Source organism: Mytilus edulis, chromosome 2 (assembly GCF_963676685.1).
Source record: "Mytilus edulis chromosome 2, xbMytEdul2.2, whole genome shotgun sequence".
NCBI lineage: Eukaryota > Metazoa > Mollusca > Bivalvia > Mytilida > Mytilidae > Mytilus > Mytilus edulis.
This window is the reverse complement of record NC_092345.1, coordinates 40,360,954-40,649,311: the sequence shown is the minus strand read 5'-3', so window position 1 is coordinate 40,649,311 and position 288,358 is coordinate 40,360,954. Positions and strand designations below refer to the sequence as shown.

The window sequence follows — 288,358 nt, the reverse complement described above, 5'->3', positions numbered from 1 at the left end:
CATTTCCTAACACTTAAAAATTTCAGATACAGAAATATATGAATGATACAATAGGTAAATTAAGGATGTGTTTGATTGGCCAAATTAACCATGCTATTTTACATTATATATATATCTATACTCTATTTACCATTTATAAATATTCACACAAGATTGCATTGACAGCATCATCTTATCCAGAGATATAGATGTAAAATATATTGAAATTTTGTTTTGTATTATTTTTAAAAACATCTGCCTTCAATTTTGCAGTAATATCAAATGTTTTTTTTTTAATTCTATTTATAAATTGTATTTTATGTACAGTCAATACCAGGCCTACCTTTTGAAAAAAATAGCTGATATATATACAAGATAGATTTCTATTAATATTCAAATTATTTAAAGAATGATAAATAAAAGTTACCTTTCACATTTTTTGGATAACATACATTTGTATAGCATATATGCAAGATTTCACTATCATATTTAATTGCTGTCGGAACATCTTTCAATTCTTTAAAAAAAAAAAATACACTATAGTATACTTAATATCTAATATATTTTGTAAATTTTTGTTTCTTAATTGTTGTTTTTCATTGTTTTGCAAAATTTTTGACAATTTCATTGTATACATTCCAGATATTGTACAACATGGCACGAAATAAAGCAAGACGACTAAAAGACAAAAAACGGAAGCAGCAATTTAGAGAAAAGGTATGTATGTTTAGATATAGGACTAACATGACTGGTAACATAAGTTTAACCAATATTTAAATCTTATCTTTTGACAAATAAAGCAATTAAAAATGAGTAAAAACAAACTATTTAAAAAAATTTGAAATATGTATAAATGTAATAAAAACACTACCACTGGGTTGGTTGTAGTTGTTTTGATTTTAAAATGTAAAGCCATATTATTGAAAATGGTTTTCTTTTACAAAATTTTGGCAGTGATTTTGTTTTACGAAATTTACAAACATACTTGCCTCACAACAATTTCTTGTGCTGAAGCTACCCAATAACTAGTCAGAAAAACTTGAAGGTATTTGAAAAATTATTTTGACTAAAATCAATCTCAAACTTTTTCGTGAAACACATACCTGAACAATATTATACTGAGAACCAGAAATTTGTTTAAACACAAAAACTATATCATTAATTCACAATAATGTAATAAGTCAAAAACTATGTATCAGTAGGGGTTATGTATAGTTGAACAAATACCCATTAATCACTTTATCTTTACAGGTTTCTTCATCTTATGTCTACTTTCCGGTTAATACAGTTGGGAAGGAACGTATGCAGCTATTATTAAACCTTGAATCTACCAAAACTCAGAATACTAATCAAGCAACAGATGTTTTATCATCTTTACAACTAGCTGCACCAGCTACATTTCAAACCATTACTGGTGATGGGAACTGCTTCTTTGCAGCATTGTCGTATACCACTTGTGGTCATCAAAGATTTCATGACATAATAAGACAGAGAATTTGTAACCATTTTATACAAAATCAAAATGACTTGAAAGGTTATTTACCTCCACAGTACAAAGGAAACGCCAATTCCTATTTAGTTCACACAAGAATGAGAGAAAATAAAACCTGGGCAACAGAGGTGGAAATTTTCACAGCCAGCCATTTACTTCAAACTGATATTTACACATATACCAAGTCTGGAGTACATTGGGTTTGGCTTAAGCACAGTACAATAACTTTATCTGACAATAGAGGAATATATCTGTATCACAAAAACCAAAATCATTATGATGTTGTTCTTACCACAAGTACGCAACCTGTTTTGCAGAATTTTTCATCGGGTTTACAAACATATTTATGTGATCAGCTGAAGAAAGAAACTCAAAAGATGAAAAATGCTGAAGTAAAGGATAAAGCTAGACAAAATAAAATCGCAAAAGAACAGTATATAGAAAATAAAAAAATCAAAGAGAGAAAGGACAAAGAAAAGAAAAACAGGAATGAAAGATTAAGATATAGCACAGACAAAGTGTACAAGGAAAATAAAAAGAAAAGTGGTAAATTAAAGTATAGCACAGACAAAGTGTACAAAGAAAACAAACAGAAAAGTTGTAGATTAAGATATAGCACCGACAAAGTGTACAAGGAAAAGGCAAAGAAAAGTGGTAAATTAAAGTATAACACGGACAAAGTGTACAAAGAAAACAAACAGAAAAGTTGTAGATTAAGATATAGCACCGACAAAGTGTACAAGGAAAAGGCAAAGAAAAGTGGAAAATTAAAGTATAACACGGACAAAGTGTACAAGGAAAACAAACAGAAAAGTTGTAGATTAAGATATAGCACCGACAAAGTGTACAAGGAAAAGGCAAAGAAAAGTGGTAAATTAAAGTATAACACGGACAAAGTGTACAAAGAAAACAAACAGAAAAGTTGTAGATTAAGATATGGCACCGACAAAGTGTACAAGGAAAAGGCAAAGAAAAGTGGTAAATTAAAGTATAACACGGACAAAGTGTACAAGGAAAACAAACAGAAAAGTTGTAGATTAAGATATAGCACCGACAAAGTGTACAAGGAAAAGGCAAAGAAAAGTGGTAAATTAAAGTATAAAACGGACAAAGTGTACAAGGAAAACAAACAGAAAAGTTGTAGATTAAGATATAGCACCGACAAAGTGTACAAGGAAAAGGCAAAGAAAAGTGGTAAATTAAAGTATAAAACGGACAAAGTGTACAAGGAAAACAAACAGAAAAGTTGTAGATTAAGATATAGCACCGACAAAGTGTACAAGGAAAAGGCAAAGAAAAGTGGTAAATTAAAGTCTAACACGGACAAAGTGCACAAGGAAAACAAAAAGAAAAGTGGTAGATTAAGATATAGCACAGACAAAGTGTACAAGGAAAATAAAAAGAAAAGTGATAGAATAAGATACCAGACAATTTTGAAATACAAACAATCTAAGCAGGTGTCTTCCATAATGAAATATGCAAACAACTCCATTTTTAGAAATAAGTTGAAAGAAATGTCTAGGTCAAAGTACAGAACAAATACTGATTTTCAAATGAGACTTAAAACTCAAAATTGTAAGAAGTACAAGAACAATACAGAATTCAGAGAGAAAGTCAAATCTGTTTCAAAGAACAAGTACCAACGATATGAATCTTTACGAAATAAGCTGAAGGCTTCATCAATAAAGAGATATTCATCGAACCCACTATTTAGATGTAAACTGAAAACTATGTTAAAAACCAAATATCATAATGACATAAATGTCAGAGAGAAAAAAATAGCCAATAGAAATTCTATTCAGAAAGCAATAACAAAATTTCAGAAAAGCATACAAGACCATCCATTATATGTCTGCACAGTCTGCATAAGATCTTTGTACAAAAGTCAAGTAAAAAAATGTAACAGAGCGAAGTATTCTAACGAAAAAGCAAGCGAATGTTTAACTGGAAATTTTGTTCATACATGTGATAAACATTGTGAAGTAAAATGTGAAAAGGCAAAGGAATGGATATGCTTTACATGTCATAGACATTTATCTTTAAACAATATGCCACCACAGGCACAAGCAAATGGCCTTAATCTTGAACCTATTCCCCCTGAAATTGAAAAATTAAATGATCTGGAAAGACAACTTGTTGCATTACGTATTCCATTCATGAAGATTCTTTGTTTACCAAAAGGAGGTCAATGTGGAGTAAAGGGACCTTGTATCAATGTACCATGTGACTTAAACAGTGTAACTGCAACATTGCCTAGACCAATTAATGATGCACAGTTAATTAAAGTTAAACTAAAGCGTAAAGTTGAATATAAAGGCTATCACAAATTTGGATGGATTAATCCAGCTAATGTGCAGGAAGCAGTTCAGTTCTTTCTAAAAAACAATAAATGGTACAAAGATGTACAACTAAGGAATTTATGGTATACTGAAGATGATTCAGATCTCATTGTTTGTGACAACTCATTAGAGATGGACATTCCTAATGGTGAAAGCAGCAAAGATATTAAAGAAGAAAGCAAGAATAATGATTCTGGTACCATCAGTGAGGATGAAGGTGAAAATGAGCAATCCAAAGACATTGAAGATAATGATATTGCTGCTTATCCTGTAGACACCTGCTTACAGCCTATAGACCTTGGTCAAGAAATCCTTGATACTGACGGGAAGGTGTTTTGCCTAGCTCCTGGAGAAAATCAAATATCAAAAAGCATATTCAAGGAGAAAGGTATAGATGCAATGGCATTTCCACATTTGCATCCTGGCGGAGAGTTTGGATATTCCATGGAAAGACAAGTCAGATTAACACCTTCAAAATACTTTAATGCACGACTTTTGTCAGCAGACACTAGATTTGCCACAGACAGTCAGTATATATTTTTTGCTCAGTATGTGACTGAAATTATGAATGTTACATCAAACATATCAATTGCTCTTCGTAAAGGTAAACAGAAAAGTGAAGATGGACAGAAAGTAAATGCCTCCATGTTAACAAAACCTGATAATTTGAAGAAGATATTGAAATCAGATGTTGGCTTCCGATTCCTCCAGCCTGTTCGTGGAACACCCCCATACTGGGAAAGAACAATGAAAGACCTATATGCAATGATTAGGCAAATTGGAATTCCAACCTTTTTTCTAACATTTTCTGCTGGTGAAACAAGATGGGATGATGTTTTGAATACTTTACTTCAAGTAAGTCATGACAGGAGAAATATTTGTGATCTACAGTGGACAGATAAATGCAAACTTATTAAAGATAACCCAGTTATCTGTGCCAGATTATTTGATCACAGAGTGAAAGCTTTATTCACTGATATTTTGATGTCACCAGCACAGCCAATAGGAAAGATTGTTGATTTCTTCTTTAGAACAGAGTTTCAACAACGAGGATCTCCCCATATCCATTGTTTGGTATGGATTGATGGTGCACCTAAACTAAATCAAGATAGTGATAAAGATATTTGCAGATTTGTTGATCAACACATAACCTGTCAGTTACCTGATAAAGACAAAAATCCCAAACTTTATGAAATTGTTACATCAGTACAAATGCATGGTAAGAGTCACACAAAATCTTGCAAGAAACATTCAACAACATGCAGGTTTAACTTGCCTAGACCTCCAATATGTAATACATTTATTGCAAGAATTGAAACAGATGAACTTGAAAAGGAAGACAGCACAACACAGAAAACACCTTCAACAGCAGAAGAGCTAGATGAAATCTGTAAGCCAAAAAGATCTGCCAAGCAGGTACTAAAAGATGTATGGGCTGTGATCACTTCATATGATTCTTTATCTGAACTCAAATTAAAGGATATTTTCAAAATGGCAAATACAACTTATTCCAAATATAAACAATGTCTACAAACCGTGACAACTAAAAATGTGATACACCATAAGAGGAACCTTTCAGACCTATGGGTGAACAATTACAATCAGTATCTTTTATCAGCTTGGAATGCCAATATTGATATCCAGTTTGTTACTGATGTATACTCATGTGTTGCCTACATCTTGTCTTACATCAGTAAATCAGAAGGGGAGATGAGTGAACTACTTCTTAATGCTAAGAAAGAGGCTGTTAAAGGTAACCAGGATTCAGCAAGCACAATGAAGCAAATTGGACAAGTTTATATGAACAATAGAGAGGTTTCAGCTCAAGAAGCAGTCTATAGAGTATGCAGTTTCAAATTGAAGGATTGCTCCAAAAATGTCATATTTATACCTACAGGTAGTAACCCTTTGAAAATGAGTCTACCTATCAACATAATTAGATCGAGAAAGGATGATGATGAAAATATTTGGATGATAACAATCTTTGAAAAATACTATGAACGTCCATGTTCATCACAATTTGATGACCTTTGCTTAGCAGACTTTTGTTCATTGTATAATATTTACCCAATTTCTCAAAAACCAAAATCATCCAAAACAAATCTTGTCTATGAAATGCAAAATAACTTAGGATTTGTAAAACAAAAATGTAAGGGAAAGGAAAATATCAACAGATATCCAAGATTTAACAGGAAAAAAGCACCAGAAGAATTCTTTCTTTCTTTACTTCAGCTATATTTACCCCATAGAAGTGCAAACATTAAACCACAACTGTATCTAAGCTATGAGGACTTTGTGAAAATAGGGATTTTAGCGGATGGATCTAAGGTGCTAGATATAGTAAATTATAACAGAGAAAGGTATGAAACAGATCCTGAAGAATTAGAAAAAGCATGGGAAGATTTGCAACAAGGAAACATTCAACAAGATGCTTGGGCACAAATAGCACCAGAAGCAGAAGCAGAAAGGTTAGAGATAGAAATGGAAAAACCTGTTAAAATCCCTGAAGAAAATGAAGATCTACCAGAGTTTGACATATTTGTAAGTGAAAAATCACATTCTAGTAATCCAAGCCAATTAGTTGAGCTCAAAAGACCTAAAACAACTGTAAACGAAATAAGAAGTTCTGTCAGACAACTAAATGAAAAACAACAAGAAATTTATTATGAAATCAGGAAATGGTGTATTGATGTTACCCTTAACAAAGAACCTGAACCATTCCATCTTTTTCTCACCGGGGGAGCAGGCACTGGAAAGACGCACTTGGTTCGTTGTATATACCACGAAGCTAACAGAATCCTTTCAAAAACAGCTAGTACTCCTGATGCAACATCTGTCCTACTTACTGCACCCACAGGAACGGCTGCATTTAACATTGAAGGATCTACAATACACTCTACATTTGCAATAAACAAAGCTATCAAACTTCCTTACAAACCTTTAGGAGAGAGTCTCGTGAATAGTCTTCGAGCAAAATATGAAAGTGTTCGCATACTTGTAATTGATGAAATTTCAATGGTCGACCATAAACTCCTGTCATACATTCATGGCAGATTATCCCAAATCAAACAGACAAAAACCTATTTTGGAAACATAGCTATACTTGCTGTTGGAGACTTTTATCAACTACCCCCTGTCCGAGCTTCACCATTGTATAGAGACATCAGTTCTGTTTTCCTTGATCTTTGGAATCCTGTCTTCAAAATTGTTATCCTGACAGAGATCATGCGACAAAATGATGACCAACAACTTGCTCTATTACTAAACAGAATTAGAACACACATTAAGGGCCAGCCATTCTCTGAAGATGATTTGACAGTTTTGTCATCTGTATCTGTGTCAAAACTTCCAGAGAGTTCAGCAAATGTTTTACATATCTTCCCAACAAACAAAGAAGTAAATTCACATAATGAACACATGATCAAAGATGTCTGTAAGCAGACTGTAAAATCAAAAGCAAAGGATTTCTTCAAAAACTCTTTAACAGGACAATTATCACAAAAAGATGAACCTTATTCTACATATACATCAGAAGACTTACAAGATGTCATTGAACTAGGACTTTGTGCTAGAATCATGTTGATTCGTAACATAGACACTACTGATGGTTTAGTAAATGGTGCATTTGGAAGCATAACAGGCATAGAGAAAAGTCAAAGTGATGAAATAAGAGCAGTTTATGTTAAATTTGACCACCCTGAAAGTGGTAAAAAACATATTTCAAATTTGGCACGAACAAAATCTTTACCAAAAGATTCTGTTCGAATATCTCCAGTTGAAGAAGTTTTACATGGGAAGAATGTAACAAGAAAACAACTACCACTCAGACTTGGATGGGCAGCAACTATCCATAAGGTTCAGGGAATGACAGTAAAAGAAATTGTTGTGTCTCTTAAAAGAACATTTGCACCAGGAATGGCATATGTAGCACTTAGCAGAGTTTCATCACTAAAAGGTATGCACATTATAGACTTTGATCCTAAAGTAATTTATGCCTCAGAAGATATAACAATAGCTCTTGATTCAATGGAATCCTTCCATCTAGCAAAAGCTGCAACTGAACCTTCAGTTGAACACTCATTGACTGTTACCTTTCACAATACAGAGGGACTTCTACCACACAAAGAAGATATAACACAGGCAACAGTTATGAAAAATGCAGATATTATTTGCTTTAATGAAACATGGTTAAAGAAGGAAACTTATTTACCACCATCATTATTACCAGACTTTATACTATGTTCTACATCAAGATCAGAAGCATACACATCATCAACATCACCATACAGCACACTAGCTGCAGCTGAACGAGGAGGAGTTGCCACACTAGTTCACAAGGATGTACATTTTTCTAAAAAAAATTACTCAGCTGTAAATATAGAATATGTTGCTATCCAGATTGAAAAACCATCCAAACTTGTTCTCATCAATATTTATAGACCTCCAGTTTATCCTCTACAACTGTTCTGTCATAACTTAGTTCATCTACTAGATGAAGTAGAGAATAAAGAAAATTTGGCAGTTGCCATAATGGGAGATTTCAATGACAATGTGTTTCAGTTAAATTCAAAAATTCTTCAACTCTTCACAAAGTATGGCTACAAACAGATAGTGCAACAGATGACTACAGAATCTGGCAGCTGTCTCGACTTAACCTTTGTGAAGAACTTTGGCAAATGTCCAACATGTACAGTTATTCCTATATATTATAGTTTTCATGATGTTGTACAGATTTATTTTGATTAAAGTGAAATTTTTACATAAAACGGTAAGATTTATAAACTTTAGTGCAAATGAGACAGTTCCCAAAAAGTAAAAAAAAACAATCATACCAAGGTTTTCAACAATGACCTTTATCTAGATTAGCAAAGTAAGAGTAAAAAAACACAATCATTTCAAATTTTCATTGTCATTAAATCCTTTATTAAGTGAGATCTGACAGCTAAAATGGGAAAAATTATAGGGGTAGCAACAAAACAACAAATCAAATGAAATAAAAGGCCAGACCCCTGGGGATCAACCCACCTTTTGTAAAAGGTCAAGACTCATATTGCTAACACATATATATTCATGTTCATAATTTCAAGAAGATTTTTTAAATGACACACAGGGTCAATCCCCTAGGCATCACATATGCATATCACTTTACTAGACCAAACCAATGTGTAATGGACTTTGACCAATGTCAGGCAACTATGGGAATGGAAAATTCTAGGAGCTTTGTTTGGGAGACTTCGTAACAGCATCCTGTTACAATTATTTCTTGTTTTATATTGGATTGGTAGTAATTAAAATAACAAATACACTTAATTTTTAGTATATGTATGTTCATAGTATACAGAAAAATAGAAAACAAAAAATAACGGACTTTGGAAAAAAGGCTAAAAAATTGTCCTGTCAAGGTATTATAAATGCCTTATATAACCGACGAATTCCATGGGGGTGTAGCAGTGGGGACTTCTGATTGCCGTATCAGTGATTCTAAACAATCAACCTAATTGTTTCAACAAAATAGAGGTCCATGCTCCCCCTTATGAAAGAAATCCGCTTCTGATTTTGTCTCTGTAAGTGATTTTTTTTCGGGTATGCCCTTCATCTTTAGAATAAAACTGAATTGAAAATTCAAATGACGCACCTCCCCCCCCCCCCAAAAAAAAAACCCACACACATATAGAAAATGTGGTTTTGCATGCTGTCTCTTCATTCCTTGATTCGGTTTAAACTAACGGTTACAATTGACACCTTGCGGTGTATTTTAACAATTTAAAAAAACGTGCACGTACAGAGTAAACAAAAGAAAATAGTACCATGTGTGTAAAAATTGAGTACTTTTCGGTATTTAACAACGAGATTGGGAAATAGTATATATACCTACCCACTGTTATCTCTTGATTTGTTGATCGTTAATATTTACTTATTATTTAGCAATAAATAAACGAATAATTAGTATTTAATTACTGATATACATATTGATCAATCAAATTGTAGGTAACATATTAATGTTCTACCAAAAACGCAAACTTTCGACTGATTTTTAACTATTTTTGAAAGGTAGCTCTATATGTACCTTAGACTTAAGTGTTATCTTAGGCGTTTCCTTAGTATAAGGAGTTTTATGCATACCACTTAAGTTTTGTGGGCGTGACTTAAAACAACTAAGATTTTACTTATGAAATATTTGATCTTACTCTTAAATTCAACGCGTGTAGCATTGTAAAATATCTCAACCTTATTCATACTTTCTAGGTTAACACAATGTTCATTGCGACACCATGGATTAAGTTTTTATTCTGAACCAATACTTAGAACAATTATCAATGATATACCGCAAGATCGCCATGCAATCGATAAAAAAATAAAGACAACACGATAAAAACACCAGGCATTTGTGGATTTTCATTTTAAATCATGATTCACCAAAAGCCGAATATTTGAAAGCCAAATGTTTATAAAAACTGCAATAGCTGATTAAAAATGTACGTTCAATAATTTCATCTGCCGACATGATTGCAGGAAATAAAAAGTCGCTTTAAAAAAAGCTTTATAAAAGTTCGTCTAAATACTTGAGTTACGGTCATCTTTCAAAGTTACGACCATCTTGTGTCGGTTACGACCATCATCCAAAATACTATAGTTGACATTATGACCATCACAAGTTAAAGTTACGACCATCATGCTGGAATTTTTGAATGACTATTTTACGAAAATTGGAATGATTTTATGTGTCAAATTTTGTTTCAATAAGAATGCACTCACGATATATGTATATGAGACAAGCGGTTTGACTCAAATGAACCTTTTACTGCACGAAAATCGGAAAAGAAAAACTTGTCCCTAGAGTTGTCTCCCATATTCAGATGGTCGTAACTTAGTTACGACCATCCGCTTACCACCAGTGAATTATCTATAGTAAAGGATCCTACAAATTAATGTAACAAAAAATAATTATATTTATAAGTACGTCTGAGTCAGTGACAACTCTACAACAGATATATATATATGTTACAGTGAATTTGTATAATCAGGGATTATGATGTAGAATCCCTCATTTTTCAGGGAATATGTAGAATCACTAAATCATTAGTAATTATATATAATCCCTGAAAATGACCAGTGATTTTACATAATCACTGAACATTTGAATAATTATTCTACAAATTCCCTAATATAATTTCAGGGATTATGAATTAAGGATTCTTTGTTTGATACAAAAAAATATATACAGAACAAATTTATTCGTTCATAGTGTGTAAATTTACCTTTTTTTTTATTGAGTTAAGCCTTCCAATTGATATTTTATCGTGTGTTTTTCTATGTTGTGATGTTATACTATTGTTTCAGAAAAAGGGAAAAGGTTTGGTACCATTAAAACGTTTAATCCCGCTGCAAATGTTTGCACCTGTCCTAAGTCAGGAATCTGATGTACAGTAGTTGTCATTTGTTTATGTAACTTATACATGTTTCTCGTTTTTTTATATAGATTAGACCGTTGGTTTTCCCGTTTGAATGGTTTTACACGTCTAGTAATTTTGGAGCCCTTTATAGCTTGTTGTTCGGTGTGAGCCAACTTTTGAAGGCTCCGTGTTGAAGGCCGTACATTGACCTATAATGGTTTACTTTTATAAATTGTTATTTGGATTGAGAGTTGTCTCATTGGCACTAATACCACATCTTCCTATATCTATCAAATTATCATTTTTTTTACTTTCATATTCCTTGCCAGATGAAATAATTTTGCTTTTAAACACAGAGGATGGTCTTAAAGATATAACCATACAGGGTTTCGAGATAAAGTTGAAGACTTCAAATAATATCAAAATTCCCTTTATAGCAATAACTTTACATATATTGTTTGCTTTTAAAAGCCAGCATCAACTGGATATTCATGTTCTATTTGTAAATCTACAGATAAAATTGAGAAAGGAAATGGGGAATGTGTCAAAGCGACAACAACCCGACCATAGAGCAGACAACAGCCGAAGGCCACCAATGGGTCTTCAATGTAGCGAGAATTCCCGCACCCGTAGGTGTCCTTCAGCTGGCCCCTAAAAATATGTATACTAGTACAGTGATAAAGGACGTGATCAATTACCTCCCTTGGACTGAAAGAGCATGGTGAAAATGCTCCGATAAAAAGTTCATTTTCCTGCAAGAAGAGACCATTGAATTGTAAGCAAAAGATGATATTATGATGCAAAAGTGAATTGATTTCTATAAAATTGAATTATTTGACACTAGGGAGAGAAAAATACACTTTAATTTGATAAAACATAGAAATGGGGAAAACCGGAAGTCCCGCAAGTAAAAAGGTACAACTGAAAACCGACCCAGACAGATAACGTTTAATGCAAATAAATCATCAATCGCTATATGGCGAAGAATGTTTCTACTAAGATACTTTATAAAGCTTGGAGAAAGTGAACTTATCACGGTTTCGTGGAGTGATTTTGATATAAAATGTAAAAGAATAACCCTTGACGATGAACAGAAGCCATTTAGCTCATCACTACCATCAACCCTATATAAATCTGTTACCCAGATATTTGTGAAGGGAAAAAAACTTATCACAATAACTATATTTTAAACAACACTGAACTGCTTAGTACAGGGCAGTGTCACACAGAAATGGGTAGAGACAGAGTTTAACTTGCTAAGTGAAACAGTAGCAGATATTTTTGTGCAAAACAAGGAAAATAATCCTGATGAAATAATAAACAAAATGACATTAGTTTTACCCTTGCAAAATGAAGCTGAACAAAATGAAAACATTCAAAACTCAGATAAGAATTCAAGAGAATCAGATGAAAATGATCATACCCCAACACCAGAAACTGATAAGGAAGGGGAAATAATCAATGAAAAACAAGGAACCCTGTGTGATGATGACATATTACAGGCCATACACAGTATTGAAACTGATCATATTGATCAATCCATAACACTACAGAGTGATGTAAAATCTATCCAAATAGTTGCAAATGAGATGCTTAAAACACTACAATGTTTATGTACAAAAGTGGAAGCTCTGGTAAAAAAGGTTTATCAAGATTACAATAATGTTGTTGATCAAAGATTGAAAAAAATAGAAGAGCAAATTAGTACCGAAAATCAAAATCAAACGAAGTCGAATGATGATAATACACATTTTATTGATACATTGGTTGAACTGACATCACAAGTATCTGGTTTGGAAAATAAAATTGATGAGATGGCAAATATTTCAAAAATAAAACAAACAAACAAAGACATTCAAATTGAAGATAGGATGAAAGAACCTATTACACACAGTGAAGAAAATATGGAAAAAGAACTACAAATCAATGTAGAAACATATAATAAATTTGAAATTTTACAAAATTTTAGTGAGGATAATGTAAACACAGAAAGTTCGCATAATCTAGATGGACAACAAGATGATAAAAACAAATCTAATCCTGCCATGATGCAGGGACATGACCATCACAAACACATAAACACAGATAAATATGTGCATGAAGAAAGCAGTCAATTAGATGAGAAAGACACACAATTTGGACAGGACACAGAACAAAATACTGATATGACAGTGAGTAATCAAAAAGATAAATTCCTGAAACATGAGGTACCAGTAATTGATTTATGGATCGTAGGCACTTCAATTACAAAAAACATTAACCCTAGGCTAATGTACAACAATAAAGTGGTTCAGGTGACAACTTTAGGCGACAAAACCATCAGTGGTGCTAAGTCATTTATCGAATCAAGTAATGTTAAAGCCAAAGTTATTCTATTACAAATAGGGTCAAATGATCTCAATAGGAAAAACCCAAATGAAGCGTTAAATGAGTTCGAAGATCTACTACATACATGTAGGGACTATATCCCTACAGCAGAAATAGTGATTGGTGAAATTCTACCAAGATTCCAGTCAAATTTGCATTGGAGAAAAACATATGAGGAAAAGAGAAGAGAATTCAACTTGGGTCTTAAACGTATGGTAGAGAAATATAAGTGTACTCTATCAAGAAGCCCATACATCTCGGAACATGATGTTATAGATGGAATACACATAACTCCAGAATCAGGACTACCAAAATTAGTAAAGTCTTATAAAATTGCTATAAATAAATTACTTGGCTTGAAGGAACCAACACAACAAACCAGAGTTGGCTTTCATAGAAACAAAAATATTGGACCAACAAATCGCAACTATGCCAGTAGGATGCCACTAAGAGAAAGTCGACAACAAAACCATAACTACCCGTTTAGTAGAGAAGATAACCGTAACTACCAGTACAGTAGAGAGGTCAACCGTAACTACCCGTACAGTAGAGATGAAAACAATTATCAACATCGTAAAAGTGAAAACTACACTCATGATAATAATACCTATAATGATGAAGATCGGCTCTTACACAGTGAACATGAAAAGATATATCCAACGCCCTACTTAAATACGGATGAAAACAATATTGATTACAATCACGGCTATACCAGAGAAATAGGGAGGACTGTATATCAAACGAATGATAAAAATAACACGAATAAAGTGGAAGACCAGACACAAGAAAAGCTCAAATTATTTCTTAAAAACTTTATTCAAGAACTATGTTAAATTGTTAATTATAACCAATTTAAAACATCTGTAATGATTTTTTTCTCAAACTTTTTATCTCTTGCTATTGGAAGCAAAATATTTTTTGTTTGTACTATTATACAAGTCTGATTTTGACACTACTATATAGTACTGTATACTGATAATGGTATTTATGTCAATTACTAGTGATAATAGTATGGCCATTGATAAATATTTGGTATGTGAGGACCTAACTTAAACAGGAATTTATTATAGAAAATTATTGGCCATGTAAGCTGCATACTCACATAATTAAATTATGTCATTGTATGTTTATTGTTTTTAATAATGTTAACAAAATAATTTCATGCCATGATAAAGAAAAGACATCAGAATATATTCACTAAATTAATCTTACCATTTTGCTTACTGGAACAGGCAATATCGAGTAGATAGATGAATGTTTTGGTTTTGTTTTATTGTTTGTTTGCTGTCTTTTAAATGATGAATACAGAAATATAAATTGGAAAACAAATACCACTTAAAAACTACTATATATGCATGTATATACAAACTGAACTTACATGACTTAATTGGTTTCTATAAGAATTGAGACATTGTTAATACTGGATATGTTGGTGAGTTTTTTTCTTATTTTTTCTTTATATTATAATTATTAGATGATACTGTAGAAATATGCAGATATTCATTAATTTAGATGTATACAGGAGAGTTGAGATTTCTCATTATTATTTTTCTAGTTAATACATCTTTTAACTATGATTAATACTTATTTTGCAAGTAACTTATAATATCAGAGTGATAAATGTATGGTTAAATATATAAAGAAAAGATAAATTAGGTCTTATTTTACAGACCAGTTTTAAATTTCCTTTCTTCTTTGAATTAGTAACTATATATATATGATTACTATTAGAACAATAGGACTAAGCTTAAGTTTTAGTGTCAACTTCTTGCAGGGAAAACAGAGATATATATAATCAATGAAACATATTCAAATTGATAATATAACCGTATCAAGTTGGAATGTAAATGGACTTGGGCAAAAGCACAGAGATGAAACATTTTTAGAAAATATAAAATATGATATAAATTTTTTACTAGAAACATGGAAAGGTGACTTATCTGATATAGATATTCCTACTTTTGACTTTTTTTCAAAGTCAAGAGGCAGAAAAAAGAAAGCAAGGAGATATAGTGGAGGTATTATAGTATATATTAAAAAGGAAATAAAAAATGGTGTTATACACATGAAAAATATATCACAGTCTGCAAATAGAATGTGGCTAAAGCTGGATAAAACCTTTTTTGGCTTAGATGAAGATTTATATCTTTGTGGCATATACATACCACCACTTAATTCTCCACATTATAGTAATGAGTATCAGAACCTTGAGTCAGAAATAAGTAAATTAGCAGGGAAGGGAAAGATTTTAATTACAGGAGATTTTAACTCCAGAGTATCTACTAATGCTGACTTTGTTCTGCATGATGACAATAATGATAATTTATCACATTTGTTACCAGATAATTATAAGTCAGATTATGACATGACAAGAAGGTCACAAGATAAGATGTTGAACTCTCAAGGGAGAGAACTTTTAGATCTCTGTGCTACTGCCCAACTCAGACTATTAAATGGTCGATTTATAGGAGACATTTTGGGTAATATAACATGTTTTAATACAAAAGGTTGTAGTATTGTAGATTATGCAGTTACAAGTATGAGTCTGCTCTCTTCAGTGAAATATTTTAAAGTTCAAGATCCATCACCATTCTCAGATCACTGCCAGTTGGTAACTGACATAACATGTAATTTTCAGATGAGTAAACTTCAAAGCCAATATATAAAACAAAAGTTTAATTATAAATGGACTAAACTTTCTAAAAAATTGTTGGAAAACGAACTGACTAAATCAGATATATATGAAAAAATAGGCAGGTTTCAGACGAACAAATTTGAGAAAACATCAGAAGGAATAAATCTTGCAAGTAATGCAATATGTAATATTTATACTAATCTATCAGAAAAGTGTATGATAAAAAATTGTTTTAAAAAGGTAAAGAAAAAAAAATAAAGCACCATGGACAGATAATGAATATCTGGAATTAAGAAAAACTGTACAAAAGATGGGCAAAAAACTAAAATTATCTCCCTTTGACCAAAACTTGAAATTAAAATTTTTTCATTATAGTAAACTTTTGAAAAAAGCATATAAATTTAAAAGAAAGCAGTATAAACAAAACATATTAAATAAACTTAAAAATCTGTCTCCTACAGAGAGTAAGGAATTTTGGAATATCTTAAAAGGAATTAATAAAAGAGAAACAAACTCAAATGATTCACCACTTTTTGATCTTAATCTGCTAGCTAAACACTTTAAAACACAAGAGAACCGGATAAAATAGATGAATATTTCAAAAATTTAATATCTAAAGAGGTAGAAAACAGGGAACAAAAATTAAATGAAAAACAAACAGATAACCCTATTAAAATATCTGAAATAAAAAATGTTATAAAATCACTAAAGCATGGTAAAAGTACTGGCCCAGACTTAATTTGTTATGAAATAATAAAACACAGTAGTCAAGTAATGCTAACTTCATTAGCAAAATGCTTTAATCTAATATTAGATAGTTCAATTTATCCAGATCAGTGGAATAAATCCTATATAATACCTATTTTTAAACAGGGAGACTTACTTGATCCAGCTAATTATAGGGGTATTTCCCTGATGAATTGTTTAAGTAAGATATTTAATTCTGTTATAAATAACAGGTTGATAATAATTTTTGAAGATAACATGAATCCAGCACAGTTTGGATTCCGAAAGAATAATAGAACTTCAGATAGTTTGTTTATTTTAAAAACAGTTATAAATAAATATATAAATTATAAAAAGCAAAAATTATTTGGATGTTTTGTAGATTTGAAGAAGGCATTTGACTCAGTTTGGAGACTAGGCCTTCTATATAAATTGATCAAGACTGATAATATGAGACCTAAATTATATAAAGTGTTAAAAAATATGTATGAATGCACTGAAGCTTCAGTAAAATATAAAGAAAACATATCTGATTCAGTATTTATAGATAGAGGCTTGAAACAGGGTGACAGCCTCAGCCCAAATCTTTTTAATATTTATATAAATGACCTTCCTGAAATTTTTGATAGTGACTGTAAACCAGTAAATCTCAATAACATGTCATTAAGTTGTCTTATGTTTGCCGATGATTTACTTTTATTGTCTGAAAGTGCAGAGGGTTTACAGAAGTCATTAGAGAAATTAAGTAACTATTGTAAAAAATGGCAGTTGTCAATCAACATAAATAAAACTAAAGTGATAGTATTTCAACAAAAAAACATACCATACACTAAAGCAGAGTTTACTTTGGATGGTTATAAATTAGAAAAAGTATTAAAATATAAATATTTAGGTAATATTATAGAGGCTTCTGGTAAATACCATACATCACATATGGAACTATCAAAAAAAGGCACAAAAGTTCTATTCAGTTTGTTTAAATATTTGAATAATATAGAAAATATACCTATAAATATACATAAAAAACTGTTTGAATCTTTAATAAAACCTATTTTAATGTATAACTCAGAAATTTGGTATATGGACTACTATGAAAAAATATTAAGATCTCAGAATAGAGCAATAAATAATCATAAAGATTTTGATTTACTAACATCAATTGATAAGCTTTATTGAAAAGGTGAATTTAAAATTTTGCAAATTAATTCTAGGTCTAAGTAAAAAAGCAGTAAACATTGCATCAAGGGCAGAGTTAGGACAATATCCAATAGATGTATATGTAAAGGTTCAAGCACTAAAATATATGGCAAGAGTATCTAACACAGAAATTAATCCGTTGTTATATGATGCATATTGCACAGCTAAACTGTTGGATGAAACAGGAACCTATTCTTGGTATACCTTTGTAAAAAATATAACTCATGAAAATAATTTAAATATATCTGATATACAAAATATTGACTTTATAAAAGAAAAATATAAAATGAATAAACACATGAAAGAGATTGTGCAAGAAAACTATAAAAAGCTAAATTCTTTAACAGAAAATAATAAATTATTTATCTATAGTAAATTCAAAAAGAAATATGAAACTGAGCCTTATTTACTTAAAGAGAATAACTTTGAAATAAGGAAAAAATTCACTAAATTAAGGGTGAGTGACCATATTTTGGAAATTGAAAGAGGTAGATACAAAAATATAAAAAGAGAAGAACGTTTATGTCAACATTGTTGTCTAAATAAAATAGATGATGAAGAGCATTTTTTATTTACATGTACAAAAAAATAAAGATTTGAGATTTGAATTTTTGCAAAAAGTTAAAAAAATCTATTCCGATATAGATAATATGGATAATTTGGATAAATTGGTTTTATGTCTTTCTTGTCCGTCAATTATGCAGTATGCTGCTTCATTTGTTAAAAAGTCATGGTCACTGAGGAGGGTGGACTCAACAACTGCATGATAGTAACATATGTATATAATGTTTGGTTCTTTTGTTGTCTTTTCTGTATGATGTATTGTAAAATTACTATGTTGATTTATGTATGCCTTCAACCCATATGGGTACAAATGTGCATTATTTTCAATAAACATAATAAACTCCGAATTATACATATAGAATAAAGGACTTTTTGTTTTTGATACTGACTTTATCACAGTAAAATATCAGGTAAGCCCGAAGGGCGAGCCTGATATTTTCTGTGATAAAGTCAGTATCCAAAACAAAAAGTCCTTTATTCTGTTTATCGGTAATTCAAAAAAAATAAAAATTACTACAATAATAGAGAAAATAATAAACGAACTTCTTTTTCGCGTCGAATCACGGCGAATCACATTTGACGTCACAGGCTGCATTACGTCATTTGAAATTTTGTCACAGTGCAGTAAACATGGCGTTCTCTTGCACAAAGTATTGAAAAGGAATTATTGCATGTGTTTCATTAATATTCTGCTTTGGACATGACTCTAACAATGGCAAATATAATGGTAGCATACCGGTAAATCAGATTTCTTTATTTTTCACAAAGCATCAACATAGAGGGGGATAGGAGGGTCCTGATCCCGAAATCCCGGGTTTAACCCTTTCGCTGCCACGGTAAAATTTCTATATTCTACGTTCAGTGCCAAGGCTTGTTTTGGACGTCGTTGTGAAGGTAAAAGAGGCTCTGTGACGTCAACAATAGAAGAAAGTTCTATTTAGATAATTATTAACGCGTCGCCAGTAAACTTAATTTGCGACCATCAAATCCCCAATTGATGCCGTCGGAGCTTAAAATACAATACAGTTATCTCCATTCTAATGAAACTGACAGAAAACAACGTTAAAACATTATTTAAAATCTGTCATATGCCGTCTGCGCTTGCGCGTACGTCCCATAGCATCAATTGTCAATTGATGCCATGTAAGAAAGTGATGTTATCCAATCAAAATGAACGTTACAAACGTTGTTGCATTAGAATGAGAAATGAATGATGGTTTACAGCATGTGATATGGGATATTTCCGGAATAATGCAATATTGTTACTTGTTAAAATTGATATTTATAATTATAACATATATAAATAAATGTTTCTCCAATAACTATCAGAAACATAATAACATAAATTAATAACAGGATATAATTTATTATAAATCTACAGTCAATAAAAAAACAACCAAGTCTAGCCGCTATATTTGAAATTGTGATGCAATGCAAATTATGCAGAACATGAAGAAGGATGTAAACGAGGGGAAAACTATAATACCTTCTGAAAAATGTATTCAATTTGATATATAAAATGCAAACATCAGATATTTTGAAAATATACGGCACGGCCACCATACACATTACAAAACCCTTTTGCCACCCGTCTACGCTATGTTAAATATTATCAAACAAAGAAAACTTTGCTCATAGGTCCACTCGGTACAAAATATTATTTTACCAGAAATACTTAAGACTATAAAACACAGAGGTCCAAGAAAATAGAGTTTCTTGATATTTCATAATATATTCACAAAAACTAACAACTCAGAATATTTACAACAAAAAGTTCAGCTTGTCTCTTTAAATGTGTAGCATAGCCAGTGTTGAGAGTCTGAGTCTCATCGTGGTTCTCAAGTAGCCTAGGTTTTAATATTCTGTTCGTTGTTCTAAAAGATCAAACTCTCAAATAGGTGATGCATACATTTCATCGTTTTAAAAAATTATTTTCTTTAAATATTTCATTAAATTTCATTTAGCGTTTATGAAGCAATCATTAAATTTTCAAGATGGGAAATTTGGATCAAATTATGGATCCTAAATATTTTTTAGGCAAAATTTAGATCTCGGCATTGTCTTTCGGCACGCTGGTGTGCGCAATTTTTTTTCCGAATTAAAATAGTCATTAATTGTGTACCCCTTTTGTGTTCCGGCTGTTTAATTTTAACAGTTGCTCATACTTGATATTTTTGCGAAGAAACCCTGTCCTGCATTTGACCTCTAACAACCCCCAGCCCCCGGGGAAAAAACTAAAATTGTTACTTACAGCGAAGATGTGGATACATAATTTGGACAGACGGACGATGGAAACCAAGACTGAGAGTAATAAAATAATTGCATGTCATGATGATGAAGCGATAGCGGTAAATCTTGTGCTTTGAATGGTACTCATGTAAGAAAATAAAAAATGTATGTTTTGTTAGGAATAAAATAGATCTTTGTACCTACCCGTAGATAAAAGGGGGTACTTATAAGCTCATGAATGAGCACACTCAGAGACTCTGTCGCAATTTGAGTATTTGAGTTTTATTAAGACAGACAGCGCTATTTTTCTGGCGTCGCTAAAAAAATAAACTGTTTTGCCGGCTCTAGATGTATAAGGGAAGGCAATATTGAAAACAATAATTATCGGCGGAAGGTTCTGAAAAAGAAAAAAGCATACAATGACCCCCCTTTTTCTCATAATATTTCGAAAAGTGCTTGATTTTTTTCTACGTTAAAGTGACGTCACAAATAATAAAAAAAAAAGAATGACGTCATTTTTGGAACTATTGGCATTGCGTTTCCAAAATGTCAGATATTTCCGAAGATTCCGAAGTTTCCGATATTGAAAGTGACACAGATTCAGATGTTGATCTAGCGCAAGAAATCACAGAATCGGAGAGTAGCGAAGATGAAAATATGCCGAACCAACGACCATGGTTTAGAATCTACCCACCAGAAATAGATGAAATGCAACAGAACTTTGCAGAGAATGTTGGACTTCAAGACGCTCCTCCAAGGAATTCAAGACCTATAACTTATTTTTTCCTGTTTATGACAATGGATTTCCTGAGACAAATAGTTAGAGAAACCAACAGGTACTATTATGTACATATTTTATAGATCCATTCTTTATGTATACATCTAGCACCAAGGAGTTGATAAATATAGAACATTTTCATAATTTAATATCGGACATTAGTCGAACATTTGAGCTGCGTATTTGCTTTTTTTTTTATAAAAGTTATTTTACATTTTATATATAAAAGTCAGAAGTTATTTCTCATCAAACCATTAAAAAGCTTTCTTTGCGCTAGCACTTTTTTTTTCGTGGAGAAAAGGTACATTTTCGTGAAAAAAATTATAACCGCTTGCTTCTATAAAAACAAACAGTTTCAATTGAAAAAGTAACTTTCTATGAAAAACTTATAAAACCTATTTCTTTGCAGGTATGCAGCAGACTATATTGCTAGTAAAGACAGAATTCAACGATTCTCGCGCCTGCATGACTGGTTCAAAGTTGGAGTTTTAACATTGAGAGATCTGAAAGCGTTTTTAGCGGTTATTCTCAATATGGGTATCAATAAGAAACCGGTTATAACCGAATATTGGAATACAAAGTTTGCTAGCCAATCAACAAAATGGTTTAGAGACATGTTTTCAAGGAACCGATTCCAAGTGATTTTGAAGTTTTTTCACATAACTAACAATGCTATGATTCCTAACCGTGATGATCCGCAGTATTCCCCGACCGGAAAATTTCAATGCTTCGTAGATTTGTTTAATGAAAAATCTAAACAATATTATACACCAAATCAATCCTTAAGCATAGACGAAAATTTTATAGGAACACGGGGCAGGTCAATAATGATTCAATATATACCCTCAAAGGCAGCGAAATTCGGTGTTAAATTATGGGTGCTTGCTGAATCAATAACGGGATACATTGTTCATCTTAATGTATATAAAGGAAAGCGTTATGACCCAACCCCTGCCGGAATGTTACAGGGAAGTTACGTAGTAAATTCACTTTTAGATTCGTGCAGTTTTTTTAATAAATACTACCACGTTGTCACAGACAGCTTTTTCACGTCAATTGATTTAGCAAAAGAACTTCTGCGGAAAGGGACATTTATGACTGGAACTCTACGTAAAAATCGTGCCATGCCGAGCTCTATAAAAAACCCGACAATTAATGAAAATGAAGCCAAATTTTTAAGACAAGGACAGTTATTGCTATGTGTGTATAAGGAGGCTAGGCGTAGGAAACCTGTCCGTCTGTTATCCACATCATGTAAAGCCGTACTTAATAATAACGGGAAACCAAAATTGATTGAACATTATAACACAAAAATGGGAGGAGTAGATCTAGCTGATCAGCTTGTCAGCGCATATGTAGATGACAGAAAGACTATGAAAGTATGGAAAAAAGTTGTATTCAATTTACTACAAAGAATGGTGACAAATGCTTATATACTTTATAAACAAAATAGTGATGCACCACGTCTCTCTAGGTTATCATTCCTGCAAAGCTTAATTGAGGATCTTGCACAAGAGCATCTGTTATCGCGTCAGCAAAGACTCCCTAATCTTGAACCAAACAATGCGCGCATACGACTCCGTAAGATCCCAAACGTAAAGGAAAAAGATTGTAGCGGGTGTTCAGACAGAAACGGGTGGGATGGGAGAAAGAGAACGAGAACTGTTTGTGTTAGATGTGGGAATGGACTGCATAAAAAATGCAAACATAATCATGTATGTGTGGACGAATAATCAATATATATAAAATTGTGAAATCTATTTAATTATTTGTTATGTATATAATAATGACCTATCCTGCCTCAACCCCCCCCCCCCCCCCCTCTTTTCCATACCCACCCACAATTTCTAAAAGAAAATCTATGTGCAAGAGAAAGAGAAAAAAAACCAAAATTATTGCACATTTGAATCGTAAATAATCTTATGCAGGTAAAAGAAACAAATGGACTGCAGAGTATCGATAGACAAAAAACAAACGCGGGAACAGATTAAACACACAAATTAAAAAAACAAACGAGAAAAACGGACATAACAACTGGGGCGACCTCAAGTGCTTCGGAAGTGTTAGCAGTCCTGCTTCTTGCAAATACACCAGGCGTGTTTCTAAAAAATAGGATATTAAATGGAAATGAAGAATCTGTCGAAAAGACAAAACCACAACCAGCGGGATCACCCACAAGTCTTCATTGAAAAGTGAGAAACTGTGAGCTAATTTTAGCGACAAACAAATAAAATATGAATAAAAAAATAGCCATACGCATTTTTTGAAATGCAAAAAGTAAAATCACAAAAATACTGAACTTAGAGAAAAATCAGTTCGGAGAGTCAATAATCACATGGCAAAATCAAATAAAAAAACGAATGGACAAGAACGGTCATATTCCTGACTTGGTACAGGCATTTTCAATTGTAGAAAATGGTGGATTAAACCTGGTTTTATAGCGCTAACCCTCTCACTTTGATGACAGTCTCATCAAATTCCGTTATATTTACAATGATGCGTTAACTAAACAGACACAATAAATAAAACAGTCAAAATATAGAAACAGCAGACATATCATCGTGAAACAATTTTAAAAGTAACAATTTAACAACGGCAAGTGCGCTCTTAGGTGGCGGGAGATCGACGTCACAGTTCTGTATTGTTGACGACGTTGGTAACGTCGCTAAAATAACATCGGCTTAAAATCGGCCCTCTGGCACTGAACGTAGTATGTACAGATCGGCCCAAAATCGGCCCTCTCAGTTGGAAAGCAGGTCACGGTTTGACCCCAAGTTTATCAGCAACAATAGAGTCACGTGACCGTGAAAATTCAGTAAAAAAACGGATGAGACAAACCTCATTTTAACTCACTGAATACTATTGTCGTAATAAAAACGTATTGACCTAACTAATCTTGAGTATCCATAGTTTATTCTCGTCAAAGCTCACACATCAAATCAAAGTCCTTTATTCTTTATTTTATCTGCAAACTTGGAGTTTGGGTGAAAATTGTCAAGTCTCCTGAACGAAATATCTAAATATTTACGAGGAAACTAAAAATGATGGGCTGAATTTAAATTTAATAAAGCATCTCATTAAGACAAACACTCGATATGAATATCTCAGCAATAGAATGTTGGATACGCAAACGTCAAATTGATTTCAAACCGAAGCGGTGGTTTTTATGCCGATTTGTGCAAGTGGTTATCTCCCCTTAATATCACCAGTCAAAAATAAAAACACAGCAAAATGCATAAAAATTTAAAAAAGGAGTTTACTTTACAAAAATTAGTAAGAAAATAAACGAAACCCGATTTATAACTATGTTATGATAATATAAAGAAGAGATACTTCCCGCTATTTTTCAGAGAAGGATTAAATGTAAATATTAAAAGACAAAATATTACTGCAGTAAAAAAAAAAAACAATTCAGAAATGTGGATAATGACACCTATACATGTAAAATTAAAAACCTAGCTATATTGAAAGAAATTAGATCTGGCGGATGAAATATACTACATGTAATTTTTATATGTGGGATCATTCCTAGCAGATTTTTTTTATAAACACTTCTGATTATATTTAATGCAATAAAACATAGTTTATACAATTTCAATAATCTTTCTGAAAATTGATATAATTATTAAATAAATAGTACTGATCATATATATTTTATATTCTATAAAGTGTGACCAACAAAGAGTCTCAACAAATTTCTTCAAATTAAGAGAGCCTTTAAACTCAAGCCTATGTTTCTTATTGAACAGTAAAATACAAAAAAGGGATTTATAAGTTTTATACCAAAAATATTGATAGAAATTCTGTAAAAAAATATGCTTTAAATTATAAGTGAAAGTGACACAATTTTGAATTTCAGAATCATTATTATTGTAAAATTAAACTATTAGATTAGCTTGCACAGTAGCCCTTTGTCTTATGTCTCAGGGTATTTGATAGATTATGAAAGTAAACTTTTGGAAAAAATGGGGCTTAATTCTTCTCTTGAACAGGTTGCTGTATCAGATTCTTTAAATAATTACATATTTATAAACAAAGTTTTGTGTATATACTTTACCTGAATACTAGTTATAGGAAATGAAATGAAACTGGTGGGACAAATTTTGTGCATTTTAATTCAATAATGATCAAAGATGCTTAAATTTGACAAGAATTTGCCATTTGAATAAATTCAATTTTGTAAGAACACATCTCTATGAATAAACTTCTTGTTTAGCTGACTTGGCTTGATAATCTAGTTTTTGCTCTTATTACCATAAAATTGAGAATAGAAATATAGCTTACTAAGTAAAGAGATAATAATATAAGCAAGATTTTATTAACTGACCTTCATTTTCTTTTTTCATATGTTTTTTTTTTCCTACTGAATTTTCTTTGCAATGCATTTTCTATTGCTATTTTTGTGCTTTTGTCCATCCATACAGTAGGCTATCAATAATTTGTCAGATCTGTCATAATTTTCCAAGACGTTTAGCTTTAAACGCAATAAAGAAGATCTTTGTTTGTTGTTTCACTTTTCCAATGTGTAATTTTTTACTATGCACATGACCCTGACACATATTTTGTTATAAACGTTACATGACGTATGTTGAAAAAAGAAAACAATGTCACCGTCAATTTGTGTAGGGGATCAAAAGGGGTTTTAGTTACTTTAAAATACAAGTATCGTATGGAATTGTGAAAATCCACAACTTTTAATCAAAATTTCATTCATGTCTTTAATAAAATCAGTATTTTAGAGCACTTTGAAACAGGTACAATGAAAAGAAGCTAAACTTTACTGTTTTGAAGTAGAAACGTAGCTAAAAATTGAAATGGCTGGTGGTCACTAAAATTGATGTATAAAAGTAAAAAATGATGGCTTCAAAACAGTGTATAAATTTGAAATAGGTTTCCCGGTTTCATTTAAGATTATAACCGTTCTTTTCTGTATTTGGATACGCAAACGTCAAATTAGGAAAAATCGATTTTTTTGGCGAACAAAAAAGATGGCTATTTTTTTTAGAACCGACAGGATAAAGGAGTAGCAATAACAAGCTATTTTTTGTAATGTTTGTATGTCTTAAAGAAATTATATTGGTCACAAAACCTACAAATTTTAAAATTTAATTGTAATAAAACCATGACAAGTTGCAAAAAATACTTTAAACGTCAATCTTTTAGCCGATTGATTTGTCGGACTTTTTGACGTTACAGACGACTGTAGCGCCACCTAATTAATTCCCCCTGCTATTGTTGCTGATAAAGCTTGACGACAACGGACGTTTCCAAGGACTTGCTTTCCAACTGTCTGGCATACAATGGGTTAAAAACACGAAATCACGAGGTCCCGAATTTAAAGGAGTTTGTAATCCTATCAATAAGGGGTTAAAAATATACCAAAGTCGACTATCACAGTAGAGCTTCTCTCGAAGAGCTCTCTTCGAGAGAAGCTCTACTGTGCATGGAGCATAATAAGTCAGAACATTAGAATGATACGATATGAATCAGCAGATATTTCATCGATCATCATTTTTAAGTACAACGATTTATAATTATATTTTACTGAAAGGCTGACTGTAATTTGTAAATTATCTGAACAAGCTCATTTCTTGTCTACTTCATAAGGCCAAATAAAAATATATGTGTGGTTCCAGTAACCCTACCGTCCCAACTTTTTTGGCTTAAAAATAGCCTACCCTAAAGATTTTATTGTCATTTTTCATTAAGCACTGTTAAAGTCAGAATGTTGCTCCCATAGACTCAATGTAAAAAAAAAACTTAAAAATAAAAAAAAAATCCCTACCTACCTACCCTAACTTTTTTTCAGATGTAACTGGAACCATACATACTTTTTTATTTGGCCTAATTATTTCAAACATTTTGATAGATGGTACCCCGGTTACCCCTTTTTAAAATTTATCCCAGATCCGCATATGAATTAGTTCACTTTTTTGTTCTTTGTTCTATGAATATCTGTCTTTAAATTGACAATGAAACCACATCTTTTAAATTGTATATGATGGTCCCACATTAGACAAAAATGTTGAAAATGCGTAAATTTCATTTTTTCCTAGCTTCTCTCATGTGATAGCGGTACCTTTTTGGTCACTATTTATGTGTTGCGTTTAAATATGAATTGTAACACTTTATAGTGACTGAATAGGTAAAACAAATACTTCTCAAGAAACAGAAAAGAAAACTACTTGGAACGGCACCAGGCTCTGTATTGGTATTGTATGAATAAAAACTCGGATTGGAACACCATAGACGATGTTAGTTGTACATTTTGTACTTCATATATAACGCATTTTTTTTTAAGTCTGTCGGCTTTTTCATGCATTTTCTGTTTACATTTTCACAACTAAAAAGGCTAAACTAACTTTGTGAAAGTTATAATCAATGTCAAGTGTTTCATACGCCAAAAATCTCGTGCGTTTCTGCGATAAAAATAATGCGCAATTTTGTGAATGAAAGGGAAAAGTAGATCCTTACGCGTTGCATTCGCGCATGTCATTTGCGCACTAACCCATCACGGCCAGTCCACTGATACTGACATTATCAGCGAGTACACATCAAAGGAAAAATGTACAAATTACCGATAAACACGAAGAGAGCATGTTTTTTTGTGGTACATGTAAAACAAATGTGAAGAAGATCATGGAACATCTGTATTTTGGTGTTTTTTTGTTCAGTTTTCTCATCAAATGAACAAGAAATTCAAACAGAGAGAACTTACGCATCTAAATGTATAGAAAAACTAAGGATTGACAATTAGAACAAAATTGTAGAGGAAGCTGGAATTTGGTGTAATATTCTCATAGCAAATCCACACGGTAAAAAAGGAAACGAAATCCCCAAAAAACATAATTGTAATTGTTCACCAAAAGTCGGAAAAAGGATATCGCCTGGCCAAAAAAACATGGGGTCTTGCAAGAACCAGTTCGAGGTTGCTTATTCTCTTATTTTGGGGTGTTTTTACTGAACACTTTATTTCTCTTAGGCGGGTCATAAAATCTAATTCGATATGTGAAGGTAAATGTTTTCTAAAATATGGATATTGTGGTTAAAACAGATGTAAAGCATATTATTTTAATATATTGTGTTTAACCAAGGATTATTAGAAGGAGAGTGAACACTCTGCTTGATACAAAATTAGCATCCCCAGGATAGCAGTTCGATCAGAGAAAAATGATAAATTATAAAGAAACCGACATGTTTATCACCCACTTGACATGGCCCTCTGATGTACCGGGCTGTTACCGCGAGTAGTTCGGGCTATTAGATAAATCGTATATGTCACGTGATTGTTATCAGTGACTGGGTCATTAAAGTTCAGGTGTATTTTTAGTTACAGTGCAGTGCATAGGTGTTTATGATTTGGAAAAAGATTTTTTGCGCAATTTCAAAATCAACCGTCTGTCTACGGTGAAAAAAGATTAAGAAATGACAAAGTTATGAGGGTTTAAAGGAAAGTTAGTGAGCGATTTTTATTCAACACTACATTTCTTTAAACAAAGATTTTCGCTTCACCTGTCAATTACTGCTTATGAGAATTGGCAGGTAGTAATCATAGAAAATATACGAATATGCCAAGTACTTTAGTTACGGTGACCGGTAACGACAGGAAGGAATATTTGCAATTGAAACATAAAGAAATTTATCGGGAACAACGTAAAAGTGACTTTCTGTTATGACTGTTGATATTCGTTTTATTTCTTACTCTATTGGTAATAAGTTTACTTTTAAAATTAAATTTTAATTTTTAATTACTTAATAAAAAATATCACAAAAAATCTGATTAAGATTTCAATAATTGTATTTTCGGTCAGTTTATGACACCTCGGGTGTTTCCGTTCTTACTCGGATATGTAATTAATTAGGACAAATTTCCCTCTGTGACAGAGTCGATCTCAACTAATTAACACCCACTTAAAGAAAAGTCGGTAACATTTTATGTGTAATTATCGTCTTTCGTCCTCTCTCCTTCGAGTAACATGGCGGACAGGACAGACAGGGCCTCGGAGCTCCCACAAAAAAGTTATTAGTTATATGTTTTGTGGAATATGTATATTGGATTTTTGTGATATATCATGTCGAACATTATGTCCTTGATCAACAATGGGATCAAAAAAGGGAAAAAGGAAAAGTACAGAAAAAAGTACCGAATGAGAAAAAAGGAAACGAAGTTCAAGTAAGACACCGCCACAATCAAAAACAACAAAAATGGACGCCAATGTAAACAAAGTACAAAGTGTTAACCGTAATACACCATATACACCATATACTCCAGTGGCAGATCACTTAAGTACATCTCACAACATATTATATGGTAACCCGAGTAATTTAAACCATTTAAACACATACGGTCAAACTTCAATCGGAACCCCGTATCAATCTTATCCTATTACTCCCCCTACAACTCCTGCAGATTTTCTTATAGCGAACCAACCTCTTCAAACTCATCTCAGCTTTAGCTCGCCACAATCTCAACCAACTGAATTCTCGATGTATAGTAAATTTGAAAATTTTATGATAGACTGTTCACAAAAACTTCAGAAATTAGACATACTCGATGAGATTGTTGTGAAAATGAATGCTATGGAACAACGGTTTGAACATTTAGACAGAAACGTAACAGATATGCGACAACAAATTAACAATCACAATACATCTATACAGGAATCATCAATACGATCATCGGTCATTGAACAGAATGTAGATTTTATAAAAAGAGAAAATGATAAACTTCAAAATGAAAATTACGAATTAAGGGACAGGATAGTTGATATACAAACTCGATCGATGAGAGACAATTTGATATTTCGCGGGATTCCCGATGTTTCTGATACCAAACAACCTGAAAATACGGAAGAAAAACTTCAAACATTTTTAACAAATGAACTTGGAATCGAAAACAATATTCCGTTTCACGTGGTACATAGACTAAAACCGCGCCGAGATAGAGGTCCGAGGGGAATCGTTGCCAAATTTGAAAAAAGAAAGGACCGCGAAATGGTGATGGCGGCTGCAAGAGAAAAATTTAAAGAAAGGGACACTCAGTTTCGTGTCCATGAACAATTCCCAGCGGAAGTTATTCAGAGAAGACGTGAATTGGTGCCGATCATGAAGGATGCAAGACAAAAAGGACACGTTGCACATTTACGTGATGATAAACTGTTTATCGACAACAAGAGATTCTTCCCGCATCCACCACCACAAATGCCACATAGACCACCGTTCCAAAACCAGCGACCAATGGAGCAAAGACCACCTCCTCCTTTTCCTGGTGCATAGGGATGTTGTGCAAGAGGAACAGAAAGAGATATCAGCACAAGTGAAAATCGAACTAACAATGCGGATCCTATTTTTTCTGAATTAAAAATTTGTTTTCTTAACGTATGTGGTATAAAACAAAAACTGTTGTGTCCTGAATTTATAGAGATGATTAAAAAATATGATATTTGTTTGTTTACAGAAACAAAATTGTCTGACATTGATATATTAAATATACCTGATGACTATATGTATTATTCTAAAATTAGAAAAAAATGTAAAAGAAAATCAGGGGGGATTGTAGTAATGTATAGAAATAAGTTAAAAGGTTATTTAAACTTTATAAATACAGATTGTGAATTTGTACAGTGGGTTAAGATTTCAAAACTTATTATAAACCAGAAAACTGATAGTCTACTAGGTTGTGTTTATATTCCACCATCGAATTCGAAATATTCAACAAGTGAATCATTCGATGAGGTAGAAAATGAGATGCTTAATATAAAAAACATAGAGAGTCTAAATTGTATTATTTTTGGTGATTTTAATGCCAAAACTGGTAGTTTACCAGACTATATTATACCGGACGAGAATCTGGTTGATATTTTTGAATTTAACTCAGACGAGGATATACTTTCGTATATGTTTGACTACGAAAATTTACCTAGAAACAGTATTCCATTACACAGAGTTACAAGTTGTAATTGTGCACCAAATAATTACGGACACAAACTTTTAAATGTATGTAAAAGAATTAACATGTATATAGCAAACTCAAGAGTAGGTAATGATAAAGGTATTGGTAAAAAAACTTGTAATGATACAAGTGTTATTGACTATTTATTATTGTCATCTAATTTATTTCCAGTTGTTAAAGAGTTCGATATTATGGAATTTGATCCATTGGTCTCAGATGTTCATTGTCAATTACATGTAGTTATAATATTCAAGCTCCAGTGATTTTATATAATAGTAATGACGAACTATCACAATTTTGTAGTGAAAAATATGTCAAGTGGAGAAAAGAAAAGTGTTCAGAATTTTTAGATAATGTTAAAAGTGATCATGATTGTCGTTTAGTTTATGTGTGAGTTACACTAACACAACACTGAGTTTAGGTCAATGTGAACACGGCCTAAGTTGATAATGAACATATGTAAATAAAAGCACATGGTAATTAATCTAAATATATAGGCATTAGGGAGGGGCTTATATGTCAATCATCTGTTGATACCAGTGTCCAGCTGTCAATCCCTGACCACAAATAAAATATACCAAAAATGAAAAACAAATACTATGGAAAAGAGTGGGAAAGTATTTTTGAAAGCCTCTGACTGCCTATATAAATTTCTTCTCTTTGGTCTTCTTCGTTTAAATACAGTTTTATACTTTTAACTAATTTTCAGTTTATTTGTAATTTTTCAGTTCCATTAAATTAAAAAGTCATGTGGGAAAGTATATTTTCAAGAAGAGGGTGGTCTTGATCTTTTTATGATAGATATAGGAAGATGTGGTGTGAGTGCCAATGAGACAACTCTCCATCCAAATAACAATTTATAAAAGTAAACCATTATAGGTCAAAGAACATGTTTTTGATGCACACTTTTAATGTTCTAGCTAATTTCAGACATAGTTTATTTCTTTTTTTAAATTCAAATGAAAATTATTCTTTATGTATAGAGAATAATGATGTAAAACATTGAATATATGCAGCTGGTTAATCATGTTATTCTCTTAGACTGTCTGGAAAGAGGCGGAGCTTTGTCTATATTTAATTACTACATCACAGATGTTGGTCAAATCTGTGACGTCATACTCCCGCCAAATGCTAAGTTAAGTGTTGGACAGTTCACATATAATGCAAAATTTACATCATTAGAGCATCAAAGACACAAAGTGTGTGGTTCTATTCATATAGTAATGGTATCAGAACACTTCTGGGGTGTTCCCAGTGGAATATTGACTTTAAAGGGGTTATAAGGGGGAATTCAGTTTTTAGGTCATTTTTCAGAACAATTTTTCATGAGAAATGTAAGGAAAAAATGAAAATAGAAACTTTATGGGTACCCCCTTTGGCTTGACTTTTATATATATGATTGAAGAGTGTATTTTCTACAATGTTTTTGGATAATTTGTTTCTAAATGAATTTATAGTTCTCCAAAGATGAAAGGTGAAATGAGGTTTGGCACCCAGCAGTTAAATCAATATATCTTCTTACTGGAGGCATATATCAAAAATCTAAGATACGGTTTTGGAGATTGTATATGGTTCATTAAAGGGATGAGAACCAATTTTTACTATCATTTGACATAAATGTGTCATTTCATCCAAGTTGGAAGACCACTTTTTTGGCAATTAATGAGCTATATTTTGAGATTAATCAAACCAAAAATAAATTAATATATAGGTTAAGAAAGCGTTATATTTCAGCTTTAAGATGAGTTAAAGATTTTAAAAATCCAATGAGTAGTTTTGGAAAATCTTTAAAGACTGTTGATTGGAGTCAGAAAATTTTGACTGTACGTAGTGCTGCCTTAAGTCAGGAATCTGATGTTCAGTAGTTGTCGTTTGTTGATGTGGTTCATAAGTTGCTTCTCGTTTCTCGTTTTTTAAATAGATTTGACCGTTGATTTTCCCGTTTGAATGGTTTTACACTAATAGTTGGGGCCCTTTATAGCTTGATGTTCGGTATGAGCCAAGGCTCTGTGTTTTTAAGACCGTACTTTGACCTATCATGATTTACTTTTATATATATATGTTACCCTTCCGGAGCACCTGATATCACCCCTAGTTTTTGGTGGGGTTCGTGTTGTTTATTCTTTAGTTTTCTATGTTGTATCATGTTTACTATTGTTTTTCTGTTTGTCTTTTTCATTTTTAGCCATGGCGTTGTCAGTTTGTTTTAGATTTATGAGTTTGACTGTCCCTTTGGTATCTTTCGTCCCTCTTTTACAGTGAATTTGTATAATCAGTGATTATGTAGAATCCCTGAAAATTTCAGGGATTATGTAGAATCCAGGGGCGGATGCAGGAATTTTCGAAAGGGGGGGGTGCTAACCCAGGGCACCCAGGGCAAAAAGGGGGGGGGGTGCAAAACATATGTCCCGATACAAATGCATTGATCGGCAAACATAAAGGGGGGTGCGCACCCCCGGAACACCCCCCCCCCCTGGATCCGCCACTGGAATCACTGGCCAGTTTAGGGATTATATATAATCACTAAAATTTTCAGGGATTATGTATAATCACTAGAAAAAACGTCAGGTATTATACATAATAACTGAAATGAAGAAATAGTTTTATTTATAAAGAAAATGAATAAAAGTCAAATAATGTATGCTATAAAATCATATTAAAACAGCATTACACTGTATAAAGTTTAACATAAATTGTAAAATGTTAAGCACAAAATATCAAAATTATAACTTTATTTATTTTTTAAATGTTAGGCACAATATATATATCAAAATGTTAAACCAAGGAGGTTACATTTAAATTGATATTTGATAATTATAACAGATAACTATGGGAATTTTAAAAGTACAGTGCATCATAAGCCTATGAAGGCTGGCTGAAAAAATATGTTTCATATTTGTATTATAATGTTATATCAGGCTGCACTTTAATAAAACAATATATATATTAGAAGGATTCAAGATTTTCAAGATTTTATTCATAACCTCAGACACATACTTGTGTACAAGAGGACAATATATACAAACATATTAAGATAATACATAGCGAGACAGGACAAACGCAACACAAATACATAGTATATTTTAAAAGACAATTGGTATAATTAGATAAAGTATTTTATGATTTTCTTCACAAAAATTGATAAATTCCTTTGAACTTGTACGTTACAAATAGACAACAAGCCAGTGAACTTGTTCTTGCTTGGATTCATTACATAGTAATTTGGTATAAACTTTGATCTAAGAGCAGAAACATCAGCATTTTTACAGGTAAACAATATATGAAACTCATCCCCTATTCCCTCATTACATAATGTACATATTCTATTTTCCCTAGCGATCCCCGCCCATTTACCCGTCTCAATAGGTAACTTCAAATTCGAGCATCGAAGTTTAGATATGTAATATCTGTCCTTGGGTAATAATCGCAATAGATACGGTTCCAAACCAAACTCGAGTTTGAATAAAGAATAGAATTCACCCCTAGATGCATTATGTATCTGCGAGAACCAATGCTGATAGTACTGATTTGTTAATCGCTGTTTAACCATACTTTTTAACCAATCAATATTTACAACTAATTGATCGTTCCATATAAAACTTAGACCTGTATCATCAAATATAGATTTTACATATTGAATCCATTTAAATTTGGTAGGATTATTTTCATGTAGCTTAATCATAAGTCTTAGAAGGATATTTGACAGTTTGCTCTCTGTTTTAATAGTTCTGCACCAAAATGATGCCATCCTAAGTTTTATAGTGATATCTAACGGAACCCGCCCTAATTCCCCGTAAACCATAAAATTTGGTGTACTGTTCCGAACACCAAGAATATTTTTACAAAATTGCAAATGCATTTTCTCAATATTCTGTTTATTTTCAAAACCCCAAACCTCTGATGAATATAATAATATAGGTGCGATTACAGCATCAAAGAGTTGTAACTGAATATCAATAGGCAATGATATATGTTTTATCTTCCTGTAGAGAGCAAACATTGCTTTTTGTGCTTGATCAAAAATCCTTTTTCTAGCAGTACAAAAATTACCGTTATAATTAAAAGTTATTCCTAAATAATTGTAAGAATCTACAACTTCTATAGCATTACCATATATATGAAAATCAAAGTTGTCTCGTACCTTTTTTTTACTAAACACAATAATTTTTGTTTTATCTATATTTACTTCGAGTTTCCATATGTTACAATATTGTTCAAAAACATCGAGTGCATGTTGTAGTTCTTCCTTACTATCATACATAATAACAGTGTCATCTGCGTACAGAATTACAAAGATTTTAACTAATACGTGTAACAACTCTTCACAGTTTTTAGAAATATATTCTAAATCTTTAACATCATTTTCCACAAAAAAGTTTTCTAAATCATTTAAAAATACTGAAAACAAAAACGGTGATAAATTTTCACCCTGCCTAACACCAACACCACAGTTGAAGAAAGTTGAACTTTGGTTACCATATCGAACACATGTCTTTATATTTTGATACATATTATAAATAACTGTAAAAATTTTCCCAGTAATGTGAGATTTTTGTAACTTTTGCCATAACCCTGTTCTCCAAATAGTGTCAAATGCTCTCTTAAAATCCACAAATGTGCAAAATAATTTTTTGCCCATTGAAAAAAATATAGATAAAATGGAATGCAACACAAAAATATTATCGGTAGTTGAAAATCCCTTTCTAAATCCAGCCTGAGATTCTGATATAAGTTCAACTTCATCTGAGAAACTATTTAATCCCTCATTTATTATTGATGACAAAGTCTTTCCTAAACAAGAGTTTAATGTTACACCTCTATAATTTGCAGGGTCTGCTTTTGAACCTTTATTCTTAAAAATAGGAATCATATTACCAAGAGACCATAACTCTGGAACTATTCCTGTATCTAATACTAAATTAAAAAGTTTAACATACATTGGCATAAGATCATGTACAGTACATTTTATATATTCATTAATTATTTTGTCACATCCACTAGCTTAATCGTTTTTTAAGTTTTTTACACTTTTTAAAATCTCATCTTCGGTTACAGTACCATTCAATAAGTTATACAATTCATCTGATAAATTATGTACATCAAAATTAACTTCTGGTTCCTCAGTATTTGAGTCACATCTATTCATATCTTTGAAATAGTCATAGAGAGCTTCAATCGAAATTTCAGGGTCTACGCCTTTTTTTTATTTGACCCAATACTATTCAAAATGTTCCAAAACTTTTTACTATCTGATTTTTTGGTCTGGCGTAATTTATTTCCAATATTTCTTTGGTACAGTTCATTTGCTTTAGAAATTTCAATTTTATAGCTTTTGCTTGCATTTTTCATATGTTTTCGATTATCAGCATTTTTTATAAACTTGTACCTTTTCCGCGCTTTGTGAAATTTTTTTCTACTATCAAAACATTGCTTGTTAAACCAAGGTTTATTGTCGCTTTTTGGTTTGCGATTTTTAAACGGCTTGTATTTACCAAAAGTTTTTGTAGCAACTGATTGAAAAAAGTTACTAATTCTCTCTACAACTTTGTTCATCTCATTTTGATGAATCCCTTGTTGTACCTCTAAATTATCTAATTCTAACAGTAGTTGTTCTTAACTTTAGAACATACTCACCCCTTCTCGTCCAATGAAAAGTCAGTTTTTTGCCCTCTAATTTTCACTAGTACATGGTTTTCCATGCACTATGAAATGCTATACATGAATGACTTTTCATTGTCAGTTAAATTGAATTATGAAAGTGAACTCTTAATAGCTGCACTAACGAAGTGTACAACCCCCTAAGGCATTTTCCTTGGGGAAAATAGCCTACTGATTACAGATGAATGAGAAAAGATTGAAATAAAAACCTTTTGAATTTTGCAAAATTTCATGCATTTTCTAATGGTACACATAATAGAATACACAAAAAAAATATGGTAAGGATAAATAAAATGATATTTCTTTACTTAATATACCTTACATTTGAGGGATTATTTTTCTTTCCTTCAAAAAAACACAATGCCAGACTGGTGATATATAAAGCAAAGGGTTGTCGGAGAAACGCAATACATTTAAATTTATCAATAAAAAGTAAGCATTTTATGTTTAATGGTCTGAATTCAAATATTCACACAGAGAGTTTTATATCTATAAATAAAAAATCAAATTCCAAAAAGGGGATTTATATAACATTGTGTTGCTTTTTAAAATAAAAAAAAATGTAAAGATGTATGAGCATTAAAATTTACCTGAAGCAGAAGAAACACAATTTATCCTTCACCAACTATGTCCGTGCTATTTCATTTCATTCATTGAAATGATCATTACCTATGTTTTATATTTAGTTCATTATAAAAAGTGAACTCTTATTTAGGTTTGAATATTACAATGGGAAAGGAAAATTTTGTAAGGTCACTCGAAAGTGTGAATATGTTCTAAATTGGTCAGACAATACTTGATCATGTTTTATGAAGATTTAAGCCCTCGGCTTCGCCTTGGGCTTAAATCTTCATAAAACATGACCAGGTATTGTCTAACCTATAAGACAATCATGATCACTTTTAACATTATCTAAAAATTCTGAACACTTTTCTTTTCTCCACTTGACATATTTTTCACTACAAAATTGTGATAGTTCGTCATTACTATTATATAAAATCACTGGAGCTTGAATATTATAACTACATGTAATTGACAATGAACATCTGAGACCAATGGATCAAATTCCATAATATCGAACTCTTTAACAACTGGAAATAAATTAGATGACAATAATAAATAGTCAATAACACTTGTATCATTACAAGTTTTTTTACCAATACCTTTATCATTACCTACTCTTGAGTTTGCTATATACATGTTATTTCTTTTACATACATTTAAAAGTTTGTGTCCGTAATTATTTGGTGCACAATTACAACTTGTAACTCTGTGTAATGGAATACTGTTTCTAGGTAAATTTTCGTAGTCAAACATATACGAAAGTATATCCTCGTCTGAGTTAAATTCAAAAATATCAACCAGATTCTCGTCCGGTATAATATAGTCTGGTAAACTACCAGTTTTGGCATTAAAATCACCAAAAATAATACAATTTAGACTCTCTATGTTTTTTATATTAAGCATCTCATTTTCTACCTCATCGAATGATTCACTTGTTGAATATTTCGAATTCGATGGTGGAATATAAACACAACCTAGTAGACTATCAGTTTTCTGGTTTATAATAAGTTTTGAAATCTTAACCCACTGTACAAATTCACAATCTGTATTTATAAAGTTTAAATAACCTTTTAACTTATTTCTATACATTACTACAATCCCCCCTGATTTTCTTTTACATTTTTTTCTAATTTTAGAATAATACATATAGTCATCAGGTATATTTAATATATCAATGTCAGACAATTTTGTTTCTGTAAACAAACAAATATCATATTTTTTAATCATCTCTATAAATTCAGGACACAACAGTTTTTGTTTTATACCACATACGTTAAGAAAACAAATTTTTAATTCAGAAAAAATAGGATCCGCATTGTTAGTTCGATTTTCACTTGTGCTGATATCTCTTTCTGTTCCTCTTGCACAACATCCCTATGCACCAGGAAAAGGAGGAGGTGGTCTTTGCTCCATTGGTCGCTGGTTTTGGAACGGTGGTCTATGTGGCATTTGTGGTGGTGGATGCGGGAAGAATCTCTTGTTGTCGATAAACAGTTTATCATCACGTAAATGTGCAACGTGTCCTTTTTGTCTTGCATCCTTCATGATCGGCACCAATTCACGTCTTCTCTGAATAACTTCCGCTGGGAATTGTTCATGGACACGAAACTGAGTGTCCCTTTCTTTAAATTTTTCTCTTGCAGCCGCCATCACCATTTCGCGGTCCTTTCTTTTTTCAAATTTGGCAACGATTCCCCTCGGACCTCTATCTCGGCGCGGTTTTAGTCTATGTACCACGTGAAACGGAATATTGTTTTCGATTCCAAGTTCATTTGTTAAAAATGTTTGAAGTTTTTCTTCCGTATTTTCAGGTTGTTTGGTATCAGAAACATCGGGAATCCCGCGAAATATCAAATTGTCTCTCATCGATCGAGTTTGTATATCAACTATCCTGTCCCTTAATTTGTAATTTTCATTTTGAAGTTTATCATTTTCTCTTTTTATAAAATCTACATTCTGTTCAATGACCGATGATCGTATTGATGATTCCTGTATAGATGTATTGTGATTGTTAATTTGTTGTCGCATATCTGTTACGTTTCTGTCTAAATGTTCAAACCGTTGTTCCATAGCATTCATTTTCACAACAATCTCATCGAGTATGTCTAATTTCTGAAGTTTTTGTGAACAGTCTATCATAAAATTTTCAAATTTACTATACATCGAGAATTCAGTTGGTTGAGATTGTGGCGAGCTAAAGCTGAGATGAGTTTGAAGAGGTTGGTTCGCTATAAGAAAATCTGCAGGAGTTGTAGGGGGAGCCATAGGATAAGATTGATACGGGGTTCCGATTGAAGTTTGACCGTATGTGTTTAAATGGTTTAAATTACTCGGGTTACCATATAATATGTTGTGAGATGTACTTAAGTGATCTGCCACTGGAGTATATGGTGTATATGGTGTATTACGGTTAACACTTTGTACTTTGTTTACATTGGCGTCCATTTTTGTTGTTTTTGATTGTGGCGGTGTCTTACTTGAACTTCGTTTCCTTTTTTTCTCATTCGGTACTTTTTTCTGTACTTTTCCTTTTCCCTTTTTTGATCCCATTGTTGATCAAGGACATAATGTTCGACATGATATATCACAAAAATCCAATATACATATTCCACAAAACATATAACTAATAACTTTTTTGTGGGAGCTCCGAGGCCCTGTCTGTCCTGTCCGCCATGTTACTCGAAGGAGAGAGGACGAAAGACGATAATTACACATAAAATGTTACCGACTTTTCTTTAAGTGGGTGTTAATTAGTTGAGATCGACTCTGTCACAGAGGGAAATTTGTCCTAATTAATTACATATCCGAGTAAGAACGGAAACACCCGAGGTGTCATAAACTGACCGAAAATACAATTATTGAAATCTTAATCAGATTTTTTGTGATATTTTTTATTAAGTAATTAAAAATTAAAATTTAATTTTAAAAGTAAACTTATTACCAATAGAGTAAGGAATAAAACGAATATCAACAGTCATAACAGAAAGTCACTTTTACGTTGTTCCCGATAAATTTCTTTATGTTTCAATTGCAAATATTCCTTCCTGTCGTTACCGGTCACCGTAACTAAAGTACTTGGCATATTCGTATATTTTCTATGATTACTACCTGCCAATTCTCATAAGCAGTAATTGACAGGTGAAGCGAAAATCTTTGTTTAAAGAAATGGAGTGTTGAATAAAAATCGCTCACTAACTTTCCTTTAAACCCTCATAACTTTGTCATTTCTTAATCTTTTTTCACCGTAGACAGACGGTTGATTTTGAAATTGCGCAAAAAATCTTTTTCCAAATCATAAACACCTATGCACTGCACTGTAACTAAAAATACACCTGAACTTTAATGACCCAGTCACTGATAACAATCACGTGACATATACGATTTATCTAATAGCCCGAACTACTCGCGGTAACAGCCCGGTACATCAGAGGGCCATGTCAAGTGGGTGATAAACATGTCGGTTTCTTTATAATTTATCATTTTTCTCTGATCGAACTGCTATCCTGGGGATGCTAATTTTGTATCAAGCAGAGTGTTCACTCTCCTTCTAATAATCCTTGGTTAAACACAATATATTAAAATAATATGCTTTACATCTGTTTTAACCACAATATCCATATTTTAGAAAACATTTACCTTCACATATCGAATTAGATTTTATGACCCGCCTAAGAGAAATAAAGTGTTCAGTAAAAACACCCCAAAATAAGAGAATAAGCAACCTCGAACTGGTTCTTGCAAGACCCCATGTTTTTTTGGCCAGGCGATATCCTTTTTCCGACTTTTGGTGAACAATTACAATTATGTTTTTTGGGGATTTCGTTTCCTTTTTTACCGTGTGGATTTGCTATGAGAATATTACACCAAATTCCAGCTTCCTCTACAATTTTGTTCTAATTGTCAATCCTTAGTTTTTCTATACATTTAGATGCGTAAGTTCTCTCTGTTTGAATTTCTTGTTCATTTGATGAGAAAACTGAACAAATAAACACCAAAATACAGATGTTCCATGATCTTCTTCACATTTGTTTTACATGTACCACAAAAAACATGCTCTCTTCGTGTTTATCGGTAATTTGTACATTTTTCCTTTGATGTGTACTCGCTGATAATGTCAGTATCAGTGGACTGGCCGTGATGGGTTAGTACGCAAATGACATGCGCGAATGCAACGCGTAAGGATCTACTTTTCCCTTTCATTCACAAAATTGCGCATTATTTTTATCGCAGAAACGCACGAGATTTTTGGCGTATGAAACACTTGACATTGATTATAACTTTCACAAAGTTAGTTTAGCCTTTTTAGTTGTGAAAATGTAAACAGAAAATGCATGAAAAAGCCGACAGACTTAAAAAAAAATGCGTTATATATGAAGTACAAAATGTACAACTAACATCGTCTATGGTGTTCCAATCCGAGTTTTTATTCATACAATACCAATACAGAGCCTGGTGCCGTTCCAAGTAGTTTTCTTTTCTGTTTCTTAAGAAGTATTTGTTTTACCTATTCAGTCACTATAAAGTGTTACAATTCATATTTAAACGCAACACATAAATAGTGACCAAAAAGGTACCGCTATCACATGAGAGAAGCTAGGAAAAAATGAAATTTACGCATTTTCAACATTTTTGTCTAATGTGGGACCATCATATACAATTTAAAAGATGTGGTTTCATTGTCAATTTAAAGACAGATATTCATAGAACAAAGAACAAAAAAGTGAACTAATTCATATGCGGATCTGGGATAAATTTTAAAAAGGGGTAACCGGGGTACCATCTATCAAAATGTTTGAAATAATTAGGCCAAATAAAAAAGTATGTATGGTTCCAGTTACATCTGAAAAAAAGTTAGGGTAGGTAGGTAGGGATTTTTTTTTTATTTTTAAGTTTTTTTTTTACATTGAGTCTATGGGAGCAACATTCTGACTTTAACAGTGCTTAATGAAAAATGACAATAAAATCTTTAGGGTAGGCTATTTTTAAGCCAAAAAAGTTGGGACGGTAGGGTTACTGGAACCACACATATATTTTTATTTGGCCTTATGAAGTAGACAAGAAATGAGCTTGTTCAGATAATTTACAAATTACAGTCAGCCTTTCAGTAAAATATAATTATAAATCGTTGTACTTAAAAATGATGATCGATGAAATATCTGCTGATTCATATCGTATCATTCTAATGTTCTGACTTATTATGCTCCATGCACAGTAGAGCTTCTCTCGAAGAGAGCTCTTCGAGAGAAGCTCTACTGTGATAGTCGACTTTGGTATATTTTTAACCCCTTATTGATAGGATTACAAACTCCTTTAAATTCGGGACCTCGTGATTTCGTGTTTTTAACCCATTGTATGCCAGACAGTTGGAAAGCAAGTCCTTGGAAACGTCCGTTGTCGTCAAGCTTTATCAGCAACAATAGCAGGGGGAATTAATTAGGTGGCGCTACAGTCGTCTGTAACGTCAAAAAGTCCGACAAATCAATCGGCTAAAAGATTGACGTTTAAAGTATTTTTTGCAACTTGTCATGGTTTTATTACAATTAAATTTTAAAATTTGTAGGTTTTGTGACCAATATAATTTCTTTAAGACATACAAACATTACAAAAAATAGCTTGTTATTGCTACTCCTTTATCCTGTCGGTTCTAAAAAAAATAGCCATCTTTTTTGTTCGCCAAAAAAATCGATTTTTCCTAATTTGACGTTTGCGTATCCAAATACAGAAAAGAACGGTTATAATCTTAAATGAAACCGGGAAACCTATTTCAAATTTATACACTGTTTTGAAGCCATCATTTTTTACTTTTATACATCAATTTTAGTGACCACCAGCCATTTCAATTTTTAGCTACGTTTCTACTTCAAAACAGTAAAGTTTAGCTTCTTTTCATTGTACCTGTTTCAAAGTGCTCTAAAATACTGATTTTATTAAAGACATGAATGAAATTTTGATTAAAAGTTGTGGATTTTCACAATTCCATACGATACTTGTATTTTAAAGTAACTAAAACCCCTTTTGATCCCCTACACAAATTGACGGTGACATTGTTTTCTTTTTTCAACATACGTCATGTAACGTTTATAACAAAATATGTGTCAGGGTCATGTGCATAGTAAAAAATTACACATTGGAAAAGTGAAACAACAAACAAAGATCTTCTTTATTGCGTTTAAAGCTAAACGTCTTGGAAAATTATGACAGATCTGACAAATTATTGATAGCCTACTGTATGGATGGACAAAAGCACAAAAATAGCAATAGAAAATGCATTGCAAAGAAAATTCAGTAGGAAAAAAAAAACATATGAAAAAAGAAAATGAAGGTCAGTTAATAAAATCTTGCTTATATTATTATCTCTTTACTTAGTAAGCTATATTTCTATTCTCAATTTTATGGTAATAAGAGCAAAAACTAGATTATCAAGCCAAGTCAGCTAAACAAGAAGTTTATTCATAGAGATGTGTTCTTACAAAATTGAATTTATTCAAATGGCAAATTCTTGTCAAATTTAAGCATCTTTGATCATTATTGAATTAAAATGCACAAAATTTGTCCCACCAGTTTCATTTCATTTCCTATAACTAGTATTCAGGTAAAGTATATACACAAAACTTTGTTTATAAATATGTAATTATTTAAAGAATCTGATACAGCAACCTGTTCAAGAGAAGAATTAAGCCCCATTTTTTCCAAAAGTTTACTTTCATAATCTATCAAATACCCTGAGACATAAGACAAAGGGCTACTGTGCAAGCTAATCTAATAGTTTAATTTTACAATAATAATGATTCTGAAATTCAAAATTGTGTCACTTTCACTTATAATTTAAAGCATATTTTTTTACAGAATTTCTATCAATATTTTTGGTATAAAACTTATAAATCCCTTTTTTGTATTTTACTGTTCAATAAGAAACATAGGCTTGAGTTTAAAGGCTCTCTTAATTTGAAGAAATTTGTTGAGACTCTTTGTTGGTCACACTTTATAGAATATAAAATATATATGATCAGTACTATTTATTTAATAATTATATCAATTTTCAGAAAGATTATTGAAATTGTATAAACTATGTTTTATTGCATTAAATATAATCAGAAGTGTTTATAAAAAAAATCTGCTAGGAATGATCCCACATATAAAAATTACATGTAGTATATTTCATCCGCCAGATCTAATTTCTTTCAATATAGCTAGGTTTTTAATTTTACATGTATAGGTGTCATTATCCACATTTCTGAATTGTTTTTTTTTTTTACTGCAGTAATATTTTGTCTTTTAATATTTACATTTAATCCTTCTCTGAAAAATAGCGGGAAGTATCTCTTCTTTATATTATCATAACATAGTTATAAATCGGGTTTCGTTTATTTTCTTACTAATTTTTGTAAAGTAAACTCCTTTTTTAAATTTTTATGCATTTTGCTGTGTTTTTATTTTTGACTGGTGATATTAAGGGGAGATAACCACTTGCACAAATCGGCATAAAAACCACCGCTTCGGTTTGAAATCAATTTGACGTTTGCGTATCCAACATTCTATTGCTGAGATATTCATATCGAGTGTTTGTCTTAATGAGATGCTTTATTAAATTTAAATTCAGCCCATCATTTTTAGTTTCCTCGTAAATATTTAGATATTTCGTTCAGGAGACTTGACAATTTTCACCCAAACTCCAAGTTTGCAGATAAAATAAAGAATAAAGGACTTTGATTTGATGTGTGAGCTTTGACGAGAATAAACTATGGATACTCAAGATTAGTTAGGTCAATACGTTTTTATTACGACAATAGTATTCAGTGAGTTAAAATGAGGTTTGTCTCATCCGTTTTTTTACTGAATTTTCACGGTCACGTGACTCTATTGTTGCTGATAAACTTGGAGTCAAACCGTGACCTGCTTTCCAACTGAGAGGGCCGATTTTGGGCCGATCTGTACATACTACGTTCAGTGCCAGAGGGCCGATTTTAAGCCGATGTTATTTTAGCGACGTTACCAACGTCGTCAACAATACAGAACTGTGACGTCGATCTCCCGCCACCTAAGAGCGCACTTGCCGTTGTTAAATTGTTACTTTTAAAATTGTTTCACGATGATGTCTGCTGTTTCTATATTTTGACTGTTTTATTTATTGTGTCTGTTTAGTTAACGCATTATTGTAAATATAACGGAATTTGATGAGACTGTCATCAAAGTGAGAGGGTTAGCGCTATAAAACCAGGTTTAATCCACCATTTTCTACAATTGAAAATGCCTGTACCAAGTCAGGAATATGACCGTTCTTGTCCATTCGTTTTTTTATTTGATTTTGCCATGTGATTATTGACTCTCCGAACTGATTTTTCTCTAAGTTCAGTATTTTTGTGATTTTACTTTTTGCATTTCAAAAAATGCGTATGGCTATTTTTTTATTCATATTTTATTTGTTTGTCGCTAAAATTAGCTCACAGTTTCTCACTTTTCAATGAAGACTTGTGGGTGATCCCGCTGGTTGTGGTTTTGTCTTTTCGACAGATTCTCCATTTCCATTTAATATCCTATTTTTTAGAAACACGCCTGGTGTATTTGCAAGAAGCAGGACTGCTAACACTTCCGAAGCACTTGAGGTCGCCCCAGTTGTTATGTCCGTTTTTCTCGTTTGTTTTTTTAATTTGTGTGTTTAATCTGTTCCCGCGTTTGTTTTTTGTCTATCGATACTCTGCAGTCCATTTGTTTCTTTTACCTGCATAAGATTATTTACGATTCAAATGTGCAATAATTTTGTTTTTTTTTTTTCTTTCTCTTGCACATAGATTTTCTTTTAGAAATTGTGGGTGGGTATGGAAAAGAGGGGGGGGGGGGGTTGAGGCAGGATAGGTCATTATTATATACATAACAAATAATTAAATAGATTTCACAATTTTATATATATTGATTATTCGTCCACACATACATGATTATGTTTGCATTTTTTATGCAGTCCATTCCCACATCTAACACAAACAGTTCTCGTTCTCTTTCTCCCATCCCACCCGTTTCTGTCTGAACACCCGCTACAATCTTTTTCCTTTACGTTTGGGATCTTACGGAGTCGTATGCGCGCATTGTTTGGTTCACGATTAGGGAGTCTTTGCTGACGCGATAACAGATGCTCTTGTGCAAGATCCTCAATTAAGCTTTGCAGGAATGATAACCTAGAGAGACGTGGTGCATCACTATTTTGTTTATAAAGTATATAAGCATTTGTCACCATTCTTTGTAGTAAATTGAATACAACTTTTTTCCATACTTTCATAGTCTTTCTGTCATTTACATATGCGCTGACAAGCTGATCAGCTAGATCTACTCCTCCCATTTTTGTGTTATAATGTTCAATCAATTTTGGTTTCCCGTTATTATTAAGTACGGCTTTACATGATGTGGATAACAGACGGACAGGTTTCCTACGCCTAGCCTCCTTATACACACATAGCAATAACTGTCCTTGTCTTAAAAATTTGGCTTCATTTTCATTAATTGTCGGGTTTTTTATAGAGCTCGGCATGGCACGATTTTTACGTAGAGTTCCAGTCATAAATGTCCCTTTCCGCAGAAGTTCTTTTGCTAAATCAATTGACGTGAAAAAGCTGTCTGTGACAACGTGGTAGTATTTATTAAAAAAACTGCACGAATCTAAAAGTGAATTTACTACGTAACTTCCCTGTAACATTCCGGCAGGGGTTGGGTCATAACGCTTTCCTTTATATACATTAAGATGAACAATGTATCCCGTTATTGATTCAGCAAGCACCCATAATTTAACACCGAATTTCGCTGCCTTTGAGGGTATATATTGAATCATTATTGACCTGCCCCGTGTTCCTATAAAATTTTCGTCTATGCTTAAGGATTGATTTGGTGTATAATATTGTTTAGATTTTTCATTAAACAAATCTACGAAGCATTGAAATTTTCCGGTCGGGGAATACTGCGGATCATCACGGTTAGGAATCATAGCATTGTTAGTTATGTGAAAAAACTTCAAAATCACTTGGAATCGGTTCCTTGAAAACATGTCTCTAAACCATTTTGTTGATTGGCTAGCAAACTTTGTATTCCAATATTCGGTTATAACCGGTTTCTTATTGATACCCATATTGAGAATAACCGCTAAAAACGCTTTCAGATCTCTCAATGTTAAAACTCCAACTTTGAACCAGTCATGCAGGCGCGAGAATCGTTGAATTCTGTCTTTACTAGCAATATAGTCTGCTGCATACCTGCAAAGAAATAGGTTTTATAAGTTTTTCATAGAAAGTTACCTTTTCAATTGAAACTGTTTGTTTTTATAGAAGCAAGCGGTTATAATTTTTTTCACGAAAATGTACCTTTTCTCCACGAAAAAAAAAAAGTGCTAGCGCAAAGAAAGCTTTTTAATGGTTTGATGAGAAATAACTTCTGACTTTTATATATAAAATGTAAAATAACTTTTATAAAAAAAAAAGCAAATACGCAGCTCAAATGTTCGACTAATGTCCGATATTAAATTATGAAAATGTTCTATATTTATCAACTCCTTGGTGCTAGATGTATACATAAAGAATGGATCTATAAAATATGTACATAATAGTACCTGTTGGTTTCTCTAACTATTTGTCTCAGGAAATCCATTGTCATAAACAGGAAAAAATAAGTTATAGGTCTTGAATTCCTTGGAGGAGCGTCTTGAAGTCCAACATTCTCTGCAAAGTTCTGTTGCATTTCATCTATTTCTGGTGGGTAGATTCTAAACCATGGTCGTTGGTTCGGCATATTTTCATCTTCGCTACTCTCCGATTCTGTGATTTCTTGCGCTAGATCAACATCTGAGTCTGTGTCACTTTCAATATCGGAAACTTCGGAATCTTCGGAAATATCTGACATTTTGGAAACGCAATGCCAATAGTTCCAAAAATGACGTCATTCTTTTTTTTTTATTATTTGTGACGTCACTTTAACGTAGAAAAAAATCAAGCACTTTTCGAAATATTATGAGAAAAAGGGGGGTCATTGTATGCTTTTTTCTTTTTCAGAACCTTCCGCCGATAATTATTGTTTTCAATATTGCCTTCCCTTATACATCTAGAGCCGGCAAAACAGTTTATTTTTTTAGCGACGCCAGAAAAATAGCACTGTCTGTCTTAATAAAACTCAAATACTCAAATTGCGACAGAGTCTCTGAGTGTGCTCATTCATGAGCTTATAAGTACCCCCTTTTATCTACGGGTAGGTACAAAGATCTATTTTATTCCTAACAAAACATACATTTTTTATTTTCTTACATGAGTACCATTCAAAGCACAAGATTTACCGCTATCGCTTCATCATCATGACATGCAATTATTTTATTACTCTCAGTCTTGGTTTCCATCGTCCGTCTGTCCAAATTATGTATCCACATCTTCGCTGTAAGTAACAATTTTAGTTTTTTCCCCGGGGGCTGGGGGTTGTTAGAGGTCAAATGCAGGACGGGGTTTCTTCGCAAAAATATCAAGTATGAGCAACTGTTAAAATTAAACAGCCGGAACACAAAAGGGGTACACAATTAATGACTATTTTAATTCGGAAAAAAAATTGCGCACACCAGCGTGCCGAAAGACAATGCCGAGATCTAAATTTTGCCTAAAAAATATTTAGGATCCATAATTTGATCCAAATTTCCCATCTTGAAAATTTAATGATTGCTTCATAAACGCTAAATGAAATTTAATGAAATATTTAAAGAAAATAATTTTTTAAAACGATGAAATGTATGCATCACCTATTTGAGAGTTTGATCTTTTAGAACAACGAACAGAATATTAAAACCTAGGCTACTTGAGAACCACGATGAGACTCAGACTCTCAGCACTGGCTATGCTACACATTTAAAGAGACAAGCTGAACTTTTTGTTGTAAATATTCTGAGTTGTTAGTTTTTGTGAATATATTATGAAATATCAAGAAACTCTATTTTCTTGGACCTCGGTGTTTTATAGTCTTAAGTATTTCTGGTAAAATAATATTTTGTACCGAGTGGACCTATGAGCAAAGTTTTCTTTGTTTGATAATATTTAACATAGCGTAGACGGGTGGCAAAAGGGTTTTGTAATGTGTATGGTGGCCGTGCCGTATATTTTCAAAATATCTGATGTTTGCATTTTATATATCAAATTGAATACATTTTTCAGAAGGTATTATAGTTTTCCCCTCGTTTACATCCTTCTACATGTTCTGCATAATTTGCATTGCATCACAATTTCAAATATAGCGGCTAGACTTGGTTGTTTTTTTATTGACTGTAGATTTATAATAAATTATATCCTGTTATTAATTTATGTTATTATGTTTCTGATAGTTATTGGAGAAACATTTATTTATATATGTTATAATTATAAATATCAATTTTAACAAGTAACAATATTGCATTATTCCGGAAATATCCCATATCACATGCTGTAAACCATCATTCATTTCTCAATAGAACTTTCTTCTATTGTTGACGTCACAGAGCCTCTTTTACCTTCACAACGACGTCCAAAACAAGCCTTGGCACTGAACGTAGACTATAGAAATTTTACCGTGGCAGCGAAAGGGTTAAACCCGGGATTTCGGAATCAGGACCCTCCTATCCCCCTCTATGTTGATGCTTTGTGAAAAATAAAGAAATCTGATTTACCGGTATGCTACCATTATATTTGCCATTGTTAGAGTCATGTCCAAAGCAGAATATTAATGAAACACATGCAATAATTCCTTTTCAATACTTTGTGCAAGAGAACGCCATGTTTACTGCACTGTGACAAAATTTCAAATGACGTAATGCAGCCTGTGACGTCAAATGTGATTCGCCGTGATTCGACGCGAAAAAGAAGTTCGTTTATTATTTTCTCTATTATTGTAGTAATTTTTATTTTTTTTGAATTACCGATAAACAGAATAAAGGACTTTTTGTTTTTGATACTGACTTTCGGGCTCACCGGATATTTTACTGTGATAAAGTCAGTATCAAAAACAAAAAGTCCTTTATTCTATATTTCTAATGCAATTTGGATGTAACATTTTTTTTCATTGGCTAAAAGTTGCCGTCAAATCCACAGTTGACCAGGCGTAACTAAGGAGGGACCCGCCATCTTGAATTGATGAATCAAAAAATGTTCGATTACTACTATATAATCGAAAATAAAACAACACCTACCTCGAATTCTCCGTTTTAATGTAATTTTATCCGAATTTGAAGCGTACAGGTAACGTAATAACCTCCAGTTTGTAAGTTTTCATTTGTATGACGTCACGTTTAGACATGACGTCTTTGTGCCAAAATCATTCATGAAGTTTCGCGGATTTTTTTTATTTGACAAATTTAGACATTTTTTCAAGTTTTATCGTATTTTTTTCTTTTTGTAATGCATAAGAATCGGAATAACAGTACTGTAGTTGAAGAGTTGTCACCGTCAATTTCGATTTGACGGTCGCAAATCTCCGTTTTACTGTCTCCGCTACGTGTCGCCAGTAAAACTGCATTTGCGACCGTCAAATCTACAATTGACGGTGGCAACTCTTCAACTACAGTACTGTTATTCCTTAAATATTCATGCAATAACCCTTTTATTGTAAAGCAATATAATATTTGAAAGTAAAAATTGGTTTAAACTAAGATTTTGTCGTTGATATTAAACTTTTCATATCAGCCCGCTAAGCACCAATTCAAAAAAATATGGAATTTACGTTAATTTAATGCTATTATCATACAGTAAAAATCATATGTTCTTTAGTCTAAGTATATGATAAAAGGGGATATGTATGTGTCAATGAGGCAATAAAAAGACACCACCGAATTGATAATACATTGACAGTTAAGATGTCGTCTTTTTGCTCTTTGTCATTTCGAAAACGGTCACAGATAACCTCTTTTAAAAACTTTCACTTTAATTTGATTATTGCGTGTTACTAGCTTGAGGTTATTAGGGACATTTTCAGATAATATTTACTAGTAACATTTATCTATCCTGTTCTAGATTTAGTGTTATCGGCGTCTATTCAATTTCGAACAAAAGTCAAATTATCGTAGTTCATTTATATGTCCGTTTATCGTTCGTTAAATAAACAGAAATTAGTCGCACAATTTGTATCCTGTAAATACTGGAAAGTCCATTTCATCATATAAGATCTTATATAAAGGTAGTTTTATAAGTAATTTTATGCAATTTGTTTCAAAACGTAATTTAGTGCAACCGTTTAATTTATAAATCCGAATAAGCATAATGAGAGAGAGAAAAGATAGTCTACATGTCACTAAAAAAAACTTTCACGTACAAAATAGTCATCTACTTATATGCAGTTTCTATTTGATTCAAGTGTCATACAAAAACCATCTTAGATAAATATGACATATCGTGACAATTTTTTCGGAAAGGTAAAGTAAAACCACCATTTTAAGGATTGAAAACAAACTCCAAATACTCGCAAACCGTTTTGTGTTCATATCGACAAACACAGTAGCCAACACTATGGTAGGGGTATGATGTAAATGCTACACAAAAGTAATAAAAAAAAGTAATAAAAAATCCACATTTGTGGCTATGGTACGAGGCGCCGAATGGGACTCTTTTTGGTTTTGTACAAAATTCAATTCTGTCATAACAAAATCATTTTTGTCATACAAAACTATGTGATACAGACTTGTTTTATGAGAACTTCAATTTTGTGATGACATGACAAAATTCATTTTTGAGATGACAAAATTCATTTTTGTAGACAAAATTCATTTTTGTAGACAAAATTCATGTTTGTCATGACAAAAGTCAATTTTGTCAAAAAAGGAGTATTTGCATACAAAATTGACTTTTGTTACCTGATATGGAAATTAAAACACAAAAGTCAATTGTGTGAGACAACTTTCAATTTTGTTTTTGTGAGACAAAATTGAGACAAAATTCAATTTTGTGAGAAAAATTCAATTTTGTCAATTTTGTCTCACAAAAGTCAACTTTGTCTCACAAAAGTCAACTTTGTCTCACAAAAGTCAACTTTGTCTCACAAAAGTCGATTTTGTATGCAAATTAGTTCACGGAATCCAAACTAAACTAATTTACATACAAAATTGACTTTTGTTGCCCACTTTTCAAATTAGGTAACAAAGGTCAAGTCTGTGATACAAAAATAAATTTTTATATGACAAAATTTAAATTTACTACAAATTTTGTTAAACTGAACTCGTTTTTGTTGAACAAAACTCACTTTTGTCCGTACAAAATTAAATTTCGAGTACAAAACCACAAGAGTCCCATTCGGCGCCCCGTACTAAGCGCCCCACAGAGAATTAACAAATCATGTTACCACATCTTAGCTAAGGGCATCCTCTTGTTCATTGGAATGTGCTTCTGTCTAAATGGCTAATATAATGGCATCTTTGTTACAACAGGCAAACATGTTTTGATGTCCACACTAATCTCGAAGATTGGGAGTAACAAGTGCCACTTTAAAGCTGGGTGAGGGCGAACGGAATCTTTGATGAATTACCAGTAACCAACGTCCTTTAACTTTTGACTTATATAAAAGTCTTTGAAATAACTTTACAGCACGGAGCTAAGAAGGAATTGGTTAATTAAAATGTCGATGGCCAAACAAACTTATATTCACATAACATTGTGAAAAGCAATGAAAGAAACGTCTGTGACTACATTGAAAAGGCGTGTGCACTTTAAAAAAGTCATTTTGATAAATAAAACTTTAAAATTTTTTTTAGCTAATGATAAACCAAAACGGAGTATGCGTATGCACCATTCAATCAAATGCTATTTTCATTTACTGATAAGTTTGATTATTTCAAATTCAATGTTCGACAAACTCATCAATATAAATATAAACTGAGTTTTATATTAAATCCACACATAAAGCTAAGTTCCCTTAATTCATCTTGCAGGTGGAATAACAAAACAATTTATTTTCTTCGTAAATAGCTATCTTTTAAAGAAACTGTCAAAAGTTTCCATATTGAGATATATCTATATATCGGAACAAAAGCCCCTGGTTTCGCTATCTCGGGTTCTATCCGAGACACGGCGTAATGTGCCAAGTTAGTGATGACCCTATCAAAATTGTTGGCTCTTAATTGAATGACATTGGGTATATATACCTCGTGATTTGCGACTACATTTAGTTAGGTTTTTTACAAAGAAGACTCCCAGACCGAAATAATTAAACGATTGTACAAACATAAGGACTGGGAGCACATGAATGGAAAATTTTTGATAGTGTAACAAACTATATTGTGCAAAAGAAATCATTATGGAAAGACAGAGCATTACATTCTCATTTATATTTATTTTCGTCATCAGTTTATACACCGCAGATTCAAGGTATGTATTGGTAGGCTTGTTTTTATATAAAAATTGATCGTCTTTGTTTAGTTTACACTAGATACTTCAATGACTTTGTTACTTTTTATTAATTTTATAATTTTCAATTTCCTGGTTCATTATTTTTTTTCTTATTTTTTTCTTATGTCTGCTTATTCTGATATCCTGAAACTTTTAACTTTCAATAGAAAAAAATGAAAGGAGTTGTAGGATATAAGTATAATATTTCCTTATAATATATTCTTCCGAAACTAGTAACCCTGACTATATTTTTTGAAAATATCAACAAAATTAATCTTCCAGGATAACATCTGTAAAAAGGTCCTTGCTATTATTTGACTTTATTTTTCTTTTCACAAATTCAAATTATCATACAAAAATTCATTATACGGAGGCTTTTCTTGACTTGTTTCTCTGCACGTATTTGCAGAAAATGCAATAGACTTTTTCAGAAGTATTGTTTTTCTGCCAGGAATTTAATGTTAAATGTTGGTTTTTTTTACAATAGACATAGAGCAAAATACCATACAATTTTCAAAATTGTCCTTCCAACCGTTTAAGGTGTTTATAATTTTATTTTAAGTGGGAGATTAATATCGATCTACTAATCAAAAAAAGCACAACAGAAATTTTTCATAATTTTTTAATCTTTGTTCACATTTTTTCCCTATTGAATAATGATTTTTTCTTCACTTTTCAAGAAATTGTTACATGTATATCGATTCAAGTTAGGATTTGATTTTAGAGTGAATTATATATTTTATCAGTTAAAGTACTTGCAGCTAACTTTTAGTAACTTGGAACTTTCTGTTATACAGTAATGTCTAGGTTGACTATGAGTTGTGTTTTGTTTATTTGTAATATTTCAGATGTTAACTCTATTAATCATATCGGGTGATTTTTTTTGTATACTTAACACTGTATGGTTTGCTATTTCACTACTATTAGAACATACTCACCCCTTCTCGTCCAATGAAAAGTCAGTTTTTTGCCCTCTAATTTTCACTAGTACATGGTTTTCCATGCATTATGAAATGCTATACATGAATGACTTTTCATTGTCAGTTAAATTGAATTATGAAAGTGAACTCTTAATAGCTGCACTAACGAAGTGTACAATCCCCTAAGGCATTTTCCTTGGGAAAATAGCCTACTGATTACAGATGAATGAGAAAAGATTGAAATAAAAACCTTTTGAATTTTGCAAAATTTCATGCATTTTCTAATGGTACACATAATAGAATACACAAAAAAAATATGGTAAGGATAAATAAAATGATATTTCTTTAATTAATATACCTTACATTTGAGGGATTATTTTTCTTTCCTTCAAAAAAACACAATGCCAGACTGGTGATATATAAAGCAAAGGGTTGTCGGAGAAACGCAATACATTTAAATTTATCAATAAAAAGTAAGCATTTAATGTTTAATGGTCTGAATTCAAATATTCATACAGAGAGTTTTATATCTATAAATAAAAAATCAAATTCCAAAAAGGGGATTTATATAACATTGTGTTGCTTTTTAAAATAAAAAAAAATGTAAAGATGTATGAGTATTAAAATTTACCTGAAGCAGAAGAAACACAATTTATCCTTCACCAACTATGTCCGTGCTATTTCATTTCATTCATTGAAATGATCATTACCTATGTTTTATATTTAGTTCATTATAAAAAGTGAACTCTTATTTAGGTTTGAATATTACAATGGGAAAGGAAAATTTTGTAAGGTCACTCGAAAGTGTGAATATGTTCTAAATTGGTCAGACAATACTTGATCATGTTTTATGAAGATTTAAGCCCTCGGCTTCGCCTTGGGCTTAAATCTTCATAAAACATGACCAAGTATTCTCTAACCTATAATTAATGGGGTACATACATTAAACCGTGTCTGTTCATATGAAACGAGGCACTAGTAGGTGGTTGTCAGATGATTTAAGTGTTTGTTTCCATACGAAAATGGTGTTGGCGGTCCTTTAAATACTTTTAAATTCTATCAAACTTTGATTTAAAATTGAGAATGGAAATGGGGAATATGTCACAGAGACAACAACCCGACCAAAGAGCAGACAACAGCCGAAGGCCACCAATGGGTCTTCAACGCAGCGAGAAAATCCCACACCCGGAGGTAGTCCTCAGCTGGCCCCTATGGCCCTAAAAAAAATTATGTAACAATGGCGTCATACTTAACTTCAAAAACATATAAATCAACTAAAATTAAAAAAAACATACAAAGTCTTATAAAGGCCAGAGGCTCTTGACCTGGGACAGGCGCAAAATGCGGCAGGGTTGAACATGTTTTGTGCGATTTCAACTCCCCCTATACCTCTAGCCAATGTAGAATAAAAGAACACATAGCAATACGCACAATAAAACTCAGTTAATCTAACTTGAAAACGAGTTCCTGGACACCTATTTTTTTAAAATGCCATTTTGTTTGACTAGGTAAGAAGATTATGTGTGCCAGTTTTCATGAAAACGTCAATAGTTCAAGTTTTTAAATTTGATAAATATACAGCAAAAATTGATGTTTTTTTTCTACATTCGTGAACATTTGATAAATATGAGTTAATTGAAAAAACAAATTGCACAATTTTAAAGTACATTTATATAAAACAGAATTTAGAAATAATTTAACAAAAAAAAGCTTGTGTTTATTTTTTCAAACAAAAAAGTTATGTTTTTCTGTCGAAAGGAAATATACGTCCACAAATCCGAATTTTGAGCAAATATATAAAATGTCGACCTCATTTTTCTCTAAAAAGTAGCACATGAAGGTATATTTTTTATTACATATTTGATTTAATCAGGCAAAAAATAGCCTTTATGCAAATTGTCAGCAAAATTTCAATATGGGATCAAAACTGTATCGTATGCCCTTAAACAAAGTCCGAGTCCGATGTCAGCACCGGCCCCTCCTCCGAAAGAATCACCTTCGCCACCAACAAATGGATCGGGGACTGAAAAAGATTAGAATAGGTAACAAAAGAAACTAAACAAAATGACAATAAATAAACAAAGGACTACTAGCAGTTACTGACATGCCAGCTCAAGGCCTTAATCAAACTGATTGAAAGATTATGTCTTCATCATATGAAAATGTAGTACAATCCCTTCCGTATGGGGCTTAGTATCACACCATCATAAAACATACGAGAGAACATAACCCGTATCATGCCAATAACTGGTTTTAGAATAAGAGTGTTTCGATGCAAAGACCCAATGATTAAATCAAAATTAATACCAAAATATGCAATCCACCACGGTATCGTTACTATATACTTTCCGAATAAGTCTATTTAAAGGTTTGGTTAGTTCTTGAGGTAAATGCCGACATTTTTTGTGCTTTGTAAAGAATATTACCATTAAATAATGGATGTGAAATACCTGAATGTATAAGATGTGTCTGCATGTTGATTTACATTTACGATAAAATTTAGTTAATGTTTTGACTAGTTTCTGATATCGAAAACCCCGGTGTTATAACTTTTCAGCAATACAGGTATCTTTCGTTGAAATCAGATATGTTGTTACATACACGACCAAATCGAACCAGTTAAAATACATAATCACTAGAAGATTGTTACAAGGGAACACCACTATCTTAACATGGATAATTAACAATAGGAAATGCAAAATCATCTCTTTTATCATAAATTCAAGTAAAAATTGGTTATTAGAATAAAAGATTAGAACTGAAAAAAGAGAAACAACAACCGTAAGAATATAAATCTTTCAATTTCTTTTTCGTGCGTTAATTAATTTATTGTTTTGAACAGTCATAAAAATAACTTTTATCCCGTGTGTAAAGATATAGATATCAAGATCCAAGAAAGGGTAGTGTTCATTGTTATAATTAGCTTTATGTAAAGTCAGTTCGGCAGGATAAATCTCTTTAGTGTACAAACTGAAGTCGAATAGACTCGATTCGTTGTAAAATTAGGCACATGATATAACTTGTGGTGTAGAACATTGATGATCTTTATGCCGCCCTTCTGACTTCGACTCTTGTTCCTATTTATAAATTATATGTATCCTAAATAAGGTAATTGTATACCAATCTTCCCAGTCTGCATTTGATAATTATTGAAACCAGTGTGTGAAAGTTGATATGATGCATTTATGGCAAAGGTTATACAATTCTGATCATCTTTGCTTTAAAAAAAAATGCGTTTCATCTAACTTCCAAGGTCTGATCATTATGTGAACGTATTCTCAAACATACCAGTATCATAAGGTTGATATACTTTTCTTTTCATTTCTGTTATTTTATCTTTATCTTCTTTTTTTCAAACTTTTTTCATGAGGCCTTTTTTCTCCACGGTTCGAAATTTCAAAAGGAAGATACTAGTAGTTTAAAAACTCCACCACACATGCGCCATTCATGCATCAGAGAGTGACCTCGTCAGTGATTGTCTATCATGAGAAACATGAAAATAAATTCTTGATAACTTGATTTACAGCTAGTTCCAAAAGCATGTAGAGCAAGACTTTAGTTAGCTTCCTTGCTTTGTTTTTATATTGTACAATCATTAGGATAACACCCAATTAAATTCAAATATTATATATACAGTTTTAACTATGCCTATATATATTGTTTAAAGATGTCAATCTTGTTTACCAAGCTTGTATAAACAATTATACAAACAAAGCAAGCAAGCCAACCAAAGTTTTGCTTTACATGCATTAGGAAATTAGCTGTAAAAGTACTGAAATGTAGGCTTTAGATGATTATTAGTATTAGAATACGAAACAATACATTAATTCACGAATGCGCCTTGTGCATGAGTTTATCATCAGTAGTGTTCGGACACGAGTTGAATATTTATAGAATAACTAATCGAAAAATTCAAATAGAGAAAAATATTCGACTAGTGACCGAACAACACATTGATTCACGAATGCGCGTAACATAGAGCTTGTTTTTAACTAATTTATGGTTATCACTGTATCCGCATTAAAATTGACGTTTATGGTTTCCGTTGTCTAATAATTTATATATATTTTATGGCTATTTTTGTAGCAATCCTGACTTCATTGCAAATACGAGCGATAATTAAGTTTGTGCACGCGCAAGGTTTTCAAGTCGATTATGTGTTTTGAACTGATTAAAAAGTAGTCCACAACAACAAAATCAAATTCCCTAAATTTTCATTTGTGGGATGATTGCCAGTGGATAGTGGTTTACCTCTGGCGTATATACAAAATTTAACCCTGGTATTTATGATAAGTTTATCTACAGCAGAATATAAGAACAAACTATTTAAAATAAAAACAGTTTCACCTTCACGGTGGACCAATAGTTAAATTCAGTGCACATCGAATTTAGTGTACATGTAACAGTCGGAGAAAAAAACATGCGCAATGCCACAAAAAAACCCAAGTTATCACATGATGTAATACTATGAGTAATAACTAGTGTTTAGCGATAATATCTGGTAATGTTTTAATTTACTGAGTAACCAAAACAATAGTTATGCCGATAAAACAATATTCATAGACATAACATTAAAGTGGAAAATTGGTAATCTTTTAAAACAGGTTTATTTTAATGATCAACAGTTAAACTGATGTGTATCAAAGTTCGCGGGCATCTCCGTCAGTAAAAATTAGACTTTAATCTTATCACCAAATGTGTACTTGCACGAGCAATACGATGGATGTCACACTGGAAGTAAGATCCCATGTTTCCGGAGCACCTGAGATCAATCCGGTTTTTGTGGGGTTCACGTTGCTAACTCTAATAAAAGTTATTTAGTTTGTGTTTTGCAGACTCGTGTTTGTCTTACGGTCTTTTTTTTGTCATTTCATTGTCAGTTTGTTTTCGACTTACGAGTTTGCATGTCCCTTTCGTATCTTCCGCCTACTTTTCCCGGACGATTTAAATCTAGAGTTTGACACAAACTGTAAAGGCACCTGTCGGTTGTTGAAAACTGTATAAAAATCTTTTTTCCGCGTATTCATGATGATGTCTCATTGACGTAAACTCCTTATGTTTTTATTCACATCGTGCAATCAATCTTCCTTTACAACTATTTTCAAGTCTATGACACAATTTGCACAAATTTCAAAGTGTGAAACAAATATGAGAAGATATTAGTTTAATTGTCATAATGTATTTGTTGATGATTGTCTTATTAATCAAATTGAAAATTTCGAAACATTTAAAAAAGATTTTACCATTTTAGGGAAGGAAGACACAAAAGACAGCGTAAGTAACTCACATTTTTGTCTATATTCCTGCAAAGATATAGTTATTTGGTAAAAGTAATTTTATTCATAATGGATAATGACTGGTGTCACGGGTGACTTCAGGTCTATTGAAACAATTTGCTTACTTTGAAGTCCTACAATATAATCTGCTGCATAAACTTATACTAGTATATACAAATAGTGTCATCGAGTGTAGAGTGCGTTTCTACAAGTAATGTGTACCATAGAAAGATATAGAAGTTACCGAACAATTAAATGAACGGATCTAGTGCGCTTAGTTGAAAAATATAACTCTATACTACGCAATATATATAAATGATATTTATTTTTATGTTTTGAATACTTTATTGATAGAAATTCAAGTGATTGCGAAAATATGTTTTATTCTAGTGTAAAATATCTATAATATTATACATGAAGTTAATACAAAACGTAATGTCGAATTGTTCACTGAAATTTACCAGTTACTATGAAAATCATTTGCTCATATAAAACATGTGGAAAATCAGCAAGTTCAGAATTAAAATTAAGATTTAATCTTTTTCAGTCCCAGATCCATTTGGTGGTGGCGGAGGTGATCCATTCGGAGGAGGAGGCGGTGGTGGGCTTGATCCATTCGGCAATGGAGGAACAGGTCGGTTTTATTTTTATAAAATTGAGAATTTTCAACAAATTAGTAACACAAACGTCGTATTTTATCAATGACAGTTATATCTATTTTCAAATGTACGGTCTTCAATGCAACTTTCACAGTTTACAATGTTGTTATCATTCATTCAGGTTAATTCTCTGTAAAGAGTTGAGGATTTAATCGCTGTTGGATATTTATTTTTTCAACAACTAATTTCAAATACACATATATCAATGATCGAAGTCAAATATCATCATTGCCTAATAAAACAAAGGTTCGTACAAATTTCATACAAAATGTTGTCTTTTCCTTGACATTTTCCACACATTTGGACTAAATGTCATAATGTATAAACATATGAAATATTTTCGACAATAATTCATAGGACAATATTTTGCTTTACAACAATAACTATACCTATTTATCCCTATTACATGTATAAATCTGTACCATAGTTAGTATAATAAGCATTTTTTTTTTTAAAGAAGCCATGTTTTTTATATTTATTACTGATGGGATTTTAAAAACAGGTGCATCTAGTTCAGGTCTGACACAAATCTGTAAAAAATATTACATAATACTGTTTGAATTCTGTCTAACATAGTATTAAAATGTATTTATAAAGTAGAAAAGTATTGTCGGGTATGTGACAAAATCGTATTAAAAAGGATAAGAGCAATACTTTATCTTATAAGTTTCTAAAGACTTTTTCAATTTTAAATGTTGCATACATAAATTTATTTGAAGGTGAATTATTGAGGATTTAAATAATGACAATAAAATGCACGTATTACGTATTCTCGGTAGCACTTGCTTTCTCTCGCTGAGACATTAGTTCCGTCTATCTGCTTGAGTCCAATTTAAACAAAAGTACATAAACTATGCATGTTTGTTTTTACTGTAGCATTGGACCATAGACAATATTTTCCCTCATCTTTACTATTCGATAGATTTTTTTATTTTTTTTGCTGTAAGTTAATTTCGTGATTTTGGCTTTTCACTGGGGTGTGTGATATGATATTTATTAATACACAGTTCTTAGGTCGAAGTTTTCCAAATTGTTTGTTATAAGTAAACACTGAATTGAAGATTGGTTAAATTGTATCAATGCGTTTTATCGACTTTAGATGATTAATAATTAAAGAAAGATTAAAATGACTGTTAGTTCCAAAACTTTTGAATGATGAAAGAATATCGACAGTCCTGTTACCCCCTACCAAGTTTCTCGTCAATGACTATTTTCATTTATATAATTTCCACCCTTTAAATGCTACAATTGATACGTTTGAAATGTGTAATCCTGATAGCTTGGAATTCTTATCGCTCAAACGCACGATTGTGTTTCTTTATAAGACAAAAATAGCTGTACAAATATCTGGCTATTAGTCATAATTTTGGAATTCAAATTCCCCCATACAGACCATATTTTTTTTCGATTCAAGATGTACTTTTAACTGGAAAACTGGATTGTAAGTACTCAAAACTAGCTTTTTTGATATCATGATATAATTGCTATATTAATATAATTATTCATGGTGTCTGATTTTGTAAAGATATGATTATTATTAAAAAAATCATCAGAGAGTTTGTTTAGTTAACACCAAAACTTGAGTCCATTACTAGACTAGTCCATGCAGTAATGGACTATGTTAACACAAATTACACGATTGGATTGGTTACATTATCCGTCCTTTGGAAAAGACTTATTTATACAACTAATTAAGTATTTACTCAGTATACTACCTTGAAACAGAAGCGACGGAACAAGGGGTGCAATGTGGGCTTTGTAATCACATCCTCTCTTTTCAAGTTACAATTTAATAAATTGTGACTGAAAAGGATAACAAATCTTCACGTATACTGATATTAAAAATATAAATCGAACTTTGTTTGGGTGATGGGGTTTGACAACTTTTTCTTCGCGCACTCCATACTATATATGTAGTCGCTTACAATAAAATGTTTTATACAATTATGTATTTGCCATCAGAATAAATACAATAAAATGTTTTATACAATTATGTATTTGCCATCAGAATAAACAGCAACAAATGCTATTTCTGTACATTGCTCAATATATTCCTTGGTTCAATTCATCTTATTGTGCATCACTTTTCAATAATTTACTTTTCTTTTATTTAAAGAAGAATTAACACTTTAAAAATGTTTATTGATTAGGAGGTACATCGGACAAATGTAAACCTATCCAGGCACCTGTTAACACTCAAGTAAATTGTATATCTGCAAGTGACAGCAGTCCATTTTAGTAAGTATATAATATCATAACCATACAATTGCATTGCACTTGTGACGTGTTTCGTTAACAGACTTTTCTTATACTGAATTACAACGCTCGTAAACATTTAAATTCAAAAAGTTAGCTTGGAAGACTTTATTTTTTTTTATTAAAAAAGTTAGTTTGGAAATTAGCTTTAATTTACTGACGCGTCTCTTGGAACAGTATTATTATATGTATCTATATGATCAATATATATAACTTTATATGTGCCTGTGTGTCTATAGATGTGTTGACGGCATGTAGAATCTTTGTGTTTATTATATTTACAGCCATTGCATAGCTAATGCTGATGCTGGATACCAGTTCAGAGATGGTGATAGGTCTAAACAAAAAGATTGTGATAGCATGACTGGCAACTTTTTCGGTGGTAACCAGTTTGAACCAGTAGTTCGTAAGTTATAGTAGACTCTCAGTTATACTGCACTCGTTCTATTTGAGCAGTCAAAATGCTTTGACTACAAATATATGTCGATGTCATGTACAGTCACTGACCCGATATCACTTTTCCTCGTGAATATTTTAACAATAGAGGCGAAACTATATTTAATTATTCATGGCGATCTCTTCAACCTGTCCTTGTTTCCAATGTATACAACGAAGCGTGGAACTAATCGAATTTATTTCTTTTACAATTTTTGGAAAAACATGTTTTACTAATTATTATTATTGTTTGAAACCTATAAATCATTATGCTTTATACTTATTGTTGATATTTTAGTCCATACTCAATCGAATTCGTTCACCATCGATTGGTTTCAACAGGTAATAATTCGGGGAAAACGTAGCACGAGAAATAAAATCGCAAATATCAAGAAAAAGTACCAAAATTTATTACTCAGACGTTCTTGGAGATAATGCAGTCACTATTAGACATTTACGGAAAGTCTCGGTACAGACTGTTAACACCGACTCTGACAGGTAAAATGATGGGCCGTCTCAAATAAGATTTTACACAAAGATTTTTTTTTTAAAGAAGGTGTGTCTTCTGTTTAGAAGAAGGTGTGTCTTCTGTTTTCAAATCCTGCACAAGTCTCCGCAATAGACCACTTTCGAGTTCATCCGTCACCGGCAAAAACTCGTCAATTATACACGCCTTTATGACGTCATTTACCAGATAGAGGGGCTCGCCTGTATCCCTGCACTATTTACGTTCATCAAGCGTCTTAGTGATCGTCTTTGTGCAGGATAAACTAGAAATAATGGTTGCTCTGTAGGTACTTACTGACATTTCCCTAATGACAGCAGTGTTGATTGTCAATTTTGAGAATTCAATTTGCCGAATAATTCGTACAATATAGAATTATAGTTTTCCAACCACTCGCTCAACATTGGAAGGAAGTGACGACGCCCCCAAACGCACAAATGACGATGATAAAGGCGCGTATAATTGACGAGTTTTTTCCGGTGACGGATGAACTCGAAAGTGGTCTATTGTGTGTGAGTTTTTGTCCCAGGTGCCTCAACAAAGTACCCATCACTGTATAATTTTTAGGTCACCCATGGCATGCAGGTTCGACAAGAATTCATTTCTGTTTTAACAAACTTGGCATTCGTAGTTTTGTCCGTTATCTTTTCCGGCTGAAAAAAGGCATCTTACTAAACTGGGTATAAACGAAAGCTATTTAGATGAAGGAATTATGACGGACAACCCTTAAAATGTTCAAAACTGCCATCGTAGCCTTTGAGCGTTCATTTTCTCGTCCAAAATGAATGTAGGATATTAATCTCAAAATGGCAAGCTAAATTCAGATAAAGGAAACATAGTTACATATGAATATTCTATACTTCATTGCAGAAGACCGACACACCGATTTTTGACGTTCCATTTTAAAAGTTAACTGTCCGCAATAATACATGTCAACCACATTATTCTGACCCAGGGCCGACCAGGCATACTCAGGAAAGAGGACCATGCCCAAACTTGGCAGAATTGTTCCTGCGTTGCCATTTTTCTTTTTCAGAATGGCCACTTTTAATTTATTGGCACATAATTCAAGTAATGGTTAGCACTGAATGTATGTACCCACTTCTTCATCACCACTTGATAACATAGGAAGCTGCCTTTTAGTTGTTGTCTTTCTTTGGGGGAAGGCTGTTTGGGGTTGTTTTTTTTGAGGAGGGGTAGGAAGAAGAATGTCATTACACATTTTATATTCAACAAATATCGAGTCTGACGTTTTTTCTTATTGAACTGGTCGTTGATTTGTAACTTCGTTCAAGGTCGTTGATACATTGGTACTGCATTTTTATTGCAGTTTTTTTTTATCCCACCCTCCACCTTTTCTCAAATAGGTATAACTGCATAACCTTGATGTTCCCAGTTTGTTTTAGTATCTGTAAAACAGGAAAATGTTTATATCATAAAACGGGAGAAAATCATTCGTGTACATGTATGAGCTTGTTGACATATCCGATTAAAATGTGCTGTTAAGAAAACTCTGGATTCAAATTTTGGTTCTCATCGTCGGTGGAAACGATACATATTGTGGTATGCTCCGTTTTAATATTGTACTGTAGAGTCCTTGTGAATCAAGTGCGCCGCTAATTTAACTTTTGAAAAGCGTTAACCATGTGCGCACATATTTAGAATGAAGCGCTTCCGCGCTTCATACAAAGAGTACTTCGACGATCAATGCTTTTACACTCAGATTCTGAGATATATTTTTATATATCAAGTCTACAGGTTGACTTTTTAACATCGAAAATTCACAGTACTAAAAAATGAAATAATATCGGGGTCAATTGAAATACCTTTCTAATGAATAACAAAACAGCAAATTTTACTAAACGTACTTGACGACAGACTTTTAAGTTGGATCTTAGAAATGCATATCTTCGAAAAAAAATCATTTTTTGTTTTGTGATAATTATGGTTTATAGTCTTCAACCACTGAATTTTATTAGTCTGCCCTTCCATTTAATAAGAATTTTTGCGTGAACCCCTAATATTTATTAGTTAGAAATATAGTCTATGGAGGAATACTCGGAACCTTAATTATTGTTCGGAACATTTATTCTTCTTATCTGTATAAGCTTCCTGTAATTAAGAGCACCTCCATACGGAGCATTTAAGATATTCAAAAATTTGCAATAATATTAGTTATCTTGGTGTAATCAGGGGTTTCCAGAATTTTTCACCGTTGTTGAAAATTCATACACCCTGAGGCGCAGAAGGGGGGGGGGGGGGATTTCGGGATTTTTTTTTTTTTATCCTCAAATTTATTTAGTTTTGATTTTTTTTATATTTTTGATTTTTTTTTTTTACATTTGATTTTTTTTTATTTTGGGCAAATTTTTATTTTTAATTTTTTTTGGCAAATTTTTATTTATCCCGGGGTAAACAAGGGTGGGGTGTTATTTACATCGGGGTAATTAACTAATCAGATTGCAGTATTTTTGGTGCATAAGAAATAAAGAAATTTACACAGATTTCTAACTCACTTATATGGTACATGTATATGGTAATAAATGATATTGAAAATCTATATCGAAAAAAATAGATTCCCATACGTATAATTCTTAAAGAATAATAATGATTCAAAACATGGACACATGTACCTCAGTGACTCTTTCAAAAACTCATTAAATTAATTAAATTAATCTAGAAATATTTAATGAGGCATTGCGAAATGGTCAACTAGTAGGAGACATTAATTGATGTTCCTTCCGACTGATCCTCAATTAGTGTAACTCTCCCACGAGACGCATTGAGAGATTACATGATCTAATATACAACCATTTTTGAAGAGGCATAACTTTTAAGTTCAAGATACAAAAGATTTCATTAATAAAATAATAAAACAAACGAGATAAAAGGGAATGCATTCTAATTGCCTATGAACGTAAATGTACGCAAATATGTTCATTGAAAAATTAAAAGAAACGGTTATCAATGCAGAAAATTAATTGACACAAAAAATATCCTTTACAGATTTTCAAAAATAGAGATTAAACTGCATTTGTTTAATTAATTCTAAGAAAATAAATTTGAGTTTAATGACAAGTTTTACAAACAAATTTTAGGCTCCCTCCATAGGTGGTATATTTTACCATCATTCACATATCTGCACCTGTCTGTCTTATTAATAAATATGTAAGATAGATTCAAATGGAAAGAAAAAATTAAAAAAAAAACAACACGAAAAATAGACACGATAATTATCAAACAGAAAAACAGGCTCCGGATATGACAGGTATATTAAGTATTTATTGTGTGTTAATTTGTGTTTTTTTTATTGAGTTAAGCCATCCAATTGATATTTTATAGTGTGTCTCTCTATGTTGTGGTGTTGTACTATTGTTTCAGAAAAGGGAGAAGGTTTGGTACCATTAAAACCTTTAATCCTGTTGCAAATGTTGGCACCTGTCCTAAGTCAGGAATCAGATGTAAAGTGGTTGTCGTCTGTTTATGCAGTTCATACGTGTTTATCGGTTTTATATTAGACCATTGGTTTTCGTGTTTGACTGGTTTTACACTAATAATGTTTGGGATCCTTTATAGCTTGCTGTTCGGTGTGAGCCAAGACTCCGTGTTGAAGGGAATCTAGGTGTAATATTACCTCTACCAATAAACGCCATAGAAGTGTCATCCCAAGGCCGTAACTAGTCTCTTTTAATGTTGAGGCAAAATATATTTTTGGCGAGGTATCTGCATGGGGGCTGCTCAAGGCCCCCAGAAGCTCTGAGAAAAAGAATGCAAAATCGTGCATTCTGAGCGTTTCCCGGACTCTTTCTTACATTGAAAAGCAATATTCATTTTTAGCTATTTCTTCAGTCGACAATATTCTTGTCTCAAAGCAAAAACATAGATTCATTGTAATTTAAGACTTTTAGGTTTTACGGGGACAACATTAAATGTAGACCGATATGTAGGATAAAGCAAAAACCGAAATTCACATAAGCATTATGTCTGTCTGTTCTTGTCTTGTATTGTGCTTAATTCAGTCTTTGGTGATTTTTTATGACTAGATTTAAATATAGTGACAATGAAGTATTATACTATAAGTACTAGTACTGCTTATGTCGACACTAAGGACCATCTTGACCTTGTTTTACGGTATTAATGATTCTTTTATTTTTGAAGACCTTCCATCAACTATCAAGCTGAAGAATAGGAAAAAAAACTTTGGCCGTTGATCATTTGTATTTTTTCTATGTATTGACTTTGTGTGAGATAAGGTCATGTGCACGCTTACTCCATATTCTTTTATTTTCTGTTTAAGAGTCTAAACACGACTTCATGCAAGTTTAATCCTTCAATGTAAAAGGTCATATGGCAATACATTGACGTTTTTTTAAAGATGATTTGATATCGGGAACAATTGATGGTCTTACTTTAATTTAAACCATGTCAGCTATCTAGTTTTATCTACAAAAAAGAGCCAGTTTTGTATTCTTTGATATCAAGTTCAATTCTCCATGCAGAAACGACAATTTTTTTTTATGTCCAGTAGCATCGTATATTCTTAAAATAGTTTCTCGTACAATGTCTGGACATCGGTGACTTGCAACATTGCAAAATCACACCTTACAAATGAAAATCAACACTATGCAGACTATACTGAGTTATAAAGTAGGACAATAAATGAACAAAAGACACACCCGGAACACAGAAGTACAAACAATAGACCATCAACTCTGAAAACTAAAAGTAAAATAGAAACATGGGTCACGAAAACATGCAGGGGCGATATCAGAGAGTGAAGAGAACTTGCTTCTTGCAAGACACTTTCCGTGAAAATAATTCAGGTTGATATGAAGACAATCTTGTTTCATTTTGTTTTTGTTTTTTTTTTGTTTGAAATTTCCAACATGAGGCATTTGCCTCATTTGCCTCCATGTAGTTACGGCCCTGCATCCATTGGTAGCAGTTTGCCTATTCAAACTGGTAAAAATGAAAGCTAACACCATCCAGAAACGAACTATTGAAATAAAAACATTCCTCATCTCCCTCCTTTATATTTTTAAATAAAACACCACTCTCAACATGCCATAATTGTCCTGATTTAGAATAAAAAGAAAATGTTGTCCTCCACACACATCACGGGTAATGAAATTACTGAGATTTAATTTACAATTCAGTTGAAATAGTAATTAGCATAAAAAAAGTTCTCAAGGTTCACGTATTGACTTTAAAAAAAAAAGCAACTTGTTTTAAATAAGGCAGCAACCATTTGATTTTCTGGGGGGGGGGGCTATGGTTTTTTTTCTGGACAAATTTTTTATTTCGCCGGTGGCGAAAAACAATCTATTTTTTTCGCGACAAGTCGAAAACAATTTTTTTCTTTCAATTTTAGCATTACATATAGTGGCAGCTGTTTTTTCTCAGAATCAAAAACAAATTATTTTTTTCTCCAAAAACTGGAAACAAACTTTTTTTTCCAAAAAAAACCATAGCCCCCCCCCCCCCCCCCCCGAAAATCAAATGGTTGCTGCCTAATAAATGAATTTTCGTTAATTCCACCTGACAGCCGAAGACACAATAGTTTTGAGTTGCCTGAATGCAGACCAGTACATAAAGTCCATAAACTGATTCTCATTATCGCAAGTTCCCTATCAGGAAAGTCGCCTCCCAAAATATCAATATAATAATAAACTCATTAGCCCCGGGTCATTAGCTAGCCTGAGATACATTTGTTATTTATACAACTGGCTTAAAAGTTAAGGGTTGAGGGTCGTATTATGACTCTATTATGGTGCTATGTGGATAAATTTATCGGTTTTCTAGAGCTAAATTGACTACAATGTATTCTGTTTTTACGATTGTAAAAATGAATTAACTGGCGTAATGGGGAGATAATTTTGACGAAATAGAATGCTTAAAGAGATCTAAAGACATTTGCTATGAATACGATAGCCAATCAAAATAAAGTATACTCAGAAAAATTGATGCCGAACAGTTTGGAAAAAAAAGTTTGTTTCCAGTTTTTGGAGAAAAAAATAATTTGTTTTTGATTCTGAGAAAAAAAAATTGTTTGTTTCACCCTCAGCTGCCACTATATGTAATGCTAAAATTGAAAGAAAAAAATTGTTTTCGACTTGTCGGCCGCAGGCGAAAAAAAAGTTTGTACAGAAAAAAAAACCATAGCCCCCCCCCCCCCCCCCCCAGAAAATCAAATGGTTGCTGCCTTAGTAAAAATGTTCCCTATGATATGATCTTTTTAATTTTAATGCCAAGTTAGAGATTTTATTCCATTTTCACGGTCCACTGAACATAGAAAATGGTAGTGCGGATCAGGGACTTTCTAAACTAGCTATATAGGATATATTGGGACTTTTTTTTATAGTATAGAAACTCCCTGTCTGTGCGGATGCCATTATGGGCCATCCGTGTACTTAGGACACATTCTTGTTTGTACATACATGACATTATGATTAAATAACCTAGTGACAATTGTAAACATTGTGTGTATATATATATTTGTGTTGGATTATAAATTATTATGTAGCTATTTTTCAAAATAGACCCAATTTCAACAGTTCTTGAATTCAAATCACAACACCGAAGTTGTGACATTAATAACCACAGGTTCTTGTCTCAGATTTTTTTGTATATAACAAAAATTATTCCGAGACAAGTGCCTGTGCATAATTTCGTTCAACGTGTTTTGCCATTTTTATTTCACGTGCAGCCGTGAAAAATGTTAGTTATTCACTGTGTTTCGTGAAATAGGTAAACAGATAACGTGCAAGAGATTTTTAATTGTTCGTTCATCGTGAATTGGCAATTTTATTTCACGTTCTTCTTTACGCCCCTCATTAAACTGTTAAAACAGAAACCCTAGCAACACAAGTAAGCCATCATACACCTAACTGGTTAACCTCTACTCTAGATGAGCTGCCTGGTAATCATGTAAGGTAACAGTTCATCCTAAAGTATTTGTATAAATTCTAATTTCAGCCATTTGTGATCCTCCATGTCAACACCATGGGACATGTGTTATGCCAGATACATGTGCTTGTACACCAGGTTGGAAAGGTGCTAAATGTGAACAAGGTAAATAAAATGTCCATTAATTGCGGTCATCATACAATGATCTTCTTGTTGTTCCCAATGAATATTATCTTAATTAACTAAGACTCAAATGATACATTGATATTGTTTAATAATCTGTTGTAGTTTGATTTAAAACTAAATCTCGAAAGTATATTCAGTGATAGCACTTAAGGGTAGATATTTATTTTTCTTAAATATGAACAGACTTAGTATTGGAATTTTTAGTTCATTAAATTTTTTGATAAATCAATATATCCAAAAAGCATTTGCAGCATGTGAAGCAGGATCTGATTTACAACGTACTGGAGCACCTGACCTGAGATCATCCCCTGTTTTGGTGGGGTTTGTGTTGCTCAGTCTTTTAAGTTTCGTGTGCTGTGTTTTGTTTACTGCTTGTGTATTTAGCTCACCCCGCCCAACCAACCAAGATGGCCGCCATGGCTAAAAATAGAACATAGGGATAAAATGCAGTTTTTGGCCTATAACTCAAAAACCAAAGCATTTAGAGCAAATCTGACATGGGGTTAAATTGTTTATCGGGTCAACATCTATCTGCACTGAAATTTTAAGATGAATTGGACAACCCGTTGTTGGGTTGCTGCCCCTAAATTGGTAATTTTAAGGAAATTTGACTGTTTTTGGTTATTATCTTGAATATTGAATATTATTATAGATAGAGATAAACTGTAAACAGCAATAATGTTCAGCAAAGTAAGATTTACAAATAAGTCATCATGATCGAAATGGTAAGTTGACCCCTTTAGGAGTAATTGCCCTTTATAGTCAATTTTTAACCATTTTTCGTAAATCTTAGTAATCTTTTACTAAAATCTTCTCCTCTGAAGCTACTTGGCCAAATTAATCCAAACTTGGCCACAATCATCATTGGGGTATCTAGTTTAAAAAATGTGTGGCCTGACCCTGCCAACCAACCAAGATGGCCGCCATGGCTAAAAATAGAACATAGGGGTAAAATGTAGATTTTGGCTGATAACTCTAAAACCAATGCATTTAGAGCAAATCTGACACAGGGGTTAAATAATCTATTAGGTCAAGATCTATCTGCCCTGAAATTTTCAGACAAATCGGACAACCCCTTGTTGGGTTGCTGCCCCTGAATTAGTAATTTTAAAGAAATTTTGCAGTTTTTGCTTACTACAATGTATCTTGATTATTATTATAGATAGAGATCAACTGTAAACAGCAATAATGTTCAGCAAAGTAAGATCTACAAATAAGTCAACATGACCAAAATCGTCAGTTTAGCCCTTAAGGAGTTATTGCCCTTTATAGTCAATTTTTAACCATTTTTCTTAAATTTTTGTATTCTTTTAAAAAATCTTCTCCTCTGAAACTACTAGGCAAAATTTAACCAAACTTGGCCACCATCATCATTTGGGTATCTAGTTTTAAAAATGTGTGGCGTGACCCTGCCAACCAACCAAGATGGCCACCATGGCTAAAAATAGTACATAGGGGCGAAATGTAGATTGTGGCTTATATCTCTGAAACCAAAGCATTTAGAGCAAATCTGACAGGGGTAAATATTGTTTAATATCTATCTGTCCTGAAATTTTCAGGCAAAACAGACAACTTGTTGTTGGGTTGCTGCGCCAGAATTAGTAATTTTAAGGAAATTTGGCAGTTTTTGGTTATTATCTTGAATATTATAATAGATAGAGATAAACTGTAAACAGCAATAATGTTCAGCAAAGTAAGATCTACAAATAAGTCAACATGACCAAAATCGTCAGTTTAGCCCTTTAGGAGTTATTTATAGATAGAGATAATTGTAGCAAGAAGAATGTCCAGTAAAGTAAGATCTACAAACACATCATGATCACCAAAACACAATTTTGTCATGAATTTATCTGTGTCCATTGTTTAATATGCACATAGACCAAGGTGAGCGACACAGTCTCTTGAGAGCCTCTAGTTTTTTTTTTTTTGCATTATCAGTTTATTTTCGACTTATAAGTTTGATTGTCCCTTTTGTCTCTCTTGGTCTCTTTTTAAGAATATATTCAATGGCAAAAAACTTTATTAGTCCCCTAGCGACAAAGTCCGTGAGTCTGTCAATCTGTCAGTCCGGCAAATCAGTTTTCCACCCTTTTTTTCTTTGTTCTTGAAGATATTGATTAAATATTTGTTATATAGTTTTATCATGACAAGTTATAGATCAAGTTGGAAATTTTGTTCCGGTCTGATGATCTAGAGTTATGCTCCATAAAAAAATCCATATCTAATGTTAGAGTACTATATGTTAAACCATATTTCTACACAAAGAGAGATGACACATTTTTTAAAAGAAGTTCTTAAGTAAATTGTTTGAAAAAATTTGTGCCCGGTTTGTTTGTTATTTTGTATAAACTTATTTTCTGCATGCTATATATATACTGTATGTATAAAAAGAAATATTAAGTCAAATCCTTTAATAAGATAATATAAAATTATAACATACTGTGGATTCATTTATTTTCGTGGATTAAAGAAAATTTGCATTTTCGTGGATATTTAATTTTCGTGGTTTTGCCGAAGTCTGCATACTAGCCTATAGAAAATTTGTTAATCGTTGAACATTTAATTTCGTGGTAAGACTCTACCCACGAAAGCCACGAAAATTGGTATCCAAAGAATAATTATGAATCCACAGTAATATTTATAATCATAAAAGGAAGCTTGGGATTGTTTTTTTTGGGGGGGGGTTATATATATAGTCCCTAAGGTTTAGGAATAAGGGTTTCAAAGGTGACCAAAACAAGCATTAATCTAGTGTCTGTACAAAAAGTTGTGTATAAGTATTTCAATTGTTCTGAAATTGTACCATAATATTGAATACCATAAGTAGAAGGTTGAGGTCTATTTTGTGGGTTATGGGGCAAACAGTCTAGGATTTAAGGGCTAAAAACAAACATTTTTGTAGATTCCAGACAATAAATTGGAGTTATTTCTTTGTCCAGAATGGTTGTTGAATTACCTAAGACCAATGCTTTATGAAATCTTCTTTAAAAATTGGAGTTTAGATTTCTCTGTCCAGATTAGTAGTTGAATCAACTTAAAAAAATGCTATACATGTATATACAATATACAATGCAAAATTCACTTTACTACCAACTGATAAATTTAAGCAGTCTTTAATAGCCATTTAGTGATTACAAGCACTTTGATTATCATTCTAGGGTTATGCCCTTTCACAAATGGAAAAATTTCTCGAGTTTGTCTCAACTAAATTTAGTGAAATATGTATATAATGCTTATTACCTCTAAACTCAGTTTAAGTTCAATTTTTGGCAGCTTCACTTTATGTACCTTTTTAACGTTATATGCTAGCGGGGGCATCATCACCATGACTGTATGACATTTATATTTTAATACTTTATGTTTTATTAAAATGAGTAGTTGAATAATTATTGTTGCAAACTCCATTAGAAATTTGATTTGAGATCATTTTTATACGACCGCAAAAATTGAAAACTTTTTGGTTGTACATTGGTATCACGTTGGCGTCATCGTCTTCATCCAAAGACATTTGGTTTTCGCACTCTAACTTAAGTAAAAGTCAATAGAAATATATGAAATTTAGACACAAGGTTTATGACCATGAAAGGAAGGCTGGGATTGATTTTGGGTATTTTGGTCTCAACAGTTTAGGAATAAGGGCCCAAATTAGCATTGTTCATGGTTTTTGCTCCATAACTCAAGTATTAGTAAACAGAAATCTTTGATATTTTAACATACCCGTAAGGTCTATGGCCACACAAGGAGGGTTGGAATAGATTTTGGTTGTTTAAGTCCCAACAGTATAGGATTTAGGAACCAAAAACAGGTCCCAAATAAGCATTTTTCTTGGGTTTTTTAACAATACCTTTAGCATAAGTTAATAGAAATCTTTAAAGGTTTATGACCACAAAAGGAAGGTTTGGATTATTTTTGGGAGTTTTGGTCCCAAGGAATAAGGGGCCAAAATTAAACTTTGTTTGCTTTCATCAAAAAAATGAATTATTGTGCTTCTTTGATATGCCAAATCTAACCGTGTAAAGATTCTTAATTTTTGGTCCTGTTTTTAAATTGATCTACATTAAGGTCCAGAGGGTCCAAAATTAAACTTAGTTTGATTTTAACAAAAATTGAATTTTTGGGGTTCTTTGATATGGTGAGTCTTAACATGTACTTAGATTTTTGATTATGGGCCCAGTTTTCAAGTTGGTCCCAATCGGGGTCAAAAATTATTATACCAAGTATTGTGCAATAGCAAGAAATTTTCAATTGCACAGTATTCTGCAATAGCAAGAAATCTTTAATTGCACAGAATTGTTCAATAGCAAGAAATGTTCAATTGCACAGTATTGCACAATAGCATGAAATCTCCAATTGCACAGTATTGTGCAATAGCAAGAAATTTTTAATTGCATTGTATTGCACAATAGCAAGAAATATCTAATTGCACAATAGCAAGAAATTTTCAATTGCACAGTATTGCCAATAACCAGGAATATTCAATTGCACAGTATTGTCCCGTTTTCAAATTGGTCTACATTAAGATCCAAAGGGACAAAAATTGAACTTTGTTTCATTTCAACAGAAATTGAATATATGGGGTTCTTCAATATGCCGAATCTAACCGTGTATTTAGATTTTTAATATTTGGGCCCGGTTATCAAATTGGTCCACATGGAGGTCTAAAGGGTCTAAAATTAAACATTATTTGATTTCATCAAAAATTGAATTCTTCGGGTTCTATGATATTCTGAATTTAACCATGTATTTAGATTTTGGATATTGGACCAAAATAGGTAAATGTCCAATTTAAAATTTTTAAGTTGAAGTTTTTTAATAGACCACATTCAATCTGTGTCAGAAACCTATGTTGTGTCAACTATTTAACCACAATCTAAATTCAGAGCTGTATCCAGCTTGAATGTTGTGTCCATACTAGCCCCAACCGTTCAGGTTTCCACTTCTGCAGTCGTATAAAGCTGTGGAGTATCTGTCCCATTCATTTGTTATTTCTTAATTTGTGTGAATTAACATTGTTACAGTAAATGTTAATTACTACACTTGCATACCACAACAAATACTGTATTGGTACATGTATCACTTATATTTGTATCCATATAACAAAACAAAAAATGAAAAGGAATAATTTTGCAATACCTTTTGAGTACTAAATAGCTTTTTAGGTATTTAGACATATTAAGACTTATTAAGTAGATGTTGATGATATCTGCTTGACATGCTTCAAATTCGATCAGATTACTTTTGGAGCAGTTATGAGTCTTTGAAGCATGCTTACAAAGGTTCTTTAGGTGAAATCATTTTTATATTGGTCAAAATTTGTCTTTGCTTCGACCAGCTTTGGAGGAGATATAAAGAATTGATATAAATCAGCACAGAGGTTTACTTCCTATCTTATTTAGCCCCAATAATCATGTCAGACATAAGCCATTGTCATTACTTAAAACCAATAAATGTATTCTAATCTGAGGAAGAAATTCGACATTTTAACAAAAAAAAATTACTAATGATACTGACGATCCACCACAAAGTAATGTAAATAGAACCATACCAATAGTAAGCAAATACATATAAAAAAAGATGAGGTATGATTGCCAATGAGACAATTCTCCACAAGAGACCAAATCGACACAGAAATTAACAATTGCTCTCCCAGCTACAAAACGTATCCAAAACCAAAGATGTAGAACATGTTCTATCATAATCATTTGGTAACTAATGTAATTACTGTCTCCCCATGTCTGTATTGAACATAAAAAAATATCAAATAAATAACACTCCTAATGCTCAGATCGGTTGTCACCGTGCAACACAGTTATTAACACCATATAGGAAAAAACATAGAACTTTATTGTCATTAGACACTGTCAAACATCCAAACATACTATCCACACTCATCTGTGTCCACACTTGTAAGATAATAATATATTTTTATTTAAGAATTGAATGCTTCTTTTTGTAACTTCATTGGGGCGTAAAAGCGTTGACCGAAGTACATTTTGTATGAAGTGCCGAAGCGCGTCCTAAAAATGTGCGCATAGTGAATGCTTTGACTACCCTATGAAGTTACAAAAAGAGGCATTAAATACTTATAATTACATTTTTTAGCTAGGATTATGAAAACACGATTTTTATCAAGTTTTTATTTAATTTACCTGTGCACTTTATTGTGGGACCTGGTGTCATTATGAATGATAAATTTTCATTGTGTAATGAGTTTGATTAAGAAATAAGCAAGATTGCAGTTAGTCAATCAGAATTATGTATTATAATGAAACATACATCTAATGTTATTATTAAGGTATATATTTCATTACATTACATTGTGAAGATAAAAGTAGTTGACATTTTATAGATAAGTAACAAATCTATATTAGCTTGTGACAAACGAAAGAAAAAATATTTGGAACTGTTAATTATATTTGATTTTCATGATTATAATTTGAAAACAGCTATACATTGTATTTCATCATATCTAATTTTAGAGAACTATTAATCATACATAATGTTAAGAGTGTTTTCCACACTTTTTTCATCATGCTTGAAGATATTGATTGATATTTGTTATATAGTTTTATCATAACAAGTTACAGATCAAGTTAAAATTTTTGCTTTGGTCTGATAATTTTGTGCATGTGATGGTGCTTGGACCTGAAAAATTCAATAATATAATCAGTTTTTCACACTGTTTACACCATGAAAAGTTATAGAACAAGTTAGCATTTTGTTCCAGTATAATGTAATTTTTACCCGGTAGGGGACTATGCATTGCCATGCAATACTCTCATAATGCTTGTTATTTTATAAGGTTTGTGGTTATAAAGAAAAACTGTAATGTATCAAATTTATTTCTTTTTTGAAATGTGATTCAATTTATTTTTGTAGCTGCAGCTTTATGTGCAGATCCATCATCACCTCAGGGTGGCAGTATTCAGTGCCACCAAGGAACAACAAAAAAAGAATGTACTGTCACTTGTCAACCAGGGTTTACATTTGAGTATCAACCCTCAGATAAATACACATGTTCATCTAATGGTACTTGGACTCCAGTCGTTTCAAGCATTCCAAACTGCCTTCCTAGTAAGTTAATTTTATAATGTTAATTGTCTTTTAATCAGTAGTCTTATTGAAGCATGAGAAAAAAAAATTCATACCAGACCGGTACAATTGTACTTTAAAGTGCACTTATGAGAATCAAACAAGGTTTATCTGCAAAATTATTCTGTTGAAAGGGAAAAATGGTGCTTAAAAGTTTAGCAAGAAGTTGTTGAAAATAATCTGGCCTATTCAGTTACTAAAAAAAATATTCTGGCTTCGCCTTCAGCAGAGACATATCTCTGCCTTCATAAAGTATGACATGTATGATGTATTTTTTTCTTCGTTCACTAAAAAAATCATCCACACATTGTATTGTACTAGTACCTCACTTTCAAGATCTGTATGGACAAAACAACAGACAGGACAGGACACACTTGGTTAATTCTATATATCCCCCACACCACCTAAAACTTCATTTGTGAGGGATATAAAAAAAACTTCACAGTTTATATGTACCACATCCTGTAACTTACCCTGTGTTTCGCTTTGTATTTGTCTCATTTTATATTAATGTAATGTATAAGTGAAATTGTCAGTCAATCTATATCAGTAGTTGTTAGATATCTTTGCCAGCTATTCATATTTGATTGTTCATATTGCCTCCCACCTGTGTGTCTTCAATGGTACAATTTTTACGATATTGACTTTAGCAAATAATTCTGCTCAAACCAGAGCTAGGGGCTGTTTTGAAACTTTCATTGAGGCAAGAATGATATCTCTGTTTTGAAGATCTCACTGTAATTTTCAAGATGAAGAGCAGTAATAAAGGCACTGTTTCTTTGCTGCAAATTATTATGTACATGTTTTGATTTTGTGTCAGGATCTAGTTCAGCATATCCCCTCCTACTCATAATGGATATACATGTATATGTATTACATGTACTTGTCTTATTAAAATAAATGGTATCAAAATTAATCTGGTCCAGGACCAATCCAGTGGATCTTATTATAATCCTTCTTAATTAATTCCATTTTCTATGCACATACATTTAGAATAATTTAGAGCTGGTATATACTTAGTGTATGATAAACATCTCTTGTTATGGAAGACCTGATCAGTCAAGGAAGAATGAATTAGCTAAACAAAGCTCTATGCAGAACAAAGAAGACATGTCTTATGTATTTGACAGCAAATTACTTAACCTTTTCCTGATGAATTGATATATTTCTGTTTTTCAGTTGGATCAAGTGTTACTATAATACCTGGAGGAAATTCAAGTAAAAATCATTTTATATGTAATAAGCTTTTAGCTTTTGAAACAGCATTTCAGCTTATACTGTGTGTGCAGTGCCATCTAAATCTGTTCTCATAGCTTTTACATCATGAACCATATTAAAATAATATGAATATACACATATTTTTCAAGCATTTTCAATAACAAAGGTCATGGTCAAACTAGATTTACAAACATATTAAAATGTAGTCTGAATTTAAAATGCTTATAATTAGTTTTGTTTCGCTTGAAAGAGCCAAAATGGGACACATAGGTATGCTGTTTCCGTTGTCGTGGACGGTGGAGTCAACAATGTATTAGTTTGTGATTATAGTTCTAGTTTATGGTGAACCACTATTGGTAAATCAAAGATATTTGGTATGCAGTTGTATTAGCATTGACACATCTCATTACCATGGAGATTATTTGACCTTACCCCCTCAGTTATGGTTTATTTACTTGGAAATTTTGCTTTTACATGTATTAGTTTGTGTTTAGGTTTGTTTAAAAGTCAATGGTATTTGGTATGCAGTTGTTTTAGCATTGGCACATCTCATTTCCATGGAGATTGTTTAGCCATGTATCTTCAGTCATGGTTCATTGACTTTGAATATTTGCAAAAGTAACATTTTGCTATTTTAATTTCAACACTTGCATTATCGAAATTTTTAAAAAGCGAGACATCTCTGTGATAACATTTTATCTTGTTCAGGCTTTATATTGATTAAGATTATCCACTTGTTAAAAGAATAAACACTTCTTGAATCAGAATGTATACAAATTGCATACTATTTCACTATCAGAATGCATACAAATTGCATACTATTTCACTATCAGAATGCATACATATTGCATACTAATTCACTATCACAATGCATACATATTGCATACTTTTTCACAGCAATAGCCAAAATTCTATTATTTAAATGTTACAAGTTGCTATGAAGCTACAACTAATAGAATTGTGGTTCAAACAAGAGCAATTCATCTCTAACATGCAGTGCTTTAATAGCTTTAGAATTTTTTGCAGAAAACAACTTATATTTATTGAGAATTATGCAGTGTTTTATTTTATTCTGTTGATAAAATCTATATTGTCATTTAGAAATATTAAACAACAAAACTTAAGCAAGAAACTTTGAATTCTGGAAGTGTTTAATGAATAACCCAATTAAGGATGGTTTACCATAAATGCATGGCTTTTGGAGGGTTAGTTAGTGCAGACTAAAATATCACTCGGTTAAATAAGGTAAAGTGAACTAAGCCATGAATGCCCAACCAATTTTTATATTAATAAAATAAGACTTAAATATACTTTTCATATACTAATATAGCCTTTTTATGTAATCATATATGTAATGTTTGAGTCTGGAAAAGATAAAGCATGATAACTTCATAATATTTGAATTATTGCCATCATAAATGCCTACATATAAAAAAGAAGATGTGGTATGAATGCCAATGAGAGAACTATCCACAAAAGACCAAAATGACACAGACATTAACAACTATAGGTCACTGTATGGCCATCAACAATGAGCAAAGCCCATACCGCATAGTCAGCTATAAAAGGCCCTGATAAGACAATGTAAAACAATTCAAACGAGAAAACTAACGGCCTTATTTATGTAAAAAAATGAACGAAAAAAACAAATATGTAACACATAAACAAACGACAACCACTGAATATACAGGCTCCTGACTTGGGACAGGCACATACATAAATAATGTGGCGGGGTTAAACATGTTAGCGGGATCCCAACCCTCCCCCTAACCTAGGACAGTGGTATAACAGTACAACATAAGAACGAACTATAAAAATCAGTTGAAAAAGGGTTTAACTCATCAGATAGACGTATATAAGATTTGACAGAACTGATATTTGAAGATTCACCGCCAAAATTGTCTCCCTTCAATTATAACTTCCTGTTGACAATAGGGCTGTTTCCATAAATCATTAATTATTATTTCAAATCCAAGCCATCCTCTAATAAGTGTTGATTAAATATTATTATTTAATTACTTTACATCGAAGATTTGTTATCATATACTAGATATTATGTTATTCCATATTGCTAAAACTTCAGTAGGTTTTTCTATATGAAAGGGATTTTAAATTAATAAGCATATTCACCTGCGGAAAAAGGATATTCATCGCACAAAACATCGCGTGCTTTTACATGTAAAATTTGTAAAATTTTGTTAAAAAAATGTTTGATGTGCAATCGGTTTTGGTAAATAATTTCCATTACATACATTTCTCTCGGAATATGGAATAAAACAATTACTGTCTTTTGTTTCTGTAAATAAGTGGTTTAATTGACTTTTGAAAAAAAATGATATTCACTTCGGCCGTTGGCCTCAGTGAATATCAGTTTTTCAAAAGTCAATAAAACCACATATTTACCTCACCAAAAGACAGTGATTGTATAATATTTCTTTATTTCTTTATTTTCTATTATGAGATTTTGCGTTTCGTTTTTACATGGAAGAACAAGTTGTGTATACAATTTTTTGTCAAAACAGACTTGTAATAACTCCCTAAACAACTGGGATGTATCTTTGCAGCAATTCAGATTCAAAAGTGTAACGAAAACACTTAAAAATAATGAATTAATCGTAGAAACTTTAAAAAAGAGTGTTTAGAGAAGGTGTATACATGTGTCAAATCATGACTTCGCATCAAAAACTTAGTTGTCCGACTGGGTTTTGGTTATTAATATGACCTGACTCATTTTGGAAGAACTGAAATAAGTTTATCAGACTAACCTAGTACATGATCAGTTACAAAATTTGGGTGATGAGACCATACTTTATAATGACCAGACCAAAAGATAAAATAACATATTGACTTATTCAAAACATGCAAACATATTCAAATATTTCAAATTTGCTTATAGGTAATTAAATTAAGAAAAGTTCTAGTAAAATTAAATAAGAAAACTGCAGATAAATATAAGCCTGATGGAAAGCAATCTTTTGATTATATATATAACTTATTCAAGATTGAAAATTGTAATATGAAACCTGAAAATGGTGGATAAAAGTTCTAAAAATACTTTCAAAAACCTGAAAGGGAAAATGGACTTATGACATATTGAATAACCCCTACCACCCCTGACAAACACATGAAAAGAGAATATTTCTAAATTCCTGATATTACCCTAGGGTCCAATGATTATACATTTTCTATTTTAGGTTAGGCAAATAAAATATAAAATTTTTATGCTGCTTCTAGACAGACATTTTTGATGTTTTTATAATTTATAGATCATCCACACTCAACGCGAGATGCCATGTGTGCTGCATGGGGACAAGACCATTATAGAACATTTGATGGAACAGTATACTCATTCCAAGGACATTGTGAATATCTTATGGCAAAAGATAGCAAAAGTGACACATTCCATATCCACTTGATAAATGATAAACAATGTACTTCACATACACCTTGCAAACGTGAAATTGATGTTTACATTGGACAGACAGTTGTGAGATTTCGAAAAGGAGCTGCAGGTCCCATTGTTTATTTCAATAATTTCCCATTGACAATTCCCACATCAAGAGATGGCAATACTTTCGAAAAGCTTGGACATTATATTGTCATGAAAAGCCCTCTTGGCTTTATGATACGTTGGGATGGACGACAGTCAGTATTCTTGTCAGTTTCAGCAGATCACAAAGGAGGAATTTCAGGTTTATGTGGTACATATAATGGCAATAAAGGAGATGATTTCACAACTGACACCGGCAGTGTTGTTAAATCACCATCCAGTTTTGCATCAACCTGGAAAAAATCAGCAATAGGTGCAGGTAAGTTTTTTAGTCTTTTTAAAATTCAATATGTTTTTACAGTTTTTGTATTTTTTTACGGTCCCTTGGATAATTGAATAACAGGTAGAAGATTCCAGATCATTTAAGTTAAAGGGAGTACAAAATGTATCAGAATTCAGAATAAACAAATTATAACAAAAACTTCCTTTGTAGAAATGGGAATAAAAAGATTGAAATGATTCCTTTTTGATAATTTAGATATTCCTTTTGACATGTATAGGAGTATACTGGACAGTTGAGACTTGTATATATTATGAGACTTAATTTCCTTTTGAATTATATTGAAATTTGTTCTGATGTTAGTTGCATAGTTTGTTTTTTTTAGATCATATCTGTTCAAAGATAAAAAAAAACAAGATCTTTTAAATGAAGTTTATTCACATGTGTATCCTTCTTGTAGCTGTGTGCCCAGATGCTCCACAGAAATCCTGTTCTGGTACGCAAGCCACTCAGGCCGAATCAGTGTGCAATAAAATCATGGATCCAGCTTTTCAAGCTTGTCATACAGTAAGTAATACAAAAATAACAAAGAAAAGTGGTAAAATGCACAATTAGTTCAAATTTCTTGTGTGAAAAAAAACTTAAGGCCTGCTGAATTAAACTATGCAATTTGTTTATTGTCAAGCACCTTTCAGAGTGAAAATAACTATAAAGGTGGTATACCTTTCTTTAAAGGTGGTATACCTTTCTTTAAACTTTATGTGGAAACATTTTCAAACAATTAGTCAGTTATTGATTATTTCAGACCTAGTCTTGTTTTAAAGAATGTATTAGTTTAAAATTAAAATCACCTCAATTGTTTATTTAATTTTGAAGTAAGACTTATTTCGATTATTTACAAGGGTACCCGCATCGTAATGTACTTTAAAATTAAGTATTGAGCTCAGAAGTCTCAAATTTAGCTAATTAACCTTTAGATTTAATAAGTTAGGAGGATTTCAGTATTTTTTTAGAAGGTTGCAGTCACATTTTTCTTGTATATTTTTTCCTTTTCTGAAGCCATTGCTTGTATTTCTTAAATCAATATTTTAAGGAACAGAATGATTGGTACAATTTTATAATTTGAATGAACACCTTTGTTTTTGAATAAACAATATGTTTTGTCCAATAGCATATTGGTATGTATAAAGAATTTGTATAAAGAATTTATTCATTTTTTGACTTCAAATATTTTTTTTTAACACACTAAATTCAAACCGTTATTTTTAAAAGCTTAGTCTAAATGACAGTGAAATAACTGCTATTGTATATTTTGTTTAGTTGTTTAAAGAATTATATATAGTGTTTAAATATTAAACTACACCCTCTGTTAAATGATGAATTTATGCATGCATGTAAGTATCTACATGACCTTTTGTTTTCCAAAGAAATTAAAGTTATTCTTAAGCATTTAGTGCTGATAAACAGTTTGCTTGATTCTTTAGCAAAGTAAGTTGTCTGTGAGTTCCTAACTGACAGTTCCAAAGGGTCAATGAACTCTAGAACAATAACAGGTATTTAGTTACATTGAATAAAATATATAATGGAGAATAGACCATGCAAATATCAGTTTTCTTTCATGAAATTTATTTCAAAATAAATACTGATTAAAAATTTTTAAAATGACCTGTCTGTTGTTTTTTTTTAAAAATTTATTAAGGAATGTCAAATAATACTATTTTTGGACCCTTTTTTGTGACCCCAACAATTGTATAGATGTTTTAAATTTGTATTATCTTTACCAATTTAAAATCTTAAATTAACAGTATATCTGCTCTTTCTCTGTGACTTTTTTTTTAGATTAAACAAGTTAATCTTAATTTTAGAAAGTGGATCCTGCCTCCTTTAAAGGGGCCTGTAAATCTGATTGTTGTGGTGGAGATCTCAGTAAATGTTCTTGCAGCAGTTTGGAGGCATATGCTAGAGCTTGTTTAGAAGCTGGAATTATTCTCAATTGGAGAAATAATCAACTTTGTTGTAAGTTTTAAAAGTGAATTGATATGATTAGATTAAAATCTAGATGCTGTAAAAGGGGAAAAAGATTGATACCTTTTTTATGAAGATTTTTCACTAACTAATAGGTATCAATTACTATCAATTAATCAACATCTCATTGGTAGTTATATTGGTAGTCTCCTGTGCAGCACATTGCATAAAATTAGAGGTCCGTCCGGTTTTATAAGCACTATCACATATATAATTCTTGCCAGATTTTTATCAAATTCATATCAGAGGTGGTAATATCAACAATGTCTTACAATCTGGAAATGTGATTACTGAGCTTTATTAAGAATTGAATGCTTCTTTTTGTAACGTTAACTTCATTGGGGTGTAAAAGCATTGACCAAAGTACATTTTGTATGAAGCGCAGTTAGCCAATCAGAATAACGTATTATAATTAAACATACATCTAATGTAATTATGTATGCATGCTTTTGTAATCCTCATAGCACACTGAAAGCTCAGTAATCACATGACCAGAGTTATTTAAATGAGCAAAGTCACATGGTACAATGAAACAGGTTTTAAACCACATGTCTAATGTTTTTGTTTTTAATGGAATGTCTGTTACACTACTCATACTTACTCCAAGTTGAGTATTTTATATTAAAAAAATAGAAGTAACATATAGACCTAATGAGTAACTTTTTTGATTATTGGCCCAAAACTATGATATTCATAGTCAGAGTTCGTATATATCATACATTAACATACATGAAGGTAAAAAATATTTATCTTTAAAAATGAATTTTTAAGAATTATTTTCTGAAGATTTATAGAAGATAAACGGACTAGTATACCAACAGTTTAGGAATTAGGGACCCAAAAAGGACCAAAAACAAGCATTTTTGTAGATTCTGGACAATAACTTGTGTGTAAGTGTATGGATCTTTCTGAAATTGTGCCACAAGTTGCCATACCACAATTGGAAGGCTTTGATAGAGTTTGGGGGTAATTACTCTAAAGGGGGTGAGGGTGATTTTTCGCCCAACTTTTTGGAGCGGTCCATATTTTTTCTTTAAAATTTTTGTAATCTTCAATTGCACAGAATTCTGCAACAGTACAGTATTGCTAAATAGCAAAAAAAAAAAAAAAAAAATCAATTGCACATGTACAGTACTACGCAGTTTCACAGTAATGTACTATAGCAGAGTATTGGGCAATAGCAAGAAGTTTTTAATTGCACAGTATTGTGCAACAACACAGTATTGTGCAATAGCACAGTATTGTGCAATTGCACTGTATTGCGCAATTGCACAGTATCGCACTATAATTAAATATTTGTGTCTTTAGAGATATAAATTTTGAAATATGCATTTTCATAATGATTTAAATTCTAAATAGCTATCAAGTTGCAAATGGTAAAATATCCAAACAATAAAATTGACAATAGAAATGGGGAATGTGTCAAAGAGACAACAACCCGACCATAGAACAGACAACAGCAGAAGGTCACCAACAGGTCTTCAATGCAGCGGGAAATTCCCACACCCGGAGGCATCCTTCAGCTGGCCCCATTACAAATAAATATACTAGTTCAGTGATAATGAACACCATACTAAGCATTCTGGCACTGCTTTGCATTTCCATTCTGAAAGAAATTAAAATTTTGGATTTCAAATTTACAAAAACATGCAGCTGTTGTCTCTTTGGCACATTCCCCATTTCCATTCTCAATTTATTAGTCATGTTAGGTCAAAATTTGAACACATAAATTCCATGTTCTTTGTTTAGAAAATGCATCTTTTTAGCTCACTTGGCCCAAACTTTAAATCAGGAAGACAAAATCTACAAATTAGATAAATTTTGCATAAATTGTAAGCAGATTCTTAATAGGAATGATTGTCCTTTGGCTTTTTAAGGTAATTCAACAAATGGAAGTTTTTTTTATGGTAATTGGGGTGTCTTCCTCTGTCTTAGATTTTGAAATAGCTGATAACAATTGGTCTAGATATTTCAAGAAATGTGCAAATTTTGAGACTGGTATGTAAAAACTTAAATCCACATAAAGCCACTGGCCCTGATAATCTGCCAGCATATTTTTTACATAATTTTGCAGAAGAATTGTCTCCATTTTTGACATTCTTTTTCCAAAAATCTATTGATACTGGTAAAATCCCAAATGATTGGAAGCAGGCTAATGTTGTACCTATATTTAAAAAAGGTGACAAGCATAACGCTATTAATTATAGACCAGTTTCATTAACTGCAATATGTTGCAAAATTTTAGAACATATTTTAACAAGCAACATAAGGAAACACCTTGCAATTAATAACATATTAAATGATAGTCAGCATGGGTTTAGAAGCAAAAGGTCTTGTGAGACCCAACTTATCATCAGCATACAAGACCTTGCTAAATCATTGGGATATGGTAACCAAATAGATGTCATACTTTTAGATTTTTCCAAAGCTTTCGATAAAGTCCCCCATAAAAGATTAGCCCAGAAATTAGAATTTTATGGTATAAGAAATCAAAATTTAAATTGGATAAATGACTTTTTAGCTGACAGGCAACAGCAAGTACTACTAAACGGTGTAAAATCTTCAAAATTAGCAGTTGATTCTGGTGTCCCTCAGGGAACAGTTTTAGGCCCAACATTATTTTTACTCTTTATAAATGACCTACCCGAACATGTAACTTGCAATGCAAGACTTTTTGCAGATGACTGTTTATTGTATAGAAATGTAAATAATAGTTCTGATGCACAATTACTTCAAAAAGATTTGTCTAGTTTAGTAAAATGGGAAGAGGATTGGCAAATGAATTTTAATCCTGAGAAGTGTTATGTAATTCATATTTCTAAAAAAAGTAAACCTTCCACTTTTGATTATATATTGCATAATCATATTTTAGAAGCAGTAAAAGACAGTAAATATTTAGGTGTAACTATAAGCCATGATCTTGATTGGGGAACACATATAAACAATATTACTTGTAAGGCAAATAAAACCTTAGGTTTTCTTCGTAGGAACTTAAAAAACTGCACACGTAAGGTTAAAAACCTTACGTACACATCACTTGTCCGTCCGGTCGTCGAATACTCTTCCCCTGTCTGGGATCCGTACAAAAAACAACACATCACTCAGGTTGAGCAGGTACAGCGTAAGGCAGCCAGGTTTGTCTTCAATGATTATAAAGACAGATCACCTGGAGCAGTTTCAAATTTAATAAAATCATTGGAATGGGAAAATTTAGAATTAAGAAGGAAAAAGGCTAGATTAACTATGCTGTATAAAATAAATTGGGGGTTAGTTGAAGTTCCTAAGGACAACTTAACAATATCTGATAGACGCACTAGGGGGAAACATAAATTTAGGCAAATATCAACAAATAAAGATTTCTATAAATTTTCATTTTATCCTCGCACTATTTCGGACTGGAACTCACTACCTGAAGCAATAGGTATGTCAGACACCCTGGAATCCTTCAAAAGTGGCATATCCACTCTAACATTTGAAGGATCCACAGCAACTTATTAAACTTTAAAGCCACTGTACATAATGTATATATGTTATTGATAACGATTTTTCTTGTCATATTATTTTTAAATTAAGTCCATATGTACATAGCACACAAGTTCCGGGAAGTTTTACACTCCTACCTAGGAGTCTACTCCCGTATTCGGAAGAAGAAGAAGTAATTCATTTGTATGATTTTTTCATGTAAATGCAGAAAATTATGAGTTTTATTATAATTTACTTCTGTATTTTACAAAAAAAAAAAAAAAAGATTTTTTTTTTTCGATTCAGTTTTTTTCCAACCTTGCCACATAAGGGGAGATAATTCAAATAAGTTAACCCCCCCTCAACTGTAAAGACACTTTTTAGGTTTTTTTTTTTAAAGAAGATTTAGAGGAGCTGTATTGACATTTAAAGACTTGTTTCAAGGGACAAAAAGCTTCTGCAAAACATGCCTATGTATGATATGTAAGGAATATTTGCCACTGGACAATATAAACAATCAACAATCAACCAATATTGAAAAATAGTTCTTATTGTCTTATTATTGATTAATTTTAATATGGTTACATTTAACTATGATATATCACATTTGCTTGATTTTTTAAATCATTTTCATATTAAGCTGTATCCTGCCCAAACAATCTTGTTCATCAGGAATGTGGAAGTGCTTGCCAGAAGACCTGCACATCAGTTGGCACAACCTGTACTGATAGCACATGTATTGATGGTTGTTTCTGTCCACATGGTATGGTTCTCCATCAAGGCAAATGCATCATGAATGACAAGTGTCCCTGTACAAAGGATGATGGGTCAGAATATCATGCAGGTGATGTTATTCCAAAGGACTGCAACAGTTGGTAAGTACTTATACCATGTAAAATATTTTCCCCAGTACAGTTAAACTTATCCGAACAGGCATCTCCATACAAAGGACGGTCTAAGATCCCCCTAATGTACTACACTAGTTGTTCTTTATATAGTGGGCACTGTTTAACTAAGGAAACATGTGCAGCTTTGATTAATCATGCACAAAACATGCCCAAACAAATAAATTCTAATGTTCTCTGACTTTGACTTGAAGCTTATAACCCTTATTGAATATTATATTTGTAATTTGTAAATAAGTTTTAATGTCTGGTTAACAATTTTATATTCAAATGAAAAGCATAATCTATATAAAATTTGAAGAATTTGCAATTTAAGGACATTAAAATAATTTGCTTTATTCCCTGACTTTAGGGAGTTAGCCTTGACTTTAGAGACTTAGGCTTGACTTTAGGGACTTAGCCTTGACTTTTGGGACTTAGCCTTGACTTTAGGGACTTAGCCTTGACTTAAGGGACTTAGGCTAGACTTTAGGGACTTTAAATTAGCCTTGACTTTAGGGACTTAGCCTTGAATTTAGGGACTTAGGCTTGACTTTAGGGACTTAGCCTTGACTTTAGGGACTGAGGCTTGACTTTAGGGACTTAGGCTTGACTTTAGCCTTGACTTTAGGGACTTAGCCTTGACTTTAGGGACTTAGCCTTGACTTTAGGGACTTAGGCTTGACTTTAGGGACTTTCACTTGCATAAGTATAGGTATGCACAAGGCTGTACCAAGCCCAAGAATATGACAGTTAATTATCCATTTGTGCATTTAAATTATCCCAACAAAATCTAAAGTTTGAGTTAGTGTGTGAAAATTATTATGCCTATACAATTACATAGCTTTTTTTACAGCTCTGTTTTGACTTTTGGAACTTGTAAATTTTTGCAAGACGCATTCCTCAAACAATATTGGTTTATTTCTGGCATTTCTTTAAATTTTTCAGTAAGATGTACAGGGGCTTCATTCTTAAGGCAATTTTGCATCAAAACAGATTTGAGATATAAGATTCTGTTCTCTACTGTCATCCACCAAAGCTGTTTAAACAGTAGAGCTGATGATGAAAGTGGATCAGCATCTAAAATAAGCCTTTCAGCCCTTTTCTGCAATTTAATTATTCTGACAAGCTAATTTTTACCACAACCACTCCAAATAATACAACAATAATCTAGAATATAACCATTATAAATTAATTTTCTTGAATCAATATTTAGAAATTTCTTGATTTTAGAGAGTAAATCAAGTCTAGATGATATTGATGAACATGATTAATTAACATGACAGGTCCAGGACAGATTAGACTCAATTCTAACACCTAAACGATTTTCAATTGATGAGTTTTGAAGAATATTATTCTCAATAGTTAGAACTGGTACTGTTTGATTTAAACACAATAAAATTGAGAATGAAAATGGGGAATGTGTCAAAGAGACCACAAACCGACCATAGAGCAGAATACAGCCAAAGTCCATCAATGGGTCTTCAATGTAGCCGGGGAGCCTCAGGTGTCCTTCAGCTGGCTCCAAAACAAATATATATATACTAGTTCAGGTCGTCATACTAAACTCCAAATTATACACAAGAAACTAAAAAATTAAAAATCATACAAGACTAACAAAGGCGCCTGACTTGGGACAGGGCGCAAAATTGCGGCGGGGTTAAACATATTTTTTGAGATCTCAACCCTCCCCCTATACCTCTAGCCAATGTAGAAAAAACAAATGTACAGTAGCCTTTGTCTTGTACCTTTAACCATACATTTCGTCTTGTCCAAATTTATAAACATGTTATTTTCACGAGATAATTTTTTAACTCATTGTAGATTATCTTGTTCTTTTAATTGCATATCAGCAATACTCTTTCCTGATGTATGCATAGTTGTGTCATCAGCAAAGAAGTCTGTATGGCAGTTTTTGGTGTGTAAAGGAAGGTCATTTATGTACAAAACAATCAAAATGGGACCAAGTATTGAGTCCTGTGGAACACCAAAATTTATAAACTTTTTATCAGAAAACTAATTATTTATATGGAATTGCTGTGTTCTTTCACTCAAATATGATTTTAAAAAATCAACAGTATCTTCAGGGAGGCTATAAATTTGAAGTTGTTTACATAACATTTCATGATCAACAACATTAATAACTTTATTAAAATCCTGGAGGACTGCCAAATTGATATTTTCATTATTCATTTCATGTAGTCATTTATCAATGATATTAACGAAGGCAGTTTGAAACGAATGGTTAGGACTGGGAAGGGTGTAAAATTTTAAACTTTGTCAAATAATTATACAGATGTTTAGATAATGTCTCTCTATTAATTTTAATAATGTTGTCAAAACAGATATTGGTCTGTAATTACTAGCTACGTTTTTTTCACCAGATTTGAAAATTGAAGCTACAGAGGCATTCTAAATTAAAAACAGATGGAAAAATACCAGTGTCATTCATTCGATTAAAAATATATGTTAAGGAAGATGCTATGAAAGGAGTACTCAGTTTGAATATCTTTGGACCTATATTGTCAGAACCAGAAGATGTATTACAGTGAGTTGACTGTTAGTGTTGCTCTCCACCAATTGCAACTCATTCAAAATTTTGACCAAATTGCAATTTGTTTTATTAAACCAAATTGTTCAACTGGTCAGAATATTGAACAAATTGTTCAGTCAAAATGTGAAAGTGCAAGGTGATAAAATAAAACATACTTACAATCCTATAAGACTTTAACTCCACTTTAATGATGTTGTGACAAAATTAGTTTATCAGTTTGTATAGTTATATTATAGCCATTTCCATGCTGAAGAGGAACTGTTTATTTTGAATTGCTATAAAATTGTCCAAACTAAGCTTTCATATAGTTTTTCTTTCTAAAAGTATTCTATATTTATAAGAATCAGATATCATTTTAAATAAAACATCATATATTCAGTAAAATATGTGTGAAATAACAATATGCTATTGATAAGTTTTCAGGGGAGATAACCTAAAATATTATTCTTTTGAATAAAGACTTTTTGAAAGAAAAGTTATTATCTCCCCCATGGAAACTTCCTACAAACATATATTGCAATTTTACACATATTTTACTGAATATGAAATGTTTTAATTCACATAATGTCTGATTTTTATAAATATAGAATACTTTTAGAAAGAAAAACTATATGAAAGCTTAGTTTGGACAATTTAATAGCAATTCAAAATAAACAGTTCCCCTTCAGCATGGTAATGAATATAATATAACTATACAAACTGATAAACTAATTTTGTCACAACATCATTAAAGTGGAGTAAAAGTCTTATAGGATTGTAAGTATGTTTTATTTTATCACCTTGCACTTTCATGACTTGGCTGTGGTTTTCTACAGCAGTTGGTTCAAATTTCTGACCAGTTGAACAATTTGATTTTATAAAACAAATTGCAATTTGGTCAAAATTTTGAATGAATTGCAATTGGTGGAGAGCAACACTAACAGTCAACTCACTGTAACATCTAGTTTAATTATTTCATCAAATAGTTCTGAAACTTTTATTGGAGGAATGACCAATTTATTGTGCCTCTTTTCAAGAATTTCATTTGTACATAGTTTCTCATAGTATTTAAATTTGAGTTGCTTAGTGTCCTGCTATGCCTTAATTTTTCAACACATGAGGTGAAATAATTATTGAATGCATTAGCAATTTCTTTTTCATCCATAGTTTTATGGTCTCCAGTTGTAATAAGTTCATGTGGTTTTGATGGATTAGATGGATTTAGACTGTGAATACATTTCCATATATATATAGTGTTTTAGAATCTTTTGAGTCTTTTATCATATCATTTATATAATATTTCTGTTTAGATTTATCGATGATATGTTTTGTTCTATTTCTCCAGAATATATATTCAGACCACATTCCCAGTGAATTATATTAATCTCTCATTTTTCTTGCATATAAGAGTATTTTTTATTGTACCATTCTGGCTGTTGATCTTCTTTACTCTTTTTTTCACAATAGGGGCATGTTCATTTAAAATGTTCTTAAAAATGTTTTACCACATTTCAATACAAACAAATGGGATATTAATTTACAAATTCAATATGTTGAAAAAGTGCACTTTTTAAATCTTTTGAATAATTTTGCTCATTAAAAGTCTTAAAATATCTTTCAGTGATTGTTGAATGAGTATGTTTTTTATCATACATTTTCTTTTGTCTTGTCATACATATTGGGTGGTGATCACTTATAGATATTTAGAGAACAGCCTCTTTGACCATGCTTAAATGGGTGGCATATATATGTTCAATCAAAGTTTTTGATTCTTTTTTTACTCAGGTTGGTTCCTTTATTAACAGTTGAAATTTATTAGTTTCTAGGGCATTTAACCATCTTTGTGTTATTTTATTGGGTTGTAAACAATTTATTTTAAAATCTCCCTTAAGGATTACATCTGAATTATATTTCATTGCCACCTTAATCTCATCCTCAAATAAATTTATCTATCCAACTAATTAGCAACTTGGGTGGCCTATAAACAAAGCACTATAAAACGATTTTTTTATAGCTAAGTTTAACTTCAAACCAAATAGTTTCAATGTTACTTATTTCAAACTCATTTTTTCTAGAAACGGAGGTGGAGATTTTATCAACGTCACACATGTAGTTCATACTGTTAAACTGATGATACATGTTCATTTTTATGCCCCACCTAGGGGCATTCTGTTTTTAGGTCTGTGTGTCTGTTCGTCTGTCCCGTTTCAGGTTATAGTTTGTGGTTAAGGTAGTTTTTGATGAAGTTGGAGTCCAATCAACTAGACTTTCCTATGATTATACTGGTTCTCGGCTACACGTTATTCATAGACAGCCGCTTAGATCAAATCTATTGCACAATATTTTATATACTGAAGAAAGATTAAAAAAAATGAAGATATCAAATGGAAAATGCCATATTTGTCAAAATGACAATAATATAGAAACCCTGCAACACTTATTTTTCAGTTGTAGTACATCACAGTTAATTTAAAAAAACCTCCAAAAAATAGTTATCAAATCATACATAGGAATAAACAATCCTTTTGGTGAAAAGGACGTTTTATTGGGTAAAAACACGGGAGAACTAAAATATAATAATTTTTTAAACATAATTATCATATATTTTAAATGGACACTATGGAAAATTAGGAATTCAATAAAATTTAACAAAACGCCTAAAACACCACAAGATAGTTATAAAATCTGGCAACAAAACCTGAAAATTAGTCTTAAATTTGTTCTTCTTTTGAAAGGCCTTGATATCATTGATAAGACAAAATTGGAGTCTGTAATAAAGAAAATTTAGACATTTGATATAGTATAATATAGCTTGGGTCAAAGTACATTTTTTATGGTTTATAGTATTAGAATATCCATTGTATCAATTTATATAAACATAAAAAAAGTGATAAAAAAGAATTAGCTTATCATGTTTATTGTAGTAAATGCACATCTTTTATGTGGGTATCTTATACTTATTTACTTACTATTTTGTATTAAAGTATAGAACTGTTAGATGCTTCTAACATTATATGGTTATATGTTTTACACTAAATGTAAATCCAAGGTTAAAAGTGGACTACTTTTTTATTGCCTTCTATTTCCCCTGGATAGATGGTTTCACTTTGTAAACAAGGACCCTTAGCCTGATCCTGGACGACTAAGGTAATTGTACACAGGAAATATTTAGGAATAAAACGTTTATATGTTTAAAAAAAAAAAAATCTATTGTAGAATCTGATTAGACGTCCAATCAAATTATATTGTACGTGTATTATACCGCACTTCACATTGTAAACATGAAGTTTTATTTAATGCTACAATCGATGAACTGTTATCGCAAATCAGAAGGAATATTCTCTTTTCCTTCAGGCAATTTTTTGTTGTTTTTTCGTATGCTGAATCTTACTATGTTTTATGTGGTTCCTAAGTGTTTTTTGTTTCTTGTTTTTTTATACAGATGAGACTGTTGGTTATCCCGTTTGAATGGTTTTACACTAATTTTTTTGGGGCCCTTTATAGCTTGCCATTCGGTGTGAGCCAAGGCTCTGTGCTGAAGACCGTACCTTGACCTATAATGGTTTACTTTTATAAATTGTGACTAATGGATGGAGAGTTGTCTCATTGGCACTCATACCACATCTTCCTAAATCTATGTAATTAGATTTTGGATATCAGACTATACTAGGTAAATAACATGTCCCATTTCAAATCTTTAAGATCTTTGACCACATTTATCTGTTGTCAGAAACCTGTATTATGTCAAAAAATTAATCACAATCCAAATTAAGACAGTACCAAGCTTGAATATTGTGTCCCCACTGGGCCAAACTGTTCAGGGCTCACCCTCTGCGTTTGTATCAGGCTGCGCTCGGTGAAGTATTTTATTTTTTCATAGAATTGAATACAGTAATTGTCTTAATAATTTGTATATATTTTTGAATTTTACTGATAAGTCTTTTTGATTTAAAATTTTTTATGAATTTCTGTATTTAGCACATGTACATCAGGAGGAATATGGCATTGTACACAGAAAAAATGTGAAGCTACATGCTCTGCAACTGGTGATCCCCACTACATGACCTTTGATGGCAAAAGATTTAATTTTATGGGTGTATGTCACTATTACATGATGAAAGATGATAATTTCAATATTGTTGCTGAGAACATTAAATGCGGTCATGGGCAGGCATCATGTACTAAAGCCATTGCAATAAATATACCAGGTCATACAATAAGATTAGACCACAATCACCAGCTATTTGTAGATGGTACAGAAATACACAAATTACCTTACCAGGGAAATGGAATTAAGATTTACATGGTTTCATCATTGTTTATGAAGGTAATTTTAGATTAATTAAAGATGTAAAATATCAAATTTCTGTCTATTTTGCTGTCATTAATTCTATCAAACAAGTTATTTTAAATGTAATGAGAGTGAGTGACAAATACAAGTGTAGTTGCTTAGTTTGATATTTGGGCATTTACATGTTTTCTGGTCAGTGCCTTTGTCTTTCCGTCGTTCGTCTGTCCTGCTTAAGGTTAAAGTTTTTGGTCGAGGTAGTTTTTGATGAAGATGAAGTCACATCAACTTGAAACTTAGTAAACATGTTCCCTATGATATGTTCTTTCTAACTTTAATTCCAAATTTAAGTTTTGAACCCAATTTCACGATCCACTGAACATGGAAAATGATAGTGCCAATGGGGTATCTGTGTACTATGGACACATTCTTGTAATGATTAAATCTGTGTTTATATTGAACATTAATATTGAATAAATACAACATCACATGCCATTTTGTGAGTATAAATCATATACTTTCGTCTATTTTGAAAATAACTTGGTAACTCAGGTAAATTAATCAAAGAATGATGGATTTTTCTCAGAAGAAATTTAATGGTCCCAGTGAATAAACTACACAGAGAACAAGAGCTATCATATTTATTCTAAAGGACAGCAAAACTGACAAAAGTTTAAATAACTAAAGACTCTGAAGAAAAGTTTCATTTGGTTCGCAATAAATGAAGAAAACTCCCAGATGCTCCAAGCCACATATGCCAAGCAAATTCTAAGATGATGCAATGGGGGTTATTATACACAAAATGCAATGGTATCTAATTCCTTTTTTGTTGGAGGATAAATTTGACATGTTTGAACATATAACCTCTTTTCTTACTGTGAAATGGCAGTCATGGCAGTGAACAGGTTTTGTATGCCCATTAAGTGTTACCCTTGTCATCCTGTGTGTCAGTTTGTAAGTATATATGTCTGTACCCCGGTCTCTCGTCTTTACATACGCAAATCCAAAAATTAGTTTCTGTTCAATTTCTTAAGTGTGCCTTCACCAAATGTTATGAAACTTGTACACAATGCTTATTACCACAAAATACAGATCATATTTGAATTTAGGGTGGTGTCACTTTTACCGTTCTAAATTTATGCCAAATTTACAAATGGAAAATTGCTAAATTTTTCGTTTCTGTTCCCTAGCTAAATTTTCCTCAACCAAATGTTATGAAACTTATACTTTGAATCAAGTTCAAACTTGGGTGGCGTCACTTTGACAGTTCTTTAGTTATGTTCCTTTATAGTGTAATGTTATATGGAAGTGTGGTATATCATCTGTGTCACATGGACAAATTCTCCTTTTATTTCCAATTTGTATACAGTTGTGTCAACTTTTTTTTAACAAGGTTTTATGTATTTTAATTCATTCAAGTCCAGAACATGCTTTGATTATTTTGACCACTGATATTAAACTACTAATGTTCAATCCATTTTGACTTTGATTCAATATCTTATGTAGTTGTAAAGATTTTTGATATGTTTTTGTTCAAATTAAATACACACGTTGATTAATTTATTTCCAGTACTTTAATTAGATATAATAGTCTATATAATATAATGTATTAGGCAGAATTATCAAATGGTATCACAGTATTATGGGATGGAAGAACAAGGGCTTACATCACAGCACCATCATCCTTCTTTAACAAAACCAAAGGATTGTGTGGTACATATGACAGTAACCAGAAGAATGACTTCAAAACTCTACAGGGTGACATTGAAACTGATGTCAATGAATTTGGTAACAGAATGAGAGTAAATCCTCAGTGTGCTCCAGTTACTATTCCTGCACGTAATCCATGTGAAGATAATACCCAAAGAAAGACCCAAGCAAAACAGTACTGTGATTACATTTTGCAGGATTTCTTCAAACGTAAGCAGTTATTACCTTATCTTATGTTGAATTTTGATATCAAAGGAAATTTTTTTGCCTCACCTACATTATAGGGGCAATATGCTCTTTGGTCTGTGTGTCCGCTTTTTTTGGTCAAGAATGTTTTTGATGAAGTTGAAACTTAGTGCACATGTTCCCTATGATATGATCTTTGTAATTTTAATGCCAAAATAAAGTTTTGACCCTAGATTCATGATCCAATGAACATAAAAATATAGTATGTAAAGGATACAGATTACATGTATCTTACTTAATGGATAGAATCTTTTAAATAAGAGTATTGTTTACACCTGGAAGGAAGAATGTGCTTGACTAATGCTGATAGTGATTAAAGTAATTTGGACTTTTTGAGTATGACTTTTAGAAGAAGATTGAAATAAATGAAGGGAGTAACAAAAAGTGCAAGAAATTATCAGCACTTAATAGTTGTGACTGGGAGTGATAAAATGAATATAGATATATAGGCCTTATTTGTCACTTGTTCATTTAATCACTTAATCTTCAAGTCATTTTCAAGCATTTTTTATGCCCCATTTATTGGCATTATGTTTTCTGATCTGTGTGTCTGTCTGTTTTCGTTCGTCCGTTGGTCCTTTCGTCAGTCCGTCTGTCCCGTTTCAGGTTAAAGTTTTGGTTAAAGTTTTTGGTCGAGGTAGTTTTGATGAAGTTGAAGTTCGATCAACTTGAAACTTAGTATTCATGTTTCCCATGATATAATCTTTCTAATTTTAATGCAAAATTAGAGATTTTACCCAATTTTCACGGTCCACTGCACATAGAAAATGATAATGCAGATGGGGCATCCGTGTACTTGGGACACATTCTTGTTAATTGAATACAATATAATCACTTCTTTTTGCCCTGGACTCCTTTAAGACAAATCTACAAGTCTCCTGTAACTACAGGCCTAGGCAAAAACTAAAAAGCTGTACTATTTGATTACCATGAAAAAATAAATATTTTTAAACAATTTTAACTAAACCAAAAAGCAATATTACAATCATTTAATAAAGTGTCAAGAGGAAGTAAATAAGATTTTCTCAAATGCTTTTTAGACAGATGCCATTTGCATATTATCTAGCTGTTGTAAACTTTTATTTTTGTTTTTGTAAAGCATGTCATAGCAAAGTTGATGCAACCAGTTTCCATGAAGATTGTATGTATGACATGTGTGCCTGTACAGAGAACCTTAGAGACTGCTTGTGCCCAATGATTGGAGAGTATGCCAAACAGTGTGCAGCTATGGGTGTTCAGGTCCTGTGGAGAAACCATATTCCAGAATGCCGTAAGTTAAGAATAAACTTCACTTTTATAAAACACTATCATCAGTATCCAGATGGAAATTTTGAAAGCTGTTTGATATTCCTTTTTTTCTTCACTTTTTAATTCCATTTTTGTGCTTTCCTCATGTATGAACAACTTGCATAAGAGACCTGGACTCACTTTAGATTATTATTATTGAATAATACTGGCTGTTCCTTTTACATACTGCATATTACCTAATATTGTAGGGGTCTTCTGTCTTAGTTTATTAACTTAGTACCAATTCTTCAACAAATGTTATTATTGTTATTTAAAATTGTTAGAAATCCCATGTAATGGTGGACAGATTTACCAAGTGTGCCCTAACGAATGTGTTCGTACCTGCAGTAACATTGCACAAGACCAATACTGTGTGCAGTCTAAAGAATGTGCTGAAGGATGTGGCTGTCCTGCCAATCACACACTAAATGATGAAGGAGAATGTATAGCAATTGCAGAATGCCCATGCATATTCAGTGGAAATGAGTATCCTGCTGGATTCCTCACAAAAATGGATGATAAAATATGGTTGGTTTTATAATTGCTTGCATACTGTTATCTGAAAAAGGGGAAATATGTAGCTTTATCATAAAAATGATAAATATCTTGATGAAGTTTCTCCAGATAGTAGACTCCAACTCCAACTGAAAATGTTCAAATCTCCAGTTGTGACTTGATAACTCTGTTACATGTATGCAGATGTCAGGATGCAAGTTTTTGTAATTGCGATTCTCACTCAGTCGCAATATTCCCAATATCAAAAGACCTCTGACAAAATGCTAAATTTTTTAGTATATGCTTGTACCCTTGTATCATTGTAGTCAAACCTGCATGGAGATAATTTCATGTCTTGATTTCAACAATTGTTTATACATGTATTTTCTTGGACACTTAAACCCATTTATACCTGTACGAAATTGAATCGATCTTTATTTGAATCGATCTCATTTAATCCAGTGCCTGTACACTACAGTTAACATAAAAAGAACCGGTCTGACAATATAACCTTATATTTCGTAAACAAATAATCCTAAAAATAGAATATTAAAGGCAATTCTGCATCTCGCTCACACTGCAAAATGCTGTAGAAAATAGTTTGCTCATTGGGATTTTCGTAATGACTTAATCATTATTATTTTGGTTCATATACCACAAGTCTTAAACAATCCCTTAAAAATGAACGGTCAATGCGTTTGAGGATGAGTGTTTGCAGCAAAGAAGTAGAACTGATTGATTTAGAAAATAATCCCAAAACATTCCCAATTACACCAAAAATCGATCTTAAAAGGATCAATCTCAGTAAAGATCGCTCTTTTTTGCTAGTGTAAACAGGGTCTTAATTACATTTATGGATAAAGCCAGTCAAGAAAACCATGAAAATTGGTACCCCAGAAATATATCCGTATCTGTAAATGAAAAAAAAAATGTTATGTAGTATTAATAAATAAAATGCCTATGCTGTCATCTGTAAATAGATCTTTGAATTACAAAAATGAACATTTGAAATACAGTAAAAATATATCTCATACTTGTATGTTATTTGTACAGCACTTGCAGAGATTCCAGATGGGAATGTACAATTATCCCAACCATTAAAGCTGTGACAGTAACTGTCACAGGAAATGGAACTCAACCTCCAGCAACAGTAAATCCATTCATGCCTGTTGTGCAAGATATCTGTGATGTTAAACAGTTCCAGGAATACACCAAATGCTTGCCAGAATGTCCTGTCACCTGTCAGAACATGCATGACACCACTACAACATGTCCTGCACCAACAAGCTGTACTGCAGGATGTAAATGTATGGATGGATATGTTCTGGAAGGAAAACAGTGTGTCAAGCCCTCAGCCTGTCCATGTTATCACGGAGGGAAAGCTTACTTTGAAGGACAGAAGATCCAGATGGATTGTAATGAATGGTAATTTGTTCAATTACAATCTAGATTGTAGGAAACTCTATGAAATTTGATTTAGAACTGAGCTTTTATGTTAATCCTTAAAACAAACAAAATGAATTCTTCATTTTAATTTCACTTAGTTTATATTAAAACTTAACAAAAAACACACTGAGTGTCTACATAGAACAAAAACCTTATCGCTATTTGAAGTTCTGCAATGTATTCTCTATCATACATATCAGACATTTTCTCTTCTGAAGTCAAAATTTTATAGGAATTTGTGATATAGATATAAAGTAATGGTGGATAAGGTATATATAAAAAAAAATAGGGGATGTGGTAAGGTTACCAATGAGAAACTATCGACCTAAGTTCAAATGAAGTGGATGTAAGCACTTATAGGCTCCTGTACGGCCCTCAACAATAAGAAGAACCCATATTGTCTCTTCGACTTTAAAATGCATAAGCCTTTCCTGGGTTTAAAATCTCCCATGAAGATTTTGAAAAGTTGGCAGGTATGAAAACAAGGAAACTTAACTTTTATACACACTCAAATATATCAGTGAAAATTCTACTCTGACATGTGAAAGTGATCAGTTTAATAGTGTAATGAACTGCTGCCATCTTATGTGAATTCAAAGAGTGTATATGTCATTGATACACCACAATAAAACCAGAAAAATACCCTAGAGGGTAACATACACAGTCATCAAAATAGACAAGTATCTATACCATATGGTATTTATTCTATCATATTTAAAATCATACCAGCCATTATAGTTCATTTTTTGCTCACCTGGCCCAAAGGGCCAAGTGAGCTTTTCCCATTACTTGTCGTCCGTCGGTGTTCGTCAACATCGGTCGTCCTTAACTTTTACAAAAACTATTCTCCTCTGAAACTACTGAGCCAAATTTAACCAAACTTTGCCACAATCATTACAAGGGTATCTAGTTTAATAAATGTGTCCGGTGACCCGACCAACCAACCAAGATAGCCGCCATGGCTAAAAATAGAACATAGGAGTAAAATGTAGATTTTGGCTTATAACTCTGAAACCAAAGCTTTTAGAGTAATTCTGTCTACGGTTAAATTGTTTATCAAGTCAATATCTATTTGCCCTGAAATTTTCGGATGAATTGGACAACTGGTTGTTCAGTTGCTGCCCCTCCAATTGGTAATTTTTAAAGACATTTTGCCGTTTTTGGTTATTATCTTGAATACTATTATAGATATAGAGATAAACTGTAAACAGCAATAATGTTCAGTAAAGTAAGATATAAAAATAACTCAACATGACCAAAATGGTCAGTTGACCCCTTAAGGAGTTATTGATCGTCAATTTTTAACAATTTGCATTAATTTGGTAAATTTTTGTACATTTTTACAAAATATTTTTCTCTGTATCTAAAGGACCAAGTTTATTATAGATAGAGAAAATTGTAAGTAGCAAGCATGTTCATTAAAGTAAGATCTACAAACACAGTTTTGTCATAAATCCATCTGTGTCCGTCATAGACCAAGGTGAGCGACACAGGCTCTTAAGAGCCTCTAGTTATAGATAGAGATGAACTGTAAACAGCAATAATGTACAGCAAAGTAACCCCTACAAATAAGTCAGCATGATCAAAATGGTCAATTGACCCCTTAAGGAACTAATGCCCTTTATAGTCAATTTTAAACAATTTTAATAAATTTCATCAAGTTAATTTCACTGTAACTACTGGGCCAAGTTCATTATAGATAGAGATAATTGTAAGCAGCAATAACGTTTAGAAGGACAAGGTGAGCAACACAGGCTCTTTAGAGTCTCTAGTTTTAAATTCTAGAAGCAGTGTGATAATTCTAGTATTGTTAATACAGATTGTTGATGTTTACTTTTGCAACAGTTCCGAAAAAGTCTTGTTTCTTCAAATTTTGCAAATACCTATTAAAACTGCAATGAACATTTCGATAAAATTTTTGTATATTTTCTCTGAGAGAAATAAGATTGTGTTGGAATGAAGCATTTGAAATTAAGTTAATGTCTTTAAACAGCACCTGTCGTGGTCAGAACTGGGATTGTACAAACAAAGATTGTCCAGCCATTTGTAGTGCTGTAGGTGATTCCCATTACCACTCATTTGATGGTAGGGAGTATGAGTTCCAGGGCAGTTGTGACTATGTACTAGCTAAATCCACTGATCAAAATCCCCACAAGTTTCTGATAACAGAAAACAATGTTCCATGTGGAACTAGTGGAGTGACTTGTACCAAGTCTATCACTTTCAGCATTGGGGAGCCAGGTACAGTTGATATTTAAGTAAAGCATTGTTCTGCAAATGTTAAAAATTTAAATAAAACCTTGTGAGCTATCTGTTAACCATATTTTTTAAAATTTTGACTGTATAATTTATGATGGAAATCATGGCAAAATGCTGTTGGAGAAAATTTCACCACCTTGCTATCATAATATTGTGTGATTGTAGATTGAGAATGGTTTTAGTACAATATAAATTTTAAGACATGAAAAAACACTTTTAGGAAACAATGTGCTGTTCAAGAGATTATTGCAGGTGCATGGTCATGTAAAAATACATATTTGGTAACTTTTGTTTTCTAAAAAAACTCTTTTAAGGAAAAAATAGATTAAAAAAAATATATGTATATATTATATGGGCATACTTGTCCACCTCGGAAAATGAAAATGCATTGAGGAAGAACATGTCAGGTCATAATGCTTACAAACCTTTTTTTCAATTGCAATTTAGTGCATAGGTTGTTTTTTTTTTTAAATAATATATGCTATAGCATACATATACCAGTCATTATATAAATATTTATCATTAATTAAATATCTTTCTAAAGCAATACTATTTAATTGTTTCATTCACACTTATTTTTGTAAATGAATTTCATAAACCTCAGCTATAATTGGAAATCAGTTTTGACTAATGCGCTCCCTTACACAGAATGAAGATAAGAAAAAGAAGTGTGTTTACTTCCTGTGTAATATATCTAGTGCATATGGATTTGACTTGAAGCTTTTACATTTATTAGTGATAACAAAATTAAATGATTTAAAATAGTTTATACGGGACTTACATCTGCCCAACAGTAATGTATTAAGAGGTTCAAATTGTTTTAAAAAGATTTTTATTGGATAATTGATATCTGCAATCAGCAAAATTTATAATCACATATAGAACTGTATGTCAAGCTTGGTTGGCTTCTGGGGTACAAAGAACAAGTTAATAATCAAGTTGTTACTTTTAATCAAAGGAGTGTCGAAATATGTTTTGATAGCTGTATTCATGTAATTGACCCTTAAAATTACCATGCAGGGGCTGTAATATTACGGCCTAACCCAGAATACCTTTATTAGGCTCCAATGGCTCTCCAGACTTTTAGAGGTCATCTTTATGGCGTTTTTTTCGTAGTGTATGCATTTTATCCCAATCTTACACCATTAATAGTCATGTTTCTCTGTTTTAATGTTCATTTGGAGCTCAAACATTTTTGTCAAATACGAACTTAAAATTGAAATCGGATTAAACTGTTTTTTTGGATGGGTTACGGCTTCCCTTCGAAGTCTGACACACTAAGTTCAGAGGCCTTAAACTTCCACAAATATTATTGAAATACGCCTAGGAAACGACTACATCCAGTTGCAGGTCAGTTGGAATCAAAATTTAAAAAAAAGTAAGAAATTTTGAATTTTTGGTCAAATGACAATCTTTACACTGCTGTACCAAGATCACTTTCACTATGACCTAAGAACAGTTGTTTTTAATGTGTTCACTATTATGTACTCTACATGCAGACTACAAATGGATACATTTATCAGCATCCCTCGGTCTTCCAGGTCAAGAAAGGGGATGAAAAATTGTCAAAATTGACGCTTTTTGCACCTGATAACCAACTTTTGGGTAAATTCCCCCCTACCCAACCCCCTCCTCACCAGAACCATCACACACCGTGATTCCCTACCTTAGATTTAATGGAATCAATCTGCATCAGCAGCAGAGTATAGCTCATTTGCATATAATTTGCGTATTTTTTGCAAATAAACGAAAATTGTACATTTTCTGAAAACGAATCAGCATTGAAAGGGTTAAGAATAAGGTAAATATGCAAGTCCTAAGTTTTGACATTTCGATTGTTTTCTTTTTAAAATAAATTTGGGAGAAAACTGGAAAACTGTTCATTTTCTGAATTCCAGGGTTATTTGATCACATGTGGTTTAAAAAAAAAATCCCAGGTGAGGAGAAACAATCATGGGTGTGACTTGCAACATACAAGTCAGTTGACAATGGGTAGTTTTTTTTTTTTAAAAAGTGTCTCTTAACTTTCACACTAATTATACTATGGAACAGTCCTAAATTAAAGTACTGTTTTAGAATACTTATATCTTCGCCAGACTTGTAAAATTTACTATTTAAATAATGAGGAAATTTCATTAGAAAATGAACTTTAGTGTGCCTAATTTTTTAAACTGAAGAATTGCAAGAAAACTATAGCTGCAATGAACATATTTTAGAATCACATCTCAGCTTAAACATAATTTCCATGAACACTTTTTTGTGAAATCTACAATTTCTGCAATATGGTGATATGTGGTGTCAGTGCAAACTTGTTATGCAGAAAGTGCAAGGCCAAAAAGTTGTGTTTGTTATATTTCATTAAGTGATGCAATTAGAATATACTAATGTTTAGACAGTTATTTGAAGCTTGAGTCTATCAGTAATGTATGTTTTTATGCAGGTACAAAAAATTACTACTCAATTCAGCTAATCAAAGGGAAACCTATATCTGTGGAATCTGAATCCCCATTTAAAGTAACAGAAGTAGGTGAATCCATCATGGTGACAACAAATACTGGTATTACACTTGTCTGGGACAAAGGAACAAGAGTTTACATCAAACTCAAAACTGAACATAAAGGAAAAGTAAGATGAAGTAGATAGCTTAGAATAAGGATTTATTTTGGTGAAAGAAGAAAGAAGAAACATTTCCTTTGGTCTTTCTTCATCTTTTCATGGTTTCATTAATAAGTTACATATAATACACATTAAATATGCAATGTAGAAGAATTGTATTTTTTTCAAACTGTGACATATTAGTAAAACATGATTTTTCAATTGATTTTAAATCAGTGGCAGTGCAGAAATCTTCTAACCAGTGTCCATGCATTAGCTTGAAAACGCTAACATATAGATGGGTCGTTTTCTGTTCTTAATGAAGGTCAATTGTGGTTTTCATGATGTTTGTTCTTATTGTTGTTGAGTTTTAGACCTTTAAGTATCAAAAAGTGATACTTAGAGTGTTATCCGTGCAGTAACTTGAAAACGCTTTGAGGAAATCTTTCTAAATTTAGAAGTATTGTTTTATTTAACTAAATGAAAGTCAAGTTCTATTTTTGCAATTTAGCTTTTATTGTTGATGAGTTGTAGACCTTTAAGTAGCAAAACGTGATTTTAAGATGGTTGTTCATGCAAGAACTTGAAAACACTTTGACGAAATCTTTTAAAATTTATATTTGTTTTTTCCTTGGATTAAATGAAGGTCAAATTTTGCAATTTTAACTTTTATTGTTGTTGAGTTGTGGACATATTTACTTGATCCTGTTTCGGGGTCCAGATTTGCAAATATCATTTTTGTACTGGAAAATCCGGTTTGATGTTAATCTAACAGCCTCTTGTAATCATTAGTTTGAAAAAGAGTACATGGACCCCTCTTATTTTTAAATGTCATTTGGCTTGATAATGTATGAAGAATATTCGTACCAATTTTTATGAACAAACCACCAATGATATATATTTTTTAATTACATGTAATAGATAAATCTACAGCTGCTGTCGTTTTCTAAAATGATAAAAATTGAATAGAAATGAATTATTTCAAAGGAAAATAATTATGCAAAATAGATATTCCAAATTGATTTACAAAAATCTGATTATGTTTATCTTTTAAAACAAAAAAGTTATGTATGTCTGTCCAAGAAACTGACATTTATTAAAGTAAATGTCTAAATTTTGACCCAGTTTATCTGTAAAAGCTAGCTCATGAAGTTTTAGGTACATATTTGAAATAAATTGATGAAAAATAGCTTGTATGCTAATTTTCATTAAAAAATTAATTTGAGATCAAAACTGTATTGTATACCCTTAAGGAATTCAGAAAGAAATATAAAAGGATGGATAGAGGGAAAGCATGTTGTAAGTTTTGTTTTTCAACTCAAACATGAATGAAATGTATCATAAAAGTTCTATACATTGACCCAAAGTTATTAAAGGCCTTAAAGATATAATGATGTTTGTGTAAAGCTTTATTATGGCCATTGAGCAATACAGAATGGTTCATCTCTTGCAGGTTGAGGGTCTTTGTGGTAATTTTGATGCAGATCAGAAAAATGATTTTACAATGCCTCAAGGTGGACCACCAGCCATCAAAGCCACCAAGTTTGGTGACAGCTGGAAGGTGCATGATTACTGTGGCCCTCCAAACAATGTGACAGACACCTGTGAACAGACTCCACATCGTAAACCCTGGGCACAAAGAAAATGTGGAATAATCTCATCCAAACTTTTTGAAACCTGTCATCATGTAGTACCATATCAGAAATATGTTGAAAAATGTGTGTTTGATGCTTGTGCCTGTGACCTTGGAGGAGATTGTGAATGTTTGTGTACAGCTGTTGCAGCTTATGCCCATGAATGTGCCATTGCAGGTGTGCCAGTTAGTTGGAGAACTGATGCTTTCTGTCGTAAGTTAGAATACTTCTGTTTTATTCTTATTAAGTGTTATATATAATGTAAATCCATCTCATTATCTATGAGACAAATATCAAACTAACTGTTCTGAAAATGTAAAATCAAACAAATTATCTATAAGCTAATATTAACCGTACTTTTCTGATGCATCTTGCTATGTAATAATTATTCCATTACTTTCTATCTTCAGCCATACAGTGTGAAACATGCCAAAAATACAACCCATGTATATCAATTTGTCCAAAGAAAACCTGTGACAACAGATTGGTTTATGATCATTTAATCAAAGATTGCAAAGAAGAAATGTGTTTTGAAGGTAATTTAAAAAAAGAAATGCATTATGCTTACTTGGCCCTTTGGGCCAGGTATACTAAAAACGATGATAGCTGACTCACAAACTTATCAGCAAGGGAAGATCTACTAACAAGTCAAATTTTGCCAATATAGTTAGTAGACTGCAACTCTTTGTTGGTGTGATTGCCCTGAAATGAGGATTTTTTTTTACCTCTTTTGTATTTTGAGCAAAAACTAAAGAAGAGAGAGAGAAACTAAACAGACAAAACGATGAGTTATACAAGTTCAACATATGATTTTTGTCATGAATTCTATTCTGGTCTACAATTGTATAGACAGCTGTATATGCATAATGGTTGTGACCATTTTTTTTTATATAAACTTTGTTTTTAATGTTTGTCTGTCTTGTTTTCTATCTTGTTTATCATATGTCTTGTTAAACAAAAGTTTGGTTTTACAGATTTCCTTTTTTTTTAATAATAATTAAATTAAAATAAAAAATATCACTTTGAAATTACAGGTTGTGACATTAAGCCTTGTGCAGATGGAATGGTTTATGATGGAACACAAAAACCAATGAAATGTATCCCAGAACCCCTCTGTAACAATTCTATCTGTGTTTTCAATGGTAGACATTACCGTCAGAATGAGCAAATTACAGATGAGGCAGTTTGTGATCAAAGTTGTGAAATTTGGTACGTTAGCAAAAAAAACTTAAGGAGCTTTTATTGAAATAACAACATATTCCAAAGCCACATCAAAATTACAGATAAATAAACACAGTTCTGTGTACTGATGTTTTTTTAATTCAATTTTTGGCATAAGTTTGATGCCTGGTTTTCCTTGGGAGTTCTTCAAGATAATTTAATATAAGAATAAATGAAAATTTGAAAGGGATTTAAAACAATTTCAAAATAATATGCAATATTTATGATGAGAACATTTTAAGTAGTTTAGAGAAAGGTTTGGGTTGCTGGGTGTCTAAGTACATAAATGGGTAGATGGATATTTATCTTTAGATTTTTTTCTGAACAGTTACTGCAGTGACAACGGTGAAATGAAACGTAATGGTTTCTGTAGCACCACTCCTCATCCAAGCACAGTATCTCCTGTCATAACACCAGGAGGAATGCCAACTCCTTCTCCAACACCAAATGGTGGTGGTCATCCCCTTCCAGAAACAACAATGGCAATAAAATGTCTGAGAAATGATTGGACTGATTGGATGAGTGCTTCTCAGCCATCCCCAACAAATCAAGGTGACATTGAGACAATATCAGGACTGAGGAAGAAGTATGTTTTCTGTGACAATTACATGATGACTGCCATACAATGTCGAGTTATTGGAACCAATACCATGTCAGCAGATTCAGGACAGAAAGTTACATGTGACCTGAAAGAAGGACTGAGATGCCTGAAATCAAGCCAAGACAATGGGCAATATTGTAATGATTATGAAGTTCGTTTTGATTGTAATTGTGGTATGTATTTACCAATACTTTCAGACAAAAACAAAATGCTTAAAGTTTCTGATAAATTTTTGGTGTTTTCGTGATTAATCAATTTGTATCAGATCTCTTTTATATTGACTTTTTTATGAGACAGGTCTGTTAAAAAATAACTTACAGAAGAAATATATAGATTTATGATAAGATAAGCATATTTAGATATGAGTTACATAAAACATACTGAACCCTGCCGAATGAAATCATTAAAAATTGATAAATGAAAATGGTTGAAGATCATATGCATCATCGCATGCAATGAAATATTTATATTTGTTTTGCAGAAGTTAATATAAAAGATGGAGGAGATATAATTTTTTTTATCTTAAGCTGAAGAAAGACAGATAACACCATGGCCAAAAGAAAAAAAAAGATATAGAGACAAACATCAGTCCACAAAACATTGTGAAGATGACTGAACATTGTCGAACCCATAATTATGTGGGTAGTGGTTACCTAATTTTCACACGGATATTGTCATTCCAACTTGTTAACAACGGACATTTAATGTTTTTATCCTATCAAAATAATCATGACAAAATATATGTGTTTTTAGAATCAAAGTCAAAATGAAAACTGAACCTGTTACAACCAAGATTGCACAATAGTTGGTGCTTTCATGTAGTTCCACTTCTTTTGTTTTCATTTAAAACCATATCACTAACTTTTATCTCCCCAAATATTTATATATTTTAAATGTTTTCTTCAATTGTACTGCTCCGAAATCCACCGTTTTTTATTCTTCTGCTGCAAGAACCATAATTCTACCGATTGAAAAACTAAAACAATTTTCCCCATCCCAATTACAGACTAGCCGATATCGGAATTTGTTGGAACCTTTTATCAAGGTTAGGTCATTTGAGGGGTAACTTTTTTATACTTTCTAAGAGTGACTGCTTAATACAGATTTTACTAGCTAAGAAAGTTATGCAAAATAAGAATGCAAAGTTTATAAGAAAGCATTTTTTTTTATAGGTCTCACTCCTGGATATCAAACAGGTGGTAAGCCAACACCACATCCTCATTTTCATGGAACAGGATCACCTACTCCTAGTCCACCAAGTGGGTCAGTAGGACAACCTACACCCAGTCCAACAGGTGGAACAGGTCACCAACCAACACCAAGACCAACAGATGAAGCTGGTGGCACACCAACCCCACAACCAAATCTAGGTTTGACAGGATCGCCAACACCAGGTCCCACTTACTTGCCAGGGGAATCACCAATACCAACAAAATACCTTCAGAATGGAGATGCCAAAACTACAACATCAAAACCAAACCCAGGAGAAACTAAACAGCCAACTCCAAGCCCAGGATTACACACTGGTGGAGCACTAACTCCTAGCCCTGGAGTCAATAGTGGCATACCTACACCACAGCCAACCCTAAATAAAGGTGTAACAAGAATTCCACTGCCACAATACAGTGAGACCAGACTGCCTTACTATTGCAAAGATGGTTGGTCTGAATGGATGAATGTTGATTCTCCTATTGTGAAGAATACTTTTGAGATTAAAGAGTCTGGAGATTTTGAATTGATGGGAGAATTACGCCACCACTATAGCTTCTGTGCCAAACCAAATTCCATTAAATGCCAGACTATTGCTGACAAACTTCCTTACACATCTTCTAAAGATGACCAGGTGACTTGCGACCTTATTGATGGTCTGGTATGTTCAAACTCCAAACAGGGTGGCAGAAATTGCTCTGATTATGAAGTCAGTGTTTACTGTGATTGTGGAGGTAAAATATTAACTAAATAATTAAGATTTAAGGCTGATTGACTGTTATTGATAAGAATTCATTAGTAGGTATTAAATATGTATTGAATTGTCCATTGGGCTGCAATTTTTATGCATCTTAAACAGTGGAATATGGATGCACTACTAGATGAGATTTTCTGAGTAGTTTTATTTCTTATACTTTATCCAATTTACCGTTAGGTGGATTTTAGTATGCAGAAGAACTTTAAAATTAATTGTAACCAGAAAGGAAAGAATACATTTCTTATGAATTACACATATTATCTAAAACACAACTATATACTATATACTATGTATTATTTTTATTAATTATTACCTTAATATTATCAAGGACAGCCTTGCGATTTACTACTTACTTTGTTTTCTGCAAGTTGTCTTTTTTATGCCGCTGTCCATCCTGTACGTCCCTAGAATTGGTTTCCATTCTCTTACTTAAGTTTGCTTCAACCAAATGTTATAAAACTTATACACAATGCTTAGTACCACTAAAACCAGCTCAAGCTCAAAATTGGGTGATGTCACTTTAACCGTTCATGAGTTGTGCCCCTTTATAAACATGAAAATTGCTGAATTTTTTGTTTCCATTCTCTAACTTTAGTTTGCCTCAAACAAATGCATACCTGCCAACTCACTATTTGCAGAGGATTCCCCCATGAAAGTCCCAAATGGAAATTTTGAAAGAGCAATTTTGTCTACAATTTAAAGCAAAACAATCAATTTTATCATGGCTATAGGATTGTAAAAGTATGGAGAAGCAAAAAAAAACACATTAAAATACATTTGAAATCCCCCTTGAAGGTTTTGTAGGACTATAAGAACCATCTTGCACACAAAACCTCCATGGGCATTTTGAAATGTTGGCAGGTATGCAAATGATATGAAACTTCTACACAATGTTTATTAATACAAAACGGTCTTAACTACTGTGAAAGTACTTTAATTCGTGGGTATCAATTTTCGTGGTTTGAGCAATATTTACATGTTCGTGGGTTTTGAAATTCGTGGATTTTAGTTTTCTAAAAAAAATAAAATTGAAAAATTGAAGCCTTTAGAAACAAGGGTTACAAATAGTCTAGATTGAAGTAAATTGCAAAGTAAACATCGACCCGTGTAAATCGTAGTGATAACACTAATTAACCCATGATAAAGTGATCAACAGATTAAAGACCATCAAAGGTGTTAATTAGGCCATTAACATGTCACCTAAAGAAAACAGTAACATAAACAAATGCTATGAATTGCCAAATAATTCTCATCAAAATCAAGACCAGCATAATTTTTTTATTTCTTCTATGTACGAGAACTATGAGGATATAAAATGAACACTTTATCATACTAGCATATCAATACCGGAAATCTGACTTCCATTGATCAAAAACAAAAGTTGAACATTTTAGGTTATTAAAGATTAAATGGGTATAATCCTGCATGCGGTTGTAGTTCTGTGACTGCTATTAAAGTATTCTCAGAGTTGGTGCTATTCAATATCTTCTCTTAGACTAGATCATACATGTCATATCAGTAGTCAAACCTACCGATTGGGATCTTTCCAGGTCTTGATTTAGACAATGATTATTTTATTTCGTTGGACACTTAAATTCGTGGATAAAGTCATCCACGAAAACCACGGAAATTGGTACCCCACGAATAAAAGTACTTTCACAGTATGTGAATTCTGAATCTGTTTGTGGAAGTTGTCTCATGTCCAAGCAGGGTCTTCTGTGGCCCATAGACACATTCTCCATTTAATTACAAACTTTTTTAACTATTGCCTTTTATATCAATTTTTCACAGGTTATGAGTCTTTTGTTGACATTATATATAGAAACCACTTAAAGCCTCTAGGTTGTTTTTATTTTACTATGTATATAATTTTTCAGGCTCCACACCTGTCCCAGGAGGTTCGACACTGGGCTACACAACAACACCTGGTCCAGGAATCCCATATGCCCCAACACCATCTTGTATGTGGTCTCCATGGATGAATAGTCACACCAAGATCACTAAATCGAAAGGAGAATATGAAACAATAAGCAATCTCCGACTGAAATATTCCTTCTGTGAATTTCCAGCAAAGATTGAATGCCGAGAAATTGCCACAAAGCAGAGCTACAATATTGTTAATCAGAAGGGTGTGTCGTGTGATGTCAACAGAGGACTTGTATGTGAGGATATTAACCAGAACAATGGACACTGTAAGGACTACGAGGTCCGTGTTTATTGTGTGGATGCTTGTCCATCAACACCAAGACCATCTGCAGGTCCAAATGGCTCACCAACTCCATCACCTGGAACAGGACCTAACAGCTCACCAACTCCATCACCTGGAACAGGACCTGAAAGCTCACCAACTCCATCACCTGGAATAGGATCTAATAGCTCACCAACACCATCACCTGGAACAGGACCTGATAGCTCACCAACTCCATCCCCAGGAACAGGAACAAATGGCTCCCCAACTCCATCACCTGGAACAGGACCTGATAGCTCCCCAACTCCATCACCTGGAACAGGACCTGATAGCTCCCCAACTCCATCCCCAGGTACAGGAACTGATAGCTCACCAACTCCATCACCTGGAACAGGACCTAATGGCTCACCAACTCCATCACCTGGAACAGGACCTGATAGTTCACCAACTCCTTCACCTGGAACAGGACCTGATAGCTCACCAACTCCATCCCATGGAACAGGACCTAATGGTTCACCAACTCCATCACCAGGAACAGGAACTGATAGCTCACCAACTCCATCCCCAGGAACAGGAACAAATGGCTCACCAACTCCTTCACCTGGAACAGGACCTGATAGCTCACCAACTCCATCCCCAGGAACAGGAACAAATGGCTCACCAACTCCATCACCTGGAACAGGACCTGATAGCTCACCAACTCCTTCACCTGGAACAGGACCTGATAGCTCACCAACTCCATCCCCTGGAACAGGACCTAATGGCTCACCAACTCCATCACCTGGAACAGGACCTGATAGTTCACCAACTCTATCACCACCTGGAACAGGACCTAATAGCTCACCAACTCCATCACCTGGAACAGGAACAAATGGTTCACCAACTCCATCACCAGGAAAAGGAACAAATGGCTCACCAACTCCAAGCCCAACTGATGTCATAGGTGAAGTACCTTCAAAACATCCACTTAATGGAGATGGACAGACAACTATAGCTCCAACTGCAGACATTTGTATTGAAGGCTGGACAGACTGGATAAATGTTAACCATCCTTCAGGATCCACTGGAGATGTTGAATTACCCAAAGATATTCCTGGATATCCAAAAACTTGTGATGAGGTAATTGCTGCTAAATGTGTTGTGGCAAGTTCTGGTTTTGATTACAAAAGTACTGGACAAAATGTGGACTGTAATATTAAAGGACTTACATGTGTAAACGACCAGATCCAAACTTGCCAGGACTACAAGTCTAGATTCTATTGTCTATGTAAGTATACAATTAGTATTTTCAAAACATCAGAACTACCAGAACTGTATTTAGTTTTATAAGAATAATAAAGATATTGATAAAAGAAACATTGCCTGTACGTTATATTCAACTCCATATCTATATGAGATTTTTGTACCAATTGAATAATTAAATATGAATTTCTTAAGCCACTTTATATAAGAAAATAACAGTTTTGAACTGAAATTGTCTTCTAGGTGTAATACCACCAAATCATAGTACGTCACATCCGGTTGCATACGAAAAAGGGTAGAAAAAAATATTCCCTTGAATTTGACAGTTGTAGGTAATAAATCCTACATTGCATTGCAGTATTAAAATTCTAGTTAATAGACATATATATTTTGGGTATTTCAAAGCACCATTATTTTTTAATTTGGGGTTTCTATAGAATATTTTGGAAACTTGAGGTAACATGGTTACTAAAGCTTGCACACAGGTAAAATGATGTGAAAATTTGATTGGTTAACTTCCAGTGATGGATATTTTCTTACATGCAATGAAATGTTATGTGAAATTTTGTCTATAGCACTGGACAGATAAATTTTTACTCATGCCAAGTATTTCTTTATTTGAAACAGAGATTAATTCTGCACATTTTTTTGAAAAGTGCAAATTTAACAAGGACTAATAAGGGAAAATCGATGGACTGGTATTACATCTTCTACTGTTATATGCATTGCAAGAGGAATTATAAAAGGATATTCAAACCATAATAAATTTGTCATTATTTTAAAACATCTGTCTGTGTTTGCACAAGTTTTTTTCCATTGTGTCAATAAAAGTGCTTTCCAAATAAGTGTCTTATCTTTGTTGCAAAGTCATTGTAGTTTTTCCATCTTGGTTAATAATATGTTATTGCACTAGAATTGTTACTCTGTCCATTGTTCATGTTTTTGTAATGACACAACTTCCATTACTTTTTACAACAGAAATTTGTTTGAGTACAGTTAAACCTAGTGGCCTGCATTGACAGACACCTCATTTCCTCTTACTGTCACTCTAAGACCCTCTCAAATGTTTTTATGCCCCATTTATGAGCATTATGTTTTCTGGTCTGTGCATCCATTCGTCTGTTCATTCTTTCGTCCGTCCGTAAGTTCGTCCGTCTGTCCCGCTTCAGGTTAAATATTTTTGGTCGAGGTAGTTTTTGATGAAGTTGAAGTCCAATCAACTTGAAACTTAGTACACATGTTCCCTATGATATGGTCTTTCTAATTTAAATATCAAATTAGAGTTTTTACACAATTTTTCATGATCCCTGATCATAGAAAATGATAGTGTGTATGGGGCATCTGTGTACTAGGAACACATTCTTGTTTCTATATAATTTAACTCAATACAGCGGTCACTGTCAGTGGTCACCTATCTTTGCACAAAATCTTTGTTTCAACTTTTAACACACTCATTTTAAAGTTTTAACTACCGAAAATAATCATGACAAAAAATATTTGTGTTCAGTATTGACGTCAAAATAAAAACCAGAACCTGTTAGCAACTGGGATTGCTTATTATGAGGTGATTTTTTTTTCTGAACCTCATTTTAAAGGTCACTCTCTTGAGCAGTCACTTTTTATTCTTCCCAAGAGTGATTGCTTAATACATGTTTGAATGTAGGTTAATAAAGATGTTGTCGGCTGTGTTATTTATTCTTGAATCTGAAATTTTTGTTGAGCATTCCAAATATATTTACTGTAAATTCAGAAATTATTGCACACTTTATTGTTGCGATTTTTATATAATAAACAAAAATGCAAAATTACTTATTGCAATTTCAGAAAAATATGCTTACAAATAAATGTATCGGATATCAAGATGCATGTTCTTATTGTGATACTCACCAGTCGCATTAAACACATTAGTTAAAACCTTGCAATAATTTCTGAATTTACAGTAGATAAAGTGAATGTGAAGCTCCCTTGGAACACTTCCTGTCAAAACAGTGTTTTTTTTCACCATTAAAAATCCTCTTAAAGCCTTAAGGGATTGCTAAAATTACAATTGTTGTTAAAAGGGATGTATAAATTCAAGAGAAATTATTGATGGATTATAAATGTGATTTTTCATACACAGTTATTTCAATATTACTGGCACCAACATGTAAACAGCTGATGCTTAATGTATTGATTGATTGATTGGTTGGTGTTTTACACCACTTTCAGCACTAAACAAATATTGGTGGAGGAAGCCGGAGATTGCTAGGAGAGAACCAATGACCTTTTTGTAGGAAAACTGACAATCCTAGTTGATAAAGATTGCAGTCGAATTGATGCTAAACAATACAGACCACCCTCAGAAGCGAAATAATTTGAAAATTCTAGAGAATTTGATTCAGTGTCAAAGACATGCATTTTCTCGATTGATTTATAAAATCTTTTATTTTGGGATTTTTTTTTAATTTTAGAATTCTTTGGATTAAAAACTAAAGGGTCAGGTAAACTGCTGACATAGTCATGATTTATGTTATTTATTCATGATTTTATTCTAGGTAAAAAGCCCACACCTAAACCTACAATTCCACCAATTGGTAAACCGACACCTAAACCAACCTCAGACTTACAAAGATTACCAACACTGACAGCAACCCCATCTGCTGGTACTATTGTTTGTGATCATGGATGGACTCAGGAAATGAATGTGGACACACCTGATAGCAGCAATAATGGAGATTATGAAACCATTCCAAAACTACGAACAAAATATGCCTTCTGCGATGCTGGAAATATCATTGCAGCAAGATGTTACAAAGCAGGCACGAATATTACCCATGACCACACTGGTGAGGTTGTGACTTGTAATAAAACAGGAGTTTATTGTAACAACTGGGACCAGATAAACCAATCAACAGGAAAATGTTCTGATTACTCTGTTCGTTTCTACTGTAACTGCAAATACTGTAAGTTTAATCACTGTGATTTAATAATATTGAATATAAAAGAGGGTAATAGTGTTAATCTTTAGGATGACTCAGTCTCAGCAAAAATGTAATTTAACATTGTAGTTGCACATTTAGATTATAAGTTGATATTCTTATTGTACTAATTACTGGGCTTTGTACAGTATGCTGATGGAAAGGGTATTTAGGCAGTTATAAGTTGATATTTGATATAATGACATAGGGATTTTATAATATTTTGTCAGTTGATTTGGCAAGTTACAGCTAGTGTTCTATTCATCTATGATCAGGACATATATGGAACTGTGTATTTAGTATAAATGATAAAAAAAAAATTTTTTTTTAGCCACAGCCGGACCAACAACTAGCATGGAACAGCCAACCAAAGTACCAACCAAGACCTTTAGTGGACCTACAAAACCAACAGGTTCTGAACCATTCAAAGCCACAACAGCAAAAATAACAGGCACAGGCACTGTAATACCTTTTGAGCGTGAGTTAATTAATGTTATTGTTATAACTTCCATATACGATAAATCTATTGAGTAAAATAACATGAATGAAATACAGTTAACTCTCCTTAACCTTGAAGTCATTTGGACTAGAGAAATATTTCTAGATACCTTTAGTGTGACTCAAACAAATACCAAAAGTTGACAGACCAAGCTTAAGGGACACAACATGTATAAAGAATGCAATTTAAATTCTTTTGTTAATCGTAGGACATTAATGTTAATTCCTGACAACTGAAAATTCCATTCATCCAATTTTGACTCAACAGCAGCAGAAATACATATATTTATATGGAATGAAAATCAGGACCATGGGAAAATTTGGACTAATATCAACTGTAGTTGAGTTAATTTTCATTTAATTTCAACGAAAGGTGAATAACCTTAAGAAGTTACAATTTGCTCTAAATAACCCTATTTCACTACCAAAGCTATGATTTGAAAATTAAAGATGTTGTCTTACCGGTATCCATCAAAAGATTTATTTATATTCTCATAAATTATCAACATATGACAAGAAATTAATTATGTATAAAATCTCTTCAATATACAAATTTTTAATTTTTTGTCATGATTTCCAAAATAAGTCGATCAATAAATTTAAACATATTTACATATTTTTATTTAAGATTGCAAGACTGAGCTTGGCATACAAGATGGATCCATCTACAGCTATGAGATGTTCAGAGCTAGCTCTTCCAAAGGATCTGACGCTGATGCATACAAAGCCAGACTTTATGGTCCAAAGGCTTGGGAAGCTAGGCAAGTTTCTTCTTCAAAACCAAGTTGAAAATGAATCCCCTGTACATGAATTTTGTTGAACTTAAGTCTTTGAAATCTGTTTTATTGAGGGAAAATATTTTTACACTTTTGTTACCTGATGTACTAGGTCCTACCTTTATTTGTTGAAAAATAGGTTCCTCCAATCTGACAATTACATTAATTCTTATTTTTATAACTACAAATGGTATTTTTATATAAAATCTATAACTGCCATGTGTCATTTTAGTGGATACTTCTTTTAAGCTGACTTTCTTATGTACATTTAAATATTTCTGAAATCTATGTATAGGATACAGTTGCAGGGGAGGTAATGACGTTGCTAACGTAAATTGTTATTTTTCATGACGTCAAACTGTGACATAAAGGGAAGATGCATTTTTCGAGTGATTTTGATTATATTAAGTTAAAAAGATTACATGGACCCCTCTTTTTTAAAATAACATTTGATATGATACTGTATAAAGATTATGAATTCCAATTTTTATCAAAACATCACTGATGAATATTTTTAAAATTAGATAAATATACAGCAAAAAATGCTGTTTTTTATGCCCCATTTATGGGCATTATGTTTTCTGGTCTGTGCGTCCGTCGTTTGTCAGTTCGTTCTTTCGTCCGCCCGTCCGTCGTACCATTCGTTTGTCCGTCCATCTGTCCTGCTTCAGGTTAAAGTTTTTGGTTGAGGTAGTTTTTGGTGAAATTGAAGTCCAATCAACTTGAAACTTAGTACACATGTTCCTTATGATATGATCTTTCTAATTTTAATGTCAAACTAGAGATTTTTCCCCATTTTCACGGTCCATTGAACATAGAAAATGGTAGTGCGGATGGGGCATTCATGTACTAGGGACACATTCTTGTTTTTTTATATATAAACTTGAAAATTTGATAAAAATGAATTATTTCTTAAGAATTGTTACACAAATTAAGAGGATACATTTGCAAAGAAGATATTTCAAATTGTTTTACAAAACCCTGCATGTGTTTATCTTTTGAAACAAAAAATAGTTTAATATGTCTTTTCAAAGAATAGAAAAATGTCCAAGAAACCAAAAATTTAGGTAAATGTCTAAAACTTCGACCCCATTTATCTCTAAATTTTGCACACAAAGATATTTTTTTAAATTACATATTTGAATTGACCAGGTGAAAAATATCTTGTATGCAAATTTTCCCCAAAAAATCACTGTGGGATCAAAACTGTATTATATGCCCATAAGAAAATATAGAAACACTGTGTAACCTAACTTGTTTTCTTGCTATAAGTAAAAAGTAAAAATGTCTTGAAAATTCCTTTATAAAAATTTTTCCTATTTGAGCTATAGATATAAGAAGATGTGGTATGACAATGAGACAACTCTCCATCCAAGTCACAATTTGTAAAAGAAAAATCAGCTATCTCCACTTAAATGGCTAAGTTAAAAAAATGATTAAAACAAAAACAAATATTTGGTACTTATTAAAACAGTCTTACTAATTCAATTAATCACTTATTTTTCTTTGTTCAAATAAACGGTCTGGCACATTAATTGCCAATTTGTCTCAAAGGAGTAGGATCACAAAGGGTTAAAATTGTCCCTAATATTTTGATGTTTTTCTTAATCCTTTCATGCCGAATGTATCCTTTTGGTACCCCCGTGCCCATGCCGAATGTATCCTTTTGGCACACCGGTGTAGAAGCCGAATGTATCCTTAAGGATGCATAGATTTCTATTTTTAGACGGTCACAGTGCAAACAGTAAAAATAACGTTTAGACATGTTTCTTGGCCCAGTTGCTCCAAAGATGTTATGATAAACACACACTAAATGATTCCATCATTTAGTATCAGGCGTAAAATCACTGTCAAAATATATTTTTTCAAAGATTGCTGAGAAATTATTTTTTTTGTGAAAAACAAAATGGCGGAATAATAAACAATCGTGGTCAGGAGTTTCATTTCGAGTTGAAACATTTAGAAAACTTAACTTGCGGTCATGAAAGTCGTTTACTTGTACAAAAGTAGTGCTTGTAGGTATATTTTGGAGTTGTGAGAAGGATATTTGTAAAACAACCTGAAATCGAGACTTTGATTGTCGTTATCAGGTTCACGACTGTAAATTATTATTTCTCGTTGCCGTTTGACAGTCAACCTTTCATTACCTATTGAATCAGAGTCTTTTATCATCGTTTTAGACACTCTTATGAGTCTGTAGTGCTACAGGTTTTATTTCTTTTCATTGAAAGGCTGTACTGCAGTATATAGGTCGACAAAACGAAAGTCCACTTTCATTTAAAATATAACTGGATATTGACAAAATTGACAGCTGAGTCTATAAATAGTGCGGTTCATAAAAACATGTGTTGTAACATCTCATAGCTTTATCTTTAACAGAAAAGTGGTTTCCAAAGATGAGACAATATTCTGCAATCTTATTCGTATTTTAATGGAGTATAAATTATTTTCCATGATGTATCTCGTCTGGTGACAGAGGTTTTTAAAAATCTGTTTTTTTTAATTTAGATATTTCTCCTATTAGTTCAACAGAAAAAAGTACCTTTTCAAAAATGTATGCTTCTTTCAAAAGGCAGATTGTGAGCTTAAATGAACAGTGGACAGTTGTCTCATTGGCAATCATACCACATCTTCTTTTTTATAGTGACCCCTTATTTTTATTTTATTTTTTCTATTAATTATATGATAAAGTTCATATATATAGAAAAATATAGCAAAATCTTATAGTTAGAAAAAAATTGATTCTACCCGCGAATTTGTGTTGTAACGTCAGTTTTGGGCAAATTTTCAATAATTCTTTACAGTTTTTTTGCATAATTTACTTTGGCCGCCACCCATGATACAGATCATTTTTATGTCTAGGGATTCAATGTCATCATTGGCAACTTTTTTTTACCAAACATTTCAGATCCTAAGTTTTTAGTCTGAAAAATGAAAAAAATCATTGTGTTTTGACAATTTAACCAAAATGTGCTGATTCTGAAGCCAAGAATGTATTCTTTACAAAGTTTTAAGACTTTTGAAATAGATCCATTTAAGAACCAAATTATAGCAATTTTTAAATTTTATGATTAATTTAAATTCAAGGCCATATTTGCTCAAAACTGAACCTTGTCCTTTGCAGATTCAAGTAAAGAACAATACCAATTGTATACTTCTATTTTACAATGCAAGAATTAAGGCTCTATACACTTAATCTACCTTAAAATGACAAAATAAAGTAAAATCTAAATGAAGTTGAAATTCTGGCTAATATGAATATAAGAAGATGTGGTTAGATTGCCAATGAGATGCAATAATGTAGAAATCTTTTTTTTTACATCAGGTCATATGAAAATAAGGAGATTTAGGTGTGATTGCCAAATAGACAACTTTCCCTAAGAGACTAAATGAAAAAAGACAACTTGCATATTATTATAATTGAACACATTTTTTTGTTGTTAGGTACAATGATATCACATCTGAATACATTCAGATAGACTTAGGAGAAACAATGTATGTAGCTGGAATTCGTATTCAGGGCAACCCTAACAAAGATATGTGGGTATCTAAGTTCAGTGTTGCTACAAGTCTTAATGGTCAGACATGGTCCACCATTCAAGATGCTAACCTTGGATCAGACGCTGTTTTCATTGGAAATCATGACAAAAATACACCAGTTGATGTCATGCTTGATGGTGCTCATGGCAATAATGAAATCCGAACACATTTTGTCAGAATATTGCCTAAAAAATTCTACGGTGGAATTTCACTTAGATTTGAAGTCTTGTCCTGTCGAACACCACCAAGTGAGTTATATTAAAGATAATTTAGATTTGTTAGATTTGATTTTAATCGTTAGTTTATGTATCTTTTTGTAAGGATATTTGCAGAGAAAAAGATTTTAATTTATGCATCATTACAAGGCATCAATCAAAATCCACAGGTCAAAGAATGAGATCTTTTTCAGCTCCATGTTTTTATCATTCTTATCTTCTGAATCTATAAGCAGTTTGTTTTTTAAGCATTGCAAAGTTTGAGAACATTTATTCATTGTATTTTTATAGAAATAACAACAACAGTTGAGGTGACCCCACATACTGGACCGACCATTTCTGGTACCTTAGCCTCACCAGGCACAGGCATGCAGATCATTCCTACAGCTCGCCCATTATGTTATGAACCAATGGGAATTGAGAACAGTCTGCATGTTAAGGATTCACAATTAACCAGTTCATCATCTCGAGAAAAGATGACTAATGCACAATATGGACGTCTTCAGAATGCATTTGGATCATGGATTCCTCAGTAAGATTTATACATGTACTGTTATATTTAAAGTCCTAACAATCAGATTCTCTTGACTTTACATGTATATTTCATTATTCAGCCCCATTCTTCTTTTTAGTCAGATTTTAGTCAGATGCTACCCTGATTTAACCTGTCTTTTGTTTTTGTCCACTGGTTTTGTAGTTTACATACTTTGTAGGGTACTTGAGGGCAGATAGCGCTTGACATCTTGCGTAGTAAAGTTTCTTTTTTTTTTTAACTTGCTTCAGTTCCTGTATGCTGGTTCATGTTCTGGATGCCAGTCTGTGCTCCTTTCAATTTGAAATAGGAATAATAAAATGAAGCTCAGGAATGGAAAAATATGTTATACCAATCTTGTTTAAAGGGTATCTACATGTCTGAATCTTCAAAATTGAGTAGCTAGAAATACTACAATTGCTAACATCTTCAATACTAAAAATCATGGTTACCCTTCTATCAATATAAAATGTTATGCCCAAAAATGTCTTACATGTCTTTCCACTCCAACAAGAATGCAATAAGAGAATATTTTGTACTAGATTCAAACATACAAATATTTCGGACCTATATAATATTTCTAAAAACGATGGCAGACATCATCTGTTAACTGAGATCTTTTTTTACCTGTCAATGAATAACTTCAAATTTTGGAGGATTACAACAAAATTCCATATTGCAGTCCCAGTATGAAATTATCCAAATTATAATTGCATTCTGTTATTCTAAACAGTTTCCTAAAATTGTTTGCCCTGAAGATCATAGAAAACAATTTTTTTAAATCAAATAAAGGTTTTGATTTTATAAATATTACAGGCATTCTAAATTATCATGCTGTAAAAAAAAACCTTGGAAATATGTTTTAAATTATAACCAGGTGTGTAAAAATGAAAATATCTGACAAATACAGAGACCTTAATAATAAAGTCCAGGACTGAAATTTGAAATCCTTCCTTATAAAAGACCTAAATATCCTCCAAGGGCAGTTATTAATTGGGATGATATCCTTCCTTATAAAGGACCTAAATATCCTCCAAAGGCAGTCATTAATTGGAGTGATATCATCCTGTGATCCTTCCTTATAAAGGACCTAAATATCCTCCAAAATCAGTAATTAATTGGGGTGATATCCCTCCTTATAAAAGATCTAAATATCCTCAAAAGGCAGTTATTAATTGGAGTGATATCATTCCTTATAAAGGACCTGCATATCCTCCAAAATCAGTTATTAATTGGAGTGATATCATCCTGTATTCCTTCCTTATAAAGGACATAAATATCCTCAAAAGGCAGTAATTAATTGGAGTGATATCCTTCCTTATAAAGGACCTAAATATCCTCCAAAGGCAGTTATTAATTGGGTTGATATCATCCTGTAATCCATCCTTATAAGGACATAAATATCCTCCAAAATCAGTTATTAATTGGAGTGATATCATCCTGTAATCCTTCCTTATAAAGGACATAAATATCCTCCAAAGGCAGTTATTAATTGGGGTGATATAATCCTGTAATCCTTCCTTATAAAGGACCTAAATATCCTCCAAAGGCAGTTATTAATTGGAGTGATATCCTTCCTTATAAAGGACCTAAATATCCCCGAAAGGCAGTTATTAATTGGAGTAATATCATCCTGTAATCCTTCCTTATAAAGAACCTAAATATCCTCCAAAGGCAGTTATTAATTGGAGTGATATCATCCTGTAATCCTTCCTTATAAAGGACATAACTATCCTCCAAAGGCAGTTATTAATTGGGGTGATATCCTTCCTTATAAAGGACCTACATATCCTCCAAAGGCAGTTATTAATTGAAGTAATATCATCCTGTAATCCTTCCTTATAAAGGACATAACTATCCTCCAAAGGCAGTTATTAATTGGAGTGATATCCTTCCTTATAAAGGACCTAAATATCCTCCAACGGCAGTTATTAATTGGGTGATATCCTTTCTTATAAAGGACATATTAAATACAAATGTATCCTCCAAAGGCAGTTATTAATTGGAGTGATATCATCCTGTAATCCTTCCTTATAAAGGACATAAATATCCTCCAAAGGCAGTAATTAGTGATATCCTTCCTTATAAAGGACCTAAATATCCTCCAAAATCAGTTATTAATTGGAGTGACATCATCCTGTAATCCTTAAAGGAAATAAATACCCTCCAAAATCAGTTATTAATTAGAGTGATATCATCCTGTAATCCTTCCTTATAAAGGACCTAAATATCCTTCAAAGACAGTTATTAATTGGAGTGATATCATCCTGTAATCCTTCCTTATAAAGGACCTAAATATCCTCCAAAGGCAGTTATTAATTGGAGTAATATCATCCTGTAATCCTTCCTTATAAAGGACATAAATATCCTCGAAAGGCAGTTATTAATTGGGGTGATATCCTTCCTTATAAAGGACCTAAATATCCTCCAAAGGCAGTTATTAATTGGAGTGATATCCTTCCTTATAAAGGACCTAAATATCCTCCAAAGGCAGTTATTAATTGGAGTGATATCCTTCCTTATAGAGGACCTACATATCCTCCAAAGGCAGTTATTAATTGGGGTGATATCCTTCCTTACAAAGGACCTAAATATCCTCCAAAATCAGTTATTAATTGGAGTGACATCATCCTGTAATCCTTCCTTATAAAGAAGGACTTAAATATCCTCCAAAGGCAGTTATTAATTGGGGTGATATCCTTAAATTATTATAATAATATAATATTTTATTCAATAAAATATCAAAGCATATTTATAATTACAATACACAATATATACGATACATAGACAATACTAACACATAATATGGTAAAATATACTGGCATTTTATGAGTGCAGTATCCTTAAGTGTATGAAACAATTTGCTGATATTTTATCAGGGATAACCCATGAAAGCTCTAAAGCTTGTTTCCAATGGGGTCCCTTCATGTAAACGGCTTATAGTGTTTGGCATACAAAAAATGATAACACACAAATTAATATGACATAAAAATTCATATAAAAAGAAATTTATATAAAAATATGATTAATAATATAAAAAGTAGTCTGATGAAGCCGCACTATAACTTTTGGTTAAGTGCTCTTTGACGCTAATTTTGAAATCTTTTATTTTCTTTATTTTTTTAACCTTAATTGGCAACATATTCCAATCTTGTATGCCATTAAAATAAAATGTGTCTTTTTGTTGACTTTTTACTCGAGGAACCCAGAAGTTATATTCACTATTTCGTGTGAAATGGTGATGTAAATGTCTCACCTTTGTAAAATTTGAATACATATAATTTGGACAATGGAGGTAATAAATATTATGTACATGGTTTAATCTCAATTGTTTAACACGATTTTCAATATTAACATAACCAATACTATTCAATACATTATGGTCAACTTTTGATCTATATCCAGTGTTTTTTTTATAAATCTAACACATTTGTTTTGTAATACTTGTAACTTATCTTTATATTTTTTGCTGACACCAGCATACCATGCAGAACAGGCATAGTCAAAATGACATTGAATTAAAGCTGTTACTAAAGTCTTTCTTGATTGTTCTGATAAACATTTTTCCTATCTGTATAGGAACTTCAATCTTGAATTTATCTTTTGAATAATATTATTTAAAATTTTTTCTCCAGAAAGAGAATTATCTATATTAAGGCCTAAATATTTCACACAATTTTGCGAGTAAATTGTGTGATTATTACAAGTAACATTAAAGTTACGAATTTTAGATAATTTACGTTTTGACCCAAACAGAATAGTTTCTGTTCCCAAACAGAATAGTTTCTGTTTTCCCCAAATGAAGTGATAATTTATTATCAATCAGCCATTTGCTACAAGATTCAAGTTCCTTACCCAGTTTCTCCGATATAACTTCTGGGTTCTTATGAGAGTAAAGTATGGTACTATCATCTGCATATAATAAAATTTTGCAGTCTTTACTAATACTTATAGACATGTCATTAACATAATATAGAAATAAAAGTGGTCCTAAAATACTCCCTTGTGGTACTCCACATGTAATATATCTTAAATCAGATTCAGTACCATTAATACTAACTTTTTGTTGTCTATAACATAAATATGATTCAAACCATTTAGTACATTTGACACCCATTTTTTGTAGTTTGTCACACAATATAAGATGGTCGACAGTGTCAAAGGCTTTTTGTAAATCTAACATTATCATTCCAGTATAAAGTCCCTTAGCAGTTTCATTTTTAATATGATCTAACAAATGTATAAGACATGTATCTGTAGAATAAGCAGATCTGAAACCAGATTGTAAATTATAAAGTAGATCATTTTCCACCAGATATTTTTCAAGTTGTGAATATACTGATCTTTCAACAATTTTAGAAACTACAATTAAAATACTGACTGGTCGATAATTTCCGACATCCAGTCTACTATTTTTCTTAAATATAGGACACACTCTAGCTGTTTTCATCTCATCAGGTACTATGCCTGAAGTTATTGACAAGTTAACTATATAAGTAATTGGCTTTGCTAAAATACTTGAGCCATCTCTTAAAAACCTTGATGGTATTCCATCCAATCCAGTACTTTTACTTGGATTGAGTTGTTGTAACTGTTTAAAAATATATTCTTCAGTCACAGGTTTTATTTTAAAATTCAAATCATTACAACAAACAGTGTTGTAAATTTTTTTTAAATATGTCTGTTTTAATATCAAACACTTTTGGAACTGGTGGTAATTTTGATACTAAGTTATCAGCTATAGTTGTAAAAAAGTTATTAAAATAGTTAGCCACTGTATTTGAGTCATGACAGTTCTCATTATCTATATTAAGTACAACTTTACTTTCTCCTTCTGTTTTGTACTGTAACCCATACTTTTAAACTGTTTTCAGATATTTTTTGGATTATTTTTATTTTCTTCTATTTTTTTTTCAAAATATGAAGACTTAGCTTTGTTTACCTCTCTCTGGGTTTTATTTCTGCATTTACAATAATCGTAATAAAAGTGTTTACTATTTGTTTTTTTATATATATTCAAAAGCAGATCTCTTTTTTGAATAAGTTCAATAATTTCAGAAGTCATCCATGGCTCTGTATGTTTTTTTATTTTAATATCACTTTTAGGAGCTGCTTCATTTAAAATTTAGAAGAATAAATATCTTTAAATTTTGCCCAAGTTCCATTCACTTCTCTACATAAATATAATTCAGACCAATTAGCATCATTTAATTTTTTACAGAAGTCCTCTTTATTATAATTTTTGGTGGATCTTATTTTGATTAAATTTTCTCCACTATCTAAAATTGTTTTTCTCTCAAATTTTCTAGTAAAATATGTCATAAAATGATCACTAAGTCCAATTGGATTAACACCCGATTGACTGACTCTGTCTTCAGAGTTAGCAATTACATGATCTAATAAAGTTTTACTGTTTTCAGTTATTCTTGTTGGTTCACATAATAATTGCTTCAAATTTGACATTTGTAAAATATTCATATAGTTTTTATATAAAGATGACTTTTTATGTAATAAACATATATTTATATCACCAACAATGTACAATTCATTTAATTGATTTAATTTATTTAATATTTCTTCAAAATTAATAAGAAAGGACGCCTCTTTTGGTGGTCTGTAAACGGTCCCAATAGTAATCGTCTTGGTCTTTGGTATTAAGATGTCTATCCAGAGGGCCTCAAGTCTGTCGTCGTGAAGATCTTGTCTTGGCGAAAACGCAATGTCCTCCCTGATGAATACACACACCCCTCCACCATTTCTAGATCTGTCTAGTCTCACAATGTTGTATCCTTCAATGTGAATTTCAGCATTTGTTACTGTATTGTCCAGCCATGATTCTGTAATTGAGATTACAGCAGCTTTTGTCTTAGCTGCGACTATTTTAATTTATGACAATTTTGGAAGAAGGGAGCGTGCATTACACTGGATAAAAGGCAGACCCTTTCGCTTAAAAAGTCGAAATATATCATCATGGTTTTCACTAGTAGAAATGTTAAAGGATGCTCGAGTGTCCGCAGTATCTTCAGATTGGTAATTTATATGCTTACTGTTGTTAAAAGGTAGATGTTGTAGAGAGCAGTTGTCGCAGATATATGAGAAGTCTGTGTTGTTCTTGACATATTCCTCATATTGTTTTTTTGAGATTGTCTTAGTACATTTGACGTGAGACCACTCTTCGCATTGGTCACAGCTGATAGCTTTACTCGTAGCTATTACCCCCTTTTTACAATTTGTGCATGGGTATTTTAGTTGTTTTTTACTGTTTTTGGCGCGCCTGGGTTGTAGTGAATATCTCCGCTCCTCAGTAGAAATAATAATGTTAAAGTTTTGTACGATAGTCTAAATATAAACGGATGTTTATTTTCTGATAATGTTAATTTGGTTATCTCCCCTCGTCTTTGTTTACTTTGGTTACCACCTCGATTTATGGCAGCTAGCAGTTCTGCTGTGCTCCATGATGTTTTTTCGTGAATAATGTTAGAATTTATAAAGTTATAAGACTCATCTTGTCTTTTATACTTCTCACAGTTAGCAATAATGATCAAAAATATTGCAGTCAAGAATGGCCCTGTTGTTCCCGCCATTATACCGGAACTTATAAAGGACCTAAATATCCTCCAAAGGCAGTTATTAATTGGGGTGATATCATCCTGTAATCCTTCCTTATTAAGGACCTCAATATCCTCCAAAGACAGTTATTAATTAGGGTGATATCCTTCCTTATAAAGGACCTAAATATCCTCTAAAGGCAGTTATTAATTGGAGTAATATCATCCTGTAATCCTTTCTTATAAAGAACCTCAATATCCTCCAAAGACAGTTATTAATTGGGGTGATATCCTTCCTTATAAAGGACCTAAATATCCTCCAAAGGCAGTTATTAATTGGAGTAATATCATCCTGTAATCCTTCCTTATAAAGGACCTCAATATCCTCCAAAGGCAGTTATTAATTGGGGTGATATCCTTCCTTATAAAGGACCTAAATATCCTCCAAAGGCAGTTATTAATTGGAGTAATATCATCCTGTAAACCTTCCTTATAAAGGACCTAAATATCCTCCAAAGGCAGTTATTAATTGGGGTGATATCATCCTGTAAACCTTCCTTATAAAGGACCTAAATATCCTCCAAAGGCAATTATTAATTGGGGTGATGTCCCTCCTCATAAAGGACCTAAATATCCTCCAAAATCAGTTATTATTTGGAGTGATATCCTTCCTTATAAAGAACCTAAATATCCTCCAAAGGCAGTTATTAATTGGAGTGATATAATTATGTACTCATTCTGTACTTACAGTACCTACTGTATAAAATGAATAAAACAAGAATAAGCTGACAAATAGTCCTTCTTTTTTCAAATCAGTAATGAATATAGTTGACATTGGTTTAAAACGTTTTTAAGAACATTTTACTTGTAACAACAACCATAATAGCCCTATTTTTCATATCAAACATTTGCTAAAGAATTTGGCAAGGAATTATTTTTGTCCAGGCTGATAAGGCTGCCATTGATATCATTATTGTCTGACATAGATTCTTTATTGAGGTTCTACTAAAGGAAATCACAAATTCAAAAACATTCCAACTGACTGAATTTTATAGAAAATGACATCGTTAACAAACATTAACTTTTTACTACCACTTTATAACCAGAACCTAATAACATCAAAGTTCCAACTATTTACTGGCTTCTAAAGCTGCAAAAAAAAATCTGTACAAATATAGATTAAATTTGTCTTCAAGCCATTTTTTCACTACTAAACTGTTTGTCTACTTTAATACTAGTACACTTGGTTGGAAAAAAAAGTAAAAACCTGAAACTACATTTTTATACGACCGCAAAAAAAATTTTGGTTTGTATATTGGTATCACGTTGTCGTCGTCGTCAGCGTCGTCATCAGCGTCCTCCAAAGACAGATGACAGAAGGTTTCCGGATAATAACTTAAGTATAGGTAAATAGAAATCAATAAAATTTTAACACAATGTTAATAACCACAAAAGAAAGGTTGGGATTGATTTTGGGGGTTATGGTTCCAAAGGTTTAGGAATAAGGGACCTAAAGAAGCCCAAAACAAGCATTTATCTAGTTTCAGGACAATAAGTTGTGTATAAGTATTTCAATTGCTCTGAAATTGTACCACAATGTTTAATACCATAAGTAGAAGGTTTGGATTTATTTTAAGGGTTATGGGGCAAACAGTCTAGGAATTAAGGGCCAAAAAGGGGACAAAAACAAGCATTTTTCTAGTTTCCGGACCATAACTTGTGTGTAACTGTATGGATCTCTCTGACATTGTACCACAAGATTTCATATAACAAAGGGAAGGCTGGGATTGAGTTTAATTTCCCTGAACATGTAGGAATAAGGTGCTAAAAAAGGAACAAAAAGAAGCATTTTTCTAGTTTACAGACAATAAATTGTGTTTAAGTGTATGGATCTCTATAAATTTTCACAAGAAGGTTCAATACCACTAAAAGAAGGTTGGGATTGATTTTGGGGGTTATGGTCCCAATAGTTTAGGAAAAAGGGGCAAAAAAATAATCATTTATGTAGTTTTCAAACAATAACTTATGTTTAAGTTTATGAATCTCTCTGAAATTAAACCACGTATTTCCATACCATGAAGGGATGGTTAGTATTGACTTTGGGGGGTTATGGCTCAAAATGTTTCAGAACTAGGGGCAAAAAAGTGGAAAAACTAGGTATTTCTGGTCAATGGACAATTAAGACAATTTAAAAGCAGTGTAAGGGAGGTAATTTCTAAAACATTTAACATACAATGTTGGGTATGTTTGAATTAATCTCCCTTAAACTACTTGTATATTATGTATAAAGAAATGTCAGGTTTTGGACACATTGCAAAAAAAAGAGGGGTGCATGGTAGTTGTTTTCATTTAATTTTTTTCAAATTTCTCAAATTCCAAATTTTTGAAAAGTTGAAAGAAGAAATCTTTAATTGCACAATATTGCGCAGTAGATTTGTAAGATCTTGACATTTGTTTTGTGTCAGAAACTCATATTATGTCAAAATTTTTATCGCAATCCAAATACAGAGTGTAACAAGCTTGAATGTTGTGTCGATACTTGCCCCAACTGTTCAGGGTTCGACTTCTGCAGTGGTATAAAGCTGCGCCCTGTAGAGCACCTGGTTTAAAGTTGCACTGGAACTAGTTATTAGTAGAAAGTGAAAATTTCTAAATCTACATAGTGTTTTATTCAATGTCAGTGAATATAATTTTTAAGACTGTGCAAAATGTTGCACTATTATGTTTACAATAACTATAAAGTTAAATTATAATTATTTTTAGTGTAATAGATATTTAAAAAATAGAACTATTGATTTAGAAACAAGCATTTGCATGTATTATTACAATTTGTATTCAATTTAAATCGACAAAAAATAATGATACAATTAAAAAAGTTAATGCATACAAACAATGCATCAGAATTTTGGATGTAAGTTCTAATCAATGCTACATGTATTCTTATCCCATTTCATTTTGAATAAATGATTAACAAAAATTGCAATATTTCAGGTGAATGTATTGAATTTGAATTTCACACCAATAATTAATAATTTCAAAAATTCATTTTCATATTGAAATTATTTCATGGAAGACAAATATGAGTCAAATATAATATTTCTGATGAAATTTCTATTGTCTGTTTTGTTTTCAGCCCAAATGACACAAAACCATGGATTCTTGTTGATATGAAACAACCCAAGCTGATATCTGGTATTATGACACAGGGTAGTGCCAAAGAGGACAAGTGGGTAACCAAATATAAAATCACTTACAGTATGGACGGCTTTACATTCACATCATATAATCCACAAGGAACCCCAATGGAATTCCAAGGAAATCATGACAGAAATACCATCATGAGGCACATTCTGCGACAACCAATCACAGCAAGATTTTTCAAAATCCATCCAATAAATGGAGGTCCAAATGGCTTGGGACTTCGATTTAATCTCCTTGGATGTTACTACTACATACCAGGGATGCACCATCACACAGCATCTATAACTGGTACTAGTAGTGTACCAATTAAAACTGGTACAGATACACATAGTGGTGGTTCTATTATTACAGTGTCTCCAGGAGTGCCAGATCAAGGGAAACCAACACCATCCCCAGGAGCATTACAACAAGGGACACCAACACCAGGCCCAACACCAGGCCATACTTTAGAACCATGTGAGTTGTGTTGATAACAAAGTTACCCACCTATGTAGATATGAAATATCTAAGCCTTTAGGATGAATCATTTTATAATGAATTCAATGATTTTTTGATTTTTTTTAAAGTGATTTGAGAAAGTTCATATATTATTCATTTTTAGCTCACCTGGCCCGCAGGGCCAAGTGAGCTTTTCTCATCACTTGGCTTCCGTCGTCCGTCGTCATCCTGCGTGCGTTGTCATCCTGCGTCAGTCTTCGTTAACTTTAAAAAAAATCTTCTAATCCCCTAGATTGGTAATTTTAAGGAAATTTTGCCGTTTCTGGTTACTATCTTGAATATTATTATAGATAGAGATAAACTGTAAACAGCAATAATGTTCAACAAAGTAGGATCTACAAATAGGTCAACATGACCAAAATGGTCAGTTGACCCCTTAAGGAGTAATTGCCCTTTATAATCAATTTTTAATTTTTTTTTTTAAATTTTGGTTATCTTTTACAAAAATCTTCTCCTCTGAAACTACTAGGACATATTTAACCAAACAATCATCATTATGGTATCTACATACCTGTCAACCTGTGACGATGAAAATGCAGGTCACGACCTGCATTGAAGAATCAAATCTCAAGTCATAACGCGTACAAACTTTTTCGAGCTGAATTTCAGTATTTATGGTACATTTTCTTATAATGTATATCAAAGATTCCAAAACATTAATGCATGTTCACTTTGTTAAGTCATTTTAAATCTTATTAAATATTATTTCATTGCACTTTTAAAGATTTTTATAAATTTGTGTAACTCAGTCTTATGTGCTTTACTTTTTGAGAAAAATACTACAATCATCTAACACTAGAATTTAATGTAATTCTTAAATGTTTGAGACTATTGACTATGTAGCCTTTATTAATAAAATTTTCATTGAATAAGGACTATCATAAAATATAGTAATACAGTTAAAGGAAGTATAAATGTAAAAAATAATTTTCAACTTTTTAAAAAAAATTGTATAAAGGTATAAAAATAATGAAAAGTTATTTTTCAATATGTATTTGAATTTTATATTTTTATGATTTAATCTTTTTCACCCATAAAACTTAAATATAAGGAATAATTTTGAATGGTGACAAATAAGGGGAAGTAACTCTAGTTCAGATTGTAAACAATGCATGGTGCAATTTATTTATGACCTAAAGCTAAGGTAATTGGTGTTAATTAACAGTGTGTTTGACACCAAAGCTGTCAAGTGAAGCCATGCACTTAATGGGTCACTTAATTTGACAATTTACATAGCTAGATGAACTTCCTATTCATGGAAGAATTACGAATTTGCCGGTATTTCAAAGGAATATTACTTATGAAATCAATCTCAAGGCTAAGAAATACGGGTGAAATCGGGTCATTTTCGGAATTCCCGGGTTATTTCAATGACCCGGCGGGTGATCCCTCAGAATTGTGAAAATCTCGGGTCACACCCGCAGAATACGGGTCAGTGGATTTTCTTATCCCAGGCATAGATTACCTTAGCCGTATTTGGCACAACTTTTTGGAATTTTGGATCCTCGATGCTCTTCAACTTTGTACTTGTTTGGGTTTATAAATATTTTTGATTTGAGCGTCACTGATGAGTCTTATGTAGACGAAACGCGCGTCTGGCGTACTAAATTATAATCCTGGTACCTTTGATAACTATTTACACCACTGGGTCGATGCCACTGCTGGTGGACGTTTCGTCCCCGAGGGTATCACCAGCCCAGTAGTCAACACTTCGGTGTTGACATGAATATCAATAATGTGGTCATTTTTATAAATTTCCTGTATACAAAACTTTGAACTTTTTGAAAAACTAAGGATTTTCTTATCCCAGGCATAGATTACCTTAGCCGTATATGGCACAACTTTTTGAAATTTTGGATCCTCAATGCTCTTCAACTTTGTACTTGTTTGGGTTTATAAATATTTTTGATTTGAGCGTCACTGATGAGTCTTATGTAGACGAAACGCGCGTCTGGCGTTTTAAATTATAATCCTGGTACCTTTGATAACTATTGACAGGTATGTATCTAGTTTAAAAAATGTGTCTGATGACCGCACCCGCGAACAAAGATGGCTGACATGGCTAAAAATAGTACAAAGGGTGAAATGCAGTTTTTGGCTCATATCTCTAAAACCAAAGCATTTAGAGCAAATCTGCAGTAAAATTTTTTTTCATTAGGTCAAGATCTATCTGCTCTGAAATTTTTAGACCAATCAGGCAACTTGTTGTTGGGTTGCTGCCCCTGAATTGGTAATTTTAAGAAGATTTTGCAGCTTTTGGTTATTATCTTGAATGTTATTATAGATAGAGATAAACTGTAAACAGCAATAATGTAAAGGAAAGTAAGAGCTACAAATAAGTCACCATGACCAAAGTGGTCAATTGACCCCTTAAGGAGTTATTGCCCTTTATAGTCAATTTTAAACAATTTTCATAAATTTTGTAAATTTTTGTAAATTTTTACAAAATATTTTCCACCGCCACCTCTGGGCCAAGTTCATTGTAGGAAGAGATTATTGTAAGCAGCAAGATTGTTCATTGAAGTAAAATCTACAAACACATCACCAACACCTAAACACAATTTTGTCATGAATCCTTCTGTGTCCTTTGCTTAATATGCACATAGACCAAGGTGAGCGACAAAGTTTCTTTAGAGCCTCTAGTTAGTGATTGATATCAATATTTCCTGCCTTATTTGCAGATATCTTACTGTACGTCAGATCTTACATTAAAAAAAAGATGTAAATGCATGTTCATGAGACTTTATACATGTATCCAATTATATTTAAGTCAAAAGTACCAACAAGAGTTCCTAATCCTACAAAAGCAAAAGATAGCCTAACAATAACTAGTTTGAAAGACTGCACTATAATAGTTAAAAGTCTCTACTCTAAAGTAAGGGATACCAACAATACAAGTACAAAAACAAGGAAATTTCCTGCATATGCCATATTTATCTGCATTGCAAACAGGTCTAGTAACTGCTCAACTATGTCCATCAGTCCAAAAGACCTTGGGTAGAAAACTTTTGTTAAATTTTTCTTGGCTCTATCGTTCTATAGTTTTGCTCCTTTACAAATTTTAAAATTGCTGAATTTTTGTTTTCATTCCCTCACTTAAGTTAGCCTCAACCAAATGTTATGAAACTTATACACAATGCGTATTACCAAAAAATACAGATCAAGTTAAAAAAAGTTTGGTTGTGTCACTTTTACTGTTCTAGAGTTAAGCCCCTTTACAAATGGGAAAAATTCAGCAATTTTTCATTTCCATTCTCTAACTCAAGTGTTGGATAGCGTCACTTTTACTGTTCTTCAGTTATGTTCCTTTATAACTTTATATGATATGCAAGCGGGGGCATCATCTGTGTCTTGACACATTCCCCATTTATGGGTTATTATCTTCAATATTATTATAGATAGAGATAAACTGTAAAACAACAAGAATGTCAGTAAGGTAAGATCTACAAATAAGTCAATATGACCCCTGAAGAAGTTATTGCCCTTTAAAGTTAATTTTTCACAATTTTTCGTAAATTTTTGTAATCTTTTACAAAAATCTTCTCTGCAACTACTGGGGCAAATTTAATTAAACTTTGCCACAATCATTATTCTGTGTCTAGTTTAAAAAAAAAATGTGTCCAATGACCTCACCTGCCAACCAACATGGCCGCCATGGCTAAAAATAGAACTTAGCGTCAAAATGCAAGTTTTTTTCTATGATTTTGAAAATTATTATTAATAGATTAAATCTGACACAGCTAAAATGTTCAGAATGTTCAGTTCTACCGATTGTCCAAATACATCAAAATCATCAGTTCTACCTATTGTTCATATACATCAAAATTGTTAGACATTTTCTTGTAGGAGTTATTGCCCTTAAATGACAAATGTTTACCATTTTTTTTAAATTTTTACCTATTATCTTGAAAACTATGATAGATACATAGAATCATTAACTTGCAAAATTGATCATCAAAACAAGTTCATCAAATAATTTGAGATTTTCAAAATCGTCAGCTGACTCCTTATTTGAGTTATTGCCCTTAAATGATAATTTTTATCAATTTTTTGCGTTTTTGCCTAGAAACTTAAATTAAAAGACAAGATCTACCATTAAGACAATGAAGAGGAAATTTCCCGACGTTTCCTTGGAATTATTGCCCTTGAATGAAGATTTTTATCATTTTTTGGGTGTTTTGCCTTTCATAATAAAAATTATAATGGATAAATAAACACTATAAATCACAAAAATGAACAGCAAGGCAAGATCTACTAACAAGTCACATTTCGCTGATAAAGGTAGTAGGCTGTCTATTTATAGGAGTGATTGCCCAGCCCTTTAAATAAGGATTTTTTACCCTCTTTTGTGATATGAGCAAAAACTTAGAGAGAAACTAAACAGACTTAATGATCAGCAAATGATCAGCAATACAAGATTAACAATACTGAGATTTTTGTCATGAATTCTATTCTCATCTACAATGTTTAAGAGTGGCCTTTGTTGAATATGCACATAGACCAAGGTGAGCAACACTGGCTCATTAGAACCTCTAGTTTAGCTTACCTGGTGGTAAGACCAAGTGATCTTTTCTCAACACTTGATGTTCTTAGTCTGTCGTCCATTAATGTTGTCCTTTGTCGTCTTCATTGTCTTCCATTAACTTTTACAAAAATCTTCTCTGAAACGACCAGGCTTTAAATTTATGAAAACTTAAAATTGCAAAAATGATCAGCAAGTCATTAGTTCTACAAATAAATCTACACATGGTCTAAATTATCAGTTGACTCTTTATTAGAGTTATTGCTCTTTGATGATGAGTTTTATCATTTTTTTTGCATTTTGCCTTATATGATCAAAAAATAGATAAATAGACACTTTAAATCACAAACATGTATATATGCATATATACCAAAGTGAGCAACACTGGCTCTTTAGAGCCTCTAGTTTGATATTTGCATCAAATAACATTCCAGTATGACACATTAAAAGAGCTGGCCAATTTTCTTCGAAAATGGACAAAAAGGATGTTTTAAAATGCCCTATTACAGTTAAACCTGTATAATCCGGGAGGCTAGGGGAAAGTTAAAAAGGGCTGGTTTGGACAGTGGGTGGGTTTATTCAGGTTTTGGTTTGATAGGATGTTATTAAGGTCAGATATATTTCATTTAAAAGTTTTGTCTCATTTTGAATTTTAAACTGATAAAAAACGTCATCAACTATTTATTAACCCTTACCATGCGGTACCTGTCATATGACGGGCGTACCCAGACCACCGTTATTTGGCTCCAATGGCGTTCCATTTTTTTAGAAGTCAGCTTTATCATATACTTATTTCGAAAGTTATGCATTTTCCCTAAACCTAAGGCTATCTATAGTCATGTTTCTCATGTTTAAATTGCATTTTGATCACAAATACCGACTTGAAAAATTGAAATCGGATGAAACTCAGTTTTCTGGAGGGGTGGGCTTCCCTTCTGTGTCTTACACAGGAAGTTCAGAGGTCTACAACTTGCAAAAATAGTGCAAACCTGCATGCATATATCTACTGATAGTAATTATTATTGAAATACGCATAGGAAACGACTACATGTACTTCTAGTTTTGGGTCCATTTGAATCGGAAAAAATTGTGAAATTCCGTATTTTTGTTCCAAATGACCTCCTGTAGACTGCTGAACCAAGATAAGATTCACTCCCACCTAACAACTGTTGGGGGCAATTTGTTAACTGGGGTCCATTCTACATGCAGGCTACAGCTTGATACCTTTAACAGCATCCCTGGGTCTTCAGGGTCAAGATAAAGGACGAAAAAATCGTTTAAATTGATGCGCTTTGCATCTGATGACCAACTTTGGGGCAAAGATAGTGCAAACACGCATGCATATAACTACTGATCGTAATTAATATTGAAATTAGCATTGGAAACAACTACTTCTGTTTTTGGGTCCATTTGAAGTAAAAAATCAGAAAAAATCGTGAAATTCCGTATTTTTGGTCCAAATGACCTCCTGTAGACTGCTGAACCAAGATCAGATTCACTCCCACCTAACAACTGTTGGGGTCAATTTGTTAACTGGGGTCCACTCTACATGCAGGCTACAGCTTGATACCTTTACCAGCATCCCTGGGTCTTTGGGGTCAAGATAAAGGACAAAAGATCGTCAAAATTGATGCGTTTTGCACCTGATGACCAACTTTGGGGCAAAAATAGTGCAAACCCACATGCATATAACTACTGATCGTAATTATTATTGAAATACACAATGGAAACGACTAATTTCTAGTTTTGGGTCCATTTGAATTGAGAAAAATCGTGAAATTCTGTATTTTTGGTCCAGATGACCTCCTGTAGACTGCTGATCCAAAATCTGATTCACTCCCACCTAACAATTCTGCGGGTCCATTTTAATAGCTGGGGTCCACTCTAGATGCAGGTTACAGCTTGATACCTTTACCAGCATCCCTGGGTCTTCGGGGTCAAGATAAAGGACGAAAAATCGACGCTTTTTGCACCTGATGACCATCTTTGGGGCAAAAATAGTGCAAACCCACATGCATATAACTACTGATCGTAATTATTATTGAAATAAATTTACCTGTACACATATCTATGATCATAAATATGATAAATATGATTAATATTCATTCTTATTTTTGGCTTAAAAAGTATCATATGTTCGGAGATATTTCATCATGAAGATGAGCATCTTGAGAGAAATGCATTAGTCAGTCCATGTACAGAGAGAGAAGAACACTTATTGATTTGCTGAATATTTAATACAAGATATGCCAAAAGAGAAAACAGAAGCTATTGTTGACATAGGGCTTTGTTTCCGCCATCCGTATGGCTGAAACTCTATCTACCGCAAGTAACGTACCAGTAATGGAGCAGAAGCATTCTACAGGAATTATTATCAACTGTTTTATGCAGTTCATTCTTCAATGTTTGTCTTTTTGGACAATAAAGGGAAGTTACAAGCTACTACATACATTAAATGGGGAAGTACCCATGCAGCAGCAGTAAGAAGAAAGTATGTTTCAGAAATGGAAACATTTGCCGTGTAAACTGACGGTTCCAAGTCCAAATAAAGGAGGATGGAAGTCATTTTTCTTCTAATTGGCGCAATCGTATGTTTTATTTTTGGCGCAAATGATACCATGTAATTATAAAACAGGTGGCGCAAACGTAGCATTGGAGAAAAATGTTGTGGCGCAAAAGGACGCTTTTTTGGCGCAAACGGATCCCTCCCATGGTTTGCAAGGAGTATTTTTACAAAGAATATAAAGGTGAAAAATGGGACTTCAATTTTCGGCCAGAGTGGACATGAATTTGGTTTATACAGGGCCAGGTTTACCCAGCTTTGACTGTATATGCTTTAACTTATGTAATGAAAAGATGTGAATGTCTGGTTAGCTTTTTACTTTAAATACAGCTTCTTCATTTTTTTCAGTGTGTGCTATAAAGATGGGGATAGAGAACTTCCTAATTGTAGGTAAACCTCAACTGACTGCATCTTCATCTAAAGACAGCCATGCAGGAGCCAGCTATGGTCGTCTTAATGAAGGAGAGAAAAAGCCTACTGCTTGGATTCCATCGTAAGTTAGACCTGCCTTAAAAAATATTTTTTTTTATTTAAAGACCAATATATTTATGTTTTAAAAATTTGACACATTAAATTGCCTAATGACTAAACATGTTATAAATGAATTAAACAGGAAAAAAACAAAACTAAAATCACATTAAATTCCTAAAAAAAAACATATCTTTAAATATGAACTAATATGTAAAAATGGTCAGTCCTTCCAAAGAAAAGTTTTTTTTATAGAAATAATTTTGAATAGATCTACATGTATACAGATGTGGATCAAGGATTTTAAAAAAGGCCCCCCAGTGCCCCGAAACTAGGCAACATTAGGAGTAGAACATGTAAAAAGTCTTAAGTAGTAACCATATAATACCTTCTAAATCTCTTCATGGCTGGAATGATTTGTTGGCCTTAAATTTTGAAATATATGTTTAATGTAATGAATCAATCTTTAAAGATAAGGTAAAAAAAAGTCTTTCGAAGTGTGGGTGGTAACAATTATGAATTACTAAAAAATTGTCCAATTTAAGTTTTGAATCATCTCTTCTAATTGTTGTTTTTTTGTTTTCTATACATGCTTCAAATCTAACATCTAAAGTACTCTGTGATAAAAACCTTAACCTTCAATATCTTTTTAATAAAAGTTTAATGGGAGATTAAGACAGTGTATCCAATGAATATGAGGAATATTTATTAGATTAAATCCCCCTGGAAACATGTCGACAACATCTGGTAATTTAACTTCACAGAGTTTTATTTTAAACTGATGTGTGATTCTTATAAAAATAGACGACTTTTTAAAAGAAAATTAGTATGAGTACTTAGTTTGGACATTTTCATAGCAATTCAAAAATTATGTACACTCACCTTTCAAATCTAAAATGACTCTTTACAATAACAATATGCATTGACATTTTAAGCGCTAGTTCATAATAGCAATGAAGTGGAATTAAGAAATCTTAATTACTTGTAGTAAACATTATTTTATCACTTTGGTGATTTGACTATAGTTCCTCTACAGCTGTGACAGAAGGTGTTTAAAAATTCTAACCAGTTGGACAGTTTGATTTGATGAAACAAATTTCAAATTTACAGTAATATGGTGTCTGTACATGTACTACTGTAATAGAATATTAATTCCAATATTTAAATGTAAGTTTTCATTATTGCAATGTACATCCTGTAATAATTAGCAGTTCTAATACATGTACTTGACATATAGTGTCAGATACATGTACATTTGTACATGTGTACAATGTAATCAATATGTTAGAAAATAATGTTCAGATTGATCAGTTTTACCGTTGTTTGAAACTTAAAATGCTTTTATTAAATATATGTATCTGTTTACTGTGGATTCCTTTATTTTGGTGGGTTCAAATTTTCGTGGATTGAGGAAAACATGCCTTTTCATGAATATTTGATTTCATGGTTTTGTGAAAGTCAGCATACAAATTTATAGAAAATTTATTATTCGTTGAACTTTTAAATTTGTACCCACAAAATCTACGAAAATTGGTATCCAACGAATAATAATGAATCCACAGAACCATAATGCATGCCTTATATTATTTGATCAAACTACTTTTTACTTTATTTAGACCTCTAGACAAGAACCCATACATTGAAGTGAACTTCTTGGAACCCAAGACAATTACAGGAGTGATGATTCAGGGCCATGGACAGCTTCCACAATGGGTAAAGACATTCACAGTACTCACTAGTACAGATGGAAAGACTTTTAAACCATACAGCAACAAGGAGAATAGCACTACACCAAAGATCTTCCAAGGAAACAAGAACAATACACAGCCAGAAACATACCTCTTTAATCGTAATATTGTGGCTCAATATGTCAGGATCTATCCTGGAGAATACACTGGAGCCCCAGCTATAAGATTTAATCTTTTAGGTTGTAATCCATCAGTAGTTATTACAACTCCAGAACCAACTTTACCACCAGGTGTTACCACTGTATCACCTTCAGTGCCGGCACAGCTCAAACCAACAGCTCATCCAAATCCAGACCAATATATAGCTCCACCAAAAGGTGAAATAACCATTTATATCTTGTTAATGCTTTTACTGATTTTCATAAAACTTTGGTGAATTGTTTTTATCAATTGACGTAAATTTGTTCGTCTGTCCGTCCTTCCATCTGACTCTCCGTCTGTCCCTTATCAAAATATCTTAACAGTAACTCAAAAAAACACTTTTATCCATTTTCATGAAACTTTGGTGAATTGTGAATCTATTGAGGTAAGCTCCTTTTCAGTTTTTATTCTTCAAAAATGCAGGATTTTTGAAGTTTTCATACTATAATTGAAGACTGAATTTGGTTTCATGGAATTTCTTTCTTGAAAACTGAAGATTTATCTTGTATAAAGCATTTATATAACATATATAATATTGGATTAGAAACAAATGAAAATATTCGTATTCTAATGAGACTAGTTATTAAAAAAAAGCTTAAATGGAAATAGACATTAAACATTATTGCCGAAATTTACATACTTATCTATAAGTCTTATAATCATGCATGATTGAAACAGAGTTAAATTAATGACCACTGAAGGTATAGTCTTATGAACGAAGCCCCCTTTTATATACCTTAGTCCAAATAGAAAATATGATATCTTCTTGTGTCACAAATTCTTCATAGATAAAGAATCAATGTCATTGTCAAAACCAGTGACTAGTTAACAGCTCTTTATCTTTATGGCTGTAGGAGTATATTAATGAAAAACCGTTAAATATTTGCTGAGCCTAGAGAGGGAGTATCCTGCATTGTCCTAATATCCCTAAAGACATAGAAATGAATTTTATAGAATTATGCATAACATTTTGAATTTCAGTTTGTTTGCTGACGATGGGAGTGCAGAGTTCTCTTATTGTTGATAACAAACAAATGACAGCATCATCATCACAAAACACATCAACACCACAAGCCAGTAGAATATATGCAAGTGGCTCATGGATGCCAAGGTAGAAAACAATCATATAATGGTTCCACTTTCACATTTAATTTTCTCCCTCCAAAAACTTTAATTAATATCTGTTCAAATGGCTAGCTGAAGCAATAAGTGCATGGGTAATCCTCAGTTTTTCATTTCAAAATTCAAATTGGCAAACAGAGGCATGAATTATACAGAACTGCAACCAAAAAAGAAAAGAAAATTGATTTGCTAATGTTTGTTTACATTCCACTATTTTGGTTCTTGACAAAAAAGAAATTGTGAATCATTTTAATTATTTTACTTTAATATTTATATGCAATTTTAATTTTAAAATTCCAATATTTACTTATTACATTAATACCAAATATTATTTTCATTAAAAATTTCTGTTTTCTCCTCATAACATTGATTAAAAATTTATAAAATAAAAAACAATAGTTTATTCTATTGGATTTGGTGTTGTAGACTGCTTCCATTTTTTGGCTTAGTGGAAGGTCCTTCAAACACTAAAGTGTTGTTTAAATTAAACAGTATTTAACTAAATTGCCGTACTGTTTTACATTCAAAGTCTCAAACTTTGAAAATAACTATCAAATACAGGATTTACAGGCCATCTCACTTAATTTATTTGCTATTTACACATTCTTATTAGTTTATAAACGACAAGTTTTTATATGACCACAAAAAATTCTGTGGTTGTATATTGGTATCACGTCATCAGCGTCGACATCAGCGTCGTCCAAAGACAATAAATTTAGTATAAGTAGAAATCTATGAAATTTGAACACAAGGTTTGAAACCACAAAGGGAAGGTTGGGATTGATTTTGGGGGTTATGGTCCCAACAGTTTCGGAATAAGGGGCCAAAATGGGACCTGAATAAGCATTTTTATAGTTTCTAGACAATAACTGGTGGAACAGGTTTTGGATCTCTCTGAAATTGTACCACAAGTTTCCATACCACAAAGGAATGGCTAGGATTGGCTTTGGGGGGTTATGACTCAAACCGTTTAGGAATTAGGGGCTAAAAAGGGGGGAAAACAAGGGTTTCCTGGTTAATGCACAATTACTTTAGTATTGGTCATTGGATCTTTATGAAATAGATAATGGACAATCAACCATATAAGGGATAGCATTCGATTGATTCATGATATTTTACTGTATATAGAAGAGAACAATATTTTTGAATTACTTCTCTTTATTGATTTTGAGAAAGCTTTGATTCTGTATGTTGGGACTTTTGCTATATAAGTATTACAAACAATGATAGTGTATATCAAAGAGTAATAAATTTGTTTACTTGTGATCAATATCATTTGTTTGGGTATTTTTTGTTATTATTTAAAAGAGTAATTAATTATAACCTCCCTTTCAATGGTTTTGTTATAAAGAAATGTTGTATTGTCCCGAGGTGATTAGCTGTCAATTTATCTTTAGAAGTTACTATTAAGGTGGTACCTAACACTACAGGGAGATATATAACTCTGTAAAATCAGCTAAACATTTTAATCACATGGTATTGTTAAGGAAATATTAAACTTCTCAATGATCAAAATTAGTGTTTGTCAAATTGCTATATAACCAACCATTTCTTTTCTGAGAAAGTGATTGGTTCAATTTTTTTGAAATTTTTATATTTTTTTCAGAGGGTCAAAGTAAATATTTTGTCAAAATTTTATGAAAATTAAACGAGCCAAATTAATTTTATTCAAGGTGTTGGGTACCACCTTAAATGCTGTTGAAGGTAAACTATATTAATTTTAGCCATTTTGTATCCAGCTGCCCTAGGCAAAGCAATTTATTTTCACTACTTTGCATAATTTTTTTTTTGGTTTTAACAATTGTTCTAGAAGAATTAATCAATATTCTTTTAAATACTTAGAAATTGAATGCTTTGAAAATTTATCGGGTTGTAAAAGCATTGACTGAAGTACATTCTATAAATGTGCACATGGTCAAGGATTTGACAACCCATTAAAAAATTACTCAAAGAAGCATTCAATACAGTGAATACTTACAATTGCATTTTTTGCTAGGATCATGAAAACATGATTTCTATCTAGTTTTTCCTTTATTTACCTGTGCACTTTACTATGGAAGCTTGTGTCATCTTAAATTTTGAAATGAAGGTTTATTCCAGAATGTTTTTAGCAAATCAAATAATATATTATAATGAAACACAAATGTAATGTTATTATTTATTGATGAAGTGGTAAAAAATTTATTTGTTTGAATTATCGCCATGTTAAAGGTTGTACTGATTATTCATTTCTTTTAAGATGAGTCCAAACATTCTGGTTTGTTCATTTGAAGTTAAAGCATTAATAACTCTAGGGAGTTACAGAAATTTTTAAAATAAAGTTTCTTGCACAATTTGAACTATTATTATTTCAAACAATATTTTTTTAACGTCAATAAATGGAAAATGGATATGATCTTAAACAGCTTATAGATACTTTGGTACGATTAATCTTGACAATTGCTACAGTATTGGTTTTTTAAAAGATCATCAGTGCTAATATTTATTTCATTTTGAATTTATCTTTTAATTTTGTATTAACATAAATACCAGTTCATTAAACAATGCCTAATGATTATTTTTTAACAGCAAAACAGATACTAAACCTTGGATACAGATTGACTTCCTCAAACCTAAACTTTTGTCTGGTGTAGTTACACAAGGTGATGGAAAATCTCAGAACTGGGTCAAAACATACCAGATCTACACAAGTATAGATGGCATCAATTTCATCCCATACAGTGACAGAACAGGGGACAAAACTGCTAAAACATTCAATGGTAACAAGGACAATGTCACCCCAGTAAGACATCTTTTCAACCGTAACATTACAGCTCAGTTCATTCGACTGTATCCCACAGAATCCTACACAGACACACCTGCACTCAGATGGAATGTGATTGGCTGTACTCCTGACACACCTAGACCAAAGGTTCCACCACAAGGTATACCTACACCAAAACCAGGAACTGGGTTACAAATAATTCCAACAGCTCATCCAGGCAGTGACCAACAAGGAAAACCAACTTTAGGACAAAATACTGGTACAGGTAGCACAGCCGTACCTTCTGGACAATTACAGTTCACACCAACACCTGCACCATGTAAGTGATTTAATATAAAATGTGCATATTTAGATATTATATTCAGGCCAAATGAATTTAGTTCACTTCACTGGTAACATTTTTGATTTTTTTCCTCTAACAATTACTGTATATTCAGAAATTATTGCGAGGTTTTGATTAATGTGAATTATGTGACTAGGCCAGTGTTGCAATAATTAGAACTTGCATTCGATGCATATGTCTGTATGCAGATTTTCTTGTTTTTGTTCATTCTTCAAAAATCGCAATAATATATGCACACAATACTTTCTGAATTTTCATATACAGTATATGAGTTAAGCAGTATAACTCATATAGATAAAAGTAATTACATTCTTTAGTTTTCATTTTGTTTTGGTTAGTTTTAAAAAGAACCATTATCAATAAGGTGGATGAGACAGGCTCAAAGATATTTTGGCATGTGCCTGGACTCACTATTTATTACTTTTGTGATCTTCAGTGTATGTGCAAAGGTAAGTTGGGTTTTTATTTTTTATAAGACGGCTATTTTTGAGGCCATATGATGGAATGGCAATGTAGTTTTCTTCATTTTCAGAAGACATTTTGTTTCTAGAAGATAACTTTTGTACAAGTGTAGGATTCACTATGAAATTGTACCACAATGTTCCATACTACAAAGGGAAGGTTTGGATTGCTTTTGGCTCTAACCGTAAAAGAATTTTTGGCCTTAAAGGGGCCATAGGCACCAAAAATCTGGTTTTCAGACAATAACTTAAGTATAAGTGTGTGAATTTCTATGAAATTGTACCACAAGGTTCCATACCACAAAAGAAAAATTGGATTGCATTTAGAGGTTATGGTCATTTTGCTTATGAATGATAAGCCAAAAAGGGGTAAAAGCAAGCAATTTTTTATACAACTGCGAAAAAAATTTGCAACCGTATACTGCTATCATGGAGTCAATGTCAATAACTTAAGTTTCAGTGTATGGATCTCTATATAAACTTTTTCCAGTCTAGATTTAAGAAATTAAAAAAAAGAAAATCTTCAAATATTAATTTTTTGGGAGGGGGGTAAACAAAAATTTATGGGGGGGTCAGATATTTTCCTCAAGATTTTAGAAATTGTCAATTTTCCAAAGAAATATTGGGGGTCACAATTTATTTTGCTTATTCTTAGTACATAGTCTGAAAACAAATTTATTAATTATTGTGCAACAGCACATGTACAGTATATATTACTCAACAGCAAAAAATCTTCAATTGAATATAAATTAAAATCATGTAACCAGTTTCAAGTTCTTTGACTACATTTATTCTGTGTTAGAAACCTATAATGTGTCAAATATTTAATTACAACCAAATTCAGACCTGTATCAAGCTTGAACATTGTGTCCGTGTTTGCCCTAACTGTTCAGGGTTGGACCTGTGTGGTTGTATCCAGCTGAGCTTGGCAAAGCAGCTTATTAAACTTTGTTTGAAAGGCTTATATCTGGTCCATTTCAATGGGGTTTAATTAATCTTGAAACATTGGGGTTCTTTGATGTGTTTAATCTTACCGTGTAAGGAGAATTTTGTTTATCAGCATTCTCATTCAAATATATCAATCCACTTCAATAATAATTTAAACATTACCCACCTATGCTTTAAAACTTCCTCCATATTTACAATTCTTTTCAAAGGGAAATAACTAAAACCACAATTTAATTATAATCTACTTGAAAACACACAGCATTTATATCAACTTTTGCTACAACTTCAGTCAGAACAATTTTGACCACAAATTCACAAATCTAATTATATAACATCACAACCACTTACAATCATGCCACAATTTCATCCTTTATTATTATCTTATTCTGCAAAATGATTTTAAAAATCTTCATTTCATCATACTTTTAATATAGATATAATTTTATTCTGCATTTCATTCCCACTTCATCATTCATTCCTAAAATTGCTATATTATCAATATTAATTTCTAAATGCTAACAGTTTTACAATGTCAAGAAAAATGAATTTCCTCCCCTTTACCATCACCCAAAGTCACAATATGTTTAAAAACTTCAATCATTACCTGATGACAAATAAACCTCAGCTACCATACATGTCCATATCATCATCATCACAGTACCCCTCTTGTAGCAATATTTAAACACCAAAATATTATTAAGGGATTTAATTTTTGGCATCTCATTAGAAATTTCTAATGAACTTTTTATAATTTCTGCAATTTATTTATTTGCTGAGATGATAATTAGATACTAAATGCTTTAGAGCCAATTAAGATTTTTTTTTCCCAATGCTTGATTCACTGAAGTGTTTTTACATATTGGTTCTTATTTCTGTATATGTTATGCATCTTATACATGTTATACAATTTTGAAATAATGTCAGTTATATGACTTCTTAATTTAACTGATAAATAGTAAATAATCTGCCAGTGTTCAAAAGACAGCATGAACAACTAGAAAAATCCTATATTCCCTAAGACATAATTAATTAGTTTATATATATTAGACTTATTTTGTTTATTTGAAACTCTTTTGTCAGTGTGTGAGATTCCTATGGGATTGTCTAACAAGTTTATAGTAACAGATTCTCAACTTACATCATCAAGTAAACTCAAAAACTTCACTGGTGCGGAACGTGGACGAATCTACACTGAGAAAGATGGTAGCTTTACTGGAGGTTGGGTGCCAAGGTTTGTCTTTTGATATATTTTTTCCACTAAAATGTAAATCTTTATTTTGTTGTCCTCTTTAGTAAGACAAAATGTCTGCAATCCAATATTACTTTTCATTCTCAATCTGACATGTGTTTAAGTTTATTGATTTTTTCAAATTTAAAAAAAAAAGAAAACTCTCAATGCATATAGCAATATGAATAAACATTGATGAAATTTCTACACATGTTCTTAGAGAAATCTTTTAAACTTGAAAAATCATTCCTGGACCAAATTGTAGCTCACAAGTAATGTACATTTTCACCATTTTCCCGCCATAATTTGGGGTTTAAGGCAAAATATTTTTTTTTCCTTATCGGTGACCTGCTTTGGTCCCAACAGTTTAGGAATTAGGGGCCAAAAAGGGCCCAAATAAGCATTTTTCTTGGTTTTCGCACAATAACTTTCGTATAAGTAAACAAGTATCTATGAAATTTTAACATAAGGTCTATGACAAAAAAAGGAAGGTTGGGATTGATTTTTGGAGTCTTAGTCCTAACAGTTTAGGAATAAGGGGCCAAAAACAGGTCCCAAATAAGCATTTTTCTTGGTTTTTGCACAATAACTTTAGTATAAGTTAATAGAAATCTATGAAATTTTAACACAAGGTTTATGACCACAAAAGGAAGGTTTGGGTTGATTTAGGGAGTTTTGGTCCCAACGAATTAGGGACCAAAAGGGTCCAAAATTAAACTTTGTTTAATTTCATCAAAAAATGAATTATTGGGGTTCTTTGATAAGCCAAATCTAAACATGTACTTAGATTTTTGATTATGGGCCCAGTTTTCAAGATGGTCCAAATCGGGGTCCAAAATTATTATATTAAGTATTGTGCAATAGCAAGAAATTTTCAATTGCACAGTATTGCACAATAGCAAGAAATCTTCAATTGCACAGTATTGTGCAATAGCAAGAAATTTTCAATTGCACAGTATTGCACAATAGCAAGAAATCTTCAATTGCACAGTATTGTGCAACAGCAAGAAATCTTCAATTGCACAGTATTGCGCAATAGCAAGAATTATCTAATTGCACAATATTGTGCAATAGCAAGAAATTTCAATTGCACAGTTTTGCGCAATAGCAAGAAATATTCAATTGCACAGTATTGTCCTGTTTTCAAATTGGTCCATATTGAGGTCTAAAGGGTCTTAAATTGAACATTATTTGATTTCATCAAAAATTGAATTCTTGGGGTTCTATGATATGCAGAATCTAACCATGTATTTAGATTTTGGATATTGGACCATAATAGGTAAATTTCCAATTTCCAATTTTTAAGTTTTTAAGTTTAGGTTCTTAGACCACATTCATTCTGTTTCAGAAACCTATGTTGTGTCAACTATTTAATCACAATCCAAATTCAGAGCTGTATCAAGCTTAAATGTTGTGTCCATACTTGCCCCAACTGCTCAGGGTTCGACTTCTGCGGTCGTATAAAGCTGTGCCCTGCGGAGCCTCTTGGTTTATTTTTATTGTTCTCATGTAGCTCAATTTATCTTATGTGAGAAATATTTCTTCAGTGTGCATCAAATAATTTATTCTTATTTCCTAAAAATTATAAGGAAATAGTTGTTGGTATCTTTCAGTAACTCTCTGAGTATGATTCAACAATGATTTCATCAATCAAACATAAATTTGTCTTTGTCACAAGAATTCACTTAAAAATTATTTATGTACAGTGCAGTAACATTTTTATTATTTATTGTTGTAATAGTTGTTTTAAAAAGAGATTTCCATGCAGATTTATTTTGTATTCAAATTTATGTATGTATTAGATAAAAATGTCCTAATGGCAGAGCTCCTGATAAGAATTTGCTAATTAGGGTTTTTACTCCTCATTTTTAACCGGATTTTTGTGACAAAAATGTCGGTTATTGATTTGGGGATGTACGGCGAGTGGCCGGGCGGGCGGGCAGCAATCAAATGTTGTCCATGCATTAACTCATGAACCGTTCAACCAAAGCTTATAAAATTTTAATATGTTGTTACTGACAACTAAATGAAGGTTAAGTTCAATAATTAACTTTTACCGTTCAGGAGTTATGGTTCTTGAAAGATTGAAAAATGGAGTTTCCAGTCGTGTCCGTGCATTTACACATGAACTTTTCTACCAAAGTTTCCCAAATTTTAATATGTTGTTACTGATGACAAAATGGAGGTCATGTTCAATAATGACGATTTTGACTTTTACCGTTCAGGAGTTATGGTTCTTGAAAGATTGAAAAATGGTGTTTCCAGTCGTGTCCGTGCATTTTCTCATGAACCATTCAACAAAAGCTTTTGAAATTTTTATATGTTGTTACTGATGACAAAATAGAGGTCAAGTTCAATAATGACGATTTTGACTTTTACCGTTCAGGAGTTATGGTTCTTGAAAGATCCTAAAATGGCGTTTCCATTCACTTCATTGCATTTACTCATGAACCATTCAATCTAAGCTTTTCAAATTTTAATATGTTGATACTGATGACAAAATGGAGGTCAAATTTGATATTGACGATTTTCACTTTCACAATTCATCAGTAATGGTTCTTGTGATATTGCCAGGACACAAATAAATGTTAATAAATCCGGTTTGCTGTCATTGTGACAGCCTCTTGTTATGTATTTAGTGGAATAGTTTTTTACTTTGTATCATCAGTTAAAGTTCACCCCTCAGGCACATATTGAATTGGGTTTTTCACTTCATTATTCCTGAATGTATTGGTTTTTTTTTATGCCCCACCTACGATAGTAGAGGGGCATTATGTTTTCTGGTCTGTGCGTCCGTTCGTCCGTCCGTTCGTCCGTCTGTCTGTCCGTCTGTTCGTTCGTCCGTCTGTCCCGCCTCAGGTTAAAATTTTTGGTCAAGGTAGTTTTTGATGAAGCTGAAGTCCAATCAACTTGAAACTTAGTACATATGTTCCTTATGATATGATCTTTCTAATATAAGACAAATTAAACTTTTGACCCCTAATTCACGGTCCATTGAACATAGAAAATGAAAGTGCGAGTTTCAGGTTAAAGTTTTTGGTCAAGGTAGTTTTTGATGAAGTTGAAGTCCAATCAACTTTAAACTTAGTACAAATGTTCCCTATGATATGATCTTTTTAATTTTAATGCCTAATTATATTTTTTACCCATTTTCACTGTCAATTGAACATGGAAAATGATAGTGTGAGTGGGGCATCCGTGTACTTTGGACACATTCTTGTTTATCATGGTTTTAAAATTGAGACATTTACTCTGTTTGGGTAAAAATTGATTCATTGTCATGTGCATTACTATTTTAGTTCTGTAAATGTGTTAAAATTTTTTAGCATCGATTCATGGACAGTTTTATTTTACCCAAATTTAGTATCATAAACCAAAATATTTTCTATGTAAGAAGCAAAACTGAGTCACTATAAATATATGATTCTGATTATGATGATGGATGGTTGTTTAATGAGGGCCCCTCTTCAATATCCAGTGTTGTCTCTTTCTCCACGAGTGAATCAATAACATCTGTGACATTTCTCTATTATTCAGAATATATGTCAGATTTGAGATATTTTAATAAACTTGAGTCTTTTGCACAAAAGGTGTTTTATCTACCTCTTCTATTCCGTGTTAAATGAACTGGTGCTGATTGTTTATCAGGATACAAAATTATTTAGCAAGGAACAAATTTAACAATTTATAGATTCAGACATTGAGTACCCCGTGCTGCCACCATTTGTAACTTCTCGACCTGACTTCACCTCGCTTACTATGGAGTTAATGTAAGAGAGTGGGAATACTTAATGTAAGAGAGTGGGAATACTTGAGTAGTTACCAGTGATTTTTGATTGGTCCTTTATTTTAAAAACAAAATAAGATTTCTTTAAATTTAAAAAAACAGATTCATAAATTACACAAAAGTTATTCTTTATTTAGGGTAAATAATGCACTTGACAGCTGCTAATAGGATTGGGAATGCATAGTTTCAATAAATAATTGAATGAATTGGGTTTTTTTTAAAGCTAAGAAGGATAATTGAATAGGTTTTTTTTTTAAAGTACACAAATACACATCTTATTTGGATCTCAGTAATGGTTTAAGTAATGTATGATATTTTTTTTTTTAATGTATGATATTCTTGTCCAAAATATTAAAAAAGATACCAACAATTTTTTTTTAGTGAGAGCAACAAGAAACAATGGATTCAAGTCGACCTGTTGGCTCCTTATGAAATAACAGGTATAATTACTCAAGGTCAGTCTGAAAAACCTAACTGGGTTACAAAGTATGCAGTGTATTACAGTACAGATGGAGAAAACTTTATTCCTGTGCCTAAATCACCTGTAGATAAAGCTCCAATGGTTTTCACTGGAAACAAGGATCAGTTTACACCAATCCAGCATTTGTTTCCAAAAGTTGTTGCAAGATTTGTTAGGTAAGTTGTATTTTAAGTACCAGCTTCTGCAAACTTGACACAAGTTCCTAATATACTGTAAAACATGGTGTTTTAAGTCATAACATGCTTATTGGTACCTAACAAAACGTTTAACAGGTGTAAAAAAAAATATTTAAATATAGGGTTTGCTATTTTTTTCTATAAATGAATTTTATTATACATGTTATATACTTAATAGAAAAATAAAATAAAAAAATGGTGTCACCGTTCATTTAAGGTCACAATCAGCCTTCAAAAGAAGCATGCAATTTTTTTAAGGTACCTTTTAGCTCACCTGACCCAAAGGGCCAATTGAGCTTTTCTCATCACTTGGCATCCAGCGACCTCGTCTGGGGTCGTCATTAACTTTTACAAAAATCTTCTCCTCTGAAACTACTCGGCCAAATTTAACCAAACTTGGCCACAATCATCATTGGGGTATCTTGTTTAAAAATTGTGTTTGGTGACCCGGCCAACCAACCAAGATGGCCGCCATGGCAAAAAATGGAACATAGGGGTAAAATGTAGATTTTGGCTTATAACTCTGAAACCAAAGCATTTAGAGCAAATCTTACCTGTAGTAAAATTGTTTATCAGGTCAAGATCTATCTGCCCTGAAATTTTTTGCCGTTTTTGGTTATTATCTTGAATATTATTATAGATAAGGATAAACTGTAAACAGCAATAATGTTCAGCAAAGTAAGATCTACAAATAAGTCAACATGACCAAAATGGCCAGTTGACCCCTGAAGGAATTATTGCCCTTTATAGTCATTTTTTACCAATTTTTTCAGCAATTTTTGTTACCTGATACAAAAAATCTTCTCCTCTGAAACTACTGGGTCAAATTTAACCAAACTTAGCCACAATCATTATAAGGGTATCTAATTATAATATGTGTGCGGTGACCCAGCCAACCAATCAAGATGGCCACCATGGCTAAAAATAGAACATAGGGGTAAAATGTAGATTTTGGCTTATAACTCTGAAACCAAAGCATTTAGAGCAAATCTGACATTGGTTAATTTGTTTATCAAGTCAGGATCTATCTGCTATGAAATTTTCAGATGAATTGGACAACTGTTTGTTGGGTTGCTGCCCCCTAATTGGTAATTTTTAAAGAAATTTTCGGTTTTTGGTTATTATCTTGAATTCTATTATATATAGAGACAAACTGTAAACATCAATAATGTTCAGCAAAGTAAGATCTAATAATAAGTCAACATGACCACAATGGTCAGTTGACCCCTTAAGGAGTTATTGCCCTTTATAGTCAATTTTTAACAATTTTCAAATTTTTACAAAATATTTTCCTCTGTATCTAAAGGGCCAAGTCTATATGGATAGAGAAAATTGTAAGTAGCAAGCATGTTCAGTAAAAGTAAGATCTACAAACACATCACCATCACCAAAACACATTGTGTCATGAATCCATCTGTGTCCTTTGTTTAATATGCACATAGACCAAGGTGAGCAACACAGGCTCTTTAGAGCCTCTAGTTGTAAATATTTGTGTTCTTCACTTAAACTACTGGGCCAAATAGATTAAAGTTAGCCACAATTTATATTAATTTATCCTAATTGAAAAATTAATAACATGCCATCCAACCAACATGGCTATCATGGCTAAAAATAGAACATAGGGGTTTACTATATAGAAGTGTATGGGAATATTGTTATAAAACAATTCCAAATGGTCACAACTCGACCACTAACTTAAATATTGATGAGGGATCTTCAGTAATTATTGTAAGACTAACACGGGGATGACCAGATCACTACCTACTTTTAATTAAACTACTGGGCCAAATTAAACCAAAATTGATCTTAATCATTTTTGGGGTACCGTATCTAATACTATTTATTATGATTTTAACCTTATTTTACATGGTTTCCAAAACATCAGTAAATCCAGGTACAGACTCTTTAGAGCTTCTAGTTTTAACAAATCATATATATTCATAAAGCAAAATATATTTGTTTAGTATGGAGGGTAAAATGAGATTTGGAACCTGTTTGCAACAAAGATCACCCAATAAAATGCAATATGAGGTGAATTTCAAACGTTTCACTACTTTCAGTTTCCATTGAAATCTGTATCAACAACTTATTTCTCCATGAATATTAACTATTTCAGAGAGAAAAAATAAAAAAATAAAATATTTCAGATACTTTCTACAAACTTCAGTGCCAGAATCTGTCACTTTTTATTTTTTATTTGCTCGCATGAACAATATAAACTTTACCGACTGAAAACACTAAAACATTAAACACCTTGATTGCAGCCCTAAGTGAGATTTGGAAATCTAAACTTTTTTTGAAATCTCATTTAAAAGGTCACCACTCTGGAGCAGTCAGACCTATATATATTACAGAGACTGATATTCTCAATTCCACACTTTGTATTTATTACATACTCCTAAATTGTCATAGATAAATCATTAAGAATAATGGTTAAAAGACAACAGAAACAGGGAGAATACATATATACACAGATGAGCATTACTAGTTCTTGTTCATGGGAAGACAGTCAGATCATAAACTTTTGTTAACCTTTTCAATGTTTTCTGTTTGTAGAGTATATCCATTAGAATGGCATAATTTAATAGGCTTAAGATTTAACCTTCTTGGGTGTCAATCACCTTCACCTAAGCCAAATATAAGAACAACACAAGGACCTGATACAATGAGTACAGAGACACCCAATCCTCTGTCCTGTATGTACTGGACACCATGGGTAAACACTGGTACACCTGATAAAGTAGGAGAATATGAAACTATCTACAACTTGAACCAGCTGGTACATTCCTGTGACAAGAAAAACATGGGCGCTATAGAATGTCGAGATATGGCTACTAAAATGTCACATGATAAGATTGGAGAGACAGGTGTCCAGTGTGATTTAAGTACTGTTGGAGGACTGCTGTGTAAAAACGATGCCCAGGATGACCACCAGTGTAATGATTATGAGATAAGAGTTTTCTGTGATGAGTGCCCAACTGGTAAGGAGACATATTGTTTACTATATAAAAATTATGTAATTACTAAAAAATTTGAAGATCAGTTAAAGTACAAACATTATCCAAATATCTTTCATCTTGTAACAGTTTTAAAGCATTTGACCTTTCTTTTCTTTACACAATTAAGTTTTCTCCATTTCAAACTAAAATACAAATTTTAAGAATTGGTCCTGCAGTGTTTCATAAAAAAGAATGGCCAAGGTAGATATGAGTATCTGTGTAAGGGAGGGATACATTGTACTTTGTAAAACTTACTCTGATTCAAACTTAAAATTCCCTGAAACTAACATTACCAAGATGCTTGATTTCTTGATGACAACATATCTGTTACATTTGGAAGACATGATCCTCACCAAACTCTGCAATCTAATGGGAACCAGCTGTGTCTCTCTTCTTGCTGACTTTTTCATTTATTGCTATGATGCTGACTTAACCTAGATAATTGAAAGTTTAGGTATTATCTTGAACACATCTATCTTATCAAACTCAAAATAAAGAATGCAACAGATACAGTTAAGTCTGCCTCCCCATTTCTTGACTTACATCTTGAAATTGACAATTAAGGTCGATTAAGAATAAAGATTTACAACAAAAGAGATATTCATGAGCATCATTCCCTATCCTGATTTCCTTGATAGAGGGTTGTTGCTGACAAGGAAGCTATTTAAAACCAAGAGTTCCAAGTGGTTAAGTTGAATCATCCACTCAAAGATTTGGTTGACACTACCTGACCACAAGTTGATTGACCTTTATGGTATATCTGTTTTACGTACAGATCATGAAGGATATATTTAGAAAAAAGAGATGTAGTATGGTTGCCATGAGACAACTCTCCACAAGAGACCAAATAACACAGAAATTAACAACTATTGGTCACCACCTTCAGCAATGAGCAAAGACCATACAACATTGTCAGCTTTAAAAGGCACTGAAATTAAAAATGTAAAACAATTCAAACAAGGTTTGTGTTTCTCAGTTTTCTTTAGTGTTGTTTATCAGTTTGGTTCTACTTGAGTTTGAATGTCCCTTTCATTTCTATGTTTTATACTGCACCTTGAAGTTATATCAACCTTGACATTATATTTTATAGTAAATTATCCTTGAGTAATTTTATAATAACAAAATGAATAAATTATTGAGTGAAATGCCTTTTTAGCTCACCTGGCCCACAGGGCCAAGTGAGTTTTTCTCATCCGTAAACTTTTACAAAAATCTTCTCCTCTGAAACTACTTGGCCAACTTTGACCAAACTTGGCCACAATCATCATTGGAGTATCTAGTTGAAAAAATGTGTTCGATGACCCGGCCAACCAACAAAGATGGCTGCTATGGCTAAAAATAGAACATAGGGGTAAAATGTAGATTTTGGGTTATATCTCTGAAACCAAAGCATTTAGAGCAAATCTGAAAAGAGGTGAATTTGTTTATCAAGTCAAGATCTATCTACCCTGAAATTTTCTGTTGAATCGAACAACCTGTTGTTGGGTTGCTGTCCCTTAATTGGTAATTTTAAGGAAATTTTGCCGTTTTTGGTTATTATCCTGAATATTTTTATAGATAGTGATAAACTGTAAACAGCAATAATGTTCAGCAAAGTAAGATCTACAAATAAGTCATCATGACCAAAATTGTCATATTGCCCTTTATAGTCATTTTTTACCAATTTATCATTAATTTTTGTTATCTTTTACTATAATCTTCTCCTCTGTAACAATTGGGCCACATTTAACTAAACATGGCCAGTCATCATCTGGTTTTAATGTAAACTTAACTACAGAAAGATATAACAGTGCATAGTGGGCATCTGTGTACTTGGGACACATTCTTGTTGGTTATTATCTTGAATACTATTATAGATATAGATAAACTGTAAACAGCAGTAATGTTTAGCAAAGTAAGATCTACAAATAAGTTAGAATGACCAAAATGGTCAGTTGACCCCTTAAGGAGTTATTGCCCTTTAATAATTTTCATTTTTACAAAATATTTCCCTCTGTAACGAAAGGGCCAAGTTTAATATGGATAGAAAAAAATTGTAAGTAGCAAGCATGTTCAGTAAAGTAAGATCTAAAACACATCACCATCACCAAAACACAATTTTGTCATGAATCCATCTGTGTCCTTTGTTTAATAAGCACATAGACCAAGTTGAGCGACACAGGCTCTTAAGAGCCTCTAGTTAATAGAACTTTTTATACGACCGCAAAAATTGAAAATATATTTGTATATTGGTATCACGTTGGCGTCGTCATCTGCGTTGTCGTCGTCGTAGTCCGAAGACTTTTAGTTTTTGCACTATAACTTTAGTTTAAGTAAATAGAAATCTATGAAATTTAAACACAAGGTTTATGACCACAAAAGGAAGGTTGGGATTGATTTTGGAAGTTTTGGTCCCAACAGTTTAGGAATTAGGGGCCAAAAAGGGCCCAAATAAGCGTTATTCTTGGTTTTCGCACTATAACTTTAGTATAAGTAAATAGAAATCAATGAAATTTAAACACAAGGTTTATGAACACAAAAGGAAGGTTGGGATTGATTTTGGGAGTTGAGATCCCAACAGTTTAGGAATTAGGGGCCAAAAAGGGGCCCATATAAGCATTTTTCCTGGTTTTCGCACAATAACTTTAGTATAAGTAAATAGAAATGAATGAAATTAATACACAAGGTTTATGACCACAAAAGGAAGGTTGGGATTGATTTTGGGAGTTGAGGTCTGAACAGTTTAGGAATTGGGGGCCAAAAAGGGACCCAAGTAAGCATTATTCTTGGTTTTCGCACTATAACTATAGTATAAGTAAATAGAAATCAATGAAATTTAAACACAAGGTTTATTAACACAAAAGGAAGGTTGGGATTGATTTAGAGATCCCAACAGTTTAGGAATTAGGGGCCAACAAGGGGCCCAAATAAACATTTTTCCTGGTTTTCGCACAATAACTTTAGTATAAGTAAATAGAAATCAATGAAATTTATACACAAGGTTTATGACCACAAAAGGAAGGTTGGGGATTGATTTTGGGAGTTGAGTTCTGAACAGTTTAGGAATTAGGGGCCAAAAAGGGACCCAAGTAAGCATTATTCTTGGTTTTGGCACCATAACTTTAGTATAAGTAAATAGAAATCTATGAAATTTAAACACAAGGTTTATGACCACTAAAGGAAGGTTGGGTTTGATTTTGGGAGTTTTGGTCCCAACAGTTTAGGAATAAGGGGCCCAAAGGGTCCAAAATTAAACTTTGTTCGATTTCATCAAAAATTGAATAATTGGGGTTTTTTGATATGCCGAATCTAACTGTGTATGCATACCTGTCAACTGACCCGTATTCTGCGGGTGTGACCCGAGATTTTCACAATTCTGAGGGATCACCCGGGACACCCGCCGGGTCATTGAAATAACCCGGGCATTCCGAAAATGACCCGATTTAACCCGTATTTCTTAGCCTTGAGATTGATTTCACAAGTAATATTCCTTTGAAATACCGGCAAATTCGTAATTAGCATCTAGCTATGTAAACTGTCAAATTAAGTGACCCATTAAGTGCATGGCTTCACTTGACAGCTTTGGTGTCAAACACACTATTAATTAACACCAATTGCCTTAGCTTTAGGTCGTAAATAAATTGCCCTGTTGTTTAACAAACATAGTTCAACTAAGAGTTACTTCCCCTTATTTGTCACCATTCAAAATTATTCCTTATATTTACGTTTTATGGGTGAAAAAGATTAAATCATAAAAATATAATATTCAAATACATATTGAAAAATAACTTTTCATTATTTTTATACCTTTATACAATTTTTTTTTAAAAAGTTGAAAATTATTTTTTACATTTATACTTTCTTTAACTGTATTACTATATTTTATCATAGTCTAATTTCCTTCTCATTTTGATGATGGAATGTTTTAAGGATACATTAATTGCCAGTAATCTCAAACATTTTAAAATTACGTTTGAAAACTAAATTCTTATATTTAATGATCACAAAAAGTAAAGAACATAAGACTGTTACACAAATTTATAAAAATCTTAAAAAGTGCAATGAAATAATAATAAATAAGATTTAAAATGACTTAACCAAGTTAACATGCATTGATTTTTTGGTATCTTTGATATACATTATAAGAAAATGTACCAGAAATACTAAAATTCAACTCAAAAAGTTTGTACGCGTTATGACCTGAGATTTGATTCTTCAATGCAAGTCATGACCTGCATTTTCATTGTCACAGGTTGACAGGTATGTGTATGTAGATTCTTAATTTTTGGTCCCGTTTTCAAATTGGTCAACATAAAGGTCCAAATGGTCCAAAATTAAACTTAGTTTGATTTTAACAAAAATTGAATCCTTGGGGTTCTTTGATATGCTGAATCTAAAAATGTTCTTAGATTTTTGATTATTGGCCCAGTTTTCAAGTTGGTCCAAATCGGGGTCCAAAACTAAACTTTGTTTTGATTTCATAAAAAATTGAATAATTGGGGTTCTTTGATATGCCAAATCTTACTGTGAATGTAGATTCTTAATTTTTGGTCCCGTTTTCAAATTGGTCTACATTAAAGTCTAAAGGGTCCAAAATTAAACTAAGTTTGATTTTAACAAAAATTGAATTCTTGGGCTTCTTTGATATGCTGAATCTAAACATGTACTTAGATTTGATTATGGGCCCAGTTTTCAAGTTGGTCCAAATAAGGATCCAAAATTATTATATTAAGTATTTTGCAATAGCAAGAAATTTTCAATTGCACAGCATTCGGCAATAGCAAGAAATCTTCAATTGCACAGTAATGTGCAATAACAAGAAATTTTCAATTGCACAGTATTGCGCAATAGCAGAAATCTTCAATTGCACAGTATTGTGCAATAGCAAGTATTTTCAATTGCACAGTATTGCGCAATAGCAAGAAATATCTAATTACACAATATTGCGCAATAGCAAGCAATTTTCAATTGGAGTTATCTTTCTTTGTCCATAATAGTTGTTGAATCAACTTAAATCATTGTTTTATACAATATACAATGTATATGCACTTTTACTACCAACTGATAAATTAAAACAATCTTTACCATTCAGTGATAACAAGCACTTTTTTTACATTTTAATATTTTATGATGTATTTAAATGAGTAGTTATTGTTGCCAACTCCATTAGAAATTTGAATGGGATCAGTTTTAGAATAAGGGAAAAGGGGATGTGAAAAAAAAATTGGTGGGGGGGGGGGTGTTCAATTTTTCTCATTTCAGATTTCATAAATAAAAAGAAAATTTCTTCAAACATTTTTTTGAGAGGATTAATATTCAATAGCATAGTGAATTGCTCAAAGGCAAAACACAAATTTTATGTTTATTAGACCACATTCATTCTGTGTCAGAAACCTATGCTGTGTCAACTATTTAATCACAATCCAAATTTAGAGCTGAATCCAGCTTGAATGTTGTGTCCATACTTGCCCCAACCGTTCAGGGTTCAACCTCTGCGGTCGTATAGAGCTGCGCCCTGCGGAACATCTGGTTATAGTTAATATTGAGTCTTAATTTTCTTCAAAGATATTACTTAGTATTACTTGTAGTTATTTGAGGAGTGGTAGATGCTAATTATACACAAAAACATTAACCAAGCCTTACAATTGCAATAAAATATTTAAAAAAAAATCCTTATAGGTACTTAGATAAATTTTACCATATGCCTGATTGATTGTTGGTTGCTTAACGTCCATAATGCCCCTGCTGTAGCGAAGTGGGAAAATAAGTTTTACCCTTGTCTGTCTGTACATCCGTTTGTACATCTAACCGTGTCAAAAAATGTGACAAAATTGAGGTTCTTAGATTTAGTTTGCATCAACCGAATGTTATGAAACTTATACACAATGCTTATTACCACAAAACACAGATCAAGTTTGAATTTATGTGGCGTCTCTTATAGAGATTAGTAATGCCCTTTACCATCAGGCGTCAAGTGGTCATTTTCAACTACCGTTAGGGTCAAATTGATTAGAATTTTACCATGATTCGTCAAAATTTCCATTGTAATTCGTCAGAGGTCTCAAATAATTATTGTTACCGTTATTTTTGGAAAAAAATAAAAGTGATTCGTCAAAATCATTCCATTTTTTTAACGTCTAAAAGAAAGTGCATATTTTAGCGTCATGCACCAAAAATTACCGTTAACGTCATTTGGCAAGAATTTTTACCGTAATTCGTCATGAAGGTACTCCTTTTACCACTCTCCTTTTACTGTTCTAAGGTTATATATACCCCTCTACAAATGGAAAAATTTCTGTTCTTAATCTTTAGTTTGCCTTATCAAAATGTTATTGAAATTATTTATACACAAGGCGTATTACTATAAAACTTAGCTCAAACACAAAACTTGGTAGCATCACTTTTACTGCTCTTGAATTCCCTTTATTATCAATGTCAAATGCAGGGGATCATAATTTGTGTTCAATGGACACATTTCCCATGTATTTATCATATGATAGGGAACATACATTCACAACCTCCACTAATAAATACATAATTACACCAAATATAGGTGTTTTTTTACATCACATCAATGAAAAGTTATATTGCATCAAATATATTTACATAATTTAAAATGTTTAAACCCGCTGCATTATGTTTGCACCTGTTTTCCTAATGTCAATATTTTCCACTGTATATTCAGCAAAGTATGTGGTCTATTCATAAGTGTATAATGATTGCAATATAAATATCTTGTAATTAATTTATGCTGGAATAAATGTAGCTAGTGTACTCATAAAATAGCATTATTCTTCTGTTGGTGTCTTTTTGTTGAAGATTCACAATGATTTAATATATATTCATTTAGTATTGAATTTAAAGTAATTCGCACTCACTAAAGAGTAATATAAGAATTATTTAACAATACATATGAACAAAGATATATTGTTTACTGTATAAAGGTGAAATAAAAAAGTTCTTCCATGTATTATACTGTTAAAAATATAAGTGCCAGGATGTTGGAAAAAGATTATATATATCATTGAAAAAAGAGAAAAAATTACCACAATTAAAATTTATTTTGTATTTACATTCTGACATGAAGTGCACTTGAAATTGATACAAATGTAGAACACATATAAAAATGCTTTAAAAAACTTTTTTTTGTTAATCCACATCTGACATGTTCTTTAATGTTAACAGTTGCACCAACCAATCTACTAACACCAACTCCAGGTGTAAACCAGCAGGCTACACCCACAGCCTCACCAAGACCATGTGAAAACAGAACATTCTGGTCTGAATGGATAAACAACCATAAGCCAAATTCAGTTGGAGAATCAGAATTTATGCATCCAAAAGAAATTACAAAATTCTGTGCTACTGGCAAAATAAGCAAAATTGAATGTACAACACTTGATGGTATAGACTTCTCAGCTAGTGGAGAAATGGTCACATGTACATTGGATGAAGGGTTTAACTGTGATGCTTCTTTGAATGATCCATTCCCATGCAGTGATTATCGTGTACGATATGAATGCAAGGAAGTTTGTCTTGGTAAGAAATAATGTTTTAAGTTGTAATCTTTATCTTGAAATTTAAATCACAAAGACAGAAAAATATATATACAATACTACATTAAAGTAAAAAGAATCTCAAAACTGTTTTTAACTTGCTATATGAATGATGCATGTTACTTAAAGTCCTGTTTAAAAAATGACTATCACTTTTAGTTTGAGCTGTTTGTAAGATACTAAATTCTGAAAAATTACCGGGGGGGGATCAGATATCTTTCATTTTATCATGCAAATATTTTAGTGCTCAGTGTTCTGTTTGTGATTGTTCCTTTTGTACCCGTGTTTATTTGTATGACGGCTTATGTTTTATTTAAAACCACTTGTATATATTTGCACATTGACTTGTTTGTTCTATGGTTTAAAGTCTGGAATCCTCTGAAGAAGAAATAAACATTATACATGTTATAAGCACAACTATTTGACCCCATATCCTGGCTTCATACTAGCACAAAAATAAGTTGCAGAGTAAAGAAGAGTGATTATGTATACAATGAACTATCATACTCTCAAAGATCATACTCTAAGTAACTGACGAAGAACATCTTACCCTCTTTTATTGAGCTCAAACTAGTTAACTCTTTTATGTGAGTTTTAAGTTTTGGAATGTCACAGTCTCCATGTGTATATAATCTGATTTAAACTAAGCTCACTACTGACTAGATTATATTAATAAGATACAGGGAATCTGCACAAACAGACTGACTGATTGCTTTAAACAGTATACAATCATTGATTATAATGTATTGTGCCCAAAAAGCATTTGTTATTTTATTGGGATTTGGGGATACTGGAAATAAGGTCAGGGAAATTGGGATTAGGCAAAAATAAACTTGGAATTTCATGATTGGACCCCATCCAACACCCGGTCTTAAAGCATAATACATTCTATGAATAAGTCCTGCTTGTAAGTCCTTATTTGAGCGTTTGGTCACATGGTAACATTCTTTTGGACATTGTGGTGCTCTTTGTTGTGATATTTTATATAGTTCAGAAGTAGTATTAATATGATTGTTTCAATCAGTGAGTCTGTATATTTATATTTGTTTTTTACGTGTTTTTATGCCCCACCTACGATAGTAGAGGGGCCTTATGTTTTCTGATCTGTGCCTCCGTTCGTCTGTGCGTCCGTCTGTGCGTCCGTCCGTTTGCTTCAGGTTAAAGTTTTTGGTCAAGGTAGTTTTTTAAGAAGTTGAAGTCCAATCAACTTGAAACTTAGTACACATGTTCCCCATGATATGATCTTTCTAATTTTAATGCCAAATTATAGTTTTGACCCCAATTTCATGGTCCACTCAACATAGAAAATGATAGTGCGACGTTCAGGTTAAAGTTTTTGGTCAAGGTAGTTTTTGATGAAGTTAAAGTTACATCAACTTGAAACTTAGTACACATGTTCCCTATGATATGATTTTTCTAATTTTGATTCCAAATTAAAGTTTTGAGCCCAATTTCACGGTCCACTGAACATAGAAAATGATAGTGCGAGTGGGGCATCCGTGTACTATGGACAAAGTCTTGTTTTATGATAAAATATCAATCCAATATTAACACATGAATATGTATATGTATCTGACATCTCCTTATATTCATATTATTGTAGCAACTCCTAAACCTAAGACAACACATTCTCCAGTTCCAATTTCTACAGGTATGTTTTTTTGAAACTTTTGTTTTTGATTGCATCAAAAATGTTAAAAGATTTTATAAGCAAACATTTCTTACAACATTTACTATATTTTCCTGTAATAATAGATTATAATATTAAATCCAATTTTCCCAGAGAATATGTGCCATCCACAGTTTTTGTAAGCATGTCTATTTAAAATCATGAATGGGTATATTCTTATTTCATGTTGTAGTAACCTTAATAATGATTACTGCATTAAGATCAAATTCATGCTTGTTCAAAATATTAATGCTTATAAGTTGGAAATAACACTTTTTGATCAAGTCCTTCTTAAAGTTATTTTTTACATACTTACTTAAAAATGTTCGAATTACAAGCTAATATTATTGAAAAAGAGCAGTACAAAACATGTGTGCACTTTTAAACAACTTTGAATTACATATCGATTGATAGAAAAACCAACACCAAAACAAGGAGTTACTGTTACCACAATGGAACCAACATTAGGAACAACACCAACACCTACCCAACAGAGATGTGTTGTGAGTAAGTGGAGTCCATGGATAAACAGAGACAAACCAGATATTGGAGTATCTGATCATGAATTTATGAGCCAAGAAGAATTGAAGAGATTCTGTTATGGAGGGAATGTTACTAAAGTGGAATGTGCTGTAGACAGTGAAAATAACATCCCATATTACAGTAGTGGAGAGAAGGTTGGATATTGTAATAAGGAGCATGGATTCTTATGTACCAATGCAGATAATTTCCCTATTCCTTGCTCTGATTACAAGATCAGATATTATTGTGAATGTGCCAATGAAACAGGTTAGTGTAGACACTACTTTAAATTGTTACCCATATAGTGAAGCATAAGAAATGTAATATAGAAAAAAATCATGAATGAAATCATATTTACCAGATTTGATCAAGTCTATGGAAGACATGTATTACTTGTATTTTTGATGTTTAGCTATACTGGATCTTGAACATCAAAATCAAAAAAATAAATGGGTATGCTATAAAAAAGACGATGTGGTATGATTGCCAATGAGACAACTCTCCACAAGAGACCAAAATGACACAGAAATTAACAACTATTGGTCATCTTACGGGAAAACTAACGGCCTTATTTATGTACAAAAAATGAAAGAAAAAAAATATGTAACACACTTCACTTTCTAGTGTCCACAAGTTAGGTAGAGCTCAACAAAAATGCTTATCCAGTTGTTCAGTACCAGAGAAAAAAATGTCGGAGAAGTAAAAGCCATATCAAGCTTGTCTGACAGGTCAAATAAAAGAATTCTGTAGAAAATAAATTAAATACAACTTTGATGATCAAAGTAATTAACCAAAAACAAGAAAAGAAGATAAAAACAAATATTTATTTGACATGTTTACTTGCGATCAATGATTTAAAACTTGATAATAGATAAAATGCATACTATTCTTAGTACCAGTCCTACCAATCAAAACCAGCTGTATGCTTTGTATATAATATAACAAGACAGTTTGGCTCTGGCACGAAAGTGAATTGGCTCCATGTTTAATAGACAGTACAGCACTGTTGGAGACAATTCAGGACCAAGACAAACCAGTACCTTGTTTCCCTAGTTATTCTGTAGATTTATAGTAACTATATGATAAATTTCATTTAAGAAAAATATGTTAAAAATAAGAATGTAGAAATGACCGTAGAAAATCATATTTGATCATATGTAGACAAACAATATTTGATTGTGTTTAAAAAAACCATTTAATAATATACTAAAAAGAAAGCTGATTAAAGAAAGGCATCACATTTGGTACTACTGCTTGCCAATGAGAAATTAAAATCAATGTGGGTCTTATTGGCGTTTTTTTTTTAAGCCTGACACGTGAAAAATGAATAATTAAGCGTGAAAACATGAAACGAAGTTTGGCGGGACACGGGAAATTACATGCACCATTATGGCAACAAGAAGCGGGATAAACAATAAGCGGTATCCATGATCAGACCCCACCCAATGAGACCCCCATCAATGTGATCTAAGATTGGAAAAAAAAAAATGCCCTAACCTAACTGAGAAAAGTATTAGCAAGTTTTTGGGTTTCATGTGAGTGGAATGAGGAGCAGTCGCAAATTAATAAAAGTTTGATGAAGATGCTGACAATCCGGCCTCTGTTACTGATAAAATTCATTCCCCATTTGACAGTTACTCACATCACAAACGTAGCATGTTGTTTATTTTTATGCCCCACCTACGATAGTAGAGGGGCATTATGTTTTCTGGTCTGTGGCTCCGTCCGTCTGTGCCTCCGTTCGTCCGTTCAGGTTAAAGTTTTTGGTCAAGGTAGTTTTTGTTGAAGCTGAAGTCCAATCAACTTGAAACTTAGTACACTTGTTGCTTATGATATGATCTTTCTAATTTTAAATCCAAATTAGACTGTTGACCCCAATTTCATGGTCCACTGAACATAGAAAATGAAAGTGGGAGTTTCAGGTTAAAGTTTTTGGTCAAGGTAGTTTTTGATGAAGCTGAAGTCCAATCAACTTGAAACTTATTACACTTGTTGCTTATGATATGATCTTTCTAATTTGAAAGCCAAATTAGACTGTTGACCCCAATTTCATGGTCCATTGAACATAGAAAATAAAAGTGGGAGTTTCAGGTTAAAGTTTTTGGTCAAGGTAGTTTTTGATGAAGCTGAATTCCAATCAACTTGAAACTTAGTACACTTGTTGCTTATGATATGATCTTTCTAATTTTAAAGCCAAATTAGACTTTTGACCCCATTTTCACGGTCCACTAAACATAAAAAATGAAAGTGGGAGTTTCAGGTTAAAGTTTTTGGTTAAGGTAGTTTTTTATCAAATTGAAGTCCAATCAACTTGAAACTTAGTACATATGTTCCCTATAGTATAATCTTTCTAATTTTAATGCCAAATTAGATTATTACCCAATTTCACGGTCCATGGAACATTGAAAAGGATAGTGCGAGTGGAGCATCTGTGTACTTTGGACACATTCTTGTTTGGGGGTAAATCAAAATATGAAATATATATTCTTTTTAATCAATAATAAAGTATATAAACTCATTAACCAAGAAAAATCTGAGGTTACTAGAATTTTTTTTAAATCACATATTTTTGTATCTCTTGCAAAGAAAGGCATGTATATAATCAATTTCTAAACAATTGATCAAATTTGATCAAATTTGATTAAATTCAAGTATAATTAAACTTTTTAATGAACTTTGTATAATACTTCTCTTAGTGGACATAATTTGATAGCAACTTCTATGAAAACTTGTCCTGTGGGTGGACACTATTTCATAACTTTTGCAGTATCTGTCTTCTTGAGGGACAATATTTCATGGCAATGGACATTATTTAATACCAAAATTCTATTAAAAACTGTCCAGTTGGACACTTTTTTTCACAGGACACTTTATGTCTTACATATATAGTGTTAACAGCAAGTTTCTATTGATTTTTCGCTCAAACATCTTTTAAATTTAATCATTTTCAATATTTTAAATTATTTATCATACCCCCACTTTAAATTATCTGTCAAGATGTTTAACTTGTCGTTAAGTTGTAATGATTTCACTGTTCTAAAAATATGATAGGCATTGTTAAACCTGTTCATCTCTATAGATGTTTCAGTATATCAATATGACTGTTTTTTGAAGTGATGATCTAAATGTGATACATCATTGATGAACATTCCTTTAATTTCTTTATAGGTACAAAGAGCCCAACTACAGTGACTACAGAAGCCCCAAACCCAAGCAAATCAACTTATGTAAGATGTGCCTGGTCAAATTGGCTTAGCAGTACTTCACCCACAAATGCTCCTACTAGTGGGGACTTGGAAACTATAGAAAACCTTAAAAAACATTTTGGATTATGTCCAAGTATTGTTGATATTGAATGCAGAATCCTAGACAATGGTTCTTCCACCTCAGCAACACAAGATTCTGTTACATGTGACATCCAAAATGGTTTACGTTGTTACAACAGAGATCAAGAAAGTTTCCAATGTCACGACTATGAGGTCAGGGTCAAATGCTGGGACAATTCATGTAAGTTAGTGAGAAATCTGCAGTAAGGTACATGCATGGTCAAATTATTGTTACTTTCAATTATTAGTCCCCAAATCTGTCCATCCGTCACTCCCGTAAATCAGTTTTGCACACTTTTTAGCTAACCAGGCCCTTAAGTGAGCTGTTATCATCACTTGTTGTCGGTCGTCTGTTAACTTTTACAAAAATCTTCTCCTCTAAAACTACAAAGCCAAATTAAACCAAATTGGCCACAATCATCATTAGGGTATCTAGTTTTAAAAATTGTGTCATCCGCCTGCCAAACATGGCTAAAAGTAGAACATAGAGGAAAAATGCAGTTTTGGGCTTATATCTCTGAAATTTAAGCATTTAGAGCAAATCTGACAGTGTTTAAAATGTTTCTCCGTTCAAGATCTATCTGCTCTGAAATTTCAGATAAATCAGACAACCCATTGTTGGGTTGCTGCCCCTGAATTGGTAATTTTAAGGAAATTTTGCAGTTTTTGGTTACTATCTTCAATATTATTATAGATGGAGATAAATTATAAACAGCAATAATGTACAGCAAAGTAGGATCTACAAATAAGTCAACATGACCAAAATGGTCAATTGACCCTTTGAGAAGTTATTACCCTTTATAATAAATTTTTAACAAGTTTTCGTAAATTTTGGAAATTTTTACTCTGAAACTACTGGGCCAAGTTCATTATAGATAGAGATAATTGTAAACAGCAAGAATGTTCAGTAAAGTAAGATCTAGAAACACATCACCATCACCAAAACTCAATTTTTTCATGAATTCATGTGTGTCCTTTGTTTAAACATGCACATAGACCAAGGTGAGCGACACAAGCTCTTTTAGAGTTTGCTTCATGCTTGAATATATTGATTGGATATTTGGTATATTGTTTCATCATGACAAGTTTCAGATCATGAATAAATTTTGTTCCGGTCTGATCATTTTGTGCAGAGCTATGGTCCTTGGACTAAGAAAATTCTCTAAAATAATCAGTTTCCTGCACTTTTTTTTTGTTATGCTTGAAGATAATGATTTGAAAATTGGTATATAATTTTATCCTGACAAGTTACAGATCAAGTTGGAAATTTGTTTTAGCATAATGATTTTGTGCAGAGTTATGGTCCTTGGATTAAAAAGTTCACTTGAATAAACAGTTTTCAACACTTTTTTTCGTCATGCTTGAAGATATTGACATGATATTTGTTATATAGTTTACACCATGACAAGTTATAGATCAAGTTAGAATTTTGTTTCAATACAATGAATTTTTAATTGGTAGGGGACTATGTATTGCCATGCAATTACTCACAGAATGCTTGTTTCTTTTGATTTACCATTTCAGTTGCATTTAAATAGCATATATTTTTAGCTCACCTGGCAGAAAGGGCCAAGTGATCTTTTCTCATCACTTGGCGTCCAGCGTCGTCCGGCATCGTTAACTTTTACAAAAATCTTCTCCTCTGAAACTACTGGACTAAATTTAACCAAACTTGGCCACAATCATCATTGGGATATCTAGTTTAAAAAATGTGTCCGGTGACCCGGCCAACCAATGGCCGCCATGGCTAAAAATAGAACATAGGGGTAAAATGTAGATTTTGGCTTTTAACTTTTAAACCAAAGCATTTAGAGCAAATCTGACAGGGGTACAATTGTTTATCAAGTGAAGATCTATCTGCTCTGAAATTTTCAGATGAATCGGACAACATGAACTGGTTGTTCGGTTGCTGCCCCTGAATTGGTAATTTTAAAGGAATTTTGTCGTTTTTGGTTATTATCTTGAATACTGTTAAAGATAGAGATAAACTGTAAACAGCAATAATGTTCAGTAAAGTAAGATCTACAAAAAAGTCAACATGACCAAAATGGTCAATCGACCCCTTAAGGAGTTATTGCCCTTTATAGTCATTTTTTACCAATTTTTCATAAATTTTTGTAATCCTTTAGTTTTAAAAATGTGTGTGGTGACCCAGCCAACCAACCAAGTTAGCCGCCATGGCTAAAAATAGAACATAGGGGTAAAATGTAGATTTTGGCTTATAACTCTGAAACCAAAGCATTTAGAGCAAATTTGACAAGGAGTTAACTTGTTTTATTAAGACAATATATATCTGCCCTGAAATTTTCAGATGAATTGGACAACTGGTTGTTGGGTTGCTGCCCCCCAATTGGTAATTTTTAAAGAAATTTTGCTGTTTTTGGTTATTATCTTGAATACTATTATAGATAGAGATAAACTGTAAACTGCAATAATGTTCAGCAAAGTAAGATCTACAAATAAGTCAACATGACCAAAATGGTCAGTTGATTCCTTAAGGAGTTATTACCCTTTATAGTCAATTTTTAACATATTCATTAATTTGGTAAATTTTTGTAAATTTTTACAAAATAATTTCCTCTGTTACTAATGGGCAAAGTTCATTATAGATAGAGATAATTGTAAGTAGGAAGAACCTTCAGTAAAGTAAGAACTTCAAACACATCACCATCATCAAACCACAATTTTGTCATGAATCCATCTGTGTCCTTTGTTTAATATGCACATAGACCAAGGTGAGCGACACTTAAGAGCCTCTAGTTGATTATTCAACTAACATGAATATTTTAAAAACTGAACTGAAAAACATAGAGTGAAAAATCACACTAAAAAAGATTTTTATATTTTTTATTCCTTTTCTATATTAAAATCTTTCTTTTAAACAAAAGGTATAATGCCACACACATATTTCAAGGAATCCCTGCAATGATTTTAGTCATTTAGATATAAATTTCTATTTCTATTAATAGGTAACCCAAGTCTCTCAAGTACTCTACAACCACAACCAAACAGACAGACATCCCTAGGTAAGTATAGGTAAAACTTTGTCTTAATGGGAATGCTATCTGAATGAAAATTTTAGTCAATAACATAACAAACATCTTTTAAGATTAAATTTGTGTTTTCCAAATAAGATATTGTTCTGAAAAGGTTTGGTTTTGACAGAGTCAATATTTTGACATATACTGTCTAGACGCCCTTCATTTTTTGTAGCTGCTTATATAATTAGGTGTAAGAAAAATTTATTTAGTACAGTTCAGCCTTGTCTCAAAATCGGCTGTGACAAAGGTATGAGAAACATGAGCAAATATTCCAGTCTCATTGGCAGAACCCTTGACTCCAATTTGAAGAAGCTTCTGGAACTATGACCTGTAAATATTGTATAAAATACCGATACCACTCTGATAGTGCTTTCGTGAGAAGGACACACATTTTTAAAATTGATCCAATCACAAAATCAATGTTTGGACCTTTCGTCCTAAGGTGTAGACCTTTCACTTTACTGTTATAAAGGTCCAGGACTTTTCAGTTAAAATATTAATTTGAACATCTTCATCAAAGTTTTTAAATCTCTGTAAACATTAAAAATTTACATAATATATTATATGTGTGTAGTGACCTCCTGTTGATGATAGTTATACTCCTACTTTAAATTATACCCTCACTCTAGATAAGGTGGGGTATACTGTTTTACCTCTGTCTGTCCATTTGTCCATCCAACAGTCTGTCAGTCTGTCCTTCCAACCAATGAATGATTTTGTCGCATCTTTCTAAGGAACTACAATACAAGGATTTCTGAAATTTGGTTTCAGGGTTTATATAAGTCAGCTATACTGTTTTCTTTTTGTTTACTGAAATATTTGAGCAGGGGTATCATCAGTGAGCAGTAAGTGCTAAGCTTGCAGTTTCACTTGTTTCATATGTTTCCACAAAAAATAAAAAATGCACAAACTGAGAAATGATAAATTTGAATTGATAGCAAGAATGTTTGGACTATCATGACAGAAACATGTGTAGGTTTGATAAAATAGAAACATTCCTTTAGTTTTCAAATTATTCCTTACAATATCAATGAATATGAATTGCCAAAACTGTTAAAACTACCTTATTTTGAAGTCTTCTGACCAATAGTTTGATATTGAATGATATATTTTTAAACAAATTGTGTGCATAAAGTTGGTAAATGTCAAGATTTAAGATTTCAAGATTCTTTATTTCTCAAACACCATAAATTTACAATGGTACAAAGAAGTTCATCAAAAGTTATACAACATAGCACAAACACACATGACAAGATGAGATAAAAATATGAAATAAAATGAAATAAACAGTATAGTAGCGAAGAGTGGTGATTAACCAGGAAGACTCACTTGAAAAGTTATAACCCTGATAAATTTGCACAGCTTTTTCAACTTATTTTTAATTTTTAACTGAAATAGTTTTTCAAATTTTAGTATGTTACATCTCTGTGCAAGAAAAAAGTATCCAAATATTGTGCTAGAAATTTACCAAAGAACTACACTGCAAAGTGTAATGAAATTCATCACCAACCTCGTTAAAATGACAAGTTACAATATCTAAGGTTTGGCTCCATCTACCAGTTACGATGGGTAACTTATGGTTACCCTTTCGAAATCTACAATATGTTATTCTATCTTTATCACTTAAAATATTCAGATATTCTTCAAATTCAATGTCAGACTTTATTAAAATATTTTGTAGTACATGTACTTTCACTAATTGGGTAACTGATTTTTAATTTTTAATATGAAATTAAAGTTGGTCCAATTAAGAACTGCAATTTACCAGATCAGAACAAAACTATGTTTATTTATGGATATTAATATTGTTGCCAGACTTTCTGTATGGGGGATTTCCCCTTTGAGAGTGGTTGACATTGCTTTTGAAATTCTTTATTATATAAACTTAAGGGGGCTCGCGGGTCTAAATCATTTTTTTTTTTAATATAGGATTTCGCTATTTTTTTCAATAAATAAACTTTATCCTATACTTAATGGAAAAATTGAATAAAAATATGGGGTCACTGTTCATTTAAGCTCACAATATGTCTTTGAAAGAAGCATGCATTTTTGTTGAGGTACTTTTTTCTGTTGAACTAATAGGAGAAGATAAGGTAAGATCGAAATAAAAAAAGAACTAAATTACAGAAATCGCTTCAATTTTACTATAGTTTAGTTTAAGTACAGTTCATTTGAAAAAAATATAAAAAACATAGGTCACCGATGATTTAAAAAGATATTTCAATTTTTATGCAAAAAAAAAATGGCACTTTTTCACCAAAGGGAGATAATTCGGAGTTTTTTCAATGATATAAACATTTTAAAAGTCATCTGGGGCCAAAACCAATTAATTGTTTTTGGTTGATTTTTGTTCCATATCATAAAGTAACAACTAATAGTGTAATAAATAAAATTTGTAATGAAAAAAACATGAAAAAACAATTTTTCAATTTTTGCTGATTTTTTTGTACCCTTGAGTCTCCTTAACACCTCAAAACATCCTCTTTACAAATTGTGACTTGGATGGAGAGTTGTCTTATTGGCACTCATACCACATTTTCTTATATCTATCCAATGAGTTAACAGGTGATTTAAGCACATGCAAATGACATTCAAACAATATAGCAGTAGATTTAAAAGACTTATGACAATATAAGAGGAGCATTTAAAAAGGTCCTTTTGCACTTAAATCTACCAAGGACAGACTGATGGAGATTTTGAAAAGTTTGCAGGTTTGTGTTGCTCCTTATAGGATTTTTCAAAGTTATTATAAGAACATGTACAGTTAAGGGGGTTCGCGGGTCTAAATTATTTATATAGGGTTTCTCTATATTTTTCTATAAATAAACTTTATCTTATAGTTAAAAGAAAAATAAAATAAAAAATGGGGTCACCGTTCATTTGCGCTCACAATCTGCCTTCGAAAAAAGCATAAAAGGTTTTTTTTTCTGTTGAACTAATAGGAGAAATAAAGGTAATATCGAAATAAAAAAAGAAATTTATTACAGAAATCGCTCAAATTTTACAATAATTAGGGCCCCGCCATAGGCGGGTCGCCCTATAGTGATCAGTCTTTCCGTCCGTCCGTCGTAACACTTTGTGTCCGCTCCATATCTAGAGAACTATTATGATTTCATACTTTATATTTTACATGTTTATTAACCACCACTAGAGGGCGTGTCATGATGTATGTACAACTTCCTAGGTCAAAGGTCAAGGTAAAAAAACTTTGGTTTCAGTTGACAACCCTGTGTCCTGTGGTGAAGATCGTGTCCGCTCTATATCTTGAGAACCGTTATGATTTCAAAGTTAATACTTGAAATGTATATGAACCAACACCAGAGGGTGTGTCATAATTTATGAACGACTGCCTAGGGCAAAGTTCAAGGTCAAAAACTTTGGTTTCAGTTGACAACCCCATGTCCTATGGTAAAGATTGTGTCCGCTCTATATCTTGAGAACCGTTATCATTTTAAAGTTTATACCTGAAATGTATATAAAAAAATATCAGAGGGTATGTCATAATTTATGTACAACTTCCTGGGTCAAAGGTCAAGGTCAAAAACTTTGGTTTCAGTTGATAACCCCATGTCCTGTGGTGAAGATCGTGTCCGCTCTATATCTTGAGAACCGTTATCATTTCAAAGTTTATACTTGACATGTATATAAACCAACACCAAAGGGTGTGTCATAATTTATGTGCAACTTCCTAGGTAAAGGTCAAGGTCAAAAACTTTGGTTTCAGTTGACAACCCCATGTCCTATGGTAAAGATCGTGTCCGCTCTATATCTTGAGAACCGTTATCATTTCAAAGTTTATACTTGACATGTTTATTAACCAACACCAAAGGGTGTGTCATAATTTATTTACAACTTCCTAGGTCAAAGGTCAAGGTCAAAAACTTTGATTTCAGTTGACAAACCCATGTCCTATGGTAAAGATACAATTTTTTAATGCACATTATTCACAGCGGGGCCCACAGAGATGGCTCCCATCTCAATGATATCTAGTTTAGTTTAAGTACAGCATATATCGAAATTATATTAAAAAATATAGGTTACCGATGAGTTAAAAGAGATATTCCAATTTTAAAGCCAAAAAATGACATTTTTCCACCAAAGGGAGATAATTTGGAACTTTTTCAATGATTATTACATTTTAAAAGTCATCTGGGGCCAACACGAATTAATTGTTTTGAATGTTTTTGTACCATATGATAAAGTAACAACTACAAAAGGTAATGAATAAAATTTGTAATGAAAAACAAATGTTTAATTTTTTTCTGAAATTTGTATACCCTTGAGCTTCCTTAAATGGATATGTGTGTGTTTATTTCAGTCAATCCAGACACAACAGCAGTTCTACAGTTCAGTCAATCAACTACACGTAAGCATCTGTTGATATATTATTAGTTGCACAGTTTATAATTTCTTGACACACAGTTTATTATTAGCAAAAGATACATTTATTTATCAAAAAATAGAATTTCTATAAAGAGAATTAAAAACATTTTTTTTATTATTGAAACACAGTTTCATTGTTGGAAGACCATACGACCTAGAAAAAACACTTTAGTTGCTAACATCCATATCCTTTGGTCTCCAGTGGATAGTTTCTTTGGCAGTCATTCTAAATCTCCTTTTCTCATCACTTGGCGTCCGGCGTCCGTCGTCCATCGTCGTCGTCGTCGTCCGTCGTCGTCGTTAACTTTTACAAAAATCTTCTCCTCTGAAACTACTGGGCCAAATTAAACCAAACTTGGCCACAATCATCATTGGGGTATCTAGTTTAAAAAATGTGTCCGGTGACTCGGCCAACCATTCAAGATGGCCGCCATGGCTAAAAATAGAACATAGGGGTAAAATGCAGTTTTTGGCTTATAATTCAAAAACCAAAGTATTTAGAGCAAATCTGACATGAGGTAGAATTGTTAAACAGGTGAAGATCTATCTGCCCTGAAATTTTCAGATGAATCGGATAACCCGTTATTGGGTTGCTGCCCCTGAATTAGTAATTTTAAGGAAATTTTGCTGTTTTTGGTTATTATCTTGAATATTATTATAGATAGAGCTAAACAGTAAACAGCAATAATGTTCAGCAAAGTAAGATTTACAAATAAATCAACATGACTGAAATGGTCAGTTGACCCCTTTAGGAGTTATTGCCCTTTATAGTCAATTTTTAACCATTTTTCGTAAATCTTAGTAATATTTTACAAAAATCTTCTCCTCTGAAACTACTTGGCCAAATTAATCCAAACTTGGCCACAATCATCTTTTGGGTTAGTAGTTTGAAAAATGTGTCCGGTGACCCGGCCATCAAACCCAGATGGCTGCCATGGCTAAAAATAGAACATGGGGTAAAATGCAGTTTTTGGCTTATAACTCAAAACCCAAAGCATTTAGAGCAAATCTGACATGGGGTAAAATTGTTTATCAGTTCAAGATCTATCTGCCCTGAAATTTTCAGATGAATCGGACAACCCGTTGTTGGGTTGCTGGCCCTGAATTAATAATTTTAAAGAAATTTTGCTCTTTTTGGTTATTATCTTGAATATTATTATAGATAAAGATAAACTATAAACAGCAATAATGTTCAGCAAAGTAAGATTTACAAATAAGTCAACATGACCGAAATGGTCAGTTGACCCCTTTATAGTCAATTTTTAACCATTTTTCGTAAATTATCTTAGTAATCTTTTACAAAAATCTTCTCCTCTGAAACTACTTGGCCAAATTAATCCAAACTTGGCCACAATCATCTTTTGGGTTAGTAGTTTGAAAATATGTCTGGTGACCCGGCCATCCAACCAAGATGGCCCCCATGGCTAAAAATAGAACATGGGGTAAAATGCAGTTTTTGGCTTATAACTCAAAACCCAAAGCATTTAGAGCAAATCTGACATGGGGTAAAATTGTTTATCAGTTCAAGATCTATCTGCCCTGAAATTTTCAGATGAATCGGACAACCCGTTGTTGGGTTGCTGGCCCTGAATTAATAATTTTAAAGAAATTTTGCTCTTTTTGGTTATTATCTTGAATATTATTATAGATAAAGATAAACTATAAACAGCAATAATGTTCAGCAAAGTAAGATTTACAAATAAGTCAACATGACCGAAATGGTCAGTTGACCCCTTTATAGTCAATTTTTAACCATTTTTCGTAAATTATCTTAGTAATCTTTTACAAAAATCTTCTCCTCTGAAACTACTTGGCCAAATTAATCCAAACTTGGCCACAATCATCTTTTGGGTTAGTAGTTTGAAAATATGTCTGGTGACCCGGCCATCCAACCAAGATGGCCCCCATGGCTAAAAATAGAACATGGGGTAAAATGCAGTTTTTGGCTTATAACTCAAAACCCAAAGCATTTAGAGCAAATTTGACATGGGGTAAAATTGTTTATCAGGTCAACATTTATCTGCACTGAAATTTTTAGATGAATCGGACAACCCGTTATTGGGTTGCTGACCCTGAATTGTTAGTTTTAAGGAAATTTTGCTGTTTTTGGTCATTATCTTGAATATTATTATTGATAGAGATAAACTTAAAACAACAATAATGTTCAGCAAAGTAAGATTTACAAATAAGTCAAATGACCGAAATGGTCAATTGACCCCCTTAGGAGTTATTGTTCTTTATAGTCAATTTTTAACAATTTTCATAAAATTTGTAAATTTTTACTAACATTTTCCACTGAAACTAATGGGCCAAGTTCATTATAGATAGAGATTATTTTAAGCAGCAAGAATGTTCAGTAAAGTAAGATGTACAAACACATCACCATCATCAAAACACAATTTTGTCATGAATCCATCTGCTTCCTTAAATATTCACATAGACCAAGGTGAGCGACACAGGCTCTTTAGAGCCTCTAGTTTTTTTTTAAATAAATACATATTGTATATATCAGCCATATTTAGAGAATGAGAAAAGTTCATTAAAAAATAGTTAATCTTCAGAATATATAGTCAATATATGATAATGAAGATGGGCTTTTTCCTTTGCAAAAAGTATTTGTCAACCCTTTTTTTGCTATATATATCATAAAAAGGCTATATATTTCATAAAAAAGCACATTGTTTTCCCAAAATTTTCTGATTTTTACAAACCAGGTGTTAGACAAAATGTGTATATTTGTTTATTTGGTTATAGTTTTGTCATCAGTTATTTTTATGCCCCATTCTAAAATAGTAGAGAGCTGTTATGTTTTTCAGTCTGTGCGCCTGTTCCTTTGCTTGCTCATCTCTATCTAATGGTACCAATTTAAATAAAATTCATCCAGGAATGTCCCCACAATTGTTTTTGGAAAAAATTATATGAAATATATAGTGAAAACCAGAAGTGACAAATTTATACTTTTTGCCATGCACTGTAAGATAATCAGTGTTATCAAAAGTTTTCAAAAGCTACGATTATCATAAGCATTAATTCCACATGTGACTTTATGTTTATTAGTTTCATTATCATAAATATCTCTCTATATCTTACTAAAAAAGATCCAAATATGAATTCATTTCAATTTACAGCAATTTGTGCACCTGGTGAGACCTTGGAACCATGTGCATACAAATGTGGCGACCTTTGTGACAACATGGCACAATTAATTGACACATGTAAACAGTCCCAAGGTACATGTGTACCCCTGTGTAGACCAGCCAAGCATTTATGTGCTCCTGGAGAGAAGTTGATGGATAAAATTACTTGTGTACAGCAGTCTATGTGCCCATGTAGGAAACAAGATGGAACTATTGCTAAGGTAGATTTCTCTTGTTTCTTTTTATCAAGCCAGCAACATTTTAACAGGAGTATACCTCATTTTTTTTGGGGGGGGGGGGGCACTTCCTTTATATACAAGGTGATAGGAAGTGCTGTTGGAATAGGTCACCTTGGCAAGGTTGGAAATATGTGAATAGGTTGGAAAACTATTAGAAATATATGACAAGGCCTATAAAGTTCGAATAACTCTTACTTTGTCATCTTATTTGGTGTTCCCAGTTGTGTCTTTATAAACTATGTTCCTCTCTTTAGACACTTGGGTATTCCATTCTTACATTACACACAACATGAAACTTAAAAAATATGGGAAAAGGTAAGATTTTTACCTACGCAATATATGAAAAGGTAATAAATTTTAAAAATCTAAATTATATGAAAGGGTAAGGTAAGAGAACCCCAGCAGCACTCCCTATCAATTTAGTCTTGAAGTACAGATTCATGGTCTGTCAATCTTAAACATCTATGTAAGTATTATAATGCGATACATAATAATTGAAACTGTTGAAAAACATTAGTCGGATTTGAGAAGTTTCAACATATGTTCTTGTAGATGTATTTTTGTTTTCAAGGGGACTTTTTATACCTGCGATTTGGTTCTTGAGCTGTTTCAACAAAATATTGAATCTTTTCAGTTGTTGCCTTAATATTGAAATATTGAACAAATGATCTCTTTATATATAGGGTTTAATGTTGATTAAAACATTTTGTTAAGATAATAGACATATTGCCAACTTTTGACTCCAGAATTTACCTTTTTTTTCAATAGGTTACCTACTCTTTGGTAGAACATCCTGGTACTCAGTCAAGTACGAGCAACCAAAAGTAGTAAAATCAAACATATAATTGGTGCAATATTGGGGGAAAGTTTTCTGTTTTCTGATCATTTTGTTGTGTATAGAAAATATAAAACAGTTAATTTCCTTCCAAAAGACTATTTAAATTATTATGAATACTATATGAATTTGTAATTATACCCCACGCAACGGGTTGCGGAGGGTATAATGTTTTTGACCCGTCCGTCCGTCAGTCCTGTTTCTTGTCATCGCAACTCCTCTCAAACCACGCAACAGAATTTCACGAAACCTTTTCAGATAATAAGGACATACTATGTAGTTGTGCATATCGACGGGAAATTGCGATTCAATTTTTTTTCTAGGAGTTACGCCCATTTGAACTTATTTACTTTAATGTACTACTGCAACAGTTTGTCATCACAACTCCTCTCAAACCACACAACAGAATTTCACGAAACCTTTTCAGATACTAAGGACATACTATGTAGTTGTGGATATCGACGGGAAATTGCGATTCAATTTTTTTTCTAGGAGTTACGCCCCTTCGAACTTATTTACTTTAATGTACTACTGCAACAGTTTGTCATCGCAACTCCTCTCAAACCACACAACAGAATTTCACAAAACCTTTTCAGATAATAAGGACATACTATGCAGTTGTGCATATCGACGGGAAATTGCGTTTCAATTTTTTTTTCTAGGAGTTACGCCCCTTTGAACTATTTACTTTAATGTACTACTGCAACAGTTTGTAATCGCAACTCCTCTGAAACCACACAACAGAATTTCATGAAACTTTGTAGATAATAAGGACATACTATGTAGATGTGCATATTGACAGAAAATTATGATTCAATTTTTTTTTCTTATACAATTTTCTTTTCTTACACTTATTTCATTTCTCCAATGACAATGTGGGGACGGTGGGGTATGTGAGCGCGCTCACTAAGGTTCTTTAATTTTTACCTGTTTTGAAAATTGCATATTTCCTAACAATTTGTATTTGATTTTTCTTATGTGTGTATTTGTTTGATTATTTTGTAATTGTATGTTCTCTTATGGTTGGGGCCTGTTATTTAACTCCCACATGAATAGATATCTTTTGTATCACACCGTACGGAGTGTGATATGAAAAAGTGATATCAAAATTACGTTAATTTGATTGGCTTATCTCGTAAATTTCCAATATTTTCATTGGCCGTTGATCAGGTCATTATTCACTGGAAAAGGTCATGCCGGGACTACTTTTTTTTTGACAACTGATTGTTTACTTCCGGTTTTCGCGATTTTCGTCTGCATTATCTAATATAAATCTTATCATGGACGAAGAAATAAAGAAAGGAACCCATGTACGGTTATGTAACGGAGCAAAGGGCATTATAACTGGCACAACTTCCAATTTCAATTTCCCTCTGTATGCGACAGTTAAACTACCGATGGACGTATGCAAAGCTTCAAATACAATACAGTTATCTCTATTCTAATGCAAAACAAGTTCATAATTAAATTTCAATCACAATTTCAGTGTAAAATCTTCATTAAAGAAAATTCCGCGAAAAGATGTTATCTTCTTTGGTCCCTACACTACGTGACGTCATAGGTATGCTTCCAGTGTCATACATAAACACTGGGCGTTTTCTGGCTTCTGTGCCGCTTCAGAATGTAATAAAATTTGATAAAAAGAAGATTTTAAGGCGCAACAAGTGAGTTATTTGTTAATTATTGTAGAAATAACGTGTCAATACACTTGTTACAAATTAGATAACAGGCCCCAACCATAAGAGAAAGATCAGTACGCGTTGCAAAGAAAAACGACCGTAGCAACACAACTCGCAACAAATGGGCCACGCACATACAACTTTTTGCCATAAGAGAAATAGGTTTAACAACTTGTGAGAATTAGATATCGCTTGATATCAACTCACGTTAGGCTCGTTTATTATTATTTAAATTAAATAACTCGAGTTGATATCAATCGATATCTAATTCTCACTCGTTATGAAACCTATAATTATATTTCATTGCATTTCCAGGGAAGATTAGTGGTATAAAAGACTGTTACCCTCTTTAAATTAAGAATTATTATTATTATTATAAGTACTATTATTATTATTATTATAATTACTATTATTATTATTATTGTTAATATTAGCCCACATGGCCTTTTTTTCTCATCAAATGTTGTCCATGGTCTGTCATCGTCATCATTAACTTTTACAAAATTTTTCTCTGAAACTACTGGGCCAAATTTAACAAACTTGGCCAAAATCATTATTGGGATATCTAGTTAAAAAAGTGTGTCAGATGAACGGGCCAACCAACTTAGATGGCCACCATTGCTATAAATAGAACATCAGGGTAAAATGTAGGTTTTGGCTTAAATCTCTGAAAACAAAGCATTTAGAGCAAATTTGACGTGGGTTAAATTGTTAATCAGGTCAAGATCTATCTGTCATTTCATTTTCAGGCAAATTGGACAAGCCCTTGTTGGTTTGCTGCCCCTGAATTAGTAATTTTAAGGAAATTTTGCAGTTTCTGGTTAATATCTTGAATATTATTATAGATAGAGATAAACTGTAAACAACAATCATGTTCACAAAGATGTTCTACAAATAACAGAGGTTATTGCCCTTTAAAGTCAAATTTAACAATTTTTTCGTAAATTTTTGTAATCCTTTATAGAAGTTTTCTCCTGAAACAACAAAGGACATGGTACGGTAAGGGCAGTTTTTGGCCCCCTATTTTTTCATTTTTAAAATTTTGTTTTTCGAAAGCTACTTATGATGTTAGAATATTCCCTAAGGTTTGAAGTTTGTTGGATGAACTTCAAAACCATTAATTTCAGAAAATGGGTGGGATTATGGGGTTAAAAAGGCATCAAAATCACCAAAAAAAAGGAAAAATAATTTTGGCCTTTGTTTCTTTTTAAAAATTTATAGCGTGCGCCTACATGACCAAGAGAACATTATGGCAATTTAGATATGAAAAACCATTGGAATAAAAATATTCCTAGGTCATGTTTGCGCAGGCACTTAAAAACTTAAAATGCATTGTACCGAACACCTGCAAAGTGAATAATAGTTACAATATATTGAATAATAACAGAAGGTTTACCCCCCTCACCTCACCCAGTTGCCATAATAAGTGGATTTGAAGTTTTATCCAAACAAACCTCAGGGAATATTTTAACATAAAAAGTAGCTTCCCAAAACAGAATTTGAAAAATGAGAAAATAGGAGGGCCAAAAACAGGCCTTATCGTACCTTGTCCTTTAACCAAATCTGGCCACAAATAAGCATTAGAGTATTTAGTTTTTAAAATGTGTCTGATGACCCTGCCTGCCAACCAACATGGCTAAAATTAGAACATAGGGGGAAAATGCAGTTTTTGACTCGTATCTCTGAAACTAGAGCAAAAGTATAAAGGTTGCATTATTTCATGCATCAATTGTAAATAAAAATATCATGTGAGCGACACAGGCTCCTTGGAGTTTACAAATAATGGACTTTGTTTTGGCAGTCAACATTACACTTTTACACTGACAGTAGTAATTGCAGGCAATACTATTGAACACAGTGCAATTTTTTAATGAACATGATATAGAATGAAAGGCTCTCTTTCATAATTTTTTTTAATTTTGAAAATTACACTTTGTAGTTCCAGTTGTTTTCACAATGTTATTTGTTGCCAAAAGTCTCCATATTTCATACATACTTTTAAACTATAAATTATGCATGGGGTATTGCAAGATCCCATATAAATGTGCCCAGTATATTTGTCTTGGAAGTCTCCATATTGATCATTTTATGAATGTGCATTGAAGTATGTTGGGTTTTTTTTGGTTTTTTTTTAAATCATTAACTTTAAAGATTTTTGTGCATATTTTTTCTTATTTACTACATACTTTATTTTTATATAGCCACTAGAACAATGGAACAATCCAAATGATTACTGTTCAATCTGTCACTGTTTCAACAATACAGTTACCTGTACAAAAGATGAGACTTGTTCAACACCATCACCAACTCAATATAAACGTAAGAATTTAGGCTAACACAGATTATATACGGGGATTTCAAAATTGTTTATGTCACTAATTTAGCCTTCTTTTTGAAAAAATAAAATGACAGATTATCAAAACATTTCCTTGATATTTCAGGCGGAAACCCGGTTGAAATATAACAAAAGAATCGAAGCTCTTTGTTAGAGAAGGCGATAAATGCCTACTGTAATGTTTACTATAGTAACAATTTTTCTAAAAGTTGATAGAAACAAATAAAATGATAATTTTCTGCTCAATTACGAAGTATTTAATTTTAAAAACACCTTTTGCATAAGTTATCAATTTGTCTATTACATAGTTAAGCAGAACAATTAGATAGCAAGTCGACAACATGGGTATCTATCAAGTTGGATGTAGGAAATGCATAACCTTCGATTTTTATTAATAAAAAAAAAAATCCACGGACGGAGAACATATCAGTCTATAAGTTCAGTAATTTAAGTGTCTTCCATTATGTGACTCAAGAAAAAATCCCCAAAAATGGGTAATAATCGTATCGAATAGAGAAATTCGAGTGCACCTTTTTATGTCAGGGCGTGTTTGAGTTGAATATTTTGTCTTGAAAACATATAAAGCAAGAGTATTTGATACAACATCTCGCTTCAGATTCTATCATTTTTATATATCAAGGCTACAGGTTGACTTTATAACATCAAAAAATTCACAGTACCAAAAGATGAAATATATGGGTCAAGTGAAATACCTTTCTAATGAATCACAAAAAACAGAGTAGGTGTGTTCGAATAGCTTATATTTACTAAAAGTAATTGACTAAAGTCTGTAAAGTTGGATCTTAAAAATGCATATCTTCGAGAAAAAAAATCATTTTTTTGTGTGTGATAATTGGGGTTTATAGTCTTCAACCACTGAAATTTTTTTTTTTTTAATGTTTATGAATTTTCGAAAAATTCCACCTGACACGACCAGACATTAGTTTTAAGTTGACTCAATGCAGTCCAGAACATTAACTGATGCTCATTAGCTAGTAGATACATTTGTCTTTTAAACTACAACTATAAGGATTGTAATGGTGCTATGTGGATAAATTTATCAGTTTTGAAGAGCTAAATTGGCAGAGCTATTCGAAATAGCATAAAAAATGTGGTGCACACTTTAAAATAACCTGCTACACAGGTTATTGAGTGTGCATCACATTTTTTATGTCATTTGTTCATAGCCAGATAAATATTACAGTCATTCCATAAGGTGGTACCCAACACTTTCACTAAAATTAATTTGGCTCTTTTAATTTTCATAAAATTTTGACAAAGTATTTACTTTGACCCTTTAACAAGTATATAAAAATTTCAAAAATTTTGAACCAAGCGTTTTGTCAGAAAAATTACACTGGTTATATAGCAGTTTGACAAACAACAATTTTGATCATTGAGAAGCTTAATATTCCCTTTACAACACAACGTAATTAAAATGTTTAGCTGATTTTACAGAGTTATCTCCCTGTAGTGTTAGGTACCACCTTAAATGAAAAGTTCAAAAGATTGTTTTAAAAAGGATCCTAACTTATTTACCTGAATGTGTGATCTTAGGTTGATTATATATGTAATTTTATCTATGTCATTTAAATTTATAAACTGCAGAAAGATTGAAATAGCTTTTACTATTAGTCCTGAATATGCATGCAATATTTGCCACTTGACATTTTAAGTGAAATGTTAAGAATTAGTTTTGAATAGGGTTATAAAGAATTAAGCAGAAAGACAACAATATTTTTCTTCTCTTATAGCAATTCCTGTTACACATCCTCAGTGTTTTTGGACACACTGGATTAACATGGATACACCTTTGACATCTGAAGGTGACATTGAAACCATATCCAAGATCAGAACTCTGCATACTTTCTGTTACAACCCAGTTCATATTGAGTGCAGAGAGGTCAGATCACACACAGACTACACAACTAGAGGACAGACTGTAACATGTGACTTAAATACAGGGTTAAAATGTTTGAACCATGAAAATGGTGGATACTGTGAGGACTATGAAGTTAGGTTCTATTGTCCTTGTGCAAGTAAGTTTTTATGCAGTCAATTGTTTTATCTCCTTTTGTCTAATAATTTTTAGCTCACCTGGTCAAATGAGCTTTTTTCATCACTTGGCATCTGTCGTCTGTTGCCCATCGTTAACTTTTACAAAAATCCTCTCCTCTGCAACTACTATGCCAAATTTAACCAAACTTGACCACAATTATTAAATGGGTATCTAGTTTAAAAAATGTGTCAGGTGACCTTGCCAACCAACCAACATGGCCGCCATGGCTAAAAAATCGCCTACTTTATAAATGTTTAGGTACTTTAACTGTGATTGTATGTAATGTTAACTGGAAGAAGACTACGTACATATTAAGTAACATATGGAAAAACAGGAAATATTTTTTTACAAAATTTCCTTCTGGATACTAGCTTTTGATCATAAACATGCTTCTGTACAAGTTTGGTAGAAATCCAGGATAGTTTAAGAAAGTTATTACAGCCTATTCCATTGAGTGTGTAGCTAAAGATAATATCTTTGGTAAGCTTGCTTGTTGGCTGAACCGGGAAGTCATTGTTAGGTCAGGTAAACTACCTTCCTTTAAGAGTAGACTAGTCCAGCAGATAACCAATATATCGCCTACTTTTGCTGTTGATCACAGGCTCAACAAAATGAGGAATAAAATATTCCTCTTGATGCTATCTTTTGATTGCAAGAAGCTTCTGTCCAAGTTTGGTAAAAATCTAGGATAGTTTATGAATCTAATAAATGTTTTAAAAATTTTAACTGTAGACAGTATGTAATGTTAATTGGAAGAAAAACTTAAGTCCATTTATAAGTAAAATACAGAAAAACAGGAACAAAATTTTAACAAAATTTCCTTCTAGATACTATCTTATGATCATAAACAAGCTTCTGTTTGGTAGATATCCAGGATAGTTTAAGAAAGTTATTAAAATTTTAAATTAGTATACTTTGTGTTTATGTTAGTTTAAAATGAATCACACATAGCAGGTCAATGAAATTTGGTAGGGCCATAAAAAAGAATAGGTTTGTTTGCCCAAACCCTACCTACCCAGAAAAAAGCTGCCTACTCAAAATCTTTTATTGTCCTGATTTGAAGAATTTTTTTTTAATCAGATAGTCATGAAGACTAATAAACATCTGACACGTAAATTTCTTTAAAAAAAAAATTAAAAAAAATGCCTACCTACCTACCCACTGTCTCAACCTTGGGTAGGGTTTGGGCAAACCAAAATATTTTTAATTGTGGCCTAGGCTATTATATTAACATTGGATATTTCTTTCCTATATATGGATATTATATGGCCCTGCTACTCATCATTGTTCATCGACTTTGAAACTGCATAGTTTACATGTTTAAGCTTATGTTTATATCAGTTTATAGGAAACCACTTATAACTGATTTATTGATTGGTGTTTAACACCACATTTTAAACACTATTGTTCTTTTTCGTGGCAGTCAGTTTTCATTGTTTTTTTGCTTTAAAGGGGTTATATATCCCGTTTTGTTACACAGTGATATCTCTGTGTCAACAGTTTATTTATTGCATTAAAAACATAGTTATCCCATATTTTACAAAACAAATGGAGAAAAATACAATTTAAGTTGTTATATTTATTTAGCAACACCAACAACCACAACAACAACAACACTTGCTCCACCCTCAGGAATGCAACTTATTCCAACAGCTGCCCCTACTTGTGGCTGGACTCACTGGATAAATCTGGACAATCCAACTATCATGAAAGAAGGAAAACTATTTGAGGGTGACATTGAATCAATTGCCAATATTAGAAAAATGCATCCACTCTGTGAGTACTATATGATGACACAAGTAGAATGCAGAGAGGCGAAGACAAAGATTCCTTCTTCTCAAACAAATGAAGTTGTTTCTTGTGACCGTATTCGGGGATTGAGATGCAAAAATGATGCACAGCCTGATGGTAAATGTTTGAATTATGAAGTCAGAGTTTTCTGCAACTGTTTTGGAATTCCTGGATTACATCATCACACAAGTACTATAACTAGCCCACCCAAAACAACTAAACCTATACCTAATGTTTGTGGATGGACAACTTGGTTCAATGGACACAAACCAGACACACAGGGAGAGACTGAAACATTCATCAATCTAAGAAAAGATTTCAGATTTTGTGATGTTGAGGATATAACTGCTATTCAATGTCGTCAACATGGATCAGAAAAATTATTCATGGAAACGGGTCAGATGGGAGTTATTTGTGATATACATAAAGGTGGGTTGATGTGCAACCATGCTGACCAGATTTCAACTGGTGGCAAATGTTTTGACTATGAGATCAGGATCTTATGCGAGCCAAAGGAATTGGATTGTTCTCATATGACAACAGTTGCACCTTCTGCTGGTCACTACATTAGCCCTACACCATCACCGTCAACAGATATATTTGGAAATCCAATACTTCATACTAAAAAAGCAACAACAACAGATAAATTTGCTAGTCCTACACCTTCAATGAGGCATACAACAGACAAGTTCAAAACTCCATCCCTGGAAAAGACAACCACAGTTGCAGGTAAATATTGAAAAATATGGGGCCTATTCCACCAGTAGAATGACTAAATCTTAAATCTTAAATGTATAAAACAAATACCAAGTTGACAATTATTAAAATAAGGACAGACTACACCATGGAGAAAAGGGAAAAAGACAAAATGAAAAAAGAGAATGAGAGTAAATGAACCTGTGAATTAAAAAGGCAGTTAAAAACAATATTGTCATTTTTGTGAGATATTTTTAATGTATAATTTGTTTTCTAATTCTTACATGATTTATCCTTTTCCTGGCATGTTGATTATTTTTATTCAATCAACATGTGGTTCTGTTTGATCTCAGTCCTTCATAGGCCAAATTTCAATTATGACGTAAAATTTTCTGGCTTTCCTTTGAATTTCCTTTCGTGACAGCATGAAAAATGGCGACAATGTCTGAGGAAGTCACATAGAAAGAACACATCTATTGGCATATTGTTTAAAAATCATAAGAGATTCCTCCACCAAATCTTGTGTGCAACAATAATTATCCACTCTCGACAGGTTAATTTTAAATATTGAAAATGCTCTGCAAGCCTTACTTTTTAAATTTGAAAATTTAACTATTTCAATCTGATAAATATCGAATCACACTCGATGCAGTGGTAGAATCTATATTTATCTTTGACAAATTTTTTAGATAATAATACTTATAATGCTGCTGTAAATAGAAAAAACCCAACAGTTGTTTCTGTCATAATTTTGTTATTTTTTACAAATTGGGTTATCAAACTAAAGTGGTGTAATCCAAAATCAGAACTATATTTGATATATTGGTTGTAAATTTGTAAATTGTTTTATCTTGAGAATAATAATGAATTTTCCTTTTGAACAGTACCAAATAAACACACTACACATATTGATACAACGGCAGTTACACCTATGCTTGGTAAGATATTTTTAATGATACAAGTTTCTTAGATTTTGTAGATGATCGCTGCTTGGATCTTTGACACTATTTTGTTCCACTTTTATTTTGATTAAATTCTTCTCCTCTCCAATGTTATGCTGTTATTCACGTTTGAGTCAAAATAACTTTAATATGATCAATCTTGTACATTTAAATATGCACATGTAAATGTGGTTGTTTATCATTGAAACAGTACAATGTATTGAAATACAAGAGACTTCAAAGAAGACGTGAATCTTATTTTGTTTTATTTTACTGTGGCTATTTGAACATGAAAATGCTTAAATGTTTATTACTTTTTCTTCTTTTTTCATTATAAGAACTTATAATATACACATGATACAGGTAAACTTAATAAAGCTGAAGGTTACATAAATTGTGTTTGAACATCAAAAGTCTATTCAAATTGTGTATTTATGACATCGTTTTTTAATGTCTAAATAAAAATGTCTTCCTTTAGTATGTACTGATGGTATGACACAAGGATCCTCACTGCCCATGAATAGTGAAAGAATGTCTTCCTCGTCCAATCTAACTCCCAACTCTGGGGTTGAAAGATCACACCTGACAGACACTAATAGTGGTCAGTTGACTGGAGGCTGGGTTGCAGGAAAGAATGAGAAGACAGAATGGATCATGATAGACTTTGGAAGACCAATGATTATTGATGGCATAACAACCAAGGGTCAAGCTGGTCAACCATACTGGATTACTGCATTCAAGATTCTATACTCATTAGATAAGAAAACATTCACATATTATGAGGAAAATGGGCAGCCAAAGGTTAGTTGTGTTATCATCGGAGACATAGATCTTTAATTTAACTAAAACATACATATTTGTAAAAACAATGATCTGGAATTTCTCCACACCTTTTCTGTCATATTGAGATGAGTTAAAAGTTGGGTTCCTTTTTAGCTCACCTGGCCCAAAGGGCCAAATGAGCTTTTCTCATCACTTGGCGTCCATAGTCCGTTGTCGTCTGTCGTCGTTAACTTTTACAAAAAATCTTCTCCTCTGAAACTTCTGGGCCAAATTGAACCAAACTTGGCCACAATCATCATTGGCGTACCTAAAAACGTGTCTGGTGACCCGGCCAACCAACCAAGATGGCCACCATGGCTAAAAATAGAACATAGGGGTAAAATGTAGATTTGGCTTATATCTTTGAAACCAAAGCATTTAGATCAAATCTATCATGGGGGTAAAATTGTTTATCAGGTCAAGATCTATCTGCCCTGAAATTTTTAGATAAATCAGACAACCCGTTGTTAGGTTGCTGCCCATAAATTGGTAATTTTAAGGAAATTTTGCCGTTTTTGGTTATTATCTTGAATATTATTATAGATAGAGATAAACTGTAAACAGCAATAATATTCACCAAAGAAGATCTACAAATAAGTCAACATGATCAAAATGGTCAGTTGACCCTTTAATTTTACCCTTTCAAGGCGACATATGCCTTGAGGCATCCCCGTAGCCAGGCCGAACAATGCTTTTAGGCATTGTAAATCATGTGATAAAAATAATTTTCTTCTTTCAACTCATTTCCCCCAGTAAAGCTATGTTTAAGCCAATAAATATATAGGTTTTCAGGAAGCTTGCATATCACAGTTAAAGAATACCTATTATGACTGAATTTGATACCTAATATATACTACAATACAATGAAAGATCTGTAGCGTCAACAAACATAATAAGCCGTCGCCATTTTGTACAAGACATGTGATGCGAACATGTGACCTTTTTGGTCAAGAAAATGATATTTGGAAGGAAAGTCAAATTTAATTTCATGATTGATTTAATTAATATTATGACAAAAATAAAGAAAAACGATTTTTACAATTGCACGGAGAATAAAATCAAGTAATAATTGGACTTCGGTCAGCGCAGTAATTGATTTTTCCCACTAGTGCAAAAGGTTGCACTCCTTTTATGGAAATTCTAAATAAAACAATCCAATCACCTTCCTCTCTCACTTGCTCGATGTCAAGGACGCAAAATTGTAGTAAATAGTAATAAAATGTCGTCTCGTGGTCGGTATCGTGTCTGTAATATTCTGAGACACAAAAATGTCCAATAGTTCAGAGGACGAGTTTGAGAATTTTCGGAGGGAGAAGTAGGACTAGTTTTGTTCATAACTGGCATAGGTGATGATTTCATGATCACTCAGGTTATTGCCCTTTTTAGTCAATTTTTAACAAATTTTTGTAATGTCTTGTATTCTTTTACAAAAATCTTCTCCTCTGAAACTGGAAAGACAAATTTAACCAAACTTGTCTACAATCATCATTAGGGTATTTAATTTTGAAATTGTGTCTGATGACCCTGCCCTCGAACCAAAATGCCCGACATGGCTAAAAATAGAACATAGGGTAAAATGCAGTTTTTGGCTCATATCTCTGAAACCAAAGCACTTGGAGCAAATCTGATTGGTTTGAAATTGTTCTTTAGCTCAACATCTATCTGAAATTTTCAGACCATTCAAGCAAACCTGTTGTTGGGTTGCTGCCCCTGAATTGGTCATTTTAAGAAAATTATGCAGCTTTTGGTTATTATCTTGAATATTATTATAGATAGAGATAAACTGTAAACAGCAATAATGTACAGCAAAGTAAGACCTAAATATAAGTCAACATGACCAAAATGGTCAATTGACCCCTTAAGGAGTTGTTGCCTTTATAGTCAATTTTAGCAATTTTACAAAATATTTTCTACTGTAACTGCTGGACCAAGTTCATTATAGATAGAGATGATTGTCAGCAACAAGAATGTTCAGTAAAGTAAGATCTACAAACACATCACCATCACCAAAATACAATTTTGTCATGAAACCATTACTTTTTTACATAAAGTTTTGATTTATAAATCAGAAGTGATGATTGTCTTTGCTGAATAGTAACTAAATAATGCAGAAAGTTGTCATGGAATTTTGATTTCTTTCCAATATAAGCTTGTGATTGCAGAAGCATACCTGCCAACTTCCATATGGGTCTTACGTGCAAGATGGTTCTTATAGTCCTACAAAACATTTAAGCCTTAAAATATATATTTTAATGTTTTCGGTTTCTTCATACTTTTACAAGCCTATAGCTGTTGTAAAATTATTTTTTTTGTTTTAAATTGAGGACAAAATTGCCTTTTCAAAATTTCCATTTGGGACCCTCCATCTGGGAAATCACCCACAAATAGTGACAGTTGGCAGGTATGCAGAAAGTAGGACAGAAATCCACAGGACAAAAGGTCATTGACAAAAAGAAAGGCACAATTCAGTTTTGAGATTATTTTCTTTGAACAAGAAAACACTAATGTTAAAATATAGCTATTATATATAAAGTAACTTTGTAATTAAAATTTATTCAATAAATGATCAAATAATTGTTATGAAAACAAAATGTCATAGAGGCTAAGTGGTGCCAAGAATTATATATCCTTTCCACTATTTGAATTTAATAAATTTTCATTTATCAAGGCTTATGAACAATTTCCTAAACTTAACAATAAATATATGTAATAAAAAGAAAATATTTGAAGATATTTCTCTTTAATATTCAAACAATTGTCAACACACTATTTGAGACTTTTTGTCCTATCAAACATGCGACTTTTTGTCCTGTGACTTCTGTTCATTTACCTTGTGATCACAGGTGTGAACTAAAAACACATGTATAAATTGATTCACCATCATTTCCCATATTTCCTGGGACAAAAACAAGTGCAAAATGGCAATTAAGAAATCCAATTTCAATAAAATGACCAATATTATTTCTGTAAATTTTTTTTTTTATCCATAATCTCAATCTTCAGTTTAGGACAAGAAGCTTAAAATAGTTTTGGTCATAACTGTCAAATTTGAGCATTTCTGGATTTTTGTTTGCTAGCCAAATATTTGTTGAAATTTGTTAAATTTTGTTGATTACTTTGATTTAAAGATTAGATTTGTGCACATATAATCTTTAGGATAGTTTTTAGCTCACCGTTCTGTGAGGTTAGTGAGCTTTAGCCATCACTTGGCATCTATCGTCGTGTGTCGTCGTCGTCCGTCTGGTGTAAACTTATTCAAACATCTTCTCCTCTGAAACAACTGAACCAAACTTAAGCTGAATGATCCTTAGGGCATCTAGAATAAAGTTTGTGTTTTATTTTCTGTTTCGTAAAAAAACATGGCCACCATGGCTAAAAATAGAACATAGGGGGGTAAAATGCAGTTTTTGGCTTATATCTCAAAAACCAAAGCAGTTAGAGCAAATCTGACATGGGGTTGAAGTGTTTATAAGGTAAAGTTCTATCAGCCCTGAAATTTTCAGATGAATCTGATAACTCATTGTTGGATTGTTGCCACTTTATTGGTAATTTTAAGGAAATTTTGCAGTTTTTGGTTAGGCCACAATTAAAAATATTTTGGTTTGCCCAAACCCTACCCAAAGGTTGAGACAGTGGGTAGGTAGGTAGGCATTTTCTTTTCTTTTTTTCAAGAAAAGAAATTGAAGTATCGGGTGTTTATTAGTCTTCATGCCTATCTGATTAAAAAAAAACTTCTTCCAACCAGGACAATAAAAGAATTTGAGTAGGCAGCTTTTTTCTGGGTAGGTAGCGTTTGGGCAAACAAACCTATTCTTTTTTTATGGCCTTATTATATTGAATAGTATTAATGATAAAGATAAACTGTAAACAGCAAATATGTTCAGCAAAGTAAGATCTACAAATACGTTGATCTGACAAAAATTGTCAATTGAAGAGTTACTGCCCTTTAAGGACAATTTTACACAATTTGTTTATCATGTTATCTAACTTTAAAAAATCTTCTTTTCTGAAACAACTTAAAAAATTCAAACCAAACCTTAGCTGCATGATCCTTAGGGTATCTAGAATAAAGTTTGTGTTTTATTTTCTGTTTTTTTTCCAAAAAAACATGGCTAAAACTAGAACATAGGGGTAAAATGCAGTTTTTGGCTTATATCTCAAAAAGCAAAGCATTCAGAGCAAATCTGACATGGGTTAAAAGTGTTCATTAGGTCAAGTTCTATCAGCCCGAAAATTTTCAGATGAATCTTACAACCCATTGTTGGGTTGCTGCCAATAAAAAGATAATTTTAAGGAAATTTTGTAGTTTTTGGTTATCATCTTGAATATTATTAATGATAAAGATAAACTGTAGACAACAAAAAATTTCATCAAAGTAAGATCTCCAAATTAAAATTAAACTTTGTTTGATTTCATCAAAATTTAATTCTTAAGGTTCTTTGATATGCTGAATCTAACCAAAAACTACGATGAAATTGGACACTTAAAACTCTTAAACAAAAGATAAATGCCAAAAATCGAGGTAAGCAATTCTGGCTCTTGAGAGCCTCTTGTTTAAATGATATGAAGCTTACTCTAACTGTGTATCATAGTATTATTTCCAACATTCATTTATTACATTTAATTTTCAGAGAGCAGTAAGAAAAAGTATATGTTACACATTTTAGTCCAGTCAATATAGCATAAATTTGACCCTAACCTTGAAGTAATTGCAACAGAAGATTTTAAAGAAGTTTTAATCTTAAGCATTATACCCCCAATATACCCAGAAAAAAGGTCCCATAAAATCTAACCTGAGGAAGACTAAAAAAATCATGGTTTTAAAATTCCTATGGAGATAAAGAACCTCAAATTGAAGAAAACTAATTAAGCATATATCCTTCTTTTTGTTGTTCAAAGTTTTAAACAAGGTAGATGCTGAACAAATATAATTTACAGATATAAACACTAAAAAAAATGTCTAATTATTTTTTCAAAATGGTCACAAAGCCATAAATTTGCAATTTCTTTAAAGAAAAATGTGCAAAAATAATTCAAAATATCCATAACACTTCTTGTACATTTCATGAGCAGAAGATTATATAATATAGTAAATAAAAACTTATAACCTCATCAAAGTATCATATTTTTCATGAATTTTAAGAATTTCTACCATAAACAGACAAAAAAAAACTCATTTTTGTGGAATTATCTCCCTTTACAATGGTAATTTTCATAAGAAATTAAAAATGCTGACTTTGAGTTTTCCTCAAGTTAGATTTTATGGGACTTTTTTCTGTGTATATTTGGGACTTAATGCTATAGATTAGAACTAAAACATTTTCTGTTTCAATTAGTTTGAGGTTCAAACTTAGTTTGACTGGACTATTTATATTATTTTGTTAAAATGATAAAAACTGTGTGTAATTAGGTTTTCATTAATATTGATTGAATTATAAATAGAGATTTATGGAAAAGTGTTAGATTGTATGAATGTCAGTGACTTTTATTTAATGAATGGCTATTATCTATTTTGAATTTATTGAACCATAAAACTAATTTTTGACTCTTCACATTGAATAATCCGCGAAGTGGATTATGTAAAATGTGAAGAGTCAAAAATTAGTTTTATGGTTCAATAAAATCAAAATAAATTATTGCCATTCATTTTAAATAAATTTATATTAACAATAACAACGTCCACACATGATGTTGGCGTATGAATACACAACGTCAAAGTGGGCGTGTCGCCATCAAAATTGACAACATTGCAAATAAAACTAATAATTTTAACCAATCAGAAGACAGTAAAAACACCAAATTTATTTATATGTTAATCACAAGTAACCTAATTAAGTAGTATTGCTGTGAGTGGTTAATGAGAAATTCCCAGTGTGTGAGAATATTATAAGCTGGTCTTATATTGTATTGTGTGTGTGTGACTGTTTGAATGTGAGTATATATTATCACTTAAATCATTTATCTACAAAATAAGGGTAAGGCCTCTGGTGATTTCATAGTATTTTATATGATATTTACTGTCACGTTTATGACAAGCAATATATTTTCTATAAATGTAGAACTTCACAATGTGTTACAAGATGCTTATTCCGCAAAGTTATCCATACCAGTTTATTATTTGTAAATTAAAAAATCTTAAAAGATATGAGAGTTAGAAAGATGTATATTAGTTATATTGATCAGGTATTTTTATTTATTTTTATCTGATTGTGCTCTGAATTCCACATATGCAAAAATTCATTGGAAATGTTCTTTCTGCAGGAGATGTTATATATTTAGATATATTTATTAAATATGTGTAATTCAGTTTTATATGTTTATACGGATTTGCACAAGTGATAAAACACCTTTTGTTTACTCTCTCCAGATCTCTAGTAATACATGTCGTTAATGTAAGAATGATTTCCTTGAGCTAGTTCCAAAAACTATAAAAACTAGAGTTTAGTTAAAAGCAAGGCTTATATAGTCACAACAACTGGAAGTGTTTAACAACCTTGACTGGATATGCATCCCTCGCACGGTCGGTTATATAGTCACAATTAAGGGGTTGCATAGATTGAGGGATCTGGCCATTATTCATTTCTAATTAGGGCTAATAAACTACATTTAGAATTTAATTTAAATTCATGTCTTTTGTCAGGTGTTTTCTGCCAATCATAACAGTGAGACTCCAGTTCATCAAACATTTACAGCACCTATCAATGCCAAGTATGTTAGACTACTACCTGTATCTTGGAATGGTGCTATTGCTCTGAGATGGCAGCTGTTTGGATGTACAGGTATGTTTCACCAAACAACTATTCTGAAACAGAATATCAGTTCTATGAAGTAATATGTTAAATCAACTGTACTGTTTTGTAATTGTTTTCTCCAGTTTTTATAAGACAGCAAAAATTAAAAAAATTTTGGTCGTATATCGGTATCAAGTTGGCGTCGGCGTCGGCGTCGGCGTCGTCCAAATACTTTTAGTTTTCGCACTCTAACTTTAGTAAAAGTGAATAGAAATCTATGAAATTTTAACACAAGATTTATGACCACAAATGGAAGGTTGGGATTGATTTTGGAAGTTTTGGTCCCAACATTTTAGGAATTAGGCGCCAAAAAGGGCCCAAATAAGCATTTTCTTGGTTTTCGCACTATAACTTTAGTTTAAGTAAATAGAAATCTATGAAATTTTGACACAAGGTTTATGGCCACAAAAGGAAGGTTGGGATTGATTTTGGGCATTTTAGTTCAAACAGTTTAGGAATTAGGGGCCAAAAAAGGGCCCAAATAAGCATTATTCTTGGTTTTCGCACAATAATTTTAGTATAAGTAAATAGAAATCAATGAAATTTATACACAAGAATTATGACCACAAAAGGAAGGTTGGGATTGATTTTGGGAGTTGAGGTCTGAACAGTTTAGGAATTACGGGCCAAATAGGGACCCAAGTAAGCATTATTCTTGGTTTTCGCACCATAACTTTAGTATAAGTAAATAGAAATCTATGAAATTTAAACACAAGGTTTATGACCACTAAAGGAAGGTTGGGTTTGATTTTGGGAGTTTTGGTCCCAACAGTTTAGGAATAAGGGGCCCAAAGGTCCAAAATTGAACTTTGTTTGATTTCATCAAAAATTGAATAATTGGGGTTCTTTGATATGCCGAATCTAACTGTGTATGTAGATTCTTAATTTTTGGTCCGTTTTCAAATTGGTCTACATTAAGGTCCAAAGGGTCCAAAATTAAACTTAGTTTGATTTTAACAAAAATTGAATCCTTGGGGTTCTTTGATATGCTGAATCTAAAAATGTACCTAAATTTTTGATTATTGGCCCAGTTTTCCAGTTGGTCCAAATCTGGGTCCAAAATTAAACTTTGTTTGATTTCATCAAAAATTGAATAATTGGGGTTCTTTGATATGCCAAATCTTACTGTGTATGTAGATTCTCAATTTTTAGTCCCGTTTTCAAATTGGTCTACATTAAAGTCCAAAGGGTCCAAAATTAAACTAAGTTTGATTTTAACAAAAATTGAATTCTTGGGCTTTTTTGATATGCTGAATCTAAACATGTACTTAGATTTTTGATTATGGGCCCAGTTTTCAAGTTGGTTCAAATCAGGATCCAAAATTCTTATATTAAGTATTGTGCAATGGCAAGAAATTTTCAATTTCACAGTATTCAGCAATAGCAATAAATCTTCAATTGCACAGTATTGTGCAATAGCAAGAAATTTTCAATTGCACAGTATTTTACAATAGCAAGAAATCTTCAATTGCACAGTATTGTGCAATAGAAAATATTTTCAATTGCACAGTATTGTGCAATAGCAAGAAATATCTAATTGCACAATATTGTGCAATAGCAAGACATTTTCAATTGATTGGAGTTATCTTTCTTTGTCCAGAATAGTAGTTGAACCAACTTAAATCATTGTTTTATACAATATACAATGTATATTCACTTTTACTACCAACTGATAAATTTACCATTTAGTGATAACAAGCACACCTTTTGTTACATTTTAATATTTTATGATGTATTTAAATGAGTAGTTATTGTTGCAAACTCCATTAGAAATTTGAATTGAAAAAAAAATGTGGGGGGGGTGGGGGGTGTTAATTTTTTCTCATTTCAGATTTCATAAATAAAAAGAAAATTTCTTCAAAGATTTTTTTGAGAGGATTAATATTCAACAGCATAGTGAATTGCTCAAAGGCAAAAAAAGTATTTTAAGTTCATTAGACCACATTCATTCTGTGTCCGAAACCTATGCTGTGTCAACTATTTAATCACAATCCAAATTTAGAGCTAAATCCAGCTTAAATGTTGTGTCCATACTTGCCCCAACAGTTCAGGGTTCAAACTCTGCGGTCGTATAAAGCTGCGCCCTGCGGAGCATCTGGTTTTATCTTGCCTTCCATGAAAATCATGAAAAGAGAGACATAGACAAAGACAGCATCAACAATTCTTATCTGCTTAAGTTTGTTAGAAACTATTTGTAATTAGATCATTGGTATTTGATACAAAGTTTCATTACTATCAGTAAAAATCACTCAGACGACTGTTTAGAGTCATTGCCCACTAGGACATGGTCCAGTGATTTTGAATTTATAAGCAATTTTCAATGTTAAGTTTCCTGCTGGCTTAAGTTAGATTGATAGAAACTTCTTACAATAGACAACCATATTTTCTATAATTAAGTTACATTACTTTCTTTAGATCTCAGCTTTAGACGATTTTCAGACCCTGTCACTAGATCATAGTCCAGTGACTCAATCATTAAGCAATCTTCAGCTGTCCATCTTTTTTCTGTATTTATGCTGACAGTCAGGACATGACTGTGTCAACGTCATTTTTATGGCCCTGCAACAAAGTTGTCGGTGCCATATAGTTTTACCCTTGTCCGTAATTCCGAAATTCCGTCATTCTGCAACAAACCATTATACAGATTTTTTTTCTACACGCCTTCAGATATTTGGCTGATTTTTGGTATGTGAGTTAATTATGATGAGTTACAAATCAAGTTTTAGTTTAGTTTCGTTCCGCTAATTTTTGCCGAAAAAATGGGCTTTGGACTTTTATAAATTGTTGAAAATCACATATACAGATTTTTTTTCTTAACTCTTTCAGATATTGGGCTTATTTTTTGCATGTGAGTTAACAAAGATGAGTTACAGATTAAATTTAAGTTTTGTTCTGCTCAGCTAATTTTTGCCGAAATTAAGGGCTATGGACTTTGATAAATTGTTAAAAATCACAGTTAAACAGACTTTTTTTCTAAATGCTTTTAGATATTGGGCTCATTTTTGGTATGTGAGTTACTCATGATGAGTTACAGATCAAGTTTAAGTTTTGTTCTGCGCGGCTAATTTTTGCCAAAATTAAAGGTTTACAACTTTGAAAATCAGTTATACAGACTTTTTTCTATACGCCTCCACATTTTGAGCTGATTAATGATATGTGAGACTACCATCATGTTTGTGTCCACATGTATTAAAGAAATTGCAGATTTCTCAACATTTTGAGATGGGGCCATTCGTGTCGCTTTGTCACATCTAGTTTAAAGGGGCACTAGCTGTCAAATTGGGCGCACTACGTTTGCGCGCATTTGGGGATTAAAATGTTTTACGTTTGCGCGCAGCTTTTGATTACATTTGCGCGCATTCATTTTACAGGTAAACTCAGGTAAAAATATAAATAAAAATTAAATTAAATTACAATTGACTATATATTTTTTTATTTTCATAATAAATATGACTATCAATTATTAATTTTGAAAATATTTCTTTTAATTCAAACTATATATTGTTCATATTGAATTATAAAACCAATTATAAAGTGATCATTATAAACTCCGTAGTATAGCTTAATACATCGAAATTCATTGCGAATATTTCAGAGTGAAAAGGATTTAAACGAATAGTCATCGTTTTTAAAATAAGTAAATAATTTAAGTTAGTTTGTAAAGTTACACCAAGGCACAAACATGGAGTTTCGACACGTACCTACATGTAAAGTAATGGAATTATCAATACTTTTACCTTTGTGTTTTAGCATTTTAACATTTTTATCTGTACAATTTGTAGGATTAAGTGCTTGTGCATAATAAAACGGACGTATCTTGCTCGAAATCCCACTTCCACCTCATCGTTGGTGAGTAGGGGACCAAGACTAACGGAATGAGTACTTATACTTGTAAATAATTGAACTGATTATAAATAAATAAGTATTATTTAATTTACCTGTCTTTTACCTGAGTTTACCTGTCAAAAAAATGCGCGCAATTGTAATCAAAAGCTGCGCGCAAACGTAATGATTTTTGCGCGCAAATGTAATGGTAATGCGCGCAAACGTAATGCACCGGTCAAATTCATGGTCACCGATTTGACTCAAATTCTCATATTTGTTTTATAACAATGTAAAACATTTATCAAAACTATCAAAAGTCTAAAATAAACAGTTTACAGAGCATGGGGGTAGATAATATATAGGTTCGTTTCGTGTGTATTTTAGTCCAGACGCCATCTAATTAACTATCGATTTGACCTCAGATGACCATATAAGCGATGTAAACATAAATAAAGATATGAATAGATTAAACCAACACGTGCAATTGGATTTTTATAGGTCTGTTTGATTTTATTTTATAGATTAAAAATAGATGGTTCTCATTGTTTTTAACCGTATAAGAATGATTTTATGTGCATCGAATTAGTAATCAAATGATTTACCCTAGTTTCAATTTCATTGTTGACATTATTTTTTTTTTAAATAACCAGTACACGTACAATGCAATGCAAATCAAACTTTACATTTTTTTTCGACCGCAAAATTTGAAAAAATTTTCGTCGTATATTGCTATCACGTTGGCGTCGGCGTCGTCGTCGTCCGGCGTCCGAATACTTTTAGTTTTCGCACTCTAAATTTAGTAAAAGTGAATGGAAATCAATGAAATTTAAACACAATGTTAATGACTACAAAAGGAAGGTTGGTATTGATTTTGGGAGTTTAGGTCCCAACAGTTTAGGAATTAGGGGCCAAAATGGGACCCAAATAAGCATTTTTCTTGGTTTTCGCACCATAACGTTAGTATAAGTAAATAGAAATCTATGAAATTTAAACACAAGGTTTATGACCATAAAAGGAAGGTTGGTATTGATTTTGGGAGTTTTGGTCCCAACAGAATAAGGGGCCCAAAGGGTCCAAAATTAAACTTTGTTTGATTTCATCAAAATTGAATAATTGGGGTTCTTTGATATGCCGAATCTAACTGTCATGACTGTGTATGTAGATTCTTAACTTTTGGTCCCGTTTTCAAATTGTTCTACATTAAGGTCCAAAGGGTCCAAAATTAAACTTAGTTTGATTTTGACAAAAAATGAATCAGTAAGGTTCTTTGATATGCTGAATCTAAAAATGTACTGAGAGTCTTGATTATTGGCCCAGTTTTCAAGTTGGTCCAAATCGGGGTCCAAAATTAAACTTTGTTTGATTTCATCAAAAATTGAATAAATGGGGTTCTTTGATATACCAACTCTAACTGTGTATGTATATTCTTCATTTTTGGTCCTGTTTTCAAATTGGTCTACACTAAAGTCCAAAGGGTCCAAAATTAAACTTAGTCTGATTTTAACAAAAATAGAAATCTTGGGGTTCTTTGATATGCTGAATCCAAAAATGTACTTAGATTTTTTATTATGAGCCCAGTTTTCAAGTAGGTCCAAATCAGGATCTAAAATTATTATATTAAGTATTGTGCAATAGCAAGTCTTTTCAATTGCACAGTATTGCGCAATGGCAAGAAATATCTAATTGCACAATATTGTGAAGTAGCAAATTTTTTTTTAATTAGAGTTATCTTTCTTTGTCCAGAATAGTAAGCAAGAAATATCTAATTGCAAAATATTTTGCAATAGCAAGATTTTTTTTTAATTGAAGTTATCTTTCTTTGTCCAGAATCAACTTAAATCTTTGTTATATACAATATACAATGTATATTCACTTTTTACTACCAACTGATAAATTAAAATAATCTTTACCATTCAGTGATAACAAGCAGTTTTTTTACATCTTAATATTTTATGATGTATTTAAATGAGTAGTTATTGTTGCAAACTCCATTAGAAATTTTAATTGAGATTAGTTTTGGAATAAGGGAAAGGGGGATGTGATTAAAAAAATTGGGTTCAATTTTTCTCATTTGAAATTTCATAAATAAAAAAGAAAATTTCTTCAAACATTTTTTTGAGAGGATTAATATTCAACAGCATAGTGAATTGCTCTAAGAGAAAACAAAAATTTTAAGTTCATTAGAACACATTCATTCTGTGTCAGAAACCTATGCTATGTCAACTATTTAATCACAATCCAAATTTAGAGCTGAATCCAGCTTGAATGTTGTGTCCATACTTGCCCCAACCGTTCAGGATTCAACCTCTGCGGTCGTATAAAGCTACGCCCTGCGGAGCATCTGGTTTATATATCTCGTAGCTAGTGCCCCTTTAAAATATTTTTATATGACCACAAACAATTTTAGTCATATATTGGTAAAACTTTGTTGTTGGCCTCCAAAGATATTTAGTTTTCAGACAATAACTTTAGTTTAAGTAAATAGAAATCTATGAAATTTAAACACAAGGTTTATAACCGCATAGGATAGGTTGTAATCGATTTTTTGGGGGTTATAGTGCCAACAGTTTAGGAATTAAGGGCCAAAAAGGGGCTCAAATAAGCTAGGTTCCAGACAATTACTTTGGAATGGTGTATGGATCTCTCTCAAATTATACCACAAGTTTCCATACCACAAAAGGATGGTCGGGATTGGCTTTGGGGGTTATGGCTCAAACCGTTTAGGAATACTTAGGGGGTGTCCTGGTAAATGGAAAATTACTTAAGTACAATGTTTGAATTACCTCCCTTACACTGCTTTAAATTATTGTCTTGAGGTGATTAGCTGTCAATTTATTTTTATGCCCCACCTACGATAGTAGAGGGCATTATGTTTTCTGGTCTGTGGCTCCGTTCGTCCGTTCGTCCGTCTGTGCGTCTGTTCAGGTTAAAGTTTTTGGTCAAGTTAGTTTTTGATGAAGCTGAAGTCCAATCAACTTGAAACTTAGTACAATTGTTGCTTATGATATAATCTTTTAATTTTAAACACAGGCACTTGTCTCGGAAAAAAAAAATTACCTATATACCTTAATATAACAATAAAGATAATAATTGATAGTCAGAGGGAAGCTGACAGTTTTTATTTTAATATTTTTTATAATAATTCAATCACTGCGGGCTGGGTGTTGCCAAAAAATTAGACGAATGCAAAGAAACATCCCGTTGACCGACTTGTGAGGCCTGCTACTAATGATCCCGACAACAATGATAGCCGTGTCATACACCATTGTGTAGATAAATAAATTTAGATTTACGGCATATTATTTATAAGTAGGTTTGACAACCGAGAAATAAAAAAATAACGTGAATTCGGGACTGGGTGTCATTTTTCAAAAAATTTAGTTAAGTACCTTGTGTTATATTAAGGTATATAGGTAATTTTTTTTTTCCGAGACAAGTGCCTGTGATTTTAAAGCCAAATTAGACTTTTGACCCCAATTTCACGGTCCACTGAACATAGAAAATGAAAGTGGGAGTTTCAGGTTGAATTTTTTGGTCAAGGTAGTTTTTGATGAAGCTGAAGTCCAATCAACTTGAAACTTAGTACACTTGTTGCTTATGATATGATCTTTTTAATTTTAAAACCAAATCAGACTTTTGACCCCAATTTCACGGTCCACTGAACATAGAAAATGAAAGTGGGAGTTTCAGGTTAAAGTTTTTGGTCAAGGTAGTTTTTGATGAAGCTGAAGTCCAATCAACTTGAAACTTAGTACACTTGTTGCTTATGATAGGTTCTTTCTAATTTTAAAACCAAATTAGACTTTTGACTTCAATTTCACGATCCACTGAACATAGAAAATGAAAGTGGGAGTTTCAGGTTAAAGTTTTTGGTCAAGGTAGTTTTTGATGAAGCTGAAGTCCAATCAACTTGAAACTTAGAAAACTTGTTGCTTATAATATGATCTTTTCTAATTTTAAAGCCAAATTAGACTTTTCACCCCAATTTCACGGTCCACTAAACATAGAAAATGAAAGTGGGAGTTTCAGGTTTAAGTTTTTGGTCAAGGTAGTTTTTGATAGAATTGAAGTCCAATCAACTTGAAACTTAGTACATATGTTCCCTATAGTATAATCTTTCTAAATTAATGCCAAATTAGATTAATACCCAATTTCACGGTCCATGGAACATGGAAAAGGATAGTGCGAGTGGGGCATTCGTGTACTTTGGACACATTCTTGTTAGAAGCTACTATTATTTAAATGATGATTGATGTATATTAACTTTTGCCATGGTTTTGTATGTCTTTTTCTATTTTAAGACTTTTATGACATATTTTAATGGTTAGTTATGATTGCAAACTTCATTGGAAATTTGAATTGAGATTATGATCATATCTTGAGGGAGAATTGTTTTTTGGGTGGAGGAAAAGGAAGGGGGGCAATTTTGTTCCTCAAGATTTCAGAAATTGAAAAGAAAATTTCTGTAAATATTTAAAAAAAAAAAATGCCAAAAAAAGGGGGGTTAAAAAAAATTGAGGGTTGGGGGAGGGGGAGGTCAATTTGCAACAGCAAAGTGTACAGTTATTCTGTGTCAGAAACCTATTATGTGTCAAATATTTAATTACAATCAAAATACAGACATATATTGAGTGTGAATATTGTGCCCCAACTGTTCAGGGTTGGACCTCTGCAGTTGTAAACAGCTGCATTTGGCAACAATTTATTGGCTAATGACTCTGAATATTAAAAATGTTCTTCAAGATCAGGAACAAATCTGGGGGGATTTATTAAGAAAAGTATATTTTAAATACCTGTATTTTTGCAAATGTGGGACAAATATGTTTAACAAAAAATTAGAAAAACGTTTTTTTTCTTTTTACAGGTGCTCCTCCTGTGACACCACCTCTGACAGGAACATCTTTAAATCCCAACCCAGGAAAGACTGGAGTTCCAACCCCAGCACCAACAGGTGATATTGGCTTGAATCCAACACCATCACCATCGAGCAATACTGGTTTGAACCCAACTCCATCACCATCAGGCAATACTGGTTTAAAACCCACTCCATCACCAACAGGTGATTCAGGCTTGAATCCAACTCCCTCACCATCAGGCAATACTGGATTAAACCCAACACCATCACCATCAGGCAATACTGGATTGAACCCAACTCCATCACCAACAGGCAACACTGGTCTGAACCCGACTCCATCACCATCAGGTAATACTGGATTAAACCCGACTCCATCACCATCAGGCAATACTGGATTGAACCCAACGCCATCACCTTCTGGCATTACTGTTTTAAACCCAACTCCATCACCATCAGGCAATACTGGATTGAACCCAACGCCATCACCATCAGGCAATACTGGTTTGAACCCAACTCCATCACCAACAGGCAATACTGGATTGAACCCGACTCCATCACCAACAGGCAACACTGGTCTGAACCCAACTCCATCACCATCAGGCAATACTGGATTGAACCCGACTCCATCACCAACAGGCAACACTGGTCTGAACCCAACTCCATCACCATCAGACAATACTGGATTGAACCCAACTCCATCACCATCAGGCAATACTGGATTGAACCCAACTCCATCACCATCTGGCATTACTGGTTTAAACCCAACTCCATCACCATCAGGCAATACTGAATTGAATCCAACTCCATCACCATCAGGCAATACTGGTTTGAACCCAACTCCATCACCAACAGGTGATTATGGCTTGAATCCGACTCCGTCACCATCAGGCAATACTGGATTGAACCCAACTCCATCACCATCGGGCAATACTGGATTGAACCCAACTCCCTCACCCTCAAGCAATACTGGTTTAAACCCAACTCCATCACCATCAACGTGTAATGGAGGATGGTCTAACTGGATTAATAAAGATACTCCAGACACTGGTGATGGTGACCATGAAGCTATGACAGCTGCAGAGAAGTTAAAGTTTTGTCCAGGTGGAGAAGTCATTGATGCTGAATGTGCAACCAAAGATGGCATGCCTTATGATGGTACTGGTGAGATTGCTTCATGCTATCCTGACACTGGATTCACATGTAACACCATGGATAATTTTGATGCACCATGTATGGATTATAAGATCAGATACATGTGCAAGTGTGCTGGTGAGTGGAATAATAATAATTAGTTAATTTGTGCATATTGGTAAGTATAAATGAAATTCAAAACAGTGTGGCTGTGGCCATTGATTGACACATTAAATTCATCCATTGACTGGGACAATTTAGGTGAACGTTTGTATGTAACGACCATTGCTCACTGTGTACTTTTTAAAGACACTTAAACTATGGGGTCACCAAAGGTTCTCAACACCTTAATAAAGTAATTCGAAAAAATTAATCAGAAATAACACGATGTTTTGATTTATATCAATTATATAAATCAAAACATAAAGGTTATTCCTGATCAATTTTTCGAATTATTTTATAATTAAAGGCGTTAAGAAACCTTTGGTGACCCCACAGTTTAAATGTCTATCGTAGGTACGTGGTGAACAGTGGTCGTTACAGACAAACGTTCACGTAAATTGTCCCAGTCAATGGATGAATTTAATGTGTCAATCAATGGCCACAGCCACACTGTTTTGAATTTCATTCTATTTGTGAGCTAATTGGTTGGTTTTTTTTTTTAGATTTCTACAACTATTGTACTTAAGTGCATTAATCTTAATTTGAATTTTGGCTAGAAAAATAAACAAAAATAGATTGTGTTCAACTAATTGAAATTAGTTTACATTATGGAAATGGTGGTCAACTAATTAAAAATAGTTCAAATTCAAATTCTTTATTAACTTTGAGCCTTATGGCTCATCAGTGTGATCAAATACATGGACAGAGTATACATATGGCATATTACAAACATTATTAACAATATGCATTATTAATAATAGGTGACATCAATACAAAATATCTTTTATTAGCATAAACTGTTTCTTAATTTAAAAGAGAAATATGTATATACTTTCCTAAGGTACAAAACTGTTTTGTGTTTAAACCAGACAATAATTCTATTAACTTAACAGTTGATGGCCTAGACCAGTTATATTTTTTTAGGTGACTCCCTTGGTTACTTTACATGTATTACTACAAATGGATTAAGTAGTATTGATTATGCTATAGTCAGTAAAAGTCTTCTGTCCTCAGTTCTTTATTTTTATGCCCCACCTACGATAGTAGAGGGGCATTATGTTTTCTGGTCTGTACATCTGTTCGTCCGTCTGTCTGTCTGTTGTACCGTCCGTTCATCCGTTCGTCCTGCTTCAGGTTAAAGTTTTTGGTCAAGGTAGTTTTTGATGAAGCTGAAGTCCAATCAACTTGAAACTTAGTACACATGTTCCCTATGATATAATCTTTCTAATTTAAATGTCAAATTAAAGTAGTTGACCCCAATTTCACGGTCCACTAAACAATTTTTCCATAGATATAAAGATTTGGTTTTGAAGTTTGGTTGTACTTGTAATAAACTTATTTCAAACGGGATAGCACATCCTCATTTTTACGGAAATGTTGTTAACCGTGCCCGGAAATTTCGAAATGATCCATGTAAACTTATCGCTCCTTTAAATAAACTTATTCTAAAAGGTTACCAATTCAACACTTTAATAAGATTATTGAATATTGTTTTTATTGGTATAAATATTGATTTTGTTATCAGTAAATTAAAAGCAAACTAAATATTACTAGTATGTTATATACATATACACATTCATGGATCTACAATATGTTGATACCTTTAACTTGGCATTGCACAAGGTCATGTTTTTCTCTGGCTGTTTATGACGTCTTTACACTAAATCCATTGGATGTTGGATGTGTACGGATTGATAGTTTAGTCTTAGATGCATGATTTGTTTTATTAGTTGTAAGTAGCTTTGAACTAGCAGTCAGATAACTGCGAGTACTCTCAGATCTGTTCCTAGTGTCTTTTTTTGTCGGGATGTACAAGTACCCGGCCACGTCCACTTGTATTTTTGTCCATCTGATGAGTTAAGCCTTTTTCAACTGATTTTTATAGTTCGTTCTTATGTTGTACTGTTATACCACTGTCCCAGGTTATGGAGAGGGTTGGGATCCCGCTAACATGTTTAACCCCGCCACATTATTTAAGTATGTGCCTGTCCCAAGTCAGGAGCCTGTAATTCAGTGTTCATTTTTCATATAAATAAGGCCGTTAGTTTTCTTGTTTGATTGTTTTACATTGTCTTATCGGGGCCTTTTATAGCTGACTATGTGGTATGGGCTTTGCTCATTGTTGAAGGCCGTACGGTGACCTATAGTTGTTAATGTCTGTGTCATTTTGGTCTCTTGTGGACAGTTGTCTCATTGGCAATCATACCACATCTTCTTTTTTATATGGAAAATGACAGTGCGAGTGGGGCATCCGTGTACTATGGACACATTCTTGTTCTAGGCATGAAATTGGTTAACTGTCTGATCATTCTCAGATTAAACTACTTCTGAAATGTGAATTGAGAAAGAATATTTCATCAGAATCATTTTTTTTCAAATTTGCAAAATACTGTAAATTACAGATGGACAAACGAATTTAGAGTTGAAATTATAAATGCTCTCTATGATGAAACTATTATGAATGATATTATAAATTTTGATACCAAAACATTTTCAGAGGTCCAAAATGGAATTAATTTGGCCACAAAAGAGCTTAACTCAGTTTTTCTTAAGATATCGGTCAAATTATGTCAAGTTGCGAGAAAAAGAAAAACTAAAACAAAACTGGTTAGACAAAAGTGGTCCGACATATCAATATTTGAAATAAAAAATCTTTAAATTTTATTTGTAGCAAGATAAGGAATAATGAACTTTAACAAAGATATTTCTTTCAGATAAAATCATTTAGAAAAGCTGGTTAAAAAGTGGTTCTGATGGCATATGATTAATGAAATATTAAAGTATAGCAGTTGTTTTACAATAACTGCATTAACTAAACTCTTTAATTCATTTAAAAAAAATGTTTATTATCCAAAGCAGTGGAACAAATCATTTTAAATCTTATTACATAAGTCTGAAAATAGACTTATCGACCCCTCAAATTACAGGGGAGTTTCATTAATAAATTGTATGGCAAAGATTTTCGGTGCCATCTTAAACAACAGGTTATACTTGTTGATAAGAAATAAGTACTCTAATTAACAACTTGAATTTCGTGAAAACCACAGAACATCTGAGTTATATTAAAAACTTTAGTAAATAAATATCCTCATAAAAATAAAAATAAATCATATGTTTGCTTTGTGGACTTTCAAAAAGCTTTCGACTAAGTATGGAGAGATGGTTTTATCTACAAATTAGCTAATATCAGTGCAGAAAAATCTTTATACATTGCATAATGCTATTAAAAATATGCTTTTTAAAACAGAAATAGCTCTAAAGATTGACCATAAACACTCAGAATATTTAAAATACTAAGAGGGGTAAAACAAGGGGATTCCATAAGCCCCACCCTATTTAAAGTATTATTTTCCATAAGAGCAAAGACAGCCGCTCTTTACCTATTTCAGTGTCAAAATATCTCTTTGATAAATTGGTCAAACCCATTTTGACTTACAACTCTGAAATATCCTTTTTTACAGAAACAAGAGACGACAATTTGTCAACTGATCCTTTTTTCCAATTCCTGATTTATCTATATCTAATAGCATTATCAGCTTGTTTTTTATTAATGAACTTGTTTCTAATTTTACCTATCAATTTACTTCTGTTGTTGTTAGATTTGCCAACTAAGAGTCATGGAAATGATGGCCATAAGTCTACGGTTTCACCAAGTCCTGATGTTCATCTATCTCCCACGCCATCGCCAAATGGACTGAATCAAGGCACACCAACACCATCGCCAAATGGACTGAATCAAGGTACACCAACACCATCACCAACTGGTGACAGTGCTCATTCTCCAACACCTAAACCAAGTGTTTGTATCACTAGATGGTCATCCTGGCTCAACCGTGACAAGCCAGATACTAATAATGGAGATTATGAAAAAATGACCTCTGCAGAAATAAAGAAATTCTGTCCTGGTGGAACCATCAAGCAGGTGGAATGTCAGACATCCACTGGAATACCATTCCACAGTACAGGTGCTATCCAGTCCTGTACAAAGGAGCAAGGAATGATTTGTAATAATGCAGATAACTTCCCAGTTGGTTGTGATGACTACCAAATCAGATATTTCTGCATGTGTAGTGGTGAGTGTTCATTTGATTAATGTTAGAACCAGAATTATTTACAGATAAAAACTTATCAGTATTGTTTATCATTGTCATGGTCAGTCAGATAGATAAATTTTTGAATTTATAACATTTTCAATCACTCAGAATACTTTTTATTACAGGTAGGTAGATTACAAATATATTAGTCATAAATGTATGTGTTGGTTTGGGTTTTTGCTTGCAATTATTTTTGAGAAAGAATAAATGGAATAAGTTATGAAGTGAGATTGTAAAAGATAAAGTAGGAATTTTCTGCTTTAGCTTTGCATTCCTAAAAAATATTGAGGGTGAAACATGTAGATAAATGTCATGAATATAAAAATAAGGAGATGTAGTATGATTGAAAAAAGAGACAAGTATCCACCAGTTCAAATGAAGCGGATGTAAGCAGATATAGGCAACTGTACAGCCAACCAATACCATACAGTGGGCTTTAAAAGGCCCTGAAATGAAAAAAATATGCAACAATTCAATTTGAAAACTAACAGCCTAATTTATAAACAATTTACGAAAGTATGACAGAGATAAACCAACAACAACCACTGTTGTAAATGTAAACTTACCATATGATAATTGTTAACCTTTGCTTTTTGACTAGATGGTATACAATGAAGGTAAGGATAACATTGAGAATGAAAATGGTGTCAAGGCGACAAGGATGTCTGCTTTTCTGTCCATTTTTCATTTTGTCTACTTTTCAGCTCACCTTGCCAAAAAGGCCAAGTGAGCTTGTCTCATCACTAGCCGTACGTCATTTCTTCTCTGAAACTACTGTGCAAATTTTACCAACCTTATCCACAATCTTTATTGGTGTATCTAGTTTTATAAATGTGTCCAACCACCCTGACTTCAAACCAACATGTCTGCATTAGCAGCAATAGAACATAAGGGTAAAATCCATTTTGAGGCTGATATCACAAACATTTTTTGGGGTTCATGCTATGATGGTGTCACCATCTGTGTCGAGGTCGTCATCGGAAGACACATTTGGTTTCCGTATAATAATTTTGGTTTAAGTGAATGGATCTCTATGAAATTTTACAAGCAGGTTCAATACTAAAAAAAAAAGTGGATTTTTGGGGAGTTTAGGAATTAGGGGTACAAAAACAAGCATGTTGTAGTTTCTTGACAATAACTTGTGTGTAAGTGTATGGATCTCTCTGACATTGTACCACAAGGTTCCATATCACAAAGGGAAGACTGGGATTGAGTTATGTGGTAATAGCCCCAAACATGCAAGAATTAGGGACAAAAAAGGGGCCAAAAACAAGCATTTTTCTAGTTTCCAGACAATAACTTGTGTTTAAGTGTATGGATCTCTTTAAAATTGTGCAACAAGTTTCCATACTATAAAGGGAGCTGAGATTCAGTTGAGGCGTAATTACTCCTGGTGTGGGTGGGGTGGGGGTGTCATATTTTTGGGGGGTTCATTCTAATTTCTTCAAAAAAATTTCGAAAATTTTCAAGAAGTAATCTTCAATTGCACAATATTGCGCAATAAATTTTTAAGATCTTTGACCACATTTATTTTGTGTCAGAAACCTATATTAATTCAAAAGTTTGATCACAATCCAAATTCAGACAGTATAAAGCTTGTATATTGTGTCAAAATTTGCTGTTCAGGGTTCGACCTTTGGGGTCGTATCAGGCTACGCTCAGCTAAGAATTTTATTGGTTATTATCTTGAATATCATTATAGATAGAGATAAACTGTAATCAACAATAATTTTCAGCAAAGTAAGATCTTCAAATAAGGTAACTGACAAAAATTGTCAATTGACCATGTAAGCAATTATTGCCCTTTAAAGTAGATTTTTAACAATTTTTCATAAAATTTGGGTTTTTTTTTCAAAAATCTTCTCCTCTGAAACTACTTAGACAAAAAACTATAGATAGAGATTAACTGTTAACAGCAATAGTGTTTAGCAAAAAAGATCTACAAATAAGTCAACTGTCAACTGTCGTATCCAGCTGCGCTTAGTGTAGCAGTTAAATATTGGGTTATATTGAACATTTATATGGCCCCGCAACACTTTCTTTAATATTTTGGGAAAACATTTTTCAAAATCTTCTGCGTTTAATTTAACTTCAAAATTATTATTAGGGTATTCAATACTATTTTAATATTATGATTTTGACCTTGTGTAACATAATTTCCAAAACCATAACAGACACAGGTGAGCAACACAGGCTCTAATTTTAACAGGAGTATAGCAATTATGGATAATATTGTATCACTTTACATGTTTAAATGTAGATAGAAATAAGAAGATGTGGTATGAGTGCCAATGAAACAACACTCCACCTAAGTCACAATGTGTAAAAAAATCAAATATTGTAGGTCAAAATCGGGCCTATAACACTGAGCCTTGGCTCATACCAAACAGTAAGCTATAAAGGACCCCAACAATGACTAGTGTAAAACCATTTAAACAGGAAAATCACAGGTCTAACCTATATAAATAACAAGAAAACAGAAACACTTATCAACAACATAAACAAAAGACAACTACTGAACAACAGGCTCCTGACATATGACAAGTGCATACAAATGCATGAATGATAATTAACTGATTAACCGCTACTAGACAAACTGAAGAAATTTTGTATTGTGATTCCTAATTAATTCATTGTGTGGTTTACAATCAAATTGATACATCAGACATCTGATTTGAATTCATATTTAAAGATGCATATTACCTCAGGGACAGTTTGTGGTCATCTGTCCTACTTGACCAGAGAATATGTCCTGCTTGAACTTTTGACGTCATACAACAATCATTTTCCCATTGTGGCATCAGATGTATTCTGTTATCATGTCAAAATTTTACCCGAACCTTGTAATGTCCAGTAGTGGCAGACAAATAGTGATAAGGTGTATTGGAATTGTTACAAATGACAATTGATGATTATGACCCCGCAATGAAGTTGTCGGTGCCATATAGTTTAACCCTTGTCCGTAATTCCATCATTCCGTCATTTAGCAACAAACCATTATACAGAGTTTTTTTCTAAACACCTTCAAATATTGGGCTGATTTTTGGTATGTGAGTTAACCATGATGAGTTACAGATCAAGTTTAAATTTTGTTCTGTTCCGCTAATTTTTACCTAAATTACAACATGTACAAGCTTTGGACTTTGATAAATTGATGTAAATCACAGTTAGACAGACTTTTTTCTAAATGCTTTCAGATATTGGGATGATTTTTGGCATGTGAGATAACCAAGATGAACTATAGATCAAATTTAAGTTTTGTTCCGCTTGGCTAATTTTTGCTGTAATTTGGGGCTTTGGTCTTTTATAAATATTTGAAAATCACAGTTATACGGACCTTTTTTCTAAATGCTTTTAGATATTGGGCAGATTTTTGGTATGTGAGCTAACCATGATGAGTTCCAGATCAAGTTTAAGTTTCGTTCTGCCCTGCTAATTTTTGCCAAAATTAAGGTTTTACAAATTTACAAATTGTTGAAAATCAGTTATACAGACTTTTTTCTATGAGCCTCCAGATTTTGAGCCTACCATCATGTTTGTGTCCACATGTGTTATTGAAATTGCAGATTTTTCAAATTTTGAGACGGGGCCATCTGTGTCACTTTGACACATCTAGTTTTAATTAAATTAGTCATTCTCCAATGAAATAAACATGATAATCAATATATCAGTCTGTTCACCATTCCTTGAATGGAAATAGAGGAATGAAATAATTTTGATCATGTCATGCCATAGACGAAGGGTTTTGTCATGGTGAATGTTCCTCCATTATTAAATTTTCTTCTAGATGATATATTTCACTACAGGAACTTTTTCTATACATTTATTTAGAATTTAATGATACTCAGAACCTTCACCATATATTGCTATTGAGTACTTATTTTGCTTTTTGCTCCAAATATTTAATTGCATGTAAATCCAAATAAAAATCTATCAATAAACTATAATATGTAACAATGACAGTATTTAAATATATGTATTACTTCATTGCAGCAAATCCAACACCATCGCCTACAGCTCCTGGACAAGGAACGCCAATGCTTACGCCAACTGTTGTTGTGGTTACATCAACAAACGAAATACCAGGTTTGTACTTTACAACAATTGTTTACAAGTTTACTTCACCAAACAAAATATTAAGTGTGTACTTATACACCAACTGTAGTTAAGGTTACTTCACCAAACAAAATACCAAGTGTGTAATTATACACCAACTGTAGTTAAGGTTACTTCACCAAACAAAATACCAAGTGTGTAATTATACAACAACTGTAGTTAAGGTTACTTCACCAAACAAAATACCAAGTGTGTAATTATACAACAACTAAACTGTAGTTAAGGTTACTTCACCAAACAAAATACCAAGTGTGTAATTGTACAACAACTGTAGTTAAGGTTACTTCACCAAACAAAATATCAAGTGTGTAATTATACAACAACTGTAGTTAAGGTTACTTCACCAAACAAAATACCAAGTGTGTAATTATACAACAACTAAACTGTAGTTAAGGTTACTTCACCAAACAAAATACCAAGTGTGTAATTATACAACAACTGTAGTTAAGGTTACTTCACCAAACAAAATATCAAGTATGTAATTATACAACAACTGTAGTTAAGGTAACTTCACCAAACAAAATACCAAGTGTGTACCTGACAATGCCAAATTTGTACCTGACATCAACAGTAGTGAGGGTTACCCCAAACAAAATACCAAATGTGTAACTAATACCAACTGTTGTTTGTTGGTTGGAGTTCGTCATCCTTGTCTATATCATGGCAGCCCATTTTTATGTTGGAGAAAAGCCATTGTATGTATGGAAAACCACTGATATTTTGCAGAAAAATGGCTATCATTGTCAATTAAGATTGGAGTAGATTACACACCACCATGAGTTCAAACTCACAGGTTTGCTCAATTAATTTTCAAAAAAATCTTTAAATAGCTTTTGGTATAGACTTGACTATATTTCATCAAATTTGAAATATTGGGCATGTTTGTTTGCATGACTTTGTTTATTGATAGTTAAATGTGCATTCTAAATTTTAAAGAGTATTATATAAACAGTTAAGTCATATATTATATATTTTCTTCTTGTAGAACCTTGCAAAGTACCAATGGGTATGCAGAATGAAGCAATTAGAAGAGAGATGATAACAGCTTCCTCACAGAGAAGTTCAAGCTCCAGCCCTGAACATGCTCGTCTGAATGGTCCTAATTCCTGGATTGCTGGTGTAGATAACAAAAACCAGTACATACAAGTAGACTTCTTACAACCAACCTTTGTAACAGGTGTAACTACACAGGGACGACCTTTAGTTCCATCATATGTGTCATCTTACTTTGTCCTCTTCTCAAATGATGGAGTCAACTGGAACACATACATGGAAAATGGCCAGAAGAAGGTAAAGATTTAACCTGAGAACAGACATTGATTATACAACTCGGGGTCATGTGTTCTTAAAATGAAATAATTTCAAAATTATATATTGCTGACTCTTGATATCATTTGCTGTTTTAATACAGATTTTCTACAACAAAAAGTAAACCTTGAATTCCTCATTGCAATTTAATTTAAGTGATTTACATATGAGCAGGTGATAAACCATTGAACGTCATACAAACAGAAACACGCAGAGACAATGGTCTAACAAATGTATGAACTATATTTTTATTCAAAATAGGTTGCAGAGAAATCATTCACTTTAACTTAAATACGAAATGTGTAAACAATTCTTGCCATATTTTCATGAAACTTATATCATAGGTTTATATCAGTAATTAATGTCTTGGACAATTTTGAAAATAAGTGCTGATCAAATATTTTTAACAAGTTATGCCCCGTTTGAAATATTAATTATATCAGAAATTGCACTGCATATCTAAGATATTTATGAAAAGTGATTAAGAACAAAAAAAATGTTTGTAGTTGTTGCCCTTCCCTTCGACCTTGGACAGAAATAACATGTGCAACTTAGTGGCTATTGGGATTCTGGTGTTGTTGTTTTTTATTTGATCCTGTTTGGGGTTCCTGATTTGCAAATATCATTTTCATGCAGGAAAATCTGGTAAAATGTCAATCTGACTGACTCTTTTTAAATATTGTATTGAATATTTAGTTTGTAAAGAAAAAGAGTTTTATTTGCAGCAATTTAGTGGAAACTTTGACTCAGTGACACCAGTAACCCACTTTTTCACGGCACCAATTAAAGCTCGCTATATTAGAATCAATCCACAAACTTTCTATGGAAAGATTGCCATGAGGTTTGAACTCCATGGATGTTTCACTCCATATCCAAGTAAGTAGAGCAATATCTATTAACCATGAAATATTTTTTTATGATCTAGTGGACTCAGTGTCAAAACCACTGCTGTATTATTTACATATAAAATATATGTTTGATGGGGAAAAGGTGTTCAAGGATAAGTAGTAAATATTAAAGTCTTTAATGCATTGCTACTGGTACTGGTATGTTAGAGAGTGTATTGGTACTGGTAAGTAAGAAAGTGTATTGGTACTGGTAAGTAAGAAAGTGTATTGGTACTGGTATGTTAGAAAGTGTATTGGTACTGGTATGTTAGAAAGTGTATTGGTACTGGTATGTTAGAAAGTGTATTGGTACTGGTATGTTAGAAAGTGTATTGGTACTGGTATGTTAGAAAGTGTATTGGTACTGGTAAGTAAGAAAGTGTATTGGTACTGGTATGTTAGAAAGTGTATTGGTACTGGTATGTTAGAAAGTGTATTGGTACTGGTAAGTAAGAAAGTGTATTGGTACTGGTATGTTAGAAAGTGTATTGGTACTGGTATGTTAGAAAGTGTATTGGTACTGGTACGTTAGAAAGTGTATTGGTACTGGTATGTAAGAAAGTGTATTGGTACTGGTACGTTAGAAAGTGTATTGGTACTGGTACGTTAGAAAGTGTATTGGTACTGGTATGTTAGAAAGTGTATTGGTACTGGTACGTTAGAAAGTGTATTGGTACTGGTATGTAAGAAAGTGTATTGGTACTGGTACGTTAGAAAGTGTATTGGTACTGGTATGTTAGAAAGTGTATTGGTACTCTGGTACTGGTACATTGGAGAGTGTATCAGTACTCTGGTACTGGTACATTAGAAAGCGTATTGGTATTGGTCTCACATTTTACAAAAAGAAAACTTCTTCAATTTTTTTTTTTTTTTTTTTTTTTGTAAAGGATTTAAGTTTTTTCTGAAATTTTTTTGAATGGGGTGGGGGGAAGGTTCATTGGGGTGGGAGCGTTTCCACAAGATTTAAGAAATTAAAAAGAAATTTCTTCAAATATTATTTTTTTTGGAAAAAGAGGAGGGGGGAGGGGGCAATTTCCCCCCCCCCCCCATTATTAAAGAAATTGTCAATTTTCTGAAGAAAAATTGGGTCACAATTTTATTTTGCTTATTCTTAGTACCGGTATATAGTCTGAAAACAGATTTACAAAGTATTGCTAAACACAAAGGCAAGAAATCTTCAATTGAATATAAATTCAAATCATATAACCAATTTCAAGTTTTTGACTATATTTATTCTGTGTCAGAAAACTATAATGTGTCAAATATTTAATTACAATAAAAATTCAGACTTGTACCAAGCTTGAATATTTTGTTCAATTTTTGCCAGAAATGTTCAGGGATGTACCTCTGTGGTCGTATCCAATTGTGCTAAGCTGAGCAATTAATTTTACTTTGAAAGGTGATAAATTTATAAGAACTTGTAGTAAGAGGTAGCTAGCAGCAGGATTTTTTTGGATTGACCATATGATTTGCTGGCATGCTTATTTTGTTTTTGATAAATACATTTACATGATCATGTGTTAATTTTTTATAATCAGTTTTAAATTGGTTTTCAAATATTTTGTTTTAACATTTTAGCAACAATTCCTTCAACAACACCACCAACCCCTGTACCAACGACAACAATGAAGATACCATCCAAACCACCAACAACCATTGACGGTCAGTATTACATTTTATATCTAAATGAAGATGCTTTGATTAAAGACCTTTGTCTTAAATTTTCACTTGACAAAAAAAGGTCAAAGGGGTCTTAAGATTTGTACTCTGTCTGTCTGTCTGTCCATCCATCAGTCTGGCTAATCAGTATTCCACACTTTTATTTCTTCATGCTTGAAGATTTTTATTGGATATTTGGTGTATTTTCATACGCCTGAAACATGTTACATCATAAATTTAGAACGACTTATCCAAATTTCATGAAACTGAACATAGTTGTTTCAAAAAAATCTTATGATGGTCAAACAATCTGTATACTTTTTGTTGAAAATAAGATTAAAACTTTTTGAGTTATGGGAATCTGTAACTAGAACAGGGGGTTGTTTTTTTCACACTTTTTGAAGATGATTCTTTGATTTTTTGAGTTATTGAGAATTTTGTAAAAAAAAGAAGGGGAGGGGTTTTCACATGTCGTGCCATATCACAAAAACGATTCATGATTATTGCTTAAAACTCTACACACTTCTTAGTTATATTATTCTAAAGATCTGTATACTTTTTGGTTATGATTCAAAATTTCATTTTAGAAATATTGAGTTTTTTGTAAAAATAAAAGGTTTTTTTTCACATGTCGCGCAGTATCTCAAAAACAATTTATGATTATTGCTTTAAACTTTAAAATTGAGAAAGGAAATGGGGAATGTGTCAAAGCGACAACAACCCGACCATAGAGCAGACAACAACCGAAGGCCACCAATGGGTCTTCAATGTAGCGAGAAACTCCCGCACCCGTAGGCGTCCTTCAGCTGGCCCCTTAAAAAATATGTATACTAGTACAGTGATAATGGACGTCATACTAAACTCCAAATTATACACAAGAAATTAAAATTAAAAATCATACAAGACTAACAAAGGCCAAAGGCTTCTGACTTGGGACAGGCGCAAAATTGTGGCAGGGTTAAACATGTTTATGAGATCTCAACCCTCCCCCTTTACCTCTAGCCAATGTAGAAAAGTAAACGCATAACAATACGCATATTAAAATTCAGTTCAAAGAGAAAATTCAGTTTACACACTTCTTAGTTATATTAAATTAAAGATCTGTATACTTTTTGGTGATGATTCTAAATTTATTTTATGTTAATTGAGTTTTTTTGTAAAAAAAAAAAGGGTTGGGGTGGGGGGGGGTTCATATGTCTGGCCGTATGTCGGAAACTATTTATAATTATTACATAAAAATTCACACACAAGCCAACAGGCATATCAAGCCCTCATGGCGCAGCTTTTTATTATTTAATCATGACAAGTTGCAGGTTCATTTCGAATTTTGTCACAGTCTGATGATTTTGTGTGAATTTATCCTTAGACTTAAAAAATTAACTCAAATAATCAGTTGAATGCACTTTTTATGCCCCACCTACAATTTATGCCCCACCTACAATAGTAAAGGGGCATTATGTTTTCTGGTCTGTACGTCCATTCGTCCGTCTGTCTGTTGTACCGTACGTCCGTTCGTCTCGCTTCAGGTTAAAGTTTTTGGTCAAGGTAGTTTTTGATGAAGTTGAAGTCCAATCAACTTGAAACTTAGTACACATGTTCCTTATGATATGATCTTTCTAATGTTAATGCCAAATAAGAGTTTTGACCCCAATTTCACGGTCCACTTATCATAGAAAATGATAGTGCAAGTGGGGCATCCGTGTACGGGGGACACTTTCTTGTTTTCGTCATGCTTGAAGATATTGATTTAAATATTTGTATATATTTGTATAATGACAAGATACAGATATAGTACAAATTTTGTTGTGGTTTGAATATTTTATGCAGAGTAACGGTCTTACAAAATTGTCTTCTTGACTTGATATTTGTTATATAGTTTACACGATGACAAGTTATAAATCAAGTTAGAATTTTGTTCCAATACAATGAATTTTTAACTGGGTGGGGGGACTATGTATTCCCATGCAATACTCACTGAGAATGCTTGTTAAAGCTGGTTTTACATAGTGATAGGGGAGTCTGTTTGTATCTACAATTAAATGCTCCTAAACCTCTTGAGAGAATTTAGTCAAACTTTCACTTTCATTTAATAAAATGATTTAAGTTTCGCTTCATATTAATTTCATTTCTTGATCTGAATGATTTATTTGGTTTAATTTGGGGTCATATCTGTACACAATAGTGCACATGTGTACCTTTCTCTCCTTCTAAACCCTAATCATATTTTGATCAGAATGTTTATGATATAAAGCTATCATGACCTATCTGGTTTTTTTGTCTGAATTAGTTTTGGGGTTTCCATTTATATTTGTTGACCTCAGATATTGTTAATACACTAAATGTTTATTTTTCTTCTGTAGCTGAAAAACTTATAGGAAATGATACTTCAGATATGGATTTTTCTATGCTACAAAATTTTACTTGTAAAAAATTAAAGGAAATTAAAAATTTTAAATTCAAACTCATTTCTGTTAAAGAGATCTGTTCACAACTAAAACACCTTAATATTAATAAATCTGCAGGTTTAGATGGAATTGGTCCCAAATTTTTAAAGCTAAGTGCAGGGATAATATTGCCATCACTAACTTTTCTAATAATCAAAAGTATAACGTCAAATCATTTTCCACAAAAATTAAAACTTGCAAGAATAACTGCTATACTCAAAGGAGGTCCAACAGATGTTCCCTCCAATTATCGTCCAATTTCTATTTTTAAATACCATATCTAAAAATTTGAGAGAAATGTATGTATACACATGACACAGTTATATGAATTCTTTAACAATAAAAAATTGTTATATTTGTTATATTGTTAAAATTGATCATGCAAGGTCATTCATGTCAAACAGCGCTGATTAAACTTGTTGATGAATGGTTAAAATATTTAGATAATTATATAATATAATACTTCCATGGTACTGTGTTTTTAGATTTCAATAAGGCTTTTGACCTTATTAAGGTAGCACAATACAAAGATTTTATACCTCCAATTCCCCAGTTTTAAAATGCTGTAACTTTCTTTATAAAGCTTGAAAATTTATAAAAGTGGTATCTATGGATAGCTATTAACAGATTACTCTGTCAAAAGTAATGCAATGTTAGTATTATACAACAGTTATGTAATCAATTATAATGATAACTGTGTCTACAAAATTTTACAACAAATTTCCACTTTCAATTGAAATTAGCTTTTTCATGGATCCCTCGAGAGGATTGATTTTATTATATGTTGTTCCTTGAGCCATTATCTACAAAAGTGTGTCTCAGATTTTGGATAGAATGTATAGATAAAATTTTACACCTAATCATACATTAGCTACTTTTATGTGGTAAGGATGTTTACACTAATTACAAATTTATGAGAGAATGGAATAAGATAGCCTTTATTTGAGACACCCTTTTGGAGCTTCTGCTGTGTTGATTAAGATAAGGTTAAAAAAATTTGTGTAGCTATAGAGATGAAAGAGCTAAATTCATTCAAGTGAACTGACCAAGATTTTGCCATTAATTGCATAATAATTGATTACATAATGATTGCATAACAAAAATATTGCATTCATTTAAAAGATTATTCTTTTATCTATCTATATATACCTCTTTTATTAATTTAAATGCAGTATTATGAAAGTTGCAGCATTTTAAAGGTTGGGGGTTGGAAGTAAAAAAATCTTTGTATTGTGCTACCTTAATCATGCATGCCATACTTTTAGAAAAGTTAAAATTTTGTCATATCAGAGAACATATGATAGAATGGATAAATCATTTTTGTCTGAAAGACAACAAGAAGTTCAATGCGCTAACATTAAATCTGATAGATCCTGTGTAAAATATGGAGTGAATCAAGAATCTATTTTAGGTCCTCTGTTATTTTTAATTTATATAATTGATTTACCACTTCATGTTTAACAATCCAGCATGGATTTATATGCTGATGATTCAACATTGCATTTTCAATAATAAAAACATTAAAAAAATAAACAAAAATAATCAGGATATTGCAAAATGATTTAAATACTATACAATTTGGTGTAACAATAACAGTATGAAAATTAATGCACAAAAAACGAAGTCTATGAAATAAGGTTCAAAACAAAAACTTACACAACTATCAGAATTATGTTTTACCATCAAGGAAACATGTATTGAGAATGGCCATTCTTTCAAATTACTTGGAATTGACATTGATGAAAATTTTAGCTGGGAAGATCATGATGATCATATATGTAAGATTATCTCCTCTAAAATATCACTTATGTATAAATTAAAGTATATTTGCCCATACACACAAGACAACTACTTTATAATGAGTATATTCTACCCTATATAGACTATTGTAGTTCAGTTTAGGGAAATTTATTACAAAAAGATTCAGAGAGAATCATTAAACTTATAAAAAAGAGTAGCAAGAATTATACTTTTATTATTAATGCCATATTTCGGTTCTTCTTATTTTATGTTTTCATCTTTAAAATTGCCATTTTTTACAAAGAGAATAAATTACCAACAATAAATTCTAATGTTTAAAATTATAAATGAACTAACACCTGATTACTTAGCAATGCTAAATATTAATGATGTGCAACACCACAACTTACGATCTGTCTCAAATAATGATCAATTTGTTCCAAGACCAAATACAATTTTTTATAAAAAATCTTTTCATTATTCTGCAACCGAGACATGGAATGATTTATCACTCTTAATAAAAAAAAAATGTAATGTGGATGTATTCAAGAAACATTGTTATAATCATTTTCTTAGCTGTCAATTTATTTTTATGCCCCACCTACGATAGTAGAGGGGCATTATGTTTTCTGGTCTGTGCGTCCGTCCGTCCGTCCGTCTGTTCGTTCGTCCGTCCGTCTGTCCGTCCGTCTGTCCGTCCGTCTGTCCCGCTTCAGGTTAAAGTTTTTGGTCAAGGTAGTTTTTGATGATGTTTAAGTCCAATCGACTTCAAACTTAGTACACATGTCCCCTATGATATGATCTTTCTAATTTTAATGCCAAATTAGAGTTTTTACCCCAATTTCACGGTCCACTGAACATGGAAAATGATAGTGCGAGTGGGGCATTCATGTACTGAGGACACATTCTTGTTAGAAGTTACTATTAAATGCTGATGAAGTTATATTAATTCTAAACATGATTAAGTATGTCATTTTCTATTTTAATATTTTTATGATGCATTTAGATGGGTTTTAATGGTAACTCGTGTTTAAGTGTATGGATCTCTCTGAAATTGTACTGCAAGGTAAAACCAGGTTTAATCCACCATTTTCTACATTTGAAAATATATGCACCAAGTCAGGAATATGACAGTTCGTTTTTGATGTGTTTTGTCATTTGATTTTGCCATGTGATTAGGGACTTTACAATTTGATTTTCCGCTGATTTCAGTATTTTTGTGCACAACCAATGTTGTTGGTGGGTTTTTTTTTTACTGAATCATGGCTGGGTTTTCCCTAAGCAAATCATGGACTTTACATGGGGCAGGTCAGGTTCCTTTTTGTAATATTTGTTATTTGGTCAGAATCATTTTTGTCAAGTCTGCAACTTTTATGTCTCAAAAGCATTTTTGTATTTATTATAGTTAAAAGATGTACACAGTGGGATAACTGGGTGAATTTGCACACACCAGATGCCAGTGGTGATTCAGAACCTATTGCTGAAGTAAAGAAACACTCACATATTTGCATTAATCCTATGAAGATTGAATGTCGATCAGCTACAGGTTCCACAGCCGATGACCTAGGACAAATAATTTCCTGTGACCTTTGGAGTGGATTACAATGTGACAATATGAACCAGTTTGACCCAAATGGGTGTGCTGACTACAAGGTCAGACTAGCCTGCTTGAAACAGACCAGTGAATGTTGTGAGTAGTATTTAAACAATCCTTTGATTAGAAATATTAGGTTGAACACTACCTTAAAAATAGAGAAAAAAATAGTTTCTTTTTATAAACTTTATTAGTTTTTAAAACACAATTATGTATTATAGATTTTAAAAAGATTTCCATAATTTAATTGTATAGAATATAATCATATTTAAAGAAATAAAGTATATCTATTAACTCTTATATGTGTTTTGTAGATGAATAAATAAAAAGGTCATATATATCACTCAAACATGACGTTCTCGAAAAATCTCCCCCTCAGGTATCATAGCTGAGGGGGAGATCTCCCTCTTTGAAAGTTTCAGAGGTTGGCAGGTATGCATATCTCAGAAATGTCCATTTCTATTATGTTCAGATATTTAGCTGTATAAGAATAGATATTTTGATAAGTTGACAATGAATGAAAACATGTTTTTTTTTGTTTTTTACAACAGTACCACCACAAAAAACTACAATGGCAGGTGGTTTCCATAAAACTACCAAATTGGCTACTGTAAGTGGATCACCGATCAAGAGAGTGGCAAAATGTTATGAAAATATGGACACAAAAAATTGTCCTGATTCCTGTACAGATGGACAGTTCTGTGATGGGCTGCACTGTGTACAGAAGTCAGAATGTACTTGTAAGATTGAAGGAAAGATTGTCAGGGTAAGTAACTCAAGTGACCAATCATGCTGTGGGAATTTTAATGCAAACTGAAAATTTTTTGACATTAAACAAGTTACATTTTGGGATTGCTGAAATTAAATTGAAAAAGTGATGAGAACAGATGTTGAATTTTTAGATCACCTGCCTCAAAGGGCCTAGTGAGCTTTTCTCATTACTTGGGTGTCCGGCGTCTGTCGTCCGTCATTAACTTTAACGAAAAATTTCTCCTCTGAAACTACTGGGCCAAATTTAACTAAACTTAGGGTGCTATAAACAGTTTCTTATAATAAGCTAGGGGTTATTCCCCGACAAAAAATAGCCATAGAAGGAAATCCCTTTTTATATTAACATAAATGGTGAAAAAATATCATGTTTTTTTGTATTTGATTGTAAAAATGATTTTATTAGCTTCAATTAAAACAGGTTGAATGATTAAAATAATTTAAAAAATTAGATTAAATGTACATGTTTTGAGAGACAACACTGTAAACATCCTGTTTTTTTGGCAGTGAAAATTACAACTTATTTGCAGCCTGTGTAGCTATAGCTCTTTTCGGAGCAGGCGAACGTACCCTGAAATGAGAATTTTTGAAAGACCAGGTTAAAATCTATGAAATTCATACAGTTTTGATTATGTAAAATGTGCCTGTATCATGTCGACATGGGTATACACATGACCTGATTTAAGTTTTTTTATGTTCAGATTAGGCAATATTGTCCTCCGCTTTCTCTGGATATAACTTTTTTATTATATCAAAAGTACACTATATTTTTATTTCATTATAAACTAGAGAAAATTCTGCTTCCAGTGATATCTAGTTTTATACAAGTATCTTTATTAACCATTCCACCACTAAGGGTCACTTAGGCATGGTCCCTTAAAATATGACGTCATAGAAAAAAACTGATGATTGCACCTTAGCCACAATCATCATTGGGGTATGTAGTTTAAAAAATGTGCCAGATGACCCTGCCTTCATACCAAGATGTCCGCCATGGCTAAAGATAGAATATAGGGGTATAATGTAGATTTGGCTTATTTCTCTGAAACCAAAGCATTTAGAGCAAAACTGACAGTGGTAAAATTGTTTATCAGGTCAAGATCTATCTGCCCTGAAATTTTAAGACAAATCAGACAATCCGTTGTTGGGTTGCTGCCTCTGAATTGTTAATTTTAAGGAAATTTTGCCGTCTTTGGTTATAATCTTGAATATTATTATAGATAGAGATAAACTGTGAACAGCAATAATATTCAGCAAAGTAAGATCTCCAAATAAGTTGACTTACCAAAATTGTCAGTTGACCCCAAAAAGAATTATTGCCTTTTAAAGTCAAATTTAACAAATTTTTTTTAATTTTTGTTTAATGTTCTCCTGAAACAACTGAAACAAATTTAACCAAACTTTGCCACAATCAGCATAAGGATATCTAGTCTAAAACATGTGTCCAATTACCCTGCCTGTCAACCAACATGGCAGACATGGCAAAAAATAGAACAAAGGGGGGAAAATGCAGTTTTTGACTTGTATCTCTGAAACTAATGCAAAAGTACAATGGTGGCATTATTTCATGCATCAATTTTAAATAAAAAATATCAGGTGAGCGACACCGGCTCCTTGGAGCCTCTAGTTAAAGTAATCCATGATTTAAATGAATAAAGTATAAAAAAGAAGATGTAGTATGAATGCCAATGAGACAATCTCCACAAGAGACCAAATGACACAGAAATTAACAACTATAGGGATAAGTACAGCCTTCAACAATGAGCAAAGTCCATACCACATAGTCAGCTATGAATGGCCCCGAAATGACAATGTAAAACAATTCAAACGAGAAAACTAATGGCCTTATTTATGTACAAAAAATGAACGAAAAACAAATATGTAACCCACAAACAAAGGACAACCACTGAATTACAGGCTCCTGAAAAAAATGTTTGTTCACACTAGTTTTAAAAATTATCAATGTTTTTAATCCATTCTAATAATTTTAATATTTATATATTAATAAAAGTAGATGTAGATTAATCTTCAATGAAATAATACCGCAAGTTTTTAAGCAAAATACATCAAGAGGCTAGCATACGTTTAAGTTATAAAAATGCTCATACAAGATTGCAAGCTTTTGATAACCTCCAGTTTTTGGCAAGCTGTGAATGACTCCAACAGCAAAAAATAAATATTTTAATCCTCAGTAAAGTCCAAATCTACCAATAATCTACTATATTAATCCACAAAACTATTCCTGCCCAGATCCTCTCTTATTATATGTTTATGGATATGGCCAGTGGTACCAATAACCAGGTGGCTATTCCTTTGGTGCCCTAACCAAATGCTGAAGAGTTACAGTGTAGACAAAAGCACTTGATTTTAGTCCACTAATCAGAGTTAAGTAATGGGACCGAGACTTAAACCAACTGGTTATTCTATAAAGTAAAATCTGAACAAACACAGGTTTGGAAGAAGAATCACAGTTTAATATTTTCTTTTTGCATATTCAATAAGCATTATAAACATGTTTACAAAGAAAGCAAAATCAAGTTGAAAAACTGAGTTACTGATCCATACAAAAAGTACATAAAAACTGTTAATTCTTTAAAACATTACTACTCTTTTAATAAAACACTATAAAAAAATATGCAAAGCTGACTCCACTAATGTAACAATATCTGTTATAGATAATATGTATATAGCAAATATAAATAGATGTCAAACAAGGGAGTGGAGGGTGGGCACAATTTTTTTTAAATTACTGCTAACAGCAAGCACTTCTTTAAGAATAATTAAGTGTGTGTGTTTAAAACATTTAAATCCTGCCAAATAAGTGCTGATCGGTAAAGTCAAAACTAATGAGCAATCTCATTGGTTAATAAGTATGATCTCACAAAACAAGCACATGCAGAAGTGACTAGGAACCCCCTTGCTGATTTCAGATTGGATAATAATCTGAACACTTTAGTGCCCCTGTATAATTATAACTTATTTTCAGCATTCCAAAACCTATTGTGTCTTAATAATCTATTTATATAAAATAGTTCCATTATTTAAAGTAATGAAATTTCATTGGCACTACATGTCATAAACTTAAGAGATCATGGATATGTCTGACAAAAAGTCAAAACAACAGTTGCCAAATTCCTTTGAATTGTTAGCTCAGATTGGCATTAACCTGTCTTTTATGTTTTGTATATTGCAGCCTGGAGGCATTGCACAAGGAAGACAGTGTGCCACATGCCAATGTATTAATGGAGAAAACAAATGTATGCCAAAATTTTGTCCTCCCTGTCAACCTGTAAGTATTTTCAGTTTTGTATTTTGTTTTATGGGGTATATGTTCAAAAGTAAAGACATCTAGGGTAAATATGCAATTGTTTACAGTGAAGAAAAGTCAATACATCATTGAAGTGTTTTATTCTCAAGCAGATTGAAAAAAGTATAACAAAAATACTGAATTCTCAGGTATATTAAAAAAAGGAGAAGTCCATAACAACTGACAAAATCAAACACTATCAACCAATTGAAAGAGGGAAGAACAACAGTCATATATTTCTGACTTGGTACAACCATTTTAGAAAGAAAATGGTTTATTAATTAAAACATATTTTATAGTTGTTTTTTTGCATACTAATGATATGTTAAAAAAAGTAATACCTGTTTATATATATGGAATGGACTTATTCTTCTTTTCATTTCATAGGAAGAAACTAAATATGTGAATGTAACATCCTGTGAATGTACATGTAAGACATGTGCTGATAACGAGTACCGGTGTGGTAACACCAGGTGTATACCAAAACCATCCCGCTGTGATGGAATCATTGACTGTGACACAGACGAAGTTAATTGTGGTATGTCTCACATTCTTGTAATTGTGATTATATAATCTTGAAAACTTAGAATATGAAACCTTTCTTTTTGTCATAGTATTTTATCTGTATTTTTTTGGTCTGGAAAATAAGCGTTTACCTTTAATTTATATATCATTAGAAAAAATCAGTGCAAGTTAGACTTTAGGACTACTTGAATTATTTTTATGCACTGAAACATTATGTTGATAGTCTTGATTAGTTTGTGATCATTTTTTCTTTCTTAGGAGTTCCAGTGACCAATTAGTAACTAATCTGTCTCTGTGTTACACAGGTGCTCCTAGAAAAGAAAAAATAACTTAGAGAAGAAGAAAACAATATTCTAGAACACTGATGATTCAAACATTTCTCAGTGATACTAGTTTGTAGTATTTCTGGTTTTTTCTTCAAAATTGCGAGTCAAGTTCTGTCTCTGTGTAATACAGGTGGTCTAAGAACAGAAATAACTAAGAAAAAAAAATCTAGAACTTTCTGATGATTTAAAACATTCCTTCAGTGGTGTGAGTTTGTAGTATATATTTTTTCAAGTAGTGGGAGTTCTGTCTCTGTGTGACTCAGGTGCTCTGAGATTAAGGAGGAATTTTCTAAGAGAAGACGAAAACAATCTAATGATGAAACACGTTTCTTCAAGACTGTTATTGTTTTTGAGTGGTGCGAGTTTGATAAAGTGATGCAAGTTGTAATAATTAGTGAGTGTTTTTGAGTGGTGAAAATTGACCATTTGCTGAGTTGTCATAAATTGTATATAGAATTAAATATACAAAACCATGCACTTCCGCCTGTTTACAAAATGTAGACCGTAATGAAACAGCTATGGAACTTTATTTGGAGTTGAATTATTTAAGCTTTGCTAGTTAGAGCAATTACAATATGAAGTTATAAAGTACATTGTACATAACATACACAATCTATTTATTATTACCCGTATATAATACTTCAGACGATCGTTGGCTTTAACAGAGACAAACCGGCTCAAATATTTTGGTCCACAAACTTAATATAGTATAGACATACTGTATGTTTATAAATAATATTCACACACAAATAGATGAACAAATTGAATGTTTCTGATAATCACCAACAAATGAATTATTCCTAAACAGTTGTAGTACCTCAATTTACACCACCTGGAATTCCAACACCATCACCCACATCTGGTAATGGTGGTAAACCTGAAGTAAGCCCAGGATCAAACACAGGATTGACCCCAACACCTTCTCCAACACCAGTAGATAATAAAAGTAAGTTATCATTAACACTTTTATTTAGTATTTTTCAAACTTTTAATTCTATGGTTAACACTTTCATAGATTCAAAGATTAATTTATTCATCTGTATATATTTGTATTGAACTGATAGGAAACATCTACGAAGGGTCATTTTGAAAAAGATGAGTAATTATACAGCTTTGTTTTCTTTAATTGTTACATGACTTTTTAATAAAATATTAAAAGTAAAGTAATGAGATATGACCTTGATATACACCTTTCTTCTACCTTAGATCATAATGAGACCAAGTTTAATTGATGATTTTACTTTTTGTTGTCCCCAGTATTTGTTTATATTCTTCTTTTCTGCATTATGTCAAACATCTGTGAAAATGGTGCTCATTAAAATAGGATAATGTTATCTAGTATTAAATTCTGGGACCACTTCAGAAGAAAGTTTAGTTCACCAAATATATAATGCTACAAAAATAAGCAACCTATGGGTTAAAAGGTTAAATTTTATTATTCAAAATTGAGGTTTATCATATTTGTCAAACGTTAACTTTACTATTAAACACCTTTTATAAAACAAAGACTAATTGACCAGGGTTTTCAGGAACAACATGCTAATATTTCAGCATCTCCAAAATTAACATTTTTCCGGAGTGTTTACAAAATGAGTGAACGTGCAGTTAATGTTGATGCTTTAAGAAATAGATCAGATCGATCATCATTGTGTAAATTAAGAGGTAGTGCTCATAACCTTGCCATTGAGGGAGGAAGATATTTAAAAGTGCCCAGACTGATCAAAGAAGTTTTGAAATATGTAAAAGTGGCAAAATTGAAAATGAACAGCACATCTGCAGATTTGAGATAACGCCAGTACCAGAGAGACTTTTATATTCAAAATGTCTAAAATTACAGAAAAAAGTATAACCAGATTGTGCAATAAAAATAAAATAAAGCTTATACTTAATTATAAATCTAACACAGCACTAAAACTATCTTCCTCTTTCGTAACAAATTGTTTGAATGCAAGAAGTAATTTATTCAAATAGATTTTCATCAGACCATTAATTTTTTATTCACATAATTGTTTGTATTTTACTACCATGTTTATCCATACAGTCATTACCATCTATGATGAAAAAAAAATATGCCACTTTGATATATTTTTATACAACCACAAACATTATTTTGGGATCAAATAATGCTATGATATTGTCGTTGTTGTCGTCATCCAAAGACACATTTGGTTTCCAGACAATAACTTTAGTTAAAGTCAATAGATCTCTATGAAATTTTACAAGAAGGATAAATGCTACACAAGGAATGTATGGATTGATTTTGGGGTAATGATACCAAAAGTTTAGGAATTCAGGGCACAAAATCAAGCATTTTTGTAGTTTATGGAAATTAACTTTTAAGTGTGTATGTGTATGGATCTATCTGAAATTGTACCACAAGGTTCCATATCACAAAGGGAAGGCGGGGATTGATTATGGGGTAGTTGTCCCAAAAATGCAGGAATTAGGGTAAAAAAAAGGTGCTAAAAACAAGCTTTTTTATAATTTCAAGAAGAAATTTTCTATTACACAGTGTTGCCCAGTAGATGTTTAAGATCTCTGACAACATTTATTTTGTTTCAGAAACCTATATTATGTCAAAGTTTGATCACAATCCAAAAATAAGTATCAAGCTTAAATATTGTGTCCAAACTTGTCCCAACTGTTCAGGGTTTGACCACTGTGGTATTAGGCTGTGCTCAGCGAAGTATTTTTTTTTTCTTTATTGTAATCAGTTTTTTGCTTTTTATAAAGTTTCTTTCTAAAGAAATTAAAATAAAACATCATTCAAGGGAATTGACTTTTATTCAGATTCTGTTAACAGTTTCAACCTTGATTACTGATTTGTAGATCTTATTGTGATAATTAAACATATCTGCTGGTTAAATTTTTTCTCTTTCTATGATGATGTCTGCCAAAATTTGATGATAACCATCTTTCATGGGTAATAACTCCTGTCAGCGGTACTCAGTCAATTGATAATTTCTGTCTTAGTGACTTTTTTGGAGGTTTTTTTTTACTGGTTTTCACAAATTCTCTCTATGATAGTTTCTACAACAACAAAAACACAAAAAATGAACACATTCAGTCTTTCAAAGGCAATTACTACTAAGAATGGTTTAATTAATCAATGTTTGCATGTCAACTCTTGGTAGATGTTATTTTGCTAAACACTTTTGTTTTAGCAATTTCTCTCCATCCAATATGATTTCTGCATAAATTAGAAAATGAGTCATCCGAGGCAATAACTCTTACACAGGATCAATTAAAAATTCATCCATTTTGGCTCATCTGTAGATCTTATTGTTTTGATAATTTTTACTGCTTAAAATTTCTCACTTTCTGTTATATACATAATAACGAAAATCTACAACATTTAGACCAGGTGATCCAATTTAGGATAAATACTTAATGAACAATTAGCACTTAATATTTTTACTAAAATTTCTGCAGCCCCATGTGTTGATAAATCATGGTCGCCATGGGTAGACGAAAGAAATCCAACAACGTATGCACTTGGTGACAAGGAGAAATCTGGTCTTGAATATCAGAAAGCTTCAGGATTCTGCAGTGGAGGAACAATTCACAAGGTTGAATGTTGGAGTACAGATATTGGGGCTTTCCACTACTCAACAGGAGAAGTTATGAAATGCACACCAATAGATGGAGTAGTCTGTAACAATGCAGATAATTTCCCAATGACATGTACTAATTATAAGATCAGATACCAATGTACTTGCAGTAAGTATAAAAAAAAACTCTTGAAATTCTTTTCTTTTCAATTCTCAGTTTTATTTCCCAATTTTTCTAAAACTTTATCAACAATCATTGGGTCATCAAAAAAGCTACAATTGTTGTGCACATTGCTAGATTAGCATATTTTTATTTTTCATTTAAGACGTCTATAGCTTATTGGAAAACCAACTAATAATCTCATTGAAAGACTTGCACTGTTTGTTCCCACTGAAGTTGACTTTGAACTGTTCCAGAAAAAGGTTACCCCTGGTGTTAGGAGTTTACTGTTGTATATTAATTTTTTCTAAATTAAACTTGCATCTTAAACATATTTGTGTCTAAGTCTGACAAAATGGGCCCTGATGCGATAAAATGTAATTTTGTCTATGACAAAAATTATTGTTCGCTGCCTAAAACAATATTATTTCACTTATTATATGACATGTACCGCTTACCATGTGTGCATTTTTATACGACCGCAAAAAAAAATTTTGCGTCGTATAATGGTATGATGTCATCCTCCTCCGAAAAGACACATTTAGTTTCCGGACAATAACTTTTGTTTCAGTGAATGGATCTCTATAAATTTTTAACAGATGGTTCAATATCATTAAAGGAAGGTTGGGATTGATTTTGGGGGTTATGGTCCGAATAGTTTAGGAATTAGGGGCCAAAAAAGGGCCCATATAAGCATTTTTCTTGGTTTTTGCAAACTAACTTTAGTATAAGTAAATAGAAGTCTATGAAATTAAAACACAAGGTTAATGACCACAGCAGGAAGGTTAAGATTGATTTTGGAGTTTTGGTCCAAACAGTTAAGGAATTAGGGGTCCAAATAAACATTTTTCTTGGTTTTCGCACAATAATTTGAGAATAAGTGAATAGAAATCTTTGAAATTTTAAGACAAGGTTTATGACCACAAAAGGGAGGTTTTGATAGATTTTGGGAGTTACGTTTTAAACAGTTTAGAAATTTTGGGCCAAAAAGGGCCAAAATAAGCATTTTTCTTGGTTTTCACACAATAACTTTATTATAAGTGAATAGAAATCTATGACATTTGAACACGAGATTTATGACCACAAAAGGAAGGTTGGGATTGATTTTGGGTCCCAATAGTTTAGGAATTAGGGGCCAAAAGGGTCCAAAAGTAAATTTTGTTTGATTTCAACAAAAATTGAATTATCGGGGTTCCTCGATATGCAAAATCTAACAATGTATTTAGATTCTTAATATTTGGTCCCGTTTTCAAATTGTTCTACATTAAGGTCCAAAGGATCCAAAATTTAATTTAGTTTGATTTTAACAAAAATTGAATTCATGGGGTTCTTTGATACAATGTATGCTGAATCTAACCATGTATACTGAGCCAAAAAAGTTTAGCAACAAAAATGTGAAATTTTATTTTATTACAAAATCATAACAACATATAATTTTAATAATAACAAAATGGAATTATGACATGTCAGAAGCAACATGAATGTTTATCACTCACATTCATTAGGATTTTCTTTGTATGGAGCGCGGGAGGGTCAAAATGCGGAAATGAGCATAGTGTTATTCAAAATCATTTTTTCAGATATGCCCTAACTGCACCAATGAAGGACTGGCAGGCACACCAGCAGCTGCCCTTAGTCAATTTATACTCTTGTGGCCGGAAAAAAACTTGTCACGTGTTGACGTAAAGTGAAGGTAGCGCTCCTCCCTTGACGATAGTTTTTTTTAGTCTATGATTTATCCACCCATCCTATGCAGTTGAAATTTGTTGATATCTGTTTGTTTGTTTCTAAACGGTTGCCTTATGCACATTAAATCGAGCCATGATGTCAGCAACACTCATTCCGGCATCAACCATTCCAAGAGTTTCCTGAAGGTCAATTTCGGGGAGGCCTGGTTGACGCCCCATGCAATTTTTTCAAAGGTGTATGTGTTTTTCTTACCAATGGTATGTTTCTGAACGTTAGTGAAAAAGAAATTTTTAATATCGTTTTAAAAGTACAGGTACAGAAGGTAAAACATCAATTACACGTGCAAAGCTGAAATGGCGCGAAATCAATCACCAGGAAAAAAGTATGACAGTTTTAAATTACAGGTAAAACTAAGGATTATATCAATGATATTTAAAAAAAAAAAAATTCCAGAAACAACAAAAAAAAAAAAAAAAAAGTGTTGCTAAACTTTTTTGGCTCAGTATATTTCGATTTTGGATATTAGACCGTAATAGGTAAATGTCCAATTTAAAAGTTTTAAAGTTTAAGTTCTTAGACCACATTCATTCTGTGTCAGAAGCCTATGTTGTGTCAACTATTTAATCACAATCCAAATTCAGAGCTGTATCAAGCTTGAATGTTGTGTCCATACTTGCCTCAAATGTTCAGGGTTCAACTTCTGTGGTCGTATAAAGCTGCGCCCTGTGGAGCACCTGGTTCTAATTGTCTTTAAAATTATTTAAGTTGCAACATTCAATTTCACACGATTCAGTATTTTAACCTTTACACACTCCTTAGCGGATTCCGACTTCCTATGGCAAAGCTTTTGTCCCAACTAGGTATAAATGATAGACACTTGCCTAAGGTTGCCTGGACCCAAAAGGCTTAGGTGGGTAAAGTTACAGAACTTTTCTATGGCCATGGCGTTGTCTGTTTTTTATGTACACAAATGCATGCCAATTTATGAACATACTATTTTTCGAAACCAGTTGAGATATCATCATGAAATTTTGTATTCATCGTAAGCACATTAGTAGCATTGAATGAAATGCAAAAAAACTGCAAAAATTTATTAATCTCATCTGAACCCATTTTCTCAGTCACAGTCACTTTTAAGCATTATATATGTGGCCAGGGGATAATTAGATGAAATGTTGGGAGTCCAAAAGAGTAACTACAAACACCTCCTTATACTTTTCCCTGTCATATTTTAGGTAGTACAAATAGTACAAAGAAATTAAATGTATCAAGATCAGCAGCAATAACTCTTTTCACCAAAATAGTTAGAATCAAAATTGATTGTAAGTCACATTGGAATGTTTTATGACAAGATCTCAAGTAATTTACCTGCTCATTAGCATGATTTTTGTGAAATGAGTTGTAATTTTTATAAATTGCCTTATTCAAACTATCTGAAAATTTGTCATATTGCATCAGTTGGAATTAATATTTATTTTCCTCAGGCCATAACACACCACAATTGGATACTGGTACAACATCTATAGCTGCAACCACATTACCTACTGGACCTATGTTCCCTGATAGTTCACAAAATCATAGTAAGTAATTTATAAACAAAATCAACATCTGATTGAATTTTTCAGGACTTTTTATGCCCATGCTTTAGGCAATTGGGAATTTAAGTTTACCCTTGACTCTCTTTCCCTTCATCCCTCTTCCTGCCTGTTCCATTTTTGTTGCACTCTTACTTAAGGTTTTATCAAAACAGTCTATTCAGTCGGAAAGCTGACCCCGGTTTGCCCCCATTTCTTAAAGCAACAATGGAGGTCATGTGATTACCATATATGGGCATTTTTTTACCAAAAAAAGTGAAGCCCGTTTTTTTAAATTTGTAGTTTTTTGCATGAATTAAAACTAATTTGCTTTTAGGTGAACATTCTTGAGTATGTACAAAGTATATTTATCAACTCAATAATGGATTAAACTCATTTTTTCTCTCAAAATGTGTCTTCAAAGACTAGGTGTTGACCAAAAAAATCTGTCATAGCAAATTAAAATCGTAATTTTCTTTCTTAACTTCTCGGGAAGCTATTCTTGTTGGCACTCTCATGAACAAATTATTATTATATTAAGCACCATATGCTGTTATTTACATATGGATATTATTAAAATAATTTTATTAAATATATTTTAAAACTAAAGACATGTGTAAAAAAAAAATAAGAGAAACACATTTTAACACTTTTCAGAACTCAGTCTCAGTGAAATAACTTCAAATAAGCCCTATATGGATGACTATGTGCCATATAAATTTATAATATTATTATTCCAAGACTTAATTTATATTTTGGTAAGTATTTTTACTGCTGCAACCTAATTATTTCAACACAGAAATAAATTTCTACTACATTAATGCAAGGGGTAGCCAAACATCATGAATACTGGATCAAGACAGGATCAAAAATAGGAATTCCTTTTTATTACTGATACCTGGTCTTACCTTTTTCATTTTTAGAAAACATTAAAGAGATTATAATGAAAGTATTCTGAATGTAAATTCTTCATTATTTGAAATAATAGGAAATTAGTTTGCAATCCTTGTATGAACAAACTAAACATATATTTAACAATAAATTTGGTCTCATTATTAATTCCTTGCAAGTTCTAATGAATGGACTCACATTATGAAAAAAAAACCACTAAACCAATAGTTAGATAAATGGTTCTAATCATGAACTTAAAATAGATAAGAACATAAAGACTCTGTCTAATATTTTTCTTTTTCTATTTAAAAAAATAATAACTATGCATTTTTATATTTATATAAAAGTATTTCAGAGCAGTTTCTGAGTGCAAAGTCAACAATTATGTTTTAGATCATATGTCATAAATAAGTCACATTTCAGTATGAACATGCTTTGAATGCAAGTCTGAAAGAGATTGTTTTAAGTTCAAATTTAGGACAGGACTTTTTATGCCCCACCTACGATAGTAGAGGGGCATTATGTTTTCTGGTCTGTGCGTCCGTCCGTCTGTCCGTTCGTTTGTCCGTCTGTCCGTTCGTTCGTCCGTCCGTCTGTCCCGCTTCAGGTTAAAGTTTTTGGTCAAGGTAGTTTTTGATGAAGTTTAAGTCCAATCGACTTCAAACTTAGTACACATGTCCCCTATGATATGATCTTTCTAATTTTAATGCCAAATTAGAGTTTTTACCCCAATTTCACGGTCCACTGAACATGGAAAATGATAGTGCGAGTGGGGCATTCGTGTACTGAGGACACATTCTTGTTTAATTTTATTTTTGCAGGATTGATCAGAATTCCTTAATCACAAAAAAATATATTATCATAAACAATGAATGAATGAGTTTTGTTATAGTCATCTAAAGCAGTTAAGGTTGTGCACAGACAATATAAGATTTCCTTACAATGTTTAAGTTAAGTCAAACATTTCACTGACTTAAAGAGAATAATTAATCCAGTCAAATATTCACAGCTGAACTCGCCATTAATTTTTCAAACAATTGTGTTCAGATGCAAGGTGACATTGATGTGTAAGGCCAAAAAACTACAATGTCAAAAAATGTCTTTCTTTTGGAATTTAGTTCAAACGGGGTTTCCTAAGGGGTGATAGAACGTTATACTTGATTTTTTTTAAAACTTTTGAGATACGTATTATTAATTTTTTGTATAGTATCTTGTTAATCTGTGAAAAAAAGAAGAAAAAATAACAAACATTTCGCATCATTTATAAACGACAATCAACGGCATTAGGTAATTGCTAAAAGATGACCAATTTGACATTTTAAGCATTATTTTCTTTTGATAATAAAATCAATGCTTAAAAAATCGAAAGAAATCTATTTCTGACCCTAATGGCAAGTAGGAAACACAAAAAAAGAAAAGCTTCCAATTGGCTCCATTTTTTTTCCGCGAAATTAATGCAATTTCACAATAGCAGGTTTTAATATCAGTCCAATTGTTGTCTTAAGAAAGTAGCAACAACAGTCGTTTCTAAGGGCTTGCTTTCCGAATGTATTATTTCAACTTTGAATTATTTTTAATTATGGAATTTGCATAATTTCTTGTGCTTGAATTTTTTATAATTTCCAGGTTTATTCTGTATTTTATTGTTCGGTGTGGTGCACAACACTTTCTTTTACAAAGAAGAATGCATATTTTCATTAGAATGTACTGTGCCGTGCACAACACTATCTATACAAAATTCATTGTATGGAAAGTGTTATGCAATGCTTAAAAATTATAATGCAGAATAAACATGGCAATCATTAAAAAATTTGAAATTTTGAAATTATGCAAATTCCATAATTAAAAAGAATTCCAAGTTGAAATAATAGCCTTTTTCAGGCAAATTTTATTAAAATGGTACACAATTAATTGAATCAAACTCACAGACAGTAGGAATTGGAGCGTGAGTCGCTCACCATTTTAGAGTTAAGCCTCTTTATAACTTGGAAATTTACACATTTTTCCATTTCCTAATTCTTACCATCTTTCTCATCCAAATTTTATGAAACTCATACAAGTTGCTTAGAACTAAAACTAATAGACAAAGTTTGAATTTGGGCGGTGAGTCATATACTGTTCATGAGTTATGCTCTTCATAACTTGGTAAATTACATTTTTTTTTGTTTCTGCACTCTTAACTTAAGTTTTTCTGATCCAAATTTTCTAGAGTTATGCCCCTTTATAACTTGGCTATTTCTTTGGTTTTCACACTTTACTTATGTTTTTATCTTGCAAATTTTATGAAACTCATGCACAATGCAAGAAACATTACAAGCAGAGAGAGTTTTTTTTTGCAGTATGTCATTAACATTTCTACAGTTATGTCCTCTATAAATTAGAAAATTGGCATTTATTATCATTCAGTAGGATTTATAAATTATAAAAGGGAACAAAAGTTCATGTTTTGTTGAAATTCTTTGTCAATAATTTTCAATTGTAATTTCATATTTATTTGCACACATATGGAGAAAATACCACAAAGAATTGATGTGACTAAATGAAGGAACATAAAACATTTAATAGTATTAACTGTAATTTGGACTGTTTAGTTGCTGAGTAAATTGCAGTAAAGCATAGAATTATAAATATTTTTTGTTATCTTTTAGGTAGAAGACATAGGGACCAAACAACAACAGTCTCAGGTAATTCTTATAAGGATTTCTTAATTTATAGTTTATACACAATACACTCATCTTTTATAAACTATTTCAGCAGTCAGTTTTCTCAGTCTATTCTTAGGAACTTACATAACTATTCATTTTTACCTTATTTGGAATAGTGCCCTAGAGAGGAGTAAGAGTATTGTTGATCCCAACAAGAATTATTGTGAACCCAATTGTACCTCTCCATAGATTCACCTGATAGTTACCTGTCCATTTAAACTTTAGGCAGTTCTATTGTCCCATTGAACAAATACAATTTGTATTGTTCTCTGTGTCGTTTATTCACTCAGACCTTTAAATTTCTTGTAAGAGAAATCTATCACTCATTGATTAATCTACCTGAGTAAAAAGTTTATCTGCTAAATAGATAGAAATAACAGGTCTACCATTATTTGTGTTTATTCAATTTTGATAATATTTTTTTTTCAATCTGTTCAAAATAAACACTAATTTAATCCTAAAATGTTAATTTTTAAAAACATAAGTATTGTTCCTATCAAAATTTTCATTTTTTTTAGTTTTTGTTAAGTTACAGAATACTTTTAAGAAGGCCTTAAGGTGTAATACCAACATTGATTTTCCCCTATTAGTCTTTGTTAAAGGAGTATGTTCGATAAGGTCCTAAAATGGCCCCCTTTTTTAGCGTAAATTTCAAATTCGGATTTATTGACCAATATCACGATAAATTATGGCTAATACATTGACTAGATAGGATATAAGCTATTTTGTTGAAAATTTTACGTTTCTGCGATTCATCACAAGTTGTACTCATATTGATTTTTCATGAAAAAATCAATGAAAATAGGTAAATTTCCAAAGATTATTTGACAGGAAACATAGAGCGCATACGTTGACAACAAAGATCTTTTAAAATAATGTTTGTGAAGACATTTAACATGTCTTATTTGAATATTATTAAGCTTGTCGACGCCTGCACTCTATGTTTCCTATTCCTTTATTTGGTTGAAATCCAGCTGATTTTGTCAAATTTCACCAAAATCCCTTATCTTGACCTTTTTTGGATGTAAAAATCAACGTGTTAGAATTAAACTTTGACAAAAACAGCTCTGTTTAACTTTCTCACATGTCTTTAAGGCAACTTAAAACAATTATTGTCTTGTAACCATGAACTTTATAATTGGGGCCAAATATGGCACTTACCGACCTTACTCCTTTGCACTTTTCAAAAAAATGTGTAGAATTTATCTTTGTTTCCAATAAAGAAATACTTGGCATGAGTAAAGTTTTATCCTGTCCAGTACTATAGAAAAAAAATCACATAACATTTCATTACATATAAGAAAATAACCATCACTGGAAGTTAACCAATCAAATTTCTCCCCTTATTTTATCTGTGTACAAGGTTTAGTCACCATGTAACCTCAAGATTACAAAATATTCTATAGAAATCCCAAATAAAAAAATAATGGTGCTTTGAAATACCCAAGACATATGTTTATGACACAGAAATCTTTTACTGCAATAAAATGTAGGATTAATTACCTACAACTGTCAAATTCAAGGGAATATTTTTTTTCAACCTATTTTCGTATACAACCGGATGTGACGTACCATGATTTGGTGGTATTACACCTTAATATAAATATCATCATTTTTAGAGTTTGTATGTCAAATGATTTTTGAAATGTAGGAATAATGTTGAAAATTTTGTCAGAAATCAACTTTTATTTATGTTTGCATAAGTGTTTACATTCAACAGATTGAATATATATAAATATAAACTCATATGCATTTTTTTAAACTCATATGCATTTTTTTATAATGGTAAACCTGTTATTTCTATCTATTTAGCAGATAAACTTTTTACTCAGGTAGATTAATCAATGAGTGATAGATTTCTCTTAGAAGAAATTTAAATGTCTCAGTGAATAAACTACACAGAGAACAATACCTGTTGTATTTGTAAGATGGGACAATAGAACTGCCAAAAGTTTAAATGGACAGGTAACTATCAGGTGAAAAAGCACTTTGCAGCATCAGATCTATGAAAGCGGCGTTTTGCATTTGCGCCGATCTGCATTTCATTTGCGCCGATTTTTTTATTTCATTTGCGCCGATTTTTTTTTTCATTTGCGCCGATTTTTTTTTAGGTAAATAACAGATGAAATGATATAAGAAGATGTGGTATGAGTGCCAATGAGAAAACTCTCCATCCCAGTAATGTTATTTTCATTTATCATCAAAGACCTCTTCCGTTAGCCAGTTGTACACATGTTATGAATTGTCAATCATAACATGTATATAACTGTTGTCTCCTGCTTAAAATCAAGAAGTAAAAACCTAAGATAAAAGCACTTTGTGTATACTAAAATGACGAATTAAAAATATATGTACAGCATTCAAATCCATAAAAACGGAATACATTCAAATCATAAATCTGTTCTTGCCGGGTATGTATAGGCAACACATCTACTATATTCCTTTCTTATGATTTCGTCTCTTCTATATTTGACGTAATTGTCATCGATTTCATTTAGGGAAAGGAATGGTAACCCGAAACATTGGGATAGCCATTTACCAATTGCAATGTCACTTGATTTGTCTTTACACTCTGTGCTCAGCCAATGTAAAAGTATGAACTTACCAGGAACTTACCTGTAAATCCAATTAGGAAAAATATAAAATCGGCGCAAATGAAAAAATGAAATCGGCGCAAATGAAAGAATGAAAATTTTCAAAATCGGCGCAAATGTCATACGCCCGAGACGCCCCTATGAAAGGTGAGAAAACACCTGTTGATAACAAATTGCATAATTGTTTTAACACATCTAAAGTAACAGACTGTCTATTCCTAGAAATGTCCTGTTGAGATTTCTTGATACCACGCATGATATACTGGCTATGTTTATTTAGATTGTATTATGTTGCAGTTTTTCACTTTTCTGTATTGTGCTCATATTCATAAATATTACAAAACTCTGTATGGCTGATTAATAAGTTTGTTTCGTTCTCTGACATAAAGATAAATCTCATACATAACATGCTTGTTGTTCTAAAACATCATAATGTGGGAAGTGCCCTGCCTTTTTATCTGCCTCTGGTGCAAGTATTCTGAATTTCTGTGTCTTGTAATGAAGAAGAGAGTCTGAAATATTATTATGAATACACGGAATATGTTGAACATGATTGATAAAATGGTGTCTAGCAGCATAAAAAGTCAACTTTCTCATGATACTCTTAACTTTAGACCTGCTTTTGGAAATAATATCAACTGTAGTCATATTGTTACAATGGTACAAAAGATGCATTATGCTCCAGTACACAAACCATGACTATATTTAAAGTTCAAAAAATGTTTGCTTAATTTCCATAATTTCTATAGGAAAATCCCCCTGAAACCACTGACTTTTGTAAAAAGCTGCACTGATTCCCCTGCTTTCCTTGTTTTTCTATGGTAGTCCATACTTTCTTCTACTTTTTATCAAGATTCAAGATTTTATTGTAAAGCAACGCTCAGACACATATATGTGTAACATGAGGTACATATATACAATGATAAACATGATTTATAACACAAAGGTAACATTCGAAAAAAAAAAAAACCAATAAAAACAATAAAAAAGAAATAAGACAAAATATAAGAAAATAAGACAAAAAAGAAATAATTCATACAAATTAATATACATATCACAATAAGTTATTCAGCTTTCTGATAAAAGATGCCACCTGTCTATATAAATTAACATTGCAGTAAGATAACATTACAGATAATTTCTGCTTACTTGGATGCTTCGTATAATAACTAGGGATATGTTGTTCTCTAAAACAAACCAGTTGAGGAGACTTGCATATAAAAAGATAGTGAAATTCGTCGCCTACACTCTCTTTACATATGTGACATTTTCGGTCCTCCGCCGGAATATTGTACCAACGCCCAGTTTCAATGGGAATTTTTATATTAGACGTTCTTAATTTTGTCATCCAAATTCTTGCATTTTCCGGTATTTTTATAAGATAATTTTCAAAACCAGAACAGTTTTTATAACTAGAATAAAATACACCTCGGGAAGATAACTGGACATCTTGATGCCATTTTTGTATATATTGGTCTTGTAAAACCTGTTTTATCAGATGCTTGTAGTCAGCACTATCTTGATTGACAAACACATATCCTAGTCCTGTATCATTAAATATTGATTCTATAAAGTTCAGCCATTTGAATGATTGACCGCTATTTTGCATTAAACTTAATAATAATCTATACATATTACTACTTAATTTGTCACCATGCATTATTCTTCTCCAAAATGATGTCATTCTTATTTTAACTTTTATTTCTAATGGAAATCTGCCTAATTCTCCATATACCATATAGTTAGGCGTTGAAGATCTTACTCTTAGAATACGTTTACAAAAATTTAAGTGAATTTGTTCTAAAATTTTCAGGTTTTCGTATCCCCAAATCTCACAGCCATATAAAAGAATAGGCTCTACCATGGCATCAAACATTTTAAGCTGTAAATCTAGTGGGATGGCTTGATTTCTAATACTTTTGTACAGTCTGTATAATGCTTTTTGTGCTTGATTAACCAATTTTTTCTTCGCCTCCGTAAAAGTACCATTACATTTAAATATAAGGCCAAGATATGAGTAGGTATCGACTAATTCTATATTTTTGCCTTGTAATTTAAATTTGAATTTCCGTCGCACTTTGCCTTAAGTTACTAAATACGATGCATTTTGTTTTTGTAACATTAACTTCCAGTTTCCATAATTCACAGTAGTTCTGGAAAATATTTAGTGCATTTTGCATACTTTCTGCAGAATCTGCCATAATGACGGTATCATCAGCGTACAGTATGGCAAACAGTTTCATAATTGAATTTAACTCATTTTGACATTTTTCTTTTACTATCTCAAGGGGACATCCACCTAAATCAATAAAGAACTTTTCTATGTCATTTAAAAAAATTGAAAAGAGAAAGGGAGATAGATTTTCCCCCTGTCTTACACCAGTTAGTCACTATCTGAAAAAAGACGACCATTTGCTATAAAAAGATTACATCTTTTACAAAAATCCAATAATTTTGTTCCATATTTGTTTACACGACCTGTATCTTCATTAAATCTTTGTAAAATATTATTTTCTTTTAGTATAGAATAACTAGAAGTATTATCATTAATTACATCTTCTTCAATTTGTAGTATTTCTTGTAAATTTATATCATCATCAACATAATCCTTCAAAGAAGAAGTTCTAGCATTGAAATCCCCTACGATCACAATATTTTTGATACCTTGAGAAAATATAAACAATTCTTCTTCAATTTCAATAAAAGATTCATCAGATGAATATTTTGAGAACTCAGGTGGAACATAAGTACAACCAAATGAGTATGTTGATTTAGGGGGGATATTTGTTTTGAAATTTCAATCCATTGAACAAATTCAGAATCGGACTTTAAAAACCGTAAATATTGTTTAAGCTTTTTTATGCCCCACCTACGATAGTAGAGGGGCATTATGTTTTCTGGTCTGTGCGTCCTATCGTCCGTCTGTCCGTTCGTTCGTCCCTCTGTCCCGCTTCAGGTTAAAGTTTTTGGTCAAGGTAGTTTTTGATGAAGTTGAAGTCCAATCAACTTGAAACTTAGTATACATGTGCCCTGAGATATGATTTTTCTAATTTAAATGCCAAATTATAGTTTTGACCCCAATTTTATGGTTCACTGAACAAAGAAAATGATAGTGCAAATTTCAGGTTAAAGTTTTTGGTCAAGGTAGTTTTTGATGAAGTTGAAGTCCAATCAACTTGAAACTTAGTACACATGTGCCCTATGATATACTCTTTCTAATTTAAATGCCAAATTATAGTTTTTACCCAAATTTCACGGTCCACTGAACATGGAAAATGATAGTGCGAGTGGGGCATCCGTGTACTGTGGACACATTCTTGTTTTGAAAATAATAAGGATACCTCCTGATTTGTTTTTATGCCCCACCTACGATAGTAGAGGGGCATTATGTTTTCTGGTCTGTGCGTCCGTTCGTCCGTTCGTTCGTCCGTCCGTCCGTTCATTCGTCCGTCCGTCCGTCTGTCCCGCTTCAGGTTAAAGTTTTTGGTCAAGGTAGTTTTTGATGAAGTTGAAGTCCAATCGACTTCAAACTTAGTACACATGTTCCCTATGATATGATCTTTCTAATTTTAATGCCAAATTAGAGTTTTTACCCAAATTTCACGGTCCACTGAACATGGAAAATGATAGTGCGAGTGGGGCATTCGTGTACTGAGGACACATTCTTGTTAAATTTCCTTCTGTTTTTTGCAAAGTAGCCATACTCTCTGGGTAATTCCAGCACATCAAGGTTATCAAATTTAGTTTCTGAAAACACTAAGATATCATACTGTGTAATTAGATGGTGAAAATCAGGATTCAGTAATTTTGATTTTATACCACACACATTAAGATGAGTTATTTTAAGTTTATCAATTCGCTCAGTATTGTTATCTAAAGCGTTGCCAATGTCCTATCTTGATTTTTCGGCAGTATCCGATTCAGTACGGGTCCTTTTTGATCGTGGTGGTATTGATGGACTGTTTGCTGCTTCTCTATGTTGTGGCGTACAAGGAGCTTGTTGATTGTTAATTTCTCTGTCATTATCTGCTGGATTGATATTGATGTTTTCTGGATTGTACAGCTGACCATTGATATATAGTTTGTCGCGAACCAGTCTCGCTTGCTTCCCTAAACTTTTTTTCATTTTTCAAGATTGGGTACAGTTTGCGGCCCCTTATTTCTATCTCTGTTTGCTCGTTGATACCGAAGTTTGTATTTTTAAGACGATATGCTTGTTTCAGAACATGTTCCAATTCCTTTCTATAAACGGATCTTGCAACAATCGGGCGTGCTCCATTTCTACCATATTTACCGAATCTGTGAACATTTCCTAATGTAACCATGTATTCTATTCCTAATTGTCTATTAATAAAATTTTGTAATTTTGCCTCACAGTCCTCAGATGGTTGATACGTTAGACCGTTGAATACCAAGTTGTTTTTCATGCTAGCCTACGGCATTTCAAGTCTAGGACGGTTTCCTGCAGTTCCTTGATGATTGATTTTTCCTGCATCGTGTTTTCCTCAATCTTTTCAATATCATTTCTATTTAAGTCACATTTTTCCAAAACTTTTTCAACAACTTGACCCATGCCTTCAAAGCTGTTTTCCATTTCTTTGTTATGTTGCTGTAATTCGGCCAGACTATGTTCTGCTTGATCCATACGTTGGACAACTGATGATAACTGTTGTCTAACATCTTCAATTTTTTCGACCTCTGTTTCAATTTTTGCTATTCTGTTGTTCATTGATAGCAAAGTATTTAAAATCTTATTCAGAACCTCCAAAGTTTTTGGTTTTTGGTTCAACAACAAAAATATTTATTCAAAATTTGGTCTTGCCCTGATCATGTATTTATTACAGTATATGTTTAATATGAAATGAAACAACCAATAAGTAATCATAATGATTTAATCAATCATACAGAACAGCACATAAACAGGCAGATCATAAATAGTAAACATTAATAGCAGTAAAAAATTGGTGTAAAGAATGAAATTCACGGATCTTTATATGATGTCAATCTCTTTTATTGTAGCATGCCAATCTGGATGGTCTCCTTATATTAATGAAAATCACCCAGATACTTATGCCCTCGGTGACAAGGAAAAGTCTGCTCTTGAATACCAAAAAGCAACTCATTTTTGTGTTAATGGAAAGATTTCTAGAGTAGAATGTTGGGATGTAGATATAGATGCAGCTCATTACTCGTCAGGGGAAGTAATGACTTGTACTCCAGAAGGTGGTGTCATGTGCAATAATGCTGATAACTTCCCTGCACCATGTTCTGACTATAAGATTCGATACTTTTGTGAATGTAGTAAGTTAATGTTTTCTTGAAATAATCAAACCTCAATTGTTTCAATATTGGGATGTTTTACACATTTATTGACAGTAAAGTATTTAAACAAAGAATAACTTTCCTAAATCTAGTGATATATCTTTACTTTTTAAAGTTTTGACTTGAAGAAATGCTGATTGCTTCTGCTTCCATAATTAAGCAATGAGTGGATCAACTGGGTGAACTATTGAGAAAAAAAGGTCCCATCAACTAAATATGAGGATTAATACTAAGTAAATGTCTGTATGAACTATCTGTTATGTATACTGCAGTTGAACTTCTCTCAAATAATTTAATTGGATTAATAAAGCATTTCTATTTCTATAAAAATCCATAACTTGATATAGAATCCACATCAAACTTCAGCATGTATATTGTGCCATGTCTTATGAATAAATTGTTCATGAGTAAAATGTTAGAATAATATTTTTTTTGTTTTAAGAATTTATATTGGTATAGATCTGAACACATATTTCATAGAATATATAGGTTTTAAATACTTAAATAAAATCTAAAATTTTCAGTAGTGTAGTTTTTGAAAAAAAGAATCATACACAAATCTTAATAAAAAGTAGCTGAGATGATTTTAAAAGGACATACGATACAGTTACAGGAGAGGTTATAAAGTTGCTAACTTATAATGTTATTTACATGACGTCAAACTGTGACATGTTGGGAAAATGTGTATTTTTCAACTAATTTTTTCATTTAAACTTGAAAACAAGTTCATGAACCCCTCTTTTCTAAAATGTCATTTGGTTTTATTATCTATGAGATTATTTGTACCGAATTTTAATGAATAAGTCATCAATGCAATTTTTTTAAGATTTGATAAATTTGCAGTCAACAGTTACATTTTTTTCTAAATTCATGAAATTTAGTGAATATGAGTTATTTCTTTAAAAGAAATGAATAAATTTATAGGATACTTATATAAACAGAAATTACAAATAATTTAACATAAAAAACAGTTTGTGCTTATCTTTTAATACAAAAAAGTGAAGTATTTCTGTCGGAAGAAAATTTACGTCCACAAATCCAAATTTGAGATAAATTTGAGCAAATATCTCAAATTTCAACCTCATTTTACTCAAAAAGTACCATATGAAGATATATTTTTTATTACATATTTGATTTAATCCGGTAAAAATTGGCCTATATTTAAAATTTCATCTTGGAATCAAAACTGTATCGTTTGCCCTTAATGACTAAGGATTCATATTACAAGTTAAAACAGGGATATTGTCTTTAGCCCCTTATTGAACATTTTGAAATTTCAAGAACAGGGAACAAAAGGTCAGAAAGAAGATTAATTTGATATACAATTAGTCTACTGAACATAAGTTCATAAAATTTGAGTGAAATTGCTAGTTATTTTGAACATGGTTTATTAAAAACTTTTTTCTCTTTCATTTCAGCACCATCAGCAGTGACCACAGCATCTCCACAACCACCAGTATCAACTCCAGGTAAGAAAAACTTCTATGATGTTCCTTAAGTAGACTAGATTTCTGTTTCATTTGTTCTCTTGTGTTAAGTTGTCTCATCCTCTTATTTTCATATTATAGAGGAAGCCTGTGAGGAGCATTTTTTATCTGAATGGAAATATATTCACCATTTCCTTCTCTACTTTGTTTGAATGATTTAGTATGGCAGCGTGACAAAATGGTGTGGGGGCATATTAATTTACCACTGTGTTATGTATGTATATGATTTATAAGGTATTAATATTCTGTAAATTCAGAAATTATTGCAAAAAATGTGTCAGGGTTATTGCAATAATATAAACTGGCATTTTGAAATTCTTTATATGAATTAAACAGGATTTTTCTCAATATCACAATAATTGAAATTGCATTTTAGTCTTAAATGAAAAAATCTCAATACTAAATGTATGCCATTATGTCCAAATTTACAGTACTGAACTTTTTAATAAAAAAATTGAAAAGGATGTTATCCTATCTTTCTAGCACCATGTGATCTGTTTAAATGTCAACCTATGGTGAAACCACTTCTAAAAGAAGGTGAAAAGTTGATGGTTATTAAGACAACAGATGGATGTTGTGATAAATACACTGTTGTATGTAAACCTGAGAAATGTATAACTATGCCACCAACTTGTACGTCACCTAGAGTTGTACAACAGACTAACACTGGTGAATGCTGTCCACAATACAAGTGTGGTATGTTATAGTCACTTAATATTGATAAAATTTAATGCCACACAAAATTGTTATTTGAACAATTTAAATACACAATCTAGTTCCCATTAATAGGAAACACAATTTATGCTTTTTTCATGGATATTTAAAACAGCAATTATATTGGCTAAACCAATTGAAAACAATTATTAAATTTTCTTTTGCCTTAAAGCAATTTTGGTTGCAATAAAATCTTCCATCTCTGTTTATCTCTAATATGTACTAAACTTTCTAATAATGATATAACATATAATAATGTTGTATATATTTAAAGAAAAAATGAGCTGAAGATGTGTTACATATAATAATATTTGATTTTACAGAAATAATAGTTCTACACTCATGTTTGTTATCTATTTTTTATTTTGATAGAATGTCCAAGCCCATGTCCAAAAATGGTAACACCTGTATGCAAACCAGTAAGTTTTACATTTAATTTAGTTAACTATTGTAAATGTCAACGCAACTGTTTGCAATAAAGTATTATTTTAAAAATACTGAAAAGCCACTATTTAAATTGGGAAGAAATGTTGGCCATCACCTGACTTGTCTTTTAAAGTTTTATAGCGGGTGTATATTCTTTATTCCAAATTCTGTTATAACTTTTGTATCGCTTGATGGAGTAAAAAAGTGAGACATAGGTATGCTGTTTCTAGCAGTGGCATCATCAACAATGTATTAGTTTGTGATTAGGTTTAGTTTATGGTAAATCACAAGTGGTAGGTCAATGGTATTTTTAAAAGGATAAGGCAGATTCCATGAATTTTTTTACTTTATAAACTTATCAGAAATTATATACTAGTTTTGACCTATATGTATGTAATACATTAGCCATAAGCCCAATTTATTCAGGTTAAAATTGTACGGTTTCAACGAGAGATTAACATTTAATATATAAACAGTGCACAACTAAAAGGTTTTTTTTTACAAATTCATATTTTACTCCACTTTTTCAAAATGTATTTTGAAGGCATTTTATGTTGGATTTTCACTAATAGGGAATTAAAATACACAGAATCCTCTAAAGTATACAAGTAAATTAAAAGCGTAGTTTTGTATGAAATAGACATGGATTTTTTTTCACAATGACAGTAACTACCGGTACATGTATGAAAACAATGCGAAACTTTATCGTAACCTTCCTCAGTTTGATGTCGAATTGCATATTAAGGTCAATTTCTATTCGACACGGCTCATATTTTGGTTTGAATGAACTGTAGATTTTGTATGTCTGCTGAAAGATTGTGTATTATATATTTTTTTTGGCTGAACCAATTAATGGACATTTTAAATTCTTTTCTCAAAAGTAATTTGCTCTTCTTCACAATTCATAAATCAATAGTCTGTAACGGTTGTCTTTTGACTTTTCCAGGATTCTCACTACATAGTGATTGATACAGATTGTAATTGCCAAGCCTATGCATGTGGTAAGTTGTGGTTTGTCATTCAAGTATAAATTAATGACTATGGAACAATGCCAGTTGCTGATCCAGTATTTTCTGACATATTCTCTACAGAGCAAAAAAAAAAGGTTTACCATAAGTGACCCCTCTGTCTCTTTTATGATGAAAATACATGTGCAATCAAGCAAGCCAAAAAATGAATTATTTGTTGTACCATCTCATGAAATTAGGAGTAAAAAAAGATACTCTGGAAGAATAAGCATATCCTGTAACATGATTCACATTTGATATTTCCTATCCAGTTGTTAAATGTAAAAAAGATACAATTGAAACACAGCTGGAAAGCATTGAAGGAAATATTTTTGGTGGGACCCTTATGTTAAATGGAACTGAAATGCATATTTCTTATTAGTCAACTACCAACAAAGTTGACGAGACTTTAGGTTTACACTACATCCGTCTCTGTCTGTCTATCCGTCAGTCTGGCAAAGCAGTTTTCCACACTATTTTTCTTTATGCTTGAAGATATTGATTTTATATTTGGTATATTGTTTTATAATGTCAAGTTCAAATATAATTCTGGTCTAATGATTTTGTGCAGAGTTATAGTACTTTGATTTAGAATATTCACTCAAATAATCAGTTTTTCACACTTTTTTTTGCATGCTTGAAGATATTGATTTAAAATTGGTATAAGGCAGCAACCATTTGATTTTCTGGGGGGGGCTATGGTTTTTTTTTCTGTGCAAACTTTTTTTTTCGCCTTCGGCGAAGAACAATCTATTTTTTTAGCGACAAACCGAAGACAATTTTTTTCTTTCAATTTTAGCATTACATATAGTGGCAGCTGAGGGTGAAACAAACAATTTTTTTTACTCAGGGTCCAAAACAAATTATTTTTTTCACCAAAACCTGGAAACAAACTTTTTTTTCCAAAAAAAACCATAGCCCCCCCCCCCCCAGAAAATCAAATGGTTGCTGCCTAAAGATTTATCATGACAAGTTACAAATCAAGATTAAATGTTGTTTTGGTCTGATGATTTTGTGTCAAGTTGTGGTACTTGGACTATAGTCGCTGTCACGTAAAATTGGCACAATGATTGTCAAAATTTTCTTAAATATTGCCCGTGTTTACTCGAGATCATGTTTTTCAATTAGCGGAAGAAAAATCCTGTCCAAATATCCACTACTGTCCTACCTTTTATTGTGTTTGCACTCTATAATCCTGACCTTCACATTTTTCAAGATTATTCACATTGTAAAACTGCCATCTTGGTTTCTATGAGGATCCCTTATTACATAACATTCATTACTCTCCGGTAATATCATTGTCATTGATGATTGTGCCAATTTTACATGACACTGACTATAAGAAAAAGAAACTATAGATGAAGTTAGAATTTTGTTCCAATACAATGAATATTTTACTGGTAGTGGACTATGTATTGCCATGCAATACTCACAGAATACTTGTTAAAATTAGTATGCTTTCAAAACAGTAGATATTGAAAATTTAATTTAAACAACAGAAAAAAACTGTTTTACCTGTCTTTATGATGAATAAAAGTTATACATGTAGTAACAAATTGGTTCTTTTGAAGAAAATTAATGATTTTTGTTTTTACCACACACAAAAATATTCTTCAATTTTAGTCAAGAATATCGTAAATGGAACCATGCCTCCTGTTGTAACTGTCAATCAAGTCTGTAAATACACAATGAATGGACATGAGGTTGTCAAACATGTAAGTTACCATTTGTTTGTTTTCATCAGAATTCATTAGAAAGCAGTAAAGTGAGGCTTGTTTTTGACAAAAGATTCTTTAATATAGAGATTAAACAAGTTATATGTTGTGTTGAAGATCAGAGTGTGTAGTTTTGGTATGTAAGACGTAGCATATTTTTTATTTAAAAAAAAAGAAAGAAGTTCAAAACAGATAGAAATTAAATGACTATAGTCATGATAATTAATTGTTGATTTATAGGAAGTGTCTGTTGAAAAGCAGAATTATTAAGAGTTGTTCAAGATTTGTCAATGTGGAACCATGGAAGCAACATGCAGGCATTTTTTTTTATACCCCAACCACCAATTTTCATTTTACTTAGACTAATGGAGCATGTTACTAATGAGACGTTTCAAAAATAGAAATAGAGTGGATAAGTTTGTTTTGGACAAGAAAATTAAACAAACCACTATCTGTTTGAAAATAAATTTCAGTTGATTGCTTTTATATGACTGCAAGAAATTATTTGGGATTGTATAATGGTATGATGTTGTAGTTGTTGTCATTCAAAGACACATTTGGTTTCAGGACAATAACTTTAGTTAATGTGAATTGATGTATTTGAAATTTAATAAGAAGGTTTGATACCACAAAAAGAAGGTAGGGATTAATTTTTGGGAAGACGGTCCCAATTGTTTGAGAATTAGGGGCCCAAAACAAGCATTTTAAGAAGGTTGGGATTAATTTTGGGGAAGATGGTCCCAACCGTTTGGGAATTAGGGGCCCAAAGCAAGCATTTTTCTACTTTCAGGATAAAAACTTGTGTATAAGTGTTTCAACTACTCCAAAATTGTACCACAGTGTTTAATACCAAAAGTAGGTTTGGATTTATTTTTGGGGTTATGGTTCTAACAGTTAGGAATTAAGGGCCAAAAAGTGGCCAAAAACAAGCATTTTTGTAGTTTCTGGACAATAACTTGTCTGTAAGTGTATGGATCACTCTGAATTGGTACATGTACCACAAAGTTCCATATCACAAAAGGAAGACTGGGATTGAGTTTGGATATTTCCTCATTCATGCAGGAATAATGAGCCAAAAAAGGGCCAAAACAGTAATTTTTATACGACTGCAAAAAATAAAAAATAAATGGTTGTATATTGGTATCACGTTGTCGTCGTTGTCAGAGTTGTCAGTGTCGTCTGAAGACGGATTGTTTCCTGATAATTTCTTCTGAATAAGTTAAAAGAAATCCATACAATTTTAAGACAATGTTTATAACCACAAAAGGAAGCTTTGGATTGATTTTGGGGGTTATGGTCCCAAAGGTTTAGAAATTAGGGGCCCAAAGGGGCCCAAAACAGCATTTATCTAGATTCAGGTCAAAAGTTGTGTATCAGTATTTCAATTGTTCTGAAACTGTACCACAATGTTTATTATACCATAAGTAGAAGGTTGGGATTTATTTTAAGGGGTTATTGGGCAAACAATCTAGGAATTAAAGGCCAAAAAGGGGCCAAAAACAAGCACTTTTCTAGTTTCAAGACAATAACTTGTGTGTAACTGTATGGATCTCTCTGACATTGTACCACAAGTTTTCATATAACACAGGGAAGGCTGGGATTCAGTTCTGGTTAATTTTCCTTAATTTGTAGGAATAAGGGGCCAAAAAAAAGCATTTTTCTAGTTAACAGACAATGACTTGTGTTTAAGTGTATGTATCTCTATATTTTTTACAGGAAGGCTCAATACCACTAAAGGAAGGTTAGGATTGATTTTGGGGGCTGTGGTCCCAATAGTTAAGGATTTGGGGCCAAAATGGGGGCCAAAAATAATCATTTTTGGTAGTTTTCAAACAATAACTTATGTTTAAGTGTATGAATCTCTCTGAAATTAAACCACAAGTTTCCATACCATGAAGGGATGGTTAATATTGACTTATGGGGGTTATGACTCAAAATGTTTTGGAATTAGGGTGAAAAAAGGGGAAAACTAGGTATTTCTGGTCGATAGACAATTGAGACAATTTAAAAGCAGTGTAAGGGAGGTAATTCTAAAACATTTCACTTACAATGTTGGGTATATTTGGATTTACCTCCCTTACACTACTTGTATATTATGTATAAAGAAATGTCAGGTTTTGGACTAATTGCAAAAAATAGGGGGGGGGGGGTGGTAGTTGTTTTCAATTTTTTTTCTTCAAATTTCTCAAATTCCAAATTTTTGAAAAGTTTAAAGAAGAAATCTTTAATTACACAATATTGTATTGTGCAATAGATTTGTAAGATCTTGACATTTGTTTTGTGTCAGAAACTCATATTATTTCAAAAATTTGATCGCAATCCAAATTCAGAGCTGTATCAAGCTTGAATGTTGTGTCCATACTTGCCCCAACTGTTCAGGTTTCGACTTCTGCGGTTGTATAAAGCTGCGCTCTGCAGAGCACCTGGTTCTAGTTTCCAGACAATAACTTGTGTTTAAGTGTTTGGATCTCTCTGAAATTGTACTACAAGGTTCAATGCTACAAAGAAACGGCTGGGATCGAGTGTTGGGGTAATTTTAAGGGGGGATTCAAAAAGTTTGGGGGGGTTCATTTTTTTTTCTTCAAAATTTTTCAGATTTTCAAAGTTTTGAAAAGTTTCAAGAAAAATTGCACAGTATTGTGCAATAGATTTGTAAAATCTTGACATTTTTGTGTCAGAAACCTATACTGTGGATTCATTAATATACGTTGGATACCAAGTTTCGCGGATTTCGTGGTTATAGGTGAACCACGAATTTAAATATTCAACAAATTGCAAATTTTCTAAAGAAATATATGCATCAATTTGCCAAAACCACAAAATTAAATATCTACGAATATTAAGATTTCCTCAAACCACGAAAAATGATACCCACGAAAATAAATGAATCTGCAGTATTGTAAAAAATTTGATCAAAATCCAAATTCAGACATTACCATGCAAGCTTGAATATTGTGTCCAAATTTGCCCCAACTGTTGAGGGTTTAACCTCTGCGGTCGTATCAGGCTGCACTCAGCGAAGCATTTTATTTTGGCTGTAATGATTATATCAGTATAACATGATGGACATTTAAGTTAAAAACCTCTCTTTCCAGGTTTTTCCTGATATGCAAATTTTAACAGTACTAATAAATATATACAATATTATGTCAATGTCAGGTAAGTATAAACTATTTTGTATGAGGCTGAGAAACTGTGAAAGGGCATAAGGTTGCGCCTGGTACAAAAATGTTTATAATTTTATGACATTGACCTAATATTGTTTTTATACTGGAACTTAAATTAACACATTGATAGCTTTTTAAATCATAACACAAGTGTCAAAGTTATCTTCATCAATTAATGGACCACTGATTGTACATGATGAAATTGGCATTAAACAAAATATAGCTATGTTACTATATTAATGAAATAAACAGAACTAGTTGCAGTATAAATTATATACTTATAGATTATAGTTGATCATCTCAATGAGATTGATTTTCTCGCTTGAGGCATCCGGCTCAAGCGAGAGAAGCTATCAAGATTAGATGACCAATGATAATCTGTTTATCGCTATTATACCTATGGCAACGTTCGCAATTTCATTAGCAACACCATGTGCATCCTTAGTTTCTAGCGATTATTTTCCAACTCAAGCGAGTAGCATGATATGAAAAATTATCACAAAAAAAGATCAAAGGAAAAATGAACAAAATAGCGATAAATACACATTATATCATTAATATATTTCAAATTATTACTGTGAAAGTACTTTATAAATTTTTAGTTCATACACTTGTGTTTAGAAGGCTGTCATTATTTATAGAATTATTCAATTAAATTAATTCAGTATTTCATGGTTACAAAAATATTCAGCGTTCATAATTCATCTAAAACTGAGCTTACGCAAAAAATATAAATTTACCGCTGCTATCCAGTTATTGTGCCACATTATTACTCCCCTAAATTAATTTTATTTCTTTTTTTTTTTATATTTTCTATATTTCTAAAACTATCACTCCCATTTATCATTCATAAGAAATGTTGTTCACACCTGCATAGGTGAACCGTGACAGCTAAAATTCACTGAGTAAAGATCAAAGAGATTAGAATTACAGAATTTTAATCTTTCAATTACCTTGAGTTTAACCACCATTCAACATTTACAAGATGTCACAGAATAATACACATTGTATTTACACAGTTCTAGCTGGAAATGGTTGCTAGACTGAAGCAAAAGGTCAAAATACAAACATGCATTTTTAATACACTATCAATTATGTCAGTTTCATACGTTTGTTTAAAGTATTATCTGGGAAAAATCATAAAAATGTTCTATTGTACTATTTACTTTTATTACTAAAATTCATATCAGAAATCCTTAAAACATAAATCCTACAATTTAATTTTAAAAGTTGCACGGCTATCACTTTAATTTCTTAATTTACTTCACCAAAAGTCGTCAATACACTTTAAATCGCATTATTAGATGGTTAATGAACAAGCCATAAATGAGATTAATTCCACTCCCGGCATGCAAAAAGACTTAAACTACGTCACAGAAGTCAGGAAGTTGGCATTAATAAAATTAATAATTCCCAATTTTCTTCTTTATTAGTTTTCATATCCAAATAAAACTTATTTTGAATATGTTCTTTATGGTATTATGAACACAAATTTTTCCTTTAACGGTATTGATTGTGCCATAAACAAGTTACCTGAAGAAAACAGTTACATACACAAATGCAAAAAAATGTACTTTGAATTGTAAAAGCTGGCTGATTTGTTGTTCGTCATCGTCATTAACTTTTACAAGAATCTTCTCTTAAACTATTGGGTCAAATCATCATAAGAGTATTTAGTTTTAAAAGTGTGTCCGATGATCCCACCTGCCATCCAAGATGGCCAGTTGAACATGGTTAAAAATAGAACATAGGGGTAGAATGCAAGTTTTTTCTTTTATTTGGAAAACTGTTATAATAGAGAGAAAAAATCTGACAAATTAAAACATAAAATGTTAAGAATGTTGAGTTTCTACCAATTGTCCATATGAGTCAAAAGTCAGATGACTTATAGGAGTTATAACCCAAGATGACAAAATTTACCAAATTTTTTTTTTAGCCTATTATCTGGAAAATATATGAGATGTATCATAAAAAAAAGATCAGCAAGACAATTTCTACAAATAAATCTAATTTGGTTGAAATTGTCAGTTGTCTCCTTATTACAATTTTTGCCTTTTGATGACAATTTTTACCAATATTTTGCATTTTTTGCCTTGTATCGTAAAAAACATTATCTTTACAGGAGTGATTGCCATTAAATGGGGATCTTTTTTAACCCTCTTTTGTGTTTTACAGTTAATTTTGTTGTAGGTAAAATCCTGTCTTAAGTTCTTTGTTTAGTTCATAATTAGTTTACTGATATTCTATGTAATCCCTAGAATTTATGCCTGTACAAACCTACATTGTCTTTATTTGGACAACAGTTGTAATAATTCTTTTAACATTTTTAAAAATTGGAAGCCATCAACAAAAACCATGAAAATATGCACCCTTAGAATAACAGGACTTTCACAGTAAATGGATATAAATGTAATTATATTATCTCTGAAATAAATGACCCCATTTAGATATTTTGTACTGATCTCTATTTTAGCCAGGAGATATCTGGCAAGATGGACACTGTAAGTCTTGTCAGTGTATGAACAGAACTGATGGAACAGTAGAAACTTCATGTCGTACACAGACCTGCCCTTCATGTAAACTGGTATGTGAATAAATATGATAAGTTATTAGAACCTGGCAGGTTCATGTGTTTTCATGTACAGATCCAGACTTTTAGAAAATGAACCATAATGATCTCGAAGTCTCTAATTTTATACCCATTTCAGCAAAATCTGTTAAAAAAAATATTTCCAACAAATACATGAGTTCAGTCTGCTCTTGCATATTTCATTTTATTATTCGAGTGGTTTTATATAGTTACCTTTAGTCTTTCCTAACTCTCAATCAAATCTATAAATTTCGGAAGAGAAGCCACTCTTCTTTTATGACCAGTTTTCTTGTATTCCGTAACATAATTCAAGATTACTCTCTAAAATGTTCATTTACCTCTGTTGAATGATGTTTATTTATAAAATGAGAACTACTGTATACTGTAAAATAAAGCTCCAAATTCTCTAAATACAAATTAATTTTTATAGGGAGAAGTACACGTTGATTTACCTGGTGAATGTTGTGGTCAATGTAAACCTAGTGGTTGTGTTGTGAGCGGAACTGTATATAAGGTAAAATTACACCATATCTCTATACCTGTAAGTTAGGTTAAGGTATATAGATATACATTTATTTTTTTTCTGAGACAAGTTCCTGTGTGGATGATGATTAAATGACAGGGAATTCAACCTCACAGTAATAATACTATATTGTAGTGATATTACCATGGGACAATCATTTGTTATCAGTATAATCTGGTTTGTTGTTACATATATTATAGTAATATTTGTATGACAGTTTATATATATATAGCAGATCATCTTAATAACTCTACCAGCAAATTTTCATCCATTTATATCATCATTCTATTCTACTATTCTAACATAGTGCAGTGCAAGTGCATGGTGGACACTCTTCTGAAATAATTCGTTTTTCTAGTAGCTTTGATTCATATTTCTCTTGCTGCTGTTATAAAACGTCCTCAAGATATTCTTCAGCTTCAACACAGTAACACAAATTTTCCATATTCATGCTTTTTTAATGATATATATATATTTCTCACAACAAAACATTTTCTTATCTTTTATCTATGGTCTAAAAATATTTTTCCTTGAATATTGATGAAATTATTATATAACAATCCATAAGAAATCTTCATCCTCTAACTCAATTTTTTGGTTTGTGCATATAGATATTAAATAAATTTTTAACCGGATTTTTGTGACAAAAATGTCGGTTATTGATTTGGGGATGTAGTCGGCGGGCAGCCGGGTGGCAATCAAATGTTGTCCGTGCATTAACTCATGAACCGTTCAACCAAAGCTTTTAAAATTTTAATATGTTGTTACTGACAACTAAATGAAGGTCAAGTTCAATAATGGCGATTTTGACTTTTACCGTTCAGGAGTTATTGTTCTTGAAAGATTGAAAAATGGTTTTTCCAGTCGTGTCCGTGCATTTACGCATGAACTGTTCTACCAAAGCTTCCCAAATTTTAATATGTTGTTACTGAAGACAAAATGGAGGTCAAGTTCAATAATGACGATTTTGACTTTTACCGTTCAGGAGTTATGGTTCTTGAAAGATTTAAAAATGGAGTTTCCAGTCGTGTCTGTATATTTACACATGATCTGTTTCAAAGCTTCCCAAATTTTAATATGTTGTTACTGATGACAAAATGGACGTCAATTTCAATAATGACGATTTTGACTTTTACCGTTCAGGAGTTATGGTTCTTGAAAGATTGAAAATTTAACATATAATCACATAATGTATTTATCATATACTTGTATAAAATATTACTTAAATTTTACAGTTCAATAACATTTAAAAATATTTAAAGGTTATGAAAGGATTATTGACCAAATTCCTAAGAATTTTACTCAGCAGGCTGATAAAATGAACCTTTATTGACTGCTTCCAGAATGTTAGCACATGCCTTTCCTTTAATGTCCGTGACATTTATCACATGCAACTTAGTGCATTTCTGGAAATTTGTTAGAAAACTGTGACACTCTGTGCGGAAAACCGCAAGTGATTTTAAAGACTTATATCACAAAATGGTTGAGGAGCAAAAATGAATTAAGATTAATCATGTTTTGAAAGACATTAATGAGATGCCAGAAATTGTCCATGACAATTTAAAGGAAAATCTACGCAAACTAGAGTATGATAACTGTTGTGACAAGATAAATAAAATGCTTTTAATATCAATAAAAAAAAATTAAAGTTAAGAAATTTGTATTTGGTTGTCTGTTTAATTTGGCCCTCATTTACAATATCAGTCTTCTAGACTGCTGCCTTTTCGGCAGATATCACACCCTAGGGCCGTTAAAGTGTCCGATATGAAAAATGCCATGTTATAATCTATACATATTTCTCACAACAAAACATTTTCATATGATTTATTCATGTTTTAACCGGATTTTTGTGACAAAAATGTCGGTTATTGATTTGGGGATGTACGTCGGATGGTCGGGCGGGCGGCAACCAAATGTTGTCCGTGCTTTTACTCATGAACGGTTCATCCAAAGCTTTTTAAATTTTAATATGTTGTTACTGACAACAAAATGAAGGTCAAGTTGAAGAATGACGATTTTGACTTTTACTGTTCAGGAGTTATGGTTCTTGAAAGATTGAAAAATGGTGTTTCCAGTCGTGTCCGTGCATTTACGCATGAACTGTTCAATCAAAGCTTCCCAAATTTTGATATGTTGTTACTGATGACAAAATGGAGGTCAAGTTCAAGAATGAAGATTTTGACTTTTACTGTTCAGGAGTTATGGTTCTTGAAAGATTGAAAAATGGCATTTCCAGTCATGTCCGTGCATTTACGCATGAACTGTTCAATCAAAGCTTCCCAAATTTTGATATGTTGTTACTGGTGACACAATGGAGGTCAAGTTCAAGAATGACGATTTTGACTTTTACCGTTCAGGAGTTATGGTTCTTGAAAGATTGAAAAATGGCGTTTCCAGTCATGTCCATGCATTTACTCAAGAACTGTTCAACCAAAGCTTTTCAAATTTTAATATGTTGTTACTGTTGACAAAATGGAGGTCAAGTTTAAAAATGTTGATTTTCACTTTCACCGTTCATCAGTTATGGTTCTTGAAATATCAAAAAATGGCGTTTCATTTTTATGTTGTTGCATTTACTCATGAACCATTCAACCTAAGCTCTTTCAAATTTTAATATGTTGATACTGATGACAAAAAGCAGGTCAAATTTGATATTGATGATTTTCACTTTCACCGTTCATCAGTTATGGTTCTTGTGATATTGCCAGGACACAAATAAATGTTAATAAATCGGGTTTGCTGTCGTTGTGACAGCCTCTTGTTATAGTGTTCATTGAAGAAATCAATTTATAACAAGTGACAAGAAATATTATTTTGCACTCAATAATATCAACTTATTTATACAAAATACTTTTGGTTATCAGTCAAAAGCACAAAGGACATGTGCAGAAAGTGTGATGATGAATACAAATTTTTGACTATACAATATAAGGTAAAATCTTTAAAGAATATTTGTCTGTTGATTTTTAGGATGGACAACATATGCCAATTGACAGGAAATGTTACACAAGAACCTGCACTTACATGCCAGACTTTCAACAATATGCCTTACAAGATACCTTTATTAGATGTCCAACAACAGATCTACCTGCCTGCCCTGGTGTAAGTATGCTATTGGTTTTCAAAAACTCATCTTAAGATTTCTGGTTTTTCATTTTGGAGTGTTGGGACTTTATTCATAAAAATGGGGGATTTCCTAATTTCAGGCAATTTCACAAAAATGTTTAGCAGTTTTCATGAAACTTTGGTTTGTTGTTTATTTGTATGGAAATAAACTCCCTTTTATTTTTTTGTATAATATGGAACACTATTCGTTGAAGATTGAAAACTGTCCTTTTTTCACATTTTAGGTGGTATAAAGAATTAGCTCCCTTTTGTTGTTTTATATGACATGGTACATTTGTGGAAAAATATTCATTGAAATATGGTCCAAAACTGTCCCATTTTCACATTTTGCACAGTTATAGAATTTTATTCGTCAAAAATTGTGCCAAAATATTCGTATTTTGTGTTGATGGCTACCACTTCCTGTGCATTTTTTTTTTTGAGGGGGGGTCTCTATGTACAGTGTTCACAGTATTTCTAGTTATTCATACAAATTCATTTTTGCATAAAGAAGAGCTAAAAGGGTGATTGGTGTATCATGTGCTCACAAGAAGGGTACCATTCAATAGTGTTCAAATCAGCCTTTGATTATTATTAGTACACATGTTCATTATTGTGAGTTTTTTTGTAAAAGTATGTCAGACTTCACATTGAACCAACTGATAATCAGAAATCGAAAGTTGAAGAGAAACTGACAAAACCATGGCAAAAAACAGAAAGATAAACATGTTTTTGTCAACAAAACACTTATAAGAAACCTTAAAATTTAAACTAAACCCCCCCCCCCCCAAAAAAAAAAATGGTGGTGATCTCAGATGTGATGAAATGGGATAGTGTCCAATTAACACAAATTTCTTGTTTTTTTTTTGTAGAGCCTTCATTTATGTTGCATAAGTGATAGATTCTCAATTCTGTTGTAGGCTTTGGCATCAGTTACATGTTAGGTTCAGAGAAGCTTGTTAATGAACAAAATTTTGATTATTAAAAATTTTCAGTTATCACTAACTTTGTCAAATCTTCCCATGGAATTTTATGAAATTAAAGACTGACACTTGATTATGACCAAAAGACAGAGTGAAATTTTCAAATAAAATTATAGTCCCCTACCCACAAAGGTAACATAAGGTTTGCACTCTGTCCATCTGTCAGTCCGGCAAAACAATTTCCACACGTTTTTTCTTCATGCTTGAAGATATTGATTTAATATTTGGTGAATTGTTTTATGATGACAAGTTATAGATCAAGTTCGAATTTTCTTTGGATCTAATGATTTTGTGCTGCGTTATGGTCCTTTATTTAAATAATGTTTTCAACAATTTTTGTCATACTTGAAGATATTGACATGGTATCTGTTCACACCATGACAAGTAAATAGATCAAAATTTTGTTCCAGGAATTTTTGTCTAGTAGACTATGCATTGGGTGGCAAAATTCCCAGAATGCTTGTTTACAGTTTACATTTATAGACAGTCTGTGATTAAAAAGTTTAACCCATTAACCCCCAATGACGCATATAGGCGTCATGGCGACAACCATTCTTTGATGGCCTGTATGACCCTCCATACCTTTATTGAACTGCCCTACCTGATCTGTCATGATAGCAGGGACTTCAACCAAGCAGTTCATGGTCCATAAACTCTTCTCAGACGTCTGTTTATGAAAATATGGCACGTTGAAAGCCGTTTAAGAGTTCAAAATCAGAAAAACGTGAAAAGTAGCCAAAATCAGGTGGGGGTGGGCATCTTTTGATGGCCACTACTTAACTGGTAGTCATTGTAGGTATAAACTATTATGATCGTAAATGCATGCATAGGTGGTATAGGAACTCAGAGGTATAATATGGCCAATAGGAATGTAGTCTGTAAAATCTAGGTCACCATTTTGTCAAAAATCCGTAAAAACGGACATTTAGGCAGACCTGACTTGACGATAATAATTCGCCAGCAAGACACTTAAGTCCCATATACTCCCAGTTAGCATGCATGGACTGCTGTAACTATAGGGTAATACTTGAATGACAAAGAAACACAGTCTGGTTAATGTTCACCTCTCAAGGTTGTTTTAAAATCGGAAAATAGACGGAAAATGACCATTTTTCAGTGGGGGTGGGTTCAAACCCACGAGAAAATCTTCCACCTCCCACCCCACTCCCCACCCATGCCATCCGCCCCCAAATTTCAATATAAAGTTTAATAGATGAGCATCAGTTACAGCATCAAGAGTCTGCTAATTTGCATATAATTTGCATATGATTGCAAATTTTCGAAAATGCCTGATTTTCCAGAAATCTCTCAGGGGCGAATGAGTTAACATAATAATTTGTTAACCTTCATGGATTGTTATAAACTTGAACAGAAGCTGATCTTTAAGACCAATAAATAGCATTTAAAGAAAAAGTTTGATTTTTTCTTAATTCTGTATCTGATAACAGAACTCACTTTTAAGTCAACATTGTTGTTATTATACTGACAGCACCAATTGCAGGAGAGACACAAGGTACCTGGGAACCTCTTACAATTTTTTTTTCATAGTTAAAAATTGTTTTTAGGTTTAAAAATTCTGTATTTTTTTTGGCTTATTATACTATTCAATAGCAATCAATGTTATGTTATAATTTTATTGTAGAATAAAACATTGTACGACTCTACTGGTTGTTGCCCAACATGCAAGGTTACTATCAAGCGTAAGTTTATGTTAGCTCACTTTAACTAGTATGTCATTTCTGGTATTTGTCTTGGCTTAACAGAGTAAAAAAGCGAAACATAGGTATGCTGTTTCTGTTGGCAGTGTCAACAAAGTATTAGTTTATGATAAGTTCTAGTTGATGGTGAACAACAAATGATGGTTATTGATATTTGGTATGCAGTTATATAATTATTGGCTCATCTCATTTCCATGGAAATTATTTGGCCCTGCCCCCTCAGTCATGGTCTGTTGACTTTGAAACTTTTGTTTAGTTTACATGTATTAGTTTGTGATTAGGTCAGTTTATGGCTAATCACTAGAGGTAGGTCAATGTTAGTTAGTATTCAGTTGTATAAGCAATAGCACATTTCATTTCCATGGAGAATATTTGGCCCCGCTCCTTCAGTCATGCTCTATTGACTTTGAAAATTTTGCTTAGTTTATATGTATTAGTTTATGATCAGATCAGTTTAAGTTGAACTGCTAATGTTAAGTCACTGATATTTGGTATGCAAACTTATTTGAAGTTGCAAGTATTGTTTCCATGGAAATTATAAAGCCCCTCGCCCTCCTCATGGTTCATTGACTTTGAAACTTTTACATAGTTTAAATGTTAATGTTTGTGTTTAGGTTTGTTTAAAGGGAACAACTAAATTCAGTCAATTGTATTTGGTATGCAGTTGTATTAGCATTGGTACATCTCATTTCCATTGAGATTGCTTAGCCCTGTAACTTCAGTCATTGTTCATTGTTTTTAAATAGTTGCATAACTTACATGTTAAAGTATTGCTATCTCAATTTCAACATTTGCATTATCAAAATAATCAAAAAGGCGAGACATATCTCTGTGATAACCATTTATATAATATTGCTGGGTTATTTCTCATATATATGTATACCTCATGTATACCTCATGTATACCTCATATCTCCAGTTATTCCTATTTCAAATTTCAAATTCAAATGTGAGTGTTTTCTATAATGAATTGTGATTAAACTCCTTTTTATAACAAACATGTTCAGTTTTAAAGTCTTGAAAAAAAGTGCAACCATGTTTACTGTACATCTAGGCCAGGATTTTTTAATTTATTGGTTTACGGATCCGCCGACCCGATTTTGCTGATTTCCAGAATAAAAATAAAATTCACTTTTCACGCTTTTTTATTCCCGCCGACCTTAACAAATGCATTATCCCTGAAAAATAATTAAAATATTTTTTTTCCTGAAATGAAATGCATTAATCACTAACAAAATTGACAACACTTTCTGGTGTGAAAAAAAAACCTTCCAGTTTACGTTTCTAAATATAGACAAATCAATTATAACTGACCTTGAAATGTCGTTTGCGCAAATAATTTTGCGGAACGAAACTTGTGTTTAAAACCAATTACACAATAAGTTCGTTTACCTTATTTGTCATCAGTCCGTAAGATGCATCATCTCATAGAAATAGACTTGTCCAAATGTGGACAGGGTGAAGGCATCAAATTAAAGAACTGAATATTAACAAATCATTAGGAATTTTCTTGTTTTTATAGGTAATAAAAAAAATGTCGTTCATTTGGATAAAAAAAACGGGAATGCAAGACAACAGATTAACCCGATATCGTTTTTCCAGTGGACGATTCTATTAGGTTTTTGACACGTGTGTTGAAACTTATTTTCGTACGACGTTTATGCATTTTTTCTTTATCAGTTTTCGTGCTTGAAGATCATTATTTACCAAGTTTTCTGGAATTGATTAAGAGCTACGCGAATCTATTTTTCTTGTTTCTGAAATGATGATTTAATTTCGTCTTTTTTCCGTGCATCCCCTTTTTTTTTTACTGCAAATTACTAGACAATGTCATGCGTAGTTTATAACAGCTGAGCAATAATATTTCATCGAACTAAAATGATGATAAAATAGCATAACAAACATATTGCTAGAAAGGTGAAATATATATTGATTTTGCATATTTTTTTGTCTTCAAAGATGATTTTTTTTCTTTTTTTTCCCCCCGACCGACCGACCCGACTTTTTCATGGGGAAAATCCGTAAACCAACAAATTAAAAAACCGTGGCCCTAGATACATTATAGCTTAGATAAGTTCAAATCTCTTTTGAGAAAAGTTGGCAAAGACAGAAAGAAAAGGAAAACAAAATTCTCAGAAATACACAAAAAGAAAATGAAACCACAAGTCTTAGATATCAACCCTCAAATGAAAATAAGTCAATGTCTATCAATCTTAACCTTTGGAAAAAAGGGAACCAGTAACTTAAGGTGGCTCGGGCCTATTCGAAGTTTCTATCAGAAGTGCCGTATTTATACCCCCGCTTTAAAAAAGGGGGGGTATACTGTTTTACCTCTGTCTGTCAGTCCGTCCATCCATCAGTCCATCAGTCCGTCCGTCCATCAGTCCGTCTGTCAGTCAGTCCGTCCCATGAAACTTTCGTCACATTTTTCTCAGGAACTACACATCCACCCTTTCTGTAATTTGGTATCAACATTTATATATGTCAGCCATACCGTGTGATGCGTTTTCAGATTCATCACTCGACAACTTCCTGTTTACCGAACACTTGTATGATTTTACACATGATAACCAAGTTGAAAATTTTCGTCACATTTTTCTCAGGAACTACAATACAAGGATTTCTGAAATTTGGTTTCAGGATTTATATAAGTCAGCTATACCGTGTGATGCGTTTTCAGATTCATCACTCGACAACTTCCTGTTTACCGAACACTTGTATGATTTTACACATGATAACCAAGTTGAAAATTTTCGTCACATTTTTCTCAGGAACTACAATACAAGGATTTCTGAAATTTGGTTTCAGGATTTATATAAGTCAGCTATACCGTGTGATGCGTTTTCAGATTCATCACTCGACAACTTCCTGTTTACCGAACACTTGTATGATTTTACACATGATAACCAAGTTAAAAATTTTCGTCACATTTTTCTCCGGAACTACAATACAAGGATTTCTGAAATTTGGTTTCAGGATTTTTATAAGTCAGCTATACCGTGTGATGCGTTTTCAGATTCATCACTCGACAACTTTCTGTTTACCGAACACTTGTATGATTTTACACATGATAACCAAGTTAAAAATTTTCGTCACATTTTTCTCAGGAACTACAATACAAGGATTTCTGAAATTTGGTTTCAGGATTTATATAAGTCAGCTATACTGTGTGATGCGTTTTCAGATTCATCACTCGACAACTTCCTGTTTACCGAACACTTGTATGATTTTACACATGATAACCAAGTTAAAAATTTTCGTCACATTTTTCTCAGGAACTACAATACAAGGATTTCTGAAATTTGGTTTCAGGATTTTTATAAGTCAGATTCATCACTCGACAACTTCCTGTTTACCGAACACTTGCATATTTTTACACTATTAATATTATCCACTTGCGGCGGGGGTATCATCAGTGAGCAGTAGCTCGCAGTTTCACTTGTTTTGGTTATTTTATTCTTTAAACAAAATGAATCAAATTGGTCGAAAAAAAATAGGGGGTCATGGACCATTTAAGCTCAAATTTTTACTTTTAAACAGGTATGTAAAAGGGACCATTTTTCAATGAAATGATAGGGAAAATAGAGGTGTTGACATATTTTTATCGGAATAACAAAAAAACTTTCTATGACAATTGGTCCAAAACTGTAATATGGAAAGCTGGAATATAGCTTCAAAGAATGAGCCAATAAAAAACATAGGTCACCGATAAGGAAAAAAAAATATTTTGCCTTAAAACCCAAATTTTGGCGGGAAAATGGGGAAAATGGTTGAATTGTCATTTTGACCCTTTAACAAGTACGGATAATAACGAAAATATTCTATAAGTCACATAACAACAATGATTTAACATTTCTAATCAACCAAAATATTTAGAAAAATTATGTCAAATTTACGACAAACACTTTTGTAATTCATGCGTGAAATTATGCGCAGTCGAATAGTCCCGAGCCACCTTAATTGTCTCATGAAAGATAACTTAAAGGCTTTGATATTTTTTAAGTAGTCATTGAAGTTTTGAAGGTATAAATATTCAAATAATTTTGAAATTGACTGGAAAGTAAAAGAATGTCTCTATCATGTATCTTTTTTGTTTCTTCAGAAAATGCATCTCAGTGTTCGACATGTATGCCACGTCTAATGTTCCGTGAAGCATCGAGAAGTGTAGCATTCTTTACAGTAACCAATTCATATGGTATAACATGTAAAAATACTGACCCAGTTCAAGACCTAATGGAATGTTCTGGATATTGTTCCTCACATGCACAATACACAGCTATCATGCAAGGATTTAACAACAAATGTAACTGTTGTCAACCAACATCTACATCAGACAAAACAGTCAAACTTACATGTACTGATGGTACCACAATGAACAAAACATATAAAGTACCAGATACCTGTGGTTGTCTGGCATGCTCAGCTGGTCGTTGAACTAGAGATAAAACAAAAGGAACTTGGTAATCTCACGGATAACTACTCTTGCTCACGTTAAAGGACATGTTATTTTTGTTATTTTTTTTGTCTTTTTTTCTTGTTAATTGTCAGTATATATTGTTTACTAATTAATAAATTTATGCATCCCAAAGTTTTTGGTTTTCTTCTGACTGACTCCAACTGATATTCGTGATTTCGAAGTCTTATTGAACTTAACAAAGTTGCTCTAAGGAAAACCTAAAAATTTCTTCTCCATTGTTGTTAAAGTTCTTTAAAAGAGGGACGAAAGATACCAGAGGGAAAGTCAAACTCATAGATAGAAAATAAACTGACAACGCTAAAAATAAAAAGACAAACAGACAAACAACAGTACAGAAGACACAAAATAGAAAACTAAAGACTAAGCAACACAATCCCCACCAAAAACTGGGGGTGATTTCAGGTGCTCCGGAAGGGTAAGCAGATCCTGCTCCACATGTGGGAAAATATGAACAAAAGGTGCTATGATTACTTATAGACCAGTTTTGACATTGTGCTGTATTAGCATGAAAGATACAACCTATTGGTGATGCCTAAATTACAATCATGCTGTAGTGGTTTTGCTTTTATTGCACTGTTTATTTTGTGCATCTTAGTATTTCGATATTAACGTTCTCTTCACTAGTCATGCTATAGTTACTTGTAGTATTGCATTGTCAAATAGTTTTGTCATAATGTTGGCTAAATGTGAACCGTGTATGAGAGGCCAGTGATGTTTTATAGAAATACATATCAATTTCAGTTCCCTTTCTAATATAAATTTCATTCTCTCCTTTAGTGCTGGAGTTCATTAGTTTTCTCCAAGAAGGATTAAAGTAAAAACTTTTAAATTGATATTTATTGCATCTCTGCCATGCAACTGGCATTAAGAATTAAGTATAAATGCATACTTGGTATGATTTTAAATAATGCGTCTGAGTAGGTGAACTTTCCTATTTTGAGATGATGTTGTGCTAATGAGGTGAGCAAACATGGTGGGTATGTTTACATTGAGTCCTATGTAAAAAGACATGTTTTTTGGAATGTCAGAAACCATTTTATATGCAGGAATACTTAAATTGATCATATCATGAAGATTACCTGCTCAGAAAGGGGGATAAATAAAGTCGAACATGTATTTAGAGGTCTTCCTTAAATGCTGACTGATACTGGCCACAAAAGAAATGTTGTCTTTTCATAAATTTTCAATTTACATCTATAAAGGTGACTGCTTAAGCTGGTTTGTCAGCTCATTTAAATATGCATAACAGTACAACTTACAAAACTCAGAATTAAAATGTAACCATATATTACAGAAGGTAAAAATCAAATTCAAACTGGATACAAAGCAAAATTTTAAACACATAAATACAAAGTCTAAATCTTTGTTTTCCTTTATTTATGTGAAACCAATATAAGTAACGTTCATTTGTTTCACATGTAAACTTTTTGTCATTGAAGTATTATGCTGGAACTGCCCTGAATATACATTTGATTTTTTGTTTTGCTTCCTGTATAGTATAGTTAATGATTGAATTGACTTCCTTCAGCTTATTGACTGGGTTAATTATGCTGATAATTAATTTGAATCCAATTCTTAATTGATTTGTACCCACCTCAGAGTTGGAAAGCTGTTGACTTCAAACTCAAAAAAATATGTTGAATATAAAATTAATCATATTGTCTGTATATATCCTATTGCCATGAAACTTGGTTAACAGTCTCATACAGATATAAGATGTGATGTGAGTGCCAATGAGACAAAAGTAGACCAAGTCACAATTATAATTCATTTAGCTTTGTAAGTTTTATTAAGTTTTATTAAGATTTGTTAAATCTTTCTATCCTATTATGAGATGAAATCAGTAAATATAGAATCTGTTCTTCAGTAACCTCCCTGAATGATTTAATGGTGGCAAATAGCATGGAACTGAAGGATATACACTTTTATTTGATAGAAATTCTAACAAAAATTTGGTATTATATGGTCAAAATAAGCATTTCAAAGCCTTTTCAATTTTTGGAAATAGTTGCATTCTGATTTTCAATCTGACAGGTTTTCATGTGTCAATATTTGTGTTTCTAGGCTTTAATCAGGTAGAATTATTCATTAGTGAACTCTGAATCTAGAGAAAACTGCATTATCACAGACAAAATGTGCAAAATGTATAATTTTATTGGTCCTCGTCTAACTATGTTCATTTGTTTCCTATCTGAACTTTTTGTAATTAAAGTATTATGCTGGGGGAATCAGGGTCTGTACGCCCAAAAACATGTTGGCACCCATTCACGTTCGACCCCTTTCTCTTTTGCACCCTTTTTATTTGTTTTGAGTTTAATAATATTTTTTTAATCAAGTTTTGGTAAGTGTATAGCTATAAATGTTTTTTCGTTGTTTCAGTATATAGTGAGATTCTGACAGCGTTTTTTTTTAGCTCACCTGGCCCAAAGGGCTAATTGAGCTTTTCTCATCACTTGGCGTCCGTCGTTGTCGTTAACTTTTACAAAAATCTTCTCCTCTGAAACTACCCGGCCAAATTTAACCAAACGCCATGGCTAAAAATAGAACATAGGGGTAAAATGTAGAAATTGGCTTATAACTCTGAAACCAAAGCATTTAGAGCAAATCTGACAGGGGTAAAATTGTTACCAATTCAAGATCTATCTGCCCTAAATTTTCAGATGAATCGGACAACCAGTTGTTGGGTTGCTGCCCCTGAATTGGTAATTTAAGGAAATTTTGCCGTTTTTGGTTGTTATCTTGAATATTATTATAGATAGAGATAAACTGTAAACAACAATAATGTTCAGCTAAATAACAAATAAGTCAACATGACCAAAATGGTCAGTTGACCCCTTAAGGAGTTATTGCCCTTTATAGTTATTTTTTACCAATTTTTCGTAAATTTTTATACACCCGCAAAAATTTTAAAAAATTTGGTCGTATATTGGTATCATGTAGTCGTCTTCAGTGTCAGAGTCGTCCATAGGCGGATTGTTTCCGGATAATAACTTTGGAATAAGTAAAAAGGAATCAATAAAATTTTAACACAATGATTATAACCACTAAAGGAAGCTTGGGATTGATTTTGGGGGTTATGGTCCCAAAGGTTTTGGAAGTAGGGGCCAAAGGGGCCAAAAACAGCATTTATCTAGTTTCAGGACAAAAACTTGTGTATTAGTATTTCAATTGTTCTGAAATTGTACCATAATGTTTAATACCATAAGTAGAAGGTTGGGATTTATTTTAAGGGGTTATTGGGCAAACAGTCTAGGAATTAAGGGCCAAAAACAAGATTTTTTTCTAGTTTCAAGACAATAACTTGTGTGTAACTGGATCTCTCTGACATTGTACCACAAGTTTCCATATAACACAGGCAAGGCTGGGATTCAGTTTGCGGTTAATTTTCCAGAATACTTAGGAATAAGGGGCCAAAAAGAAGTATTTTTCTAGTTTACAGACAATAACTTGTGTTTAAGTGTATGGATCTCTATAAATTTTTACAAGAAGGTTCAATACCACTATAGGATGGTTGGGATTGATTATTGGGGTTATGGTCTCAATATGTTAGGAATTAGGGGCCAAATAGGGGCCCCAAAATAATCATTTTTGTAGTTTTCAAACAATAGCTTATGTTTAAGTGATTGAATCTCTCTGAAATTAAACCACAAGTTTCCATACCATGATTGGACGGTTTGTATTGCTTTTGGGGGGTTATGACTCAAAATGTTTCAGTATAAGGGGCAAAAAAGGGGGAAAACTAGGTATTTCTGGTCAATGGACAATTAAGACAATTCAAAAGCAGTGTAAGGGAGGTAATTAACATACAATTTTGGGTATGTTTGGATTTACCTCCCTTACACTACTTTTATATTATGTATATAGACAATTATAGTGCATTGACTTGACATATCAACGAAAAAAGGATGAGGCTTAGAAACGGGCAAATGCGAGGCTGTGCCTTATATCGTTGATATGTCAAGTCAGTGCACTATTGTTGTCTTTATACTGCAATCTAAAAAAACACAATGAAATGTACATTTACCTGTTGAAACCCACACTCGATAGTGAACGAAATCGTTTGAGTATGGACTAAAATTTCAACCATAAGCATAAAACAAATGAAATATGTTTTTCCAATAATTGCAAAAGAAACAAGGTTGAATCGTTGTATGCATTGGAAACAAGAACAGGTTGAAGAGGTCGTATGCATTATTAAATATTATTTCGGCAACTTCTATTTAAATATTCACGAAGAAAAGTGATATCGGTTCAGTGACTGTATATGACATAGAAATATACAGTCAACGCATTTTGACTGCTCAAATAGAACGAGTGCAGTATAAAAAGAAATATCATTTTTGGACTAATTACAAAAAAAAGTTGTTTTCAATTTTTTTTCAGATTTCTCAAATTCCAAATTTTTGTAAATTTAAAAGAAGAAATCTTTAATTGCACAATATTGCGCAATATATTTGTAAGATGTTGACATTTGCCGGTTTTGTGTCAGAAACTCATTAAGTCAAAAATTTGATCGCAATCCAAAAAGAGTATATCTTCCCATGGGCAGAGATATTTTTTCCAAGGGGACATTATTTTTCATATTTTTTTTTTAGAATTTGTAAAAGAGCTATGAAATATCGCAATGGACAGACAGTCACAACTGGGTAACCATGACTGGAACGTGTTAACAAGCATTTCATTTGATAAAAAAAAAGTGTTATTTCATTAAATTAAAAGTATTTCTATCATACTTTTACACTCAAAAGTCTTTTATTATCGTTGAATGATTGATAGAAATTCTACCATCCAGTGGCTGATTTTACAATTTGAATCTCTCACCTTTGTTTTCGGATTAATCATTGATTTACACATTTTGGCATTTAATTTCATACAATTTTGCGAACACCAGTTTTCAATTACATGATTATCATTTTGAAGGTTAGAAGTTAACTGAAGTAAATTATTACCTTTACAATATAATGTAGAATCATCTGAATATAAATCTATTAATGAATGTTCTATATTAAGTGGTAAATCATTGATATATAAAATAAATAACAGAGGGCCCAGGATAGAACCTTGTGGTACCCCAGTTTTTATGCATTTAGTATTAGACATGACGTTATTGACCTTAACTTGTTGGCTTCATTCAAACAAGTATGACTTGAACCAGTCTAGTGTACAATTTGAAACATTATAATATTCAAGTTTTTTCAATAAAATTATATGATTAACCAAAACAATAACTCCGTTTATCTCTCCATTATCTATTTTTGCTAACCATTCATCTACTAAGGAGTAGGTTCAGTAAGACCCCTTTTTGGCCCCAAAACTAAGCAGTTTTGCAAAATTGTGAAAATGTAATCTTTTAGCTATTTTTTGGAAAGTAGAATGCTTCTGCTACATAAATATGTGCTGTTTTTGACAATACAATGCATATATATCGTGTACTAGCACCATAAAGTCATGATAAATTACTGAAATCTTCACAATTATAGCATTTTAGTTAAATTTTAGACGGTTTCCGTCTTAAATGAAAGTGGCCGCATTCGTGTTCATTCATAATATTGAAATGGAAGTTGTATTGGGTGATAATACATAACATATATAAAGGTTGAGGATGAACACGGATGCGGCCACTTTCATTTTTGACGAAAACCATTTGAAAAGTGACATTTTTTGGCATATTTGATAGATTTTTCATATTTAAGCTTCAATTGGAGCGTTTTTAATGACTGAATCAGTTAAAATCTTTAACATAAACTAATCGAATCAATTGAAATAGACACTTAAGTGTTTAAAAAGTGTCCTAAATATCTCGTTAGATGAAACTGAAATTTGGGGCCAAAATCGGCCCTTACCGGACCTACTCCTTTAGTAAGTGCAGTAGTACACGAATGTTTAGGTCTGAAACCTGACTGTGTAGTATTAAGAAGGTCATTACTATTTAAAAATATATACAAACTATTTTGCTATATGTCGTTCTATGATTTTTGAGAGACAAGGCAAAACTGCTATTGGTCTATAATTATCAGGATTACAGGCATCGCCACTTTTAAAACTTGGGCAAACTCTTGCAGTTTTAAAAATACTTGGAAATTTACCACTTTTGATGCTTAGATTAAATATATATGTCAAGACTGGTGCAATGACATCGCTGCACATACTCAAAATATTTGGTCCGACATCAGCTAAACCAGTTGCTTTAGACTTGTCAAGTTTTTTTAAATACATGTTTACATCTAAAATACTCATTTCTGGTATAATGAATTTTTCACTACCCGTTTGTAACTTTGATTTTACAAATTTATTGAGTGCATCAAAACTGTCACCGTCATCATTATTACATAATTTGTTATCAACTATACTTTCAGCAATATTTGTGAAATGCACATCAAGGCCATAATAAATAATAGGTTTGTTTGCCCAAATGCTACCTACCCAAAAAAAAAGCTGCCTACTCAAATTCTTTTATTGTCCTGATTTGAAGAAGGTTTTTTTAATCAAATAGGCATGAAGACTAATAAACATCTGATACTTCAATTTCTTTTTTTGAAAAAAAAAAAGAAAATGCCTACCTACCTACGGCCACTGTCTCAGCCTTTGGGTAGGGTTTGGGCAAACCAAAATATTTTTAAGTGTGGCCTAAATGTATTTGCTATCTCAACATCATTTTGAATTACACTATTTTTATATTCTAAATGCGTGATACTATTATGTACTTTTTTGGGATTTAGACTTTTGACATACTTCCAAATAGTTTTACTCTCTTTACAATTTGAAATAGCATTTTAGAAATATTTTTTCTTTGCCTGTTCTACTAAAAATGTAACCTTATTACGCCAAATTTTATAATTATATATATCACTAATTCTTTGAAAATAATCTCTTTGGTGTCTAGCGCTATTTATATCAGAAGTCCACCACTCTGGTTGTTGGGTATTTTTCACCCTTTTAATTTTCTTAGGAGTATGTTTGTCTAGGGTGCTCAGAAATAAATTATACCAATAATTAGCTGCTTCATCAACATCTCCAATCGATTCAATGAGATAAAAAGGAGTATTTGTTAAATTTTCAATAAATTTATTTGCGTAAACCCCTGAGGGTTTACGCAGTATATATTGGACGATGTCCGTAGTCTTTCGGAACACCGGATGTTATTCGGAATACATCTGTTCTTTCTATTGCCACCTTTCATATACATGCGCAATAGCTTATTAATTGACCTGTTGAATAAGCATTAAAATAGCATCTTAAGTTGCTATAGAGATATCTATAATACTAAAATTACGAGGTCCAATTTATCAGCCGTCATCACGTAAAAACGATGAATCGAAGAATTCAACTTTATATCTAACTAATATAGTACAATGCTGTTGATTAAAAATTACACCACTCCAGACCCCTTTGTTTCCCACATAATTAATATTGCCAATAATAAAGAAGTTCCGGGTCGAATCCGATACCGATACCAATAGTACTATATTCACCTGTTACCTATTACCTTATCTGTACGTTCCGCATCTGACAGGCGCACCACCAAACGCTGTATTTAGGATTTTGCTATATACACGGGTCGTAATCACAGCATTGTCCTTTTTATGTCGGATAAAAGCTTATGTTGTATTGTTATATGTATAACCGACTTTAAATAAATCTTTTATGCTTTTATGCAGGGTTGACACTTACTAAATTCAATCATTGTCACATTGTTACCGATTGTAGTATTTTAATCAGTATGACTTTTTAAGATGACAATACGAATAATATAATTCTGGACTTAAAATAAGGCGTATAGGTACAGCATGTACAGTTTTCAATTTGTAAGCCGGAATGACGTAAAACAGCGAATCAAAGAACTCAACTTTAATTATAACTCATTAAGGATAATGCTGTTGATTAAAAAATACTCCTTTCCAGGGACTTTTGTTTTCCAAATAAAATTAATAATACCAATAATTGATAAGTTCCAGGTCGACGGGTTCAAACAGAAAGATGTTGAACTTGAAAGCAGAGAAAACTGTGCATCTTATAATCGGCATGACTTTATCAGATGACAATACCAATACTAAAATAAGGCTTACGCATAGTTATATTCTTTAATTCAGCCACAGACCCGCGATATCACGGGTGTGTTCTAGTGTTTCATATGATTCGTTATCACTTGACGCAAGCAATTTTAATGAGAATTTGGATACTTCCTTGCACGCAATTACAAGCTGCTAATATTGACCATTGTATAAGCGTAATTATTTTAATTAGAGTCAAACTGACAGTGTTTTGGTAAAAAGCGTCGAAATTCGACATTGGACAATCTTGCAAGACATTTTCCCGAAGCCAATGCGTTTTTATTTGTGGTGCGAGTGTTGTAAAATTCCGATATTTTAAACAGCGGTAACTTTTGATAACTTACCATTTTCCAAAACCTGACCAAGGCGAGGATTATTCATTTTTGAAAAAATCAGCTTTGACCGTTCCATCAACACAAAAAACAGCAATGACTTCATAAATTATATATGACGTTTATCATTCATGCGAATTTTCGCAGATTTTAAACTCTTTTTTAGACCACAAAAATTCCCGCAAATGTTATTTTGCGAATAATTTGTTACGTCTGACACGCATATTTTTGATGTTTTGGCAATATTTGTATCATTATTTGAAACTATTATGAAAAGTTAAAGAATATTTTTTTATATTTTTGGAAACAGTAATACCTGCCTAATCAATGGATATAAATTTCATAAAGCTGAACTATTTAGATTTCATAGAAGAGCTATTTATCAAATTGCTCTGTCGTATTTCACGGCATGGACGCAATAACGTGCTTAACGTCTATACGAAACTGAATAAAGGCGAAACGAAACGAATACTTCAGAACTATTTGGTTTTCCCAGCGGCCATTTAGGAGAAACAGTGAATACTGATGAACCCGCAGTTAGCCAAATAGTATGGTAGGGTTGAGTATGTATATATTTCTACTCAAATTTAAGCAATACTGAAAGTGGCTTAATATACACGTGTATTACTTTTCGTTTTGCTTTATCTTACTATCTGCAATGATGTCGACAGCTGAAATCATTGAATGCAGATTTTGAAAGATCATCCTCTAAGCTTTTATCAACTTCTTCTTTATAAAATGTTGGCCGTCTAATAATCACCTTGGATCATTACTGATGAAGAAAGTTATAGAAAAGCGCTTCGCATTCAATTCTTAACGCTTTGTTTTCATTTTATATCGATTGCACGACGATTATATATTGTACATATAAGAAGATGTGGCATGAGTGCTATAATGAGACAACTCTCCATCCAAGTCATAATTTGTTAAAGTAAACCATTATAGATCAAAGTACGGTCTTCAACACTGATCATTTGAACCAACCTACCAGCAAGCTTTTAAGAGCCTCAGTTCAAAGTATTGGTACGGTAGGAATACTGAATCCTTGGTGTCGCAATGAACTTTGCGCTAGCCGCGACTGTTGGAGGTTGTTGATATCTAATTTACACTTCTACCCTCTATACACGACGAATTTAAGAAAAAGATCAAATATAAGTAGCTTGAGCTAAGAAACTGTTGTAAGGTATCTAAATAATCTCATCATAGATACCAGAATGTAAATTTTGTATTTGCGCCAGACGCCAGTCTACAAAAGATTCACCAGTGACGCTCGAATCAAATTGAAAAAAATGTCAAATAATGTGATAAATATGATAAAAAAAAAATGTCAAATAAAGTAAACGTTAACATCCAACTGATCGTTCTGGTTTTGTAAAAGCTGAATACATTCATATCATATATAACGTATACCATAAACATTATTTTCAGTCTGCATAATAATCTAATAGTTTCTGCTGTATATTAAGCCCACATCTAACCATTTGTAGGTGTTGACATTTGGAAAAGTGAAATTTTTGAAAGTTTATATCAACGGTAATTGGTAATCAATTTGGGAATAGGAAATATGAATATTGTCAATAAGGTGACACTTTATTTGACTTGGATACTTCCACGCGGGGCTTCAATAATGATGCACTTTTCATGTGCGGATCAATGAATTTGAAAAGGTGGGGTCCTTATCAGGGAACGACCATGTTTTTTTTTGTTTTTTTTTTTTAAATATTTGATCCATAATTTGCTGAAAGAAATAATCTGTTAAAGCAGATGACAAACCAAAATCCGGATTAGTTTTAAATTTTGAACCAAATAATTTGATTGATAGCGTTGAAAAACTAGAAGAAATTTTTCGCGCGATTACAAAATTCTCACATCGACAAAAAAATATCCCCCTTTTTGAAGGCCGATGTTTACAAATAGCAAAAAAAGGAAACGGGATTTTTTATTGTATGAAGAGATAGTTCCGTATTTGCTATTAATGCTGTTTTAAGTTATCGTACGACTATACATTTTTTCAATAGTTTCGGATCTTATATATTTTACTTGACTTTCAAATATTCGGTTTTCAGCGTTCCGCATGTAAATGCTAAACTTAAAATTCAGCGTTTATATGTCCTGGTTTTTCGACAGCAACATTGGTGTATGGCCAAAACGGCAAAAATTTGTCACACAGAAAAGCTAGCGTGGCACTCTCTTAACACACCCCATTTTGACTGGACGTACTTGTACTTTATTGTAATACGATAACTTAAAAAATGCGCAAATAACAAATACGGAACTATCCATTGATACAAAAATATTGCGTTTCCTTTTAGTCGCTATTTAAAAACAGAGGTGGATTTAGGGGGCCACCGACCCGTAACGGAGCTACATATATGATAAATGTATATTTCCTTTTTACAAGCATCTGGGACAACATCCCTAATGCGCCTCGAAATGAGGAACTCAAAAGTCACGTTTAAAGAAAAATCTCTGTGCAGTGATATTGGACATGTTTCTATTTTTAACAAATGACTGAACTTAATTATTTGTGGTGATTAGGAATGTAGAGGAACATAGAATAAATGTGTAAAAACTATGGAGCTATTTAATGTGTTCAAAGTATTAAATTTTAAAAGAACTTATTGTGTTAAAAAGGGGATATTTTACCACAAGGAGCCGCATCACAAAAGGATGTTCGGGGTTTGCTAATTTACGGAAAAAGTAATCTCACTTCGTGCCCCGAAAATTTAACCACATATGTGAAAATGTCACAGCTTCGAAACGAGCTATCATACATATCCAAGTTTACGATATGGACTGAGCTACAGGAAAAAACGTTACCATTACCGCCTATGTAAAAACAATTAAAGATATTGAGCCATCTATCCTAACGATTTCTAACTAGGCCCCAGGCCACATTTTCAAATTCATGGATCTACACCTAAAAATGTACCATCATTGAAGCCCCTCGTAGGTATCAAAGTTAAATATAGTGTCACCTTAGTGACAATATTTATATTTCCAATTTCGATTGGTCTCGATTGGTCACTTCAACTTGATCCTATGCTTATCGTTGACTTTTTTAAAATTGTTTTCAAATTACCATTTCAAAATGTCGACACCTACAAGGTTTACGTTTACTAGTATATGGTATGAATGTAAAAAATGTATCAACCTCCATGTACTGATATTTGATCTTACTCTTAAATTCAGCGTGAATACCGGATAGTATTGTCAAAATTATATCAACAACCTCCCACATTTGTGGATAGCACAACGTTCATTGCGACACCATACAATCTAATTAAAAACCGATCTCTCATCGCTCCTGTTTCTGATATGTCGCGTGGGAGATCTAACGAAACCCGCTTTGAGGTCACATGTGGCCCAAGACCACAATTAATGACCCCGCTTTTCGTTGTTCACGAATATAGTTCCCTTTAATTATAGTGTATTTTTTCTTTATTTTTTTTCTTTCCCTTTCTCATTCATTTCTTAGCTTTTCTGGGGTGGGAATGAAAGAAGAGAGCTGAAATAAACTTTTGGATGTTTTATTTTAACTGATTTTAATAAGGAAAGAGTGATTAGGCCAGGTGCAAAAAGGTTATATTTACACTTTTCGGAACATCTCTTGACTTGCCTATAGGGGTATCGATGTGTATTGGCCAAATTTGTATGATGTAAACATGCAATTTTTCTGAAAATTGCATATGTTTTGGGACTTGAACTGTACATTACTCACACAAAAAATTAGACAAAAAGAACAATTCAATTTTTTTTAATGCGACAAAACGTTATAAAGAAATGATAGGAGAATTAATTGTGGTCTCGGGCCATGTGAGTGACCTCCGTAGGTGTGTCTTTTTCGACCAATGAAATTGAGTCTTCCACGATCTTGAAAGTTTAACGTAAGGCAAAGGGATGTAACTCATTTTATTTACGACGAAATCGTCAGTCATAATAATTCATAAACTTTTTTGATTGGCTTATTAATAGGTCGTCAACTCATTTGCATATCTTTATAAATTCATGACTTTTAGTTCACTCACATGTGACCTCAAAGCCGGTTTCGTTAGATCTCCCACGCGACATATCAGAAACAGGAGCGATGAGAGATCGGTTTTTAATTAGATTGGACACCATACATTCAGTATTCCTTCCATATCAATACTTAAAACTTTAATCAATTATAAAAGGCAATATATGATCGTCTTGCAATCGATAAAAAAAATAAAACAAAACGTTAAAAATAATATTGCATGTGTCGGGATCTACCTTTCAGTTCAGGCACGCTCAAAGCCGAATATTAGAAGGCCATCAATTTATAAAGAACCGAAATATTTGATTAAATGTTAAACAAAAGTGTCAAGTATTCATCAACAGCTGAACAATATACAAGATTTAAAATAATCAACACCCAGCCAAACAAATTGACTTATGAGACACTGTAAAAATATTTTACAAAGTTATAAACATATATTAAAATTTGCACGTGGATATTAAGCCATGTTTTGCATACAGTTCAGTAGAAATATATACATACTCAACCCTAACATACTATTTGGTTAACTATCAGTATTCACTGTTACTCCTAAATGTCTGCCGCTGGGAAAACCAAATAGTTCTGAAGTATTCGTTTCGTTTCGCTTTTATTCCATTTAGCAGTTTACAGGTACCCCTCTATTCGCCCTTTTTCTATTTTTGATATTTTAATCAAAAAAATTTAAAATCAAACTTTCTAAAAGCGAAATAATCAAAACTGCACGTTACGTTTACTACTTTCGAAGTTTAGTCAAATATCTAAACTATCAAATATAAAAATGCAATTTAGAATTTTGAAATTTTAACTATTTGGTGAACATTTCAAAATTTCAAAATTTTTCAAATGTTTGGAATTTTGATATTTTGAAACTTTGATCAAAATTTCAAAATTCAAAAATATGAAATCTTTTTAATATTTTGAATTGATAAGTGTTACACGGACCTACCTTCTAAGTACTATTATCTTTTCATTTATCAAAAATATAATTCAAGCTGATAAGAAATATTTTACAAGCACAAAGCTCTATGCTTTTTCTTAGATCAATAGTATGAAATTCAAAACAGTGTAGCTGTGGCCATTGATTGACCCATCAAAATCATCCATTGACTGGGACAATTTACGTGAACGTTTGTCTGTAACAACCACTGTTCATGACGTACCTACGATAGACATTTAAACTGTGGGGTCACCAAAGGTTTCTTAACGCCTTTAATTAAAAAATAATTCGAAAAATTAATCAGGAATAAACTTTGTGTTTTGATTTATATAATTGATATAAATCAAAATATCGTGTTATTTCTGATTAATTTTTCGAATTACTTTATTTAGGTTTTGAGAACCTTTGGTGACCCCATAGTTTAAGTTTCTTTAAAAAGTACATAGTGAGCATTGGTCGTTACATACAAACGTTCACCTAAATTGTCCCAGTCAATGAATGATTTTAATGTGTCAATCAATGGCCACAGCTACACTGTTTTGAATTTCATACTATTATGGAGAGTAAAAAAAACAGCGAATTGATCTTTTGATAATAAATTTAAAAAACGTATGGACTCTAACGGTGCTTTGTTGTGGACTTTAGAGGAACTTGTTATTGTGGACTTTAACGGCGTTTTCTTATGGACTTTAGCGGAGGTCATTTTGTGGACTTTAGCGGAAAGTTTGTGGACTTTAGCGGCGTTGTGGACTTTAGCGGAGATTTGTTGTGGACTTTAGCGGTGTTGTGGACTTAAGAGGAATTTTGGACTTTAACGGTGCCACAATGCGGCATCGCAATATTCACATTTGAGGTCAAATTGTCCAAATTTTCTGTCAATATATATAATTGGTCAATTCTGTAGCGAATCGTTGAATTTGTCCAATTAATGCCAAGGTGACAATGGCTCCAAGATGTACAACCCGTTCCTTCGATGCGGAGATTTAGATGGAATGGACGACCAGTTTAGACGGATGTACAGAAGGGCAAGAAGGGTAAAACTTAATGTCCCCGGTGCCCCGGTCCATAAAAAAATCTCTTTGATCTGTCATTATGCAGTTAAAGCACCGTACTGCAGTCAAATGTAAATGAATAAACGATAACTGTTTTTATTTTATATTAAAGTTATACATTATATTAAACCCAATTTAAGTACACAGACGTGATTGTATATCAGCTGTTATTTTCTAAATTCTCTTCGTTCAAACGAACATAAATTATTTATGTACTAGACTATTTAATTTCTATATACCTTGGCCCAATCTGTTTCTTATCTCATACATAATATAAATAACTAAAACACTAGTTTTAGAACTTGTCAGGCACGATGACCATTCTCTTTTATATAATATAAAATAATTTCAATACATGTTTATCAAATGATAACAAATTACATCCCAGCTCCTTTGTTCTAACAGGGGTGATCTGTCTCGGTTATTGTATAGAAAGGTATATACTATGAAAATTAGAGCGAGGGGCATATTCATGCGTAGTTACTTAGTACACGGAAAAAGTATGAACTATGAAAATTAGAAGGCAAATTCAAGCAATTTGATTGGACGAGAAGTTGTAAGTATGTGCTAAGAGCCGGATCATACCTACCAGATCACCCCAGTTTGAGTTTCTTTGTTATGCATGCTTTCCTTTGTTCTGTAACAATTGGGCGGGAATGTCAAATCCACTATAAAACTTATAATTAATTATACGGAAAAGACTATCTATCAAAATTCACGTAGAAAAAATCCAGTGTATATGCTGGGATTCGAACTCAAGACCTTTAGCATATCAAGCCGCGACACATACCACTACACCAGGACGACTGGATACGAAATAATAGTAATTTGATATACTTAAAGGAAGCAATTAAGATATTTTTATAAGTGGGGCGAGTTGTCAGACCTTTATTCAGTGGGGTTTTAACCTTTTTCGTTAATTAATGAGTTTTCTGACTGATTGTTCAATTTGATTTTACACTTTTTCAAAGTGAGC

General features: G+C 32.3%; 5 protein-coding genes across 6 annotated transcripts; 4 read left to right on the top strand and 1 right to left on the bottom strand.

Annotated features, from left to right (window-relative positions):
* The first annotated feature begins 633 nt into the window (after positions 1 to 633).
* On the top strand, positions 634 to 8,556 carry LOC139510848 (uncharacterized). Its single transcript, XM_071297387.1, has 2 exons — positions 634 to 696; positions 1,231 to 8,556. Exons 1-2 carry the CDS (start codon positions 634 to 636, stop codon positions 8,554 to 8,556), a joined length of 7,389 nt encoding a protein of 2,462 aa, XP_071153488.1.
* Positions 8,557 to 12,529: 3,973 nt separating this feature from the next.
* Positions 12,530 to 14,404, top strand: LOC139510847 (putative leucine-rich repeat-containing protein DDB_G0290503). The gene has a single exon (XM_071297386.1). It carries the CDS (start codon positions 12,530 to 12,532, stop codon positions 14,402 to 14,404), a length of 1,875 nt encoding a protein of 624 aa, XP_071153487.1.
* Positions 14,405 to 21,313: 6,909 nt separating this feature from the next.
* LOC139510563 (piggyBac transposable element-derived protein 4-like) lies at positions 21,314 to 23,495 on the top strand. Its single transcript, XM_071297125.1, has 2 exons — positions 21,314 to 21,758; positions 22,110 to 23,495. The coding sequence occupies exons 1-2, from the start codon at positions 21,469 to 21,471 to the stop codon at positions 23,431 to 23,433; spliced, it is 1,614 nt and encodes a 537-aa protein (XP_071153226.1). The 5' UTR covers positions 21,314 to 21,468; the 3' UTR covers positions 23,434 to 23,495.
* Positions 23,496 to 46,690: 23,195 nt separating this feature from the next.
* LOC139512152 (piggyBac transposable element-derived protein 4-like) lies at positions 46,691 to 48,907 on the bottom strand. The gene is made up of 2 exons (XM_071299551.1): positions 48,463 to 48,907; positions 46,691 to 48,109 (listed from the first exon to the last, which is right to left on the bottom strand). Exons 1-2 carry the CDS (start codon positions 48,750 to 48,752, stop codon positions 46,786 to 46,788), a joined length of 1,614 nt encoding a protein of 537 aa, XP_071155652.1. The 5' UTR covers positions 48,753 to 48,907; the 3' UTR covers positions 46,691 to 46,785.
* A 5,095-nt stretch (positions 48,908 to 54,002) lies between these two features.
* Positions 54,003 to 273,100, top strand: LOC139510171 (mucin-5AC-like). Of its 2 annotated transcripts, XM_071296525.1 has the most exons (76): positions 54,003 to 54,208; positions 60,401 to 60,423; positions 60,973 to 61,059; positions 63,235 to 63,322; positions 63,625 to 63,746; positions 71,256 to 71,351; positions 78,252 to 78,446; positions 79,644 to 79,682; positions 82,949 to 83,491; positions 83,913 to 84,019; positions 85,318 to 85,468; positions 89,580 to 89,814; positions 96,335 to 96,683; positions 98,258 to 98,564; positions 99,700 to 99,870; positions 100,172 to 100,415; positions 101,436 to 101,807; positions 103,822 to 104,069; positions 106,528 to 106,712; positions 108,136 to 108,529; positions 108,727 to 108,852; positions 109,351 to 109,525; positions 109,866 to 110,311; positions 111,311 to 112,081; positions 113,982 to 115,559; positions 118,069 to 118,476; positions 118,823 to 118,969; positions 119,618 to 119,750; positions 123,210 to 123,553; positions 123,812 to 124,052; positions 133,734 to 134,257; positions 141,733 to 141,877; positions 143,469 to 143,917; positions 144,723 to 144,852; positions 147,432 to 147,946; positions 150,460 to 150,610; positions 154,776 to 155,030; positions 157,608 to 158,032; positions 165,215 to 165,568; positions 167,189 to 167,236; positions 167,669 to 168,043; positions 170,945 to 171,283; positions 174,072 to 174,128; positions 178,462 to 178,509; positions 181,655 to 181,884; positions 186,618 to 186,735; positions 188,506 to 188,790; positions 190,398 to 191,330; positions 192,182 to 192,235; positions 192,717 to 193,039; positions 199,701 to 199,839; positions 208,541 to 209,800; positions 213,424 to 213,897; positions 217,912 to 218,004; positions 219,020 to 219,324; positions 220,068 to 220,218; positions 221,808 to 221,891; positions 227,478 to 227,762; positions 228,218 to 228,432; positions 231,628 to 231,723; positions 232,129 to 232,279; positions 233,401 to 233,538; positions 236,025 to 236,312; positions 239,477 to 239,572; positions 243,106 to 243,141; positions 250,776 to 251,057; positions 252,497 to 252,547; positions 253,049 to 253,261; positions 253,652 to 253,698; positions 254,652 to 254,706; positions 256,336 to 256,427; positions 262,068 to 262,178; positions 262,615 to 262,698; positions 265,678 to 265,809; positions 268,438 to 268,495; positions 272,615 to 273,100. In XM_071296525.1, exons 1-76 carry the CDS (start codon positions 54,138 to 54,140, stop codon positions 272,944 to 272,946), a joined length of 19,422 nt encoding a protein of 6,473 aa, XP_071152626.1. In that variant the 5' UTR covers positions 54,003 to 54,137; the 3' UTR covers positions 272,947 to 273,100. The 2 variants fall into 2 exon arrangements, with proteins under 2 accessions (XP_071152626.1, XP_071152627.1); XM_071296526.1 differs by lacking the exon at positions 79,644 to 79,682 and having other exon boundaries at positions 54,012 to 54,208.
* Positions 273,101 to 288,358: the final 15,258 nt, after the last annotated feature.

Bases quoted from the DNA above. Each gene is read 5' to 3' on its own strand.
- LOC139510171 (XM_071296525.1), top strand. From the start codon at position 54,138: ATGGAAAGACAGAGCATTACATTCTCATTTATATTTATTTTCGTCATC. The intron at 71,352-78,251 runs GTAAATAAAATG...TTATTTTTGTAG, and splicing joins AGGTGCTAAATGTGAACAAG to CTGCAGCTTTATGTGCAGAT. The intron at 227,763-228,217 runs GTGAGTAGTATT...TTTTTACAACAG, and splicing joins GAAACAGACCAGTGAATGTT to TACCACCACAAAAAACTACA.
- LOC139512152 (XM_071299551.1), bottom strand. From the start codon at position 48,752: ATGTCAGATATTTCCGAAGATTCCGAAGTTTCCGATATTGAAAGTGAC. The intron at 48,110-48,462 runs GTACTATTATGT...ATTTCTTTGCAG, and splicing joins ATAGTTAGAGAAACCAACAG to GTATGCAGCAGACTATATTG.
- LOC139510848 (XM_071297387.1), top strand. From the start codon at position 634: ATGGCACGAAATAAAGCAAGACGACTAAAAGACAAAAAACGGAAGCAG. The intron at 697-1,230 runs GTATGTATGTTT...TTATCTTTACAG, and splicing joins AGCAGCAATTTAGAGAAAAG to GTTTCTTCATCTTATGTCTA.
- LOC139510563 (XM_071297125.1), top strand. From the start codon at position 21,469: ATGTCAGATATTTCCGAAGATTCCGAAGTTTCCGATATTGAAAGTGAC. The intron at 21,759-22,109 runs GTACTATTATGT...ATTTCTTTGCAG, and splicing joins ATAGTTAGAGAAACCAACAG to GTATGCAGCAGACTATATTG.
- LOC139510847 (XM_071297386.1), top strand. From the start codon at position 12,530: ATGACATTAGTTTTACCCTTGCAAAATGAAGCTGAACAAAATGAAAAC.